This window comes from Rhinolophus sinicus, chromosome 3 (genome assembly GCF_057876585.1).
Source record: "Rhinolophus sinicus isolate RSI-liver-muscle chromosome 3, RSI-T2T, whole genome shotgun sequence".
NCBI classification, from domain to species: domain Eukaryota; kingdom Metazoa; phylum Chordata; class Mammalia; order Chiroptera; family Rhinolophidae; genus Rhinolophus; species Rhinolophus sinicus.
In genome coordinates, this window is record NC_142503.1 from 75,174,558 (window position 1) to 75,462,915 (window position 288,358).

Sequence of the window (288,358 nt, forward strand, 5' to 3'; positions counted from 1 at the left end):
TTACTTATGTCTTCTCTTTCTATTGTCTGTCTGTCTAGGAGTGCATCTATTTCATTTATCCTTTAAAAGAACTAACTTGGGGCTTTCTGAGTAATTCTATGGTATATTTGTTTTCTATTTTATTAATTTCCCCTCCTTTCTTTTAAACTTTTTTACATGTTTTTTTCTAATTTCTTGAGATAGACACTAATATTATTGCATTTCAAAGCCATGAAGTGTTAGAAAAGATGAACAAGGCAAGGGAAGCCAGATCATGTAGCCAAAGAAAAGAGCTCTGCAATTATCCAGAAATCTAGGAAATTTTGACGATAATTTAGAAAACTTAGGACCTAGGCTGTTCTCAGAGAAGTAGAAACTGATAATAGAAATAAACAAGAAGAGTACTAAGCTTTTCAGCACTGTATCATTTTTAAAAACATGTATATTAGTTTCTTTTAAAAAAATTAAGCTGAATGAAAAAGTACACATTATAATTTCATTGATATAGAACTCCAGAAAATGCAATCTTAGTTATAGCATCACAAAGCAGATCAATGGTTGCTTGAGGTGGCATGACAAGGAGAGATAAAAGGGAGAGATTATAAAGGGGCACAAGAATTGGAGGTGACAGACATGTTCACCACCTTGATTGCGGTGATGGTTTGGCAAGCATACACATATACCAAAGCTTAGAAAATACACATTTTAAACTTCAATAAGACTGTTTAGAAAACATACCATTACAGAAATATTAGAAAAAAACGATGTCATTGTGTCATCCTCTTCCTTTTCTGACAAGAAGTTTTACTGTAATTCTTACCATTTTTTCTCTGTAATATGTCTTTTTCTCTGACTACCTCCAAGTTTTTTCTTCATCTTTTGTTTTCAGCAGATTGAATATAATATGCATAGGTGGTATATTAGTATGTATATACACACACACACCGGGGGTGCCAAAAAATGTATACACATGACTTCTATTCATCTTTTGTTATCGGTATATATTGAGTATTTCAATTTTAATAGTGTTTTTCTTTCTTAAAATGTGTATACATTTTTTGGCACCCTCTGTATATACCACACATACAAATATATAATATTTGATATCTATTCTTGCTATTCTAAGTTTCTCGGATCTGTGGTTTGATGTCTGTTACTAATGCTGGAAAATTTATAGCTTTTATTTCTTCAAATTTTTTCCTCTACTCTTATCTCTCTCTTCTTCTGGAATTCCATTTCATTATATGTTAGGCTGTTTAAGATTGTCCCACAGCTCTTGGGTGCTGTGTTCTGTGTTTCAATTTGAATAACTTCTATTGACCTATCTTCAAGTTCACTGGTTCTTTCCCAGGCTCTGATATGCTACTGAAATATTTACTGATGTGATTGTTGAAGACATTCTTCATTTATTTTACTGTGACTTTTTTTTGTTTCTTGAAATTTTATCTGATGCTTTCTCCTAGTTCTTACCTCTCTGCTGAAATTCCCCACTGATCTTATATGTTTTCACCTATTCCATTTGAGTTTTTAACATAGTAGTCATAGCTATTTTTGTGTCTCTGTCAGGTAATTCGAACATCACCATCATATCTGAGTATAGTTCAGTTTATAGCTTTGCTTTTTAGCAATATGTTGTTTATTTCTTGCCACTTCGTTTGCCCCATAATTTTGTGTTGAAAGTTGTGCATCTCACCTTGAACAGTGGAAACTGAGGTAAATAGATTTTATGCCTGTAAGTAGGCATTCCTGCCCTTCTGCTAGGCATTTTGTGTGGGAATATGAGTTAACCTAGTGAGGAGGTTGGTTGGATTTGCAGTTGATTGATGCTATGCTTATCCTCATTGTACAAAGTACTTCATATTTCTTTACCAATGTCTTTTGTTTAGGGTGGGGGCTGCTTTTCCTGCACCTTTTTCTCTTTGTTTGCTTTACCTTCAGCTTGAGGTCTTCCATTTGTACTATACCACAAAGAAGGTCTGTCTCCATGCTCTTGCAATTCTCCTAACAGTATTGTATTGCTACTTGTTACTTGATGCTTGTTAGTTTGTTGGTAGGAGACACAAGGAACATTCTCCGCTGTTCTGATTAAACTTTAGTCTTAGGTAGGCCCTGTGTTGTTGGGTCTTGGGGATGTGGCTTGGGTCTTTGAGCTCTTCCCTTGCCACCATTTTTAGTTCTGTGTTCAAGACATATTTCTGCTTCTCCTTTCAGGCTGGAAGGATTTTCCTTTTTCCCTTCCCCAGCTGCTGTGGGTTTGTACCAGCACTTAAAGGTGATAATGTTTGTTCCATCCCCTCACTTGCAGAATAAGTATTTTGTTCCATATGGGAGATAAGGGAAAAGCTCTTGGCTGATTTTCTAGCTCCCTCACAGAAGTTGCTGCTCTCCTCCTCCAGGTTTGTACTATAAGGCATACTTTTTCAGGACTCTCACCCATTTTTTTTTTGTGCCCAGTAGAGTCTGTGAAGAAAAGCCTGCAAGAAGGTATAAATTCCCCTATATATGTGACTCCCAGAGGTTTCACATTCTCTTGTGAGCCCACATTCAACATCCCGCAATTTGTTAACTCTTCATATCAAATTCTTACTAGTGTGTGGCTGTGTTTGCCACAGATAGGCAAATGCCATCTTTCCTTGTGGATACCTGTCTCTCCTTAGATTTTAGATTATTTTGTCCTGTGACCTCAATTCTCTGAAGATTCAAGAAAATCTTGATCTTGCATTTTGGCTTTTTGTTGTTGTAGTATAAGGGTTGGAGCAATACACTTTTTAGCTCTCTATGTCCTGAGCAGAAACTAGAAAGCTTTCAATTTTTTTCCTCTTATTATTATTTATTTCTAAGAATTCTTTATATATTCTAAATACATGTCCTTTGTCAGATAATAGTATTGAGAACATTTATTTGCCGTTTGTGGCTTGTGTTTATACTCACTTTATTGTCTCTTGCTATACAGAAGTTTTAAAATTTGATAAATTGCAATTAATTTTTTTCTTTTATGTTTAGAGCTCACTGTGTCCTTTCTAAGATTTTTATCTACTGTAAGTTCCTGAAGATATTCTTTAATGTTTTCTTTTAGAAGTGCTATTATAGTTTTAGCTTTTATGCATTGTTTATAGTCCATCTTAAATTAATTTGTGTGTGTGGTACAAGGGAAAAAGTAAGGTTCATTTTCCCCTATACATTTATTCAGTTGTTGTGGTACCACTTATTGAAAAGACTTTCTTTCCAAAGGGATCAAATATATGGTGATGGAAGGAGATCTGACTCTGGGTGGTGAACACACAATGTGATATATAGATGATGTATTACAGAATTGTACACCTGAAACCTATGTAACTTTACTAACAATTGTCATGCCAATAACCTTTCATTAAAACAAAAAAAGAAAAGATTTTCCTTTGTCTATTATCTTGCTTTGATAACTTTTAAAAAATTAATTGAGCGATAACTTTTTAAAAAATTAATTGAGCACCTGTATATAGTTCTGTTACTGAACTCCCTACTATGTTCCTTTGACCTATTCTTTCTGTCCTTGCCCAAACCACACTGTCTTCATTTCTGTAGTTTTATTGTAAGTTTTGAAGTCAGATAGAGTGAGGCTTCCAACTTTGTTCTTTTTCAGGATTACTTTTGTATTCCAGGTATTTTGAATTTCTTTATACATTTTATAATAAACTTTTCAATTTCTACAAACAAAGCCTACTAACTTAATTCTAGTAATGGAAAAGTTATATGCTAATAATATTTAGTCTTCCAATCAATGAATATGGTATATATTTTCGTTTATTTGGATCTTATTTAATTTCTGTTAGCAATATTTGGTATTTTTCCCTGTAGAAAATTTGAGCACCTTTTTTTAATTGGTTCCCAAGTATTTTATGCTTTTTTTCCATTGTAAATGGAATATTTTTATTACATTTTCCAATTTTCCATTTGCCAGGATATAGAAATACAATTGATTATTTTATTTTGACCTTGTACCCTGTGACATTGCCAAGTTCACCTAATAATTTTAGGAGTCCAAGTCAAATCCTAGGATTTTCTATGTAAAAATCAAGTCATTTATAAATGACAACAGTTAACTTCTTCCTTTTCAATATTTGTGGACTTTTAATTTTACCTAAGTGAAATACTTGGCTGCGCTGCTATTACAATTTTTTTTTTAATTAGTTTCAGGTGTACAAATACCTGAATGTAATATTAGACATTTATACCCGTCACAAAGTGATAACCTCCCACCCCCAATCTACTACCCCTTAGACATCGTATATAGCTGTTACAATTCCATTGGCTCTATTCCCTATGCTGTACTAAGCTGAATAATGCTATTACAATTTTTAATTGGCTTTATTGTGATATAATTTGCATATACTAAAATTAGCAATTTAAAAACTATAAAGTTTTGATAGATGCATAAAATCATATAATCATAATCTAAAGTATGATACAAAACTTGCTATCATCCCCCAAATACCCTCAATTCTCTACCCTACCTCTGAGAATCACTGATCAACATTCTGTCATTTAATTTTGCCTTTTCCTGAATATTATATAGGAGGAATTACATGTAGTAGTTTGTATCATATTTTAGTTCCACATATATTATGAACCACAAAATTCAAGTTTATAGTTATTGCTTTAAACCCTGAATTGTCTTTTAAATAAAAGAATAAGAAAGAATAGCCTGTTTTATTTATACATATATCCTATTTCTACTATCTTTATTCCTTTCTGTATATCTGAATTTCCATCTTGTTTATTTACCTTTAGCCAAAAATATTCCTTTAGCATGGGACATTTAATATTCTGGATATACAAGGTTTTTTTGTTTTGTTTTGTTTTGTTTTATTTATTTATTTATTTATTTATTTATTTATTTCTCTCAGCAGTTACATGTTTTTAAATTTAAATAACTTTAGAGACATCATTCCATTGTTTTTTGGCCTACATTATTTTCGATGAGGCGTCATCTGTCATTTGTATAGTTACTTCCCTGTAATATATAATTTACTCTCCACCCACCCTCTTTCTCAGTAGAGGATGCTTTCAAAACTTTTTCTTAATCTATTGTTTTCAAGCATTTCATGGAGCTAGGTGTGGTTTCAGATCTATTTTTTTTTGCTTGGGTTCCTGAAATTCTTGAATCTATATAAGTTGATGTTTAACTAAATTTGGGGAAATTTCAGCCATTATTTTTCAAATAAATTTTCTGCCCCAATATTTTCTCCTTTCCTCTTGGGACTCTAGTTACATGTAAGATATCTTGAGATTATCTTATCTGACAATTCAGTGAAACCTTGTTCATTTTTTTCAATATTTTTTCTTTATGTTTTCTAGGTTGGATAATTTTTATAACTATGTTTTATTAGCTCTCTACTGCTACATAACAAATTATTCCAAAATTTAATGACATCAATCATTTCTCTCTCACATTTTATATGAATTCAGAATTCTGAATCATATGAAATTCTAAATTTTTCAGTGGTTTCAGCTCAGGTCTCTCATGAGGTTGCCGTCAGATCTTGACTGGGTCATTGTTATTTGAAAGCTTGATTGGGGCTGGGGAATCTACTTCCATGGTGGCTCACTCACCTGGCTAGCAAGTTGGTTCCTTTTCACATTACCATCTCCATGGAGACTATTTCAGCATCCTATGTCATGGAAGTTGGCTTCCCTCAGAATTAGGAATCTAAGAGGTCAAGGCAGAATTCTGCAATGCTTTTATGACCTTGGAAGTCACACAACTTCACCTCCGCCATATTCTATTTATGACATATGTCATCCTTAACTCAATGTGGTAGGTGAACTCAGAAGGGCATGAATACCAGGAGGTAAAGTTCAGAAGGGACTGTCTTGGAGGTTGGATACCATATTTTATCTTCAAGTTCATCCACCATTTCTTCTGCAATCTGCACTCTTCTTTAAGCTTATTGAGTGATTTTTTCTTTTTTTTTTCAAATTTCAGAAATTGCTTGTAGTTCTTAAATTTCCAATTGTTTCTTTTTAATAGTTTCCACTTCTTTGGTAGGTTTACCCATCTCTACATGCATGATTATTTTTTCCTAATTATTTGGACATATTTATAATAGTTGTTTTAAATCCTTTATCTATGAATACTAATCTATGAATCATCTTGGGATTGGTTTCTATTGATTGATTTTTTTTTCTTTTTACTGTGGTTCACATTTTCCTACCACTTCACATATCTAGTGTTTTTGTTTGTTTGTTTGTTTGTTTTTTGGTATACGGGATTGTCAAGGATTCCTTGATGAGGTTCTAGAATCTGTTATCTTCTTCCTGAAGAGTTTGTTTTGTTTTGTTTTTTCTTCTAACTCACAGTTAAACTTGGTGGGACTTACATGCCAAACCTTGTCTCCATGTAGTGAGGAACAGTTCAAATTTCTTCTCAGATTTTTCAACCTTCTAGTTATTTCTTGGTGCTTTCTGCTAGGTTCCTTGGAGTCTCCCACACATATACGTAGTTCAGAAGTTATTCTAGGATTTGAGTTCAATTTATATGCAGATTTTGGGATTCTTCAGCTGTGGTCCCTTCTTTCTGGAATTTCCTCAATTTCTAGCCTCTCTGCCAGCCCTGTTTTCTGACACCTCAAATTACTAATATTGTGCTGCCTGCAAAGCCCTCAGAGGAAAAGACAAATAAATGTGTATCTTATTCAGATGAGTTCCTTTCTTTCATAAATTATATAATTTCCAATTGTCTGATGTTGGTGGTTCTTCTGCACATTAAATAACTCTTTTTTATACTTAGTCCAGAGATCATAATTGTAAATGCAGGAGGGTTAGCTATACCAGAATGGAATTCTATTCATGTTTGAGTGAGACAGTAAATAACTCATTAGAGGCTTTGGGTTACTAAACCTGTTCAGTGATGGGTTTCACTGTAAGGTGTGAAAAATCAGAATGTTTTGTTGGGTGAAGGTATCTTAATAGTCATTATCAATAGATCCCCCTCCTTTTGAGTTGTTTGGTTTTCTCAATGACCCTCCAATATCTTGCATGGCCAGGGATATGATAGATCTAAGACTATTTTTTCAGCATTCCAGGAGCCTCATGGACCTGGAGGTCTCATTGTTTGTTACACAGAGTTTCATGAATCCCTCTGTTTTCAGTATGGTCTCAGTTGTACCTGGTGATCTAAGACATACTTCAGTTTTTGTTCAACAGTTCCAAAGATGAAATCAAGTCTTTTTTCCAAGAGTTTGGAAAGAGTGTTTTTTGCTGTGAATGGTAGAAAAAGAAATATAGGGACCCAAAAGCTTCGTATAAAAATGTTAAATCAATGTCTTATTCTCTGTTCCACATTTAGAAGGATCCAGTAATCTAATTCATGAGCATTTCTAGAATTCTGTGGTAAGAACTAGATTTCTTCTTATTGTCTTCTCCCATTGCAAATATGGGTTTCGGGTCTACCCAATTTTCTGTCAGTTACCTTTTGTCCATTTGTTCCTAGATTCTAAGATTTAGTTGATATTATTTCTCCCTTTCTTTTTGTGGATATATACCTTTGTTTCTTTCCTGGTTACTTTAGAAGATATTTCTTAAGGAGTGAAGATAAATTCCATGGACTTATTTCCTATTCCACATGTTTTAAAACAATACTTATTTTTGTCTTGTATTTTTAAATAAAAATAAACTGCATTCATTAAACCAAATACGTTTATTTATTTATTTATTTATTTATTTATTATTTATTTATTTATTTTTATTGGGGAGTATTGGGGAACAGTGTGTTTTTCCAGGATGCCAAGTCGTTGTTCTTTTCAATCTAGTTGTGGAGGGCACCGCTCAGCTCCAAGTCAAGTCATTGTTTTCAATCTAGTTGTAAAGGGCATAGTTCATTGGCCCATGTGGGAATCGAACTGGCAACCTCGTTGTTAAGAGCTTGTGCTCTAACCAACTAAGCCATTCGGCCTCTCCAAAAACCCTCTTTTTAAACTTCAGTTAACAGCACTTTTACAAAAGTCAGTTATGAAAGCATAGGTGTCAAATGACTAAACTAATTCTGAAAGTAAATATCAACTCTACAATCACCCCTGGTATTTCTCTAGCGATTGTTTCTTAAAGTCGCAGGAATAAAAGGAGGCTTACCATATCTTTCAATGTAATATGCTTGCTTTGGACTTACGTTGTGAAATAATTGCTCACAACAGACAAGTTTCTACATGCAGTGCTGCCACTTCAAGACTAGCCTAAAAGAGGCATGAATAAAAATGGCCTAGCAACACTTCATGCCCATCCCACCACTGGTCAGTGCAAGCCAAGCGAAACTTACTAAGTGAGAACTGGAATTTACTTTAGAGTGCTTTATTTGCTTATGAACTTGATTTTCTAATGTGAAGATTAGTGAATTCATTCTCTGAAATGTAAGAAGTCATGTGAGCATTTTTAGTCTTTTACCAAATAATTCAGTATTTAACTGAATTTATATGAATCTACATGTACTTCCTATTTTTAGGCCCTTTGTAAATTGAGCATGTGCTCATCTTCATAAAATGACATGTGAGGAATACTTTCGTATTTATTTTTCATTTCCAATCAACTAAGGATCACATTTCTCTCACTAATTGATTAGATTTTGTTGTTGTTAGTTTATCAATATAGCACAAAAGCTCTTAAGTGTAGGAAATAAATCAATAAATGAGATAAAAATACTGGACTTTGTTTACTGGTGTTATCAGGAACGGGGTCGCACTGAGAAGAGTTTAGTGCATGTTGGAGAAAAGTCAGGGGAAAAAAGGCTAAAAGTAACACCTGTGAAGTAAGATTAAATACGGTGCCTAGAGTTATTTTTGCCAGAAATGAGATGTGATGTAATAGCTATCTTTATAGATAAAAATTTATTGCGGAATATAATGACTAATTGCTGTTCATTTGCACTCAAATCTGAAAATAAAAACTTCAATGTAGAAATAGAAAATAATATGTATTTAACCAATACTTAGAATGATAACCTAAAGGTTGATGGACAGACATTAGAATGCTTGTGATGGGACATATGCTTGGAAAAAGGGCAGAGCTTTAAATGCAGCAACCTTCTCTGACATGAATGATGACAGATCTTGCCTTAAGGCAGAGGGCTGGACCAGTTGGCTTCCACAGGTCCCTTCAAGGTCTGTAATTCCCTGGGTCCCTTCTGTTGCTAGCCTTCTGAGGAGTGAACGAGAGTACCTGCCACAGCAAGTACCTGCCTTTTCCGGAGCTCCAACAGTGCCAAAGGAGGCAGCAGCAAAACAGCATCTCTTCCAGCAGAAGACTTCACTCAAAGGTGAGTCGGGTCAACGTGGACACAGGCGCTTTCCTTTCTTCCAGATTTCACGGGGTCCAGGCACAGGAGCCTTGGGGGATCAACAACCACAGCCACAAATATAAGCTTTGTTGGAGGGACGAACAAGAGATGGCTGGTTAGCTGGCGGTAGATGGGAAGGACTCGCCACCAAGACACGCTCAAGGAGGGATGAGTTAAGCCCACAGCCAGGTCCCTTTCTCACCATCCTGCTGGGCCGCCCGGATCCATGTGCTCTTAGAGCGCGCTGAGCGCCCGCCACTCCGGACGGAGCTAGCGTCCCACAGCGTGCGATCCCTTCCAGGCTCCCGGCTCCCGTGGGAGGGAGCGTGGGATGATGCTGTGGTCCTGTGCCCTCCCCAAGCTCCTGCATCCGGAGCCGCCCTAGCCGGCACCGCAGCAGCCACTGCTAGGGAGGGAGAAAGGAAAAAAGGAAGGGGGGCTGGAAAGGCTCAGCTGAAGGAGGAGGAGAGGTGGGGAGGGAAGGAGCAAAGGGGGAGGGAATCTCTCTCCTTCGCTGTGCCTCCGCCTCATCTCAGTCCGGCTGGAGGCGATACGGATTCTCCTTCCACACCCTCTCCCAGTTCCTCTCCCCCATCTCTGCCCACCCTCCCTCCAGAGCGTGCAGAAAGGGAGCCGCAGCCGGAACGCCGGCTAGGGCGCTGGGGGAGGCGGTGGCGGTGGGCGTGTGCGTGTGTGAAGGGCACCACCTCTCGCTCCGGCGTTTGCAGGCGGCGGCGGGCAGCGGGGCTTCTCGCTCCGGCAGCAGCGGCGACAGCGGCAGCGGCTTCCGGAGTCCCGCCGCGAAGATGCTCAAAGTCACGGTGCCCTCGTGCTCGGCCTCGTCCTGCTCTTCGGTCACCGCCAGTGTGGCCCCGGCGGCCGGGAGCCTCGTCCCGGATTACTGGATCGACGGCTCCAACAGGGATGCTTTGAGCGATTTCTTCGAGGTGGAGTCGGAGCTGGGACGGTAAGGCGGGGGGCGGCGGGCTGGGGCGTGCGGGGGCGCCCTGGACCTGGTGGAGCCCGGAGCCCTGCGCGCGGACTCGGGCTTCTGGGGAAGCCCGCGGCACGCACCGGGGGCTGTGCCTGCGAAAGAGCTCTCGAGGATGAGGGAGCCGGCCTCCCTGCCCTTGGATTCTCCCTGCCTAGTGTCGGGGAGAGAACTAAACACCATTCAAGTGCGAGTCGGGTCTTCCCCGGAGCGCGCCCAGGCTGGTGCAGCTGTAAGCCACGACCGGGCTCTCTCCTACCCTCCCTCCTCCTTGCTGGCTGCCAATTCCCTTGGGTGACAGCCCCCACCGCACCTGGGCCACGCTTTCCCAATTGGTGTCTTAGCTCAGAATTATAGCTTGCCAGAGTGTCTTGTTTGTCTACTTATTTTAGGGGTGGGAGCAGAGGGTGCCCCTCCAAATCATGACAGAATTATTGAATTAGATTCTTTCCCCTTCCCCACAGCAAGCTCTCCAAAGCAAGTGGCACTAGAAACTAAACTCAAATACTAGCTTCCCTGCAGAGTCTGCTCAGGGTGAAGGGGGTGGGGGGTGGGGGGGATGAATCATTTAAGAGTTGATGGCAGAATAATGAACTAGTGCGGCTTTAAAGAAAAAACAGCACATGGGGTCCAGGCAGCGGTAATTAGAAGAGTTTTACTGCTCTTCTTTCATGTGCTGGAGTGATTTATTTAAATTATTAATATGTATGCAAAAAGCCATCTCCCTGGGGTTGCAGAAATGTCCCTCATTCCTCCTTTGAAGATCTAAACAGGTAGGAGTTTTGCCATGTGAATGATGCCATAGGTTCTCATATTTTTATCCATTAAAAAAATATTTTTTCTTTCCCTTCCTTTACCTTCTTTCCTTTCTGTTATCCATAGGTAAGGAGAGTTCTTTTCAACACTCATTTTAGATCCAGGCCCTTTATGATAGGGACTCTGAAGATGTCATTTCAACTGTTGACAAGTTAAACCTTCTGTACTTAATACTTTGTAATTTCATTTTCCATTCTCTTTTTGCTGGAAAGAGTTTAGCTAACAGCCAATTTCTTTTTTAAGCCACCGGAGACCACAATGCAGGATTCGGGACATTTGTACTTAGTATTTAGTGGAAAGGTGTAAGGGTCACCCCCACCCCCAATTTGTCACTGTTATTAATGGTTTGTGGAGGACAGAAGGTCTATAAGAGGCAGAACTTCTGAATGAAAATTTAGTAGTTTGTCGCTATTTAAAATATTCCAAAATATTTGAGCATTAAATAATGTGTACATAAACATCCTGATTCGATCAAGTTTGTCAGCGTTCATCTGAAGGTCTGCTGTTGTATGCATTCACTAGTGTGTTGAAAATGAAATGTCTCTTACCTTAAGGCTTGAAACCTACTATAATTGTATGATGAGCTGTAGTAGAGCAGTATAAACTTCTGATTAAAGAGATGATCTACTTAAAATTGTTTACTTGCTGTTTTAGAAACTGCCACCTAGTAGAGGAAGTGCCTAATGATGCTACAGGGACTGTCCCACCACCAAACCCAATTGCTTTCTGAATAACGTTTACCCCAGATACTTCTAATTGGCTCTGACTTATCAGCACATGTTATCTTTATGAATAAGCTTCACCATCAGGAAACAAGAAATTTACTTAATTTGAGGGATGGGAAAGTGGTTAGACAAAAAATAAACTGCCAGGTGTACACATATATGGGATGGTAGACTTCATAGGGAAAACCAAAGGAATTTGAAGTTAATTTTTTTAAAAAAGCTTGGTATTATATTTTGCAATGCATTTGAACAACAAATTAAATCAGTTATGTGTTACTAAGACTCTCACTCTGCTACCTAGTTGTTTGATTATCTTGAAAAATCACAGAATTAAAATACTTTGTGAAAACTTAAAATTCTTACTTTTGCTGTTTTTCAGTAGTCGTGTATTAAGTAGTTCTCTGTAGTAAGTTCTCAGTATTAAGATGGCAGTTGTTGTTTTTCCATGCCCCTTGAGACTTTGGTTGAGACGTTGAAACAATTGGTTGCAGGTCTTTATTTTCTTTACACTGTCTGAGGCCAAATCTGCCTGAATCCAAGGCTGAATGAAACATTTAACTCATTGGTAACACAGCTGTCATTAAGATGATAAGAGAACAATGCCCTAGGTGTTGTGTGTGCCATTGTGGTTAGTTCCAGGGTGTAGACAATCCCCACTGGATTAAGTAAATTTGTGAATAGTCATTCCTCTATTATTATAATTATATATTATATATAATGTAACTATATATTATAATTATATGTTGTAAGCTACTGACTCATGAATTCAAGAACATTGGACATGTAACCATTAGGGCAACACACCCTGAGGCTGTTTGGGAATTTCAGGGAGCTAAATTCTCAAGGCTATAACCGCTTGAAGTCATTGGATAGTGCTGGCAGCAATGATCTACATACATGTAGCCATTTATACCAGGGCACAGGTGATGGCTTTTTTCTTTGGTCAGGATGGGGGTGGGGATGAGGAGGATTATTTAAGAGTATCAGGCAAACTGATTACATTTTTCCACACTTACATTTGAAAATACTGCTTCATTTAGAGAGTTTGTCAAAAAGTTTACAAAAATGATGATACACCAACAAATTCAGTTCTACGTAAAAATATGAATTGGCCATGTTTCTATTCAGGGCTCCATATCCTAGAGAGTGGTTGGTTCTTTGCCCAGTGATTTGAGAAACTGGCATTTCAATGGCTTTTTCCAAAGGAGAAGGGAGCCTGCCTCTGGTCCAGACTCTGTCCAGTGGTTTGGCACAGGACGGACAGAATTTGGCATGGCCTACTTTGTGGTGGAGACTTAGCCCTGTGCATCCAAACCCATGTCCTGTTTTCAGTTATTTCCCACCTTTTGTTTCTGTCTATTATACAAGACTGAAAGAATGTTTATAACAAAACTAGATGTATTCCCCACACACAAATTCAGTGAAACCAAATGAAAGATAATTAGGACAAAAGAAAAAGGGTGTGTTAAATTATTTTGGAATCAATTTTTTTAAAAAAAATTCCATTCCACTTAACTGCAGTTTCTTTAGGCTATTGACTTTCAATCATCCCACAAACCTGATCCACAATTTTAAAAATGCATTTCTATGGCAACCCCATTGAAGCATAATTATATAAGACCCCTTACTACATGTATGATTCCTTAGGAACCAAACAGATTTAGTAGTGAGACGTGTGTATACAGTGTGTATATTCAAAATGGAAACAAATTTCATAAAGCAATGTTTATTCTTATTACCAGCAATGTACTCTAATTTTCTTATTTTATGCTGTTTGATTTTATTCTGTTTCATTAAAAAATATTGGCTGAATCCATGTGATTTCACATCCTGCTAATGGGTTGTGACTCAGTTTGAAAAGTGCTGTTTTAGGCCGTAAATTGCTGTCTGCCAGATTAAAGGACGAGGCAGAGTCCTTTTGAAAAATGCCCTGCAGACCAATCGGTAACATACAGTTGTCTCCATTTGCAGAGCTCTGTAGAGAGAAGTTTTCCTGGCTTTGTCTCCAAGTCATTATTGGGTTTCCCCTTTCAAACATTTTCAAAAAACTGGTGTCTTCCCAAGAGTTGCTGGGTGCACTGTACTCTGGAATGGCTAAGGGGAGTGAGAGACTGGACCGCGACACCTTCACTGTAGAGGGGAGTAATTCACCTGCCTGAGCAGTGGTGTATTTCACTTGGTAACGCATAATTCTGGCCCCAGGTAATAGCCAGCAAATGCTTCCTGTGAGGAAACATGAAAAGTATGCGTTTTCTAACACAAAGGCTTTAACCAGTGGTCCTTGCTGGTGGAATTAGGTTCTTTCTTTTCCTTTTCCATTTTCCCCTTAGCCAGTACTTCTCATGCCTTTGGTTTCCCCCCACACACACACACTATCCTTTCGGGCCTCACAGGCTATCCAGGGGATACACTGCTGTCTCCAGATCTCCTGCCACTCACACTATACTTACGTATCTTAAGCTCTTTTGCGCACGGTATGTTTTTTTCTCTGGCTAGGAATTAAAAATATAAGTTTGGTATCTCTTTTGTTCTCCGTGCACCCCAGTCTTTCTTGACTCAGGAGCAAGGTGGGATTGCAAGTGGGAGAATAAAAACTGGAGCTGCACGGGCTCTTTTCGGGAACACTGACTGTAAGCTCCCAGAAGGCAGTCCCTGGATTTGGCTGGTTCACTATTGTGTACTCACCGCCTAGCCCGGTGCTCAGTACTCAGCAGCTGCTTAACAAATGATTTGAGAGTGAATGAATGATAATGAAATGGGCCAGGCTCAGTGGGCATGCTCCCTTCCTCTTCTTTGAGATGTGGTGTCTATGGGTCCTGATGCAATGATCTCAGTCCTAGTGACCCCAGGGAAAGGGAAGTCCTGTGACTTGTATGTTCTCTCCCTAAAACTTGTGTGACCGTGACCCTAATTTCACTCAGCGGTTGGTTTCCTTTTTTCACAGTGGGTGTATTGATAACTGCCACCTCTGTAGCTTGCAGGTGTTGAAAATAATGCTGCCTTTCTGTTGGCAGAGTGCTTTGTGTCTCTGAAATGAAAGGGATGCAGTTTCACCTTCACTATCATTTTACCACAAGCGTGTCAGAATTAGGAGTCAAATCAACCTGAACTTGAAGGCATGAAATGCCCCCTAGCTATACCAACCACTAAAGTTAATACATATTAATTGCTAAACTTGGAAATTCACTCATTTTAAAGAGCTTTAAAGTTAAATGAAAGCTATGATATAATTTTAAGAACACACTATTTTCCCATATTTAAATACCGTTGCAAGGGTAAAAATAACTCCTAATTTGAAGACAAAAAAAAAAGACACAGGTGCCATCTGCTTCTAAACTGTGCTGGAGAACTTTACTTGGAAAAAAAAAAAAGAGAGAGAGAAAGAGAAAGAAAGCACTAACCACAAAATAGCTTCAAAGGACTTTCTTGTAAACACTTTACCGTCAGACATATGTGTAGATTATGTGTTTGCACTGATACATTTGAGAATAAAGTGCTGAGTGATAGCCAAGTAAACTGTTTCAACTACTAGTTGTTTTCATTTTATGTTAATGATTTTGGAGGTGGGGTGACTAGCTTAAAAGGTAGTTCTCTTTAGACTCCCTTTTGGGGAAGCTAACATATCTAATAAAAATATTGAATTTTCAAATTTCAAGGTTAGGTTTATTCTGCAAAATATATTTAAGTGAATCAATGAACCATGTAATTCAGGCCAAAGAGTAACTATGTGAAATCAATAGCAGCTAGATTCAAGGTTGTACTCAAATTATATTAATCTCACCTTAATTATTTTCCCCTATTTGATAATGTAGGATGACCTGAAAATTTCATAATTGCAATGGTGTAATTAGGAAGTTAGATTTAAATATTGATAGCATAATATTAGCACATAAAGGATATGGACTCTTTAATACAGTTCATTTAAAAAAATTCTAATTGCTAAATGGAGGGCAACACTTGTGTAGGCATGTAAATAGTGAAAGGTTTAGGTGGGGGACTTTCCTCAGTAATCTTATTAGTGGCGAAGATCAAATAAGTGCAGGAGCTGTGCTGGACAGAGGGTGATTTATAATGATGGACAAAGAATAGTCTATGTAGTCTTTTCTCTTAGAGAAAGGGTTTCTCAGCCCTGGCTCTATAGACATTAGAGGCCAGATAATTCTTCGTTGTGGGGCTCTCCTGCACATTGTAGGATGTTTAGCTGAGTCCCTGTCCTCTACCCACTAGATGACAGTAGCAGCTGTCCTCCTCCTATCCCCAAGTTGTGACAATCAAAAACGTCCCTAGACATTGTCAAATGTCTCCCACCCACTCACCCCCTTTTCCTGCTGAGAAGCAGTCTCCCAAGCTTGAAGCTAGGCTTCTACATGATTTTCTTTGTTATGTAGATGGTTAACAACAGGGAGATTGATGGATTAAAATTATTTGACTTTATTGAATATCTGCTATACCCAAAAATTTCTCCCATGTCTATGTAATGCCATTAAGATTGCTGTCATATGTGCATACCATCTATACTATAATTTGCTTAATATTTTTGTTTGTCACCTCATTTTTGTTCATCTAAATTTACTTATCCAGAATACTTATTTTTACTAAATTGAAAACCAGTATTCATGCCATAAATATAACCAAATGGTAAAAATAAATTGCAATAAAACCAAAGCATTTTTATTAAATTGTAGCTAGAAATATTTGATGGCAGAAGACTCTCTAAGCCCGAGGATTGCCCCCTCTTTGTTAAAAAGGGAGATGATCAAAGATTAGCAGGGTTAAAACCACAGTAGCACAAACTGAGGTTTTCTTTTTGATGTAATCAGAACCACTGAAAAATAATTGACAAGATAATGATCTCGTTTTTTGATTCCTTGTTATTTAATTCCATACCTTTGTGCCACCTAAAGTCATGTTACCGGCCTGACCTTTTGAATAAGTATGAACTAGACAATATATGTTGATAGTGTGTGCGAGTAGTGGGGAGTGGGGGCTAGAGTATGAATGAATGTGATGAATATAATATTGTTTGGCCTCCAAATGTGTAGTTTACTACTAATAAGGCATCAGCAATAATTTTAATAAGAGATAAATCAATAACTAAAACTAATATGAGACAGAGATAAAAGAACCACCCCAGTCTTTATGATGTAGTGCTAATTTCAACTGGGAGGACTGAGGTGTCTTCATGGGAGGGTTGGACCTTGAAATTTGGCAGTATTTTAACAGGAAGAGGTTTGTGGAAGGGCATACCAGGTGCAATGTACATTCTCAGAAAAGGCAAAAACTGACAGAAAAATGCAGGATGCACATTTTATTTTGCAAACGTTACAAAATCTGAACGTTGTCATGGCAGATAAAGTCGGGAAGAAGAGTTGATGTCAGATCAAAGAAAGCATGTAAAAAAAAATGATTGTGTCTATATCAATTGAAAATAAAAGAAAATACCATTATGAGAGTGAAAGGTGACTGTAGAAGCATCTTGGGCTGAAGTTGTGGGACTCAGAACTTGCCATTAACCCATAAACCAGGGGCGTGGCTAAGACAGAACTTACCATGTCTGTTGAAAAAAAAAAACACCCTCCTACAGCCTACGATGATACGATGAGATAAGAAACGGCAAGTGTGGGATTGAGGGGACTGAGATCAGTTACCTAAACCTGGTAAAGAGCCCATAAAGAGACAGACAGCATTTTAGGCTTTGGGGCCCATATGCTGTCTGTGGCAACTCCCAGCTCTGTGATGGTTGAGTGAAAACAACCGTAGACAACACAGAAACAAAATGCACAGGGCTATATTCCAATAAAACTTTATTTATGACAGTGAGATTTGAACTTCATATAATTTTTACATCACAAAGTATGATATTTTTCTTCTTTTTTCTTTTTCTATTTATTGTTTTATTAAAAAAAATTTTTTTAATGTTAAATCTATCCTTAGGTTGCACAGTGTACAAAAACAAGCAGCCCTTAGCCTGTAGTTTGTGGAATTCTCACTCACCTAGATCTGACAAGCTAAAATTCTACTTCTCAGTTACGTGAGAATTTCAGGTTAAACTGATTTCAAGACTTCATTTATTCAAGGAACTGGCTTGAATCTCCCTTACACTTTGAAAATGTCAACCTTATATTAGTTTTTAAGGTGGGCACAACCTTTAAATACCTACTTATCTTTTGTGTATGTCTATTGAAACTGTAGCAGTTACAGTTCTTACCTATGTAGCATGTTAGCTAGCTCCATTCATCATTTATGTGTTTGAAAATGGACAAGCTTTACATGAAGTGTGTTTAAGTGATTACGATCAGTGTTCACATACAAAGACTATTGGAGGGTAATTTATTTTGTATAAAATAAATAAATAGTTTCATGTTGATTATTCTTCTATTATATCTGAAATGACAGTTAGAAAATTAATTACAAAGGAGTATGCTGAAAAATTATTGATAAAAGATTAGTCTCTAACTAGTAAAGTTTAATTAATTTTTCTGTTTTCTAATATAGTACCTGCATGTTGAGTAATCCTCCTCTATGCCATGCGTATCTCTCAGATGGACTAATTACAATCCTTAAATTGAGACTCAGTTTAAATAAGCAATCTCTTGAAAAAATAAATTGCTCTTTTTTTTATTTTGAATAGATTTTAGCAATAAACTAAAGCAGTCACTTATATTTTGTCTAAAGCTGAGATCTCCAAAATTCAATGTCCCCATCCAGGGTGTGTGTAATAATATAGTGGAGTGTTAGAAGAAAGTATTAGAGAACCTTATTTTTTTTCTAAGTTTTGCTTTTAATTTTTGTTTTTGGCTGTTTTAAAAAGCACACTGCATGTTGGTTCAGTAGTACATGTATAGCCCTTATAGGTACATAAGTATACATAATGAGAGGAACATGTGTTCGAAACATCTTGTTGGGTGATTACTGCATCAAAGAATGGTAGTTATAAGTGGACACTTGAATAAGCTTCGTTACTTAAATAACATTCTACGTTATGAAAATGATTTAAAAGCAGATATGTAGATCAAAATGCAAACAAAAAAGAAATCATACTGCGAGGTGTGTCTGTGCACAAAGGGGAAGTGGGTACATATGTGCACTTGTTATGCATTTTAAGATAACCTGATGAAAGGTTTTGATAAGAGCTTACTGCCATTGTAACCAAAAAAGTCACAAAACAGAAAACAAAAAAAGAGAAAAGAATCACAGCTTGCTCATCCAGCAGAGGGTTAAATGAATTTTCTTTTTCTTTTTTGTTGAACTCAAATTCATATTATTTTACAAGAACCTCAATTTTAACATGCCTAACTTACTTAATGGTAAATTTCGACAACTCTGTCTTAGGCAGATGACTGCTTTTATCTGAAATGTCTGGTAGTTAATGCTTGCAGAGTTCTGGGCATTAGGGCTAGGATGTTGAGTTGAGCCCTGTTAACAAATTCATTGTCATCACTTAATAAGTCATGCTTCAGGGTGATATGGTTGAAAAATTAACCAGGTACACAAATATTTCTTAAAAAATAAAAAGGGCTAGACTTGAACAATGCTCTGATTGGAATGGTCTGCTACAAAGGTAATGGATATAACATGTCCTTAAACTGTTTTCTCTACCCGTTTGTAGTAGTATTCTTTGTTAAACGTGCACTTTCTTTGATTTATGTCATGATTATAGATAGAATTTGACTAATATTACAAACCAGAACAAAGAAGAGTAGGGAATAGCAAATCTGTAATTACGTTCATACATTCATTGCTACCTACAATGCAACATTTGAATGATTTCTCCTTACTTTAAGTCCTGTGGACTGTTTAATAGGGACCTTTGCTTGCATTTTACCTTTCATTGCACTTTTTATCTTGGTCTGCCTTACTTGTTGTACTCTCTTGAAGGGACACGTAGTTAGTGACTATTTTAACTTAGTGAGTGACAACCTTCCATTTAGGACTGTAACGGGCATACAAAATTGTTTTTTAGTTGTGACAAATAATCAGTCCAAGTTTGATCTTTGACAGGATGTAAATATACTGCTATCTATTCATTAAATGAATCTTAACTATTTTTTAAAGCTCCCTGTCAGGACAACGTGGAGAAAATAAGAGTATGTTGTTAAATGTGACTAAATTCAAAATATGTAATTCAGTGAATCAGCCTGGCTTAGAATGTTCAGTCATAATAGGTCTCTAAAGATTTCTTGTGTGAGTGGAAACATTTTTAGTAGTTCCTACAGGACTCTGGATCCTTCCTCTTTCTCCCTCAATGTGAACACATAAGCTAATAAAAATGTTCAGCAAGGTAAACTCTTGAGAAGCTCTCCTGAGTGTAACCTGTAACTGGGGGCAAACTAAAAACATAATAAACAAAGCTTGTCATGTGTATGCATGACACATTAGTGAAACGGAAACCTGAGGAAATCATCAGGGTAATCCATAGCAAACCAATACAGTTCTTTCATATCTTGAGATACTAAGGAAATGGAATGTCAGGACTGAGCTGAGGCCCTAGGGAGCAGTTGAGGTTCTGCCCCTGGCCAGGAGGGGGCAGCAGAGCGTTGGCCCCGGCTTGAGCTGGCAGGTAGTGGAGGGGAATGAGCCTCAGGAAGGAAGGCATAGCGCAAAGGGAGAGTTGGGGAAGGCAGCTAGCTAGTCAGGACTGCTTCAAGGCTGGGGCAGCAAGCAGGCCATTCTGGACAGTTGAGTTGGTGGGTGTAAAGGAAGATTGCTGAGTAAGGCCAGGGCTATCACAAGAACTCAATGAGATGGTACAGGATGCTGGCAGGAAATCAGGCAAGATAAAATTGCTACTTGATGGCTGTGTCCCTTTGGGCATAACACTGAATGTCACTCAGTCTTATTTGTAAAATGAAGATTATGGTAGCATATCCTCCCCAAGGTTGCTATGATGATGAAATGAAATCACTTAAGTATATAAAAACCCTTAGCTCCATATCTGGCATGTAAGCTTACTATTCCTCAGACAGGGCACAAGGTGGGAGATAGAAGGTAATGATTCTGAATTGGGTATCTATAGGGGGAATACTAAGTCCAGTTTACGCGGCCCTTTTAGCATCTGACCCCAATTGCCTGCCAGACCCATTCCCTACCACTTCTGATCACCAGCATGGAGTGTTTCCCAGGAGCTTGGTACTGTGGTTTTACTGTCGTTTGTGTATTGCTGATTACTTCGGTGATATAACAAGGTGATCATTACCAGAACCGTTTTTCAGATGAGGAAGCTGAGGCTCAGAAAGGTGAAGCAGCGTGTGAAGCTTGCACAGCTGGGCATGGGAGCAGAGCTGGGATTCAAGCCCCGGTTTGTCAGACTCCAGTGCTTTTCTCTTCCCACGCTACCTGCCTTGGCCTCAAGGAGCCCTCAGGGATCCTCATGTCTCAGTGGTGTCGTGCATGAAACTCTTGGACTGAAATGCCCTTGTCCTTCTAATTCCTCCAGGAGAGTCATCCTGACTCCCAGGCAGAAGGTTTCTCCCACCTCCCTGCTCTCATATTATTTCATATGTTTATTGTCTTAAAGGTAAACGCTTTGTGGTCTTCACCACTAGAGCATCTGCCCCTCGGGCAGAGGAACCCCGCATCTTATCCATCTTTTGTCCCCATTACTGAGCCTACTACTGCATGTCACTCAATAATAAATGTTTGTGGAAGAGTGCTTAAAAAATGTTTTATACATGTTTGTGGAATAGTAAGTAAATGAATAAATGTGAGGTGAACAGCTGCAGGAAAATCAGTAAGACTTAAATCTCTCTTTCTTCAGGGTGTTTTCCCTACATAACCCTTTGCTAAATCAGCACACTGTGAAATTACTTATTCAAAGCCTGGGGCCCTCTGGAATGTAAGCTGTTAGGGGCAAACCTCTGTCCCTTTGTTCACGGCTGTGTCCCCAGCACCTAGACAACACCTGGCATGCAGTGAGCACTCAGTAAATATTTGTTGTGTAAGCGAGTCAGTTGTACCAGCAGGGCTTCTGCAATTGAAAGTCCTTTGGAATCCAAAGGGCTCTTTCATCAGTCCATTCTCTCTTACAGGGCCTCTTTTCTGAATGATGGGAATAGTATGAATTCTGTGATTGAATCACTTAGCTCTAAGTTCCCTTGTAGCTACAAGTATCTTCTGTGTTTTCTTCTAATTGAATTCTCTGGATCATCACCTTAGCTCTTTACTGTGTGTTCAGGAGACAGAGCAACTGTTAGAGTAAGTGGGGCTCTAAGCTTCAAAGGCTTTGTAAATATGTGGTAAGATCCTTGAATAATTTTCATTCTTATTTTGTGCTTTTCAAAAATGCGTCACCTCTTTTTAGAAACATATACTCATATTTGCTCATTTTTACTTCCTCTAGTGGACTATACAAATGCTGGCAATAGCTGTGGATATCTAGGACAGGATTTAGCAAGAAGGGATGTTTCCTAACTTTCCCCAGTCCTTAGTTTTGTTTCTGAAAGGGGTCATTCTTTTTTAGAAAAGCTTGACTTATGACGTGTTTGTGACGGTGTAATCTATTAGCAATGTCCTGTAACATATGCTTGGCCTGACCACAGTGGGGAAGGAGGAGATAAGGAGATGATCATGAAGGAGAGAAGAACAGAAATGGCCCGCTCTGTGTCTATCTTTATTTGGGGATGTTATTTAAAAACCATCTATTGAGATGTCTAATTCTTTAATGAAAAAAAAAAATCCCTCCTTGACTTAACTTCCAAGTAGAGTCATTAACTTTATGTTCATGATTTTGATGTACTGTCAAAATAATTATTCTGGAAAATCTGTATGTCCCCATCTCTATTTTGACAATAGAAGCCAGGGAAGGATGGTTAAAGAGAAGCTGTGTGTAGGAAGAAAAGGGGCAGAGACAGGGCTGAAGGGCAGAAAGAAGGCCACTCTCCACCCAGGTCAACTTCTTGCTTTCTGAGTCCAGTTACATCTCAACCCATAAGCACCTCTCTGTCCCTGCCTGATTTCTCCCTGTTCCCCTTGTCCCACCAGAGACCAGCTCCCTCCCATGTTCCTGTATCTCCCCTGTTGAGGCCTTAATGTTTGTGTTCCTCCCAAATTCTTATGTTGAAGCCCTATCCTCTGTTGTGATGATACTTGGAGATGGGCCATTTGGAAGTGAATTAGGATTAGATGAGGTCATGAAGGAGAGCCTTCAGGATGGGCTCTGTGCCCTTAGAAGAAGAGACAACAAAAAGCTTGTTTTCGCATTCCCTCCCTCTCTCTCTCTCTCTCTCTCTCTCTCTCTCTCTCTCTCTCTCTCTCTCTCTCTCTCTCTCTCTGTGAAACAGCAATAAGGTAGAGGTCTGTCTGCAAGCCAGGAAAAGAGCTCTCACCAGAATGTAGAATGCAACCATGCTGGCCCCTGATCTTGAACTTCCATCTTTCAGAGCTATGAGAAAATAAATTTCTGTTGTTTAAGCCACCCAGCCGCTGATATTTTGTCATGGCAGACCGAACTAACACATCCTTATGCCCTTCTTCCCCACTTTGATATCTGTCTGACGTCAGTCATAGCCTCAGAATCTTCCTGCTATGTCTCAAAGGCTAACCTGAGTTCATCTGTGCCAAGGTGGCAAGCAGAGTATGAAGGAAGAGGTGCGCTTTTCATTTCCCAGATGCCCACCATTGTCCTTTTGCCAGATGCTGAGGAATGTAGTCCAGAGATCTACTTCATGGAGAGCACAGCCCCTACATTTGGTTTATCCAGGATGGCTGGAGCTGACTCTGAGTTGCTCTTCTTTCTTTCTAGTTAATTAATTACCAGGAGGCTCCCTAGCACAGTACCGCCCTGCTGGACCCTAGGCTGGGACACTTCTTCTGTGGTCACACTTCCCTCCCGCTCGTCTGCCTTCTAGGCACTACCTCGGTATCCACGATGCATCCACACCTGTAGGCTTGCCAAGTGCCAGTGCCTGCCAGCTCCCAGCATATTATTTCCTCAGCAGCTGGCACAGGATTCTTTTGTTGCCAACTGGAAGCTCAGCTATTAAAAAATAAAGGTTGGCCCATCTTGAATATCACATGTTTCCATCAGGATTTGGATCTGCATTCTGGCACACCTCACATCATCCCTCGGGCACTTCTCTGAGGAGCAAGAACCCAGTGTTCTTCTGGGTATCTGGCTATATTTTCACCTGCTTATTCCAAATGCAGTTTCTAGCCTTGAAAAACCTGTGATGCTTATGATTAGTTGAGGGCCAGTTTACCAACGTCTTACTTGGTCTTATTGAATTTAGTAACGTGTTCAGTGTTTCATTAGCACTTGGTTGCCTTCTGTAATAGTTGGTGTCAATTTCATAGCTTAGGTGGTAAATTCTCAATAATAAGGGTCATGTTTCTCAAGTTAATGAATAGCTAACATAATACTGACACATGGATGTTTGCTCATGACTTCGCATTAGCATGAAGTGATCCAAGAAAAGAGATCTTAATATTTGTCAATATTTGATTACTGGTCTTCATATTTCACATTCCAAAAAGAATGTGTGGTATCATAACCTTAAGGTTTTCCATATCTTCAGACAAAAGGACAGTTGGAGTAGTTTAAAATAACTGCTATAGGTGTGTCTTTCTGTGTAATTTTTACAGTTTGCTTGACCTCTAAGAAGGGTGTTAAAATTAGAAAATATTAATCATTTTGTAGCATTGAGATCTTATTTGCACTACTTTAACTCTTTGTCAGGAATTTATTATTTTTTTATTCAAGATAATGCATTCTTCACTGGAAAGTAAAATAACCAGACCCAGAATCACTGCAACTTGACTGTGATTCAGAAATAAAGAATAGAGTCCTGGAAATCATTAAAGTGTGTAAAAAAAAATCTATCTATCTATCTATCTATCTATCTATCTATCTATCTATCTATCTATCTATCTATATGCTTAGATAGATAGATAGATAGATAGATAGATAGATAGATAGATATCACCATATATATATGGAAGTATTTTAAAGAAGTTTGTATCCTGTGTACACTGGTCAAGAAAAACATATGACCTAGAATAGATTCTTATATTTAAATGATGTCACTATTAGCCATACCTTAAAAAATGTATTTTTCTAACTTGGTACCTAAATGGTAAAATAAAGATTGGTTTCTGGTTTCATCATAAGTTTCATTAGTACTTGCTATTAATTGTCTTAGTCTCTATTCTGATGAAGGAATTTCTTTTTAGCACTTAAGAAAACAAATTAATAAACTTTGAGGAAGGTGTTAATGAGGTAGGTACGGTTAGGAAGAAAGGGGAAAATCCAGAGACCAGATGACTTAGGATATGCCTTACCTGTGTCATTCAGACAAAGTGTATTAATTCTAGAATGGTTTTCTCTAAAGGAGGAGGCATTGTACATGGTTGGGTATTACAGTCTTTCAAGATGTCTTCTGATTCCAAGATTCTGGAAATGTGTTGGCTGTAGGCTGATGCTAAGAATAAGAACTGGGGCTGCAGTCCACGTAAAATGAACCTATGATTCCAGTAGATATTAATAGAACCTCCAGTGGCAACTATGGTGGTATAAAAATACATTCCAACTCTGGTACCTATTAGCTGTCTATTGTAAATGAACTTTTTAAACTGTAATGAGCTTCACTTTCCTCATCTGTAGAATGAAAATACGAGTGCCTTTCTCACAGGATTATTGTAAAGATGTGAGAAAAATAAATTGTGTCTGTCTTAAGCAAAACAGCTGTGCACACACTGCGTGAGATTTTTTTATTTGAATAATAATAATAACTACAAATTTTTAACTATTAACTCCAGACTTTATTTAGATTTCATCAGCTTTTCCATTAATGTCCTCCTTCTCTTTCAGGATCCAACCCAGGCATCCACACTGCATTTAGTTGTCATGTTTTTTCTGCCTTCTCTGATACGTTATGGTTTCTCAGTCTTCCCTTGTTTTTCCATGACCTTGACCGTCTCAGGGAGTACTGGCCAGGTATTCTGTAGAATGGATTGGTCTGTTGTTTTTCACATGATTAACTGGAGTTATAAGTTTGGGGAAAGAATACCACAGAGGTGAAGTGCCCTTCTTGAGCCATCAGGGGTATGTGATACCACACGATACCACTGGCGATATTAATCTTCATCATTTTGTCACAGTGGTGTCTGCCAAACTTCTCCACTGTACAGTTACTCTTTGTACCATTTCCTGCTCTGTCTAGTTTTTGGAACTGAGTCACCAAGTCTAACCCACTCTTGGGAGGGAGGGTGATTAAGCTCCACCTCCTACATAGATTATTTAGGTTTTTTTTTTGAACAAACTTGAAAAAAATCTTTCATTATATACAGAACTAAAATGAATCCATGCAGCTTTTTAAAAATTACAGCTACTTTACCCTTTTGTCTTCTTCATTAATATTAATATATATTCAAATGTATATTCCTAATATATATATATACCTAATATATATTCAAAAATGATAATGCTTTCAAGATAAGCAAGATCATTTTTATCAGTAATTTCTCTGAAAGGAGGGGGAAGAAGCGTAAGGTATAACCGTACAGAGAAGCAAGGCAAACTACGAGTATGAAGCAAAGAACAATCACTATATTCTCCAAGAAGAAATGTGTGACTTTAAAATAGCAGGCTGCCTAATTAATCCAGACAGTGGGGAAAGCACGATGAGGCAGGAAATAGCAGCTGGGACTAAATGAACAGGGAAGTTTCTCTTCTGACTTCTCACAGAGCATAAAAGTAACAAAAGACAACTCATTCCCAGTGCAAAGTCAATAAAGAACAAGATGGAAAAACTTATCCCTTACTACGTTCCACTAATATTTTACCTATAAAAATGAGAATAAATGTACTTCCACCTCAAATGATTTAAAGATGATCATACTTTAAACCAATCTTTTAACTATAATAGTAATATTCCATTCTAAAAGAATGGTCTGAGAAGGGAGAAAGCAGGTAGCTATTTTAAGCTCCATGTAAGTTAAATATTTTACTCATGTAATAAGCTTCAGTTATCTTTTAAGTACAGAAACATTTCCTCTTGAATCATCCAAACTCTAATGCGAAAACATGAAGCCTCACTCATACAGATGTACAAATAAAGGCAGGGAAAAGATGAAGTGACTTATGATAAATTATGCCATTACAAACTGGGCACAAAGTGTAACCTGCTCCTCTATAAATGTGTTATAGATACACTAATAAATATCAGTGAAGTAATTAAATACTAAATGTGGTCTTATCTGCTACATAAATTAATATGGAAGGGGAGGCACTTGACCAAAAGTACTTAAAATAAAACTTCTTAATCCTTTTTTCTAGAGATTCCTTAAATTCCACTTTCAACTTTTTTCACTAATTTACACAAGACACATTACCATTTAATATGTAACATTAAAGTTACGAAACTGGTCCACCAGTGAGATGAGAAGCACTAGGAAAAAGGCCAGCCTGGTGAGGAGGATAACAGAGGGGACAGGCAAATGGGGTGGGGGTGGGGGGCGGGTCCTTTATGATGTACTTTAGCCACTGATTATGGAACCACCCACCTCCAGACTTTTTCTCCTGAGAGATAACTAAATGTCTTTGCTTGTTTAGACAACAAAAAAAGAAAAGAAAAAGAAAAAAGAAAAACTGGTCACAAACTTTTGTATAGGATTCATCAAAAACTATTTTTTTCTTGGAACAAAAATGGTTAAAAACTTGGGTTTTCTAAAGAGATTTGTATGAATATGGAGCTACTAAGATACCCAAAGCTGGAGTATCTGGAACCATTTCGCTGCCTGTAGTCTTCAGCAAGATCACAAAGTGCTTAAAAATTCTTTGACTCTTTCAACCAGACTGTGGTGTTTGCCTCGAAAGTCTTCGTTAACATCCAGTGTTAAGATAAACACTTTTTGTAGATAATTAAAGCTGGTTTTCAGTGTTCTGGGCAGGAGCCAGCTTTCATGCTTATACTGAAGCTTCTCTAAATATTCAAGAGGAATATTTGTTCTTCATTTCTTCCCCATGAATATATTCTACTCAAGCATTTCTCTGGAGTGGCTCGAAGATAAATGATTCCATCCAGTTCAAGGCTTTGGCCTACCTGGTTATTCATCCAGCCATGCCAGTCTTGATAAATTGTCCACTCTGTTTCATTCATGCAGTCCAATTCATACAAATTAGATGCAAAAATATACCTGTCACTATACACAGATTGTTAAAAAAATAATACAGGTATCTCTGCATCTTCGAGCTTGACATTGAGAAAGGCGAGCTGAGCTCGTATTCGACTGAGGCAGGCATATGATAAAAGACCATCGTTCAGGTTTCTCATGCATCATCTGAAGAACATTCCCACCACTTGTCAGTTCCTGAACTTCATCTTGAATACTTTGAACACTGCACCATCTGGCAACAGTTTCAGGAACCACTTCCCGGTCCTCACAGACTTGTTTAAGGATATTCACAAATATTGACTTCCTTGCAGCAATGTTCCCATCAATGGAAATTTTCTTGATGTGTGTCCCCTCAGAGCTGGTCTCGGGAGATAGGCAGCTCCTCTTGGGTGAGGTGGCCATTCTTCATGTTGTTGTAGCCCTGAGTAGGTCAGGCAGGGAGGACTGGGAAGTAGCCACAGGCTCCCAAGCCACCACTGTCACCTAACATGGTCTGCTATAGTTCGTCTGTAAGGAAGATTTGTGAGATGTTATTTGTTCACTAATAAATTCTTATGTGTATATAAAGTGATGGAACATCTTAAATCATTTTCCAAAATTATTGGAAAAATATCCTGTCACCATAAATACAATGGGGAATGTACTAGACAATGAGAAAGTTTGGTAGAAGAAGCTGTGGCTGGAATCTTGTGCTTAGACAATGGAGCATGTTGGAGATGAGGAGAGGAGAGGTGCAGAGAAATGCACAGATAATGGTTCTCTCCTGTGGCAAGCTGAGCCACCTGGTCATAACAGGCGGCAGTTTGAGTCCTGATGTTGGCAAAGGACACTGATGGTAGTATGCCAACCCTCAATTTGTAAAATCACCAAATATATTGTGATTGTATCTTGTGCCTGTATCTACATGACTAAAGTGTTTGTATATCATTTTTAAGATGCAGACTCAGCTTTTCAGGAATGTAGAGTAGATAGCACCTTATAAATCAACCAGTCCCGTGTTTCTTTGTGCAAGTGACGAAGCCTAAAAACAGAGAGGACACATGTCTTTCCCAGGACTCCAAAGCTCATTAGTAGTAAAAACGAGGACAGAACCTTGGTCTTCTGCACTTCGACTCTGTGGCACGCTTCCTTTCTTCACAAGTGCCATTTGTAGAAACCTAGGTTTAAAATCAATCCTGGCTCTTCCTCCTAAAGCTTTCCTAGGTTATTTCAGAATACAACATTTCTTATCAAAGGAATGGATTTGTCAGCTCAAGTGACGAAAGTCCTGAGGTTATTCAGGTTTTACATGTGGTTTGACTTGGACTGCTTGCTTATTTCTCTGCCTTTCTTTCAACTTTGCCTTCTCGGGGTGTCAGCTTTGTCCTCATGCCGGCTTTCCTCCTGGTCACAACAGGCGGCAGTTTGAGTCCTGATTTTGGCAATTAACCATCATCATTCAGGACTGTAGGGATCCTTACTTCCTTCTATTATTTAATAAAGCAGAACCATCAGGGTGGTCGGGGGATGTCTGCGCACTGGTTGACTTAGACCCACGTTACCACCATACCGAACAAGTCATGGAGACAAAGGGGAAGAGATTACAAGGTTTGGTTTATGCCAGTCAGCGTCTACTTTTAGGGCTTTAACAATTTCCGCTTGTGTGTGGGTGTGGGTGCTGGTAGGGAAGATACTGAGCAGTAACTAACAATATTCATTATATCCCTAAGTTAAGTGGGGTTCCAGCATGCAGCTCCTGGTATCTGATTACTTATGCTGTGAAAGATCAGATTTTACTACTATAGAAGAGGGAAATTTATTGTGTTCCCTAAAGAAAGTTATGTGAAATATTGGTTTTGGGGGGATGTTTTATCAGTCAGAGTTCTACCAGAGAAATAGAGTCAGTAAAATAAAAAAATAAAAGAAAGAAAGAAAGACATTTATTTATTTATATGAGTATCATTCATTCATTCATTCATTCATTCATTCCAAGGAACTGGCTTATGTGATGTGAAGGCTGGCAAGCTTGAAAACTGTGGGGCAGGCAGGCAGACTCGTGGGCAGGAGCTGATGCTGTAGTCCTGAGGTTGAATTTCTTCTTCCTCAAGAAAACCTGTTTTGTTTTTATGGTCTTTCAGCTGATTGGATGAAGCCCCCCCACATTATGGAGGGTAATCTCCTATACTTAATATTATCTAATTATACATGTTAAGGAGAGCTACAAAATACTTTTACAGAAACATCAAGACTAGTGTTTAATTGAATAACTGGGCTACTGTAGCCTAGCCAAGTTGATACATAAAACTACCCATTACAGATGTTAAGTGTAAGGCCAAAGAAGGGTTCTGTGGTTCAATAAAGTTGAGACATGTTATATTAAACTTTGCTCTAAGACTTTCCATTCTTTAATATACTGAAGTACATTGTGGTTTTGAACTATTTCTCAAACTTATTTGATCAAGGACATTTTTTTTTTGTTTCCCTTTGGGATCATGCTTGTGTCTTCACAAAGTGGAAATTCAATAATATTGACTGAGAAATATTCTTAGATAAATGGATGGTTATTAAGTCTTGGGTTAATGATCTTTATATATGCTCAGAGCCATCACTTTCCCTTGGCAGACCTTAACTTTTAATAGCTTTAAAATGTTTGCTGCCCTTTGGAGATTTTATCGTTATAGGGAACCAGCCAGGAAGATGAAGCAGGTTCTATGTCCTATGTATTATAAGCTTCATCTTATTACTTTTACTTTTTAATGTGACAGGCTATAACTTTGTTCCACTTAAGAGATTATTTAAATCCATAGAAAACAAGTGAAAGAAAAGAACAGGACACGTTAAGGTCTGAAAATGAGTCCATTTTTATTTTGTCTTACTACCCTCTTACATATACAGCACGTTGCTTCACTCTCGGTGCTGCTTGGTATATGTTGTACCTGACTCTTAGAAGAGAAAAATACTTTCTTTTAAATCTGTTTAAATCCCTTCTTAATGTGATGACATATTAGATGAGATGAGATTTGCTCTCCTGTGACCTATTGGTAATGTCATGTTGTCTAGAGTCTAGATGTAACTTTTAGTCCTGGCCAAAGACTATGACCAGTAACCAAACATGTTGTGGGCAGATCCATTGACCTGGAAGGGAGTTGAGCATAAAAGATAGGTTTGATTGTCACCTGTGTGTCCTGAGCACGTGAGCTGTATCTTGGATCCCTGCCAAATCCTCTGAGCTGCTTCCTATATAGGGGCCACCCTGAGCTGTCTGCATGGATGTTGTGAACAACTAAAACTATTTTTGGAAAACAAATCAAAATTTAAAGTCTGATTTAATTAGAAAGGTACTAGTTCGTCCTGAGAGATTCTTGTTTTAACTTTTTCAGTGTTAATTGATTTCAAGTTATTTTTTTAAAGTATGTCAGAAATCCACAAAAAAGAAAAAGTTGATATTTTGACTATTTTATGCATTTAATAATAACAATTTGAGCTGCTTTGTATATAAATGACATAATTTTTATGTATAAAAATTTCAATATGTTCATTCCGATACATCCAACTGCCACAGCAAAAGGGTTTAAAATAACTAGTTTGATGGACTTCAAGTGGATTATTTAAAAGCCAGTTTGTGCATGTAGGCATGAAAAAATGAGCACGTTAGTGTCCTGTTTCTTTCCTCACTGTACAAAAGAAAAAGAGGCTTTAAAGCTTCCCTCAGTTAAGGAGTTGGGAAAAAAAGTTAAAAGGAGTTGTAAAACTTAAAAGGTTTCTCCTACCAAGACAGAGATGGTTCTGAAATTGTCTGCTCTGCTTGAGACAATAGCCTGAACACTGAAAATGTAGAAATTTTGGAAATGATAGATAAACAAAAGGCAGACAATATAAATTACTTTTAATCCCATCTCCCAGAAATGATCTCTATTCATATTATGCTCAGTTATTTTTGTATTTGTAAATACATATATGTAATTGTTTTCATCTAATTATTTCTCTCTCCAAACAATGATTTTATTTTAGGGCCTTAACATTAATGTTTTATGAATTTAAGAATATATTTATTGTTGATTGATTTTTAATATGCTTTTTATGATTTATATAAAATATAAAAACATTGAATATGTTCTTTCCTTGAATATACAAAATCACCTACAATAATAGCAGCAGACCTTTAACAGATGTGTACCAAGAACTTGGCATATTATTTTTCTGGTCCTCAACTGTCATAATAACCTGCTAAGTAGGCATTATTAACCCAAGGAAGCAGGATCCTGGGGACAATAACCTGTCCATGTCACACAGGCAGTCAGTGCCATGACCCAGCACTGTCTGGTTATCTGTCTCACTCCAAAGACTCTACTCATAAAACCATCATACTACCTGCCTCTTCTGAAGTAAATTCTGTGTTGAATTTACTAGGTCCCAGACAAAATACCTAAGATATAATGAAATGAAATTATGAGCAAATTGGCCATGCACACAGATTTGATATTCAGGACTTGAATATCAAAGCACTCAGAGTGCTTCCACATTACAGAGGGACGATGTGACTGCACCATCAGGGAGTTGCAGAGAGAAAGGGGAGAGAGTCCTTTGGCCTGGTCCTACCCCATTGAAGGCACAATGCACTTCTTTAGGGAAGGAATATTTTCACCACAGGTTTTTCTTTAAAATCAGGTTTGTTTTCTGACAGTGACCTCAACATAGTATCAGAGGACCCACATTGGTAACTTTGAGGCTAGTTGATGACACCTTATATTTTGTCATCCATAGCAATGCCTATGTGCTCATCATGTACCGACTTTGTATTTCTAGAGCAATGCTTACATACTGAAGGTTCAGTCAGTGGAGAGCATTTCTGTATCTTTAAGAAATGTAATGTGGGGTAGCTCTGTTTTATATTTTCTACTCCTGTTAGCTGCACTTTCATAAAGTGGAAAGGCTTTTATGCTATGAATACCCTGATCATATTTCACTCTTCAATAATCTGTTGTATTAGACACAAAGGCTTTTGACCAAAAGAGTGACATCCAGTTCCTTCTGCACTGACCAATCCCCTTCATTCCAGAGGAATAGGTGTGTGTTTTTTAATTCTCCAGGGTTATTGAGCCTAGCAGAGGCCTTGTCTGCATGGGTGTCCAAGTTGACCTTGGAAATATGCAAGTGCACTGATAGTAGTAAATGCCAAGATTGTATCTGAAAGGAAGCAGCTAACAAGACACACTCAGTGTGTTTGCCATGCCCACTACATCACAAGACTGGAAGGAAGGCAGGGTTGGGGCAATTACAGCCTTCTCTTCATTTAGCCTCTTTTTAAAATTGAAAATAAACAAAAAACAACAACAGCTATGCAAATTAAATTTGAGAGACTTTTATTAAAAATCTGTGATTTTTCTGGTGTCTACGCTTTCCTTTAAATCTCTCACTTTGCTTTTTTATTTTTCTCCTTTCTGCCTACTCGTTCCCTTCCTTTATATGCTTCTAAATATCAAATATAAATAAGTGAGAATGTGATATTTAACTTCAATGGGAGCAAAATTTCAGTGTGTAGTCACTAATGAAGTTTGCTGGTACAGAAGTACACTGAGGGAGCTCCTACCTTTCTGGTTCACGTTGTGTGGTGTTAGTACGGGATTTTGTAGTATTAAGTTTGGGGTTCCCTGACTCGTTCCTTATCAGGTCTTCAGTACTCCTATCTCCTTGCCATTAGTGAACTCAGATTCGATGGGACAGGTCCGAGAATAATCATGACTCCAAAGTCATGCATCTTTGTACATTTTCTTTCTCTTTATGCTTGCATTACTTCTTGAGTCGTGTTAGCATAACAGAAGGCATCTGGGTTACGGCACAGGTATGGATGCCAAGGCCCAGTTATAATTATAGGAGACTGATGCACCATCATGAGCATGGCAACTCTGGGAATTACTCCCCAAGTCAGTAGTCAGACACTTTCCAAGAATGGATCTATTTGGAGATGTATTTTAAACCTTGTCAAAGTCATTTGTCTTGGCTTCTTCAGTCGATTTATGTGGAGACTCTGATTGTTGGCTGCTGAAATACAATCTGTACATTGGGTATAGGGCTCATGATGTAAATAGTATAGCATATAAATAGTATGTAAGCCATGAAAGAGTGAGGGCCTTCTTATATATTTTTGTTTAGTATGGAGAAAAGTGGAAGAACACAAATAAAACGATTTCCTTATTGGGGCCTTCATGATATATTCAAGACCGGTGTTTTCTTATGTATTTTCCTTGGATCTCTATTTAACCAACTTTCAACTGAAAACCACTTTGGGGAAACTGGTGGTTACTATTGGAGTCAGTATAACAAAGTCCTATGAGCCTTACTTGTAGGTCGTAATTAGGACCTCTACATAATACTCAATTTAAAAAATTTATAATGGCATTCCTAACAATTAGTAACTGATGTGGTAATAATAATGTTGCAATAGTAAGTGAATTGTAATGTGATGTTAACCAAAATAACTTAATAGAAAAACTGACGAAATTTTTTGTGACTCGCTACATATTTTTTTTCTTCTGGAGAAATTCTTTTATCTCTTATTCTACTGATCATCAAAATAAAGATGTATAAGGATTTGTCACTCATGCAATGATAACTATTGATGTAGCATTACCAGTCTGACAATTACTTAGCAATACCAAATGATGCCACATGGATTGGTGACAGCTCTGCATGGACAATGCATAGAGATATAGGGCTCAGTCTGTAAAGTATGTTTGTGTTTGTATTAGGTTTCTTATACTTGTGAAGCCTCGTTTCTTGTCGAACGACTTATTTGTTTAAGTCATTTGGCCTCTGCTAATAAAATAACTAGTTTAGAGCAACACAGACACATGCCCACACACATTCGCATTCCCAGGCCCTGATGTGGAGGAGGATACTAATTTCTGCATGGGTGACACTTCTGTGTGCCTCTCCTGCCCCACCGCTCCTGCCTTTCATCTTCTCCAAAAGCACCTTTGGTTCTGGCAGCTGCATATGGAGAAGCCTCGGAGCCATGTGCTGATGCTACACTACACTTTCTTCTAAGCAGACCTCTCAAACCAACAGCAGGTGCTGGCGGCCTGCTTGTCCCTGGAGCCTGGGAAAAGAGCAATTCCGGACAGGGTCGGCCTGTTCTGCCTCAACAGATGGTCAGCATTTGGTTTTCTCAGTCCTCTCACCTGGAGAACTCCAATACCGGTTCTGTTACTTATTTTACATTGAAAAGAAGCAGAAAAGGGGAACACAATGCCGTATCCACCAGCCACCAGCTTCAATGTTTATCAGAGTGAAATACAATATATAAAAAAAGAAAGAGAATGCAAATAAACATGGCACATTTACTAAAATGTTTAACTACAGTTCTGTGATCTTGATTTTATTTATTCCAGTTTGTGGTAAATTAAAAAGGTTTAGCTACTGAGAAGCTATGGAGTAGATTTTATACATGTATTTTTTTTCATTTTTTAAAAATACATGTGCCAGAAATTTCCATTTTAATTTTCTAATTTGATATTCACAAATGCACACTGGTATTTCTTCATATCAGACAATACGTTTGTCATTACGGCTCCATTTAGCTACATAATGACAGGCCAATTCATTATTTAAATAATTTCCAAATAAATTTTAGTTATTTAAATAAAAAATTGCATGTTGTGTTATATATAAATCTTTTCATTTAGAAAGCATTTCAGAAGGCTTATGGTGCTCAGATATAGAACACCGATAAAAATATCGGAGTTTAATATTGAATCTGGCCTATGAAAAATGAAAGCCCAGAGTAAATGATCTTCCTCTAGATTATTGCTGCACATGGAGTTGGCAGTGACTCAAATTTTGTTCCCAGACGTAGTCAAGTTCTCGTTTGGAAGTTGAGGTCAAGGGCCTCAGTTCTGCCTCCCGGGATACAACTGTGTTGCTGCTAAAAATGTTTGCACCAGTCTCTGTTATAATCTGAGTGGGTTTTCTTGGACTCATGCCCAGCTAGTTTATTTTTGTGTGGAGTAGGCTGATTTTCTAATTTTCTGTATATTTCTTTGTAGAGTTTACCAAACTCTTCATCTTTGCTTCAACTTTAGCAAGGTCAGGGTTTGAGTAAATGGAATGGAGCCTTTAAAAAGCCATTATCTAAAGTTCCCTAAGATCTTTATTGCCCACTTTTAGAGTAACAATTTCTGCAGCACCTTAGCTCAGCCTGTCTTGAGAATGGAACCAAGAGCTGAGTTGTGTGTTAGCATCCCCAAAGCCTCAAGCTGTACCTGTACAAGCTCTATTATTTATCTTTGTAGTCTCAGAAGCTTTGCATTTATGGATTCGTTGTATCATCTTATGATCATTTGGAGTCTCTGGTGGTGTTTTAATTAAAAGCTCATTTCCTAGTTCCCACTACACTATTTTACACTGCTTAAAATACCAACCTCCCCCAGTGTATTTTTGGGTATGTGAGTAATGGGTTGGAATCAGCATTACTTTTAGGAAGCTAAAATAATAAGATTTTAAGGCTAATAGTATAAAGATTAAAAACATTTCCCCAAGGTATGTTTCCTCATCTTTAGAACACACACAAACACACCTTCCATATATAGCTGTATATATTTTGATATTGACTAATCACAAAATCTAACAGCATGTCTTACAAAAATGAACGAGTCTTACATCCATACAATGGCTATTACTCAGCAAAAAAAAAATAACACATATTGATTCATGAAACTATTTGGATGGATCTCAAGGGCCTTGTACTAAGTAAAAAAAAGCCAGTCTCAAAAGGTTACATACTGTTTGATTCCATTTGTATAAGTCTTTTTATTTTATTTTATTTTATTTATTTTATTTTTTTAAATACAATGTGAAGACAATGTAAAGTGCAACACAGGGAATACAGTCAACAACATTGCAACAACTATGTATGGTGTCAGATGGGCACCAGACCTATCGGGGTGAGCCATACAAATGTCCAATCACCATGCTGCACACCTGAAACCAATATAATATTGTCTGTCAACTGTTATTAAAAATGAAAAACACTATGTGAAAACTTTCCCTGCAATATACTTAATTCAATATGCTGTATAGCAAATGCTTTTAATGAAATTCCAAAATAATTTTATAGCTAAATTATTTTATAGGTAAAACTTAATATCCTTCCAATATGAAGACATTTTTTTTTAAGTTTTTTTCCAGCTTTATTGAGGTATACTTGACAAATAAAATTGTATATATTTAAGGTATACAACGTGATACTTTTGTTTTTTCTTTTTATCTCTTGACCCCCTTCACCCATTTCTCCCACCCCACCTCTGGCATCCCCAACTCTGGCAACCACCAATCTGTTTTCTGTATCTATGAGCTTGTTTTATATTTGCTTGTTTATTTATTTGTTTGTTGTTTTTATTTTTACATTTTTTTCAATATTATTTCATGTTTATTTCAGGTGTGCAGCATAGCGGTTAGACACCTACACAACTTAAGAAATGATCCCTCCAACCAGTCCAGCAGTCATCTGGCACCACACACAGCCACTACCACATTATTGACTCTATTCCCTGCGCTCCACCCCACATCCCCATGACTATTTGGTAACTACCAGTTTGTACTTAATCCCTTCACCTTTTCATCCTGCCCCCCAACCCCCTTCCATCTATCACTCCAACAAATCTAGTACCAATATGACACCACACATAGTCATTACAATATTACTGACCATATTCACCATGCTATACCCAACATCTCCATCATTACTGTGTGACAACCAGTTTGTACTTCTTAATGCCTTTCCCTTTTCACTCACCCCCAACCCCCCACGTCCCCCCCAATCTGGAAACCGTCATGTTCTCTGAGATTGACCCTCAGGCTGATTGGCTGTGGGGTTTAGCTTACAGGCTGCTGTGCAGGGGCCTTACCCCACAGAGTGGGATTCACCCCAGTGGGCTATCATGCCTCTTGAGAGCGCCTTTTGAGTGTGCCACTTGTGGGGCTAATTGGGCTATGTTCTACTGTGGTCTGAGCCAACCTCCAAGTATGTTGATTCTGGATCCTCTTGCCTGGGGCTCTGGTACAGGTCCAGGTCACCCACTGTCTGTGACTGGCCAGGGACTACATGGTAGGAGCATCAAAGTGATCCGTAGTTCTCTGCTGCCTGTGTTAATCCTGGAGGCACATGGGAGAGGCCACACTTGGAACTGAGGATGGCTGCCACCAGTACTGGGCCTGGAGTAGCTCTGCAAAATGCCAGGACACCCCGACGCCTGCTGCAACCTGCTGGTTCCCTGAAGTTTCAGCCATTGATAAAGCCTCATGTGCTACACGAGTTGGGTGAGGCAAGGTCTCAGCGAGTCACTAGAGTGGGAAGAGTTGTGGTCACAAGGTTAATGTAGATTCTGGTTTGGTGCCAGTGCTGAGCCTGGAGCGACTCAGCAAGTCTCAGAGCACACCCAGGCTTGTCACTGCCCACCTGGGGCCTGCAGGACTCTGATAGTTTTCCAAGAAAAGTGCAATGTGGGCGGAGCTGGCTACTGGTGAGAAAATGCTTCCTGCATTGAGGAAGTTGGGTGGGGTCTCAGTGAGTCAGCAGAGTGGAGCAATGGAGCTCATCAGGCCAATCAGATTCAAATTTGGCTGTAAGCTTAGGGGGCAGGCTCAACGTAGGAAAGATGGTGCCTTTCTGCCTGCAGCATGGGAGCAAGAACCCACATAGGGAAAATTGTGGCTGTCCTCCAGCCCTTGCTCTGAAGCCACACACCTCAGTCTGCCCACCTGTATGCCTCCGATGCCCCCTGAGTCATTGCCCCTTCGCTGGAGTCCAAGGTGAGTGCCTGCGAGTGAATGCATATGCACATGGGCCATTTAAGAGGACGCCTGGGTTTCCCGCAGCATTCCATCCCACCCGAACGTTGGAATCTCTACTGTTTTTCACAGCCAAATGTTGTGGGGGCTCCTCTTTTTGGCACCAGTATTCCAGCCTGGGGAGGTCAGTGTGGGGCTGCAGTCCCTAGCTTTTAGGAGGGAACCTCCATGGCTGAGGATCTCCCTCCTGATTCACATCCACCACACGCAGGTGTGAGGCCTGTTGTGAGTCAATGCACCTCCTACCAGACTCAGTGTGGCTTCGTCTTTATATCCTTAGTTATAAAACTTCTTTTCAGCTAGACTTCAGATGATTCTCCAGGTTGATTTTTCTATAATTTAGTTGCAAATTTAGTGTGTTCATGGAAAGGAGCAGGCACAGTGTTTATCTACCCCGCCATCTTGAATCTCCTCCCCATTTATATAACAGTCTTGAAAGGACAAAGTTACAGAGGTAGAGAACAGATTAATGGTTGCCAGGTTTTGGGATGGAGTTGGAAGGGAGTGGGGTTGGGTAGGACTACAAAGAGGAACATTAGTGAGATCTTTGTAGTTTTGTATCTTGATTGTAGTATTAGATGAATAAACACATATGATAAAATGGCATATATGTGGACAGAGTCCCAGAGAGCAGTTTCCAGGCTCCCGGCCGCACGTAGAAAGGTGCTGGCTTGGGTAGTAGATGGCCATCAGCTGTAACTAGTTGGCCATCAGCTGTTACCGGTCAGCTATTAGCCACTAATATAACTGCCATGGCTAAGCTAGTAAGCACGGATTGCAGTTAGCAACTGGGGTCGGTTGGCAGAGAAGCAGAAAGCAGGTTGTGGATCATGTGGCTCCTGCTTCCTGTGTCTCCAACACGGCCCCTAGCGAGAATATAATGGTATGACTCCCCTATCTGTGGCTCCGTTGGTGTTCCTTTTTGGCCTCACCATATCCTGTGTTCTTGTGCGGGAGCGGGACTAGAGACCCTGCATGACAGCATAAAACCATGAACACAATAAACACACATTGTACCAATGTCAACTTCCTGATTTAGATTTTTTACTGTAATTATGTAAAATGTAACTACTAGGGGAAACTGGGTAAATGAAATGCAGGACCTCTCCAAAATATTTTTGCAACTTTCTGTGGACCTACCTATAATTATATATATATGGTGTTTTTTTTGTTTGTTTTTTTGTTTTTTCCAAATGAGCCAGTAGTTATAAGGAGCCCTAAGGAAAACAAGCCTTTCTTACTGATGTTGGTTTTAAGTGCAATAATTGACTCAGAGGTAGAAAAAACTATATACTATTCACACACAAATATCAGAATATTGTGCCAATCCTATCCTTTGTGTTGTGAAATACTGTTAATTTGGGGGAATTTGTTTACTTTCTGTTTGATGTTGTGGGGACAGCCAGGAATGCAGTTTCCAGGCTTTTGCCCTCACATGGAAAGGTGCTCACTTGAGTAGTAAATGGCCATCAACTGTGATTGGATGGCCATCAGCTGTGGCTAGTTGGCCATCAGCTGTAACCAGTGAGCCATTGGCCACTAATATAACTGCCATGGCAACGCTAGCAGCAAATGGGGGCTAGCAAGAAAATGGTGGCTGAGCTAGCAAGAGCGGCTTGCAGTTAGCATGGTGGGTTGCAGCTAGCAAGTGAGGTTGGTTGGCAAAGAGAAGTGGACGGCAGGTTGCGGATGGTGTCTCCAACTCAGCTGCCAGCAAGAATATAGTGGTATGACTCCCCTATCATGGCACCATGGGTGTTCCTTTTTGGCCTCATCATATCCCACATTCTTATGTGGGGAGTGGGACCAGAGACCCTGCATGACACCCTGCATGAGAGATGCTTTTAAAAAAAAACACCAAAAATCTAAATATTTAGGCCTTCAAGCTGGCTAAGAAAAGTAAGGGTTACAAACTATGGCAAACAGAACCTAGGAAACCCATAAGGACGTAAACCTCGATATGTGGTATGAAATTTATGTAAAACTGTCAGCTCCAAATCTAGGGTAGAAAGAGAAGGGATTTATACTTTAGTGCTTTTCCTAATTTGTCAAGTGGTGAGTCATTTTGGGAATATGCTACTTTATACCTTTTCCAATTTTTCTCTTTCTTCCCCCAGTGAAGCAAAAGGAAACACAATCATAGAACAAGAACCTACAGAGGAAGAAAGTGTATCTTTCTTGCCTCCCTTAGATATACAGCGTATACACTTCTTGGAGAATAATACATTTTATATTAATCTCTCTCTCACTGCCATTTCTTACTTAGCATTTGCCATAGAGTTGAATATTTAACTACTGTTTAGTTGTCCTTAAATAAGTGGGTACTGAATTGTCCTTTGAAAACTGAGTGCCGGCCAGGGAAGAGTTATAGCAATGACACAGAACTAATGGATCCTCTTAGTATAACTTAATTTATGTATAGAAAAGAAAAAAAAAAAGATTTTCACCTAAATACCCTAAAGGACTTTCTTTGTGACCTCATGATTTCTGTGAGAAGAATATTGAAGGGAATAAGGGCAAGTTTTCAATAATCCATTAGAAATGACAGGGATCTGCTGTCTCTGACGGATGGGATGTGGGCAAAGGTGCACTGCCCTGAATTATTCTCTTCATCAGGTCATAACAGGGACCCATATGCATTGCTCCAAGTGATGAGAAGAAGCAGGGATATCTTTAAAATATCACAGCCATATGTGTGGTCTCCTAATCATTCTGGTTTGCATTAAGAAAATGGGATTTACAAAATTTACATGGAATGAAACTAATTGAAAGTATTTCAAAGGGATTTCACATTAACAAAGGAGTTCCTGTGACATTTATTTAAGAGTGAATTCTTTAGGTTGCAAAAGTGGATTTTTTATAGATCATTAACAACCTGATAGGTTCTGGGAGTAGAAAAATATAAAACTGTTGTTAGGAAGCGATGCCAAAATAAAGAAGAATTGAAAATCAATCGAGAGTGACATAAAGGATTCCTCAAACATTTAGACGAATTAAGCAGAAAATAATTTATAAGCCATTTTGCAAGAACATATCCATTATATACAATTGTACACTGGCTATACATTCTCTTAATGTCATCATAAGTAATGGGTAAAAAGATTTTTATTTCTTTAAATATTTTTATTAAAATATAGCTAATATACAATATTATACTAGTTTTAGGTGTACACCATAGTTCTTCAACATTTATATTCCTAAAGAAGAGATCACCATGATAAGTCCAGCAACCATCTGACACCGTACCATGCTGTCACAATGTTATTGACTATATTCCCTATGCTGTACATTATATCTCCATGACTTGTTTTATACCTGGAAATTTGAACCTCTTATTCCCCTTCACCTTCCCCCTCTTTTTAATCTTTAAATTACAGCTGACATTAGATATTATTTTACATTAGTTTTGGGTGTATGGCTTAGTGGTTAGACATTTATATAATTTATGAAGTGACCCCCCCTGAATAGCCTAATACCTACCTGGCACTATACATAGTTATTGTTGTATTATTGACTATATTCCCTATGTGTTACTTTACATCCTCATGATTATTTTGTAACTACCAATTTGTACTTCTTAATCCCTTCACCTTTTTCACCATGCCCACCTCCCCCTCCCATCTATCACCCTGATAAATCTAGAACCCATCTAACACTATACATAGTTATTCCAATATTGTGGACTATATTTCATATGCTATACCCCTCAGCCCCATGACTACTTTGTAAAACCCAATTTGTACTTCTTAATTTCTTCCTCTTTTTCACCTACACCCCCAAACCCCCTATTCATCCGGCAACCATCAACTTGTTCCTTGCATCTATAAGTCTGTTTCTGTTCTGTTTGTTCCTTTATTTTGTTCTTTAGATTCCACATATAAGTGAGAGCATATTTGTCTCTCTCTGTCTGACTGACTTCACTTAGCATCCATGTTGTTGCAAATGGTAAGATTTCATATTTTTTTATGGCTGAGTAATATCCCATTGTATATATGTACCACTTCTTTTTTATCCAATTATCTATTGAGGGGCACTTAGGAAGCTTCCATATCTTGGCTATTGTAAATAGTGCTGCAGTGAACACAGGGGTGCATATATCTTTTTGAATTAGTGTTTTGAAATTCTTTGGATAAATACCCAGGAGTGGAGTTGCTGGGTCTATGTAGCTCTATTTTTAATTTTTTGAGGAACATTCATACTGTTTTCTATAGTGGCTGCACCAATTTGCAATCTCACCAACAGTGCATGAGGATTCCCTTTTCTCCACATCCTTGCCAGCACTTGTTTGTTAATTTATTGATGATAGCCATTCTGACAGTTGTGAGGTAATACCTCATTGTGGTTTTAATTTGCATTTCTCTGATGATTAGTGATGTTGAGCATCTTTTCATATGTCTATTGGCCATCTGTATGGCCTCTTTGGAGAAATACCTATTCAGGTCCTCTGCCCATTTTTTAACTGGATTGTTAGTTTTTTTGGTGTTTAGTTGCATGAGTTCTTTATAAATTCTAGATTTTGACCCCTTAGCGAATACCTTTCTCCATTCAGTAGGTTGTCTTTCTGTTTTGTTTATAATTTCCTTTGCTGTGCAAAACTTTTCAGTTTGATGTAGTCCCATTTGTTTATTTTTTCTCTTGTTTACCTTGCCAAGGTGACATATCAGAAAAAAATATGAATAACAATTCTGACACTGTCACCGCCAGTATGATTTATATACTGTTTTGGACTTAGGAAATGTTAGTGGGAATACTGATGAAAATGTTGTATATACATATTCTAATAGATTTAGAAAGTTACAGACCTCTTTACTGTTTATTTGTCTTTGTAACATGGAAGTGATTATTAGGGATGATTTTTCCTCAGTATTCCCTTCTCCATCCTTGAAGTTGTCGGTGATTTCCAGGACAAGCCTAGTGGGAATTCCACACTCAACAGGCAGGTTGGAATAATTAGGCCCAGTATCTATCACTTGGGGAGGTGCCTGGTGGGGGCTAGACGGAGGCCCATCTACGCCTCATTATTTTCACTCCTCTCTCTTGTAATAAATAGAACTTCCAGATTTGTGAAAACATGAGAGTCATTGGGATCAGCAATCCTCCTTTTATATGTTTTACTTCCAATGAATATAATACTGATTTTTCATTTCCTGCTAAAATGTATTTTCATGGCTAATCTCTTGGAAGCTTCTGAGAGAGGATCTTAATTATTTTTCAAATGAGGATGGAGTTGCATTTGTGATCTAGGGTAGAAAAGAGTGTTAATGGTTCATTTTGGAAGAACACATATAAGTGTTCATCATTTTGGAGGAAAAGCAAAGCTGAAACAGATTTCACTGGGAATAATGAGAGGACTGGAATTTTCACTACGACAGTGAAGCTTGAGTTTCCAGCTCTGGAACGATTCCCACTCAGTTTTTCTAAGACGTTTTTCTTCTTTTCTTTTTCTTTTAGAGTAGCTGCAGGTTCAAAGCAAGACAGAAGATACAGAGACTTCCCATATATGCCCCACTCAATTTTACTGTGTAAACTGTTGCTTTGTACAAAGAAATCTTAACATTTGCAAGAAATTGATGGGACAAAAGGTAGTCTTTTGAACTTTTGTACAGCAGATTTTGGAGGAGCTAAACGCAAATCTAACTCTGAAAATATTAAGAAGGAAGGGAAGAGATTTGATAGTGGAAATCGTATTACAGGCATTTATGATGTGATTTAATAGCTGAGAAGGCTGATGTGTGATGTGTGGCATGTCAAATATAATTTCGGCTCTTATTTTAATGAGACATCATGAACCGGGCATTTCTTTCTTGCTACTTCTAAACCTGAAAGGTTTTAAAAGTGAACAAATGACATGTAGAACAGGAAAAGAAAATAGAATTAAGGAAACAAGAGGATTCGTTTAAAAGGAAAGATCATAGAAGCTAAATACAAGCAACTTCAGGTACATCAGTTTAAGAAAGAATGCAACCTACGAATAATAAAAAGCAGCAAAGAAAAAAATCTAAAAGCAGGGAAGATTTAGTTTATGATGTACTGGTGTATGGCTAGAAGTAATAAAATGAAATTGAGGTATGGGAAATCTAATTAAATGTATTTTAATCTTAAAATTTATACGGAACCAAAAAAAAAAAAAAAAAAAAAAAGTCCAAATAACCACAACGAATAACCACAGCAATCTTGAGAAAGAACAAAGTAAGAGGTATCATGCGACCTAATATCAAACTATACTGCAAGGCCATAGTAATCAAAACAGCATGTTACTGGGGCAGCTGGTTAGCTCAGTTGGTTAAAGCATGGTGCTCTAAACAACAAGGTTGCCAGTTCGATCCTTACATGGGCCACTGTGAGCTGCGCTCTCCACAGCTAGATCAAAAACAACTTGACTTAGAGCTGATGAGCCCTGGAAAAACACACTTAAAAAAACACAAAAAAACCCTGCATGTTACTTGCACATAAACAGACACATAGATCAATGGAGAGCACAGAAATAAACCCGTGCCTATATGGTTATTCAATCTATGACAAAGAAGGCAAGAATATACATTGGGGTAAACACAGTCTATTCAATAAATGGTACTGGGAAAACTGGACAGATACCTGCAAAAAAATGAAACTAGACCATCTTTTTATATCATATACAAAAATAAACCCAAAATGGATTAATGACTTAAATATAAGTTCTGAAACCTTAAGACTCCTAGAAGAAAATATAGGCAGTAAACTCTCTGACATTGCTCTTAGTGATAGTTTTTCTGATATGTTACCTTGGCAAGGAAAAACAAAAGAAAAAATAAGCAAATGGGACTGCATAAAACTAAAAAGTGTATGTACAGCAAAGGAAACCATCAACAAAACAAAAAGATAGCCTACTGAATGGGAGGATATATTCACCAATGACACATCTGATAAAGGGCTAATATCCAAAATTTATAAAGAACACATACAACTCAACACCAAAAAAACCCACAATCCAATTAAGAAATGGGCAGAGGACCTGAATAGACATTTCTTCAAAGAGGACATACAGATGGCCAATAGACATATGAAAAGATGCTCAATGTCACTAATGATCAGAGAAATGCAAATAAAAACTACAATGAGATATAAACTCACTCCTGTCAGAAAGGCCACCATCAATAAATTAACAAACAATAAGTATTGGCAAGAATATGAAGAAAAGGGAACTCCCATGCACTGTTGGTGGGATTGCAAATTGGTACAACCACTATGGAAAACAGTATGGAGGTTCCTCAAAAAATTAAAAATAGAGCTACCTTAGACCCAGCAATTCCACTTCTGGGTATATATTCAAAGAATTCCAAAATGCTAATTCAGGAAGATATAGCACCCCTATGTTCATTGAAGAACTATTTACAATAGCCAAGATATGGAAGCCACCTGAGTGCCCATTAATAGACAACTGGATACAGAAGAAGTGGTACATATATACAATGGAATATTACTCAGCCATGAAAAAAAGAATGAAATCCTACCATTTGCAACAACATGGATGGAGCTAGAAGGTATTGTAGAAAGTGAAATAAGTCAGACTGAGAAAGACAAATACTATATGATCTCATTTATGTGTGGAATCTAAAGAACAAAATAAACAAATGAAACAGAAACAAACTCATAGATACAGAGAACATTTTGATGGTTGCCAAATAAGAGAGGGTTGGGGCAGGGTGAAAAATGTGAAGGGATTAAGCACAAATTGGCAGGCACAAAATAGTCATGGGCATGTAAAGTACAGCATAGAGAATATAGTCAGTAATGTTGCAATAACTGTGTAGTGCCAGGTTGGTACTAGACTAATTGGGGGGATCACTTTGTAAGTTATATAAACGTCTAAGCACTGCTGTACATCTGAAACTAATATAATATTGAATGTCAACCTTAACTGAAAAACAATTTATTTTTTTAAAAGTATTTTAACACTTACCAATAATGCTGACTTAGAAAAATACTTTTTTGTTTCTGAAACTACATTTACAATGAAACTAAATTTGTACACTTGATTCATATTTACCAAGAAAATGGGGGTACCTAATGTCCTCTGCGTGAGCTGATCTGCCTTGAGTAGTGGGGTTTGTAAAGGGTTTGACTTGGGAGAATTGAGAAGGCAGACCTTAAACTTGACAATTTATTGTATCACATTATCTTCTGATTTAAGTAACGTATTTTTCAATAGCTCAATGGTTGTTTTTGTTTTTGTTTTTTTCAAATTAATATTCAATTTCAATCTTTTGCATGTCTTCCTCTCCCCCTTTTCCGGTGCAAAGTGGCGTTTGGTTGTATGGGAGATGGGGCTTCCATGATCTCTTAGTGGGACAAATGAGGGTGGCATAACCAATCCACATCCTCTGGACCTTCGTGGGTCCCTGCTCTGCAGTGGCTGGTTTGGTTTGCTTTCAGTACTGGTGGCCGCTGAAGTCTGTGTGTCCACAACTTGCCATATGGGTGCCATGCAAGCACTTACAGCTGACACCCCTGGTCCCAGCCAGTTGCCTTTGCTCACCAAGTCCCTGCACACTGTATTTATTCTGTCCCACCCCCAGTCCTATTAGTACCTTGTCATCTTCTCCTGGGGGCGTATGGAAACTTCTGGATTCCCTGCATGGGGGCTTAGAGCTCTAACTCACCCCACCCACCCAACCACTTTCTCCTCTTGTGCCTCTCCTGCATGTGGCACAATGCTAGGTGTGGGCACGTGAAATGCTTCCTCAGACAACACGCATGGAAGCGTGCCACCAACCAGACTTCCCAGTGCTTTTGAGCTTCCTATACCTACCTAGATGTTTGCCTCATGCCCTGCCCCTCCCCAGAATGGGAAAGTAAACAACCTGTGCATCTGACCTTTTAATCCTGCCTGCTCTCTCGTGTGTTCCCACCATCTACTAGGTCAGGTCTGGCAGCCTTTCATTCCCTCTGATCTTATAGTGGCTTCCTGTGCCACGTCCTTCTCCAGCCCAGGAAAGAATTGTCCTAACCTCCTTCCGTGATGTTGTAATGTCAAAATATCTGCTGGAAAACATGATTTGCTGGGGACAGAAGGAAAAACACATATAGGCAGTATATTTTAAATGTTAGCCCTGTTACAATAATAAAAAAATATTAGATGTAGGTTCTTTGGTAAAAGGCAGTATAAAGCTCCGTATTTAAGGCTCTCATTATTCCCATCCACTGCCCTCCCTCTTTCCTGCCCGTCTCTTACTTCACTGTTATTCTCCCTTATGCACTGAACGACTAAGCATTTAGATCACTTTTGCTTTCTCCCTCTAGTGGCTGCAATCACTCTGGCCCCTGGATTCCCGTCTCCTTGTCCCCAGTGACTTTCACCTAATTACAGAATGTGTCCACATCCCAAACTATTAACTCCTACATCCCAACCCTGGATGGAACACTTCTTCCATTTCTCTCACATGATAACCATTAAAATCCTTTTTTCTTCTCCAGCCTTTTGCTCCCCTATTCCCTTATTTCCCATCAGCTTCCCCCGTCTCTTTCCTTTCTCGTTCCTTTTAAATTGCATGAGCCATGCTTTCCATTACTCTCTTGAAAGTATCTTCAATTCCCCACCAGTCTACATTTCACCAGCCTGGTAAAACCTCAATTTGGATAAATCTTGTCCAATTTCACTACCTTGCAACCTGGATTTCTGAGTGCCAAGCACGGTGCCTAGCATATAGTAATTACTTAATAATCGTTGAATGAATAAAAGTCTATATATAAATATATAGTAGTGTTTATGATCATGGAATTTGGATGAGACATAAACACCATATATGAAACTGAAGGACCCTGGGCCTGGTAATAAACCTCTCTGCATTTCAATTTCTTCACTATTAAGATAAAGATCATAATAGTGTCTTCCACACGTGAAGATTCAAAGATGAAGATAAATCACGTGGCAAGGGCCTGGGCCACAGTGCATTCAAGGTAATTTAGCCAAGTGTAGTTGTTAAAGCAGAATGGACTTGTCTGCATTTGCACCATGGTTTGAGTCCCTCTACCACGTTGCTTCAATAGTCCAAATGGCTGTGATTAGATTGGATAGTGAAAGGAGATGGGAGCAAGGAGCTAGAACTTAGAGGGTGTGAGATCAGAGCAAGCGGTAGGTGGGAGTATTTCTCAGTGGTTAATAAGATAATTATAGTGTTTCAATGACAGTGTGCAGTGCCTATTTTTTTTGCATATGAATTTTTATTCTTACTATACAAGTGAATGCATAGAAAAGCAGAATCATCCTAATTTTTACAAGATTACATCTTAAATTTTGATTGGTCTTATACTTGGTCCTTGCTTCACTTTTTCCCTCTCTTAATCACCATTCTCCCCTCTCTTGTTTAGCGCCCAAGTTTTCTTACTAGGACACTAGTCTCCTAAATGTGCCACAGAAGTTCATATATGCTCTGAATCTGAGGCTGTGAAAAAGATACAGAACAAAATGGACACCATCGTCCATGTGTCACTGGGGTTTCCTTTCTGTTCATTTAAAGGAACAATATCTCTTTCCCCCCATTTTTCAATAGTCTTTTTAAATATCCTGGGAAGTCTTCTATGAGTATCTCCAAACCCACAAACCCTTAAGAGGGCATGGGGTATGTCTTTTTTGCCTTGTGGTCCTAGCAGAATTATCCTAATTTTTGACATGATTACATCTTACATTTTGTCAAAAATTACAATGATCTTGTCTGGTTCAAAAACCCTAAGAGTGTGTGTGTGTGTGTGTGTGTGTGTGTGTGTGTGTGTTGTAGTTGTTGTTGAATGAACTTAAAAGATGGGTAATTTACCATAAAGGTCAGATATGCAGAGAGGTGTGGTGAAAATTTTTGTTCCAACTTATAATTTCTGGAATTTTTTTTTTTTAAATTCTGCTTTAATTCAGCCAAGTAGTTCACTAGCCAATTTCTTCACTGTGACTTTTAAAAGTATTTTGTGGACCACTGTTGCTTTCCTCCTGCCATTTTCCTTCTTTTCTTCCTTTTTGTTTTATCTATGTTATGTTATAGGAAAGGGAATCAATATAAATGCCAATAATGGGGTTAAGCGTTTTCACATATATTAGGTAATCACTTAATATATTGTGGTTACCACAAAAAAAAAAAAATGTGAGTCCCACAATTATGACCCAAGAGGTAGATTTTTATCTCCCCAGTTTGTAGGTGAGAAAACTAAAGTGCAATGAGGTGAAATAAATTTTCCAAAGACATGTATGTAGCTGTTAACTGGCAGGAACCTAGACTTGAATCTAAATTTGAACATTATATTTTTGGGACCATAATTTTGAGAGGACTACAGCTTACATAAATTCATATAAAACTTGACTTAACATATTCGTGTCATGCAGTAATGCCAATGATTGCAAATTAGAAATCAGGTAATGTCACATATTTGATTTTTTGTAATTAAGATAATTAATTATTGGAAGTGTTGTAAATAAAATTATTGAAGTATTTCAACAAAGTTGCAAAATGTCTGAGTGCCAGGTTGAAGGAATTAAAATAAATGCCTCTAATGGAAAAGGTGACTTTGTTAGAAAGGAGTCATAGGTATTGCTACAGAGTCTATAGAAAACTTAAAGAAGGCATGGTTTTAAAAAGGTTTTTGTGTCATTTATCTGTGTAATCCTTGTCTCTATACACAATGTTTATGAAATACTTGGCAATAAGAAAATTTATTTGGTAGGGCCATCCATACTGAATCATTAGATTATGTACATCACCTTTCCTCACTCTTATATACTCAGGTATGATTTAGGGGAATAGTGAATCATCAACTTATCTGTATCCATCTAAAGGATTGTCTTTCAAGGAAGGTACACAAGTACCTTCTTATAGAGTCTATTTCTTATAGAGTTGTCCAGAAACAGTCAGTCTGTATGAGTAATTATCATACTCATGTACCATTTATAGGGAAATTTACTTGTAAGATTTCAAAGAGTTCACCTGGAGAAGAATGTAGCAATAATACCCATTCTTTAGGGATACAAAGTTTTGCTGGATGGTTAAAAATGATCATTATTTTTTTCATCTAGTTTTTAATTCAACAAATACTACATGTATTCATTCTAATCATAAAGAAATTAAAAATAGATGTACCAAAATCCTCTTGACTGCTTTCCCCATTCCAGAGTTCTTTCCAGAGAAATCAATATTTCCTCTTTGGAATGTATCCTTTTCAGCATTTTTTTTTTAAAGGTGTTTCTATATGTATATGTATGCATATAGGACATTTTAGCTTTGTCGTGTGTGTGTGTGTGTGTGTGTGTGTGTGTGTGTGTGTAATATAAAACATACAGGTATGTAATATTCTGCAACTTTTTTGTTAGTCTGGTAGTCCAGCAGACTATCTGTACCGGGGCATATATACTTATGTCATTAATTTAATAGATGCACAGCATCCAATCTCATTCTCCCTACCTACTTCTTTCTTTTCACACTCAATCTGCCTTGATGTTTCTAGAACATACTGAATACAATTCCATTTATGTCTCCTGCCTGAAAAGCTCCACTAATAGGTATTCAGTTGCCTCATGCCCTTACTTCTTTCATGTCTCCATCCAAATATGCCTCATCAAAAACTCTCCGTTGTTCCTCTCCATCTCCTGCACCCTCTCATTCAGTCTCTCTCTCTCTCTCTCTCTCTCTCTCTCTCTCTCTCTCTCCCCCCCCCCCTCTAGCTCTCTATTTCTATCTCTCTTATCTCTATCTCTATGTCCCCTTAACCTGCTTTATTTTTCTAACACCTACCACTACCTGGCAAACATATAATAGATTTATTTATTCATTGTCTGTCTTCCTCCACTATAATTTAGACCGTACATTCAGAGTTTGTTCACTGATGTATCGCCAGGACCTAGAACAGTGGCTGGTACATAATTGGTGTTCAGTAAATATTTGTGAATGAATGGCTAGTATGGAAGTTTATTTAGTTGATTTAACTGTTCCTTTCCTGATGGTCATTTAGGTTGTTTCCATGGTTAGACTATGACAAACAAAGTCACAATGAACATTCTCTTATATGTCTGTCTGCATGTAAGGATATGTCCAGGGTAGATTCTGATAAGAAAAATTCTTGGGTCAGTATGTTTGCACATTTAAGATTTAAATAGTCAAGGAAAGACAGCCCTCCAAAAAGGTTATACCAATTTATACCCTCCAAATAGGAGTATGTTCCCTTATTACCTTGCCATCACTACTTGTGAAATTACTTTAATGTTTGTCTATCTGTTGGACAAAACTGATTTTTTACTAAGGAAGAAAGTATGATTGAGTAGGCAACTATCAGTTTCTTAAAGTTTATTCATTTCCTCTTAAATGTTATATCAATCCTGTTTGTTTTCTTGATTTATAAGCCAACTTGATAAAAAAAAGAAAACAAAGTCCAGTACACTATTGAATAATAGAAGAGATAAGGGTGTGCTTTTCTTATTTTAGTGTTCACCATGAATATGATGATTACTCTTCTTATAGCTTCCATATTGAGTCAAGAACATTTCTTGACTCAATATGCTATCAGTCTTGTTTTGTTTTAATTAGAAATAGATGTTGGGATTTTATTGTTTGAGGTTCTCCGGTGGGATTTATTCCTTTCTTTTGTCCATATTGTAGTGAATTGCTTTGATGTATTTTTAAATATTGAATCATCATTGCATTCCTGGAATAAATGACCTACTTGGTTATGATGGAATCGATTTGCTACTATTTTTATTTAGAATTTTTACCACATGTATGTAAGTAATATTGGCTTTTGTTTTCATATCATCCTGTCTGGCTTTGATACATGAGTTCTTTTGTCATTATAAAATAGCTTTTTCATTTTCTGTACCATGGAATAGTTGCTATAAGCTGGAAATTATCTCCTCCTTAAAGGGGTATAGAGATTCACTCATTAAACTATTTTAACAGCTAACTTTTTGGAGGTAGATATTTTCCACCTCTTCTATTATTTTTTAACTCTTTAATGTTTTTATTCATTTGTGCCAACTTTGATGTTTTTATAAAGAGATTATTTGCCTAGAGATTCACATTTATTTTGTTAAGCTCCTCAGTGTTCTACCACTTTTAATAAATCTCTTACTATTTTTTGCATTTTATTTTATTAATTTTTTCTCATTCAATATTACTTTATATTAATTTCAGGTGTACAGCATAGTAGACATTTATATAATTTAAAAATTGATCCACCTGACTAGTCCAGTACCCACCAGGCACTATACATAGTTATTACCATGTTATTGATCATATTCCCTATGCTTTACTTTATATCCCATTGACTATTTTGTAACTACCAATTTGTATTTCTTAATCCATTCATCTTTATCACCCTGCCCCCTCCCATCTATCACCCTTATAAATCTAGTGCCCATCTGACACCACACATAGTTATTACAATATTATTGATTATATTCCTACACGCCCATGACCACTGTGTGACAACCAACTTGTACTTCTTAATCCTTTCCTCTTTTTTACCCATCGCACCCCCTCATCTGGCAACCATCAAAATGTTCTCCGTATCTATGAGTTTGTTTCTGTTTCATTTGTTTGTTTATTTTGTTCTTTAGGTTTCACTTATAAGTGAAATCATATGACATTTGTCTTTCCCTGTCTGACTTACTACACTCAGCACAACACCCTCTAGGTCCATTCATATTGTAGATGGCAAGATTTCATTCTTTTTAATGGCTGAGTGATATTCCATTGTATATATGTATCACCTCTTCTTTATCCATCCATTCAGGGGCACACAGGTTGCCTTCGTATATTGGCTATTGTAAATAATGTTGCAATGAATATATGGATGAGCATGTCCCCTCGAAGTAGCATTTTGGATTTCTTCAGATAAATACCCAGAAGTGAGATTACTAGGTCCTTTTTTAGTCTGTTGTAAAGTTTTTGCTTTAAAGTCTGTATCAGTATTGTTATCCCAGCATTTTTTGTTTGTTTACTTGTTTCCATTTTCATGAAATATTTTTTTTCATTCCTTACATTCAGTCTGTATGTGTCTTTCAACCTGAAGTGAGTCTCTTGTAGGCAGCATATGTAAGGATCGTGTTTTCTTATCCAATCAGCCCCCCCATCTTTTGATTGGAACATTTAATCCATTTACATTGAATGTAATTGTTGATAGGTATGTAGTTATTGCCGTTTTATATTCTTATTTTTCTTTTTTTTTTTTCATCTTAAAGACATCCCTCTAAGATTCCTTGTAATACTGGTTTGGTGGTGATGAACTCCTTTAGCTTTTTCTGGTCTTGGAAGTTCTTTATCTGTACTTCGATTCTAAATGATAGCTTTGCTGGGTAGAATCATCTTGGTTGTAGGTCCTTGTTTTTCATCATGTAGTATATTTTGTGCCAATACCTCTGGTGTGTAGTTTCTGTTGAGAAATCTGCTGATAGTCTTATAGACACTCCCTTGTAGGTAACTAACTGCTTTTCTCTTGATGCTTTTAAGATTCTCTCTTTGTCTTTAACCTCTGACATTTTAATTATGACGTGTCTTGGTGGTGGCCTCTTTGGATTAATCTTGTTTGGGACTCTCTGTTTCCTGAGCTTATAGGTCTATTTCCTTCACCAGGTTAGGGAAGTTTTCAGTCATTATTTCTTCAAATAGGTTTTCAATTTGTTGTTCTCTCTCTTCTCCTTTTGGTACCCGTATAATGTGAATGTTGGTACACTTGATGCTGTCCGAGAAGCCCCTTAAACTGTCCTCATTTTTTTTGGATTCCGTTTTCTTTTTGCTCTTCTGATTGGGTGTTTTCTGCTACTTTATCTTCTAACTCACTTATTCGACCCTCTGCTTCATGTAATCTATTATTGATTTCCTGTAATATATTCTTCATTTCCATTATTGTATTCTTTGTTTCTGACTGGTTCTTTTTTATGTTTTATCTCTTCTCTTTTATCTTTCTTATCTTTTTGTTGACGTTCTCCCTGAGATCATTGAGCATCCTAATAACCAATGTTTGGAACTCTGCATCTGGTGGATTGCTTGTCTCCATTTTGTTTAGTTCTTTTTCTGGAGTTTTGTTTTGTTCTATTATTTGGTACAATATTTTTGTATGTTTCTTTGTCTCCCCATTTTGGCTGCCTCCTTGTGTTTATTTCTATGTATTAGGTAGGGCTTCTATGCCTCCCAGTCTTAGTAGAGTGGCCTTATGTAGTAGGTGTCCTGTGGGGCCCAGTGGTGCAGCCTCCGTGGTCACCAGACCTGGGTGCTCCAGGTGTGTATTTTGTGTGGGTTGTGTGTGCCCTCCTGTTGTAGTTGAGCCTTGATTGCTATTTTCATATCAATGGGAGTGATGACCCTTGGGCTGATTGGTTATATGGACTGGTCATGACTATGGTGGAGCAGCTGTAGTTCAAGGACTGATCCTACAGATCAGGTTTTGCTTTAGTGGAGCTCTGGTTTCTGGTGAGTCTACCTTTTAGCTTTGTCATCCTTGGAGGTGGTTGGGTGATACTCTAGCTTGGTCTGAAGCTGGCCACCAGGTGTGCCAGCCCTTGAGCCTCGTGGAAGGGGACCCACTTGCAGGCCAAGTTTAGCTGCAGCCTGTGCCCTGCTGGGGGCCACCTGGTAGGAGCCACAAAGCAATGTGCAGTTGGCTGCCCCCAGCACTGGCCTTAGAAGTGCCTTGAGAAGGCAATCTGTGAACTGAGGCTGGCTTGCACTACTGCCAGGCTTAGGGCTGCTTAGCCAGAGGTAGGGGACATGCTGAATCCAAATGCTCCTAGTTTGTTTTTGTGAACCTTTGAGAGATTTTATGAAAGTCCTTAGCATGAGCTAAGTCAGGCTGTTTGTGTAGAAAAGCGACTGGAAGTGACTTGAGTGTGCCTGAAAGTTGGTGGGGCAGTGTCTCAGGTAATCACTAGGGCAAGGCAGACAAAATGTGATAGCCAGGTTGATGGAGACTCAGATATGGTGTCTGCCTGTGTCTTCACACAGGGAAGGGGAGGGCTCAACAAAGAATCAATGGCTTCTGCCAGCTTCTCCATCTGAGAGAAATCTGCCCTTCCAGCGCTTGCCCTGCAGCAAGACAATTCAGTTCCTCCCTGTATGTCCCTGGCACCTTTTGGGCTGCTGCCCCAGTGCTGGAACTCAGAGTGAGTGAGTCTGTCAGCGAGTAAGTCTGTGCATGGTCCCTTTAAGAAGAGGGCCTGGAACTCCAGCTGCTCACTGGTTCACTCAGCCACAATCTCTGCTAGTTTTCACTATCAGAAATTATGGAGACTTCTCTCCCTGGCACTGGAACATTGGCCTGGGGAGCCTTGTATGGGGCTGGGACCCATTGCTCCTTTAGAGGGGGGACCTCTGCAGCCAAGATATCTCTCCAAATTTTTAATGCAAATGCAAGTGTGGGACCAGCCTGTTCCAAGTCTCTGCCACTCCTACCAGTCTCAAGGTGGCTTCTGTATGTCCTTAGTTGTAGGGCTTTGGTTAAGGTGATTCTCAATGACGGTTCTGTACTTTAGTTATTATTGATATGGTCCTGAGAGGAGGTGAACACAGTGTTTGCTTACTCTACCATCTTGACCAGAAATTGCCTTGTTTTAGCAGTCTGAATTCTGTCATTTAAATAGTTCTTCTTCACTTAGATCACACCTTGTTTTCCACTAGCTTTGTGAAATTTTTTTTTGATGTTTTCAAATATATTTCTGTTATTTATATGGATTTGGAGTGGAATAGGAGGCTTTAATGAGTTATTCTGCTGTCTTGATCCTACCCCTTCCATAATGAGTTAGATAATAGTAATAACTTCTCTATCATAAACATAGCTAAACATTAGTGATATTAAGACTCAAGAATCCTTTCTGAAATATTTAAAAAGTATGATTCCTGGCCATCTTTCTGTTATCATTTACTTGTGATCCTTCCCAATCAGAAGAGTTTGGCCACTTTTAACCTTCAAAGACTAATCAATTTGATCTTAAAATTAAGCATATATAGTTCTATTCCTTTCTCATAAACAGTATGTTGCTTAATTGAAATTAGCTGTTTTAAATGAAAATCTCCACTTGACTGAATTTTCATTTCCCAGGAAATGTGTTCACCTAGCCCAAGTTGTCTCTGATCTATTTAATTTTTATTAAGATTTTAACACATGGATGATAAACTTTGATAAACTAGATTTATAGACACAACACATGAAGTTCCATGAATAATGAGGTATTTGAATCCTAGAGATGTTAGCTGTGGTTTTGGAGGTCACAGTCTTTCAACCACTTAAAATAGATTCTAGTAGAAGCTGGAATAATTCCTTGGCTTGTTCTTGTAGCAACTGGCTGAAAAAATATCCATTGAATTAAACACTGGCATGTGGGTATGCTATGTCATAAAGCATCAGGAGCATAATCCATCACAGAGACTCCCTGCAACTGATTTTCTGGGATTAAAGGTAATGAATGTTTCACTCAGTCAATTGCTTATTACAATTTCAACAAACTAGAAACCATTTTATTTTTATTTCCCTTTTTACCTCCCTCTCAAAGTTTCCCATAATAAGATTTATAGTGACTTTAATTTTGGTAAGGAGTCAAATTTTAGCATCTCCAAAAGGGTGAAAAGTCAGCATTAACTTGAAATCGATATAGTTTTTAGATGTTAAACAAACAAACAAACAACCAAAAACCACACAAATGAATTTCTAAACACTGGTCATGAAGCTCAGTCACATTTTTCTTCCCTAAGTTTATTTACACAACGTTTTGTGTCTCTCAACTCTATCTTCTATGCTGCATAGAAGTGGTGAGGATTTAAAATGTATTATAATGATGTTTGTGTATATATATAAAAGTGTAAACTGAAAATTTTTAAATTCAGTGCTGCCAAAGGTAAGGTTTGACTATTACAGGTAATAATTTTAAGATGTGGTGTTACTCAGAGAAAGAGGAAAAGCTAATATGTGGTGAAACTCGACCATCTTAGAACTTACTATGTTATTCTAAGAATCAAATTACTATGTTATGTTATTTTTCAGTAACTGTAATAATGTGTTTAGGTCATTCCTCTGTATGCCTTATTTCTCCCAACTGAAATGATGTTCATGAGGAGTTTTGCTCTTGCTTCCTTCCTCTATGAATAATTGCAGTGCTTTACACTTTCAGTAAAGAGGATGCTTTGGAGTCAGTTGCACAGTCCCAGACACTAGGCATGCCAACCTTTGTGTGGGAAAGGCTATCAACTGAAACCCATTAATCACTGCATTTTGCAGAGTTATGTAATAATGAGTTTCAATATGAAATCTGGAGTATTGGGCTTATTTGTTTGTTTTTTCACAGCGAAGCTTAAATAGTTCAGAATAATTGGGGAAAGGCCATTCACAATTACTAAAACCTTCAACTTAATGAAAAGTTTAAGAGAAAAGTGCTTTGTAACATTTAAATACATATACAACTCATATATGAAATTATATTATAATATTATAATGTCTATGTAAATGAGTAGTTGAGAAAACTAATATACAAATGTTTATTGCATAAGTGTTGTGCACTTATAATCATTAATTTCTTAGCAAGGGTTATCATGCATCTTATACTGGGTCTCATCCTCCTACCTGGTTTCCTTCAGAAACCACTCAGTTCTTTCTAAAGAAAAAGAGATGGGGGAAAAAAAAGGGATGATTTCAGTGATTACAGGAAATTAAAAAAAATAATATATATATGCATGTATGTATATATACATTTTACCTATATACATCAGATCATTTTTTTATAGGAAAGAACCTTAGAAAATTCTAGAAAAGATTGTAAAGTGTCTTAAGACACTAACTCAATGACAATAAGGTACCTCAGTGCAGCCTCTGGAGACAATGCTCAGAAAATATTCTAGTGAATGGTGCCCCCTGGAGCACAGCCTCAGCATAAATGGCACCCCTTGGAGTTTTGCAACATAGGGGCTTGCTCAGAGAGATGACCTTGTGTCATTTACTTGCTGTGAGTCCAGTTTGCACCCTAAATTTCCTTTGAAGCAAATTTAGTTGTAGGCTTGAAATGATTACATCTATTGACCTCAGAAGTCAGGGTAGAATAATGGATACTACTGGGAAAAAGAAGTGAGGGTAGGCTACGACTCAGAAGGATCTGGGTTCATGGCCTAGTGACTTGGTTCTGTATGACACACCCTGACCGAGCTACTTGGAGGCATGAGCTCTGTCACTATGGCAACCCTGGGGACCACTTCTGCAGATCTTAGCTGTCTCTGCCAATCAGCAACAGTCCTGAGCCATCTAATTCATTTACAATAAAGCCAGATGCTATATACTGAAGGACACACAAACAAAGCACAGATGAGCCACAGGGAGGGAGGTAAAATTTTCTCTGAAGGTAATTTTTTTTCATATGATAGAAATAATTAATGGTTCTAGAATACAACTATTCTACTTTGTGTGCAAGTACAGTTAGTTCCGCAAATCCTGACTTCCATTGCTAATTAATTACTTATCTTTAAGAGCTCCTGAAGAACTTTATTTTTATACTGCAAAAATGGCACTCTATTATTTTATTTTTGTTTGTCGTGCACATGCAAATACATGCATGTGTGTATTTGTGTTCTCTAATAGATTTTGAATGCTCTGAGGATGAGAATTATGTGGTATTATGCTTGTGTCCTTTCTACCTACCACTAGGTCTGGCATTTAGCTTGACACTCCATAAATGCTATTTAAATTGTTGGATGCAATTAGGAATGGTTAAGTTTAAGGAACAATGGAGCCACACCTGACTACATTTAATTGGAGAGTGGTTTGGAGGTGCTCATATAGAAGAAGGGAATGTTACAGAGCAAGTATTCAGAGAAGTATTGAGGTCACACAGCATTAAAAGATAATTGTCAATTTTATGTGTACAGCATATAAACAAAAATATTAGAAGGCAATTTTCATAAAGAACACAAGAATGTCTCTCAAAATGTGTTTTCATATATCTGATTGTGGTTTACTAATGGAATAAGAACATAATCCAGACATCACAGGAAAAGGGGCTCATTTTAAAGCAGAACAAGCTTTTAAATGATTCTTACGATAGTTGATCAGTAATAGTGATAATCTCTTAGTTTTAAAAATCAACTCCAGCAAATCATAGGCTTTATATGAAGAAACATTCTGAAGTCACTGGGCAATCATGATTGCACCTTAAAAGGCAGAAAAAGAATTCAATAGTTCAGATATTTTTATTGTTGCTTTGAGACCTAAAATAAGCCTGCCAGTTACATAACTTAGTTATTAACCAGGTTTTAAGACACCTATGAAAGGTCTTGTCTTTCATACCCATGCTTTTTCCCCTCTATAATATTGTCTTATTATAATTTAAATGTATGCAGATGATCAAGAACTTGGCAAAGAAAATGAGCACTCCAAACTTCTAAATACGATGATTTCTATAGGAAAGCCAACTGTTCTGTTAAAAATCTAGGCTGACTGACCTAGATCTCCAAACTGAAAGGTTTGCTGAGACACGTGCAGTCATGTAAATCTCTGAGATGTGGGTTATTTAAACAGATGGTAACTGTGACACAGTGAGCGCTACATGCAAATTGGCAGAGACCAAAACCAGAAAGGAAGCGAGCTAGAGAGGAAACATTATCTCACTGTGGACCTCTGAGAATTTTAATTAAAACACAGAACAAAATTCAGAGCGCTCGGATAGTCTTCTTCAGAATATTAATGGCGTATCAGTATTGGTTGTTCCGTTGCTATGATACCAATAGTTCGGAGAGCTGAGGAGTTTTGGGAATCTTCTTTAGGCTTCACTAAATTTCTGGATGTGATTTGGGCTCTGCCATTTATGCACTCAAATTAGATTTGGAAGGAGAAAGTAAAGTGTGGTCAGTGCTTCTCCTGTGTCGTTATGTTGGCAAGTTGTAGAGAAGTTGTTTTTTGTGTTTTTCTGTAACAGCATGCTACAACCAAGGCACTAGTTTGGCAGGTGTCAAGAGACAATTAAGGCAGAAGCATCAGTGGCTTTAGATCCATGAATCTGGAATTCCAAAAATTCCTGAGGGTGACATGGGGATAGTTCTGTGGTCTTTTATGGGACTTACTCCTGGTCGGCTAGCCTAAGGCCTGCTACTTTAGTCTTGCCAACGATTTTACAAACTCCTAGTTTCCTGTATTAGCTTTTTTAGCATAAAATAGCTAGAATATTTTTTTTCCTGAAACCCAAACCTAACTGATACAGTACATATGATAAAATATAGCTCTTTCCAGCTGCGTTTTCCTCCCCTCCCAAATCTGTTTTAAGTCTTTCATAAGCCTTCATAAGTCTTTCATAAGTCTTTCGTAAGCTAAATTGTAAAGCACACATCTTTACCTCATTCATCTTTCTCTAGAGGGAAGTAGAGAATAAAATTTCAGGAGAAAAGGGTTAAGCTTATTCATAGTCAAAGAGACCATTTTGGAACATGAGGAGATTATCAAGAGAGATAAGATATAACACTTTGTCTGAAAAGTCAAGTTCATAGGGTTTATAGTCATTTTTTTTATTAAAGTTTATTCCAATGACAATTGTTAGTAAAGTTACATTGGTTTCACGTGTACAATTCAGTAATACATCATCTATATATCACATTCTGTGTTCACCACCCAGAGTCAGTTATCTTTCCATCACCATATATTTTATAGTCATGTTTACAACTTACATGCATTAAGATAGACAATGAATAAATGGTTGCTTCTCACAAAGAGCTGTCATCTAAAATTGATAAGGAATGTCCTGGAATTAGGGCAATAAAGTCCTGTTTTGTTTCATATTTTCATCATTGCATGTTTTTTTCCCCTAAAGAGAGTCCAGGGACAAGCAAATACAGGACTCACTACTAAATGGCTCACTACTAAATGGCTCACTACTAAATGGCTCACTACTAAATGGCTCTGATGGAAAGATGCATAATCAAGTTCACACTTGGTTGTATTTTCTGGCATTTAAAATACAAGTGTGTCCTTAACATCCTTATGTTATTTTACTTTTGAAAATTTGGGGGCTGATGTACAAATTGAAAAATTTGCAACTAGAAAAATAAAGATTGATAATCACTAACCACCACTGGTATATATAGATATAGATATAGGTATATATCTATAGGATATAGATATATATATGCTTTATATATATAATCTATATCTATATCTATATATATGTATGCTTGCTTTTGGTCAATTTTTCTAGGTGCTTGAAAAATTATCAGAAATGTAAGAGTATGCTTCCCATTTTAGAAGTAGAACTTTATGAATGATTAAGTTAAATCACACTTTTCTATGACCTCTAATTCTAACTTTCTTACCTCCACCTGGCCCCAATTAATTTCTGTAATTAGCTTTGTGTGTTTCCTTTCAGTTCAATTTTTATATTTTGACCTGCATGTATGTGTAGTGACAAAAATGTAAGTTATAATTTTATGTGAGTTTTTTAATGAATAGAATCATACTGTATGTTATTTTTGCGCAGTGCTTTTTTCCCTTCAACAATATGCTTTTTTAAAAACTTGAATTATAGTTGACATACAGTATAGTTGACATACAATATAATTGACATTTGATATAGTTTAAATACAATATTTATGTCAATATAGTTGACAACAACATGAACAATGTATTAGTTTTAGATGTATAACATAGTGATTCAGTATTTTAAATGTTGCAAAATGACCACCACAATATGTCTATTTAGCATCTATCACCATACAAAGTTATTGCAATATTATTGACAATATTCCCTATGCTGTACATTGCATCCCTGTGATTCTTGATTTTACAACTGGAAGTTTGTACCTTTTAATCCCCTTCACTTGTCCTTCATCCTTCTACTCTCTGGCAACCACCGTGTTGTTCTCTGTATGTATGAATCTGTTTCTGTTTTGTTTTGTTTTGTTTGTTCACTTATTTTGTTTTTTAGATTCCACATATAAATGAAATCATATGCTGTTTATCTTTTTTGTTTGACTTATTTCACTTAGCAAAATACCCTCTAAGTGCACCCAAGTTGTCACAAGTGGCAAGGTTTCATTCCTTTTTATGGCTGAGTAATAGTCCAGTGTGTGTGTGTGTGTGTGTGTGTGTGTGTGTGTGTGATATCTTCTTATCCATTCATCTATTGATGGTCACTTAGGTTGCTTGCATATCTTAGCTATTGTAAATAATGCTGCAATGGTCATAGGGATGTATATGTTTTTTTAAATTAGTGTTTTTGTTTTTTCTTCCAATAAATACCCAGAATATGCTTTGGAGATCTATCCTTGTATTTTCACGTAGATCTACCATATTTGACTATCAGTATTTTCGTATCAGTAAGATAGAAGAAAACATTGCCAATTAAACTGACAAACATATTGAAAGAGCTCTCTAGGACTTATGTAGATGTAGAGTTTTATCACTTATTACTCTGTGTATATAGAAAGGAAAATACAAAAATTAACTAGTTAAGATATTCCTAAAAACTTTTCACATTCGGAATTAAAATTCTTGAATTACTGCTTGACTCAGTTACTTATGCTTGTGTTTTTCTAAACAATATTGTCCTCTGTGGCCAAAATATTGATGAAAGAGCACTTCTTTAAGTAATACTCTATTATCTCCAATATTTTATTCCAAATTGCTGACCCCATTGTATTGGTTTTGGTGCTGGCACTTTCTTGATCTGTCCTAAAGGTGAATGGAAGGTTTTCAGGTAACAATTAAAAGTCATATTCATTCTTCAAATCTTAAGTGGTTTGTTGAGGGCATTGTTACAGGATTGTAGTTGTCCAGGTGTGCCATCAGGAAAAATTATACATTTTTTACATGCCTAACCAATGGCACAGAAGCATGCCTACTGCCTAAACAACAGAAATTTTATGATGCAATTCATTGTGAGAAGCAACTCTATTTCATATAGTAAAATGTGGAAAAAATATATCTTGGAATTGGTTAAATACAGTAGATCATTCTTTTAATTGCTGTAGAGAATTCTATTTTAAAAATATAACATACTTTAATAACCTGTGCCTATAACTCCTGACTATTTAGGTTGTTTCCTTTTCTTGTTATTCCACTTCACTTGAAAAATTTTTTTATTTCTGTCAATTGTGTCATGATGTTTAAAATAGGTCATTTGTGAGGCTTTCAAAAAATAGGTATAATATTTCAAATATGATTAAACTTTAATATGTAATTAATTAAGTTAATAACCAGGTAACGGTTAAGTGAAGATCATGGTTTCTCTCCTCTCTTTAAACCTGTTATTATCACAATCAGTTATTTGACTGATGTACTTTATATCTCATTGCATGCATGGTACATATGGAATGTTACCAAAGTTAAGAGTCATATCACATACTGTTCTTTTGGCTGAAGCATTCAAAAAACAAAAAACAAACAAAATATCCCTACTCCAAGGAATTGAAACAAAGGAAAATTGTCTTAAAATGATAATGGTACACCAGAAGGAAAAAAGTACTATACTTTTGCAGAATATGCAGAAAGAAATATACTACTAAACAGCTTATATACAATTTGGAAAATGAAAAACACATATCTGAGATATCCGTGTCTCTCACTGTGCATTAGAGTGAATCCTGCTAAATTTATACTTTTAACAGTCTCTGACTTGCTTACACAAGTCACAGGTTGCCAATGTGATTTTCATAAAAATCAGAATGCCCTTGTACTTTACTAACTTAATTGTTCCGTCACAATGTGCCATGTGCTTTTAGCAAAATGATACCTATTAGCTTTTCTAAACATCTATAAACACACTTAATGAGGTTCCCGTGCATACTGAGGTCATCTACTGTGGTGTAAGCATGGCTCCAATGGATGCAATTTCTTAATGCATTCAAAATTCATGCTTTACATGTAGATAATTCCTCATACAGTTCCTATTTTTTTATGACTGTAATTCTAACTTTCTGCTCTTAGAATAAAGTGGTATATTCATCTATTCTTTTTATGGTAGTCCCCTTAATGGTGAGTTTATCTTTCTTGTCAAGACTACTATGGTCAAATGACAAAATTAGTGTTTTCATCAGCAGGTAAATGTCTGCTCTGTCATTGTGTAGGTGCTCCTGTGATGGCAGGGCAGTCTTGGGGGGAATTGCCGTTGGCATTTACATGTGCTCATCCATTTTTCTGATAAAGTAAACCCATAATAAGAGTTTTCAACACTCTGTTGTGGAGTACCCTTCATCAGTCTCGGCCTCCCTATTAGCAGCATTGCTGTGATGCTGCCATCCACTAGCTTGGCATAAAGGGAACATTAGCCAGAATTTTTCACAACCTGTGTGGCTATGTGACCAAAATACAAAGTGTATGTTGTCAAGCTGGGGACAAACTCCTGTAAGAAAAACTAGAGGTATGCGAAATGCCATGAAATCCATATACTAATATTGATGGTGATATCTAACAGTGAGAGGATGCTGGATTCTGTACCTAGTAGTATGTGTCATCTCATTTAATCATAATGATGTAGATGCCTGATCTCTGCACTGTACACCTGAAGCTGAACAATAATGAATGCCAACTATAATTTTATATATATATATATATGTATATATGTATGTATGTATATGGTTACAGGAAGCGGAGTACAGCATTAGGAATAGAGACAGTGGAAATGTAATGGCTGTGTGCGATGTCAGAAGGATAGTGGATGGGGGGCAGGGGGTTCACACAGTGTGAGGGATATAAATGATAAACGTCTAAGTATTGCTTTGTCTTGTGCACCTGAAACTAATAAAATTTAAAAAAAAGAAACACATAAAAAATATTTAAAAAATAAAGCTCTTTTGAAGTAATTCTTAGTATTTTCTCTTCATAAAGATAAAGAAATGGAGCTTCAGAGAGGATAGAACCTTTGTCCACTCTCACATAGCTGTGCCATTTGGCATCTCACCATACCACATAGAGAATTTTTACTTGGCAATATACAGTTGACTAATTTTTGCTTGCGTGTCCATGTTACAGGAATAATAAATATACAATTAAATTAGCATAATAATCATGAGCATTGATGTAGTACTTTTATAAGTTAGATAGCAGATTTTTACATACCTTATTCCATACAACAACCTTATGTGGCCCCCATTACAGGTGATGCTCAGAATGTTCAAGAAGTTTGCCCAATATCGACATCTGTTAAGTTTCTAAGTCAGGACTCAAACTCAGTTCCTCAAGACCTAAACTGTATGCTATTTGTTATATATCCAATAGTGATCTAAAAGTTCATTTTATGAAAATTTTGCTGCTATAAAGACTTCATTGAACCACTAATATCATAAATTTCTTTTTAGTAGTATTGCTAATAGGAATCCAAATATAGAATACTAAAATTTGATCTAATCCCATCTGGAGCTTGTGAATTCATGCACATTTGAAAGAAAAACCAGAAAACCCTTACTAAAACTCATGTTTTGATTCCTTAGTAGGTGAACCTCTTTAAAGTTAAAGTTTCTGTTGGTTTTAGTCAAGTTAATCCATTCCTGATGCTTGTGGTTCCCCTCCTCCTTCTCTCTCCCCTTTCTCTTTCTCTCTTCCCTCGGCAAAAACATTTAGTATGAGTGTTTCTGAGGCTTTTGTGGAAGTCACTGGTAATTAAATTCCATGACCTCTTTGTTAAAAGATTGCTAATTGATGGAGATGCTAGCATCTTTTTTAAAAAGTGACCTCACTGGACCTTCATTAACTTTTAAAATTTTATTTATGTCAGGTTCCCAGAGCTCACCACAGACAGAAGACTTTCCCTCTCTCCTTCCAAAAGTGTAAACAGGCCACTAGGAAATAAAACCTGAATTCTGCTCAAAATAGGAAGGATGAATCAAGTCAGACGAGACAGGGTAGGAACAAAGTCCCAGAAAAAGTTGGTGTGGAATTGAGTGATTGTAGTAGTGAATATAGTTAGAATTTAGAGGAGATCCACAAACAAGATTTGATTAATACTTAAATAGAAAATGTAACTTTCATATTATAGTTGATATGAAATCTTGAATAATGTAGATTTCATTTGTTGTGTTTTGAATTTTAAGGCTGTCAATGTGATGGAAAGCAGTATTAGATATTAAGAAAAGTTACTTTCAAAGATACATAATGTTTACTGTGACAGTTATATTTTTTGTTCTATTTTGTATTTTAATACTTTAAAATGTGATGGAAGAAACAATTAGATGCTTATATAATAGTTTGTCTTTCAGACCTAGCACTTACTGTTCTTACTGTTAAAGATGATGTTATATTCAAAAAGTGGCCACTTCACATAAAAAGCAGATTAAAAATTGCATTTTAACCTTTTTAATGCATAGATACAGAAAAATGGAAAATTGCCAGCACTCCAAGAGCCTCCTGCATGCCTTTTTAAAATCATGTCCTTTTCCTTTCTATGATAATCAATTTCTTTGCTTTCCTTTATAATTTTACCACTAAGTATGCATTCCTAAATATTATAGTTTAGCGTTACTTTTTTGAATTTTAGGTATCGGAAATAATGCAGTGAATACCATTTTGGTCATGTTTTGAATGTGGTTGTATCTATGTATTTTCATTTCTATATAGTATTCTATTATAAAAATAAACCATAGTTTATTTTTCTGTTCTACTGTTCATGGAAAGTTGGGTTGTCCCAGGTTTTGGCTGTTACAAATAGTGATGCTCTGAACATCTTATTTTGTAACCTGGTACACATATGCAAGAGTTTATCTAGGATGGATAGTCAGAATTGGAATTGATATTCATGGAGGTGCATATATTAACTTAGACATTGCTAAGTTTTTCCCAAGGAGATTATATCTACTTACTCCCACCAATATGTATGAGAGTCTTCATTGCTTCACATCTTTACTAAAACACAATATTTTGAGATTTTGCCTCAATTATTTTAAGTTCCATGTTTGTGATTACAAATGACATTGAACACTATTTCATATATTTATTGCCTATTTAGATTCCTCTTTTATGAAGTCTCATTCAGTCCTTTTGCCCAATTTTCTATTATGTTGTCTGTCTTTTTTGTGTATTGATTTGTGAAAATCCTTTCTATTTTTGATTCCAAGCTCTCTTAGTCTTCCTTCCCTTCATAGCAGAGCATGGGATGGATGGTTTATCTACTGTTACTGTGTTAGGAAGTGCAATTCCAAAGAGAAGGTGTGAGTAACAAGGAGAGTAAGGCAGGAAAAGAGGGAGAACCAATGAAAGGGTGCATTACTGAGCAGTCTGCAACTACGTGCAACGGGTTGCTCAATCTTGGAGGATTGTCCCGCAAGAACAATAAGTGCAGAAGGAAAAGGGGAAAATATTTATCTGTCAGCTCTTGTCTTCTATTGGTCGAAGGTGAGTCCACAGTGTGTTAACTACCCTATACTTCTGTTTTGCACATGTGTAGGTACTGAGTGGGGTCTGGTAGTCTAGTGTCAACAGAGAAGCTCATGGTGAGATATGAGTTAAAATATTCAGCTTTCATATGGGGCCTTTGTGTTTTGTGAATACAAAATGTCCTCTTCACTTCTAAACAGTCACAGTTCCCTCTTCAAGGTAGTGACCTGTCACAATCTCTAAAAGACAGTACGGCAAGAGGGTTAGTGAAACAAACAGTAGTCTCTACTGTTGCAGGCAACTTCAAGGCTATAGTTAATATTCAGTGTAAATTTCTCTCTCCATCAATTTTAGATTTTTTTCTTACTCTTGGACAGCAATTCAGCCAATCTTGGTTCTTTGCCTGGAGAGTAGTTCCATATCTTTATCCCTGAGGATCTGAACCTTTAGATGCCTTGCTGTTTTTGGCCTATAGCTGCTGCAGTTCCCTATTCACCGTTATCACAGATGCACCGTGAGATTCCCAGTGAATCATTCCATATTTGTCCTCCTCCTCATCCTCATGGTGTAGCAGAAACTCTAGCTCCTTTACGTGATCATGGTTGATTACCCCTGATAATATAGTAACTCATTTATTTGCCTGTTGAGACTCAAGCACGAGGACCCTAAAGTTTAGTAGGAACCTTACTATGTCTCCAGGTGAAAGCATTATCTCCGAATATTGTACCCTGGCAGAGTGTACGTTTGTGGGAACAGGAAGTATGCATTGCACAAGTGGATCACTGGGAGTATTGGTGAGAAGGGTCAATGCTATCTCTATCCCTGGATTCCCAGACCCATGCATTCCAGGTCTGTACTGTGCCATACATATGCCATCAGTTCAAAACATAAACCTTGTTTTAGAGGATAGACACCCCTCCCCCAAACCCCATCGAATTTTCCCTGAACTGGTAGCTAAGGTGATCCTATAACTGGCCATTTAATTGTACTATTAGGCCCCCTGCTTCTAATCTTAGTAGTAAGACCAGTGATTCCCGTGATCAGGCAAACGTTTTTGCATCTGTGTGCCATAAAATGGTCCCCAGCCGGAAATAAGAGCCTGAGGCAAAATTCTTATGAGCTATCATTTAATTAGGGGATTAAATCCCAGGCATTAAGAGTGAGGGACAAGAGAAATTAATTAGAAAATGGAGAGCCAATATGAAGATGTGTTCTTGTGTTGGCAAACACTAAATGTAACTGATCGCTCAATTCCATGGGACTATCCCCTGTGAAATCTTATAAACAGCTTCTCAGGACAATCCATCAGGCAGGGATGGGGGCTGAGCAAAGGGGAAGACTTTGTCTCTGGCTCTTGAATTGGTCACCAACCAGTTAACTTTCCCATACTTGGGAGTTGCCCATGTGTGGGTGCCAGGTGGGGTCCAATGGTGGTATCAGCAGAGAAACTCCATGGTAGGACTGGGAGACATGCTGTGCAGGCTCCAGGTAAGGTGCCAAAAGTCCCCAACTATTGTCCTTAGGGTCTAAAATCGTGCTTTTCTCAGAGATTTATGTAAAAGTGAATATATAAAATTGGCGGTATCACATATGCACATTTGGATTTTACCATGAAACTTGGGCTTACAGTCCAAATGTCATTTAAATTAAGAAAATGTCACATCGCTCCTTATGTTATCATGGGGAACTCTAAGGAAAGAATCTCAGAATTAATGTTCCTGTGGTTTGTGTGTGTGTGTGTGTGTGTATATATATATATATATATATATATATATATATATATATATGAGATTGAAAATTATAAGTGAAGTAAACTCAGAACTTTTAAAGAATCACTCATCAGTCAAATTATCTAATGTAAATATACATTGCATTTGTTGATTGAATATAGGAGCTCTGTTTATTATGTGGTCAGAAAGGGATGACAGTTTGAAAAATCTTGGTGTTAACAGTATAATCTCCAGTGATTATTTTCTTCTTTATGCTTTTGTGTATTCTTTGAATATTTAGTCAGAAACATATTTGTGATCAGAAAAAAATGCAAGAAATATTTTTTAATGAAATAATGGCAAAAAAGGCTGAGAAATGACTGATTTTTTTTTTCCTTTGTAAAATCATGGTTTCTTTCTTGATATTTGTAGACACACTGTATCACTTTTCTTTAAAGTTAGCCAAAGCAAATGAAAATTTCTACTCAATCGTATGTCTTCGCAGTACTTATCTACTTGGTGCCTTACAGTATCTGGGGTCTCTATGAAGATTTTAATCAATGTATGTTTTTAAACCTATACATATCTTTTGCTTTTTTTCAGTGTCTTTTCTTTATCTACCTTTGAAGTGATACTTTTCAATTGTTTGAAATCTTGTGTTTCTCTTGAAAATATGCTATGTTATAAGGGATAATATTTAAACATTACACAAACCATGTTTTAGAATAACTTGCAGGTTCTTAAGAAAAGAAAATACAGAAACCACAGTGGATATATTTTGTATTCCTAACAGCCACCAAATTCTGTACTTGGCAGGGGTGTAAAGAAACAATCAGAATGGCAGTGAATTTTATTTCCATCACACCAGAAATACATAACCTAGATCGTGCTAACACTGGGTGGGTACCATCAGTCAGTCTTACAAGAACACCCAGGACAGTCTCTCCTCACCTGCATTGTATCACCCTCAAAGGTTATAGTGTGTCTGAAACAGGTTGACTTTCAGTAAACTTCTATATCCGTATCACATTTGCATTTATCTAGGATACTTTCAATTTTATGTTTTCAAACTATACAATATTAGCCATAGATTATTAAAGAAATAAAATACTGCTGTATAAGGTATGCATATATCGTGTATATGAATGAGGATATATGCAGAAAGAGCTTATCTTATATTTTAATGGTACAAATCAGACTGTAACTTCAGAAAAAATAGTATTTTTTCTCTCTTTAGCAGCATAATATGAAAATTGTGTGTCCTTCCTTAGCCTTTTGATAATCATGAATTTGGATCATTAAAATGTATTTGAAGTATCTCTTTTAATTGATTTTTGTGGAATGTAATGCTTATGTGCAGCAATGTGTTTGCCTTTAAAATTAGGCATTAATTACTTATAAGCTTTCTGTATTTGAAAAAATTGCAGATTGGAAGGGCTGAGAAAGCAAGAGTCTGATTTTTGTTAAAGTAACTGATGTTCAGAGGAATATAAGTGATGTCTTTTCATTTGAAAGGCAGTAAATGGGACATCATTGCCACCCACATTACATCTTTCCTGCCACAAACATGGATGGAGAAGTGGTGTGTGTCACCCACTGTTCCAGATCTGGTATAATGAGAGAACTAAGATGCCAACCCTTGATGATTGACAGACACAATACCTTCCTTCATTGTTGAGTGGGCTTCCCTGGGAAAACATTTGTTTTAAGATCTTTAGACTTTTGAACTTAAACTTATATGTAAATTTAAATCCCTGAAGGGAAATACTATGCTTATGGATGATTAGATTGTATTCGATGTCCTTGTGTTGTTCTAATTTTTTAAAGTGATTGGCTTTCTTGAAAATGGCGGAAAGGTTATTTATTGGTTTGTGTTTATCCACTTATTCACTCACTATTCATTCACTCATGTATTCAAACAAATATATGTAGAGCACTCACAGTTGTCTTGATGCCATGAATGAAATAGAAATGGTAGCACCTTACACTCTAGCAGCAAAGTTAAGAATTACATAGATAACTCATGGACTTTTAAAACTATAAATCTCATAATGTTAAACATGTTATTTATAATGGGTAAATTTCAGGGAAAAAAATCACCTCTAATACCATCACATTTAGTTTTGCACAAAATCTAATTATTTTGTACATACATACATACATGCATAATTTTAAATAGTTGCATAAATAGGGCATAGGCATTTTTTGCATTATTTTTTACTTAACATTAATGTGAGATATTAAATTTGAAGGAACAACTTAAAAGGTTCAGGATGTCACAAATATTTTCACTTTTTAATTTTCACCTTAAAGTTACCAGAGTTATGATATATATATATATACACACACACATATATATCAATAATTTTGAACCAGATTTAATATTAATTACATATAATTATATATTATATTTACATTATATTATATTATATTTATATAATATAATGTAATATATATTATTTATATAATTATATACAATATATAATATGATATATGTAATATATATTATATATAATATACAAATTATATATACATAATACTATATATAAAATAGAAGCACCACTATGCTCACTTTACAATCTGGAATTAGCTGTCAATATTCTATTACTATAAAACTAAAAGTGAACCATATGAAATTTTGGTTCAAATTCAAGAAATGTAGACCTATATATATAATAAGTAAGATACAGAGGGTGCCAAAAAAATGTATACACATTTTAAGAAAGGAAAACTGTATTAAAATTATAATACTCAATATATACTGATAACAAAAGATGAATACAAGTCACATTTAACTTCTGCAATTACAAGAGGGGCTCAAAGTGGTTACCATCAGCGTCTGGACACTTCTGGTTACGGCCAACTACTGCTTGAGCAACGTTGACCGAAGGGTCCACTTGTATACATTTTTTGGCACCTCTGGTATTTGTATTTCGGGTTCAAAAGCAAAATGGTGCTATTTTACAGAAGAGCATCATCTGAGTGATAATGGATGTATCCTAAGGTGTGGTGCTTGAGTTTCATGTACACAAACTAGGGGAGTTTTCCTCTTTTTTGTTTTTGTTATTTTTTTAGGCAGGCTGCATTCTTCACGAGAAAAATTTAAAAAGTCAAGCCTATTATTCTTACAACTAATTATGAAATTGCTGCAGATGCTGCTAAGTTATGTTCAGTGCATGAAACCCATTTTTCACTTTAAACACAACGTGATGGAAAGCTGATTCTCGTACAGCTCTGATATCTGTGCAGGGAATTAACTCTTCATGTAAAACACTATGAGGCAAAATCATTTAGAAATTTATGACTTTAAAAGTCTGAGCAGATTTAAATATTAAATTAAAAACATTGTCAGCCTGTGGTTTAGTAGGGCTTAGTTGCAGTTGTTTTGGCTTTCAAATTTAACTCTTCATGGTAATTCTCCCTAATTGGCTTTCTTCCTATGTCCTCCTTTTGAGACTTGAAAATAGAAAAGGGAGCCAGAATATCCGCAGATGAGTGGAACTGTGTGAAAGAGAGATGGTTACAGTAGGGAGGTCAAACAATGAACAATTTTAAAAGTATGACTATTTTCCAGGGCCCTCCATATTCAACAGATTTGTCATTTAGAAGGACCCCCATGCTCACTTGCTAATCTGGAATTGTCAATATTCTATTACTATAAAACCGAAAGTGAAGCATATGGAATTTTGGTTCAAATTCAAGAGCTATAGGCCTACAATGATTGCTAAGAGTTATAACAGTTTATCCTTTTGCCTCCAGCTTGGTGTTGTGATGGCTAAATAAATATTAATACTTTTTCTCCCACCTTCTAAATTCTTCTAGCTGGGCCAATAACCAAATTAACGGAGACAGATTGACAAAAGAAAATCAAAGTTATAATACATGAGCATGGGGAATTCACATAAGCATGAAAATTCCAAAGACAGTGAGGCAGCATTGGGTATGTAAGACATTTTTCCACAAAGGAGGGAGAGGCAGGGTATTACATTTCAGAAGTGAAAATGGGTGATTAACTGGTAGTTGATTTGCATACATGGCAGAAAAATTCTTTTTTTTTTTCCTCATTAGATATCAACTTTATTACGATTAGCTTAGTCCCTCCTGCAACCCTCTTCTCTCTTAAAACTCTCTTTTTCTTATTTCCATAATGAAATGCACTCTTCTCAGTCTCCTTTGATGGTCTCATGCACACTCACCTCTTCCTTTCACTTTTTTTTTTTTTCAGTTTCAGGTGTACAAAACAACACAATAGTTAGACTAGACACTTCAACCCTCACAAAGTGATAACCCCCCTCCTCCAATCTATTGCCCCTCTGACATTGCATATATCTATTACAAAGGAAAACTCTTGCTAGGCAACTGAGAAACAACGAGATGCAGGGTAGCTAGCTAACAGGCCTGGAGTCTTCCTGACTAATGCTTAGGTGAAGTGTCTTGAAGTGATTTAAGCCCAGGCTCCTTTCCTAAAAGCAAGTTTTTCTGTCTGACTCTCTTGGGCAAGAAAGCAGGGGAAGGCCAAAGGTTCTTTCTGAGTCTTTTGTTTCTTAATAGACAGCTTAAAATCACTATCCCAAAAAGCAGCTTCAGGGTGGCAAACTTTTGGTTCCCTTCACCACACATCATACTATAGGTGCTAATTCCTCTGGGTTTGGAGCAGCCATCTCTGTTGACTTTGATACATTGCTGATTAAATTCGGTGCCTCTTATCTCCACTCCTGTTAGCTCCGTTAAGAAATATTGTATTTCATCAACAATTAGATGCACAGGCTTTACATTTTAACACATAAGGAATTCGGATATATTTTACAATAAATCACAACTTACAGTTATAATTGTCAGCTTTTTGTTTTCTTTCTGGTGTATGTTATAATTGGTAGTACCTCTAAATTGATGAAGTACAGTAATTTCCATAGCACCAAAGAAGGTGGGAATATTCCTTAATTTTATTTAAGCTTCTCTATACTGAGAAGTAGTAATGTTGCTTGACAGTATTCTAAGCTTCTCTATACTGAGAAAATGTTACAATTGGAAAACGGTATATATTTCAATGGGCTTTTATTTATTTAAAATTTCTTTTTCATTTTTAAATTATAGTTGACGTTCATTATATACTAGCTTCAGGTGTACAGCACAGTGGTCAGACATTTATTTAACTTACAGATTGATCCCCTGGTAAGTCTAGTATCCACTTGGCACCATATATAGCTATTACAATATTAACTACATTATCTATACTGTACTTTACATCCCTGTGACTATTAGTAATTGCCAATTTGTACTTATTAATCTCTTCTTTTTTTTTCACCCAGCCTTCCAACATCCCTTCCACCTAATAATCATCAGTTTGTTCTCCGTATCTATGAGTTTGTTTCTTTTTTGTTTGTTCATTTGTTTTGTTTTTTAGATTCCACATATCAGTGATATCATACAGTATTAGTCTTTCTCTGACTGACTTATTTCACTTAGCATAATACCTTCTTGGTTCATCCATGTTGCCTCAAATGATAAGATTTCATTCTTTTTATGGCCAAGTAATATTCCATCGGATATATGCATACCTTCTTCTTTATCTAGTCGTCTATTGATGGGCACTTTGGTTGCTTCCATATCTTGGCTATGGTAAATAGTGCTGCAGTGAACACAGGGGTGCATATATCTTTTTGAATCAGTGTTTTGGATTTCTTCAGATCAATACCCGTAAGTGGAATTGCTGGGTCACGAGATAGCTCTATTTTTAATTTCTTGAGGAACCTCCGTTCTGTTTTCCACAGTGGCTGCACCAATTTGCAAGCCCACCAACAGAGTGAGAGGGTTCTCTTTTCTCCACAAACACTTGTTTGTTGATTTATTGATGATAGCCATTCTGGCAGGTGTAAGGTGATACCTCATTGTGGTTTTAATTTGCATTTCTCTGATGATTAGTGATGTTGAGCATCTTTTCGTATATCTTTTGGCCATCTGCATGTCAATAGACTTTTAGTTTTAAACTTCTTATTGGCCATCTAAAAATTGTATGTATAAGTTCTAAATAAATAAAGATTATAAACATGCATTGTTAAAGGGCAGACTAAATAAAACCAAAAATAGTAAAAGGAAATAATTTGCAATAAGACCAGTAGACTTTTCATTGAAATGTAGTAATATAAAATACACTTGACTTAGATTACTTTGAATAATCTCTTTTGCAGAGCTCTAAGAATAGTTAGGGAATTCAGCTGTGATCATACTCTATCCAGTGAGAGAATTACATTGCCTCTCTTTCTCTCTCCATCTGTCTTGTTACACTCACAGGTCCTACTTGCTTGCGTTAGTGCAGTATTACCCATGGAAGCAGAATGGCGTAGGAGGTGAACAGGAGTCCTATAGCACCTACTGCATGAAAGCAGAGTTCACCTGAGGTATCTCAGTTAGTGTAAGCAGGTTATGAAAACACAAATTATTGTTAAGGTAAAGCCAAAACTTGAGTTAAGAAAATGCTGCCGAGAGAGAAATCCAAAAGATAAGGCAAGGATGAAAATGGGACAGTGAAACTCAAAGCATGTAGGTAGACAGATCTTCAGCCAAGTGGAATCAAGGAGAGAAACGGGTTGCAGAATGCAGTCCAGAGCAAAGCAGAGAGCAAGATTATGGTCGAGCCCTCCTTTGACACTGTGTTTTTGCTTTTGAAGCATGATGGCTGAAGGGAGCCTTAACAACTAACTTTTAAAAACACCGTAGTTGGCACTTTGCCTCTACTTTTTCAACTTCCATTTCATCCACATAGAAATAATAGACCAATTGTACGCTAATGTCTGAATCATGAGACTGCTTTGCTCATAAAATTTATGAAACAAGATAGAATTGCTATCATTAATAAAAGTGGAAAATATGAGAGCAAAAGAGCACATTTGGCCTGGCCGCGTTAAGATGCTTACATTTTTCCTTCCTGCTAATCTGACATTTTGCCTTGTCTTAGAGTATGACTCGCCTCTTTTGTAAAAATGAAGTCACTGATGTAAAGTGTAGATAATCCTCGCAATGATAGTCTTTTTGTCCAAGCTTTCTTCTCAAAGAAAAATAACTAAGTAAGTGTCTTATTTTTTCCTTCTTTGTTAAAATATTTAATTTAAGGTCCGCTTCTTGGTTATCGATAATGTAGTGGTAGATGTCACAGATAAATTACCTAAGAAAATAATATAATTTACATTTTCACTGAATAAATTAGGTACTTTATTTCTTTTGAGTATTTTATAGAAACTGCCAAACTTCAACATCACTTTAAGGTGACCCATTTAAACTTTTGCAACCTATTTTAAATTAGCTTGAGAGGGATATTATGAAAAAATAAGTGGTTGTAAATGTTGGAATCAAAAGCCAATGAGGTTATTTTAACATCACTTTTTAACATGTCCTGAGAATTATCCTGATAAAAATTTGAACTGCGTATTTAAATTAAATTTGGTTGAATATACATGCATTAAAATTACCAGTTAATTTTCAGGGGAAAAAAATGCTTGAAAGCCAAAGTGGATTAAAGTATCTCTGACATTGTGTTCATAAACTCCGTGACCATCATTTTAGATAAGAAATTTTATTTACCATTGGGAAAATTTACAATTTGTAATTTAAACTTACCCATAATCAAAATCCACACACTGGAAAAGGATTTGACAGTTTTGTGGCTAATTATTTTTTTTAATCAGCCTTGTTCAGGGGCCATTTGTAAGAGGTGTATGGCTTTCCTCCTTCACCCATTAGGTCATGTTGACTGCAAATAGGATTTGCTTCTATATATCTCAGGCAGGATCTCTTCCTAGCAATAATGGAAAAGATTATTGATGGGGAATGACAAAAAAAGACTTTTTTCAGTATAACTCATCTCATTTTATAGAATGATTTACACACGTTTACATATGTTACCAGGCCCCAATATTTGAGTCCGTCTGCCTGCACGTATTGGCCAAAAGAAATGCATGAAAAGGAGTTTGCAGTATAGAAAGAAAAATAGTTTAATACTGAATTGACTATCCAGAGTGCAGGGAGCTAATGCTCTACAGAACTGACTCCCCAGTGGCATATAGGTTACAGATTATATAGGACAAAAATCACAAGACACAGTGGGTTAGGGGTTCATGGTCATGCTGGGAGCTGATTGGTTGGAGGTGAGATAAAGGTAATAAATCATTTCTTCAGGTCTTGAGACCTGCTCTAGTGTCCCTCTCTGTCTGGTCTCATGACATTAGCCTGCCAGAGGGCCACACTGTAACCACTAGTCAAGTCGGAACTATAGTCTTTTGCTGCCTCGGGCGTTGCTGATTACCTAGGGAAGAGGCTAGGTCTATGAGGGGTAGATAGATAGATGATAGACAGACAGACAGACAGACAGACAGACAGACAGACAAATAGATAGATAGATAGATAGATAGATAGATAGATAGATAGATAGATAGATGATAGGTGATTTCTAGAGCTAGGGTTCAAAGCTAAATTTAAGTCATACAGACCCTTGGTTTCAATTACTCAGCAGTGACAATGAAAATAAATGTGTACATTGAACTAATTTCAAATGATAGGAATTAACCAAGGGTGATTCTGGTGATAACTGCTGCTCTGTTTCCACTTGAGTATTGTGGAAACTCTTACTGGAGTGGCGGAAGGAACTGTGAGTCCTGATTTTATTCTATGTCTGTGATTAGATTGTACAGGAGGAAAAGTCATTATTTTCCTTTGAAGGGGGTATGGGAAAGGACCTAGGTAGAGAGGTGAATTTTTCTTGATAAATGTAGCTTTCATAGGGATACATGGGTCTGGAGAGCATAAAATAAGCCAATGAATTGGATTCTCTCAATTCAGAGAGATTTAGGTCCATTCTGTCCAGTTTCCTTATACCCTCCTCTCCCACTACATTTTGCGGACCCTGTTTTAACTAGACTGTGCAAAGCTAACCTTTACATAAATTTGCTTTCATTTACAAATTTAGATTCATTTTTAGGAACGGACTGAAGTAGAAGCCATTGTAGGTTTTTTTGCATGCTTATTCTTCTATCACTTATTTTTTCTTTCTGCAATTCACTTGCAAAAAGATTAAATGTAGTTGGTTTTCATATGAGAAAGAGTGAAGTCTTTTTGTTCAGTTAAGTATCATTTATTTTGAAGAGATTTTGATATAATTATTCAACTAACATTGGAATTAGGTGAGGATAATTTCTGAAGAGTGAATATTCTTAAATTATAAAGCTTGGAACTTTTAAACTACCGTTGACTTTGGACTGAAGGGAAATTTTAGAGAATTTTTATATTTATGGCCATATTCTCTGTGTCTAAGCTACTAGTTGGTTGTAAATTAAACATTTTTGAAAACTGCCTAAAGTTCTCAGGATTCCAGAGTTACTTTATCAATGTATCAAAACCAGTTATTTTTTAATGCAACTTATTTACTAATAAAATATAGGTATGCCTTAATTATTAAAAGCCTGGGGTTTAAAAATCCAAATATACAGAATTATAAAATGGGAGGTAATAAAAGATTGCAGAAGAGTATTTTGCTTTAAATCATCAGTGTTACCTTTAAAACTAATAATTTCTTTTATTGTACTTACCATTATTTATTTATGGATATTTATCTACAGATCACAAAGTTTGCAGATAAAATTTCAAACTTAACTTTGGGAACCATCCTCTTTGAAGATCAATCCAATATGATGGCAGAGCATCTCTGGAATTGAAATTCAGTGCTATGGGAAAAGCATGATGTGATTTAGAGATGTTCAGTTTGGCTGACTCAGGTTTTAGAAAAAGTCAATTACGGAAAATACTCTGGAAGTCATATATGCAATGGAAAATAATAGTTAGTTATCTGGGATTCAGCCCTCAATATTCTCATTAAATATACCATCTATAATCTCAAACTGAAAACCAGTCAGTTATTTGAGAGGAAAATTAAATATCCAGTCATTTGTAAATAACATTTGTTTAATTATAGACGAAAAATATAACTGAGATGTAGTTAACTTTCCACTTGCTGCATGAGATTTATCTGTATTGTGGCAATATTTGTTTAAATTCATTGACTGATTGACTTCTTTATACAATAAATATGTACTAAGTTCCTACTAGGTCCCAGGGACTATGCTAGAGACGTGCGTGAATAAGACTTGATCCCTGGACATGAGGATCTTAGAGTCTCATGGGTTCAGACAAACAAGCACACACAGAAGAGTGATGCGATGTCACAAGGCTATGACAGCTATTGGTTCAGGGCATCGTGAGGGCACATTCCAGAGCTTTGCAATTTAAGAATATTCTATTGTCAGTAAGGATCCACACCAAATCAATTGCCACCTATTGGTCTTATTAGTTCTCCTGGTTGAAAGGCAGAGAAGGCAGTGTGATCAAAGACATTCATTTATATGGAACTCTTTGGGGTCTCGGACCCACACCCCAGTCCCTCTCTGTGGGCCCTGGCCATTTTTAAAGGGAGTATGTGCCCCTTTCTGCTGCACTTAACCCTCCTAATAAAGATTCACTGAAGCTGAAGCTCCTTAAGCTAAAGCCGAATCAAGGTATGAACTTTGACCTTTGGTCACTCCTGTGTTGGCTCTGGTTCTGAGTTGTTCACTGCCTGCTGAGTTGTGCTTCTTCCTCTGGGGGAAAACTGTGGCCTCTACACTCCTCCTAACGTATAGATTGTTTCTCTGCTCCAACTTGCTCTCCCTGCATTGATTGTCCCTCAATCACCACCCTTTCACCTTCCTCATCTCATTAAAATGTCTCTTCCGTTTAACTTTGCTCACCTTTAAAAAATGAATTTGAAATGAATATGAGCTGTGTATGGGACTCAAGACTTGCAGTTGATTCCATCTCTAGGATCAGCAGTGGTCTCAGTGCCATTTGCAGGTGAGCGCAGACATTGATTCAGGGATGTTTACTGGGCTGGTGCCTTGACTTATAGAAAAATAAACGTGCAATCTTGCAAATGCTTAGGAATAAGCAGACACATCGTTTTTAGAGTAAGGATCTGAGTACCGGGCAAGGTTCAGTTACGTGTGTCCTCCTATCTACAACCTTAAGGGTGTTTACTGGCACCTTCTTGAGTACCCCTCCTGGGTGCATACGTACTACTTAGTCTAACAAGGCATATTCGACGTCCTTGTTTTTTGGTGCAGAGCTGAGTTAACCACGCTTCTTAGTCATGGAGTCCTATATTCCAAGCTGTGCAATGTATCTCTGGTTTTAGTGCTTTACTCCCTCTTCCCCAGCCATCCCACCTCCTACCTCCACTCACAGTAAGCATCCTTTCTAATGGGTTTGGTGTATGTTTTTGGCAATGAGTGTATCATTATGTTTATTGCAGGCTTTTCTGTATAAATATATTTTTAATAGTCATAAATGGCATTGTGCTACCTAATGAATGACATGCCTGGGGGTTGCCAGAAGTTCCGTAAGGCTTGAAGTTGTTACTGGCACTAATAGCAGAAGAGGTAGGCAGGAACCAATTGATAAATGGCTTTATATGCCATGCTAAGGAACCTGGATTTTATCCATCAATAGTAGGGGGGTTTTGAAAGATTTAAAGGAGTGACAAAAAAATCAGCTTTGAGGCTCAAGGTTGCTTTGACAGCAGTGTGGGAGGTGGCTTGGAGGGAGTGGAGGTAAATGCCAAGCTTGGCACTTAGTGTGTAGGAACTTCTTAGCAGTGATAGTTTGTGTTAGTCTTCATGCTTCAGTAATCCCTGTCCTACTGAACACAGTATTGCTTTAAGGTTAAGAATGTATGCTGACACATTCACTTAAAGAAAGTTCCGGTGAATCATAAACAGTGTAGTGTTCTTTTTTTTATATTAGTCAAACTATACTAAATCATTGTAAACGCGTTTCATTTTCTAGCACATAAAACAATTTGTTCACTTGGGAAGCTTTGTCTAGTGTTCTGAGAGGTGGATATGATGAGTCCCCTTTTCTGTGTTCATCTGACAGCAGAAGTGAACATTCTTCTCACAGGCATAGGACAGAGCTCACACGTACCTATCCTAAGAATGCCATTAAAATACAGTTGAATTTAAATCATGAAGTTTATGTGTAGAGAGAATGTTATTAAAGAATCTGACAGTCATCATTCTTTCTATGATCAAAGTATTGCCTGGGCAAATGTGAAAAACTGCAGTCTTCCCTTCCACCCCTTCCCTCAACTCCCTTTTCTGCTGAGAGGAGATGTAGCAGCAGTTAGCTGACATAAGGTTATAATTGTGTCCAAGGCAAAAAGAAAAGAAAATTATTCTAGTTCCTCTTCCTCAGATTTTCTAAAATTGCCCGATGGAGGGGGCTGCCTTCTGCCATGTGGCAGCCACCACCTGTATAGTTCCTGACTTTGGAAAAGACTTGCTGAGAGAGAGAGAGAGACAGTGCTGGTATTAACATACTTTATAGCTTGCCTTGTACCTCTATGATTTCTGTGTGAAGAATACTTTAGCTTTGTATGGAAAAACTCTAAACAGGTGATATGGTAACCCCATTCTTCCTTTGGAAGGAAAAAAAAGGTACAGGAGAGGATAGAAAGACTTTGTAATGGATGAAGGCCTGTTTGCTCTGCATTGTCAGGAACCTCCAGAATGTGTAAGGGAATATCCAGGTTTGGCAGGGGTAGCATCATCCCCTCTGTTGGTGTGGCAGAGCTGTCATTCGAAGGAAAGTTGAAGGATTCCCTGCTTTTCTTAGGAAGTTTCTCAAAGCATGACTATTATAAATATTACATAAAAACAGCTGTGTTTACTGTCATCTTTGGTCTCATTCCAGTACAGAATCAATGTGATGATTTGTCAGCCTTCTCAGTCTTCAGCAGCAGTGAGGTCAGGTTGTGTTGTTGTTTCTGGTTTGTTTAGTTTTTTGTTTCTTCTTTTCTTGTTGTTTTTTGCTTTTTGTGTGTTTTTTTCCTGCCAATTCTTTTGGTATATGTAGAGAGCCAGATTTAAAGTTATACTGGCCTTTAGAAAAGTGAAAACTGAAAATACGAGATGGATTTCTGTAGTAGAAACCTTAGTCCTTTCCTCTTTAAAGCAAAGCAAATTGCTTGGTTTTCTAATCATGAGTTTTGGTACAAAGAACTTGTTCTTTCCAGGAAATACTTCCATTTCATTGCAAAGTGAGGTACCCTGCAACATGAAATAAACGCTTCTTGTGCAGCTGCTGGGTGCCAGGATCTTAGGACCAGAGTGGAGGATTCCTCATAGACACCCCGAGAATGTGGGTTTGAGGGAGTGCCAGAGAAGCCAGATGTAATGCTGTTTATGGATATTGGTTCTAACACTAGAGAGAACTGGGTTCGAGTTCCAGATTTACCTCTTACTATTGTATGACCTTAAGTAGGTAAGTGACCTCTCTGAGCTTCATTCTTTTCATCTGTAAAATGGGCATAAAATAGCTAGCTCCTAGAGTTGTTCTGAGGATTAGATGAGATAATGCGTGTAAAGAGCATATAACACTATGCCTGGTCTAGAGAACCTGCTTAAAGTGTTAGGCTATTGTGTTCAAAGAGACCTGAATTTGTTCATGTTTTTCATGATTCCAGCAGACTCAGTCAGAATAACCAGAGACTTCTTTAACTTCTCCCTATGAGGTATTCTAGAATTTCTAGTAGTAGCCAGACATTTCAGGGCCAAAATGAATGTTACTTCTACCACAGATTAAGTTGAATTCTTCAGGCCATGCCTTCTAGATTTCCTAGAACAGTCCAAGGAACTCTCAGAGATGTCTCTGAAGTTTAAAACACAGTGTGGGAATGAGCTGAGGGCCAACAACCCCTTGGTTCAAGCGATTTGTTGGTGGAGGGTCCCTGAAACTCATATTGGTATCTTCAAGGGGGAAATCTTTGGAGTATTAGCTACAATCTGTTTTTTGGAAACTTCAGTTTGTAATGGGGCTTCTTTATCCATCTTTGGGCAAATATGATTAAAAATAATTTCTTTGCATACTTAAAACTTACCTTTAACTTAAGCTAAGTATGAAGGATTTGAGAACTTTGCTATACCGGATGGATAGCCCTTCTATTCTGGGTATCCTGTCTTCCTAAACAATTTACAGTTCTAAATTGGGTAAGTCTCTTCCTAAGCCAGGGTTTCTCAACTTCAGCACTATTGACATTTTGGGCCAATAACTCTTTTTTTTTTTTTTGGATGACGGGGGTGGGGTTGTCACCCTGTGCATTGTAGAATGTTTAGCAACATCCTGTTCTCTGCTTAGTAGATACAAGTAGCAACTCCCTGGCCCATCCAGTTAAGACAACAAAAATGTCTGCAGAGATTAGTAAATATTACTGGGGGATGGAAGCAAAATCACCCCCAGGTAAGAGTCACTGCATTAAGGACAGCTATTTTGAAGATGTACTTTTAATACAGGTTCAATTATGCAACTTTAATATTGCTGGTATGAGAAAGTTTGCTTTCTCTCCCTTGATCTCCGTCCCATTTGGAGATTTTCAGGAAAGCTCTTCTCTGTTTATTCTGTGGCATTAACCATCACCTCTAGTCATGTGATGTCCAAATCTGACCAACCTGAACTTTGACTGGATTTTTTTTAGTCTTAAACTCCATATGTGAGAACCTGACTCAAAACCTCTCCAAATTCTTTCTCCTCTAGTCGCCATTCTTCCAATAACTCAGGCTCAAATCTAATCACTTCTGACTTCTCTGTCCATCTGTCTTTATCTCCTCCCACTTCTAATATTCACAAAGACAACTTTTAAAATCTCTCTTACAGCTTTCCCTTCTCTCCCACCACCACTGCCCTTCTCCGTGTCACCTCCATGCCTTTATTTCTGTAATGGCTTCACCTAAAGTCTCCTGGGTTTTCGTCCTTTTCCCTCTAATATATCCCTCATCCCTTTTCCTCTTAAAGAACTGATATTTCTCCTATGCTCAGAAGCCTCAATAATTTCCCCCTGACTAAGGGATTTATAGCAGATTCCCAGTCTTGGAATTTAAAGCTCTCCATACTCTGGCCTTATGTTTTTTTGCAGTAGACCACCCTCTCATCCAACCCGTGTAATAACTAGGCTAACAGTTCTCACTGTTCTTTGTGTGTAAATCTTGAATACCAGCTTCTGTCCCATTACTCACTTCTTCCAGAATGCCCTTTGCTCTTATCATTTCCTGGTAAATTCGTCCTATCCTTGAAGGATAGTCAAATGATAACTTCCTCTATGAAGATTTCCCTGATTCCATCAGTTTTCTTTAAGCTACCATTGCCCTTTTTCTGAGTTTCTTCTTTGTACCACTTGGTGTTCTGGTAGCATGCATAATTAGAGACTTAAGAAGGAATTTTTTGAATAAGTAAGTGAGTGAACGAAGATGGAATCTCCTCATTAACACAATTAAAACTTGAAATATTTTTGCCTTCTACTGAAAGATTTATTAGAAACTCCTTGTTTTTCATTAATCTGTCATTATACTTAAGAAATATAAGTAGTCACACAACTTTTCTTAAAAATATTAGTGATGCAAGTCATCCAATCTTCCCTCAGCACTACATGCAGGCTTTGTGACCTTGATCACATTACTTTACTGTTGCCTTACTGCTGCCAAATTGTTTGTTCCCCCACGCTCTTCCCAGCATTTCACAAGGGAGTGCCTCAGCAAACTGAGGCCCGATGGAATTATATCGGTCCCTCCCCTTCAATGGATTCTTTGTAAATGTGTATATGTGAAGGCAAAGTTCAGGCTGGAACACAATGAGAACTTTCGGAAAGACGGCCAACAGGCTACTAACACGAAGATCTTGAGATTAACAATCATTACCTCTTTAGAAGTTTACCAATAAAAACTACATGTTGGCCCGATTTGGGGTTCGGTCCCTGAGACTGTTCCCCTTGGCCCGTGCTTGCACTCTATTACTGGCTACTGTCTTTTCTTAACCCTGCGCCGCCCTTCTCCCTCCCCACAACCCACTGGACGCCACACTTTACCTCTCTGAACCTCAGTTGTCTCATCTCTTGGAAGATGGTTGTTGTTATGAAATGACATATGCAACATGGTCAGTGCAGAGTCTGGAATGTAAGTAGCGCTCAATATATGTTGGTTATTTGTACTTTTTAAACTATCCAGAACACTCTCTTTAAGTGAATTTCTTCTGTTAAGATTTCTACAAAATTCCCAGAATACGGTTATAGCCATATGCCACTTGGATATTTTACTATTGTGGAGTAAGAGACCTAACTTAATCTATGCTCTTTGAAATGATGTGTGGGGTAGTGTGAATTGATTGTCCTTTTAAGTAATTCCTTGAAGTAGTTGTATGGACATATACAGTGATAGAAGTGAAATCTTTCTTGTAGTGAATATTAGAATTCTTAAATGGCTGTCTTTTTCCCCATTAGGACAATTTTTTTTTTTCCCTATAGAAGGCACTCCTCAAAAGTGTAATAGAAATTAATGGAAAAACTAATCCAATAATAAACAAATCAGTGGTGAAATTTGGGGGAATGTATCTATTTAATATATAAGATATGGTTAGTACACAGTGTGGAATTTCTTTTAAATGTAGGATTTGGTTATTTTTAGGCTGTGTAATTTTGAGGGAGAGTTAGTGACACTTTTTGGTGCTCTAGAAACTACTCATAAAGACTCTCCTTGGCCATCTTTTCCCAAATACAGATAAGATTTGATCAATAGTACATTATATACGTATAATGGAAAGTCATGTTTTAATAATGGTTCTGAACACTTTTGCAATCATGAATCTACAGATCTACTTATTAGTACCTAATATATCATAATTTAATTTTATGACAGTGAAGACTATTAGTGAATATTGGTCTACATCAGTGTACTTATAAGAATGTAAATTGCTTTATATTCTTCTGGTGAATATAAAGTATTGCTCATTTGCCCCATAATACACATTTTACAATCCAAAAATTTGCTTTATTAGTGACCAATAAATTTCATAGTGCTTTTAATTCATAAAAGGAACAAACATGTACATGTCCCATCATCTTTTCAGAATATTTTTGTATTTTGAGAACTTTAAAAAGCTAGTAGTTAAAAATCTACAGACTAATGGATTAATTAATTAGTTCTTATCAATACTATAATGATACACTCTAATATAATGTGTTTCATTTCTGTTCTTGAATATGATTGAAAACCATTAAGGTCATCAAATAGGTATATTGATAATATGTTTAAATTACTATTTCCATCTTCATAATGAACAATATAAAAATGAGAAAAGTTGACATTTACTAATATGTGAGAGTTTATTGTGTTTAAAATGAACCAGAAATAACTACGAACAACTGAAAGAGCTTTCTCAATCTTGACATTTTGATGAGGCAATAATATCAATTTGGATGATAAAAATGTCATTTCTGAAATTTTGACATCAAAAAGGTATTTTTGTCAAAGGTAAGAGAATGCAATAGTGAAATAATATAACAAATGGATAACATATATGGCTCTGCATAACCTTTTTCTGTTCAAGACACTTTGTTTTCTTACAAATGTTTTATCTTGTTTATTGCTGGATCAGCTGGGAAATTCTTCCAGACTTTATTTAAAATGAATATGCATTTGGAAGACCTTTCGGCCAGAGTTCTTTAAGAAGAAAACTGTTAGTTCAAAGGTTTATTTCTTCCCTAAAATTAGTAGCCAAAGGGAAAGGTCACTGTTTGCACACGTAATCAGAAACTTTTGATAGCATTAGCTTTTCAATTGACTAGGGAGAGAAATAGTGAGCTACTTTAATTTTATGCGCTGTTTCCCTTGTGCGATTTAATGACTATTGATTTGTTCAGATTAATTTGAAATATTAACATTGCAGGTGGTGAACAGAACAGGGACACTCATATATTAAAGAGTTTGTGACTAGGTTAGTCTTCGATTGTGATTCTGAAATCAGACATAGTAAGGGAAAAAGAAGAAAATTAAAATTAACGTAGCTCCATTTATGTACCCGGCATTGTGCTACGGCCTTTCACACAAAATATCTAATTCTCATAACAACCTTAGTTATTGAGGGTTATAATCTCCATTTTTTTTTACATATAAGGATACTCTACCCCCTATTTTTATCTCTTTTCCTGTAATTATCAAAGTCACTAGTTCTTCCCCCTGCAAGGGGCATAGGAAGAGCTAAATAAATATCAGCTTGGGGAAAAAAAACAATTTTCTGTTTGAAATGTTTAGACAAATTCTACTATATTTTGTTGAAAGAGCCCATGTTCAGTTTTTCCCAGTCTGCAGCCAATGGCAATCTCTTCTACTAAATAATTTGGATTGCCACCTAAATTATTGCCAAGGGCTGCGATGTCCTAGCCACAATCCTTTTTGTCTGTATAAGTTACACATGCTTTACTGCTTTCTTCGGGATGCAGATCAGTGATCTAGAATTAAAGTTAAAGAGGGCACAAGGAGTTTATCATTTTGTTTGACTCATTAGGCAATAATTAGATACCATTTCTAATTAATGCAGGAAGCAGAATAGACCACTGCATTTTAGCCATTAAAGATTGAATTTTAGGCCAACTCAAATTATTTTATGACTCTTAGCAAACATAACCAATAATAAAGAGGAAATTATAATTCTCCAAAGGGATTTCCAATCATTTCTAACCTCATCAACATCCTGGAATGTGGCCTAATACTCGAATCCTTTTTCCCAACATCCCTCGGCCATTCCGACTCCATAGGCATGGGACAAGAGATCTCACCAGTCCCCCAGGGATGATAAAAGATCCACTTGGTTCCTTTTCTGTGGCTAGCCTTTTCAGCTTCAGTTTGGGGTTCACAGTAATCGCTATTGTTCCACTTAACTGTTCTCAACCATTTAGTCCCACCCCACAGACATTCACCCAGGAGACCCAATCTGACATTTAGAAACACGTACTGAGTTGCAACCTCCTTTTCCTTTGAAGGCTAGGACACTGATTTGGCTTTTTAACTCTGAGCCTTTGATAGAAGTTGAGTGATTGATCTTACTCCAGCTCTGAGGGCTAGACCCTTAGCTCTACGTGGATGCTGAGGTAAGAGCATGCAGAGGCACAGAGAAGGCTTTTCTAGTCATAGGTAGTGTCCTGTTCATCTGGACCACTCCATTATTTGTTTAAATTACTTGTTTTTAAAAAAAGTGTTCTTTGATTACATTACGGTTATATTATTGTTACTGGAGTGTGAGTCTTTCTTGGCATGATATCCAGGTTCTTGGAGTCTCCATGAGACACAGAAATAAAGTGGTGAAAAAGTAGTTTATTGGAAGAGATAGTACACATCAAAGAAATAGGAGCAGGCCCCCAAGTGAAGGCAAGGCTCAAGCAGCTCAACAGAAAAAAAAGAGACTGACTTGAGAGGACTTTGGGTTTTTATCTTTTTTTTTTTTCTAGAATGGGCTGTTCTGTTTTTGAGCACTGGACCACTTGATTGACACCTGTGATTAACAAGGGCTATTATTACCTCATCTTTTTAGACTGCGCATGTTCTTTCCCAGAATTCAGTCTGTTATAATGAAGTTCTGGGCATATGTATAATATTATAATGATGGTATAATGAGTCCCAGGTGAAATGAAGGTGTTGTGGCTTTTACTGCTTCACAAGTGGGAGTGACTGGTCTAATCTAGTTGGGTATTTTGTATCCATTTGTTTACAATGGAAAGAGGAAGTTTTGAAGAGGGGAGGTCTTTTGGGTGGTAATGCAGAGACCCCATGCCTATCTCTAACTGCCTGTCTTGTTTTCCCCTTGAGAGACATAATCCCCATAAAATCTCTATGGGAAGTTGAGGGACAGGAGGTCTTTTCTTCTGTATCTGCTTCCTGCTGGACAGGGGCATAGAGCTGTTCCTACCTATTGAGGGATTCACAGAACTCTTGCTCTATCTGATCTCAGATGAGGGGAAGAGATCTTGAAATCAGCCTGGAAAACCGTGTTGGCTTCTTTGGTCATGACTGGAAATTTTGTTAGGGCATCTTCTGCATCCCCAAGGTCCCTAGATGAGGAAAAGTCGATTTTAATAAATCCGTTAGTTCTATACAGCCTGTGGCCATTCAACCAGTCATTTAAGTGGCACCAATTGTCCAGGAGCTGGGCCCAGAATGGGTTGGATAATGATTACTGGCCTGGGAAAATGTTGAAATCTATTTGGTCTCTGGGATGGAAATATCCAAGTTAGGTCCGGAATGGTTTGGGGGATATTGGGAAGTCACAGGTTTTTAAGTAGTCTGAAGCAAGGGTGAGAAACATCCTGTGATTCAGGCTAGAGCAATCTTTAATCTAGGATTCAGAAACTGATTCGAAGAGTAATCAAAGCTAGGGGCTAAAGAGCTAAGAAACTAGGGAAAAGGAGACTTACAATTTTTATAATGAGGGGCTCTCCCGTATCATTATCACAAGAGAAAAGGACTCAGAGCCCGTACTGTCTCGATGCTATACTGGCATTGATAAATCACAGGAACAAGGAATCTATAATTTTAATTAATATTACATTTTCAGGGATAGGAATAGCAATATTCTAATCTGTTTCATAGCTATTTCACTGTTCCCTGCCAGGCTGTGTGAGAACAGACCAGAACTAAAAGTGGAGACATTTTCCCTCCATACTGAAAATTATTTTCGTAATTGTACCCTGACATGTTTTATGGTTTGAGGATCAAGAATATATAGGAATTTATTTTGAAATTTCTAGGTGATTGAAGTTTGTTTCCTTTGCTTTTGACTCAAAAGCAAAATGCAGGAAAATTGCTGACAAGACATTTAAAAAAAACAACAAAGCCTCTTCTCACAGGATAGGAAATCCTGCCAAAAATACACAAGAGCTCAAGGAGACCTCAGGCTTTCCCTCTTCATGAACTCTGACATCAGCATAAAGGAATAAGTCATGCCTGTTAATGAATTTGATAAGATAATCTACTAGGAGAATTTCTATCCAGAAACTAGGGAGATGGGGAGACTTATGAAACTGGGGGCAGGTTGACCCAAGCACTGGATATGCCAGAAAATAAATGTAAAATTTCTGAGTTATATTACATAGTAATTTTAAGCTGAGTTGCATTATATAGTGATTTCAAGGCATCCGTTTGTGCTTAAGTAGATTTACTAGACTCTTGTTTCAAGGGGTATGTTATTGTTAACTTCCCAAAGTCCACAATTGGTATAAAATCATGGTAAAGCCTATTGTTTTAAGAAAGAATTTGGGTTTTCATAGGGATATACACAATACTCATTTATTTCAAGCTTGGTTTATAGGAAGTATTCTATAATATTTTTTAAATAAATGAAAAAAAAACATCATGCACATCAACAAATAAGTTTATAATACACACTTATATATTTTTAAATGTTTTGGAGTCTACCAAGCATTTGAACTTATCTCGTGTGGTCCTTACAATGACCCGGAGAGAGATAAGGCAGGTCTGATGAGGCCATTTTTGTAGATGAGCAATTTAAGGGTCAGATGAGCAATGTAGAGTTTAAGTGATTTGCCTCTGGCTAGGGCTGGCTTCCTGGGCAGGTGACCTGTATAGTCACACCGATTCCTACACTCTGAAGAGCTCTGCACTTGATTTAATGCTTTGTCATTACCATTTTAATTATTAATTATTGAATAAGGCACTCTGTATTGTCTGAATTACATTTTCTTTTCAAATAAATTCAGAATCCTGAAACCATTGGAGTAATACGTAAAAAAGCATTCAAAGTATTGAAAGAATATCTTAGAGTAAAGTGTATGAAGATAGGTTGCTAAGAAAGAAGGGCAGATTTGTATTACATGCAGAGAGAACTGAAGCACTTGATTCAGGTTACGCAAGTTACTCAATCCCTTCAAACCCTAGCTTTTATTATGGCAAGAAGAGAATTATAAATAGTAATGGTTGGTTTATGTAAGTATATTAATTTAGTAATTGCATTAGGAGGAAGTATATTATTTATCTACGACATGAAATGGCTTAGTAAGAAATAGCCCCAAAAAAGGGATCAAGTTTTCCACATTTGGATTTAAAGTTGGCAAAGTGTATGGCTAACTGGATTCACAATTCCTATCATCCACGTGGCTGGGTAGTATCCCTGTGCCAGACCCAGAAGGTGTCAGATAGGAGAACCCCAAATATGGTTCCTGTTTTCTGGGATGAGTAAGTGAGGCTCACTGGATACTGTTTATAAAGCATAAGACTCTTTTAGAGTTGATTACCTTAACATAACCATTAATGACAGTTATTTTATTCCTGTCTGAACTTTATTACCTAAGGGGAAGAGGTTAGAAGACATTAATGTTTTTGTGTTTGTGTGTTTTTATGGGGGGCGGAGGGGACCAGCAAACTGAAAATACCAATCTCTGCAATTAGAAACAATTCAATTCAGACATCACTGTCCAGAAGAGCAGCATCACTTCTAATGATAAGGTTGACTCAAATTGTAATAAAATGTCACTAATGGAACAAATAATTTGGCATTAATGAAAGAAACACATGATACCATTATAGAGAGAGGTGATTGTGACCTGGTAGAAACAAATACAAGTATCTGAAAGTAAATATGATAATAACATAATTAACACTTAAAATCCTAAATGGGTTAGAGACAATATGAATTTATGTGTTTTATCATGACAGATGCTGTTGATAAAGATGGGAAACAGTAACTAGGTAAAAATGGACTCTTGGCTGCATTTTTATTTTTCTTCTTTTATATTATTTTCCCTTCCTTCCTTCCTTCCTTCCTTCCTTCCTTCCTTCCTTCCTTCCTTCCTTCCTTCCTTCCTTCTTTCCTTCTTCTCTCCCTCTTTCCTACCCTTCCCCCTTCCCTTTTTTTCTTCCTCCATTTCTTTGTTTCCTTCCATCCTTTCATGTAGGATTTAAGGCATTATTATGACAAAGATGTAATATAGAGAATTATTCATTTAATACCCTTAAATTCTCCAAGTCGATATTACAGGTCTATTATATGAAAGGCAATGGATAGTCGCAGGTTTTCATCATCAAGTCACATTAGGGAGGCACATGCGTACACTTAACTATAATACAAAGCAATGTATAATAAGTTCTGTAACGGTGGAGATAAAGAGGACATAGTAATTCATTTATCAGTTGAAAAAGTATGGAGGTTTCATAACGTCTCCAGATAGACAGCCAGAAAAGACTGTGTGTCTTAACGAGAAATCCTAAAACATGGAGCAGAGATTTGGGTTTGGTCTCAGTTCTGCCTCTTATGAACTATGTCTTTTTGAGTAAGACACTAACTTCTCAAAATGTAGATTCTTTTTCAGTGGTGAATCATAATACCTACCTTGCTTCTTCGCTGGGCTATTGTGATTATCATATCACATTATTCAATTCAATATGTAAAATATTTCTAGAACTCCAGCTGTATATGCCATGTTCTGTGCCAGGGGAAATAGATCACTAAATCAATAAGATCTAAATACAAGGAGCTCAATCTATGCCAAAAGTTGCAGACTCTCATGCTTACAGAGGCCAGGGCTATATTGTAAGTGGGTGAAAAGACATTAAAAACCAGGGGGACTGATGGGTTTCCTGACACACTATAGAAAACATCTAATCTTAATGGGCAGCCTCTGCCATTGATTTGTCCGGTTGTAGTTATCCAGGAATGCTAATCCCATGTTTCTGGATTTAGTTTTATTATTATTATTATTATTATTAGTTTCAGGTGTACAAAACAATGTAATAGTTAGACATTTATACCCCTCACAAAGTGACAACCCCCTCCCCCAATCTACCACCCCTCTGACATCACAAATAGCTGCCACAATTCCACTGACCCCATTCCCTGTGCTGCACTCCACATCCTGTGAATATATATATATATATATATATATATATATATATATATATATATATAAAATCACAGTCGACACGCATCACTATTCAGCTTCAGGTACACACCGCAGCAGTCAGGCACTTATACCATCCATGAAGTGGTCTCCCCAACAAGATAAGTGTACATCAAATACCCTACAAAATCTTTACAACATTACTGATTATGCTCCCCAAACTGTCCTTTGTATCCCCGTGGCAATTTTGTGGTTACTGATTGTGCCATCTAATCCCCTCACCTTCTCCCTCATCCCCACCCCCCTCTCATCTAGCAACTCTCAGTTTTTCCTCTGTATCTCTGAGACTGTTTCTGATTAGCCTGTTCATTCATTCTATTCTTTAGAGTCCACATATAAGTGAGATCCTATGGTATTTGTCTTTCTCCATCTGACTTATTTCACTTAGCATAATGTTCTCTAGGTCCATCCATATCGTTGCAAATGGTAAGATTTCATTCCTCTTTATGGCTGAGTAATACTCCATTGTATAAATGTACCACAGTTTCTTAATCCATCATCTACTGATGCACATTTTGGTTGTTTCTATGTCTTGGCTATTGTGAATAGCACTGCAATAAACATAGGGGTACATATATTTTTTTGAATTCGTGTTTCGGATTTCTCTGGAGAGATACCTAAGAGTGGAATTGCTGGATCATAAGGTGGTTCCATTTTCAGTTTTTTTGAGATACCTCCGTACTGATTTCCATAGTGACTGCACCAATCTGCACTCCCACCAACAGTGCACGAGGGATTCCTTTACTCCACATCCTTGCCAGCACTTGTTGTTTGTTGATTTATTGATGATGGCCATTCTGACTGGGGTGAGGTGGTATCTCATTGTGATTTTTATTTGCATTTCTCTAATGATTAGTGAGGTTGAGCATTTTTTCATATGTCTGTTTGCCATCTGTTATGTCCTCTTTAGAAAAATGTCCCTTCATGTCCATGCCCATTTTTTAATTGAGTAGTTTGTTTTTTTGGTGTTGAGTTGAATGAGGTTTTTTTTAATAAATTTTGGATATTAACCCCTTATCAGACGTATCATTGACAAATATCTTCTCTCATTCAGTAGGATGACTTTTTTGTTTTATTGATGATTTCCTTTGCTGTGAAAAAGCTTTTTAGTTTGATGTAATCCCATATGTTTATTTTTTCTCTTACTTCCCTTGCCCAAGGGGATATATCAGTAAAAATATTACTAAGGGTAAAGTCTGCAAATTTTCTTCCTATATTTTTTTCTAGGAGTCTTATGGTTTCAGATCTTACATTTAAGTCTTTAATCCATTTTGAATTTATTCTTGTATATGGTGTAAGGAGGTGGGCCAGCTTCATTTTTTGCATGTGTCTGTCCAGGTTTCCCAGCACCATTTATTGAATAGACTTTCTTTACCCCAATGTAAATTCTTGCTTCCCTTGTCATAGATTAAATGAACATATAGGCATGGATTTATTTCTGAGCTATTTATTCTGTTCCATTGATCTATGTGTCTGTTTTTATGCCAGTACCATGCTGTTTTGATTACGATAGCCTTGTAGTATGATTTGATGTCAGGTATCATGATACCTCCCACTTTGTTCTTATTTCTCAAGATTGCCGTGGCAATCTTTTATGGTTCCATATATGTTCTACTTCTGTGAAAAATTTCCTTGGTAGTTTGATAGGAATTGCATTGAATCTGTATATTGCCGTAGGCAGTATGGACATTTCACCTATATTAATTCTTACAATCCATGAGCATGATATGTGTTTCCATTTATTTGTATCTTCTTTAATTTTTCTCTTCAGTGTCTTATAATTTTCTGAGTACAGGTCTTTCACTTCTTTGGTTAAATTTATTCCTAAGTATTTTATAGTTTTTGAAGCAATTGTAAACGAGACTGTTTTCTTAATTTATCCTTCTGATAGTATACTATTGGTATATACAATTGCAACTGATTTCTGAATATTAATTTTCTATCCTGTTCTTTACTAAATTCATTTATCAGTTTAAACAGTATTTTGGTGGAGTCTTTGGGGTGTTCTCTTTATATATAGTATCATGTCATCTGCATATAATGACAATTTTACTTCCTCCTTATCAATTTGGATGCCTTTTATTTCTTTTTCTTGTCTGGTTGCTGTGGGTAGAAATTCCAGAACTATGTTGAATAAAGTGGAGAAAGTGGGCAACCTTGTCTTGTTCCTGATCTTAAAGGAATGGTTATAGCTTTTCCCCATTGAGTACAACGGTAGCTGGGGTTTATCGTATATGGCCTTTATTATGTTGTGATATGATTCCTCTATTCCCACTTTCTTAAGAGTTTTTATCATAAATTACTTCTGGATTTTGTCAAATGCTCTTTCTGCATCTATTGATATGACCATATGATTTTTATTTTTCATTTTGTTACTGTGGTGTATCACATTAATTGATGTGCGGATTTTGAACCAAACTTGCATACCAAGAATGAATCCCACTTGATCATGGTGTATGATCTTTTTAATGTATTGCTGAATTATTTTCACTAATATTTTGTTGAGGAATTTTGCATCTATGTTCATTAGGGATATCAGCCTGTAGTTTTCTTTTTTTTGTAATGTCTTTGTCTGATTTTGGGATCAGGGTGATAGTGACCTTGTAAAAAGTGTTTGGGAGCTTTCCCTCCATCTAGATTTTTTGGAATAGTTTGAGGAGAGTAGGTGATAATTCTTTTTTGAATGTTTTGTAAAATTCACCTGTAAAGCCATCTGGTTGAGGGCTTTTGTTTGTTGGGAGCTTGTTGATTACTATTCAATTTCACTGGTAGTAATCAGTCTATTCAGATTTTCCGTTTCTTCTTGAGTTAGCCTTGGAAGGTTGTATGCCTCTAGAAAATTATCCATTTCTTCCAGATTGTCTAACTTGTTGGCATATAGTTGCTGGTAGTATTTTCTTAATTTTTCTTTTTTTCTTTTTTTCTTTTTTTTATTTCTGAGGTCTGTTGTCACTTCTCCTCTTTCATTTCTGATTTTATTAATTTGGGTCATCACTCTCTCTTTTGATTTTGGTGAATCTGGCTAAAGGTTTATCAATTTTGTTTATCTTCTCAAAAAACCAGCTCTTGGTTTCATTGCTCTTTTTCACCTTTTTGTGTGTGTGTGTGTGTGTATGTGTTTTTTTTGTATTTTTGTTTTTGCTTTTTTTTGGTCTCTATTTCATTTATTTCCACTCTGATCTTTATTATCTCCTTCCTTGTACTCCCTTTGGGCTTATTTTGCTGTTATTTTTCTAGTTCCCTTAGGAGTAAGGATAAACTATTGATTTGAGATTTTTCTTGTTTCTTTAAGTAGGCCTGCATTGCTATGAATTTCCCTCTTAGGATCACTTTCACTGAATGCCATAGATTTTGGCTCATTGTGTTTTCATTTTTGTTTTTCTCAAGGTATCATTTGATATCTTTATCTCATTGTTGACCCATTCATTATTTAGTAACATGTTATTAAGCCTCCATGTATTTCTGTGTCTTTTGGGTTTTTCTTGTAATTTATTTCTAATTTCATAGCACTGTCGTCAGAGAGGACACTTGATATGATTTCAATTTTCTTAAATTTGTTGAGACTAACATGTGGTCTATCTTGGAAAATGTTCCATGTGCGCTCAAGAAGAATGTACATTCTGTAGCTGTTTCCATATTGATTTTCTGTCTGGAGGATGGGTATGGAAGACCCCTACTATGATAGTGTTAACTGTTGATTTCTCTCTTTATGTCAATCAATATCTGTTTTATATATTTAGGTGCTCTTATGTTGGGTGCATAGATGTTTACTAGGCTTATGTCCTCTTGTTGGATCAATCCCTTTACTATTATGTAGTGCTCTTCTTTGTCTTTTAATATATTCTCCATTTTAAAGTCTATTTGTCAGATATAAGTATAGCTACTTCAGATTTTTTCTCATTTCTATTTGCATGAAATATCTTATTCCATCCCTTCACTTTCAGCCTGTGTGTGTCTTTTGGTCTGAGGTGAGTTTCTTGTATACAGCATATGCAAGGGTCTTGTTTTCTTATCCACTCAGCCACCCTGTGTCTTTTGATTGGAGCATTTAATCCATTTACATTTAAAGTGATTATTGATAAGTACATATTCACTTTTTGTTATTTGTATTTCTGGTCTTCATTAGAATGTTTTCATCTTTCTTCTGCTTAAAGAAGCCCTTTTAACATTTCCTGCAATGCTGGTTTTGTGGTAATGAATTCCTTCAGCTTATTCTTTTCTGGGAAGCTCTTTATCTTTCTTCGATTTTAAATGACAGCCTTGCTGGATAAAGCAATCTAGGTTGTAGGCCTTTGTTTTCCATCACTTTGAGTACCTCCTGCCACTCCCTCTGGCCTACAAAGTTTCTATAGAAAAGTCATTTGAGAGTTCTCTTGTAAGTAACTCCTTGTCTGTCTCTTGCTGCTTTTAGAATTCCCTCTTTGTCTTTAACGTTTGCCATTTTAACTGTAATGTGTCTTGGTGTTGCCCTGTTTGGGTTCATCTTATTTGGAAGTCTCTGCACTTCCTGGGCTTGTATGTTGATTTCCTTCACCAGATTAGGGAAGTTTTCAGTCACTATTACTTCAAATATGTTCTCGATCCCTTGCTCCCTCTCTTCACCTTCTGGTATTCCTATGATGCGCACATTGTTATGCTTGATGTTATCCCACAGGTCTCTTAAACTATTTTCATTGGTTTTTATTCTTTGTTGTTGTTGTTGTTGTTGTTGTTCCGCTTGGGTGATCTCTGCTATCTTGTTTTCTAAATTGGTGATGTGATCCTCTGCTTCATCTAACCTACTGATAAGTCCTTCGATTGTGTTCTTTTTTTCAGTTATTGTATTCTTTAGTTCTAACTGGTTGTTTTTTATGATTTCTCTATCCTTCATTATCTTCTCACTAAGTTCCTTAAACAGTCTTATCATCAGTGTTCTAAACTCTGTGTCTGATAGGTTGGTTACCTCAGTTTTCATTTCATTCTAATTCTGGAGATTTATTTTGTTCTTTTATTTGGGACGTTTCTTTATTTCCTCATTCTGGCTGACTCTTTATGTTGTTTTGATGTATTAGGTAGATCCCCTAGATCTCTCAGTCTTTGCAGGATGGACTTATGTAGTATGTGTCCTTTATATTTGAATTGCACAGTCTCTCTATTCTTCTGTGCGTGTGTTCCAGAGGTGTCCCTTGTGTTTTGTGTATTCTCCTGTTAAAGTTGAGCTTTAATTGCTTTTGGCTTGTCAGTAGGTGGGATTGACTCCCAGGCTGACTGACTATGAGAATTGGCTATGCCCATAGCATATGAGCTGCTGTGTATGTGATGGTTGACCACTCAGATGAGGCTTGGCCCATGTGGGCTCTTGTGCCTGTAGAGAATTCCCTTTGGATGTGTCACTTGTAGGTCAAACCCGGCAATGCTTTGCTTTGATCTGGAGTTGGCCTCTGAGTGTGTTGATTCTTGTGCTTCTTGGGCTGGGCCCTGGTGCAGGGAGATTTCAGAATAAAACAAATCAACAAGCACAGCAGCAAGAACAACAACAAAACCCAAATACACTCACAGGTAAAAACAACTGACAACCAACACTCAACACAAACAAAAATATCAAAACTATAAAAAAAAAGGCAAAACAAAAAATAGTAACACCCCCCAGAAAATAATTAATACAGAAAAATGGAAAGAAGGAAGAAAATAAGAGAGGGAGAAACTGGAAAATGTGTATATGTATATATATATACCATGTTTCCCCGAAAATAAGACCTAGCTGGACAATCAGCCCAGCCTCTTCCCTAGATCACAGCTGCAAAACAGCTTTTTCCAGTTCTTGAGAGCTACAGCTCCTCTGTAATCTGACATCACTCCTCTGTTCAAGGACCAGTTTAAGACTCTGGAAGGGTGGGGGTAGGATTACTGTGGGAGAGTGGGGGGAGGGACTTTCTGTCTGACTGAGAGCCCAGCCACAGTTCTTAGCTGAGGTTTCTGCTTTGAACACTGGGCATTGCAGTCCTCTATGCTGATCTCTTGGCAGGACTGTGGGGCACAGGGAAAGAGCCCACAGCCTGGCTGTTGGAATCTCTGGTCTGCGTCCTGCCCCCTCCCCGCATCTCTGCAGCTGTTGATACAGGCTGGTCTCCACACCTCTCCCTTCCATCTTCCCCCACTTGCCCAGTTTGCCCACCTTCAGGTAATCCTCGTATGAGTCGCTTAGCTGTTCTGTGAGATGAACAAAGAATCCTTTGATGAGTTATTGATATTCAATTTGTGGTAACTTCCGTGGTGGAACTCAAGAAGCCCACCTCACTGCCACCATTTCTATCTAGGTTTAGTTTTCTCAAAATGTGAAATGTCTCCATTTGTAATGTTGACATCTAATTACAAAAACTGTCTAAACATTTGGTAGCCACAATGTACTGTGAAGGGTAGAATCAACTTATGAGGTGCCATCATTTCACTGGCATTTGCTCCAGTCTAGACAGGCATGCATGAGAATAAGCCACAAGGCAGAGGAAGGGGCAGAGGTAGACCAAGCTAGCTTCAAAAGACTCTAGGTTGGAATGAAAAGTACATGGTATGTGTGCCATGGGAGAGGTATCTCATAAGAGGTGATGATCACGCCGAATTAAAGAATGACTAAAACCTTCTTAGCCAGAAAATCGAATGAGGTGAGTTAAACAAAAAGGGCTACATGCTCAAAGACTAAGTAATTGGGTACTACTAGATACAAGAAGGAGGTGAGACCAGAAACAAGAAGGGCAAGACAATAAGTGGTCTCACGTGGCATGGGAAGGAAACTGGATCCTTCTCACTGTCATGGGGAGAGTAACTACAGGGGAGACACATGGTCGGATTTCTATTCTAGAAATATCATTCTGTTAGCAGAATGGAGGAGGACTGAAGGGGAGTGAGACTAGGCCTAGAGCCTATTTAAGAGGCTATGGCAATGGGAATGGGAATTATGAAGAGAGTAAAATTGATTTGTAACTGAGAAAGCATTCCATTAATGTGCGCTGCTATTTATATAGGATATTACCAGTTTTCATTGATATTAAAATGCACAATATCTTCCACAATTTAACATCTCTGCAATCGGGAAGCACCCAGCCCATGGGATGTCATTTTCAAATGGTAGCAGCTTTTCTTTTCTCAGTGACCATAACGTAATGATGTCTCTTCAAATTGATGGTGCCTTTGATATAGTGAAATGGAATAATAATCCAGGACTTGTAATCACTCAACTGAATTTTAAAGGAGAGACATGGAATAAATTCTGTGAATTGATAATCCTACCTACGTCTCCAGAAAGAGAGCCTTTAGATAGTTTCCTGCTTTGGTTACCAGCTATTCCCACTTCCTGAATATTCATTAGATCAGGGGAGGCAAATGCATATGCCACAGAAGCTAGGAGGTGGTGGAAATGCATGAACCTGGTAAGAGGACCACTGGCCCTCTGTAAAAGATCGTTGCTGCTCAGCTCATACCAACTGCTGCTGGACACAAATTAAAAATCAGTGTTGCCAGATTCAAGAGAAGCTATAAGTCTGAGTTTTTTGATGAAATTTCTCAATATTTGAATGTTGGCAAGAAACTACATTTTAAATGACCCTGTACAGGCCAAACGAACCCTATCTGTGTGCTCAGTAAGCTACCAGCCTTGCTTCTGCTAAGCCTCTTCTTGAAGGAGTGATCATACTCATTTCTAATCCTTTCAGTTTCATAATATTAAATGCTAAATGTCACTGAATGCCGGTGACAAAACTAAGGCACAGCTGGGAGAGATGAAATCTCCTCCATGTCTGTAGCAGCCATCTGGTACAGTTCTCAGCCTCATGAATCCTTTAGAAGCAGCAGTGAGGGTAGTCTCAAGGCCAGCAATCTAAAATGGGTTAGTTACTTTGTCCTAAAATGTGTCTGTATGATCATCTATTGAACAAGAAAAATTCTTAGGCCCAGTGTTTTGGCATAATACAATTATATCTCATGCCTCAAAATTCCTTTCTTCTCCAGAAACAATAACAAAAGCTGTTGATGTTTAAAAAGCTGCCTGGAATGCCAAAGAAGAATTTCTTAATTCTGCTTTTGTAGACTTATCACATGCTAATCTCTTTCAGTCATAAGCTTTGTCAACATTTGTAATATACTATTAATACACGTGTAAATAATAAACATATTGTTTTTCTCCTTTGCTACACTATCTGTTTCAGACTCAATAAGATGATAGAAATTAAAACTGTAAGGGAGCAGTTCTGCTCTGGCAATGACAGAGTAACAGGTACTGCACTTGCCCTTCTCCCACAAATTACCTGGACGTATTGCATGGGACAATTGTTTTCAGGCACTGAACAATGGGCAGTATAGGGCTGTGATCCCTGAGAGAAGGAGAACACAGGTGCCTATATTCACCTTGGTTCTAACTGGGAACAATATATGGTGAAACGTTCTGAGGCCAAGCAGGAGCAGCTGTGAAGAAGCTGACAGACCTATCAGAGGGAACATAGGCATGTCCTGGTGGAAGACACTGACTCTCTGGCTGAGGGTGAAGAGACTTTACTGAGCATCTCACATCTGTGGTCGAAACTTCAAAACTTCAAAAAGGTCACACCTTGGGAGTAAAGACCACACCGTAGAGAAGGACCATGACAGGACCAACAACAAAACCCAAATAGATCTACTTTAACAACAATTAAAACCAAACTGGACAGGATCAAAAAGATTTGTAACTATTTAACTGCCTGCCACTAAAAATCCCTTTAATAGAAAATAATATAATACAGACTCCCTAGTATGCACCATTTAAAAATGTCTATCACGCAATCAAAAACAAAAAGTACTAGACATTCAAAGAAGAGGGAAATTGGACCTGTAATCAAGGGAAAAAATCAATCAAATAAAATTGGAAATGACCAAGATGTTGGAATGAGCAGATAAGGAGTATAAAACAGAAATGGTGAATACATTCAAGAACATGAAACAAAATGTGGGCCTAATGAGTAAACATATGGGATCTCTCAGCACAGAAATGGGAACAATAAAAAACAGCCTAATGGATATTTTAGAATTGAAAAGTACATAATGTGAAATACAAAATTCTGCAGAAAAAAAAGATCAGTGAACTTGAAGACAAATCAATAGAAATGATCTCATTTGAAGGATATAGATGAAAACAGCTGGTAAAAAGGAACAAAGCCTCAAAATCTTGCAGGAAAATACCAAGAAGGCTACTCTACATGTAATATGTGTCCCAGAGGGAGAGGAGAGAAAGAATTGGGTAGGAAAAAAAAAGTTTAAATAAATAATAGGGAAACATTTTCCAAATTTGGTAAAAAAATATTGTAGATCCAAGAGTTCGTTGAGCAGCAGCATAATAAATGAAAACAAAACATAGGTATGTAGTAGTCAAAAGCCAAAAACCGAAGATGAAGGTAAAGCCACCAAAGAACATACAGTATACCCAGGATACAATGATATGACTGGTGGCTAATACTCCATCAGAAACAAATGGAGGCCAGAAGACTTTTGCCTTTAAAGTAGTGGGAAAAATCTGTCAGCACAGAATTCTATATCTACATGATCTATAGATAATGTATTACCAAAGTGTACACTTGAAACCTATGTATTAATAACTTTTCTAACAAGTGTCACCCCAATAGACTTTAATTTAAAAAAAAATGAGAATAAAATAAGTACATTTTAAAATAAAAGAAACAATCCCAAGTAGGAGGATATGACATAACCCAGATACTAAAATGGGGTGTTTGTCCTTGCCCCCTACAGGATTTAGCAAGAAAAGGTAGAGGATATGGACAGACTCTAAACCCAAGCTTATTAAAACCTCGGGCTTAAGGACTACGTAAGGTCTGGGATTCAATATCATTCCTTGAAATGAATTTTTGAGAGATACTTTAAGAGTGTAATATTTAACTGACTTGGAAAACCTCCAGGTCTAATAACAACTTTTAAATTCTAAAGGTTAGCTATTGTTTAGCTTGTAGATTAAAAATGCCAAATCAGTAATTAAATCATTTCAGCAGTTTTCCTTCTGTTATTTATTGGTATAAGGTTCAGATTTCTTTTCTCTTTGGTGATAAAAGAACATTTTGAAACACGTATTGAAGAGCATTGAGGAGTGGCAAGCTGACAGAGATGGAGAGTGAAAAACTGTCACTGGAATGGGGAAAAATGTATGCTGACATTAAACACTTAGAGACTTTGACTTTTTCAGGTTCTTATTCCTGAGTATGACTCTACTTTCACCTTCAAGAAGAATCAATTTTGAGGTTACAACCAGTCTTCCTTCATAATTCATCTAATTTTTTAGAAAATCAATGAAAAGAGTAGGCTTGTTAAATAATAGCAAGTCAATCACGTAGAAGAAATACAATGATATGTAGAATTGCACACATTATCTTTTCAACATATGATTGACAGTTCTTATAAATCACAGCTTTGCTTTTAAACCTTTTTGTAATGAGTGTTAGGAGACTTGTTCCTACAAGCTCATACACAGATTGAAAAGAAAAAGAATAAAATGTTAAAAATCAAATGCAAAACAAACAGAACAAGAACTAAATGCATTAAGATGTTTAAAAATGATTAATATTTTGATATAGCTATATTCTTTAACCAAGCCCCTTCAACATTAGAAAAAGATAACAAGATTCTTTGGTTCCACTTCAATTCCCCTCCCATTAATAGAAAATGAAACTCTTCAATAACTTCTGAGGCCTAATACCCTTAGCAAAGATAGTTTTACATGGCTATGAATCATGTCTTTGCAGAGACACAGATGGAGCCCAGAAACAGTAGTCAACAGTGGTTCCTGACTTCTATCTCTTAAGAGATTCCGTATCTGAAGTTCTATTGCATTTCTGAAGAGCACGTTGTAGGTTGATGGCAGGGGAATCCTAGCTCTGTTGCTTCAAACCAAACAATCACAAATGTCCCACTAGGCTCTCTACATAGAAAATCAGTCTGATTTATAATCTGACTTGATAGGAGAATGCCCATGATGCTAAGGTATCTTAACGTTGTGCAGTCTCATCCTGATTCCCTAAAACGTTGAATCCAGATGTCTGTCTGATATCCTGCTTCCATTTCAAATCCGATTTGATCTCTACCTGGCCCTTTAAATGCATTTGAATATCTATCTCTCAGCTGGTGGGTAGACAGTTATGTCAATGTACTTGGGTTTCTTTTGGAGGAAAAAATAAAGTTAAACCAATCTCTCTTTCCTTAAAACAAGAAAGGAGGTAAAGGGGGAGAATAAAAGAGTGAGATCATGAAAAAAAAAAAGAAAAAAACCTGTGTTATAAGAGGTGAAAAAATTTTGAGAGTTGTTCCTTAAATGTTGGGCATAAGGAACATGTAAAGATGAATTGTAGGGTAAAAGCACCCCCCCCCTTTTTGTACTAAGTAGCCCTAAATGTGGTAGCAAAGGACTCTATACTTGAAATGTCTCCAGGCAAATAAATATATCTGGAGCTTTTCCCTCATATCCATAAGTTTGGCACACAATGCCAGGTACCAACAGGTGCTTTTTAACATCTTTACAGGGTTTATAATATGTGTGCATATTATACAGAGGGTCCCCCCAAAAAATGTATACACATTTTAAGAAAGGAAAAAACTGTATTAAAATTATACTGATGGTAACCACTTTGAGCACCTTTTGTAATTGCAGAAGAAGTCTTTTGTTGTCAATATATATTGAGTATTACAATTTTAATACAGTTTTTTCCTTTCTTAAAATGTGTATACATTTTTTGGCACCCTCTGTATTATATGCATATAAAATAACATATACATAGTATTACAGTTGATTACACATGATTTGTCAAACACATTACAAGTTTCACTACTTTCTCTGAAATGAAACTTGATGCTCTACACTTTGAGCTTTTTGCCTTTAACTTTTTTTTTTTTAACATATAAACAACCACGTTAGACAAGGCTAGAGCTGAAAAATGGTTTTGCCAAAATTTCTGTTAAAGAAAACCAACGTGAAAGTAGAACTCAGGCTCAGACTCCCAAGGAGTACTGATTTTCTTTTCATCAAATCACAGCAGAAAAAGTTCTAACTGGAATAATTTCTATATTCCTTGGCCTTTTTGTTAAAGAATATGTTATAAGTGAATGGACATGAGTAGTGAAGTTCTTTTTCCCCAGTTGAATAACTCTATGAATATAATATCCTCTCATCGGTAATCAGTTTGGGCCTCAGGAAATTTTACAGTGACTCTCTTTACATAATCTATTTTTGAAATGAGGATACAACACGATAAAGTGTTCTTTCTATATTAAAACTTAATGTGCACAGTAATTTTTATTTTTATATAAACATATTGACAATATGGTTCCTTTCTAAAATTATAGTTACACACTTTATGCTAATCACTTAATTTCAACAACAATGTAGATTATATTTTTGAAAAATTACTAAAATATTATTTTTATATAAATTTATTTTGGCCGTTCTGTTTTTTTAAATTAATCTTTCCATCCTTTAAAAAGTAATTTCTAAAATTGTAACTGTGTGAGGTGATGGATATGTTAACTAACATTGTTATATGGTAATCATTTTGCAATATGTTGTACCTATATCAAATCATTACGTTGTATGCCTTAAACTTACACAATGTCATATGTCAATTATTTCTTAATAAAGCTGGAAGAAATTAAATGGTCTTTTAATACTAATATGTCCATTACCTTACAAAATTAAATTGGACTTTATTAATAGATTTCTCATATACAAAATTAAAAATAAATAAAAACTAAAGAGTTAATTCTAATATACTTGTCTCCTGAAGTTGATCAGTCAAAAGTGCATTTTGTTTAAAAAATTTTAAAGATTTTGCTAAGACAATGATTTATATATTGAAATTATTGATAATGTGATAAGGAAATTAAGGAAGGGATGCTATTTAATATATTTTCCTTTATGTGATTTCTTGAGTAATATTAATTTTTCAATTGATATAAAAATTAAAATTCTATTTTTAGTTTTTTCAATGTTTGCAAATCACTTTCCCTTGTATTTCCTTTTTCTTTTTCTTTTATATTTTCAAAATTTTACCAGTTACCATGAAATAAAAATCGAATGAGTTGAATGTTATAGGCTACATTTTGGTAATCTGGTGGGTTTTTTTCCCATTATTAGTTTTAGGTGTACAAAACAGTATGTGGTTTTTAAATTTACCTTTCAACAATGTGGTTTCCTTGGAAAAGTTTTTTTTTCTGTATTTTTATTAAGTTATAATATGCATACAGTAAATTTCATCTATTTTATTGTACAGTTCTACCTATTTTGACAGATGTTTATAGTTGTGTAAACACCACCACAATCAAGATATAGAACAATCCCATCATGCTAAAAATTCCCCCATACTCATTTGTGGTCAAACCCCCACAGCTCTGAGCTCCCAGCAACCGGTGATGTATTTTCTGTGCCTATAGTTTTGTCCTTGCAAGAATATTATATAAATGGGGTCATGTAGTATATAGCCTTTTGAACCTAGCTTCTTTCACTTAGAATATGATATTAGAGAATCATCGAAGCTATTGTGTGTACCCCAGTCCTTTTTATTTCTGGGTCGTCCTCAACTATATGGTTGTATCACAGATTGTTAATCCATTTCTCAGCTGAGGAATATTGGAGTTGTTTGCAGTTTTTTAAATATATATTTTTTATTTTTCAGTTGACTTACAATATTATATTATTTTCAAATGTAAAGGATAGTGGTTAGACATTTATATAATTTATAGTGATCCCCTGGTAAGTCTAATACCCACCTGGCACCATACATAGTTATTACAATATTACTGACTATATTCCTTATGCTGTATTTACATCCCCGTGACTATTTTGTAACTGCCAGTCTTTACTTCTTAATCCCTTCCCCTTTTTCATCCAGTTTCCCAACCCCCGTCCCATCTGGCAACCATCAGCTTGTTCCCTGTATCTATAAGCCTGTTTCTGTTTTGTTTGTTTATTTTATTTTTTAGATTCCACATATAAGTGAAATCATATGGTATTTGTATTTCTCTGTCTGACTTACTTCACTTAGTCCAATACCCTCTGAGTCCATCCATGTTGTTGCAGATGACAAGATTTCATTCTTTTTTATGGATGAGTAATTTGGCACCCTCTGCCAGGTAAAATTTTTATTCCATCGTATATATGTACCACATTTTTTTCATCCATTCATCTATTGATGGGCACTTGGATTGCTTTCGATTCTTGGCTGTTGTAAATATTGATTCAATGAACATATGACATATGTGTCTTTTCAAATTAGTGTTTTGGGTTTCTTCAGATAAATACCCAGAAGGGGAATTATTGGGTCCCTCTTTGTTTCTTGTTGTAGCCTTTGTTTTCAAGTCCATTTTGTCTGGTTTAAGTATTGCTACCCCAACTTTTTTTGTTGTTCTTTTCGTTTTCATGGAATATCATTTTCCGTCTCTTTACTTTCACTCTGTATGTGTCTTTCAATCTGAAGTGAGTCTTTTGTAGGCAGCATATGTAAAGGTCTTGTTTTCCTATCCATTTAGCCACCCTATGTCTTTTATTCGAGCATTTAATCCATTTACATTGAAAGTAGTTGTTGATAGATATGTAGGTATTGGCATTTTATTATTCTTATTTTTGATCGTTTTTTTCCTTCTTCCTAAAGAAAGCCTTTAACATTTCTTTGCATTTCTGGTTTGGTGGTGATGAACTCCTTTAGGTTTTTCTTGTCTGGGAAGGTCTTTATCTGTCCTTTGATTCTAAATGATAGCTTTGCTGAGTAATCTTGGTTGTAGGTCCTTGCTTGTCATCACTTTGAATATTTTGTGCCAATCCCTTCTGGACTACAAAGTTAAGAAATCAGCTGACAATATTATGTGAGCTCCCTTATAAGTTATCAGTTGGCTTTCTCGTGCTGCTTTTAAGATCCTCTCTTTGTCTTTAACCTTTGGAATTTTAATTATGATGTGTCTTATTATGGGCCTCTTTGGGTTCATCTTCTTTGGGACTCTCTGCACTTCCTGTGCTTGTATATCTATTTCCTTCACTAGGTTAGGGAAATTATCAGGCATTATTTTTTCAAATAGGTTTTCAAATCCTTGCTCACTTCTCCTTCTGTTACCCCTATTATATAAATGCTGGTATACTTGATTTTGTCCCAGAGACCCCCAAAAACTCTCATTTTTTTTGGATCCTTTTTTCTTCTTGCTGTTCTGATTGGTTGTTTTCTGCTACCTTATCTTCCAAATTGCTGATTTGACACTCTGCTTCATCTAATCTACTACATTGATTCCCTCTAACATAGTCTTCATTTCAGTGACTGTATTCTTTATTTTTGCTGATTCTTTATAAAATATTTGCTAATCTCCATTATTCTGTTTTCTATCTTTTTGATGAAGTTCTCACTGAAATTATTGAGCATCCTTATAACCAGTGTTCTGAACTCTGCATCTGGTAGATTGCTTATCTCCATTTTGTTTAGTTCTTTTTCTGGAGTTTTGTTCTGTTTTTTAATTCGGGACATGTTTCTTTGTCTCCTCATTTTGGCTGCCTTTCTGTGTTCATGTCTATGTATTAGGTAGAACTTCTATGTCTCCCGGCCTGGGTAGAGTAGCCTTATGTTGTAGGTGTCCTGTGGGGCCCAGTGATCAGTCTCCCTGGTCACCTGAGCTGGGTGCTCCAGGTGTGTCCCTTGTGTAGGTTGTGTATCTTCTCCTGTTACAGTTGAGCCTTGATTGCTCTTGGATATCAATGGGAAGGATTGACCCTCTGGCTGATTGGTTGTGAGGACTGGCCATGACTACAGTGGAGGAGCTGTTGTTCAGGGGCTGATCATACAGAGCAGGATTTGCTTCAGCGGGGCTCTGGTGCCTGCCAACTCTGCTGTTTGGGTGTGTCATTTCTGGTGGTGGTTGGGTCGTGCTTGGTGTGGTCGGAAGCTGGCCACTGGATGTGTTGGTTCTGGGGCTACTTGAGAGGGGTTCAATAATAGTTGTTCTGTAGTTTAGTTGTAATTTTGATGTAGTTGTGGTAGGAGATGATCACAGCATTTACTTACTTTGACATCTAGACCAGAAGATCTGTTTGTAGTTTCTGAGGATTATTAAAAAGCTCCTATTAAGATTCATGTTCAAGTCTGTGAGTGAACATAGCTTTCATCTCACCTGAGTAAATACTTAGGTGTGAGATGCATGGTTCATATAGTATTCTTAATTTTATAAGAAATTGCCAAGTTGTTTTCCAAAGTGGCTCTGATATTTTGCATTCCCACCAGCATTCTATGAGAATTTTATTTCTCTGCATCTTTGCCAGCCCATGGTATTCTCTCTCTCTCTTTTTTAATGTCAAAGTAAGTATGTAGTTAGTTGTATCTCACTGTGATTTTAATTTGTGTTTCTCTAATGACCAATAATATTCTTGCCTTGTACTTATTTTCCATCCATATGTTTTCTTTGGTGAAGTATATGTTTAAATCTTTTGCCCATTTTGTTTGTTTGTTTGTTTTTTAATTAAATTTATTGGGGTGACAATGGTTGGTAAATTTACATAGGTTTCAAGTGTACAATTCTATAATACATCATCTATATATATCACATTGTATACTCACCGCCCATTTTTTAAACTGTATTGCTTATTTTCTTATTATTGGGCTTTGAGGTTCTTTATATTCTAAACACAAGTCCTTTATTAGATATGTGATTTGTATATATATTCTCCCTGTCTGTGAGTTTCAAAACAAATATTCTTAATTTAAATGAAGTACAATTTATTTATTTGTTCTTTCAGTCACTATGCTTTTGTTTTTGTATGTAAGAAATCATTGCCTAACTTAAAGTCATAAATTTTCTCATGTTTTTTTTAAAAAAGTTTTAGAATTCTAGGTTTTACATTTATGTTTATGATCTGTTTAAGTAATTTTTTTATATGATGTGAGATATAGATAAAGATTTGGGGTTTTTTCCATATGGGTATTTGTTTTTTCCAGCACTGTTTATGGTTGGAAAGACTATCCTTTCTGCTCTGAATTGCCTTTTTACCTTTATCAGAAACCAATTAACCATATATGTGTAAGGTAATTTCTGTATTCTTTTTTCTTTTCTGTTTGTCTCCATGTTTATATCTCCAGTCCCACTCCCTTGGTTGCTGTAGCTTTATAGTAAATCTGGAAATCAAGTACATGAAACCTCTAACTTTGCAGAGAATGTATATTTTGCTGTTTTGGTGTAGAGTTTTCTCAAAATGTCAGTTAGGTTAATTTAGTTGATAGTGCTGTTCATGTCTTCTACATCCTAAGTAAAAAAAATTGCCTACATTTTTATTCTATCAATTGCTAACAGGGTATATTGAGGTCTCCAACTGTATTTGTGCATTTGTCTATTTTTCCCTTCAGTTCTATCAGTTTTTGCTTCATGTATTTTGAAGTGTTGTTGTCAGGTGCATTCACATTTACATTTGTTATGTCATTTTAGGGGATTGACCCCCTTCATAATTAAAGAATATCTCTCTTTATCCTTGTTCTAAAGTCTAGTTGACCTGATATTAGTATAGCTTTTCCTGCTTTCTTTTGATTAGTGTTAGCATAGTAGTATCTCTTTCCTATCATTTTGTTTTCAACTTATTTATGACTTTATATTTAATATGGGTTTCTGTACACAGCATGTAGTTTGGTCTTGGTTTTTCAATCCAATCTAATGATCTTTATTTTTAACTGATGTGTTTAAAAGGTTTACATTTAATGTAATGATGACTATGATTGGAGTAAAATCCACCATATTGTTAGCTGTTTTATTTTTTCAATCTCTTATTATGTTTTTCCCTCCATTGCATTTCATTTTTGAATATTCTATTTTAACTCCATGGTTGCCTTATTAATTTTTCTTTTAAAATTATTTTATTCATTGCCCTAGGTTAGAGAATATACATCCTAAATTAATCAGTCTACCTTTAAATAATATCATACTACTTAATATATAGTAATATAAGGGCTTAACAGTATTTTCCCTATTTCTCCCCACCATTCTCTGTGCTATTGTTGTCATATATTTTACTTTTACATACGCTATAAACAGAATGCATTGTTGATATTTTTGCTTTAGATAGTTGTCTTTTATAGCAATTAAAAATAAGGAAAGATGAATTATGTATTTGTTTCCATTTATTCCATTTCTAGGCTACTTATTTCTTTATGTGTATGTTATCACACCAAAGTTTTAAAAAATGTGTTCAAAAAAATTGTTTTTAATCTATTAGCATTACAACACGAGTTCCTGACTCCTCCTGGCTCTGTTAAAAATGTGTTGTGCTTAGGCAGGTGGGAATATGTTTGATTTGTACAACTTTTTTGTGCTTATTTAAAATTTCAGAACCGTAGGACTGAATATATCCTAGGAGTTTCTTTGTCCTAATCTTCAAATTTTGACAGGTTTACTTCATCCAATCTTATTTTCAAATTTATCTGCAGTTCTGAAGTTGAGACTTAAGCCTGCCTGGTCTGTGAGTCTCTTTTCGTCCATTTTGTTCTCTTGCCCTCATGTGTGGAGAGGAAGCATCAGGACCACACTGTCCTGCATTTTACTATTCTCCTTTTAGTAATCTTACCCAGATATGAAGTTGGTTACTGAGGGCCTTCTTAGTATTCCCCTTTACAGGTGAAAAACATTCTGTACTTCAAGTTTTTTTATAGAGGAATAGATCTATTTTTTCTCTATCTGTCTTTAACCATATTTATAGTATTTCCCCCTGAATGTTTCACATACTTCTTTTTTGTGAGGGCATGTGTAAATCAGTGGTAGCAGTATTCACCAAGATGAAGGAGGCAGAATCTCCATGGGGCTAACATTGGCTCTGGGAGAATACCAGGGCACTAAACGATGTGGTGTAAATGCTCAAGGATCCCCAGCTCCCTTGCCAAGTAGTGGAAACTGTCCTGACCCTTATAGCCAAGTGCTAAACTTAAACCCTCTCCCTGAAGCCACGTGCCTTATTTTACTCCAGGTATGTTTTTAGGAAAGCTCAGGGATTCAGAAGTTGGGTGGATATGCTCCACAAGCTAGGTTCACCTGAGGGTCTGGCTTATTCCAAAACCACTGACTGCAACAGCCCTACGTATGTTGTTACTTATATAGGGATGGGACTAAGGAAAAGTGCAGACTGGAAAACCTAGAATTTTCCTGAGAAAACTATATTTCGTTGCAAGAGAAAAAATACTCTCAACAGTTGGACTGGTCCTATAGTAGAACTTATAAACACTTGTCAATTATGAGGGTAACTGTAAAAGATACTTATTTTCAAGCTATCCCTTTAAATTCATGTCCAGAGCATAACATTTTCTTTTTGTCTTTTTCCCCCTCAAGGGGTGCTACATCCATTGTGTACAGATGCAAACAGAAGGGGACCCAGAAGCCTTATGCTCTCAAAGTGTTAAAGAAAACAGTAAGTTTATTTCATTATATAATAGCATTCCCAAGGAATCTGTGATACAGAGAAGCCAGGGGCCCTGATTCAAAAGACAAAGGGGTCAGAGAGTTCCTATGTGCTGCTATATCATCTGAATCTCAAATTATGAGAATGCCACCAAATGGGTTGTTGTCTGATGAAACTGTGACTCTGAAAGTGACTGGATATCTGATTGAATGTGGGTGTGGAGAGAAGTATGGAAAGGAAAAAGTATTTATAGCTGGCAATTGAACCTTGTTTTGTATATCAGTCATGTTTTTGGATATACATATATGCCTAGATTTTCAAATGTTGGGTTTGCTTCAGTAAAGTATAACTAGACAAATGCTAATGTTTCTGGAACTAACCTGCTCATCTAAGAAGTTTGTATTTGAACAATAAAGAAACATTTTGTTTGGGGGTTGCTTCTTTTTGGTCTATACTTGTTGGAGAGCTGATGAGGCAAAAGTGACTTAGGCTTATGTCCAAAGAGAAAGAAATGTAGCAGGTGAAAGTTCAAAATACAAATGCTAGCAGGATATGATAGCCCTGTGCCCCAGAGAGTATTTGTCATAATGCCTTACATGCCCTACATTCTGTCCTTAGGTAGCTTCTCCTTATAAAATCACAGAAAGATAACATATTTTTTTTACAGCACATTCTTCCATTCTCATATACGTGAAGAAATATGTGAGATATATATCCTTATGGAAACCCAGTTGTAAAGTATACTGAGAAGTATCAGAAATTTTGAAGTCAAATAATACTTCCTATAGGCCAAGGGATTTTTTTCCCTAAAGATAGCTTAATACCATCAGCTGTTATGTATTGTCTGGCACAAGGAAATTTTAGAATAATGAAGAAGACAATAATGGCACAGTGTTTTCAGTCGGGTAGAAGTAGAATGATATTTTGAAATAAAGTGTTAGAATTTAAAGCCATGGCAATCTAACAAAGACAGTTTAATTAATAATTTAAATGGCCATTGCTACTAATGAACTCTATGTTCTGGGTTTCCTGTTTGGTGTAGGCAATGATTTAAGTTTTCCCAGAATGTAGAGCAATCTTTTGATTGGTAAGATTTGGAATTTTCTCTTAAAGCAATTTCCTATAGTCATAAAATGTAAGGATTATTAAAAATTTTATGAAATAGAATTTCCTGTTAAATATGTACTTTTTATGAAAAAAAATTGACATGCTTTAACTGGAATCACACACAAAATGTTTTTGGACTTGGTTGCATCTTGTCTTACTGGTTAAGAAATGACCAGTAAAATTTGTGAATGGTTACTTTTTGTCATATTTGAGGAAAGTTTAAAATGGACTAGATATATGAAACTATAGAAACATAAACATGCAGAAGTCACTTGTAAGCACTCAAAGTCCCAAAGGACAAGGGCTGTCGTAGTAAGTAGTGGTTTATGTCAAAAATCTTTGGATGACTTGGAATTAGAGAGAGTGAAGACATTTGGTGGGTTATTATTCATATTCACGGGAACGTAAAGCTCTAGTTTGCCCTCACGGTCTACTCTTCTCCACCTCTATTGTGGAAACATCTTCCTCAGAAGACTGGCAGGAAGAGAATGTGGATGGGAACCAAGTGTCAGGTGGAGCTGCAGAGCAGTGCTGTAAGGCAGATGTTGTCAAACACAGCTCCTGCTGTGCCAAATGGAATGAGAGAAAATCCCCTGGAGAAACCTCAGCTTTGAACATGAATTAGATAGATCCCCAGCATTGTCTCCTAGAGTAAACCATGCATAGAGATGTGTAAATGAAAGAAATAGCACGCAAAACCTCAAAAAGCACTTCCCTCCAGTGTTTAATTCTATATAGGTCATGGAGACAGAGACTTCCTTATCTAAATGAAGTGAATGAAACCAAAAAATCTATATATAGAGGGAAAGTGATGCAAGGAAAACAAAGTATTTTCCCAGAGAATTCAGCCAAGGATCTGCTCTTGAGGGGAAAAGGGGCTTTCAGAAAACGTGAGTTATTTATATAATCTATTAGATTGTGACACATGAAATTGCCTCGTATTATACCACTTTTTCCCCTGCAAAAATGGAAATTTTATGTGTTCAACTAACAACTTTGGGCCACTATACTATTTTACTCGATAATTCTTTAAGTCCTCATTTTATGACTAGACCTAAACCTAAGTGGTCTGAAAGATAGTCTGTGTCTACCTACCTATCTGTCATCTATCTGTGACAGTTTCCTAGGGCTGCCGTAATAAACGACCACAAACTATAAACGACCACAAACTGGCTTAAAACAATAAAAATGTATTCTCTTACTGTTCTGAAGCCTAGAAGTCTGAAATCAAGGTGTCAGTACAGTTGATTCCCCCTAAGGGCTCTGAGGGAGCATTTGTTCCATGCCTCCCTCCTTGCTTCTGATGACAGCCAGCAATTGCTTGGCATTCCTTGTTGTAGATGCATCACTCTAATCTCTGCCTCCCTCATCACACGGTCATCTTCTCCCTGCGTATCTTCATATCATCTTCCCTCTGTGAATGTCTTTGTTTGGATTACCCTCTTCTTATTAGGACACCAGTCCTATTGGATTGAGGCCCACTTTTTGGAGGGAGATGATTCCATCCATAATACTATCTATTACAGAGGACCTCTAAGGTGAATTTCAAAGTATTCTATTCAATATTTTATCTGAAGATAAGTAAAATTTTTATCACATTCAAGAAAGTTTCTTGAAATGAAAGTTAATAAGCATAAGAGACCTTATCCAGTTTATAGGTGATTCTATTAATACTGTGTTTCCCCGAAAATCAGACCTAGCCGGACTATCAGCTCTAATGCATCATTTGGAACAAAAAATTAATATAAGACCCAGTCTTATTTTCTATAATATAAGACACTGTCTTATATTGTATACTATACTATACTATACTATACTATACTATACTATACTATACTATACTATACTATATTACTGGGTCTTATATTAATTTTTATTCCAAAAGACACATAAGAGCTGATGGTTCGGCTAGGTCTTGTTTTCAGGGAAACATGGTACATAAACATTTTTAAGTCCAAGAAAAGTTTCCTATCTCTTTCACAGTTAATTATTCGATCACAGTAATCCCCTTTCCAGGATCTATTTAAATGCTTTTCAGCACAGTTTAACCAAATTTTATTTTGTGGCAGTATTAAGTACCTTTCTCATAGCTTAATATTTTAGGGAAGATTTAGTTTACATTGGTAATAAGAAATGTATTCCTCCGTAAAACACCATGACCATCATTGAGAATCCATTAGGCACTCATATATCTGGGTGATAGACAAATACTTTACTTTGTCATAGGAAGACAAACTAAAGCACCAGCTGTTACGGAGAAATTCATACCCCAATGGTGGTCAGGTACAGGACAGGGGTAATATTGATAATAAACATAAATTGTCATGTTCAGATAATTGGGTATTTTAGCTAATAAAATATCCCTGTGGGAAATTAATATGCAATTATAATACAAATATTTATAATACATATCAACCAAGGTCAAAATATCTGCAACTTACTTTCCAATGGTTACACAACAACAAAAAGTGTGTGTGTGTGTGTGTGTGTGTGTGTATGGGGGGAGAGAGAGAAAGGAAGTATGGCGAAAGTCAACAATTATTGAATTTAGGACAGTATACTAGTGTTAACATTTCAGTATATATGAAAATTCTCATAATGAAAAGTTTGAGAAAGATGTTCTTCAACATTGAAATATGGTTCAATATAACTTAACATTTCTTTTGGCTATTCAGAAAGCATTTCATGATCTTTCAGTTTCTAGATGTTATGATAAACATTGGTGATTCTCTATCATAGATGTATTTTAGTGCCAGAAAATAGAAAATGATAGTTGAACCAACTTTTTACAAGACTGAAAAAACCTGGATGTTTCCGGAAACTATCCATTTGTCTTATTGTGTCATTAATGAAGATAAGGCTTTGAGTCTAATAAAAGTAAACAAGGGAGGAAAATGAACTGAAGGGCTTTTTCCGTTGTTATTCTTGTACTGAACAAGTCATCAAATCACTAGGATAGTACCCATACACTACTCTTGGGAAAAGGTGGCCTACTTTGTAATTTTTATTTTGAAATAGTTAGATTTCCAGGTGGTACCATTTTACCCCTAAATACCTTGTTACTTTGCACATAAGAACTAATTGGCTTGCAGTCATCAGTGGAACTTTTACTCTGAACTTTGAAGCTATTTTTCCCTCCATGCGTAAGCCCTTTGTCCTCTCCATTTGATGTGATATTTAGAAGAAATTGAATTAGAGTAGAGAGATTTACCAAGTTACTTCCTCAGGTTAATGACTTGGGGGCATTAAAGGATCTGACAGACACAGCTAGTAGGACAACCAGTGTTTTACAAGATGGAACCTTTTTTCCTGGTGTTACATGCTGAACTTAAAACTGCACAAAAGGAAAGAAAATATATTTAAGCAAGTGTCAAAATTTGAACAGATTAAGCAGATGGAACTTCATCCTGGACTGAATTTCGCTGAGTTAAATGGAATCACAACTTTTGAAGACTGACATGGTGATAATGGAGGCACTATTTCAGGAATGATTTCAGGAACATGCTTTATCTTCCTTAGGAGTACACACCTCAGGGTGTGTCTAAATAATCATACTCCAGCCCTCTGAATATGGTTTATTTTCAAGAAAAATGAATTAAGATTTAAGAAAATTATGCTTACCAATCATTTACAGTGTCCCTGGAATTTTGGAGACAAATATTTAAATTCTAAAATGCAGATAAGATTTCTAGCTGTTTCGCTCAACGCTTGGAAAAGATTGCATTTTTCAGCTGCAAAATTCCTGCCCTTTCATAAAATGCTTAGTATTGAGTCTAAGAATTAATCTCAGTGTGTAAATTCAAAATTTATGAGTCTGAGAGCCAATCTCAGTGTGTAAATTTGGAACGTATAGGTATTCTGACTCTCTTTATGAATGACTATCAGTTCTGGGGTGAGATCATGGGTCTGGAGCCAGTCGTATTGAGTTCAGGATCACTTCTGCCACTTAACTACCCGTGTGACTTGACAACATATCATGTAAAGCTCTCAATCTCAGTTTCTTCATCTGTAAAATGGGTTAAAGAACGTCTAGCTCATGGTATTCTAGTGAAGATTCAAATGAGGTAATTTATGCAAGATATTTCTCAGCACCTGTGCAAACATAGAAAACTAACCATGGGCCATTCGTTTTCCAGTTGCTGTCATGTACAGAAGAGAGATGGCTGGGTCAATTTGGGTTAAAGATGTGCACTTACTAAACACTGTACAGCCACGTTTAACCACTCATGGTCATGCTCTAGACGTGCAGGCAAGGTCACCTTTGATCAATGATGGAGAGGAAAATAATAAAGCACTACTTCAGATAGACTTTTTGAGTCCGATTACAGTTTCAGAACACATTAAGGAAAGTAGTTTGCAGATAATAAGCCATGTCAAGTGAAGCGAAACTTCTCCAAGCATTCTGTCAGTTGGAACCTATTGATTTTCATAGGGACTATTAAACCAGGTTTCCTGGAATCGGAACAGAGATATTTCTATTCAGTTTGTGACAAGTCTATGTCTACAAGAGAAGAAAGGTAGAGGGGTGGAATGTTAAAATCTTGGCCTGATTGGTATGCTTTACCATTCAAAGAGCCACTTGAAAATCTGCACATTTTGTAGAGAATTAGTTGTTACAATTTGATTTATTTTCTTCTTTGATAGAAATGCTAGTGGAATCTCTCACAATTCAGCTTGCTTATCCATCCTCTCATTATATTGATCTCTCATAGGTATTTCATTACATTTTTTAAATAAACACCATAATTCAGAGGTGGACTGAAGCAAGGGATGAGGGTAGAAAGAGAAAGAGAGAGAGAGAAGGAATGAGAATACAGGCATATGCCTGTGTTCCGTTGCTCAAAACAAAAAACGCTTTCCAGTTATACCATCTCCTCAAGTTATCACATTTAACCCTCTAGTACTTTTGTAAGCAGTGGGTCTATGGATCTAAAGTGATCTTCACCCATGATATGGAGTTTATGGAGCACAAAAAGAAGATGTATAAGTAGCCAAAAATAGAGGAAATTTTAGAGAGAGAGCTTATGATACTGTACCCCAGTAGAAGAAAAAGACTAGAAATTTCTCAGAGAGCTGAGTGGGTAAGGCCTTGTAACCAAAGGAGAGGTGCTGGGCAGCAGGAAAGTTGAGAGGAGCCCAAGGTGAGGAGATCACGGCTGGTAACTGGTGCCCAATGGACCACAACAAGGAGAGCTGACAGAGCCAGAGGAACACAGCCTCAAAGCAAACTTAGGACTCATATCTTAGAAAGGGAAAAGCTATAATCTTAGTGTTAACAGGGAAAATATTATAATAAAGTTGTATCTGTATATTTCTTTATGGTACAAAGTTGAATGGTGGTCAAAGCTGCATCCATCCATTCAAACTACAAAGAAGAGAGGAGAGAAAAAGGCTGAAAAAAGATTAAGTCATAGAACTCCAAAACCATTAATTTGCTAAAAGAGAGGAAATGAATGACTATGTGCAGAGGATATTAAGAAGAGATCCAAATAATTTTCAGTATTGAATTAGCTTTCAGCTGTCTTTTTTTTTTTAAGTAAACACTAAAAAAAATCACCATATGACACTTCAGTAGTTTTAACAATAAAGAGCATAATGTTAATAAGAATGGAGCCATATTTAATTATTACACTATGTGTTAGCCCCTGCCACATGTTAATGCAAAGTGCCCATGGCAGTGTGTTTCTTACAAGAATTTTAGAGAAGTGGCATGCCCAAAGTACACAATAGCATGGAGGATTTGAACCCAGGGCTTTTGAGTCCCATATCTGGGTCCTTTCTGAGAGAGAAAAAGACAAACGGAAGTCAGGAATGATTATGGCCCCGATTTGGGACTGAAACTAGATGTTGCTCATCACTAAGCTGATAAAAGATGAAAAAGCCTTATTGACACAGACACAGAGAAGTTCTAAGTCATACTGTGAAACAAGGGTATATAATATTCCCTGTGTGCGGAGAATACAAGCAACATATTATTTTTCTGATACTAATAAAACCTAAATTTAATGAGTCTCAGCACACAATGTTCACTAACAAATGAAAGAAGAATAGCTGGGGAGTGTGTGAAAGACAAACTACCTGCATTGCTTGGTGTGAATTTCTGTGTTCTTTGTCTTAATGGGAGATGGGATGCAGTGATGACCCCAGGTATGACTGAGTATATCGAGTTCCAATTTCCTTTCTGCTGTAAGTGCCAATATCACAGGATAAAAAAAGCTGCTCATGCTTATCTCTACCCCAGAAGTCTGAAAGATATGTCAAGTGGATGGTTATCTACAATGCCTCACAAACACACACACACACACACACACACACACACACACACATTATACCAAGCTCTCACTGGGAGGATTTTTCGTTGAGATTTGGAGATCAGAATAGCCTAGAACCGTCCTTCACATTTGGGTGCTGTGTTAGTTTCCAGATGGGCCATACATAATAAAGCACTATAAGCTGGGAATGATTCCTCTTATTAATAAATCAAAGCAGATCCAAGGTTACCATCTTCATCTTTTAAGTTCTGGTGTGTTTTTATGTATAGGAACATGGGTGTCAAAATTTACCCACCACACTTACATCTGCAAATTCATTTAAAATATTCTGTTTTCTATGACAATTAAAATTTCTCTTAAGACATGTACTACTGGATATCTGGGGTAAAAATGTTTAAAATTGTTAGTCAAAGATATTTTAGTTTTCTCCAGTTTGAGTCTCTAATAGTTTAAAATAGTCCTGGAAAGTATCAAAGAGGAAGCAACGCTGGGACATTAGCATGGAGCATGCGCGTATCTACACAATTACTCATATGTGGAACTTTTTGTTCTTTTTTTTAATTAAAATTTATTGGGGTGACACTGGTTAGTAAAATTACATAGGTTTCAAGTGTACAATTCTGTAATACATCATTTATATATCACATTGTGTGTTTACTACCCAGAATCAGTTCTCTGTTCATCACCATGTATTTGACCCCATTTACCCTCTTCTTCCACATTCCCCACCCCCATACCCTCTGGTAACCACTAAACTATTGTCTGTGTCTATGAGTTTTTGTTTCATTTGTTTGCCTTGTTCCTTTGTTGCTTTCAGTTGTATATCCCACATATCAGTGATGTCATATGTTCTCAACTTTTTCTGTCTGACTTATTTCTCTTAGATAATAATCTCAAGATCCATCCATGTTGTTGCAAATGGCACTATTTTATCTTTTCTGATGGCATAGCAGTATTCCATTGTGTATATGTACCACATCTTCTTTATCCATTCATCTATCAAAAAAACATTATGATTGTTTCCATGTTTTGGCCACCGTAAATAAAGCTGCAGTGAACATCAGCAAACATACATGTTTACAGATAAATGTTTTCATATTTTTGGGTATATACCCAGGAGAGGGATTGCTGGGTCATATGGTAATTCTATTCTTAATTGTTTGAGGTACCTCCACACTGCCTTCAGTAGTGCCTGAACCTGTCTGCATTCCCACCAATATCAAACTAAAAACCTTCGCACAGCAAAAGAAACCATCGACAAAATAAACATGCAACCAACCGAATGGGAAAAGATTTTTGCAAACAACACCTCCAATAAGGGGCTAACATCCATCATACATAATGAACTCATAAATCTCAACAACAGAAAAACAAACAATCCAATCCAATTAAAAAATGGGCAGAGGATATGGAACTTTTAAACTCTGAGCTGTTCAATCCAGCAGAGACTAAAGGCAATGCTGATGGGAGTGCACTGAGAATGTACAATTTACTGTAAAGAAAAAGATGTTGGGAAGGACTGAGCTGACACATTAGTTGCTGATTCTAGAAGCATCTGGTATCTTCAGGAAAGTGAAACTCTGGGGTTCATTCATGTTAAGGTACTTCCTCAGCAAGGGAGTCAAATCCACATTGATTAAGAATACTGCCATGGAGCAAAATCAGTGATGGAATTTTTTTTAAACCTTAAATCATTAAGATCTCTCTTGCCAATTCCAGCCAAAAACATGATTATATTATTTTTGGGGGGTTATTTGAAAGCCTTTTTTTTTTTTTTTCCTATAGCCCTTTTCTTTTCTTTTTTCAAAGAACTTTTTAGCATCCTAGTTGACGGTCTTACTTATCTTAGAAGAAAACAGCCAAGGAGCTAAAGCTTCTAAGAGTGTCCAGGTTTTCTCCTATGCAAAGCTACCCTCCATAAGAGACTCAACCCCAAGGTGTAATTGATGAAGCTTAAAATGTTAATATTTCCGGGAGTATTTTTTGGTTTTGTTAATTGACAGTTTTACATGGCCATAAGTTTATAACTTATAAATAATCACTTAATTTTATGATGAAAGTGATATCTCAGGATCTCTGAGAGTGTACATTTTTCTGCACCTCACCTCAGATGGTTAGGGAATTGTGCAACTGAGTAATTGTTGTCCAACTGAAATCAATATAAAATGAAAACTAAATTCTGTCATGCTTTCTTGGTAATTTAAAAAGCATTTTAAAAAGTATTGACTTGACGGTGTAAAAATTACAACAGGCACTAAAAAGAAATGATGCAGTTTGCCACATTTCTATTAGAACCTGATGGTCTACAGGGCATGGCTGATACCTAGGTCTGCAGTAACTCAAGTGTAACCTTGGTGGTCCATAGTAATTAATAACAGAAGAAATGGTCTTAAAACCTCCCTGGAACTTAACCAAAGCAGTATAGCTCTTATCCCAGCCTTCAAAAAAGGTGAAGGAAGGATTTACATTTAAATGCCAAAAGGCATCAATTCCCTTTTTGATAACCACCAGGCAAGAGGACTGTATTGGATACGGCTTAAGATTTTGATGAAGTTGTCTTTCACTTTCAGAAAAAAGAGAAATAAAATGATATTTCATGTTCATTAGATATTTTTTTTTCTTACTAGGGTTGGAATGCTTTCGTAAATCCCAGTGTTTCTAAGTTTAATTTGTTTCAATTGCAATAAATTTAATGGGAAGACATAGAAAACAGCAAACAGAAGACTAGAAAATGTTTGCCTTACTTTTACAAATTGTTTCAGGAAAGGCACTGATATTACTGGCATCTACCACAGACTGGGAGATTTCACAGATATTTTCATTTAATCTTTATAACAATCATACGGTGGAGTAGTGATTATTATCCCCATTTTTTGCATGAAGAAATTGAAATAATCCTCAGACAGATAAGTGACTTGATAAAGAACTCCAAATGGTAGAGCCAGGATCCAAATTTCAATTAAAAAAAAAGTACAATCCAGATTGTTCATTACCGAGTCATTTATATTAGCAACAAATTGTAAAAATCCTAAGTGTCTAACCATAAGCCTAGCCACTGATGACACGAGGCCATTAGGAAGCTGTTTTACTTTCTGCTTCTGAATATTAAGTATCTTTATAATTTTAGGGTATTTTTAGTGAACATTGTAAGGAACAAAATTCTATTTCCATATTTGAAATTTGTAAAGAAATATGCACAGTTTAAAAAGCTGAAAGGAAATAAACCAAAATGCTAATTATAGTTGTGTTATAATGGTAAATATGTTCCTTATGGTTATTTTTTATATTTCACATTGTTAAAAAATGTGGTTATGGTACTTTTATAAAAAGTTATAATATGTGTTTATCTTCTTCCTGCATTGGCGACATGGACCTGAAAAGAGAATTGAGGAGGCTTACATTATACTCATTTCTTACCACAGCGTATCAACTTCTGTTTTGCAAGGATCTGATCCCATTATTGTTGAAGTCACCTCATGGGGAAATAGGGACCCAGCAAGGCTTTTCTCTCGAACTGTCCACAGGGACAAAGCAAAGAATTCACAGTTGCCTCCTTAGAATTCTCAGCTTACCATGGGTCTCACAGCTCCTTCTTTGGGAATGCATAGTACACTCCAATTTTCACTGTTATTATTTTCTAAATTTCATCATTTCATTCTCATTTAATCTCTTCCGTGGTTGTGTTTGATATAAAACATAGATCAGACAAATTAAATGTAAGGTATGCTGATTGAAGGAGAACAGGACTCGTTTCTGGCTGCTGTGAAAGCTCTATAGCCTCTAATGGGGAGGGAGCAGGCATGGGCAGGGCCTGCTGCAGTGGATCTAGACAGTCAGTAACTCACCTGAGCTGTTATTAGTTACACTTCTTGGAACAGTCCTCATTTGCCTTGGGGTATTGCAATTTTAAATAAGTAGTATCTACTTTAAATAAGTAGAGCCTTTGTGGCTCACAGTTTGGAAATCACAAGCTATGATCTGGGCAGGTTCTAAAAGATCTGGGTACTTAGCTCTGGTGCCCATAACTTGACAAAAATGTCATATAGACCTGAATGGCAGGAGGAAAACTGACTAACCAAGTCTAATCTCATCTAACCAAAGATGTTAAACCAGAGTGTGTTTTTTTTTTCTTTGAGCCATTTTGTATTCAAACACTAGCTCTGTCCCTCATTCATTCAACAAACTGCTACATACCAGGTGTTGGTAAATAATGCTGAGGATACTGCTGTGTAGATAATGGACAAAACTGTTGTCCATAAAGTTTGTTTATGTTCCAGTGGAAGAATCAATTAATGAACTAGTAATTAAATGATACCATAGACGTTTCCAAATGGTTCATGCTGTGTGTATGTGATTATGTGTGTATAGCTACGTTTGGTGGAGCTATACACACATAATTAGTGAGCTCTCTGAGTGAAGTGAGGTTTAGTGGAAGAGAGGAGCTTGGAGCCTGCTCTGGGAGCCGAATGGCCTGTAGATAGAAAAAAATGGCATCAGATCAAAAGGGTGAAGCCAAGCCATCCTGAGTTTTATGGCTCGTGGTCAGGAGTTTGTATTTATTCTAAGCACAATGGGATAACAACAATGGCATTTAAGTTGGAGAGTGACATGATCTGATTTTTATTTTAAAGATATCACTCTGGCTGCTGTATGCAGAGGGCATGCTTATAAAGGGTAAGAATCAAAGCAGGGAGACCAGTTAGGAAGTATTACAGTACTTCTGCAGCCTTTGAAGTGGAAGAAAAGTCAGATCAGAATGCTGACATGGAATAATCAATTTTGTTTGAAGAAGGGAGTGACCAAAAATATCCTATCAAATGCTGCTGACAGGATAAGATGCAATCAGAAAAGTAGGTAGCAGTTGGGTTCCAAGTGGCTCTTCCAGAGAGCTCACTAATTTCTTGTATAAGAGCCCTTTTGGAGGAGTGTTTGGACGAAGCCAGCCTGGATTGCCCTGACAAATACATGGGAGGGGAGTGGAGAAAGAATGCGGAGATAACTCTGGAAAGGTTTTCTGTGAAGGGCAGCAGACGTCTGCTTTGGACGCAGGAAGGTGGGGCGGAGGGACTGAGGGGTGAGATCTTTATAAATTTAACAGGTATTAAATCAGGGTTACCCCCATATATTCTTAATACCAGGGAGAGATACAGAGAGGAAAGACAGGAGAACGAAGTATGTAAAGATACAAAGTCCTTTCTACTTGCTATAGTCCTTTCCCTCTGTTAAACCAATCCTGTTTTGTATCAACTTTGTTCAGTGTGTTGTCTCTCCCAGGAATATTTTAAGTCTATTTCATTCACTGTAAAATAAAAGACTGTTCCCTGTGAAAGAATTTCTGTCATCGCGATCAGGAAGGCTTATAGTTTAGAATCTAAGAATAAAGAAGCACAGGTAATCCCCCTTGGAGGATCTGCCCTGTTCTGAATCTACCTAACTTACAGAGATTTCAGGTTCTGAAATGAAAGTGTCTTTCTTTCCAGGTTGAGCTTCTCAGAGCCATTCTTATCTTTCATAAGCTGTTCCAAACTTTGAGCTCCTCCTCCACTGGAAAGCTCTGCTTTTCTCCTTTTTTTGCCCTCCCAATGTCTTATCATCTGCAGGGAGTAGGAGGTGATTTTAACAGAACTATCAAAAAATACTGTTTCACAATTTTCAAAACCAAGCTTATTTGATTGAAATGCTTATTAGAGTTTGTCTTCCCATACTGAACAGAATAAAATTGCTGTTACACTAGTCAGTGTTGCATGTAAAATACTGGTCTCCCAGCAGTTGACATCTCCTGCCTGTCCCACCCCATCATGTCCAATGCTCATCACTGCCTCCTCCTCTGAAACTTTTCTGTGTACTTGCCCCTTCCATTGGGTCCAAACCCACACTGAAGGATCTGGGAGAAGGACATTCAAGACAATCAAGTACAAAGTGGAAAGACCCAGAAGTGAAAATGATCTTGGCTTCTTCAAAAATCATCTAGATGATCAGTAAGATGGAGCAAAAGGGGACAAATAGTTGAAGTATGATGGATGTTCTTAGCGTCTTTCTGAACCCGCTTCCCTCTAGTCTTCCCCACTTCAGTAAACAGCAATTTTAATCTTCTATTTCACAGGCCGAAGAACTAGTAGTCAACCTACACACTTCTCTTTCTCTTGCATCCCATAGCCAGCCATCTTCAAATACCATTGGCTCTTCCTTAAAAATATCCGTTCACTTCTCCCTCTTTTATCACTACCACCTGGGCCCACACCTCTTACCCAGATAACTGCCATAGCCCCTGACTGAGTCTCCCCTGCTTTACTCTCCCCATCATCCTCATCCCTACAAGATTCAGAGTACCCTTTTCAAACTTAGCTAAGTTCATGTCATTCCTCTCTCAAAACCTTCCAATTGTGTCTGAACTCTCTTATACTAAAATACCAACTCCTTACCACGCTCAACAAGGCTCTTCATGACCCAACTTCTGGTCCTGTAACAAGTCTCTGTCTACTTTCCTCCTCTGTCACTTTGTTCTGGCTGAACTGGTCTCCTTGCTGTCACTCGATCATTCCAAGCCCCACTCATCGCCGAGGGCCTTTGTAGTTGCTTTTTCTGTCTGGAACACTCCTTCCTCAGATCCAAGTGGCTGTGTTACATGTTTCTTTATCAGTGCGATGTTTCCCGACTCTCCCTCTCAAATAGCACCCTCATCACCTTATCTCCCTTCCTTTGAGTATTTTTTTTTTCTTTAGTACTTATCAACTCTGGATCCTTATTTATTTGTTCATTTTCTGTCTTTGCTAGAACATAAGCTTTTTAGGGCATAAATTTCATAGGAAGTTTATTTATTTTGTTCACTGTCATATCCTCATGCCCAGAATAGCATCTTTATATAACAGATGCTAAAAAATATTTGTGGAATAAATGGATGAAGTTAATTGGACACAGATTGTATATAGATTGATACATTGGGTAATGAGAAGATTGTGTTCTCTCTGATTATTTATACCTTCTCAGTGAATTAGAAGCAAGGAGAGTAAAGAGAGAAAGTAGTATTAGAGATTTGAAGGAGAAAGTGTAAAACTTTCTATTATAGAGTGAGGGAGAAAGTGTAAAACTTTCTATTATAGAGTGAAATTTGCACTCATAAATTAAATATGGGACGAGTTAATATGATTGTGTGTTTTCTTCCAACCACTTCAGTTCAGGCACAGCTATGGAGTAAGAGAAGAGAGGACTTAACCAAATTAAGGGTTTTGCCTGGCAAATATAACAGAGGAAGATAAGAGCAAGGAAGCTGGAGGAATGTACAGAGCATTGCTTAGTATAATGGACCATTGACCATGGAATTTAAGCTATGTGAGAGCTAAACAGATAAACAGGTAGAAAGCAGAGAATGTGATATTAGAAATCAATACTTTTGAAGGGGTACCACTGATAGCAATGATAAGGCCTGGGATGTGACTAATGGGGGCAGGGTGGGAGGGGGATGGGTTACTAAGGAAGACTGGAGGAAGAGATTGTTGGAATTGAGGAAATGGTAAAGAAACACGAGGCAAGGATATTGAGGAATTGTCCACATGAAAGTTCAAGTTGTTAAGAGTGATGATAGGATCTGTGGTTGAGATAAAGTTGCTAAAATATTTGGCATAGGAAGAGTGAAAAGGAGATAGGAAGATGACTACAAGGAGAGGCTGCAGGTTGTGTTGGCTGATGGCAGACCTTTCAAAGCAGCCGGAATTTTGGTAGGAGAAGGGAGGAGAAATGATTTGGATGTAGCAATGAAGAGCTAGAAGGACACCTCCATCTAGGCCCTCTGGATGTTTTCTACTGAGACAAAAACAAGTCACCACTTGAGAAGACTATGAAAAAAGATAGATAGACTTAAGATGCCTAGGTTCCTGTTAGATCAAGAAGATAAAGGGAATGATTAGACTTAGCTAAAATTCTGTAGTTATTGGCGATACCAGCCTCATGTAGGAAAACCTCAATGTTTTTTATGTATCCCACATTTGATTTCTGCATGTTCAAATAGCAGTTCAAATCCTTGTAGGTTAAAACTGTCATTCTTGAATTTAACAAAGCTCCAGTTGTCAAGTCTTTTCACCAAGCATGTTAGTGACAGCATGTACTTGTTGATACAACAGAAAATAGGATGCTAAACTAAGCAGAAGCTACGCAGAAGGAAATGCTTATGAAAATTTAAAGACATTTGTCTATTTATTTATCTATGAATAGTTTGTAGTTTGCCTTTTTCCACACAGTATTTGAGGAGCACCCTTCTATACTTCGCATCATGCTCTCTGGTCACTGTTAAAACTAAAAGTGAGCCTAAGAAGCAGAGAAAGAATAGAGAGACAAAACAAGACTTCTGGTTCCCAAAGCCTGCAAAGAAAATAAGATGAGGCTGTGCATTTTATGTGGAAATACTGCTGTACTTGACTGAATCATAGAAATAGAGCAGTAGTCTCTATTCACATAGGTCACTTGAAATTGCTAAGAGTATTTGAAGTTCCAGAGTCTGGATCTAGGCCACATCTAAGATAGTCAAGTGGCTCAAGTCTGATGGAAATCTGCTGTAATATCCCCTCTCCTTTTTTCCAGTTCATTCACCACCTCTGACTCCTCTATCATTTCCACAGTGCAAAACCTAGTATTCCTTTTCTTTCCTTAAGTCCTTATTACTTTCTCCTTCACATATTTTTCAGTCGTTCTTCCTTTCTTTTCCTCAGTGTTCTCAGCCCCAGCATAGGAGTATATGTATTTTTTAAATTGGGGGAAATATAGTTATTTTTTACAGAAAATATTATTTATGATAAAATGTGTTGGGTTTATTGTTGTTATGTTTTAAATTAATAAATACTTTTTTAAAATTCTGTTTTAATCTCAGATACAGTAAATGTGTAGAGCTGTTTGGAATTCTCAATAATTTGAAGAGTATTAAGGGCTTCTAAACTCCAAAAGTTTGAGAAACGCTACTCCAGAAAATTTAACAGCACGTATACTCTTCTTACAGGCATGAGAAACAAACAAGACCATGGGGACTATTACCATGAGGTTAGATATGTACATGTGGAAAGAGAGTGTCTCTTTTCCCTTTGAAATATAAGACTGAAGACTATAGAATTGGGGCTTCTGGTGGCCACGTTTCCTGCCATTTAGAAAGGAGAGGGGGTGAGGCTGAGGGAGAGGGACACACTCTGGTTTGAATCAGAACCCCTGGATTTAGCCTTGTCTTAAGATCGATTCACTCTGACTTCCCAGTTATATTTGCTAATAAATTACCTTTCGGCTTTTGCGAGTGGGAGCTGGGTGTTACTCGTGACTGAAAAAGTTTTGATCAATATGTCGCTTGGCTCGTGCTGTGATTTAGTGTCTGGGACAGGCTGATGAGGCAGCTTCCAAAGATTTTGAGTCCTAAAGCATTTGTGTGTATCAAGATGTGTGTCTTCCTTTATTCTTTCACTGTTCAAGGCCCAGAGCCTATCAATTCGATATGCAGTCACTGGGTTACTTCTTAACCAACTTGTTTTTCTTTGTTCACAGTGAATTCTCTCTCTTGTGTAACTGCTTCATAACAGTTTTTCAGGTATTAAAATGCTCTGATCATATCTTCATCCCTTCTTCTTAGCCAAAATTTATAACTGGTGCTACATTTTTATAATGGATACTTAATATTTTCAGAAGTATGCTGAGTTGCACAGACTAGCATTCATTCAACATAAGTAGAATACATTTTTATTTTGCAGTATTGTGAATTGATTTTCATAGTTTAATTTTCTTCGACAGAAGTATGTTAAAACACCCTGAGCCTTCTAATTGACCATATGAATGACCAAAATTTTATTATAGTTTAAGAGCCCTTAGCATGGCCCTATGGCTCTTTATTGTTTTATTATGTACAGTGCTGAGACAGAAAGCTCTTAAAAAATATCTTAGAATGGAAACACTTTAACAATTTCCTGTAAACACTTTTTTCTTATATAAACTAAAGACATTTCTTACTGGTGACTGCTATCTTTAAGTGAGGTACCCTAGGCTCCGGCAAAATTATATCTGCCAGAAAAAAATATAAAATACACTTATATGTTGCAACCAGGCAAAAGAACATATAAAGTTTGTAAAATTCCCTTGACTATTCCTTCTTTATTTGCAAAGAAGACCTCCTTGTTGGTTAATGTTTTCATTAGAGAATAAAACTTAAATGAATAAATGTTGTTTGTCATCATCTTGAAAGTTGTGTTTGGTTATCACCACTGAAATATGATTGGATTTTTCTTCAGGCCCACCCTTTGTTCCTTAGGGGATGTAACTGAAACTGCAGAATTAATTCTCTATTTGAAGCCAGCTCTTGGTTATGCTCACAGAGGTTGGCTGTGAATTGCACATAAACCTCTGCATATTTATTTCTAAAATCATGTGAGTTCTGCCAATCAGAGGGTCCTGGACAGAACAGATGGCAGAGACCACAGTAAGAGTGGAGGTATTATCTATACATTGCTTTGATGGATTTTGTTGGGGGAGGAAGACACTAAAACCTTTCTATCTAGTATAAGACTGAAACTCCAGTTCACTGTGATTAAAGGAGTATTCATTGGCTCAGAGAGGGGAAGAACTCCTAATTTTGGAATATCCTAAAGTAAATGGCTACTGTTTCAAACATAGAGATCAAATGGCAAACCAACTAGGATTTTTTTAAATGTCAAGCAACAGAAACTAAATCTGGATAATTTAAGTAGAAAAAGAAAGGCCGGGGGAGGGGGTGAGGGGAGGGGGAGGGGGGATTATTGGAGCAACGATAATTGATTATTGGAGCAACATTTCTAGGGCGGACTCTGATTGGGATGACCTGGATCTTGTGGATATCTGTATAGCTAGGGAACTAAGTACTCTGAATGATTAGGCTGGGCTATGTTCCCACTACTGTGTGAGAAAGGCAGGTGAAGTGATTGACAGCTCCAATGGGTTTGGGACAGAGCTCCATAAAACAAAGGAAGAGACTACAAATTTGTACTTTCTAATCCCTTCAGCTTCTCTCCCATTCCCCAAACTCCTTGCCATCTAGCAACCATCAGTTTGTTCTCTGTACTTACGAGTCTGTTTTGTTTGCTCGTTTATTCTGTTCTTTAGATTCCACATATAAGTCAGATAATGTTGTATTTGTCTTTCTCAGTCTAACTTATTTCACTTAGTATAATATTCTCTAGGTCTATCCATATTGTTACAAATGGTAAGATTTCATTCTTTTTTTAGCAGAGTATTACGCTATTGTATAAATGTATTACAATTTCTTATCCAATCATCTATTGATAAGCATTTTGGTTATTTGAATATCTTAGCTATTGTGAATAGTGCTGCAGTAAACATAGGGGTGCATATATTTTTTTGAATTAGTGTTTTGGATTTCTTTGGATATATATCCAGGAATAAAATTCCTGGGTCACAGGTAGTTCTCAAATTGGTAGTCACAAGATAGTCATGGGAGTCTGAAATACAGTATGGGGAATATAATCAATAATGTTGTAAAGATTATGTAGGGTGCCAGGTGGCTACTGGACTTATTGGGGGGATCACTTCATAGATTGTATAGATGCCTGACCACTGCACTGTACACTTGAAACTGAAGTAGAATAATATTGAATATATATATATATATATATATATATATATATATATATAATCACAGGATGTAAAGTACAGCATAGGGAATATAGTGAATGGTATTGTAACAGCTATATACGATGTCAGAGGGGTAGTAGACTTGCGGGAATTATCACTTTGTGATGGGTGTAAATGTCTAATCATTATGCTGTTGTGTACACCTGAAACTAATATTGAAAAAAATAAAATTAAAGAAGAAAAAAAAGAAAGGAAGAAAAAGGAAGAGGAATATGTTGAGATGAACTTGTGCCTTAGTGGTGATAGCAATGACTTTAGATAGGAAAAGGGCCATACTAGGGGTCTGACAAGTTGTGACCCATATTTGTAACTAGTTCTACTTTGTGTATAAAGCAGAGAGGAAAGACATGCAACTGAAAAAAAGGGGAGGAATGAAGGAGACACAAGCAAAAAGCTTAGGAATGAACCTCTGCTAATTACCTGATTCACCCAGTTGGTTATTGGTGTTTCTGATTCTCTGCTATAATTAAGACATTTCTAAGTTGGGAGTTTCTTTCAGTTTCTCTCTTTCATTTTGCCTTTTAGGTGGACAAAAAAATTGTAAGAACTGAGATAGGAGTTCTTCTTCGCCTCTCACATCCAAACATTGTAAGTGATTTTTTACATACTCTTTCAAATAATCTCCAAAGTTATTTTTGGTTTTTACTATCCATGCTGATATGAAAAGGGATTCTTCTATCACCAATAAGCAGCCAGTGACCAACCAGGCTTTTGTCCTCATCTGATCAAATTTTTCAATTATTTTCCTCCATAAATCTTAAATACAATACCCCTTAAAAGAGTTTCAAAGTGAACAGATCAGCAATATATACCATCTTTATTTTGATGCATAAAAGGATAGCTAAATTTTGGATAGTTCTGTTTCACTCTAATAAAACTGGCTTTTTTCCTTCTGTGTGCCTGTCTTATGAATATGCCATTGCTGAAAACGCCTGTGAAGAAAATGCATTGCTTTCCAAAGTCATTTCCATCTCCTTCGAGAGAGTATCTGCTCTCTCGAAGCAGAAACAATGTGAAGATTCAAATAAATGATGTAGTTGATTGGGGAAAATAAAATTGTCCTCAGAACCTCTGCTCTAGGCTATGTCCAGACAAAAGCACTGAGGAGAAGTTCTGGGGAAAAGCTTTCTTGAACCAGTGAAGTGAAAAGAACAAAATCATTTTCCAGGCCATAACTTCTTTTTATGAATTGAGCCAACTACTTAAAGAAAATATTTTACTCATTTCTCTGAGAAACATATGATGTCCGGAAGGATGACCTACTCAAGGCAAAATGCTCAAAACTTAATATATGGGTTGACAATGCATTTAGCTGCAAATAACAGAAAACAATGTAGTGGTCTAAACAAATACATTCCTTAGGTTATAAGAAATCAGAAGGCAGGCAGGTGCCAGCTTTGGTTCAGCTCCTCAGTGATGTCATCCAGGACCTGGACGCCTTCCATTCATTGGTTCTACTGTCCACAGTGCATTGGTATTCACCCTCATGCTTTTCTCTCGTGGTCCTAAAATGGCTGCTCCACAGTCTTCAGAAGGCTTCAGGTCAATATTCAAGACAGAAAGAAGTAGAAAGCCTTCACCAGCAGTCTGGTGGAAAGAGTAAAAGTTTTTCCAGAATTTCCAGCTGCAGCAGAATTCCCTTCAAATTTTATTGATCAGAGCTGGTCTCAAGATCATTCTTAGCATTACAGAGACTCAGAAATTGAGGAACAGGGTTATCATAAGTGGTTCAGACCAATTATGATCCATAATTTGAGGCTAGCCACCCTGCTTCCCTAAACAAAATTAGAATTCTGTTTGCAGTAGGGTAGAGGGAGAAGGGTTTTGGGTAAGCAATTTTAAAAAATGCCACGTACAATCACCACTGTTATGTTATCCATCTTTTTTCTTTCAAAGAGAAGGCAATGTAGAGTTTTCCTCAAATGCATTATCAGTCTTAGTCACTAGATCTCAGATATATTGAGGAAAATATTCAAAATTGTATAGATTATCTGCATGTGATGAAAACCCTATATGGTCAATTAAATCACTACCACCACTATTTTCTGAGGATGCTTTCATCCACCAGCAACTTTTTAGCTGTTGAGGAATATCCTTTCCATAAAGACAGACTTTAACTTGGTCCTGTTCTCTCTCTCACCCTTAATTCCAAGTTCCTCCCAAGAGAAAGAGGTATTTGCATCTCCAGTAATCAAGATGCAATCAAATGGTTTGGGAAGTTATATTTGCTTTATTTTGTTTTCAAATTCTGGAGCAGTTCAGAAATTGGGATATTTTAATAAAAATTAGGAAATGTTTCTAAGGAGGGTATCTTTCAAATGTCAAAAGAAAAAATATAAAACTCAAAAGAATCCTTGAAGAAATGAAGCAACTGATGACAACAACCAGAGAATGACAAATGGCTACCTGAACAAGAATGAGGAAACTTTATTAACAATGATCAAACATATTACTATTACAGAGTTTTGTTTTAGCCATAGTTTTAGCTATTTCCTAGAAAGATGACAATAAAGAATCTACTTTTCTTTTTTATATATTTCTCCAGATAAAACTTAAAGAGATATTTGAAACACCTACAGAAATCAGTCTGGTCTTAGAACTCGTCACAGGAGGAGAGCTGTTTGACAGGTGAGTTGGTCCTGGAAATCTAACCATGGAAAAGTTTTGCCTCCAGTCACCAAAAATGAATCAAAGGAAAATTTATTCTGAAGTTTTTCATAAAGACACATCATACCAGTTGATAAATTCTACTCAAATAAATCTTAAGAGGATTGTAGAATAGAAGGAGAATGATATTTGATAAGATGTGAGTAGATGAAAATTTGGGATGCTTAGTGAGTAAAAAGAGAAACACTATATCTATTTACTTTTCCAAACATTTATTTTCCCAATTAAAATAAAACAGAATTTCTGAGGTCATACTAAATCTAAATAGTAAGATTTGTGAGAATATTTTTTGAGAGAATATTTGATGAAAATTATAGAAAGTTAAACATGTATTAAAATAGTATTCTATTATGATCCAAAAGCTCATAAAAATCAATACTCTTCAAGTGATTATTTTTTAGGCCTATTTTCTCTATTAGGCTGTGTAAAGAGTTCCAAGTTACAGGGTGAAACATCATCTGTTATATCCAATTATAGCCAATTTTACTTGTCTGTTCATATTTCATCACTCGAGGCAGAGGTTTGAGGATGGCAGGGAGTGTGCCTGGAAATCTGGTAGAGCATAATTGGGAAACTATTTGTATATGAGACACAAGCTTTAAGTTTCCGTAGCTTTTCCACCTTCTTTGTCTTCTCAGAAGAATCCCATTTACCCTGAAGGGCTCTTGGGAGCCTGTTGCTGTGCTCCTTCGAGTTATCCAAAAAAAAAAAAGAATGGAATTGGAAGAAGTCAAAGAGACTAAGTAGATGTATATTAGAAATGGTAAGAAGCCATGCACTGATATAAAATTCTTGTTGGTTAAAGAATCGGTTAAGGAAGAAGTGGACTGCAGGCGGAAGACAGAAGAGACAATAAGGGAACTGTTGACGTACCCTGACTGCCTAGAGCACAGTAAATTCTCAATAAATATTTGCCCAATGAATGAGTAATTATACTCTGAGAAGAAAGATACTTAAAGGGGATAGGTTTAGAATGTGTCCAGAGAAGAGCAATTCTCCCCTGACTTCCCACCCCAACTCTACTCAGCAAAATTTGCTTGCTGCCTCTTCAAGAGCTTCCAAAAGTGTTCATATTGGTTTTCAAAGGTTGTTTATAATGTTCCCCAGTGCAGATTTGGATCTTCAGGTAGGAAAGAGCAAATGGCCCAGCTTAATTGGAGCTACATACATGTTTTCAACAGACATATAATTTCATTCATATATATGTTGAAGAATAAGTTATATGAATTATCAGACTTTTAAAACATTGTAACATTTTACCTATATTCATTCTTTGCAAAGAAATGAATCAGCTGAGGAAAGTGAGCCTCAGTAGCCTGAAAACACATACTTCTTGTGTCAGTTGGCTGATACAGTCAGACTCAGGATTCTGAATCCTGCCTTAAGGGACAAATAACTAACCTAGAGCGATTTGCTTAACTTCTCTAAACCTCAGAACAAATCTGAAGTGGTTCTGTGATGCTAAGGAAGCTGAGATACCCTTATCTACTCTGTCTCTGATCTGAGAAAAGTCTGATTGTTTTGACTATATAAGGATACTCTTGTTCTAAAACTATCATGTTCCCATGTGCTTAGTCAAGACTCTTCTGGACTAGCTTATTTGAATGTTACCAACATTTTATTTTTTTAATTAAAATTTATTGGGGTGACAATGGTTTGTAAAATTACATAGGTTTCAAGTGTACAATTCTGTAATATATCATATATATATATCACATTATGTGTTCACCACCCAGAGTCAGTTCTCCTTCCATCACCATATATTTGATCCCTTTTATCCTCATCTACTACCCATCTCCCTGCTTACCCTCTGGTAACCACTAAACTATTGTCTGTGTCTATGAGCTTTTGTTTCTTTGTTTATTTATCTTGTTCCTTTGTTGCTTTCAGTTTTATATTCCACATATCAGTGAAGTCATATTGTTCTCAACTTTTTATGTCTGACTTATTTTGCTTAGCATAATAATCTCAAGTTCTATCCATGTTGTCACAAATGGCACTATTTCATCTTTTTTATGGCAGAGTAGTATTCCATTGTGTATATATACCACATCTTCTTTATCTAATCATCTATCAAAGGACACTTTGGTTGTTTCCATGTCTTGGCCACCATAAATAAAGCTGTAATGAACATCAGAGCACATATGTATTTACAGATAAATGTTTTCAGATTTTTTGGTATATACCCAGGAGAGGGATTGCTGGGTCAAATTCTTATTCTGAATTTTTTGAGGAACCTCCACTCTGCCTTCCATAGTGGCTGCACCAATCTGCATTTTCACCAACAGTGTATGAGGGTCTCCCTTTTTCTCCACAGCCTCTCCAATGCTTCTTACTATTTGTCTTGTTGATGATAGCCATTCTAACCAGTGTGAGGTGATATTGTGGTCTTTATTTGCATTTCTCTGATGATTAGTGATGTTGAGCATCTTTTCATATGTCTATTGGCCATCTGTATGTCAACATTTGTTGATAGTGGCTCCTTTTTCAACACCTCTTTAACTGACTCTTTCATGAATATATTCCTTCTTTAGGTACATTTGGAGTCAATTTATAGTTAGATCTTGCTAGTTTTGTAGCCATGAGGTGCCTCAAAGGAGAACTTACATATTTCTCTGCTAATTATGGTCTGTTAACAGAGAAATCTCATATTTTTTTAATTGTAAATAATTGCAGAACAGGAATGTCACACTGAGGCTATTATCTACCAATAGCCCTTTCTATTTACCTACATACCTTTATTTGTTTGAATCAAGAGGCTCTTTCCTTCCCTTTTTTCCAGCGCTTCTTCCATGAAAGAATTCTGGTTTCTCATCTTGTAGTCTAGTTGATTTTGAGGGAATAGAGTTAATTCAGCTCTAGGTAAAAATGAAAAACTAAATGCTCTTGATAAATTTCATTTACAAAGAAAATAGATGAAATATTCAGATTTACCGGAAGACAGCTAAAGAATGGCAGAGAGCCAGGAAAGCACTCAACCATTCTATAAACTCTTAGCAGCCTTAGACAATAGATTCCCCCCCAAAAATGTTGTCATCTACATATCTGTTGCCATGTATGAGATGAACATTGCTTCTCTATTAAGTTACTTAATTTTATAGTTATTTTTAAAATTGTATCAAGCTGAAAATATATCCTACATTATTATCCATGTATTGCTTTCTTTCTGGAGAGTTAAAACTCTTAATATACTTTCTGTTTCTTATACTTTGGTCAAAAACCAAATTTATTTAATTGTGATGATAAAAATTCATTCATGGTCTAATGATGACCATAATAGTATCTAATGAATGAACTAATGGAGCAATTGATGAAAAGATAATCATGTTAGTACATTGTAGTCAAAATGGTTGTATTTTATTAACAAAAGATCTATGGTGCTTCCAAAAAAACTAAATACAGTAAAAATCCAAGTAGAACCTGCCATTTCATGTAGAATATAAATAGTAAATTGCATGGGACAGTTGATTAAAAGTTTTGGAATAAAATCAATGATTTTTTTGTGTCCAAGAAAATCCCCCTCCAAAAAACTTTTACAAAATTATGATATATGAAAAAGAAAGCCCCAGAAGTTTTCTGTTCCATCCTACTCAATCTAGTCACAACTCTTAGAAATTTATTGAAAATTTTAAGGGGACAAGGCATGAGATTGTTTGCTTTAAAAGTAAAGTTTTGAGTTTCGTTATGTTTTAGAAAATGGTCGTATTTTAAGGCCACTAATTTAGTATTATCCTTATGACCTTCTAATTAAAGTTTTCAAACAAAATTTTGTCCCTGATTTTTGTGTAACTCCAGTATCAAAATATCTTGTAGATTTTTAAATTGTCTTTTTTTTTTAATTGTCTTATTTTTTCTATTTTCTTCCTGTATTTTTGCTTGCCTGATTATATTAAGATGTCAAACATTATATATAAAAGGTCTTAGAATTTGTGGCTTTAAATGTTGTTACCCTCCGACAGGGCAGATTTTATTGTTGTTGTTATTCTGTCAGGCAGTTAAATAAGATAGGAAGAAATCGTTTTAATCCAAACAGGTATTGAGTTGATTCAAAGCTGGGCTTCCTGAAGGCAGATCTATTTCTTGTCAACACTTACAGGGTTTTGCTCTTTAAGGGTCCCAATTTAAACCAAGGGATTTTGCTAGGGCCCCCCTTCCTTGACAGACCCTAAATGCCAGCTTCTGTTCCCTCTACCCTGTGAGAAGGCCAGAATCCTTGTTCAGCTTCTCAGCCTGTCAGCTGCTGATTTAAAAATCAGCAAATGCTTTTTATTGGAAAGCAGAGGCATCAGATGTTAGGTTTGCTTTTCTGAGTTTTTCTTGTCTTTTGGATCTTGGCTCCCAAAGCCTTCACTTCCTTGGTAACTCTCTGAAATATTCATAAATATTTTTAAAAATTATTTTATTTAGTTTGTTCTTTCCTGGAGGCTTGTCTCCTCCCACTATTGCTGAGAGCAAAAATTTAATGTCGATGTAAGAATGCCCAAACCTGTAGAAAAATTTTGTAAGAGTTTATTATAGTTTATTTGGGCCAAATAGGGGACACACCTGGAAGCAAAATCTCAACAGAGTGAGAAAAATGCTTCCCAGAATGACAGTCTACAGTGCATTTGGAATTAAAGAGGGAATGTAAAGATTACATGAATGTGGCAGCCATTCTGGTCCAAATCTTCCTCCTCATGTGGCCTCACTATCTTTCTTATTAAATCCAGTTCGTCTCTGAAATTATTTCCAAGAATATAAACTATTGTTTATTTTATTTATGGAGAATTCATGATATATTGGTTGGTCTTAAGCAACGCTACACTTTATGTATTTAACTCACTTGATCACCCTTCAAATTTTTTAGGTATTATTATCCCTGTTTTTTCAAAATAGTCTGAAGAAATTGATAAGTCATGAAGTTTGGCTTGAAACTCATGTCTGTCTGACTAGAAACTTTTTTTTTTTTCATTTTGCAAAACTGAAAATATTCTTGTTAAAAACTACAACAAGTCGTCAATATGCAAGGGAAGTAGTGGTTATGTTTGGGACTATGCATTTAGCCTATTAATTACCTGACAAAGTCCTAGTGTAACAGTCCTAATAGTCAACTATACTTCAACATTTCCAGATCTTTTAATCTTGGTAGAAATAAATGGAATTTTCTGGACATTGTCATTATCAAAAGATTCCAGAAATGGAATTTAGGAGTTTTTGTTTTGTTTTGTTTGTTTTTATTCTTTTTTTCTTTTTTTAACTTTTATTTATTTAAGTGTGTTTTTCCAGAATCCAACAGCTCCAAGTCAAGTAGTTGTTTCACTCTAGTTGTGGGGTGCAGCTCACAGTGGCCCATGTGGTGATCGAACCAACAACCTTGTTGTTCAAAGCACTGCACTCTAACCAATTGAACTAACTGGTAGCCCCAGGAGTTTTCTTGCCCCAGTCTCCACAGAGTTGTGTCATGGTTGATATTCTGGTTAACCGAACTCAGAACACATCAGAATTTATAAAGACTGTTGTGTCAAAAATTAGTCATTAATGTAATTTTCTAAAGATCTCTAAAATCTGATCGTCTACAAAGAAAAATTAATCACTATAATGAGGGCCATTTTCGGGTGCCTCTTGGGGTCCTGGTAGTGGCAGGGCATTTTACTAAGTATGATCTCATTTAATCTTCACAACAACACATATACAAGGTAGGCCTTCACATGTATACATTTTACAGGACAGATAAGTATGGATCAGAGAGGTCCAATAACTACCACTAAGTCACTCAGCTTATATTGGATCTAACAACAACAACAACAACAATTAAATGAGATTGGACTCCAGTATGTCAGATTCCAAAGCATATGCTCTTTAGATCATGTTGTGCTGCTGCTAGTAAGCAAATGCTAATACTTATAATGTAACATTTTGTCCTGCTTGAGAACTATTGGCTTAACTTGAACATTAATTTTTTGTTATTCAACCATGGATATTTTGAATACATCTTGTCTTTATGCAGTTTTATCTATAGTCTGTATGTGAAGAAAACATAGACTAATATTTGGATTAGGTTTACAATCTACTTTTTCTTGTTTATTAATTTAAGTTGACACACTGTGATCAAATTAATTTGAGGATCAGAAGGAGCCCACAAGATGGAGAAACAGAAGAGATTTGTGTGAGAGGGACTTACATGTAGAACAAAATCCCAGACAAGACACAGAAGAAATAAGATCTACAGTCAGACAAAAGGATTTGTTCACATAGAAAAGTTTATCTTTCTCAGAAGCCGAGTCAAGATGCAGAAAGATCAAAGGATCTAGAGTAGTCAGTCATAACAATTCTGAAAGAAAAAAAAAAAAGAGTACTTATATTAGGGCTGGGATATAATTTTGCTCTACTTACAAACTAAAAGTTATCTTATTACATTTTTATGGATGTTGGAAAAATATATGCGATTCCCGAGTTAGAGACACAGGCCTTAATATAATAATGATACTGCACAGCGAGTGTCATGGGCATCAGCAAGTTGGTATAATTTCCCCTTTGCCCTTCAAGTTCCATGGGGGCAGCTCAGTAGGCTTGGATGGGTGCCTACACATGGAGTGGAGTATGTCCCAGGAGAGCAAAGAGCTTAAATGTCCTTTAACTGAAAAATGAACAAACAAAAGGTACAATGAAATATCATGAACCAATGAAAAGGAATGTTCCTTTGATATACACTACAACATGGATGAGCCTCGAAAACATGATGCTATGTGAAAAACAACAACAGACAGGAAGGACTACATATTGTATCACTCCATGTATATGGAATTTTCAGAAGAGGCAAATCTATAGGGACAGAAAGCAAATCAGTAGTTGCCCAGAGCCTGGGAATGGGAGTGTGTTGGAGTCGGGGAGAGTGTAAGAGGTTTAAGTAGTTCACACTTGATAGGCTCCATTTTTTCCAGTATTGTTGTGGAAGAGAAATTTATCTCCTAACAAAGGCTGGATGAGAATGCAATAGGGCATTTGAGGAAAGACGCGAAGTTTGAAAGTGGGGCTGTGAGAACAGACAAAGGCAAGAATAAAGGACTTTTCAGGAGCTTTAAGGGTTTGCTGAGTCCAGAAATTATGTGTTTTTGGAGAGTCTGGCTTGTGGTATTTTACACGGGTTGGCTAAACCTCTGCATATCTTTTGTGCAGTGTTTGATAGCATCTCTTTTCCCTTGGTTTTATCCTACTTTTCGGTTTTCTCCTTGATCTCTTTCCTGAGTTCCTCTTCCTCTTTCTATGCCATAAATGTCCACCTTTCCTAAGTTTCTTCTCACATTCTCTGTAGCTAAATTGAACACTGTCCTATGACTTGAGCCACATTGGTGACTGCCATCTCAGCAGGGGTGAAAACAGTATTTTCAACAATCTGCTAGACATTTTTCACCTGTAAGTATGATAGGCACCTTTAAATCAATATATCCTCAAATGAACTCAGCATCTTTTCAATTCTCTATCTTGCTTTCCCTCCCTACCTCTGTGAACTGATTTACCAACTAAGCTAGTCAGCATTGATTTCTCCCGCTTCCTCTCACTTTTCCCTGCCCTTAATTCTTTCTCTGAGCAGCTCTCAAATCCATTTCCTCACTCTTTCCCATTGCTTCTGCCCTTTTAAGCCTTCACACTCTCCTTCCCATTTCGGTAGACTCCTAACTGGAATTAGTTTCACTCTCTTCAGTCCTTCTATATTTAAAGCACAGATTTGATCAGGTCAGTTCCGAAGGCTACTCTCTGCTTTTGGTTCAAGTCAATTCTTTTAAACATGGCAAACAAAACCCCTTGCAGTCTGGCCTCACCGTACAATTTTAGCTTTCTCACCCATATTATTCCCTTGTCTCTTCCAATGGTAACCAGAATACATTGACTCCACCCTCCAGGAACTCATGGTCTAGAAGAGGGAAAGTAATATTATTTTTGAATACTACCATCACCTCCCCGCCAAAAGTATATTAGGGCTCATAGAGACAACTGCAACATCACAAGATACAAAAATAAATGACAAGAAGGGACTAAAAAGAAAATGTACATAAGAATAAGTACACAAACGACATATCATAGGACACTTTGCATATGTTAGAGGTTGGCCACAAATTGGGCTGTAAGTATTCATTCATGTGGGGGTGACAAATGCTATAGTTGGGGCATAAACACAGTATGTAGGGCATAAAATATGGGTGTCTTCTAAGTCATAAATAGAGCTATAGAATTTTATGTGAAAAATCAGAAATTAGCAGGTGAAGGCTAGCAGGAAGGGAAAATGATGCCCAGGGCTCTGTGGCAGGCGTTAGGTGTGAGAGTCTTAGTCTGCATTTCAGAAGCTTTTCTAGACAGGAATCAAGCAGTTGCTAGATGTCTGTTAAATGAGTGATTAAATAAACACTGTGCTCTTGGGCAATTTATATAACACCTTTGGGTCAGTCTTTTCATTTATAGTATGAGAGAATTGGACTAGGAATCCCTAATGTACATTCCCAGGTATACAGTTTGATCTGGCCTCTCCTTCCTCCTGCTCTGTCAGCTCCCACACCGATACCCAATTCCCTCACTCTTTCCTTAGCTTTCCAGTTTAACAGGTGGTAGTAGTATTTTTGAAACTGTTTTTTTTTTTTTTTTTTTTTAAGTATGTGAATTTAACACTTGTTGGGAGAGATTTTAGAAAAAGCACCAATACAGACCAAGATGCCATCAATGAAACGAGAGAAAAAGCAGCAAATGAAGCTTATAAAGGAGTGGTGGATTTACACAGGATACAGCTGAATTCATTTTGATGTAATTTTGTATGTAACAGCATAATGATGTACTGGCAGCCCTTATGACTTTGTTCTTGAAACTCATGTTATTTGGGACTTTTACCCAATGTCATTTCGATGCTTTAGTACATATTTTCATCAGACCAATGTCTTTCTCGCATAAACCTACAGTCATCTAATAACAATCTCCATTTGGGAAAATGCTGCCATTGCTGGTGAGAGCAATAGGACTCCTGAAGTACATGCCAGGAAGTCTGAGGCCTCGGGCTATGATCAGATTACAGCTGCATTGCCTGTGCTAACTGCTGGGCTGGAGATGTGCTCAATTCAATTTGCAGCAATTAACATAACAGAAGCAAATGCACAGAAGTCATATTTTAAAGCAGGTCCATGGGAAGAAATCGGCACTGCCTGTGTTTTCTCATCCTACAATTTAAATATGATGGAACAGTCCCAACCGTAGGGAAGAAGAACATGTGAGCCATCACAGCAAATAGTGGAAGGACAAGGCCTGGTCTGGATTAGGAAAGACTACTGGGGCCAGAGAAGCACAGCGTGAGAGCCTAGGGAGCCCTTTGTGCTTCCTTCCCAGATCTCCAGATGTCCGCTAGACCCGTGAGCAACCGAGGGAACTGTAGGAGCTGGGATCCCAGGGCAGCCTTTGGAGTCAGTGTTGTGATCAAAATCATAGGAGAGGTTCTGTTTTTAGCACTGCATCTTCTATCATGTGTCATAGCAACAAATGACATGGCCCTGGGCCTTTGAAAATGATCTTAAGATGCTGATAGCATCTTATCATTTTACAAAGCATGAAAAGGAAATTAGTTTACTAAATCTGGAGAGAAATATACCAGTGAATGTTTAAATATAAAAAACAAAAATATCAACCAAAATTACCCTCCTATTTTTACAGCTCTGAAACTGCTACAATTATTGAATATTACACTGCTTCTAAAAATTGAAATCATAGCATATTCTGTATAAAGCTATCAATTCTTGATGGTAAAGGCTTGGTTCAATTTCATTGGAAACTTTTTAGAAATTCCAGCTAAATTTTAGTTATAAATTTTTGTTTCTTCATGAAATAAATACTACTCTATTTTGATGAATTTGAATCACTTTGATTTTGTTCATAATATGTTTCTAAAAAGATTCATGTTATTACAGTAATATTTAGAAACTATGTGTCGTGCGGGGGACCCTGCTTGCTGCGCCATTTGTCGTGCGAGGCGGCCTGCGGGGCCTCTAGTCCCGCTCCCCACATAAGAACACAGGATGTGGCAAGGCCAAAAAGGAACACCCATGGAGCCATAGGTAGGGGAGTCATACCACTATAGTCTCACTGGAGACTCTATAATCTCACTGGAGGCTGGAGTCACATGACCTGCAACCTGCTGTCCGCTTCTCTGCCTGCCAACCAACTGACCCACTGACTCGACTCCCGACTCTCAACTCCCCAACCAGCAGAGCAGCAGCAGTTTCATCAGTGGCTAATTGGCCAACTGGTTACAGCTGATGGCCATCTACTACCCAAGCCAGCACCTTTCATGTGAGGCTGAGAGTCTGGAAACTGTTCTCTGGGTCTCTGTCCCCACACTACGTAACTGAGTTTATTCCTGAGGCCAGCAATAACCTTTCTACCTATTGCATTTTGCTTTGGGAAGCATCTATCTGGCTGTTCTCCCACTGGATCCATGGCCAATGTACTTGTGATGAGCACCATTTCTCAGGCCACTGCTTTGTTCACCATGATAAGGAACAGAGGCAAACGAGTTGTCTAAATGTCCAGTCTGAATTTTTTCTGGCATCCATTCACTTGGCAATTAGTATTGATTACATAAATATTCATTGACTGCCTACTATGAACAAGGTAGGCAGCTCCATGGGTGATCAAAGCAATAATCGAGTGAGAAGGCTAAGAATTTTGCCACCATATGTAGCAGAAGGCATTGGCTCAACACATCCACTGTAGCCCTGCTACCTAAATGGAGAGAAAAAGATTGCAGAACTTCATTTTCCTTAGCTTGGTCACCACTAGCTTCACTTGCAAGCTTAGCTCTAAGTTATAAACCTGCATTTATAACTTGAGAAGTTCACAGCTATTGATCTTTCTAGTTAGCCATGGATGGCCTGGGTGGTAGCTCAACCTCAATATTTAAAATTGAATGTCTGAGTTCCAGAAACCTAACTCTGTGACACTCTGATGAACAAATCAACTGGGAACAAAATACTTTCTAGCAGAAGGAGCCTGGAAGAGAAGCAGTTGAGTAATGATGATAGACCCAAGATATGGTGTGCAGCGTTCACACTGAGATGAGGTAGAAAAGGCACTTACATTTTGTTCTCCTGCCCCATGTGTCTACTCTAGAGACATTTCTGACAACAGAATTAATAAACTCCTTGGCCATACAAACCTTGATATAATACGTATTACATCTATGATGATGATGTTTTTGTTAATAATTTCTCTACTATTTGTGGTCTCATCAGGAGCAAGACCCAAATCTTGTTCTTCACTTATCCACCAAGCACTGGCTCACATTAGAAATACTGATTGAATACCACTACTTATCCTCACACTTTGATCCTCACTGTAGTCTTGGTTCTTTTTCTTAGAATAGTCTCTGTCCTCTCCAATCCCATGCTTCTTCCTCACACCTATCTCACTCCTGGCTCCCACCCTCCCCTCAGTGAGAAAACGTCTCTACACACTTCAGGTCTGAGCTGAGATATAGCTACTACCTGCAGAATCCTCTTCCCACCTGCATGGCCTCCAGAATAGATTACCTGCTCTTTCTAGGAGCTCTCAGGCCATTGTCTAATATGTGTGTCACAGCATGTAGCACACTGTGTTGGTTGTTGTTTGTCTACGTATACCAAGAGAAACCCACAAGAGCAGAGACCATGTGTGGTTCATTGCTGAGTGCTCAGCACGCAATAGTCAATCCATAATATTTATGGAATAAATAAATGAATGGATATATCTGTTAAAATGCACCCTCCCCATTAATTAGATGAAGTATTTTGCTAATTGAACATATATTGTAGAAAATTAGTGAAATTTCCATTCTATTCTTCTTAAAGCTACTACTCTTCCTTTCATCCTACCTGAAAACAGCTCCCAAGAAAATTAACTCTTCTATCCAGCCAGTCCCTAGACATTCACACAAGGATATGTTCTGAATACAGGTACTTAACCTTAAATTAAACCCAAATGAAAATTCATAAACACCATATTTAAGCCAAAGCTTGAAACTCATAATAAAACAAAACGTAGAGAGGAAATTCTAGTGGGTGAAACGCTGCATCTCCAATGGGTGGGGATGCCCATGAAAGCTCATGTGTATTTAGCAGACAAGGAGGGTTTCCCATCAGCGAGGCTGTGCACTGTACAATCCAAGGAGTACTTTTTGCATAGACTAAGCCTCATGGCATGGTACCTGCTGGAGGGTGCACCATAAAGCAGCCGTGATAAAGCTCTAGCCTTGGTGAGGGAATGTAGGAAAACCCACAGTATTTTTTTGTAGACCACGAGGTAATTGATTTTATTCTCTTCCAGGGAGAATGATGGGAGGGAAGAAAGTTAACTATTGGCCATTTTTTTCCATCATCTTTGTTATAACTCTTTTTTGAGCTGCTGAGGCTACAGGTGCAGTGCACAGAGGAGACACTAATTATATTTGTGTTAGTTGGTGGATTTACCACAAAAGTCTACATTTAAAGCAAAATGCAGAGGAAGGTGTAATGGTATCCAAAATTCTTAACCCAGTAGTCCTTCTTTCCCCCTTCTCTCAGACTTAATTTAAAAGCGTTCAGAAAGTATTATACAAGAGATGATTTCAATTAAATTTTTAATAAGTAGACTATACAGAGGGTGCCAAAAAAAGTATACACATTTTCAGAAGGGAAAAAATTGTTTTAAACTTGTAATACTCAATATATACCAATAACAAAAGATGAATACAGGTCATGTGTATATATACTTTTTGGCATCACCAGTGTGTAACTCAATCATGAATTGGAAAATGTGTATTCTTGTAAAGAAATATCATATGAAAATTGTTTTTCAAGAACTAATTAACAATAATCCCTGGAATATTGCAATCTATTTTCACATTTTGTTTGACCCTGGTACATAACAGGTATTCAAGAAATAAAAAAGGGGGAAAAGATATTCCATCTTTCATCCTTTGAAAAAATGATGTTTGTGTTTCTTGACAATGTTCTAAATAATTGAATGGAGAAAATAAAATAATTGACATTTTTGCATCAGTATAGTTTCCCTGAATCTTGATAATTGTGATCATTGAGGTATCTTCTTATAATACAGTCTTTTATTTTTGTCATATCTGTTCTCTTTTGCTTTCCTCATCCTCCATCCTATATTTTGAGCACGTTTTATAGATTTTAAATTCAACTTTAACACTGGCTGCTTTGAGAACTTAGAATTCCTTGCTGAAACATTTTTTTTAAAGGATACTTTCTGGAAAATATGCTATTTGAGGAATTAACCATTTAAGAAAAATTTCAAAGCAAAATTACAAAAATTGTTGAAGTTTTGTCTCTTTCATGTTTTGAATTGGCCTTTTTCAGACATGTCTTTACCACAAAATTTTGTCTGCTGAAAACATCTTATGCAAGTTGGTAATCTACAGTGCTATCTAAAATGTGTGTTCTTTTGAAATTCTGGTAAGACACAAACAGCAAAAAAGTCATTTTTCAATCTTCCCAAACATTCCCATAGGAATAGATAGAGAAACAAGGACAGAAAAACCAAAAAACTCACAGACAATACCTATATCAAAACCAGGTGACACGGTCTCCCTATGAAGCCTAAAATACAAGTGAATAAGTACAAACTATTGACAATTCCAAGAGCCATGTGGTATTAACATCTATGTAAGAGGATGCAAAGGGAAGCGAGAGGACATGCGATGGACCTAAGAACAGGAGAACACTCAAATCTCCAAATCATTGGGAAGCAGCATGTGCCAATGAAAGAGGAACAGGTGAGATTGTGGGGGCTTTTTGCCACCCAAATTTCTGAGAAGTGCAAAGGCTGCACTCACAGTAAGGTTTGAAGCGACTAATGAAGGCCCTATGAACTCCTGAAATTAATATCTGAAGCCCCGTAGGGAAAGAGTCCTGTATTTGGGAGAAACTGCTAAGAAGAGACTCCAATAATCAGAGTGGAGATGCTAGAGGCAAGGGAATGAAATTCCAGAGAGAGGAGAGATCTCAGAAGTAAGAGGTCATTTTTTTTTTAATGTTTCATGTTAATAAACAGAAAATCGAGAACCATGAAACTAGAGAAGATATCCTGACCCATCACTCTGCCAAAAGGGTGAAGGGGAATAAGAAGAACAAACCTACAGTTATAAAAAAAAAAAGTAAAATAAGTTATGAGGCTGTAATGTATGAGTACAGCACAGGGACAATAGTCAATATCATTGTAAACATTTTGTATGGTGACAGATGGTTACTAGACACAGCGCAGATCACACTGTGAGGAATATAAATGTGAAATCACTATGTTGTATGTCTGCAACTAATATAATATTGTATCTCAACTATATTTTAATTTGAAAAAAAGAAAACCAATTTGGCTTAAAAATAAACAGCAACAGAGGTGTTTTGGATAATTTCAATACAAAATGATTATAAGGGCACAGAAAGTAAGGAACAGAATAAGGTTCCTTTAGACAATGAAAGCATGTCAGGAGGATACCTACAAAGTAGATAAAACTATAACTTAATATTACAAAATAAACTATAATTAAGAAAATCATAGAAGAAAGAACAATATCAATCAAAAGTTGAAAAACTCATAAGTGTATAATCGTACAACCCAAAGAAGAAAACCAAAGCAATAGAAGAAAACAAATACAATGCATTCTAATTCAGGAATATATTCCTGAAATTAAAAAGAAAAGACTTCAACTTAAAAGAAAAATTACTTGCCCACATCCATGAAAAAAGAGCAAGTCATTTATTTGGAAAAAAAGAACAGATGGAGGAGGCGGGGAGAGGGAGAGAAAGGCAGAAAGACCTTATTTGGACCTTATTTGAATACTGATTCAAACAAGCAAATAACAAATTTTAACATGCCAACACAACTGGAAATTTGAAACACTGCAAATTTGATGATATTAAAGAATTATAATTTATCAGTGTGATAATGGCATTGTTATGATTTTTAAAAGACCCTTTATCTTTTAGAGATATCTCCTTAAATATTTATGAATAAAATTATATGATATCTGATATTTGCTTGAAAATAACAAAGGAGGGGGAAGTAATTAACTAGATAGATAAAACAATATTGGTCATAAATGAATAACTTTTGAAGCTGTGTAACAATTACAAGCAATGGTGTATGGATATTGTCTACTTGGTATATGTTTAAAATGATTTATGATACAAAGTTTAAAAAGAAAGAATTTTTGTCCTCAGAATGGATAGTTTAAAAGCCCAGACAAACTGAATGGTTTGCATTTTCCAAAATAAACCCAAAGATTTCTAGAGTGCTAATTTATGGAAATCCTTTTCCTGGTGTCACGGTAGCCTATTGCAATGACTTGGATGCATCTTCTTTAACATTAATTCAATTAACTTCTTTTAATGCCCACTCAGCTGAATGCATGTGTCTAAGAAGAATTTAATGTTAATTTGCTATTCTTGTTTCAGAATCGTGGAAAAGGGGTATTACAGTGAACGAGATGCTGCAGATGCTGTTAAACAAATCCTGGAGGCAGTTGCTGTAAGTATGAAGTGACAGCAATAGTCACCTCTTTCTTCCTTTTACTAAATCATCATTTAAGAAGTGCGTATCAGTGACAAGCCAAAGAATTTATAGTAAAACGGTATGAAATACTTACTAGAGAATATTTATATTTTCTATTGTTGTAGTCCCTCTGTGTAATGCCATAAGTGTGTTAAAATAATTTCCATTCTATTATTATAAAATCAAGTCAGACTTTGGTGTCTGTAGCTGGTCTTTTCTCTTTTTTTTTCCACCCATGACTTTGTTTCTTTATTATTTTTGTTGTTTGGTAGGAAAGTGGAGGAAGGTTGAATGTGATAAATATAGACCTTGGAGCACAGAGACTATTGATTTTTCTTTCAAGACAAGAAATGAGTGAATTAGAAGGAAAAATTATGACAATTTCATTTTTTTAAAGGAAAAAATATAAGCTAATATTTTAGAGTGGAATGAAGTTTTGCAAGTTAATGATGGAAACATGTACGCACATTTACAAAAAATATATAATTTTGAGAAGATTGTTTGGATTGAATTAATAAGAAAATATTGGCCTAGATAAAATAGACTCAACTGGTGAAAACCTTTCCATATATTTAATGGTATTGAATCCGTGCTTAGACACTTGGTGATTCATTTATTGAATATAAAGCCAGAAGAAATTATTCTCTGAAAAAGAGGGTGGGGCCCACGAGGCCCCAGTTAAAGATCAGTTAAAGAGACAAACCTATATAAAACATACCCAGAATTAAAATCTATTATATTTTTCAGAGTCAGTTATCTAACTAAAATCATTATTCAATATCTTGAGAAATCAGCCACACTAACACAAGCACATATCCTATGAATTTTACCCACAACCAAAACGGAAAGAAAGGGAGGAAAGACCCTGATATCTAACTAGTTTATGTGCTAATTAACGGTGAAAAGGAAAAAAGAGGCTTCACAATCTTTGCATAGGGCTGCTAGAAATAGCAGATCTATGATGTAACCAAATCCATTATTGAGCTATCAACACCAAGTTCAATTGGCTTTATAACCCAGTCTTTCCAAATTATTCCTTCCTATAAAAGTGTTTTGGTCTTTCTGCTATGGTAGGGGATAAAAGCTGGAGAGGATGCCACAGAATTTTACTCTAAACACACAATGCAGCTGCTAACTATATGAATCTTGAATATTAAATTCATCTTCTCATAATACCCAAAAGACTAGCTCTATTTCACTGTTTCTTGAACACAGAATATTTACCATCCCTGGTTCCCTAAGATTGCCAATTTGGGAATGATTTTTTTTAACCTCTTCCATTACCTTCTCTCCTCACGTCCACCTTCCCCACTTTGGTTGAATCTTTCTTCAAATATCCATAAACCTAATCCTGCTCCCTATCGTGCTGTGACTATTTTTGGCCTGCTTTTTAAAACAAAACCAAACAAAACACATTTCTACTTGTTTTCAATTCCTATCTTTAAGTAAAGAGTTCTATAATCCTCTTTTGCAATCATTGTTTTCATTGTGTCACTTCTGAATTCAATTATGGCAGTTTTATGCTTTTATTAAATACCCATTTTAAAAACTTCATTCCTTATTACTATATATTATAGATTATTCAAGGAAATTTGCTGGCATGGTCTGTTGTCACTTTACCAAAATCAGGCAGCAGCTGGTAGAGCAGTTAACAGTAGTTTGGGGGGCGGCCAGATGGCTCAGTTGGTTAGAGTGTGAGCTCTTAACAACAGGCAGCAGCTGGTATAGGTGGGATGGTGGGCTGTGCCCCCACAACTAAAGATTGAAAATGGCAACTGGACTTGGAGCTGAGTTGCACCCTCCACAACTAGACTGAAGGGCCCTGGAGAAACACACTGTTCCCCAATAGTCCCCAATAAAATCTTTTTAAAAAAATGGATTTAAAAAAAAAAAAGAGTAATTTGGGAGTCAAACAGAGCTGGATATGCCACATGCTAGTCTGGGCCCATCATTAAACACCTCTGAGCCTCAGTTTCCTCATGTAAGATGGACATTCAACCTACCAGGGCTGTGGGAAAGACTAATTAGATAAAGTACAGAAATCATAGCAGTGTTCAAAGGAGAGGAAAAACAGGATAAGCAATTTCAGACTCAGTATATTCATCTAAAGACATATTAGATGTAAATCTACAGAGGGTGTCCCAAAAAGCATACACATTTTAAGAAAGGAAAAAACTATTAAAATTGTATGCTCAATATATATTAGGTTGGTGTGAAAGTAATTGCAGTTTAAAAGGTTAAAAATAAATGCAAGAACTGCAATCACTTTTACACAAATAAGAAAAGATGAATACACGTCACGTGTGACTTCTGCAATTACGAGAGGTGCTCAGAGTGGTTACCATCAGCGTCCAGACACTTCTGACTATGGCGAACTACTGCTTGAGCATAGATAACACCTCTTAAAATGTGTATGCAGTTTTGGGGCACCCTCTGTATATACTCAGCTACTCCCCAGCTAAGTACTAATATCAAAAACAACTTCAGGTGCTCAATAAATATTTACTGAATAAATAAATGAAAATATATCAAGATTCAGAAATAGACACTATTATATATTTTGTCTCTCTAGATGATGGAACATTTACTAAAACATCCTTATTATCATTTTTCTACTCATTTCATATGAAACACAGCTATAACTTGCTTCCACTCATGAAATTCTTTTCTGTCCCCTTACTGACATTTAATTCTTTTCCTGTCATTCAAAACTCACCTTCTTCAATATGTTCTTTCTGATTGCCTCCATCCATTTAAGTCACCTCTTGATTCGTTTGGTTTATCCCAGTAAGCACGTTTCAATTTAGTGATACCTCAGAGAGCTGACAGGGAGAACTCTGCTCTCATTCACTGAATGAGAAACGGATGCTTTCAACTTCAGAATTTTCTACCTGTTGGACTTACACCAATTGAGGAATAACTAAGATGCTCTGGATAAGGGAGGCCTACCCAGAACAGAGAGACTAGAGTTCCAAGAACTCCATCCCAGGTCTGCAAAGATGGATTGAGTAGCCCACTGTTACTCCTACATTTACAACAAACAAAAATTGTTATTTTACCTGCTCACAAAGCTCCACAAAGCTTCATTTTAAGAAGTGGGTTACCACATTCAAGTCAAACATTCTTTGAAAGAAGTCTTATTTAAAAAAATCAAATTTTCTCTGATTGCTGCCACTAAGAATTAACTTAGAGAAAAAAATTAAAGTCATTTCGCTAAGTGGCTCCCAGGTAGAAAGCCAGCAACTTAAAACTTGTGAGAAGTGGCTGACATTTATGAAATAGTTTATTGTCAACGACAGCTATAGATAGCTATAAAAAATGTAGGACAGTTGGGAACTCAAAGTGATCAGTAATACATGTCACATTTTCCTGGATCACGTGCTTATAAGACTGTATCTAGGCTGGTGTTTGAAAGCACAGAAGCAGAAAACTTAAAGATTGAAAAGTTCTTGGGAAATATGTTGCAGGTATAATTATACCCCTTAGGTAATAAATCTTCCCTTCCTCCCACTTCATCCCAATTCTTGCCCCCAAATTTCACAGTATTTGTCTGACTGTAATCTTGCTCCTTCTGCTTTTGAGCTTTAAATAGCATTTTTGAAAGCTTTTAAAGTGAGTTCGAAAGATGTTTCTTCCTTTGGGTTCGAATTCATTCAGTTAGTCTTTGAGGAAAGGTCCTTGACCTTCGTGAGTGTTCTATCTTCTTGAAATGATTTCCAGGTAATCCTAAATTACAAGGTCTAGATCAATCTACACATTCTGGAAGGGTCATCGGGTCTCATCGGTCATAAAGCACTTTGCCAAACCTTAAAGCCTTCCTTTTCCGTTTACTTGTAGATACCCAGGGAATATTCCATCGCCTCTGACATTTCTTACTGTTACCACCACCTTCAGTTCTCTGCTTGTCACCACTGATATGCTACTTTTCCTGTTTCCAAAAAATCACCATCCTCCTCTTTTTCCCACCCCCGATGCTACTGTCCCTCTTTTTCTACAGACAGTTTTCTTGGTATGTCTTCATTTCAAAGCCAAGACTTCAGAGCTTGGAGAAACCTGTACACATAGACTATAGTGAATTTAATAAAATACAAGGAACTGGTTGAAAAGCTAGTAATTATGTCTGTTATCCCTGCACATAGCTTTTTTGTTAGAATTGTTTTAATGATTGTAATGATGGGGGTAAAGAGTTGCAAACAAAAGCATCTAACCTTTTAAAGTTATGGGAACCAATATGGTATCTGAACAGCAAAGAAAAACAGTAAGTGGACATGGTTATAGGGATGCTGAAAAAGGTGAAATATTGCAGGTTCCTTTCGGTAAAATTTTAAAAACTTGTAACCTCTCCTAAAAAAGAACAGATTTAGCCTCTTAGAGAATCAATTGGTAATGAATTGATGACTAGATATTGAAGAGCTGGAAAAGCAAAATAAGAACATTAAACTAAGATATTGTAGAGGTAGCAACTTTGGGAAGCCGCCTGTCCTTGGACTGGGGAAACAAAATTAAGAGTTTGAAATGATTGGTTCAATGAGCCCTGGAAAAACCTGCAAACTGGAATCAACCTCTGCTACTAGAATGACCTATTATTGCAATGTGAAAAAGTGTTTCTAGGGTGCACGGAAAGAACAAACAGAAACACAGACTCAAAGAGCAAATAGGACAGACCACGTCTCTTCCTCCTCTTCCAGTCTCCCACTCTGTCCCTAATGCTCACTAATGGCAGAGCCAAATAGGGAGTCGGCAGAAAATGCAGCTTGTAATTCAAGTCCCAGCTTCACAAAGTAGACAATAGAAGGGAGGGTTTCAAGTTGAGAAACAACAGCTTAATAAATGGTACAGGAAGTTATTTGAAGGCAAAAATAAATTCTCCAAGTTTCTCTTATTAGAGTCTTCGAAAATGTTCATAGTCTTTATTAATGTGCAGGCAATGGTTCTATAGATCAATGGAAACAAAACAAGGGCAGTAGCATTAAAATAAATTGCTATCTATATTTAGAACCAAGTACTGCACTTGATAACATTTATAGATTTAATGGACAATATATTCATTATTCAGCCTTACATTATTCAGCTTTACAAACATTAATTGACATGTTTATTCCATCTTCCACCTGAACTCTTTTCCTTGTTAGCAGAACCAATCTTACTTTATAAAGATGGAAAATACCAGAACTTCTTCTCCTAGCCTCCCTTGCAGCTAGGCAAGGGCTTATGACCTGATCCTCACCAGTGAGTTCTGTGAGCACTTTGCTTGTGAGTTCTGGGGAAAGTTTCCCCTGAATGACAGGAGACCAAGGGAGCAAAAGCCATTTCTCTTTTTCACTGGCATAGTTAAGTTTGCATATGATGTTAGGAACTGCTTTTGCTGTCTTGTAATTTGAAGAGAAACATAACTGTGTTGAAGAAGGCAGAGAAAAAAGGAGACACAGTTGGAATTCTCCTCCTGCTTGGTATCTCATAGGGGATAATAAGTTTCTCAATATTTCCACCGCTTTAAATTGTAAATCCTATTACTTGAAGTAATAGGATACTATACTTCTTGAATAAACTTTTGAGTATATGCTGATTCTGTGGTCAGAGCAAGTTGTATAATTTTCTGTCCTTCTAAATATAACACACAAGGCATATTCTTAGATGAAAAAAGAAATTTGGTCCTAAAATTTCTAAAAATTGAATTTCACTGCATATCAAATGTACACCCACACACTGATAAATCAGGATTAAGTATGATTTGAAGATATTGAAGATACAATGAGGTTTAAGGTTATTAACAGTAAGCTTGCTTCTGACACTCATTCTGTTTTATGAGTATCATTCTTGCTTGGACACACTTATTATCAACACAAAGATTCTGGTGGTTAAATTAAGGAATAAGAGGCTAGAACAGAAGATGTGTTTTTTTGTTTGTTTTGAATTTGTCAGTTCCTATGGTATTTGCATTTCTTTCTGGGAGATTTTTGTTTTTCATTATTCACACTTGAACACTAATTTCTAGAGGATGGATTTTAATGCATGGCTCAAAGCATTGTAACACTATAATGATAATTTACCAATAAAGAGTAAAAGTAGTTATATATTTTATTACTAAGAATTGAGAGATCACAGTTTCCAGAGAATAAATAACAAACAGTTCTATTAAGCTTCTCTAATATTCTGATTTATAACCACAGAATGAAGTAAACTAGTGGCTCAGTCAGAACATAGATACTTTACCAGAAAAAAAAAAAAAAAATTGGAACAAAAAGAAAATCTACATTCTGAAAATTACAGCTCAGTATTAGGAAACTGGAGTTCTAAAAATAATTCCTGGGAGGGGGGTTATCTTTCTCAGTAAATGTTTCTCTAAATCATCATTGATACTGATAATAATGATATTAAAAGTTTATCAAATTCTAAGTGGCCTTCCCTTTTTTGATTCCCAAGAGAATCACAGTAAATTGTGGACTATATATCTAGGAATTTTCCAATTACTATACACAAAATGTCATGTCAGTGATTACATTCTAAATGACTTTTGTTGTTTCAGGTTTTTGTAAATGTTGGGTGATGCCAACAATTCAGTTCAACCAATTACTGATTCTCTCGTCTGTGCCAGAGTCTTGGATACATGATCAAGGAGCTCACCAATTTATAAGGCAGATGGACACATAAGCATATGTGTACAAATTGATGCATTTTGCAGATTAAAAGGCATTAGAAAAAGTGAAAGTTAGTTGATATATCTAGACAGAAACTGAGTCAGAAAAATCTTGCCAGAGGAAGTTATATCTGGGTAGATTTTAAAGGAAAAAATGTTGTTTAATTGGCAGCCAGCATGAAAGACGGGGAATTCCAAGAATACTCTTTTTATCCCACAAATTTTTAGGGAACACAATAGACTAAAGATACAAAGGCATGAAGAGCTGGTCTTTGGATATTGCTAGAAAGTAAAGTGCACACAGTGAGAACTAGGACTTGAGAGAGAGGCAAGGGAGCCTGTCCTTGGGGCTTGCATGGCTAGTGAAACGATCATGTGATTCTGCAGATGAGGAGACCCCCCAGGGACTTTGGCTGCAGAACCATTATCCTGATGGCAGCATAAAGTCCAAAATCAGTGAGGCCCACTAAGACGGTATGAAAATGTCCAGTCAAGAGATGAAAAGCATCTGAAAAGATATGGTTTGTGACTCCATGAATGAAACACCCTAACCAACTAAACCCAGAATTCCCCTTGGGAATTCACTGTCAGTATTTATGAATGTTACATACGTGAAGACTTGGAGATTATGAAAAATAATGTAGAACAGAGAACATGCAGAGGACTTAGAGAATGGATAAGAACATCTCAGCAAACTTTCTCACCTCTATTAGCGTGTAACACTACATTGTCTTCTCCTAACTCTGTGCCCACTTGCTTGCTGAGGTTTTATTCCATTCTCTTCCATCCAGTCTCACAGTTCCTCTAATGACCTATTTTCTTCTATTATAATGACATATTTTTCTTCTATTCCTGTTTACTTCTCCTACATTTTTTTTTTCTTTTTATGCTCTTATTCCTCTCCTCTGGCTGAGAACTAATGACGAATAAAACAACAGCAAAAATGACATTGTAAGAGACCCACCAAAGCCTCCAGGATGACTGTGTTTACTATGTACAGTGTACATTTTAGGTCCTCAGGAGAGCTATAGAAATAAAAATGGGGCACAATCCCTGCCTACAAGGGTTTAACAAGGAAAAAGAGATTCAAAAATAGCATCTAAGTTATCTTTCTTGGAAAGAAACACCTTGAGATTGTCTTTGCTTTACCAACAACCCATGGAAGTGTTATGAACATGAGGTTACTGAGTAGATGTGACCTAATTCTAGTTCAATATCCTTGGATTATGGTCTTTAGAAGTTCATTCACAGCTATTCTGTCAGGTTTCAGCTGATTAGGAAATGCGATTCACAGAATCGTTGACTTGGAAAACTTCAAGTTAGGGTAGGAAATATTGTCTAATTAATGGTAGCAGCATGAAGGAAAGTGCTCATGGTGTCCTTTTGAGATCAGGAAAGGCATGTATTGTTTCTGTTTCTATGGATGACCTACAAAGATTAAAGTGAGTAAAGAGAAAGAAAAAAGATGGGGATTAAGCTCAAAGATGGGGGTTTTAAGTAATATAACAACTTTAATTATGTTAAAAAATTGTTATTCCAAGCAGATGTGCATAGACCATGAGAGGAAGGATATTATCATATTATCACAATACCTTTTTTATTTTAAACACACCTTACTCTAATTAGCAATTTGGCCTATTTTCTGTTCCTCTGACACCATATTGCTCATATATATATGTATTCTGTTCCTCTGACACTGCATGCTCTGAAAAGCTAAAATTCAGAAAAAAACGAGCAAAGAATTCTACCACCCATGATGTGCTCTTTAGGAGGACAATTTCTTCTTTACATTGATGTGGTTTATGTGCCACAGCCTCTATCTATGGGTCACAAGGGAAGGACTCCCAGCTGGAAAGATTCCTTTGACAGTGATTCTCTTTTAATGAAGAATGATTGTGTGGGAATTATTAAAGTATTATGGCTTGAAGGTGAACAGTGATCCTTTCTTTGTACGTGTGCTTCTCTCCAAGGATGGTAAAATGACTAAGGTTAGACTCTAGTTAACTATTTCTATGTTTTTCTATCATTGATTATTTATGGGAGCATGGCAGTGGGACCAGGAAATTTATTTCTTTGCTCTCTTGTAATAGTTGTCTGCCTAAAAGCTGAAGTATTCCCTGTATTGAGGGAATGAAGTTCTATTTTGTATTATTTGGAGCAACATGAACCTATTACTTATGATGTCTTTGACTCATAAAAAATGAATTTTTTTTTTTAATTTTGGGAATGGCTAATTCACAAAGTGTTGAAAAAATGAACAATTCTTGCAATAGTCAGGTAGTTTTTATTATTATTATTATTATTATTATTATTATTATTATTATTTCTGGGTCAGGAAAGCTTTCAGACAATATTCTAATACTTCTAATACTAGTATGTGAACTTCACTCCTTGAATATGGAATTTTGATTTTATTATTAAATAATTCAGGAACAAATTCTGCAAAAAAGTTTTACAAAATATTTTGTCTGCCTAATAAATGAGGAACATATATTTTAATGAAGATGTCAAATTAACAAAGAGTCACAGACCTTGGTCATAGCCTATGTACATTGTACCAATCATGGAAACAGAAGGTTAACTTTTGTTTTTTTAGTCACAGTCTTCAGTCTCACCTCAGGTGTGTAGCTCCTGCATAAGGAATGCTCACTAAAGTCCAGTTTACTCACTTTGACTAAGATGCAGAGTTCCTCAGCTGGGACAGTGGGAATACTAGTGTAATTTGGGCAGGGCAATTCTTTGTAGGTATTTAGCATCCCTGACTGTCTTAACCTGTTCAGGTTGCTATAACAGAATGTGATAGACTGGTTGGCTTAAGCAATAAACATTTATTTATCACACTTCCGGAATCTGGATGTCCCAGATCAGGGTGCCAGCATGGTCAGATTCTTGGTGAGGGCTCTGTTCCTAATTTACATACTACCACCATCTTGGTGTGTCCTGACAATTGCTGGTCTCCACCTTATAAAAGTACTAATCCCATCATGGGGACTCCACCCTCATGACCTCATCTATATCTAATTGCCTCCAAAGTCTTCACCTCCAAATACCATCGCAATGGGGATTAGGTCTACAATATGTGAATTTGGGGTGGGGACACAAACATGCAGTCCATAACACTAGTCCCAATACACTAAATACCAGTCGGAGGCCTAGATATTATAACTACAAAGAAGAAAAACACTTTAACACAATTTACAATGTATCTAAGTGGAACTTTTCCCTTAATCTGTCTGTTCCTTCTCTCTTACTTGAACCTCTCTTCCTTCTTCCTACCAATCTCTACCTTGTGAATTCCAGAGAATCATTGCCATCCAAAGTAATGTAACCACAATTGCAGTGTATGAAGTGCCAGACATCCTAACAATTCTTGTTAACTTGTTTGCCTACTTCAAGGAAAATTTCGTAAATCACTAGAGGTTTCAAGATGTTTTCTTGAGCTAAGACAAGACTATGCTTCCTCCTCCCGGTGTCCTAGCATCCCACTTTATGATTCTACCTTTTGTGAATGTAATTTAAGGTCCCTCTGTGCAATATCCTCTTTATTTTTAGCTCATTAAAGAAGTATGGTATAGTTATAATGCATTTTATAATTAATATTAATCTTCCATGGTTTCTGACCTCAATGTTTCCTCTTGATTATTTTGTGTAAAGATTACAGAGCCTGATCTGCTCATTGTTTAAGGAAATACTTTTATACATATCATTAATCCATAAAATTTTGCTGGAATATCAAGCCTCTGGCTACTGTATTATAAGCAGCTGGTGGATTAAATAGAGAACTACTTATCTGTGCTCTGGACACGTAAAAAGAGTCAAAACTCAGATTTTTATTAATAGAACATCCCAATTGTTTTAAAAGATGTGTCTAAAAGTTGCACAATTATATTGGGAAATACAAGACAGTGAGTAATTTACATGTATAACTTGGAATGTAGAAAAGGGTGGATCACATTTAACTGTCCGTTGTTTTCTTTATGCGGTAGTATATGTTGAACCAAAAGTGTAACTTTCAGCTCTAAATTTGATACAGCACACCTGCAAGTTGGAAATTATTGCATTGGCATCTCTGTAGTCCTCAGTTTTCTCCACATTTAGTCTATGATATTAAAAAGACTTTTAGACCTGTGGAATTTATAAGATAAAAGCAACACTATATCTCAGCATTTCTCCACTTAACCCTCCAATATCTCCCCATCACACTCACCCGTTATGTGAGGTCCTCCAAGTCCCACCTGAAAAGACCATTTGCTGACCTTGTGATCCTCTCTCTGTCCATGGGCTGTTATTCATAGCGCTCCTCCACTTCATTCATGGACCTCCAATGACCTTCTTTTTCTCCAACATGAGAAATTCTAGTCCCTGGAGTTTTGAACTTTTGTTTGAAAGTAGAATATAAAGTACCAGAGGTCTTGGACCTCATTGTACTATGTCTAGCATCCAGACTGTTTCCTGATACACATTGGACATTTCAAAAATATTTGTTGGATGACTCAACTGACCAACTATTGTTCATTGCATCATCCATCTCTTCATTAATGCATTCTCATTCATTTACCACCTAACCAAAAAAAAAAGATAAATATTTTATTGAGCATATATTTAGTCCCTACCACTATGGAGTCACTAAGAAACACATGGCATTTGTGTGCCAGGAGTTTATATTTGTGTTCTTTAGTCCACCATTTGCTAACTGCAAAATACCCAGCATATTAGTTTTGTATTCCTGCCTAACCAATTTACCATAAATTTAGCAGCTTAAAACAACTCATTATCTCACAGATCTGTAGGTCTCAAGTCCAGTGGGTTCTAACAGGGCTCTCTGCTTAGAATCTCGCAAGGTAGAAACCAAGGTGGTGGTCAGCTGGGCTCTTTACTGGAGTCTCTAGGAAAGAATGCACTTCCAAGTTTGTTCAGGTTGTTGGCCAAAGTCACTTCCATGTGGTTGTATGACTGAGGTCCCTGTGTCTTCACTGCTTGTCAGCCAGGGGATGCTCTCAGCTCCTGAAGACTGCCTGCATTCTTTGGCACATACCTCCCTCTGTGTCAAACCCAGCTATAGTGCTTCAAATTCCTGACTTTGTCTGATGTCAGCAGAGAAACTCTCGGTTTTTCAATTTGATTAAGCCTACCTGAATAATCTCCCTTTGTTATTTAAGTTAGTATAGTCATAGGAATGCTACCTCATCATATTAATAGATTCCACCCACACTCAAAGGGGGAGGGCATTTAATATAAGGGCAAATTTCATAGAGGGGTCATTTTTAGACCCCTGTCTATTATACCCAGACCAACTACTCTTAATAATCAGGGTGTGATACAACAGTTTTCTAAAAAATGATAATAATTTTATCTAATCAACCCAAAACATGGTTTCATGGGAAAATAAATTGGAGACCAAAGGTTGACCCAGACACAAGGATGAACTTGAATGTCATTAGTTTTCAGGACTGTCAGAGACTCTGACAAATGTTTAGTTTGTTTGTTTTTAAAGATGTAGAAGTTATTCTGTGTTCTCGTGCTCTTCCTTCTTTTGTACTGTTTTTTTCTCTTTTTTCAAAATGTATGTTAGGAAATCAATTCTAAATCAATCAACTTTAGAGCATTAAGCACAACAAGTATTTTCAAAGGTTTTCAAAACTATTTGCCATATCTTAGAAAACAAACTCAAACACAGATCAGTGATCAAAAAGAAGAAATGATGGCTGTGACTGAGGTTGTGTGTGTCCTCTTGGCACATAAAAATATAAATATGCAATATACTTACGCACGTTTGTTTTTTTCATATTGCTCTTTGACTTATTTTTTTTTTCTTTTAACAATATGGCTTGGTAATCTTTCCGTTTATGTATTATTTTTCTATTGTTGCATAACACAAATTACCACAAACATAAAAGCTTAAAACAACACCCATTTATTAGCTCACAGTTCTGTAGGTCAGAAGTTTGGCATGGCATGACTAGTCTCATAATTTCGAAGCCAAGGTATCAGCAGGGCTGCATTTCTTTCTGGAGGCTCTGGGGAAGAATCCGCTTCCAAGCTCATTCAGTTTGTTGGAAGAATTCAGTTCCTCACAGCTGCCTCCTCACTTGGCCTCCTCCATCTTCAAGCCTGCAATGGCACATCAAATCCATCTCATGTCTGAATCTCTTTGACTGACTCTGCCTTCTACTTTTAAAGCCTCATACAATGACACTGGGCCCACCTGGATAATCCAGGACAATCTCTATATTTTAAGGCCACAGTGATTAGTAACCCTAACTACATGTGCAAAGTCACTCTTGCCATGTTATATAGCATTTCCACAGTCTCAGGGATTGTCCAAACCGTGGAACTGAAGTTGTTAAGACTCCCAATGTAGGCATGACAGCATCGCCAGGCATCTATACAAGTCTTCCTTACTGTCCTTTGGGATTCTGGATCTTTTAAGTTTCAATCTGTACAAAAACCCATTCATTTAATCAGTCTTGTAGGATATTGATGATTTTCTTCACTCTCTCTTAAAATAAAGGCATATGAAACATTCGGTCTATTTTGGTTTCTATGACTCCCTGGCCCACTTTCTTAGAGAACTTCTGAACCCTAATCTAAGGTTCTACTCACTTCTTTATTCACCTGCAATAAATTCTGAATCTAACTGCTTATGTTTGTTTTTATTTTTATCTTTTCCTATTCCTGAGAGATATAAGAGTAGAATTTCAACAACTCTGCTTTCTTCCCTGCACTCCCCGGCATTCTCGACCACTGGTATGTAGCACTAACTACACTGAGTTATGGTTAGTTGTACTTGGGCCTGTCTCCTGAAGTAGACAGTTATCTCTAGACTAAAAATAATGACTTATCATCTATATCTATCATCCTTTTCCTCTGCCCTCTACATACCATACACACACACACACACACACACACACACACACACACTCCACATACCTTTCTGTATTCATAGTACATAACAGGCAAAATATATATTCATTGACTTAAATCCAATTATTTACAAATCTTGTTTAGGATCACAGCATTTTACGTTCTAGAAATATTTTGGAGCTGGCTTTATATTCGTTGTTTGTAAAAGACAATAGGACTTCAAATGCATTGAATAATTCAAGAAACTGTTAAATCACATTACTTTAAAAAAACACATTACTTTAAAAAATGATAGTGCTATTCCAACTTTGCAGGAGAGCACTTTTCAAGGAGCATAATGATTTTAAAATCTAAATAAATATACATGGAATATTTCTCTATGTTTGGGAAAACATGTCTAATTGTGTAGAACTTGACATGATGATACATGCAGGCAAAAATCCACATTGAAAAACATAATTTCTGACATATGCACTTTGCATTATAAGCTTGGTTTCTACTTCTCAAAATTTAACCTTGAATCACTTATACTTCTATGACTAATATGTTGAATGTACCATAGGTTCTGACCATCTGTGTGATTTATCCTTTGAAATGTTTCCTTGAGTGTTGGAACTGATCCAAATCCACAGCATCTAACTTCTAAATTGTCTTCTTAACTTTTGCCGGTGAAATTGCTGTTATAGAAAGTTAGCCATACTCTCGGTTTATTGGCTCTGGATCCTGCAGAATTCCAGAAATGCCATCTGATTGTTAGGTTCATATCACTGAGAAGGAGCCTCGTTACACACTGATTCACAACATTTATACCTTCTGTTTATGCACATAATGGGCCATTTAGTAAAGAGACTAAATGCTTATGCTCTATTCTGCTAGAAACCCAAAAGAAGACAGTCTTCAAAGGAATATATAATGGGACTAAATGTGACTAAAACTTAATAATAACTCAATGATAATGATAAAGCCAGCCATCACTCTCATGTGTTATTAAGTGCTTACTATGAACCAACCTTTAGCTAAAAGCCTTATGTACATCATTTCACTTAACCTTCATACCTGTAGGACTGTGGGTCTCATTATATTCATTTCACAAATGAAGAAACTGAGACTCAGAAAAGTTAGATAACTTTTTCAATATCACACAGCTGGTTCATGGCAGAATCAGGATTAGAATGCAAAATAAAACATGACTGCAGAGTTTATGCTCTAAATCCCTCTGCTGTCTGCCTTCCTTTACTTGCTATAGACTGTGTTGGGTCCAAAGCCAGACACAGACAAGCAGACAGAGGCCTAATCACCAACCGCAGGAATTCAAGGGCTAACACTGAAATGAGACGAGTGAGACACATCCGTTTTAAAGATCACACAGCAGGAAAAATGTCACACCTATTTTTAAACACAGGTGCATTGCAGCAGGTGTGCCTGTTTATGTTTCCCTCTGCTTTTTTCCTCTTGGATTCAGTTCTTGAAAACTACTTAATTTGACATCATGAGAGAGAATCACTTTACATGCTATAATTTTAAAATCTGTCTAGAATAAATTAAGACTGAGCAAATGCATATTCTATTCTGTTTAGGGCAAGAGTAGGTGGGAATAATGATCGCTCCACAGGTGTAACTTCCAGGTACAGTCCGTTCTGTCACTTTGTCAATATCCAGAATGATGGTAGCATCAAAAGTTTAATATCCCTGGTGTGAGACGATAGTAAGAAATTGTGTAGACTTCTTTAAGTCTTTGTGGCCAAATTCTACTTCCATTCAATTATTGCATTTCTTCACAGATAGTTGCCCTTTTATGCCAGTTTTGTGGGGTGAAAAATATAGTGCAGCATTTAAGAGCTGATTATCCAGACTGGTCTTACCTTGCATGCTTGGTTCTGGAATCTGCTGATGACCAGGCTGACTTTTAAAACAAAACTACCTACTGGCTTATCCTGCTGGTTTGTAGAACATATCCTTTTTTTTTTCTTCAAAGTCCAGCAACAGACAAAGAGACTAAGAACGCTCAGCTTTCTTCATTCATTTATCCAACTTTATTTTTATTTAAGGTTTTATTGGGGAAGGGGAACAGGACTTTATTGGGGAACAGTGTGTACTTCCAGGACTTTTTTCCAAGTCAGGTTGTTGTCCTTTCAGTCTTAGTTGTGGAGGGTGCAGCTCAGCTCCAGGTCCAGTTGCCATTGCTAGTTGCAGGGGGCGCAGCCCACCATCCCTTATAGGAGTCGTACCGGCAACCTTGTGGTTGAGAGGACATGCTCCAACCAACTAAGCCATCTGGGAGCTCAGTGGGAGCTCAGCAGCAGCTCAGCTCAAGGTGCCGTGTTCAATCTTAATTTCAGGGACAGAGCCCACCATCCCTTGTGGGACTCGAGTTGAACTGGCAACCTTGTGGTTGAGAGCCCACTGGCCCATGTGGGAATCGAACAGGCAGCCTTCGGAGTTAGGAGCATGGAGCTCTAACCGCCTGAGCCACTGGGTTGGCCATATCCAACTTTTTTTAATTATCAAGAATGATGAGAAAGATAGGCTAAAAGGAATTAACATGGTTTGCTCTATGAAAGACAATGTTAAGAGAAGTATAATACAAGCCACAGACTGGAGAAAATATTTACAAAAGATACAGCTGGCAAAGGACTGTTATCCAAAATATGCAAAGACTCTTAAAACTCAACAATAAGACACCATACAACCTGACTTTAAAAATGGGCCAAATACCTTAACAGGTACCTCCCCAAAGAAGATGTGCAGATAACAAATAAGCATATGAAAAGATACTCAACATCTTTTTGCAAATTACAAGAATGAGATACCACTGCATACCTATTAGAATGACCAAAATCCAGAGCAATGACAACACCAAATACTGGTAAAGATGAGGAGCCATAAGAACTCCCATTCATCGCTGGTGGGAGTGCACAATGGTACAGCCACTTTGGAAGACAGTTTAGCAATTTCTTACAAAATTAAACCTACTCTTAACCATACGATCCAGTAGTCACACTCCTTAATATTTACTCAAAGAAGCTGAAAACTTACATCCACACAGAATCCGGCCCACGTATGTTGATAGCAGTTTTATTTATGATTGTCAAAACAGGGGAGCAACCAAGATAACCTTCAGTAGGTGAATGAATAAATAAATTGTGGCACTTCCAGACAATGGAATATTAATAAGCACTGAAAAGAAATGAGCTGTCAAGCCATGAACAGACATGGAGGAAATTTAAATGAATATTGCTAAATGAAAGAAACCAATCTGAAAAGGTTACATACTGTATCATTCTAGCTATCTCTGACATTCTGGAAATGGCAAAACTAGGGATACAGTAAAAAGATCCGTGGTTACCAGGGCTTGGGATGGAGCACAGAGGATTTTTAGGGCAGTGAAAATACTCTGTATGATACCATAATGATGGATACATGTCATTAAACATCTGCTCAAGCTCATGGAATGTACAACCAAGAGTGAACTATAAACTATGGACTTTGGGGGATTATGATGTGTCAAAGTAGGTTCATCAATTGTAACAAATGCACCACTATGGTGAGGGATGTTTACAGCAGAGGAAGCTATGCATGTGTAGGCGTAGGGAGTATATAGGAACTCTTGGTATTTCCCCCTCAACTTTGCTGTGAACCTAAACCTACTTTAAAAGACAAATTCTCTTTAAAAAATACTTTGAGTTTTCTTTTAAAAGATATATCTGAACTTTTCTGGCTTTATATGTTACATATTATTACTCTCATCAGATGATGCAATAGTGAAAAGAACTGACTCTGAGATCTCACATAAGCCACGTTATAACAAAACAATTCTGCAACATGTTTATGGTCAAATGAAAATTAAAATTCAATTGTGTAAATATTCATAGGACAAGACCGTGTGTTAAAGTGAACTTTTATATACCCCAAATTGAGAAAGCAGACTTCGCAGGTGGGCAATAACAACAGTTATCTTTCACATACTCATTATCCAGAAATTTCACTTTGAAAATGATGTTAAATTACTACACCTGGTAAAGAATACAAGATTCAGCAAATCTGATATCCAGTTATTGATTTGTAGCACAGATTGAAGCCAAATATCCAGCCAACCACCACAATGTCCTGGTTCCCAGATTGAGATTGTCTCATTTTAGGGCCACAAGAGGGCATTAGTTAAAGGCTACAATGCAATTTTCAACATGTCAATATGTTTATGAAAATCACATATATAGCTTTGATAATGAAAATCCCAACCCTATTTGATTTGGCTTACATTGTCACGTTACGGTGGTGATCCTGGTATTTTGCTATTGAGAAAGTCCTGGCTGGCAGCCAGAGAGAGTATAGACATTCTGTGGGCTACTGGACTATGTGTTTCTGATTAATAAGGAGACGAGCTAGTTAATGATTACTTATTAAATGTTGTATTATAAATACACTTTCTAAATATGGCCTATACCGCATGAACACCAACAAAAGTGATCCTTGGAAGTAAAAACTGTAGTAACTATTAAATGATCCATTCATGTTATGCGAAGTCAAGCCAGGCAAAACTATTCCTTCTGCATCCCAGAAAGCAGGGTACTAGTAGCCCAAAGGAATTGGGCAAAAGCTCTGTACTTTTCCTTTAGTGGGAGAAAAAGCAGAATCAGTGGGTGACTCCAAATTCTCTCACTGGTGCTTTCTCTTATATTTCCTTTTTCTGAAGTGTGGTGTCTCCGATATCAGTTTTTCTCCTATATGGAAGAAGCCTGGCATTCTAGAGTTTCTGTCCAGAAATGATTTTTTGGCCTGATTACAGGATTGTCTTTCACTTTTAATATCAAACCTAGGAAAGTAAATTGCTGAGCAACTAAGGATTAAAACCTGAGATTGCTCAAATGTTGTGAAGAGCTTTGCGGATAGGATATGCTTTCTCTGATTTCCATAAACCTCTGCACTATTCCTCAGCCTAGTAGTTAAGATCACACACTCCAGGCCAGACTATGTGGATTCAAATTGCATCACTGCTACTAACTGTATGAACTTGAGCACATTATTTAATTTAGCTGTTCTTTATATGTAAAATGGAGGGAATAGAAATATATGTATATGTGTGTATATATATATATACACACACACACATATACATATACATATATATATACATATATATTTAATATAATACATATAGGATATAATAGGATTAATATATTTGGTAAATCCCTTAGAACAGTGCCTGTCATATAGAAAGTGCTATTTAAAAATTATTAAATAAAATTATTTAAATGTGAGTTTTGCGCGCTTCACTCTTAATGTTATCTGTTTGTCCTTTAGAGGCATTTGAGTTTGGGATTCCTATTCTTAATCTCTTGAAGTCTGATTCTAGGGTCCTTAGAGTAATCCTTCAGAGAGGGCTTAAAAAGTCTTTACCTGTAAAGCATTTATCTAAATTTATTATAATCCACAACCTTGCTTAATAGGGAAAATTGATCCTCTAATACAGGAACTTGGTGTTTGTTTTTTAAAGTATATATATATGAGTTGAGGCCACTTGAGGCTTAGAAGTAACATATCAAAGCCTTCAGGGTTTTGATAAAATTGTATTTTATTTTCTTTAAAAGAAATGTCAGATCATGATAGATCATTTGATCGTTTTTAAGTATCAAGATATTTTATGATTATCATAGAGAATCTCTGAACAACTAACATATACAGGCAAAGTTGATTTATTTTATAATTTTCTGAAGCATTCCTCTGAAGTATTTAAATTACTAAATGAACTATTGCTGCTGGTATCTGAAAATTAGTAACCTTCAGTGTAATTACTCATATAAATTATTTAAGTAGATTGCTTTAGTGATATATTTGTATAATAATTATACCTTTCATATATTTAGAATTTTTTTAATTTGATAGGTTTTCATTTTACTTTGATAAATCTTGAAACATTTATTCCATAAATTGTGTAAACATTGTATAAATAGTAGAATATAATAAATGGGTACTTAATCTTTACTTGGGAGGAAATATGGCCTACAATGGTTAGATTTAAAAATTATCAAGAGGATTATCTCCAAGTCTCTCTTTAACTTAGTTAATATGATTTTTATCTTTTACGTCTTTACAACTTTGGATCCATTTCATACCTTGCACTACTCTCAAGCACTCCAATGGGTCCACAAAAAGGGAAAAAAATATTTCTAACCAAAGAGCAAGCTGAAATTATTTTTTTCTTTACTATAGGAAACCTCAGAAACTTATAAATGAATACAGTACAAATTTTTATCAATATTGAATTAAGGGCAGGGTTTCTCCAGTTGTTCTTTCTTTCTTTCCTTAATAGCTTTAGCTGCATTTACTGGTACACCAGTAATAGTGATAGGTTCAAAATGGTCTCAAATACTGAAGATAATTCCAATTTTAGGTATCAAGTAAAATATTATCTAGAAAACATTGAAAATGTCTGGAGTAATGCTGGCAATATCTGCCTCTGATCAAGATGAAATAAAAGGGAACTAACTTACACTTTTCCCTGAAACAAACAAAAACCAGACAGAAATATGGAACATGGTTGTTAGACATTAGACATCAGGCGGCCCAGGACGGTGATCCCTGACAAAGGGAGCACAAGCAATAAGAACCCTACAATTGCCTGAAGATAGTTTCAAGGCTGCCATATAGGGAGGGAGAAGCCAAGAGGAGCCCAGCAGTCTCCCTGAGATGAGGAGAGAGAATAGAGAGTCGGAGAGGTCACGGTGGCCGGAGATCACAGAACAGCCTACCAGAGAGGAGAGAGCTGCACTGAGAGAGGTCTCTGGAAAGCTGCAGATGCCTCCTCGCCCCAACTCTTCAGATGACCAGCACATGCATGTGAGTGGACTATCCAAGGTCAGGGAAAGAAGCATGGGTTAGAGGGAACAATGCTTGCAGCTCACATAAGGATGCGAAGAGTTCGTGTTTCCCATAGAGCAGAAAAATTTAACGAAGTTTAAAAGCAAGCCTCAAAGGATCAAATTATTGTCCAAGTAGTGTGACTTAACTGCATTCAGAATAAAGCTACAGAAGATCACAAATACACTTGTATTTGCTTAGCACCCAACAAGATAAAATTCACATCTATCACCCAGTCAGAAAGTATGGGAAATGCATATAAAAAGCACATCCAGAGTGAGACTTGATGAAAACAGAAGAAAAACAAATCAATAGAAACAGACTTAAAGATGACACAAATTAAATAAATAGTATACAGAGACATTAAATCAGTTTTTATAAGTGTATTTCATATATTCAAGAAGGAGAAGAAAGATTGAGGATGTTGAATAGATTCGTGGCACAAATACAAAAACAAAAAGACTGAAATCAAACATCTAGAGATGAAAATAGCAGTATCTGAGATGAAAACTACACTAGATGGAATTGACAGCAGTTAGACATTTCAGAAATAAAAGAAAGTGAACTTGAAGACATAATATTAAAAATTATCCAAGGCGGAACACAGAGAAAAAAGAAAACAATGTGAACAGATAATCACAATATCATTGTATATGGATATATGATATATATTTTTACTTATATTATATATATATATGTATGTATAATTGGAGTCACTGAAGAATGATGGCAGATGGCATTATATTTGAAGCAATAATGTGGACAATTTTCCAAATTTGATGAAATTTATAAAGCCACAGATTCAAGAATCTTAACAAATCTCAAGCACAAGGGATATGAAGAAAATTATACCAAGGCACATCATATTCGATTTTCTTAACTAAACATAAATAAAATAACATAAAAGCAGCCAGAGAAAAAAAGACACATTATATCAGAACGAAGATAAGGATGACATTAAATTTTTCATCAGAAATAACTCAAGTAAGAGACAGTGGGATAACATCATCAAAGTATTGTAAGAAAAACAATGGAACAATCTGATATTCTAAACTCAGTGAAAATAGCTTTCAAAAATAAAGGCAAAATAAAGACTTCCTTAGTCATACACTACCTAATAGAATTCATTACTAGCAGACCTGCAGTATTAGAGTAAATTTGGTTGCACACTGCAGAATGGAACTGAACAATTTATGTTGCATTTTGCTTCCCAGTCTGCTGTCCAAGGGCCACTATTTATACTGCCTTAAACAAAGAGCAGGATGAGTTGAGTTCACTAGGTTTTTTTGAGCACAGAGCCACACACGGTTATGAACTGGAATGCACATAGGACATCTATTCTAATATTGAAGCTATTAGGAGCTGGTTCCTGTCCTAGCTCAGGTAGTTCCACCATTTTATTTATTTGGTTATCTTGGCTCCATAAGTCTGGAGTCTTAGCTGGGAAGACTCAAAGGTTTGGGGGCTTGATGGCTGGAGGCAGAGGTCATTTAGACGCATCCTCATTCACATGTCTGGCAATTGATGATGTGGGTCACATGGGACCTCAGCAGGGGCTGTCAATGGAACAACTATACTTGGCTTTTCCATGTTGCCCAATTTCCTTACAGTGTCATAGCCTTAGGATAGTCTAACTTTATATGGCATGTCAGGAAATCTAAAAATGGGTGCCTAGCAAACAAGGTACAAGCTGCATTGACTTACACTCTAACCTCAGAAGTCACCCACTATCACTTACACTGCATTCTATTGCTTACAGCAAGTCACAGACCAGATTCAAGGGGAACAGAATTAGGTTCCACCTCTAGATGGGGAGTGGCAAGATTCTGGAAGAGCATTTGGAATGAGTAATATAGTTGCAAGAATCTTTAGAAAACACAATTTGGCACATGAAAGATTATTATGATCCAGGAACCAAGTAAGAATGTGTGTGGCATGATTGAGGAACAGTAAGTAAGGCTATGCGGCTAGTACATGGTAGCATTGTCCCAGGATGATGAATAGCCAGAAATTGGGGACAAATTTTGAAGGACTTTTAATTTTCATACTGAAAATTTTTCTTTTTTTTTTAAATTAAAAAATTATTTAAAAATTTTTTTTAAAAAAATTTAATTTGTAGTCAATGAGTTACTCTTAAAGGTGAATTGTTTTTGTTTTTAAACTAGAGGATTGACATGAGTTATCCTTCATTTTAGATAGATGACATAGGTCTAGGGGTGTTTAGGAGACAAATGGCAGCAGTACCAGTTGAGGATATGAAGGACTGTACTAAGCAGTGACAATGTGAATGAAAAGAGCTGAGCTGAGATGTATTTTGGTGGTAGAATCCTAGTGAGAGAAAAGGAGGCATCAAAAATGGCTCTGAAATAAATGAGAGTGCCTAAGAGGCCCCAGAACTTGGCTGCTTTGCCTAATGTGGATTCCTCCAGCCCTGGGATGACTTACAGATCAAAGCTCACCACAGATCTCACAGCCAGTCAATCCCAACCATGCCTGTTGATCTGTTCGTGGGAGCTAGTCAGCTACTGCTCTTCTCATATATTCTATTGACAATTCTGAAGGCATCGTAGTGTAGATATCGAGAGCAAAGACCAAGGTCATGGTAGGCCTCCAAAGCAGATAGGACATAAAAGCAGAGTTTTCACTATGAAGGTCTTACTTCAATTGATGTATATTGGTTCCTGAGGAGTAGAGAAGAGCAAATTCATGCAGTTTAATCGTTCTTCCCAACAGGAAAACTGTAGTCAGAACACTGTTTTCTTTTCGTTTAATGACTGGTTTTCCTTAGTCCTATTAGATTTTTAAAGAGATTCAAACTTCTTCCTACCAACTTCTGAGATGTTATCAATTAACCACACATAACCCGTTGAACACAGCAAAGCTGTAATTAAACTAAATGACTATGCAAGTAGCTTTCATTACACAATGACACAGTTTTTGTCAGGACCATAGAAAGAGTTTAATTACATGTCTAGACACCCCCTGAATTCAGAGCTGCAGTATTATCTTTGCTTACAAGAGAGTTTGAGCTTTTGGTGATTGCATTTTTTTTTTTTTTTTTGAAAGACCAAATGGTAAGATATATTTGGGTGTTTTTTTTCTATTTTTTTAAATTCCACATTCTATTTTAACACATATTTGATTTAAGAACTATTTATATATCTGTGGATAAAAATATTTTCCAAGGAAAATGTACAGATTTTCACTGTTTATCATATCTGATATACATTTCACTTCATCCAAAAACTTTCTCTACACCCCAAATATCTACTCTTAACTTATTAATATATAAAGCATGTACTATGGTCTAAAGCACAGCCATCTCTCATAATAATTCTTCCACCTTCCTCATCCTTATAAGAAGCTCATCTCTTTGCCTGAGGATAGGCTGCTTTCTACGTTCGTCCTCAGTCTTGCCCAATGAGCTTCTCCAGACAGAACGGAGTTCAGCTTCTTTGTAGACTCTATAGCTTCTGCTGGACCAGAAGGTCAAGATTCAGGAGCTTCCTTTGTTTCTTTTATGACCAATCTGCATTCTTCCTTCTCATTATAAAACTGTGTTTGCTCCTTCTTTCTCTGAAACTGTGGATCATTTTGGGGTCTTTTTCCAAGCTATGCCTCATCTCCAAATACCACCTCCATTGAATTGGTCAAATGGTTTCATAGCCTCCATTCCTAAAAATCTCATCTTTCTTTGAATCTGACCACATATGTTGGACACAAGAGAATGAAATTATCACACACTTATCCTCTCTAAACATTCTCAATAGCCCTTTGGGAAGTTGTCTCACAAACATGCCCTTGCTCTAATCTAATATAAAATGTACAAATACATTTTATATACTATTCATTTGTTGATAACATGTGCATTACTGTAGCTTTCTTTATATTTTTGTCAGCCTGAGGCTTGTCTGTTTAAATTGGGATACATTGCTTTTTTCTTTTTTTTTGCATAAGGTTTAATTTAAAAATGATAACCATTCACTCACTAATAATTACCATTGAGAGCAATGACAATGTTTCACTGAAATCTTAGTTGAGTGAATGTTTTTGGTTTTGAGTTGAATCTAAGGAAAACAGTACAGGTAAATGATATTTTCCACCAGTGCCACATAGACCAATCTTGGAAGTATGTATGTATAGAGTTTTCTGACAAACATAGACGGGAAAATGAATTTCAACCTGTTGAAAGTATCCATGTTCCCCCACTCTAACTTCGTACACCAGGAGACTTGTACCAAAACCAGAAACAAGAACTGGAGTCTGGCTGTCCTTCATGATCTCTCTTTCTATCAAGTACTCTAACCTGACACTCCAGATTTCCCTACAGAGCAGCCTCCATAATTATCCTGTTAGTGTCCTGCTCCCTTTCCCCATGACACTGCTACTCCAGCAAGCATTTTTGAGCAAAGCTTTGCTTTATCCAGACACTACTAAGCCACACCCAAAACCTAAAGCACTGGTGCACACATGGGACGCTTACTGCAGGGGCAGCAGGCCCAGTTGTCTGCAAGTTCATCACTGCAGTCCACAGGGCGTCTTCATTCGCAAACAGTGGCCTTTTGGCTTGCCCATTCTTCACTGATGTATCATTAGACATGGCCGAATCACTGCTCAGTTCCATTTTATTACACTGAAAAGTACAATTTGTGAATGTTTCAGACATGAAAGAAACTAAAGTGAAAACTAACAGATGAATTTTCAACTGTCATTCACTGAACTCCCCTGAGGCATGGGCTGTATTGCATATCCAGATTAACTTCAAAAGGTGTGAAAAAACTAAGTCAGCCCTAACTATCAACTTAATGCTACTACAGAAGTACAAAAAAGGAATTATGTAATTATCTAACATGTTATTTCAAAGATGAAACCATTTTGCCTTATTTTAAAGTTAAAATGCATCTATTGGGTTTTGATGCTGTAAACTCATTCATCTAACTGATACTCGGTGAGCATCTTTGAAGTGACTAAGTATTATTAAACAATAAGTATAATATGTTTCTCAAACACAGATGCTGAGCCTTATTACAGCTAAATGTATCAAAACAATGTTACTTTGGAACTATATAGCTACAATGTAAGCACAAAAATTTTACTTCTATTACAAATTAATAATAGCAAAGAATAAAAGATGCAGATCAGCACCAATAGGAATTTCAGTCTTTCAATAAGAAACTTGAGTTATTTATTAATCATTCAAAAGTATATATTGAGTGTGTACTTAATGCCAGACACTACAGAAAACTAGGAATCTGAAGACACAGATAAAAATGTCCTGTCTTCTTGGAGTTTTTAGTCTAGTGAGGGAGATATCCTGAACATAAAGCTTGCGAAGAAACAGACATGCTGTAAAGAAAAATAAGAGGAATCAATAAGAGCATATAAGAATGGGCACATATGTTAGTCTGGAAGGACAGGTGCAGCCTCCCTGAGGAACTGATTAATTATAGTTTCGTCCTGTGGATGGGGAAGGCTGGCCAGAAGGAAAAGGGTGAAAAAGCATTCCAGGAAGAGAGGGCAGCTGGAAAAGAATGCTGAGCTGGGGAAAAGATTAGGGCCTTTGAGGAACTGAAAGAAAGTCTGTACGGGTAGAACTGAACCAGAGAGGGGGAAGTGGCAGGATATGAGGCTGGAGAGGGAGGCAGGAGCCAGATGACCAAGGCCTGGAAAGCCAGAATACAGTCATGGGAAACCACTGAAGAGTTTCCCAAGAAAAAGAAATGGCCTGATTCTCTGTGCTGTTCTGTGGAAAATAGATTGGAGGGGGGCACACAGGAAATCAAAGAGTGTAGTTAATGAACTACTGTGGTGATCTAGCTACTATCATGGCGATGACAGGGAGAGAGGCCGGGCGTTTCAAGAGACATTTTGGAATTAGAATCGGATGAATTGAATGGAGGCAGTGAGGGAGAGGAGAGAATCAGTTTCTGACTGGAATGGCTGAGTTGACTGAGATACCACCTTTTGAGGTGAGAAAAACTAGAAGAACTGGGCTGGGAGAAGGTCAAGCATTCAGCTTTGGACATGATGAACTTATGGGACCTATGAGACAGCCAGTTGGAAATGAGACATAGGCAGGTAGATAAATAGTCTGGGAGCTTAAGAAACAGGTTTGAAACAGGTTTGTTCTTTTTAGGATACTATCATGGAATGGTCTTTACAATCTTCAACTGCTAGCAATGTAATTAGCAAGTTTGTTTAGTTAATATGAGACCAGACATAGTTACCAACTAAATATTTTTATTCTTATTCAGGGCACAACATTTGTAGCAGATGGATGGTGTTCAAGATATGCAAATATGAAATGCCTGTCACTTATAAAAAATTTATTTAAAAAAATGCATCGCCTAAGTAATGTGTAATTTTTATAGTTAAATTCTATATAAGAAAAAGTTAAAATTAATTATAATCCCACCACACCATTTTTTACACACATGTATTTTTAGTGGGGCTATAAAAAGTAATTGAAGGGAAGGGAGTAGACAAACAGTCAAGAAGGGTTTACAGGAAAAGAGAAGGTTAAGAGCGCAACCTCAGTAGAGATCTAGAAGTAGAGTTTCTTTTTCGGTCCCAGGTGTTCCAGGAGCTACAGGCTTCGGTGCAGACAGGGCCAAGTCCAAGAACCACACCACGCACAATCAGTCCAGAAAATGGCATAGAAACGGCATCAAGAAACCCAGATCACAAAGACACGAATCTCTTAAGGGGTGGACCCCAAGTTCCTGAGTATCATGCGCTTTGATAAGAAGCACAACAAGAAGGGCCTGAAGAAATGCCAGGCAACATCGCCAAGGCCATGAGTGCAGGGGCTGAGGCCATCAAGGCCCTCCTAAAGCCCAAGGAGGTCAAGCCCAAGACCCCAAAGGGCAGCAGTCACAAATGCCATCCCCTTTCCCACATCGCCCACCCCAAGCTTGGGGAACATTCTCATTGCCAAGGATATCAGGCTCTGCTGGCCAAAGGCCAAGGTTCAAACCATGGCCCCAGCCTCGGTCGCAGCGCAGTGGCAGCTCCACCTCCAGCTCAGGCTCTGGTTCCCAAAGTCTCAAAGGCCCCCATGAAGGCTCCAGAGTAGAGGTCTGTCTGCCAGTGTGAGGAGGGAAGCGCTGGTGTGACCCCTGGGCTGCTGTCTGCACGAGGCTGGTCTCCTCCTGTGCTATTTGTACCAATAAACCTGAGGCAGGATCTGTTTAAAAAAAAAAAAAAAAATAGAAAAAGAAAGGAAACAAGAGTCAGAAAAAAAAATGTGTTCAGTCATGTACTTAACTGTTTATTGAGCATGTACTGATTGCTAAGGGCTGTTTTAAATTCCAAAACAAGATTCACAGACTGCAGAATGTTTTATGTGACCTGTACAGGATTTAACATTTTTCAACTTTATTACCAATATTTAAAATTTGGAATATTTTAAATTCAAAAAAATCTGAATTTCTATCTTGCCTTGAAAAATCAGAAGAGCTAGGAACATAGGGCCTGCATTTCTGCCTGACAACAACTGGCTGAACCTGAGTGGCCTTCACCTCTTAAAGGGCCGTGCACTCTCCAGGGACGGACGCAGTCCCTAGGACTTCCAGTGTCTCCCTTTTATTTTACACTCTGCCAACTTCCTACATTCTTTTAGGGTAACCTCATGCCCCTGGAGAGTTTGTGAGCCCTACTCAAGAGATACAAAATCAAATGCACTCTTGCTGCTGCCACTTATGCTCAGAGCAAGGGAAAGATGCTGAACTTTTTAAGCAGGGAGTGACTTTCACTTGACTAGATCTGCACTTTAAAAATGCAAGTGTGGAGTAAGGGCTGGAGAAGAGCTGATAGTTAAGCTAGTCATCAGAGTAATTAAGAGCAAAAACACCTATGTAGCCCGGCTGAAGGCAAGGGCAGTAGGTAGGGATGGAGGCTGGATACCTCAGACATTGAAGAGGGAGAACTCCACACAGTCATGGGTTGGATGTATTCTCTATAATAGTCAATCACATTTAAACGTCTGTTCAAACAATAATTATGAAGTCTTTGCAATGGCTGTGAATTTCTAAGAGGACACATACAATTATGCTTTTCAGATAATAAATCAGACAAATTTCAGTACATAGCACCTTGACTTTATTATAACCATAATTAGCCAAATTTGAGCTGATATGGTTAATATGTATGAAGAGAATTAGTATTCTCCGAGGGATATTTTATTTTTGGCAATTGGTTCTATATAATTTCAATTTCATTTCACTTTTAAGTAATTATATATAAGGTATCCTAGAGTGATGCATAGTTTAAAACCTGTTTTCCTTTAGGGTGTTTATTTTTAAATCATTATATGTGTATGTTGTTGAATCACATAACTTAAAGATTATTATAATTCTGAAAATAGTAAATATAAATGTTGGAACCATGAATATAATTACATGAATGCTACTTCATTATATTCCCTGTTTAGTACCTACATGAAAATGGGATTGTCCACCGTGATCTCAAACCAGAGAATCTTCTCTATGCAACTCCAGCTCCTGACGCACCACTGAAAATTGGTGAGGACATTTCCTGATATCTTATGACCCCTTGTCCCAGAGCAGAAGAAATTTATTCTATGGAATTTTTAAATATGACTCCATCCAATTTCATCTCCGTTCAATGTCCTTGAATATTTGGTACATATGAAGGAGTAATGCATCGTTTTGGAAGTCCATGCTCTTTCCTGGAATATTAATCTGGAATTAGTGCCTAAAGTTGACGCTCTGTTGCTGGACGTCATAAGGGAATCACAGGTCTTGGAAATGACAGGGACTTCAGCAGGTGACCTTATATTTTGTACATAAGTTTATATAGAAGAAAATCACAGATAATGTTACACTTCTTTTTTGGTTATTAATTTTTATTCCACACATTAGATGGAGCTTATTTTTAGATAATCAAGAACTTTGACACAAAGTGTTTAGCACCTATCAGTGAATTTAGACTCTGAGTCACTTGTGTATATAAACAGAGATAAATTAAGATCGTATTTCCCAGAGCGTACTCCACAGAAAGCTGGTTCCTCAGCTGAATAGACAAGGGTGAATAATTCCTTTTGGAGGGAGATGGGAGTGATTTTTGGGGTGCTAAGGTTGGTCAAATAAATTAGACAATGCCAACTTAAAGTTAACCAAGATTTTTATTTCTGCAGGACTTCCCAGAACCTTAAAAATGCTAGTGCATAGACTGGCAGCTACTAGAGTGTACTGCAAGTCTTTTCCCAAACTTTATTTGACTCTGGAAACCTTGATTTTTTTTTTTCCCCCATTAAGCATTTTAAAGAACTACAAAGGTGAACTGTAGGAATTCTGATCTATCCAAAGAGATCTTTAAACCAGCATCGTAGAAGAAAGTATATTAAATATTACTTTGCATGTGCCTTCCAAAGCAAATCTTCATTTGCAAAAAAAAAAAAAAAAAATAGCAAAATTTGTTTGAGATGGATTCTGCTTTGTAGAATCTGTATTAAATCCTTTGATGGGCATTGCTCTCTTGGTGCTGTCCTTTACAATCTTAATCTGATGAGTTCAGTGCATTTATAAGTGTTAACACCTTTGAAAACTAAGTTATACATGTCGTGGAAGAGCTCAGATAACATAATGTGCTTTATGAATGCAAAAACCTACAGAAAAAATTACTGAAGTCCCGCAGGGCAGCCGGCTTGTTCTCATTATCACTCCTGAAAGGCGGTGGGCAGCAGGGAGGCTCCCATTTCTTTTGACACCACTTTCAAAGATTTTTATCCCTAAAGAAATGTCTTTAAATGGATGGCTAGACACTGTGTCAGGCAGGAGAGCCTTTCTTTCCCAAGGACTTCCTGCTGCTTTCCCTGATAAGGAGCAGCACCTCCGGGAAATGTGGGTTTGTCTTTGAAGTTCAAAATGGCATGGATTCTGCACCTGCCTCTCTTGAAGACGGCCTTGAAAGGTTTCCTGATGTTTCCTGAGTGAGACAGCTGTAACCCAGCAAATAGACCCTAATGGCAGCAACTTTTGATAATGTTTTAGCTAGGTAATATTCTGAGGAATAAATAAAAACGATTTTTAATTTTAGAAAAAGTCATATACCTCACAGGAGAGTAAATTCGTATCCTCCAAGTATGCTCACGAATGACATTATTCATTTGAAATAGAAGAAACCTTTTGATGTTTGTGTTGTTCATTTCCTTGACATTTATGAAAGTCTCATTTTTTTATTTAGATGTATTCCAATGGATTAAAAGTTCTGAATTATATCACTAATTCTATATTGTACTTTGGAGTTACTGCTTCATAAATCTCAGATTTAATATTAGACAAAATATATCTATTGCAACTGTTAATTACTTCAAAAAGAAATAGCTTATTTGCTAAAAGCTGGGAATTATAAAGAAAAGTATAAAGTGTACTTGGGAGTCATATTTTTCTCTGGTTTAAGGCAAGACTTAAATTATTATTATTTTTTTTTCTAGTTTCCTCTCCCTGGCAACTGGTCCCTATCTATGTTCACACCACCATCAAATACAAAAACAAGCAAATAAATAAAGAAGTTAGTTTTATTTTGAATAACACGAGTATTCTGTCATTTTATAAAAGCTGAGAAAGACTTGCTTCATTAATTTTTTTTTCTTTTGTTGTTAGCTGATTTTGGACTCTCTAAAATTGTGGAACATCAAGTGCTCATGAAGACAGTGTGTGGAACCCCAGGGTATTGCGGTATGCGCTTTAGTACTGATATTTTACTTTTATTGTTATTTGAAATCTACCTTTATTTAATAATCTGTTTTTTTAAAAAAAACTCCTAATATCTCTATTTAAAACACTTACAATTGAAAGCGAGTCTCCACAAGGAAGGCATATATAAATGATACTCAGCCCACCTCTTGTTCTGTCTGCATGAGAGGTTCAATGATGTTGGTTTTAAGACACCCCTGTTAGAGCAGTAGAGGGTGAGGGGGACCCAGTGAGGAAGAACTGGGTGCTGTGCACTTGCCCTTGGGGCAGTAGCTACCCAGGGTAGAGGGCAGGGAAACAGCTTTGTTTGTGGTTGGAATTAAAGCCATGAGCCCTTTGTCACTTTCCTTATTTGCTTTTTGTTTGGGATGGTTTGTGAGGGTAGCATGTGTCATTCAGGTGGCATATGGGACACAGTGAGAATGGGGTAGTCCCTAGTTCTCATTGATGGCACGGGCCTAGCCTCACTAAGACAAGGGCTTCAGGTGGAGTTTCCCCACCAGATTTCCCCAGCCTCTGGAGAGGGACTGAGCAGCAATCCTCACATGTTCTTGCCCAGTCTCCCAGGCTGGGCTGAAGGCACCCCGTGTACAGTCCACAATTGAGAGGCAACAAGAGCTTTTGCTCCATGCCAGTATGACACTTGCCCTTTTTTCTTGATGGCTGAATTAGTCTGGCAACAACTTAAAAGCCAATAAACCTTGCAAAAATTTTCAAGAATTCCTAAAGTATTTGTGGCAATGAATATGTCACAAATCATTTAAAATCCTAATCTGCACTACAAAGAAAAAAGACAAAATGTGAAGTTATCAATCTCAAGATTAGCCATTGTTTTCTCTTAGAATCAATATGTCTTTACACCAGTCTTCCGTCACTCATTCCTGTCTTCAGCAAAATCTCCTACTGTATACTCAAGCCAGTGCTTGGCACCTGGGACACAATTTTCTACCCACCTCCGCCCGCCACCCGAGGGACTCACAGTTTATAGGGGAACAGACGTGTAAACCAAAAGAGTATAACACCTTAAGAAATACCATGTTATGTGTAGAGAAAAGCTATTATGGAAACATAAGAGAAAGGTGGTATTTGGAGTTATCAGTCTTAGTCTTCCATGGCATTTATATTTGTTAGTCAGCCCTGTCTCAGAAGCAGACACTCAAGAACTACGTCACTAATTTTAACAACTTTTGAATTCATGGAAATCAGACTGGAAAAAGTTCACTATGAAGCCAATGAATGATTAAATTAACAGAATTTTAGTGCTTGAAGAAACTTTAAACGTCATTTACTAACATTCTCATTTTACTAAGAGTATGGCTTCCCCAAGATTCCACACCTGGTTGTTAGTGGATCAGCAGTGAGAATCTAGGTTCCCCTGTATCTAACAACAGAGTTATAGAATTCCATCTCTAAAAAAGCACTAGAGATAAATTAATATAGTTTCCCTTCATAGAAATATTTATCAGTTATTGCTTTTAGCTTAAAATGATTTCTATTTTAATTTTTTAAACCTCATAAGTATTACTTAGCTATTGTAAGAAGTAAAAATTGAGCTCTCTGTAATCAATGTTAGTAACCGCATGCATTCTTCCTCACCTGTCTTCATGTTTCCATCTTCACAAACATTTTGTAATTTTCCTTTTAACTAGTTTCCCTGGTAAATCTAAAATATGATTTCCTTGCAGCTCAATTGTTCATGAATCCAAGAATTACACAGAATTAAGTGTAATTCTTTCTTTCTATTAGTTCTTTACATTATGCCAAATATTCTTGTTCTGGATCTTAAGCTTCTTGAGAAGAATCGTTTATCAATTAGGAGTAAATTCAGAAAACTCAAAACAACTGTGGCTTAAACAAGATTTGAAGTTCATTTCTCTCATGTTAAAAGTCGAGAAATAGGCAACCTTGGTGGATTCTGCAGCTGTGGCTCGGCAGATGCGATGGATTGCAATGCCAGAGAGCTAGGCTTTTCCTGTCTTGCTCTACCATTTCTTAGTATGCTTCCTCGTGGTCCAAAATGGCTGCTTGAAATCATTCATTACATCTGAATTCTACACAACAGGAAGGAAAAAATGCTAAAAAGAGTCTACCTTTTCACTATTAAATGGACTTGCTGAAGCCCCACATGTCACTTTCACTTACATCTTATTGGCCAGTACTTAGTTACAGCCCCCACATTGCCACAGAAACTAGCCATGTGTCCTTTGACTGGACATGTTGCTGCCCCAAATGAATCCAGTGTCACTGTTACTAAGAATGAGTATTGCATTAGACAACTCACTATCTCTACCACAGGCTTATGAGGAAGATTCACATTCATTCCTAGGGAAAAAAAAATGTGACAACCATTGCATTATACCATGTTTCCTATAGGCATCCTCTTGTTTTGTTTTTATGTATTTTATTTTCCTTAGCACTGTTAGCTGACAACTTTTCCATGACACTTCCCTTCTAATGGTGCCATATGCACTTTCCCGTTCTCTAATTCATATGACCTTATTTGTCTTCTTTATGTATTTCTTTAATGTCTCCAGATCTCCAAGACTATGGAGGGGAAATGGAACCCTGAATTGAATACCATGTGCCAGATAGGGTTGCCTATGTGTGATCATTAATTTCTGACCAATTGGTAACAACATTGAAAGAGAACTGAGAAAAGAATGATATAAGAAATTAAGGATTTCCTACAACAAGAAGGCTGATGGGCAATTTAGTAATAGTTGTCTAATACCAAATGTATTAAGTGTGTCGAGGAGGTAGGTAGGTTGGAGCAATTCTCTGAAAACTGAACAGCCCTGAAATGGGACGATCAGGTAGAGATTACACTCGTGAGCTCTCAGAGTCCCTTCTGTGACTAAGAGATAGGAGAGTCATTTCAAGGGCTTTAATAATAGTGATAAGAGCAGTTCTTTCTCACAGCATTGCAGAATGGTCATTCTATGAATGAATGATTCACTGATTGATAACATGAACATTGAATGTTTAATAGACTCCATGTTAGGCACTGAGGTTACAAGAGTGACACTGTATGATCTTGCCCTTCAAGGATCTTATGGGCTATAAAAGAAGAAAGACTTGTACACAATAAATCAAAGCTTGTTGTGGTAAGTTCTATGTTTATCTGAGCCAAGGATACAGAGGGGAGGGAGCAATTAATCCTGCTTAGAGAGGTCTTCACAGAGTAGGGGCATTTGAGCTGGACATTGAAGGATGAATAGGAGTTCGACAAGTGAAGAGGTGGCCATAAGACATTTTTTTTGTCAGCAGGCACAGGAAGGGAAAAATCATAGAGGAGTGGTAGCATCTGGCAAGTATAGGCACTATTTGTTACTTCATCACTTTGCATGATTGGAGCGTAGAGTCCTTGATACAGAGGATACAGATGGACTTGGAAAGGAAGAATGGACCATATTTTAAAAGAATTTGTACATCAGGCTAAAGAATTCAGACTTGTTTTTGTAGATAATAATGATGTAGCAAAGGTTCTTAATCAGAGCAATCACATTTTAAAATCGAATCTGTATTTTATAAATATATTGATAATGACAGATGGATTTGAGGGAGAAAAGAGATCAAAAGAAGACAAATTAGAAAGCTATTGTAAATGCTCTTTCCTGTTCTTCTCATGTCAGAGATCTGCACACAGGTTTTCGTCATTCTATAAATAGCTTCTCAGCAGATAATATATTTCATCTGCTCCGATAGCCAATCATTTATTTCTTAAATATAAAATGATTGTGACAATACTATTTCAGACTCCTGTCCTTGCCATAAACAAGCCTGTCGTATAGATAGATAATGCCATCTTAAAATGGAGGCTTATTTTCCCTTTACTATTTTTTTTCCCCGGCAGATATCCATATCACCCTCGAGGCTGTGTAATGTGGAAAGAGGGAATTGAGTGACTGAACATGATCGAAATAATCCTTCCACTCTCTTCTAGGTAGAGGCTCACCAGGAAGGTGCCATTTGCTATATTATAAGAAAAAAGGGAGAAAGAAGCAAGGAAGCCAGGGCAAGGTAAAGGGACAGGATTGAAGGGAAAATAAAAGTGCTTTGTGGACTCTGAAATACTAAACATATGTATGGAATCACTTATCTAGGCTTATCAGGCTTAGAAGTCAAAATCAAGTAAGTTCAATATATTTAATTACAAGAGCATAGTCCAAATTACATATAATTAAACATACTTATTTATACATCCTCTTGACCCAAAGGAAGTCCACTAAAATATTACCTCGAAGGAGGGGGCAGGAGGATACACCTGTGTATAGTAACACAGAAAACACTGGAAAAGTGGAGTTAGGGAAAAACAGAAGTCACGGCAATGCCAGAGCACAGGAAGTAGATGATCTAGAGCAGAGGAACGATGTAGAGTTTGACTTTTAAAACATGTACTATAGAAATAATAACTATTTCTATTTGTCTTCTAAACAATTAGACCATTTATGAACCAGGCTGAAGCCCCCTGTAAGGTTCACTCTCGGTTCTAGTCCTTTCTCCCCTCACCACATCTAAGTACTGTCATCGGTTTGGCGTGTGCCTTCTGAGGGTACGTAGGTGGGGAGGAAACTGTCCAGGGAGAAAGTGAGTTGGAAATGAGACCCAAATACAAGACAGATGAGAATCACTGGCATGTTAGGAAGTATGTCTTTATACAGAGACTTACATTTAACGTGAAGTGTCTGAGGCCCATGTAATGGATGGAGTTGTGAGGTTGTTTCCTTGCTTGTAAGGGCGATTATATCCTTGGTCAGTTATCCATATGTGCACTCAGTCTAGTTTCTAACTTTAATGGAAGGCTTTTTAAATTACATCTTTTGAGGAAGTGGATGTTTATGTTATATCATCTGTTACTTGTCAGGAAATAAAAGAAGGAAAAGCCAGGCATTCAGTCTCATTCATAGGCCCTTTGCCCCAGGCTATTAAAAACAGAGGGTTCTCCTATAGTGTATCACCAAAGAAAAATCACAGATGCTGCATGTGTAAGCATGTTTATTGTTTCCTGGGAAATGTGCCCAACTGAAACTAAATTCCATACCAGAAAATGAAAATGTGTGACTCAGATAAATGAAATCAATGATAGTTCTCTGATACAGTCCATGAAATGTTTAACATTGGAGAAATTCGCAACATTGTGTTGTTGGGGAAAAAAATAGATTTGAAAACTAAAAAAAAAACTCCATTGAGTCATGGCTCCTGATAAATGTGCTACAATGTAACTATGCAAGGTTACTACCAAAATGTCTTAACTGGTTTAGATATTTAAGACTTGAAATCTGTGGGTGTTCAAACCTACCCATGCTTATCACAGAAAAGTACAGTTAACTCTCAAACAACTCAAGGGTTAGGAAGCATCAGACCCCTGACCCTGTATTGTCGAAAATCTGTATATAACTTTTCACTCCCCCAAAATTTAACTATTAGTAGCATATTGTAATGGAAAGCCTTACTGATCAATTAAATAGTCAATTAACATATACAGGGTGCCAAAAAATGTATATACATTTTAAGAATGGATAAAACTATATTAAAATTGCAATATTCAATGTATACCCATAACAAAAGATGAATACAAGTCATGTGTATACATTTTTTGGCACCCCTGCTATATTTTGTATACATATTATGTACTGAATTCTTATAATAAAGTAAGCTAGAGAAAAGAAAAGGTTATTAATGAAAGCATAAGGAAGAAAAACTACATTTACAGTATTATACGTATTTATTGAAAAAAATCCATGTATAACTGGACCTGCACAGTTCACTCCCATGTTGTTCAAGGGCCAACTACACAAGCTGTTAGAGTAGAAAAGAAACTAATACGGTAATGGGTTAGATGAAAGAATATTTCTAATACCATTATCTAATTCATTCATAAGCTTAACTAATTAAACTATGTATATTCACATTTCATATTTCTACTTGTCTGTTTATTCAAATTCTGTTTTCAGGGTCTAGAGCTGTTAAGAATTTATTACCTTCTGGCATTTGCCAGAGTCTCATTTTTACAGTGATAATCCTACATTGTTGCCACGTTGCTATGTTTTAAAGAAATAACTTATTACATCACTATACCAAAATGAAAGATAATTTTTCAACAGCCTACAGTCAGACAAAAGAGATTTCTGCCAGATGAACACACACTAATATGAAAAATGTAGGAAAATTTAAATGAAATCAAAGAATAAATCTAAAATGCAAATACAAGCTTTCAGAATAGTTTCCTAAAAGACGTGGTTTTGTTCATTTCTAGAGGACTAAATCAGTGAAGTGAAATAGTACGAGTATTAAAGTACACTTGTAATGACATCAAGTAAGCAATGATCTCACCTGAGAATTAAATACTCACGATGATGACTTTCTTTTTACCATAAACTTTCTTTTTTTTTTTTCTTTTTAAAAACTAGAAGAATTAAATACATGATAAAATGCCAACTGCACTTCCTGTAACTTTCTGCTTGACGGGCTTGTTTGTGTGCACTAGGGCTCCTATGGAGCTTGTTGACAATAGGAAAGGAACAGGGCAGGTGAGAGGAAGAAAGCAGAGAATGCTAAGCAGGTGGGTAAAGGGTGCCCAGACCCATGTCCAATTCCTGGCCACAACCCGTCCTTCCCCCTGAGTTGCTGTGTCCCTACGTCACCGTGACTACCCAGAGGCATGCTTGTAGTGCCTGATCCAAAGGAACAAGGGCCAAGTCAAGGAAAAAGTGATGCTGCAGACAGATACAGGAGTGGTGAGGAATGGTCATAGCTCATTTGTTCATTACCTTGCAGAGGACGCGGACCCTGCAGGTTGTGTGTAGGCTTATTTTAAGCTTTCCTGGAAGTTTTAAATCTAGAGGAAAATGAGTCTCTTGGGGTCTTTGCATTGGTCTGGTACTGACCTAAACAACATATATGCTGTGGAACTTTAATTATGTAGATATCCAGTCCTTTTTTTCAATTTAATAAGTATTTATTGAATCCTATTATGCACCAGTCAGGGTTCGAGGTGCTAGAGATATAGTAGTAAAAAAAAACAAAAAAAACAAGATGGTACATTGTAGTAGAAGAAGATAAATAATAAACAAAATGAATGTGTAAATTATATAAAAAGAGATGACAGTTTCTGTGGAAGAATACAGAGTTGGGGAAGAGAACAGGACGTGCTGGAACCCTGGGTTGCAATATAAACAGGGTGATCAGGGTAAGGCTTCATGCATGAAGGGAACATAAGAGCAAAGCCTTGAAAGAGGTAAGGAGGAGAGCAAGCCACATGGATATAGGGAAAGAACATTCTGGGTAGAGGGGACAGAGCACAGCAACTCTGAGGCAGGAACGCTCCCGGGTGTCTGTAATGTCCACGAGGAGGCTGGTTGATTGGAATGCAATGACAAGGAAGTAAACAGTAGGTAGGAGAGGGGATCAGGGTATTTCAACTGGAGGAATCGAGTTCACATTTACTGAGATGGGGAAGACTTTTGGAGCAACAGGTTTGGGGCTTGTTGGTTTTGAGATGCCTGTTAGACATGCAAGTAGAGGTGACATGTGGGCAGAAGGGTTTATATGTTTGAAGTTGAGGAGCAAGGACATAGCTATTGATGTAAGTGGTATTATCAGCATATAGATGCTATTTAGTCATGAGACTATCCAGGTAGAACGAAAATAACCTAGCTTGATCCCTGGGCCACGTCACCATTACAAGCCAAAGAGAAGAGAAGGAACCACATTTATCATCCATAGATGTCAAATGGGGAAAAGTCCATAGGACAGAATTGGGAATTATGATTGGATGCTGTAAGTCACAGATTTAGGGCTCAATATACAAAACAATATTCTAATATCTAACGGATTCAGGGTTATCAACAAGGGGAGGAGAGGAAGAATCCTGCTAATTTTTGTACCACCCAGTAGATATATGGTATTTAAATATATGACAAAGACTGTCTATGAATTCTACATATGCAAACTAAGTTGAGGATTATGGCAACCACTTAGTTAAATCAAAGTTAACCAAATGTATTCTGGCCTGAGATGGCTGATAAAATTGAGTCTAAAGATATTGTCACCAACATCATCCTCTCACTTCTTCTCTTCTCTTTGCTGTGGAGACAGTCTCTTAAGGTCCTGGGAATTCTTAACTTCTGGGTGTCCATACTATAAATCATTTTCTATGCCTACTTCTTTGGAACTGTAAGCAACTACTTCAAGAACAGAAGCAACCGTGCCAGAGAATTCACAGTGCTGGGAGGCTCAGCTCTATTATTACACATGTGAGGGTGGAAAGATGGGAGAAAAAGAGGTCAATAGGAAGAGGTGATTGATGGCAAGTGGGTAGAAGACTTGCTTAAAATACAGAATTTGGGCCCTACACAATGTTCCATTTTAAAATGTTGTTACAGAAAGGATATGCATAAAAATTTTTTAAATGTTTTGAAAGATTTATTCTTGATAATTATTAGTAAGATATATAGCACCTTTAGAGAAAAACACATTTGCCATACTTACCACATGAGACAGTGTTTGAATTCTAAGTCCATTACTTTATATTTGCATCTCCATATACAAAAGAGATCCTTAGAAAATGTTGCTATTAGGATGATTTAAGTTTATTTATTTATATAGTTTATTTATTTATACTCCACCTCATCCCACAAAAAATGGAAAGGTAGCTTTTCAACAGTTGGTATGGCTTTGCTGTCCTGGGCCAGGATCCATCACAACTTTAAAGTGACCAGGAGACTCATTCTGATTCCGATGTGGAACAAATAATGATTACTCCAAGATGGGAGGACTCGATGAAATCATAGAAAAGTGAATTTTATAGAAACGAAACTTCCAAGGGTAATAAAAATAAGTTGTGTTTATCTTTTCCTCTTCTGAAAAGCACTAGGTCTTCTCAGATATTTGATTTTTCTCTTCAGGGTATTATCAAAAAGAAGAAAGGTGAAGAAAATAAACAGGCTATCTTTCTTCACCTATTCATAAGATTTGTAGAAAGAAAAATATCACACAATTTGTGTGGCAAGGAAGAATTTTTAACACATGAAAAAAGAATATATATATTAAGTGAGAGTGGATTGACTGATATGTATAGTTTAAAAGAACAAGAGAGCCCAGGAAAATGGAAAGGATGAGTTGGAGCATAAAGCCTATCACTTGTGTTTCAAAACATCCTTCAAACTTTTTTCTTGTTCTACGCTAAAAAGTCATAGGTAACCAAAGTGACAGAGGCCTCAAATGCCTCCCCAGTCCTGCGTAACCTTTCACAGTGTGGTATGCATAGAATTGATAGAATTCTGGTAGTCATTGTACTAAACCCCCAAGGCTGCTCCTAGCCAGAATCAGCCCCTCTGGAAGCATCTGGAAGTATCCCAGTCTGATCCACACCTTTGTTATAACACTTAGCAGAGAGGTATGTTGCCTCTCTTCTCTGTTGTCAAAGTAAATTGCACTTGACAAAGTTAGAAATGCTGTGCCCCGTTCTTGCCAAATGTATGTGACACCTTAACAAAGGACCACACATGGTATGGATGCTGAGAAAAGCACCAATTTGGAGTCTGCTCAGCTGTGAGCACTGCTGCCACCTGTAAGAGGCTGCCCTGAGTGCTTTCTTCTCCTCCGGGCTCCTAGGCCAAGTTAGGAACAGGGAAGGAGCAGAGAATTTCCAAACTCTGATCTGCTTCTGGCAGATAGATCCCTATTCCTCCTCCTTCCACACTGTTCATTCCCCAGAGGCAAAGTTTAGAGAGAGTTCTAGATGCTGTGCGAAAGATGGTGTGGATTTTTGTGGCCTCAAGAAAACTCTGAATTCAAGATAAGCCTCTACAGTGAAAAAAGCCCCAGAGTGTTTCTTTTTTTAATCTCTGCTGTAGGAATGGGAGTAAAGTCAGGTTCAGGCTTTTAAGATGAAAAATGGTTTTGCCCCCATATGTTTTAAATCGCTAGAATGAAAGCATAGGAGAGAATTTAAAAACAAACAACAACCTTGACCTATAGAATCTGCAGCATGGCCTTGATCTACCTGCCAGGTGCCCATTACCCCTGGACCTCGCTGCACACAAGGCTCTGCTCCAGTTCCTGAGTGCCCCTTGCTCCTTCCTGCCACAAAGCCTCATCGCATGTGCTTTCTTCACCTGGAACCCTCTCCTCTCTCTTTCCTCAACCACCTCCCTCTCCCCGTTTGCTTAGTTAACTTCTCTACATCCCTTATATCTCAGGTTAAGCTGTGCTTTCTCCAGTCACCTTCCCTGATCATTCTGACCAGGTCAACCCTCTATTGGAGATGCTCTCCCTACAAGCACTTCCAGTTTCCACTTTGCATTTCTTCATGTGGCTTTCTTGATCAACATCTACCTTCCCCACCAAACTATAAGCTCCATGATGGTGGAGACTTGCTCTCTTGAACTCTTCATGATTCTTCCCCCAGCACCACCTCACACGGTGCCTAATCACATACAGCAGGTGATTAGTAAATAGTTTATGACTTACGAGTGAATGAATGAACCTGTTGCCTTCATTCACCTTAGTCTCCCTTAAATTTGTCTTTCTCAAAGCAGTTAACAGTAGTATGAAGAAGTCTTCTGATAAAGAATGCCACTCTGTTGTTTTAATTCAATAGGTAGGAAAGGATTGTAAAGCTCATCTAGGGCATTGACAAAATGAAGGTACAATCAATGACCAAAATCATCCATCTATTTTTCTCCAAGGACTGTAGGAAAGGATGGAAAACCGGACGCTGATGGTCCCTGCCAGCGTGTCATAAGCTATACCTCATGCTTTTTATTTTAGGACCATTTCCAAATTGGTTACAGTGATTTTATTCAATAAATCAGAATTCACTCCTATCTCTAGAGGGAGATTGACTCCAATCTCTAGATGTTTTAATGATGCCATGATCTTATTTAAAAAATCACTACTCGGAGGTCTACTTGGTAAGTTGGTGAATAAATATTATAATTAAAGTTTAAATGTTTTATTAATTTTTATGTTCAGTTAAAATTGCTTTTAAAAAAGATATGTGTGGTATCTTGGTAATTCTGAGACCATTTACCAAAATTATTCTGTATTAGAGATTGGAGTATGACTTGTCCTGGGAGCTCTGGAGCATTTAGTGTTTAGTTAATAAGCAATAACATAAATGATAAGGTAATTTTAGGAAGTGGCAGGAAACTTGGATCCACTAAGAAGATAGCCAGGGAAATTAACAAATGATTATTGACTGCTTCAGAAAAGATGATTCTAAATTATTTTAAATTCATTCTAAAAAATTACATTACCCCTCAAATTGATTTTCTCCCCACTACATTTTTTGTTTTTTTGGACAGTGAGGTGAGAAGAGATACGAAGAACAGTCAGAAGTACTTACAGCGTTAAAAGGTGGATTGGTTGATATCTCTTCTTGAATTAAATTGGAAGTAGTCAACTATTGCTCAGTCTTAAGAAAATCACAAATTTGTAAAATCATCTGCAAGGACATTTAATACTTAGGAGACTTGAAGCCCTGGTGTGCCGGAGTCTGAAATTTATTCTCAAAACATTTTTGGCTCTTGGAAAAGGTTCAGCTAGATTGTAAGACTATGTTGTGCTGGTTCTGAAGTTACAGTCGCATTAACTAGTAATTGAAAATCTTTAAAAGTTAGTGTGAATGGTACCTAATTGTGTCTAGGTGTGTAGTTTGTTTCACCCAAATTTTATATTACGATTAGTAAATATTATAAATTCTTTTTTAAAAGAATTCTTTTTAAGAGAAAGGTATTATGGAGAACAAAAGCATTCTATATTCCTTTTGTCTCAGGTAACCTCATGGTAGAAAGTGTGGCTTTTCACGCCACAAGTGTACTTATGTTGCAGCATAATGTCTGACAAGGAAATAAATTGCCTTTGAGAGTCAGGTTGCATCCCGTGCTGTGACGGGAGATCATATATTGCCATGTCAAGTAAGGAGCCCAGGTGCCCTATAAAGGGGATTCAAAACCAGTTTTGTTCCGTGGAATTCCCTGTTGGGGTGAGGGAGGCCTTGGGCTTGGGAGCTATGAGGAATGGCCAGAGAAAGCTCGTAACCTTTGCGACAGCGTGCTGACCTCTGGACAGCACAGGATGCCCCCCACACAGTTGATTTACTAGAGCCAACAGACGGGTGCCCACAGGGTGGCACAGATGGTAGGTGCCCTAGCAGGAGGAATGGGAATGCAGCAAATTCTCTGGGGAGAGTACTTGTCCTCTCCTCTTGCTTGAACTGTCAGTAACTCCCCTTTACCAATATCAAGACGCTAGCAGGTTAAAACTTAAAGTAAACTAGGAAATTAGCCAGTCCAATTCACTTAGATTTTAGAGGAAAAAACCAAACCCCCAGAAAATGTAAAAGACTATCCCCAACATATTTCTGCATTTCTGCTGAAATGGCAGTGTGTGACTTCACTGATATGAAGACCTATGTAGGGAAGGGCTGATGGTATTAAATATGCATGTTTAATAGGCATGCATTTAGCTTGCAGATGGGAGCAGCTCTCAGAGACAAAGACAGACAGGAGCAGCCCTCGTGAAAGCGGAGCCTAAGCTGAGTTTCCTCTGTACTATGACGAGCAAAGCATTTTCAAGTGGGAGCTCAGTGTTGTGGCTGTTGGGGCCACAAGGAAATGTCTGTGTGGCTCTGGGAAACGAAAGCTAACCCGACAGGGTGAATGGTGGCACTGAGCATGTATTTCTCTTCATTATGTTAATTAAGTCTTGAAAATTTTCTAGGAATAATTTGCCTATAGATGAGAAAAACTTCTTGGACCCAGATACAGTTACTTAAAGGGTCCATGTTGCTGAGTTGCTGCCTAGGGTGCTAAATGCACATTCTCATTTCACCGTACAGGCTCTTCATCGCCTATAGTTTATGTAACACGACGTCTATAGGGAAGAGAATATCCTGATTGGGAAAACATGGGGAGAGGGGGTTAGTGCGGGAAGATGTCAGTGGAAAATCCACTGTGTTCCTTCCTCTAAGTTAAATATACAGTCCCATGAGGACAGCTTCCTCCTGGAGCTTACTTTGGCCATCCACACTGAATATGACATTTCCAGCCTGCGTGAACAGGGGATCCAGTTCACTTGCTCTCTTGCCCCCAGCAGGAAGGAGTGTGGTGCCGCCATCCCCAAGGCTTCCCTCAAGATGTCCTCAGCTTTCATCAGGCAGCTCCTTCCTCAAGGACCCCACTGATACCTACAGCACTTTTGTTCAACATAGAAAAAGGCCACTCTAGGCTACAGGCCTGAGCCCTGTTTCTGCATAGACAGCAGAGCTCTCACATCTCCTTTTCTTCCTTTGTTAGTTAGGCTAACATATAACACCTCCAATCCTCAGGACAAATGATTGGACTCACTCAACTGTCCAATTTCACAGCTCCAAGGTGGTGAAAACATGAAAGAACTCACAATTCTATACTCCAGGGCCGGTTTTGTGGTTGAGATCCCTTTCTCTTTCACAGTGGTGAGCAGAGCTATGGGAGCAGCCCCGTCATACACAGAGAAGTCCCCTTCTCAGTTCGGAGTCCCATCGTGACTGTGGACAGCTGCCCTCTGGGGACCTGCATGTAGTTCCCAATACCGGAGCATGTGCAGGAGCCCTCCTAGTTTCTGTTCCAACCTTCTGTCACTAGTGACTTCCCAAGTCTTCTCACCATCTCACCTGGTCCCTGCCCTGTACACTGTCAGACGCACGCACTCATGGACGCCCTGTTCTCCCAGCAGCTCTAGGTATCAAGGTAGCATAACTGTGCGTTTTTCCCCTTACTATGTTAAACTTTCATCCCTTTCTTTTCTATGTACGAAGCTTCTTTGACATTTCGGGATCTTTTGAAGTAAGGGATCTTTTGCAGCACAGGCATAGCTCTAAGTATCTGATTTCAGCAGCAGCATGATGTTCCAATGTAGAATATTAAAGTTAATAACTCTATTTTTATGTACTCCGAACGCAGATGATGCTCTCCCGCTAAAATGGACGTAAGAATTTACAGCCTCATACTTTGGTGTGGGGAGAGAAGATTGGTTATAAAACTGTTCTGAAGTTTATGGTGATGAATTCATTTCTTCCCCATTGCTTGTTATTAAAATGTAAATGTTGACTTTCAACTCCAGTTTAACACAATTTTAACTCTTTCTGCAGCACCTGAGATTCTTAGAGGTTGCGCCTATGGACCCGAGGTGGACATGTGGTCTGTGGGAATAATCACCTACATCTTGTAAGTGAAGAACAGCAATCTTTCTGCCAACTGTTTGCCTTTGCTGTAATATTTTCTGGGCACTTTTAGTCCTCATGAAAAGCACAAAAATCTTTTTGTGATTTTCTGTGACATACTACACAGAGTTAGTGATGGAATTTTCTAAAAATGAGCATTTTTTTTTTTTTTTTTGTAATTTCCATGGTGCCAGAACTTCTGTCCAGGGCTTTTCTGAATCTCAGTCTGCTACGCAATGCATAGCAGATTTGGGGAACAATTCATTATTTGGATAATAATGAATGTGAAACTTGTATTCATCTATTAAATATGCTCTTATTTTACTTATTTGCACCTCATCGAAATAAGTAGTGTATTCCTCCTTTTTAAAGAGTAAAGGCTATTTAATCTCTTAAGCAATCCTAAATGGGTACATTTCTTACCAGAAATGTTTTAAATGCATTTTTGCTATCAGTTTTGTTTCCTACCTCTGTTGGGATCTTAAGGACCTTGAGTTTAATACCCTAAATTCAGAGAAACATTGTTCTCTGGTAGAAAAAATAATGGGCTAAATCCTTCACTCTCTGGTGTCCCCAGTTCCATTCCTGAGCTCCTGTCTATTAATAAACAAGGGTTTTTAGGAAATTTGCCAAAGAGCTGACGAAATTGCAGACAAATACGAGCTAAATAAGCAAGAATGATGGAAGAGTTTCTGGGGAGGAAGATGGCTGTCCAACAGCTACAAAAGCAAGGTTATCAATGAGTTCGAGAATTTAATTCAAAACAAGTAGATTTGATTACCATTTAGAGAATACTGCAAGGTTAAATGTTGCAACCTGTAATATTCAAATCTGTAAAGAGACGTTAGAGGGTGCGAAAGAAAGCGTATTGTTTGGCTCAGGCTTCCATAAGAAAATGCTATAGACTGTGTGGCTTAAACAACAGACATTTATTTCTCACAGTTCTGGAGACTCGAAGTCCAAGATCAAGTTGCCAGTTTGTTAAGTTTATGGTGAGAGCCCTCTTCATGGTTTGTGGATAGCTGCCTTCTCCCTGTGTCCTCAACGTGGCAGAGAGTGGAAGCAAGCTCTTTGGTGTCTCTTGTTAACAGGGCACTAATTCCATCATGAGGCCCCACCCTCATGAACTCCTCTAACCTTAATTCTCTCCCAAAGGCCTCATCTCCAAGTGTCATCACATTAGGTGGTTAGGGCTTTAACATAAGAATTTGGGGAGGACACAATTCAGTCCATAGAAGAAAGAAGGTTTGTGTTTTAAATTTACTAGTGATCTTAGAAACTGAAGTGTTTAGGTAATATGGTTAGGCATGGGATAACTGGGGTAGGACCCACAAACAAGTTAGTAAACTCTGAGTATAGACATTGATGAGTAGCCAAAACAAAAAGGTTGAACAAGCAACCCGTGAAATAGCCATCTGCCATTATGTGATGTCAGCAGATATTTTCAGTGTTCAAATCCCTGTGTTTTCAGAATGTATTAAAGTTTCAGAAGAATTTGGAGAGGTAGGGAACAATATTTTTTCTTATGAAAGTGCAAACTGCTCAGTAATTTGTGTTTGCCATACTACGTGTTTAATTCATTCAAATGAATCCGTAAAGCCATGTCACAGAATTCCTTCAGCTTATATTTCAGATCACTTTTATACTGGGGAAAGAATGTTGTCTCCTGAATTATGTAGGTGATATATCATACTTAGTGATGCTAACTGAAAAACTGAACTATACAAGTAATGATTCAGATCTGTCCTTAACAAGTAAATATGCCACCCAATTACAATTTCATATTGAAATGTGATGTGAAGGGTTTTAGCACGAAGGATTTACAAGAACTCAGAGAAATGGAGATAGGAAATTAAGCTACATTCACTCTGAAAAACTGAAAAATGGGAATGAGGAAAACTCCATGATATGGTCCCTGACATGGGAAAATGAAGAGAGAAAAAAATGGTGATCATTTAAAAAACATCTTATGATAGCCCTGAAAATAATTTTTAAAGTCTGTCAAGGTCCTTTCCCCTAGTTTACTTGAGGTCATTAATTAGTAGATGCTGGTTGAATGTAAGCAGTAATAGTAGCCCCAAAATGAAAATAAGAGTGCTACCTACAACTGATATCCTTCAGTTCAATTCTAACTTCTATCAGCTTGGGGACTTTTTATTTAATCTGTAGTTCATTAAAAATTGATGGATTCTACCAGGCAAGCTTCACTGGAATATTTTCTCCAGTGGAATGTGCCCTTGGACCTATGTTTCCCCTTTATTATTACTAAAAGTTCCACCAGGCCATTTTGTGTTACAACCTTGCTATTCCTAATGATGGCAGTAGACTGGAAATGAAGGCCATTTTGGTGTTTCTCACGGGAATTCTGGTCTCTCTCTACCTTTGACACCTAAACCCTTTGGTCCCACAGACAAAAGCGACTACTACAATGCTCAGGTCAGAATCAGAATCAGATAACATAAGAGATTCAAACTCTCTCCTTCGGCTTTCAACAATGCACTTCTGCCCAATGGCTTGGAGCTACCTTGTATTATACATTCACACTTCAGACCTGTATAATCCTAATACCCTCCTAAACTCTCCTTGTCAGCATTCAAATACTTCCATTTCTGAAGGCTTTTGCATGGTGTGTGTGTGTGTGTGTGTGTGTGTGTGTGTACGTACACACGCTCTGCTCTGTCACATTTATTCCATTTGGAACATTTCAGGCTGACATGATATAAACTTTTTACCTCTGTCACCAACGCACAAATTTGCTGACATGATTGAGATGAAAGAAAGGCATTTGAATACTGTACCTTTTGAACTGTCATTCTTCTCTCTGAATTTTCAGGAGAAACCTAAGAGTTCCCTAAACTAAACCTGGAAAGTTGGCTAATTTCTCCATGACTAACCAATAACAGACTATATTTTTCTAGCGTTGTGGAAGGCACAGGAGGGCCAGGTAAGGCTGAGCGGCCTCCTGTCAAGGAGCAGACACGGCTCCATTCTGTCTTTACGCTGGAGCAGGGAGACGGTGGGTGCACTGGCCCGGACCTCAGCAGGCCTGAGACTTGCCCTTCCCTGGCTGGCTCCAGAGTATTTGAAAGAGACAAAGACTCTCCCACGTGGGCATTCCCTGAGCAAAAGGATGTGAGAAATTGCTTCTTCCTGGAAACCTACTACATCAGGATGCAGTTGAATGTTTCATGCTCTGCACCAACCTGGCCAGCTTGAAAGATGAATTTGGGAAAATGTTTTTTAACTTACTCATTTCCCCCCCCAAATGTTACACATTCCCTGGTGAGCATTTTTTTTTATAGTTCCCTTTTGGTTCCTAGTGATTTCAGAACTTCCACCCTCCTAGAGCAGCAACTCACTTTTCCTCTCTCTCCTTAGGATGCCAGAAATGGTGCTCTGTTTCTTTCCTCCCACTTTTCCCATTTATTTTTATGCTGACCCTGTGGTGTAAACTGAAGGTGAACATAGTGAAGTGTCTGTAAGATGCACGAGAGTGAGGGTCACATACAAAGTTAAGGAAATTGTAGGCTGCTTACCTCTGTTGTCTGAATCTATCTGTTCACTGTATGAAGTTTTAAAAGGCTGTTCCCTGACAGTAGTTTTAGCTCCTATCTTTGCTCTGAAATCCATACTGGAGTGGAATTAAAATCTAATTCTTGACTCATTTCTATGGAGGAATTCTGTGAATAAGGCTGAATAAAAATGACAGAAAAATTATTTCTTTCCGCCTTTTAATCTCTTTATTCTCAAAATTCTAATTCTCCCACTTTGTAATAAATTGGAGTTGTAATCAATCTCTATCTTCTCAATTCCCAGTGGAAAAAAAATCATGGAAAATCGTTAACATAGTGCCAATAATAATGTTAACTATTTATCATAGTTGTTTTGCGTCGTAATTATTAATATCATTATAACACTTTTTAGCACTCCTAAATTGGTTTTGTATCTATTCCTATTCCCTGAGGACATGATTGTGTGTTTACACCCCCAAAAGTGAATTGTAACAAGGCAATTGCATACTTGTGCTGAATAGACTTGCATTCATAACAGGAAGAAAGGACAGTCTTGAATTTCTGGGAGAAAAAAAAAAGATGAAATATACTGAGGTTTTTAAAGACATTTTGTTCCCTATCTTCTGTCCCTCTAGACTTTGTGGATTTGAACCATTCTATGATGAAAGAGGTGATCAGTTCATGTTCAGGAGAATTCTGAATTGTGAATATTACTTTATCTCCCCCTGGTGGGATGAAGTATCTCTAAATGCCAAGGACTTGGTAAGTGCGAGCACAGTGAAATGAAACAAAATGAAGTAAAATCCCTCACATTCATTGTTAGCTAATGAATGGGCAGTGTCATTTTTAAAATTTGCCACTCTTAATATCTTATTTCTTTATAATCGTAAAGTATTTTAAATAAAACAATGCACACTAATATATTTTCCTTATAGATAATGAAAAATACCGGGGGTGCCAAAAAATGTATACACATGGCTTGTATTCATCTTTTGTTATTGGTGTATATTGAATATTACAATTTTAATACAATTTTTTCCTTCTTAAAATGTGTATGCATTTTTTTGGCACCCTCTGTAGATATGTTTGACTCATCACTAGCTGAATTGTCACAAATTACGAATTATTGCAGTATTAATTAATGAGATTTTATCATCTAGTCAATGTAAAAAGTCTTGCATATGAAGACTGCTGTGCTGGGTGAATCCAAACATAATTTACACATAATTCTGTTTTAACATGGCTTGTTATTACCTAGATTTGGTTATATTTCAAATAAAACATTTTTCTTGAAATCTTTAAAGTTATTAAAATATCCTGATAGTAACACATGACTCATCATGCATCACTGGCATTATAAACAAATTATACTGTGCCAACAATGCATTTTGTTTGGTGTTTTTTTTGTTTGTTTTACTTGGCTTCTTACTGAAGCTAATATTGAAGTTTGTTTATATTCAGGAAACACATATCCTCTGAGGAGATGGGCCACCTGTTCTAAAATAAAGAGGATACTAGCATGGGATTGAAACATTTACCATCAATCCTCTAGAGAAAAACCATGCAGAAATAACTAAATGCTGACTTTTGAATCACAGAGGTTAGATCTCCAAGGGATCTTAGGAGTCTAGAGTCTTCCCCTCATTTTGAAGATGAGTGTGCTACAGCCCAGAGAAGTGAAATGACTGTCCGGGGTCACACCACTTCCCAGCAGAAAGTCATTGTCATGCACTAATGATCCATGTTTCCAGACCCTTTTCCAAAGCTCTTTTTCCTCCAAACATTTCCATCTTACCATCCATGTTCTTGGATGAGACACACCTCCTATAGGCCATGCCTTTTCCAGTGTGACTGGGAAGACAGGGAGTAGTATGTGTGATGGGTGTGGCTGTGTCATCCCAACTCCACCCTCAAGTCAGGCCCCACACTCCTAAACTTCTTTCCACCTCCACCACCACTGTCCAATCCCAGCCCCCATCCTCTCCCACTGGACCAGTGTCATAACCTCCTGTCTGGACTTCCTGCCTCTTCCCATGTCCTTCTCAAGTACACTCTTGACATGGGATCCAGAGGAATGTCTTAAAAATAAATCATATCATGTCACTGCTTTAAGGCTCTTAGGACAAAATCCAAGATCTATACAACGCTGCCTGGTCTGGAGCCTGTCACCCTCTCCCGTGCTACTCATTTCCCATCACTCTCCTTTCATCTTTCTTCACTCCAGTGCACCAGACCTCCAGCCCTCATCAGTGTAGCTCTGGGTATAAGCCATTTCTCTTTCTTCTGCTTTGTAATGTTCTTTTTTGCATTCTTCCTCCTTCCACCAAAACACACACACACACACACACACACCCCTCTTTGCAGAGGTAACTCTTATCTTCAAGCCCTAGCTGCCGTGTGACAGCCTCTGGGAGGCTTGGTCTGCCCCCATTCGCCAGCTCCTCCTTCAACAATTGATTCGTTCCTTCTGCCTCGTTTTTCCTGGACTTCCTCTTTTAGGATACTTGTCACTTATATTTACTTGTGCAAAAGTCCTCCTTAATTAGATTGTAAACTCTGAGAGAGGACATAGCATGTGTGCCCAGATCTTAGTGCCATATGGGTGTATAGGTCAAAAAATGTGTATTGAATAAGACAATGTATGAGAAAAGAGATTTTTAAAGTCTGACACACCTGAATTCAAGTGCCCCCTTTCTCATAATCTAGACGTGTCACCTTGGGCTTGTAATCTAACCTCTCTATGCTTTAGTTTTCTTATCTGGGATGATATTGGTATCTATCTCTAGATTGTTGGGAGATTTAAGGGATATACTACATGTATATATACAATATAATAAACTGAGCTACTAACTCAATTTAGCCTACCTCCTTTATTTAGCCCTCCTTCCATTTCTTTTCATCCCTAATGAAAATTAAATGGATAAGAAGGTTATCAGTGATATTTGTTCATTTAGCTAAATCCCACTGCTTAATAAATTTATAAAACTGCAGAGCTAAAGGAATCCTTGAGCCCATAAGTTCTACTTCTTAGCAGAATTTGCATGTGTTCTGCTATCAGCACAGGTGACAGTGCCAATGAGTGGGCGAGTGGGCGAGTTGGGTTGTAAGGGGGGCTGTAGGCTATCTGTAAGGCTTTGGGCTTGAATCCTGTCAAGGTCACTGGATCTCTCTGACCTTCAGCAAGTTTCTTAACAATTCAGTGCCTCAGTATCTTCAAATGTAAAGATTAACACTGGCATATGTGAATTCTCAGTACCTATTGGCTTTCAATAAACGTTTTCATGAGGACGAGGATGGTAATGAGGAAGAAGAAAGGGATCATTGGAAAACGAGAGGGAAATATTTACTTGTCAAGGATGCTGTTAAGGATTAAGTATCATTTACAGAAATTTATTAGTTCACGTGTTCAACAGATAATACCGTGTTTCCCTGAAAATAAGACCTAGCGGGACAATCAGCTCTAATGCGTCTTTTAGAGCAAAAATTAATATAAGACCTGGTATTATATTATATTATATTATATTATATTATATTATATTATATTATATTATATTATATTATATTATATTAAAGACCTGGTTTTATAGTAAAATAAGACTGGGTTTTATATAATAATTTTTGCTCCAAAAGATGTAGTAGAGCTGATTGTTCCACTAGGTCTTATTTTCGGGGAAACACGGTAGCTATGACTACTATCAGATTTTTATTTACTGTGCATTTCTTTCTTAATCATCTGTACTTCTCTCCACCTCCTCTCAATTTTAAACCTAAGCAGCCTCATGCTTCTGCTCTCTACAAATTCAGTGCCTCTACCCCAAACACATATTCCTTTGCATATTTTGGAGAAAAGAAGGAAATGGTGAACCAGATATTTATTCTTCATTTGACTTTCTGCCTGACTTTGTTAGCCTGTGTCCAGTTCTTCTTAGTTTATTAGAGTTAGAAAAGACTCGGGCCTTAAATAATCCGAAGTCCCTCATTTTACACGTGAGCACGCCACTGTCTTCTCAGACTCCCTCAGCTACAGCTACCTGAAGCCATTCCTACCCACAGTCACCTCTGAGGACTTAAAAAAAGTGGGTTTTTGAAATATAGTCAGTGGTAACTTTACTAACCATTGTCACCCCAATAAAATTTAATTTAAAAAAAAACACGAAAGATTTGTGGGAATCAAGTACACAGAGATAAGATAACCTAGAGAACATTTACTCATTATAATATCTTACCTCATATTTTATTTGTTATTAAACATATGGTAATATTAAAACACTTTTAAAAGACAGAATATATATTCAGTGGTACTTCCAGGGAAATAGAATAAGACCTTGAAGTTTACAAGCTGAGGGGCAAGCCCAGGCCCACCATAAAAACCCCCCTAAGAAGTCTATGGCTCTTTATCATTTCAGGTCAGAAAATTAATTGTTTTGGATCCTAAGAAACGGCTGACTACCTTCCAAGCTCTCCAGCACCCATGGGTCACAGGCAAAGCAGCCAATTTTGTGCACATGGATACTGCTCAAAAGAAGCTCCAAGAATTCAATGCCCGGCGCAAGCTTAAGGTAAGATGACAGATTTTGTTTTCTTTTGTTTTTAAAAAAGATTTCTCTCTTATCTTGAACTATCAAAGATAGATCCACCATTCTTCATCTAATACTATTATGATCGCCTATGGTACCAGGCAAAATTCTGCTTTGTAATCCCAACAATATTGGTATAAAGCCACTCACAATCTTATGTTATCCTCTCATAAGAGTCTATTGTTAATAAAAGGAAATATGTTGTATGTTGAGATTTACTCACCAAACAAATACTTTATCATTGCTTCTCATTTTCTTGAGGCTGACCTGCTTGAACAGCACTGTTCAGGAAACTCATATTTATTCAGAAAGTTGTCTTCTTTCTGAATATGTGAGAATTGGGAAACAGTTTGTTTAAAACTATATTTTGTAATAATTAACATACTTGGTAGAATTAAAATATTCAAATGATACGGAAAATTGTCCACCCAAATGTATCTCTTTTATAGAATATAGTATATGGAATAGAGATTAGGTGTTTTTCTCTTACATACCATGTTTCCCTGAAAATAAGACCTAGCCAGACAATCAGCTCTAATGTGTCTTTTGGAGCAAAAATTAATATAAGACCCGGTCTTATTTTACTATAAGACCGGGTCTTATATAATATAATATAATAATATAATATATAATATAATATAATATAATATAATAATATAGCATAATATAATAATATAGCATAATATAATAATATAATATATATAATACCGGTCTTATATTAATTTTTGCTCCAAAAGATGCATTAGAGCCAATTGTCCGGCTAGGTCTTATTTTCAGGGAAACAGGGTAACAGTGCTTAGGGCGAGCTATGTATACAGGGATCTCAGAGAACAGCTGGAGTTCCAAAACAGTATCCTACTCAGCCTTACAGGCTGATACAGACTGAATAAACCTGAAGGGTTCCATGGTTAAATTAATTTGGAATACCCTGGATTAAATAACGCGGACTTAACCCAGGCTTTCTCAAATAATCTGACCAGGGACCTCTTTTATCTCCATAAAACCCATTAACATCCATGGAAATAGTGTTCCATGAAACAAATACTTTGGGAAACACAGTCTAAAGTTTTTGAAAACTGGTAATCTGTGGACAAACTCATTTACTCAGGCTTTCAATTATCCAGGTAATTAAATACACAGACTAGTTTGAGATTAAATATATTTTTCTGTTTATTTTCCAAACAAGTTTTCGTACAACCATCTTGGAATAATATACTTTGAAAGGATGAACACGAACATATAAAGCAAACTGTCTACATGCAAAGGTGAGGTTGAGCTCTGACTTGGGGTTTTAAGTGGAGGTGACACCTGACACTTTTCTCTTTCCAACCAGGCAGCAGTAAAGGCCGTGGTGGCCTCCTCCCGGTTGGGAAGTGCCAGCAGTAGCCATGGCAGCATTCAGGAGAGCCAGAAGGCCAGCCAAGAGCCACCTCCAATCCAAGATGGCAATGAAGATGTTAAATCTATTCCAGAAGGCAAGAAAGTTCAAGGAGATGGGGCCCAAATGGCAGTTGAGAGGGCAGAGGCTGAGCTGATGAAGGTACAGGCCGTACAGGAAGTTAAAGCTGCTGCTGAGGCCAGCAAGATGGTGTCCGAGGCACTAGCTGACAGGATAAAGGTGGCTGACCCAGAAATCGAGGAGGGCTCAGCAGAGGAGAAGCTGAAGACTTTGGAGGAAGCAGCAGGCCCCAAAGAAGGGCAAGGAAATCCTGCTCTGGGGTTTGGAGCTCAGCAGAATGATGTGATCCTGCCGGAGTACTAAACTGGCTAACTTCCATCCTGGAAGCCAAATCCTGGCACTTTATGCGTTTTATCCTTTAGCAAGGAAGGTGTGGAAGCATGATATGCGCTATAGTGATTCTGTTTTTGAGGTACCAAGAAAAAAAACACAAAAAAACAAAAAAACATATGTATCAGTTGGTAATCCTAACTTCCATGCATGTTACTGCTTTATGAAAAAATAGTGTCTTCTATGGTATGTAATGGATACCTAATACCAATGAGTTTAATTTGAAATTGCAAGTAAACACAACCTAACATTTAAAAAACATGCATTTTCAGGGACCAATAGCACACACTTGAAGTAAATAGTAACAAATTGTTTTTGCTTTGAAAACCTAGCCATCCTATATACCCTTTGGATTTCTTCACAAGGCAGTCCATCATTCCTCTGGACTATTGCTCAGCTAGTACTAGGTAATCTAAACTGTGTTCCTATGACGTTCACATTTTATTTTTCATCAATGTGCTCAAATTGTTTACAAGGAGATGGTCATAGGTTGTAGCTATATGGTATGTGGGGCGAAAAATCCATAACAGTAAGAAATTGAAGCATGCTTTAAGGGCCACAAAACCATACACCCCAAAGCTTGTGTGGAGAATGCTTTTTTATTTTGCCCTTATTTATACACACTATTTACTAATAACCAAAAACGTTTTGTCATTAAATTCTGCCACTTTACAATCCTGGAGAAAGTGTTTTACAGACTCATGCTGAGGAATGCATTCTTTCCTTCACCTGCTCCCTGATACAATGTTCTGATGGACAACACTTAGTAAGGTATAAAGAAATTTAGTGAAGAAAAGGAAATAAGACTGGGACTTAGAATAACAAAATTGATTCCTTGTCATTTTTTTAGATAAAATTGGATTTAGTCATAGTTTCTACAACTTTAAATAACTTTTTTTTTTTTTTTTTGTATAAACTATACTTACCAAGTTTCAAATACTTAGAAAAATCCCACCCCACAGGCCGGTGCCAAAATGTCTGAATAGAGTAGGAATAGCATTCCATTATAAGAGCATTATTGATTTTACTAGAGTAAGAGCACATTTTTGTTTATAAAAGTCTTTTTTCCTTCAACGGATGGTAATTTAGATATACTGTTTATAAACTAAAGATATTTCTGAAAAGCTAGTATATCTTTTTCTATCTTTTTCTCATATTTGGCATGGAAGTGCCCACATTTTACAATGTAATTTTGAAAGTTTCCGTGTGAAGAAATTTAGAACAGTGCAATTTATTATTTACCTTAAAAAACAAAAAGAAACAAAGAAAAAACTCTGATTTCAAATCAAATCAGACTCTTGAGAAGCTGTAACATTAGATCTAATACTTCACTATGATTTCTTTCAAAATATATTTCTTGTGATTTTCATGTGAACGCTTTTCCCTTATAGAAATCACATTTAAATTCCAAGTACCTCAGTTTTATTTCTAGTTTGAATTGAAATGAACATTTTATGAAATTAATTATGCATCACATTTTTAGCACATTACATTAATTTCAAAAAAGGATTATTTTCCAAAAAAAAATGAAAGACTATAAAAATGACTATTGCATAAAAATGCTCATCAAACAATGAGATCTTAACTTCTTTAGGCTTTTCTTCAAAACTGTTAAATCGTAAAATAAAAAGAAATGTCTGGTTTTGGGGGCTATTGGACCTTCGTAGACATTCAGCATTCCAAATGCAAAGCTTCCTTTACTGCTATTCTCCTGAGAAAAACAAGGTAGGACTTCTCATCTTTCCTTGTTTAGGGGCCTGACAGTCACTGACATGGAGGAAATAGCCCTGAGGGGCACATCATTTGGGCTCAGAGAAAGATTATTTTTTGTTTATTTATTTTTGTTAATTAGTAAAGAGTACTTATCCTCTTTTTTCCTGTTCCTTTCTTCTTTATTTTTTCTCAAAATTCCCATTTTTAGCTATTATGAAGGGCTCTTAACCTTTAAAAATGCCTTTGTTACTAAGTATTAAAATTTCCATTTAAAAAAGATCCCGGTGTACTTTTCCCAATGAGACTTAGAGGGAAAGGGATCTTATTAGAGTGTGGCAATTTATTGAAAGAGCAACATATACCATCCCTACCAGTCTACTCCCATATCGTTCCAAGGGCAGTCGTTACCTCATTCCAGTACTCCAGGCAGACTGCAGTGGATGATGGGAACAGCATTGGAAATGTCAGGGCCGATGTGTTTCAGAATTCGACCCATTTAAATGACTACACATGCCTATTCCCTGGTGAGTATTCCAGGGTGTGAGGATAATTTCCTCTATTTTTAAACTCGTAAATTACAGTGTATAAAAATCAATGGGAATTTTCAATTTTGACTTGTATGTTAAAGATTAAGTCCTGATAATGCCTAAATAGTGATGAACTCAGTAATTTCAGTGGAAAATAAGTCAAACTTTCACAAAAATTGGTCATTTCAGCCAAGAGAGTCGATCTAAGATTTTATAGAAATATAATCTAAGTTAGAATAATTGGGTTAGCATTTTGAAAGAACTGTAAACATTTATACTGCTTGTTAAAATGGGATATATTATCTCTCACAAAGATTATTCAGCTAAATAATGGCAGATAGAGCTTTGACAAACTTCTTCATAATGTTACCCCTAATTGACAATATAGTCAAATTATGTATGAAGCAAAAGAATTAAGGGAATTTCAGCAAAGAACAATAAATTATGTTTTATATTTTAGATATGATAGTTATTATATTACATTATTAATTTTTGTTTTCAGAGAAGTTCAGAGGCATAGCATAACTATTTTACCATGAAGAAGGATAATCTTGATATCCCCCATTTAAAAAGTCTAATTGGAATCCCGGTGATTTTTCTCAAACAGTTAAGAGCTCATATGTCCCATGAATATATAACTAAGGTAGAAGTTCCAGTAATACGGTTGTAGAAGCTAACACAAGTGCCGTCAAATATAAATGTGATGCAAGTCACATACATAATTTTAAATTTTCTCTTAGCCACATTTTAAAAAGTAAAAATCAAAACACAAAAATAGGTGAAATTAACTGTATATTTTAATCAAATGTATCCAAATAATAATTTCGTCATTAATCAGTATGAAAAATTATCCAGCATGTAATCAATATGAAAAATTAATGAGATATTTAAAATTTTATTTTTATACTAAGTTTTCAAAATCAGGAGTCTATGTTACATCTTTAATCAATCAAGTGCTCAATAGCCACAGGTATGGGTAAAGCACTGTTCTGGAGCATTTTTTTAAGAAAAATGACGCATGAATTTCTATGCTTAGATTAGAGCTGCCTCAGTTTCCCACACAGGAGTTGGTAGGAGTCCAAAAAGAAAATGTTTCAGAAACATCATACACTGAAATAAATAAAAACTCTATTGGCTGCTTCTGCTGATTCATGTGCTTCAGAGGAGTGTGTTCCCAACATGACTTTTAGAGAACAGCACTTTCCTGGGCGTTGCTAAACTGTCTGTTGGCCACAGCACCTCTCCCGTTTGGGCCCTGGAATCTAGACTGCAGGTTAGGGTTTCCTGAGCACTGCCATGAAGCCAATAGTATTCTTGTGTACTCAAATTTACTGTGGGTGAACTATGTGCCCCCATTCAGGAAAGACTGCACATCGACTCTTAATAAGGTGTTGTAGGCCTGGGCTAGGCTGCATACCATCCTTGTGTGGCAAGCACTATTTCTTTCTAGAAACCTAAATGATAGCAAATTTGCATGATGAAGATTATCCGATAAGGACGATGACCCCCCCGGCCCCAGTGTGAATATGACTGTCGGCTGGCATGTTTTAGATTTCCTTAGGAAAGTTTAATGAACACTGCCATTACACATAGATTCAAAAGACTTTTGGAATTTTCTTACATACTGCTATTTTAGAATAATCTTCAAGGTTCTATAGCCATTTTTAGTGGCAGACTTAAAAAGCAAGAACAGTTTGCCTTTTATTGTGACCTCAATAACATAGCATTTTAAACATATTTTGTAATTTAGAATGTCTAGCAATCCCTAGTTCCAGTTTCACATGCAAGATAACTGTTGGTGGGTTGCCTACACCCTGAAGATTTAAAGAGAGCCATTTGTTTCATAAGCCAGTTTTTATTTCACAGGAGCATCTGGTTACATTTCACATTGGAAAAAAAGGAAATGCCAGAAAGGCAAAGAATAAAATTAGTAAACCATTTATTCTGTTTTACAGGATTGTTCTTGCAAAGAACAAAAAAAAGCAAATGCAAAAAAATAGTTAACAAAGTGAATCAGCATTAGGTTTTTCTTGATGAAGGTTGACTCCACATATAATTGACATAAATATACTGTTAACAGTCAATTACATAATTACAATGTCATTATGTAATTTAGTTGTCATTGCAGAGTACTTGGTAGACTACTTTAGGTGGTGCAAAGTTTCCAGACATATACCTACATAATAGGATTTGTAACATCGTTGTAATTATTGCCTATTAGGTCATATTTTAATTTACTTAATGTTTATCACTGATATATTTCTGATCAGGATCATTGCTAACATTTGCACACTTACTGGTTAAATACTGCTTAATGGTTAGACTCTATGTGTGTCTTTGGTATTTTCTTAAACATTTATGCACATGTAATTTCAATACTGGTATTATAATATTCATAACCACATTACAGGCAGAAATGTACCCAATAATTATCTGTAACTTTTTTTTTTTTTTTGCGAAGTCCTTTTCTTCCCCTGGCACAACTCAGGGTGAGTTTCTGGTTCCTTCAGAAATAGGGAAAAAACAAACAAACAAACAAAAAAAACTCCTAACTAAAAGACAGAGAAATATCAGCTATCAGCTACCCACCCCTGGTAACCAAGTTCAGCATTTGCTCTTTCTATATTCTGATCTATTAAAAAAGTTTTTGTCATGATTACTCCTTTCAGATACATCTGAGATCAGATAATATAATTTCAGCTCACGAAGCCCAACCATTTATATACTTACCTTGGAGAGCAATACCAACTTGACTAATTTATGCTTCTTGCTTGTTTAAAATTTCTTAAAATTCCAATTTCCATAAATGCCATAAATGTTTCTGATGTACTTGAGAGGATTTGATTGCGTGATTTTAACTTCCGCTGGCCCAGAGGTCCACCTATGGCAAGATGGAAGTTTTGCCATGACAGTGACCATCTGACTCCTTCACAAGGATCAAGAATCAGACATTGCTCTAGAAGACTCCAGGCATCTGACTTTGCTGAACTTAAATGAGCCAAACGGAAGACAACCTCCTCCTATGCTCTGATTCAAAGTGATACTGGGGGCGGACGGGTGGCTCAGTTGGTTAGAGCGCGACCTTGTGGTTGAGAGCCTGCACTCCAACCATCTGAGCCATCCAGGAAGCTCAGCAAAGCAGCAGCTCAGCTCAAGGTGCCATGTGCAAACTTAGTTACAGGGGGCACACACAGTCCACAGTGGGCACAACCCACCATCCCCTGCGGGAGTCGAACCAGCAATCTTGTGGTTGAGAGCCCGCGCTCCAACCAACTGAGCCATCCGGGAGCTCAGCAGCAGCTCAGTTCAAGGTGGCAGTTCAAAATTAGTTGCAGGGGGTGCAACCCACCATCTCCTGCAGGAGTTGAACCGGCAACCTCATGGTTGAGAGCCCACGATCCAACCGAGCCATCTGGCCACCCGGGAGCTCAGCAGCAGCTCATTAACTCATTCTAGTTGCAGAGGGCGCAGCTCGCTGGTCCATGTGGGAATTGAACCGGCAGTTGCCGGGAGCTTGTGCTCTAACCAACTGAGCCACCCGTCCACCTCCCAGAAGTTAGTTTGAAACCCTAAACAGTAATGCTAAGACAGGAAAACCACACTGTTCTTAACAGTTGTTTTCAGCACATTTTGAAGACATTTTGATGTGGACATTTCGACCTGGAAAACCCATGGATATGGACTATTTATATCCATGTATTCTTTGCTGTGATTCATTGTTAAAAATAACAGATATTTCATCTCAGATGAAATAATCTTTATTGTTCATTTAAAGAATTTTTTATTGTTCCATTAAAGGATTCTTTCAAGCTACTCAAATACAGTAGGATTCACATTAGAATTTTTGTAAGGTGTTGTTTTCCCTAAGCACTCTCACTCTATCAGTTAAAGATGATCAAAATTTACTGTTTGTCCTTTCCTTGATATATGTATAGTAGTCAATCTGGTTTGTAAAGGATACAAGTAAGTATGACTATAAATTGAAAACTTGTCATCTCATAACTGCCTCCTTTTAACCTGACCTACTTTATAGCCTATCATGCAGCTAATAGGCAGTAGCATAGAGTACAGATAGCATAGTCATGCGTTAGGATTTTGTTTACATTTTTATTGTCAAGGTTATTACTTATGTCAGAAGTTATGTCAGGTGTTTCTATTCATGCACCCTGCCTCAGTAAGAATTCAATGGTCCTCCTGAAACCAAAACAATTACCTAATGTGTCTATTTATCAAGTAGTAATGTCCAAACAATATAATAGTATTATTGCATTCCATTGTCCAAAGATATTGTTTTCCTTGAAATTTTTTAATTTCCTGTAAGTTTACTGAGTGGGAATAGTAGACAAGGGTTTAAGTAATTTCTTATAGCCAACGAACTAAGGGTGTCAGGGAAAAGGGATTGTTGTTAAAGAAGTTAGAGGCTAATGCATATACTTTTTATTATTGGAATGCCAATCATTCTTTGTGATATACATATAAGACATGCATTTTTTTAAACGTAATTTACACATAAAAAATCATCCAAGGAAATACATTTAAATCCCCAAAGAACAGTTTTCAGGAGTTAAGCAAACTATGGTTCACAGACCAAATCCACCAGAGCCTGTTTTTATAAATAAAGTTTTATCAGAACATGACCATGCTCATTTATTTATATATTGTCTGTGTCATACTAGGAGGGCAGAGTTGAGTATTTCAACAGAGACAATATGGCCCAGCAAAGCCTAAAATGTTTATCTGGCTCTTTACAGGAAAAAAAACAAAAATTGATGGAAAAAAAAACCCTTGGTTTTTCATGGCACCCCATCCATGCCTTTTGGTGACATCTAGGAATACAGATTCCCATACTCCAGATTTCTTTTCCTTTGCTTAATGTTATTTCCACTTGCTTCTTAGGATCTTAGGACAGCTTTGTTTTTGTTGCAGATGGTCTCACAACAATAATTGTGCTGGAAATACAAATTAACAGTAAAATTCCCTTACAGAACTAAAAAATTTAAAATTGCATCATTCCTGAAAAAAGAAATTTGGAAAGTGAATTGACTTGGTTAAGAGAAAGGAATTAAAAAGATTTCTAGCACTTTGAGCATGTTCTAGAAATTTGATCCTTATACTTAAAATCATGTAAATGTTACCTTCCACTTATATTTACTCACTTTTAAGTCAGTCCAGAGCTGCTACTTGGTAAGCTAAGAAATAAGAGTCCTTTGGTTCTGAATCCTTCAGAATATTCTCAATTTACATCAGCTGGATTTTCATTTAATGATTTTTAGGAAATAACGTGCTTTATTCTATGACAATGACTTGCTCATCAGTAGCTCTGAGAGCAGGCAAACAGCCAATTCTTTGATATAAGCAAGCTACTTTTCAATTTCCCATGTTTTTCAGGGTGTTCACTAATTTCTCTGAAAAGAGAGGGCCTCGAGTAAATTCTTTCCTTTACTCTTCTTACATACTTTGGACTCCATGAAAGACCCTTTTCATAGTCTATTTCTGTTATAGAGAAGTCGTTCATTCCACAGTATGTGCCGTAAGGGAAGCAGGTGATCCAGAGATTGGGAAATGTAGGCATGCGTGACCTTTGCATTTGACTTGGAACATCTGTAGCCAAAAGGTTACAAATGAGATAGTGAGTAGAAAACCTAGTATCAGCTTATTATTAGGAATACCTAAAATTACACCATGACTCTAATTAAATAATATACTTTTCTTTAAACTGTTGCAGCAATTAATATGATGCAGCCCCTGGGATTCACTATAGAGCTCAGGAAACGAGATGAATTGTCTGCCACCTCCTCATGGTTGACATGTGTAGGATACTTACTTGGAATGGGAGAGGGAAAAGATAAAATGTAGATTAGGATTCCACATTCCTACCTGCCCATTTTTGTTGATTCCTCCGAGTTAATGCACTTAAATTAACATTTCTACATTTCTCTCAACATCTGGGTTACCTGCTTCCCTTAGAAATGAATAGAGCAAAGTCAATAGCTCATTTTCCTCTCAGAACCATAAATAGTAGTGTTGCAGGGATATTAGGCCTACATCGCAAGCACACTTTAAGGAAATAATTTGCTAATTTTGAAGCTTCCAGAAATAGCCCATCCCAGGAACCAATTTTCTCAATAAATTTCCACTGAGAGATAATTATGTACAATGAAGGAGTCGGAGATGAATTAAACTCCTCTAGGAGAAACAAAACAAGTGTACATATGTAGCCTGTGCGATATCTAGGAAGGCAGTAAGCTCTCTAAGGATGGCAAGAAAGAAAAGCTCCCTTCTGCCGGGAATGATCAAGGAAAGCTTCATGGGAACACAGTATGGATTTGAAGGATGGGGGAAAATCTTTGCAGGGTAGGGAGGAGGAAGGGGGCACATTTGGCTGAAAAACCTAGAGAAATGCAAGGGGAAGTGGTGAAGGAGCAATCCTGCTTATGAAAGGCTGACACTCATGGAGGTGCTGTTAGGTCAGCACTCGTCTCAGATCTTGCGCAAAGCTGAATTAGGCCCCCTTGCCCTTTTCTTATTCTGGGTAGACACGTGTGCAGCATTTTCTCAAGCATGTAGCCCTCTGTGATCAACATACTTGACTAATTTGGGGTATCTCTAAGCAGAATAAAAATCACCTAACGCTTCAAAGACCTATTTGCAAGTCACCAGCTGAAGCAAAGCCTCCGTCACTTAAATTAGCAAAGACTGCACTGGCTCAGTCTCCACTGACAAAGCAGAGTAAACAATAGTGATTTTCTGAGGCAGTTTTGCACAACTTTGGTTTCTGAGTAACTCCCTGTGATTAGAAATCACCTATTTGCTAAAGCTTTGCCAATGGAGGCCCATGGCAAGGTTACTTCTGTCACAGTTATTTTAACCCTTTACATGATCTGACCTGAAAAGGCAATCCCCGCAGGAGTTGAGATAGAATTATACCTGAAAGTTTAGACTTCAAAAGATAACCTGTACAAAAAAGCTGTCTCACACAATGAAAATTCAAATGTTCAGAACTACTTTCCCCAAACATCAAGCTGGTTCTGTCAAGTCCTTTCTTCGTCCTTCCCTTTTGCCCCTTTACACATGCTTATCACTCATTGCAAGTAATATTTTACTTCTATCTTCAAGAAACTTGCTTCTTTTTTAAACATTTACCAATTAGGATCAGCTTACAGCATATATACTTTTAGACTTTGTTTCAGATAATGTCTGTGGTTAGTGAATGGCCGCATTATTCCTCAGGGCAAATGAAATGAAAGACAGGACAAAGGTTGACTACCATCCGAGTGATGAAAGAGAAGCTAAGACAGAGATACTGAGGGTACAGAAGACACACGTTAGCAGACATTGAGAAAGGAATACTTCCTATTAGGGTTTTTTCAGGCTTATGTCATATTACCTGGCATATCTCTTCTAGTTTTCCCTAGGGGAGAAATTTGTATTCCTGGGTTGTCCAAAGTTTTCTGGACCAAAGGGACATAAGTAGCTCAGCAACAGCTTGGAGGATTAGATGGCTGGGATACCAGTATACACCTCCAGTAGTTTAGACTGCAAGTCATTAGCCAAAAATAAGTGCATGGAGGACTTGGAGGACAAAGAAAAAGTATAAAAATGTATCAGTTTACAAAGCCAATACTATTGCCTATCTTCCCAACTTCTGGTTGCAAGTACTGAGAAAGGAGCTGTGAACATTTCATTTTTAAAGCCTGTCAAAATGGTGCTATTGACTCCTACTATGAAGATATACTACAATTCTTTTCAGGTAAACATGTAAGTCTGACCTGGCCATAAATGTAAATACAGAAAATGTTTGTAGAGAATTCATCAAAACCATGCCCATTTGCTACTGATTGAGCTACCATGTTGTTCAATGGCAGTGAGGGGACAGGGAGTCCCCACTTCCTGCAACAGTCACTGACTCTCTCAGCTGCCCAGAGCCTGGGGCAGGCATCAGAGCCACACTGAACTCTGTCTTCTTCTTGGATTCTGGTTGGATAACTCAATTAAATCACTGAACATGTTCATTATTTGGTGTTTCCCAGGAATATAAAGGAAGAAGCATATGTGATATGAGGCAAATACTGGTAAACTAACTGTTACAATTGACCTTAGTAAGAACGTTACTTTGTTCATTCAGATGTGTTAGATGTGTCAGAACATGCTCAAACAAGTATATAACCTTGCTACTGGGAAATCTGTAAAACAGTTTGCATGTACAATATGACAATAAATCATCCAAGATCCCACCAAAACTTTGCATTCTGTGATTTGAAATGTTACTTCAAGAGTGACATAATGGATATTTTCCTTACATCTGAAATATGGAGTTGAGTCATTACAAAGAGAACTGACACCCGCAGAGGTGATGACTGCCCTAAGGTCACTGTTAGTGGCTGAGAATCCATCTGGGTTGCCCATATCCTGGCCCGGTGCACTCACCACTGGTAAGTCAATTCACTGGGTATAAGGTAAACACCACAATTCATATAAAAACTGATTTTTCATTATAAAAATTTGAAAATACAGAAAAGTCAAACATTACCATAATGCTTTCTAAAGACAAGCATTGCCTTTTCCTAGCCATTAATTTTTCTTCCAGACTTGTAATCATATTGTAACTCTTTTTGTATCAATCTAGTGCTAAAGCACAAGTACTTTTTGCATGATCTTCACAAACATGTATGATAGCTGCATAATAATCCAGCCTCAATTGTTTTTCTTTTCTCAGTAACATTACATAAAGCCTTTTCTGTGTTTGGATTTTCCATCCATTTTCTGACATCTCCTGGCTATTGGCACCTTTATCCATTGTGGACCCTTTGCTCCAGAGGAACAGAAACATGGTGTAATATAAACACAGGTTATACATGTTAGATGCCATGTGACACCAACCATTAATCTACAGAGGAAGCTCTGTCACCTCATTATCTTAATTAGGGCTATATAATGTCTGCCATGTAGAAGAGGCCCAATAAAAGTTTCATGAGGAAGTGAATGACTACTTTGCTATTTTCACTTTTATTATAAGAGTCTATCATTTTCCAATGACAGCTGAAGGAAACTTACACACACTTCCTAGAGCTGATCCACCAAGAGATGCTATAATTGGCTATCCAGAGTCATTACCAAACCTTTCTCCAAGAGGATGGAAATTCTTATGCTTGCCTTTCCAGCCACCACTATAGCTACGGATAGTCATGTCACAGTTGGGAAGAAAAGCTATTGGAGGCTTCTGGGAAAGCTTTCATTTTCCTGAGAAAGAAACACAAGTGGTGCCCCGTCTTCCCCTGCCTCTTGAATTGAATGCACATGTAATTTCCAAAGCTAATCAGTCACCATATCAGTATGAGGGAAAGATGATGAGAACTGTACAAACACTGGCCCCAGCATCCTCGAGCTGATAAACATTAATAATTACATATATCTAAATTTTTTACTAAATGAGTAAAATAATTCTCTATTTGCTTAAACCATTTAATAGTCATATTTTCTATTGCATACTGCCCACAGTATCCGTAACTGCTTTCTTGTAACATAGATCAAGGGTTTCTTTGTAATCACTTCCAGCTTTTTTTCAACTGCAAATGAAGTTATCACCATAATTCCTAATGAAATTAACATAATTATTTAAATGTGTACAATAAAATCTGTCCATACATTACCATAGTAAGAGCAGAATACATTCATTATCATCCTGCCTATATAATAGTAATCAAGAGTCAATAGTATTGTGGCTAATATTATATGAGACGGTGGGAGATTAGCATGTGTTTTTAATCTTTATTTCCCAATTTATATGTCCATTGTGTAGGAGTTCAGAAAGTTAAATTACATATGTTAAGTTCAGATACATAGAACCATTTGTCAGTGTTTAAGGTTAAAGCAACTTACACAGACAGCAATGATCAATTATAAGAGTATCTAGAAATTTTATTGATATATTTTATAACAATTTAAAAATAAATTAACACATGCTCTTAGTTTAATAAAGGTTCTAGTTTTACATACTAGCTCATAAAAGAAATAAACTTCTTAAAAAATAAAGTCTATATATAGTATAGCTTTTATTGAATTGCAAGAGATGAATTTTATTTAACTATGCATGTAAAATCTCTGGAAACAAAATAATAAAGAAATCCCAATTCCAATTTCCTTTGCTCTGGGATTAACCTAATGTTTCTTCTATGCTCAGATCCCACCATCTTCTATTTCTAGAAGTGGAATAAGAAAGGCATGGGAGACACACCAGACAAGTTACACATTGTACATTATAAACAGGTTCTTATAAAAACCTGGTCAAGTCTCTTTGCTTTTCTGAGTTTTGTTCATTTATCCATAGGTTTGGGATAGCTACAGTATCCACAAAATTACAAGAAACTGGATTTTAACGAGATTCTAAGGATGATAGTGTGCTCTTGAGTAAACAGGTAAAGTTTTTATCTATATCAAAGGGAATTACGCATACTTAAAAGCTTTTTTTTTTTTACTGGGAGATAATTTCCAACATAGAAATCTAGTTTCAAATATATCCAACTGCAATGAACAGTGAAATGAGAGAACTTTAATATTTATAATCTCTCTTTAATACTCTAGAAGTTTATATTATATGTAACTGCAGAATACTAAATTCCCATAATTATTTTTTCTGAGTATCTGTCAAACTTAAAGAGTTAATCAAGAATTATCAATACAAACTAAAATTTCACACAAAATATCATTGACAAATTACTTTTTCTTGTATGAAACTAATTTTCTTAAAAAAATAGGTACCATGTACTAAAAACAGTACTGGGCCAAGTATTTCCTGCATACACATTTCTAATGCAAACTAGTTACAAGCTAGACAAAATAACCAACCCATAACAATAAGGCAGATTATATTCTTTCATTAACTGTCCTATGCAGTTATCTTTAAAGGAAAGTATTTTCTTGGCTATAATTTTTATTTTATTGAAAACTACTCACTGATTTATTTCTATTGTTCAGACGTCCCCATTTAGCAAGCACTGAAAACTCCAGAGACCAGAAAAGATTTTGTATTTAAGAGAGTAAATCCTCTACTTCATATTCTAGGAAGACAAATTAACACATATACTATAGAACTGTGCTATTCAATACAGGCCACTGGCCTCACGTGGATAATGAGCACTTAAAATGTGGCTAGTCTAAATTAGTAAAACACATACCAGATTTCCAAGAATTAGTACAAAAGAAGATTAGCTATCTTAATGAATTTTTTTGTATTGATTACATGTTGAAATGATAATATTTTAGATCTATTCAGTTAAATCAACTGTATTATTAAAATTGACTGCAGCTATTTCCTTTTTAATGTGGCTGCATAAAATTTAAAATGACACATATGGCTTACATTATTTTTCTATTCCACAGCACTGCTATAGAAACAGCAGATTCAGTTATATGTTAATATTCATCCCAGTCCACACTGTTAAATTTTTCTCTCATATGGTACTTGAGATCATATTTTAATAGATTAACCAAGGTTCCTGAGCTTAGATTCAAATACACCTCCTACTCTTACAAACAAAACCAAACGAAATCTACTCTAATCTTTTTCATCACCTTCTTTATACTGGCAATTGTGCTAAACTTTGGTTAGGTCTGAGTCTGCAAAAAGGCAACAGAGACCTTTCTGGGAGATGGAAATGTTCTAAAACTGGATTGTGGTGATGTTTACACAACTATAAATGTATCAAATATAATTTTTCAATCCACCATATGACTCAATATTGCAATGAAAATTTTTCCATGAGTATCCTGTTACCTGCAGAGGGTCCACATTTAACAGAGGATTATGTAATCACTACCTGGAAGTGTAGGTTGAAAAGGACAAAGGGAACATTACAGTAACTGGGAGTGGGAGTTTATCTGCCTTTAAGGGCACCCAGATCAGGCGATAATAGCCCTCAAGTACAATCTTGTCACAAGTCCCTTTATTCAATCTTGGCCCCTGATAATGAATATCTGCTGGTACTTCCACATCCTACATAGTGTACTGGAGTACAAGAAACTTCCTACTCTACACTAATAAAATCAAATAAAAAAATACAAGAAATCAAAATTAACATTTAACAATTTCCACGGGAAACTGAAAGCTCAATTGCTGAGTTTCCTTTTCCTATTGCAAGAAGAAAAAATGTGGCAGAGAAATCCAGCAACTCAAAAGTTACAGTCAATTTACAAAAGAATATTGGCGATTAACAAATTTCAAGTTAAGAATATATAATCATTTATGAGTTGCTCTGTCAGATCTTGAAACAAATTATTTTCAATCTAAAAACAGATTATTCACCATGAATACTGTGGTGCAGCCATTTTTTTGTTTTTTTTGAACATCAGCAAAAAAATGAAAAATAAAACCAAAAATCAGCTCTACTTTTTCTACTTTATCAAAATGGATCTGAAGAGCTGTGACTTATACTTTCTTTACACTCAGGAAAACATAGTAAATAAAACACAGATTAAACCTTCATGCACTTGAACCACTATATGCTTTTGTGCTTTTTGTGGCCTCTCTACCACGTTATTTCCAGAGCTCACTTTACCACGTATTAACCAAAAAAAAAAAGAGAAGAAAGAAACAATGGAAACAGTAGTAACACAGAAAGAACTCACATTGGACAATGAAATAGATTTCAGGATGTGTGCATGTACACAAACATAACTACACATAAATACATACAAAAATGTGCACGGATATGTTGCATTATCTCAAGCTTTCCTTTCAGAAAGGAAGGATAGTTCAAAAGGCAAAGAGTCATTTGGAATGTTAAAAGCATTTAGGAATGTTCATTTAAGGCAGCCATAGAATCATAGAATCAAAGATCCTATTATAGTCCATTCTACTTATAAAATAACTCATCTAGGCATTTGGAAAAATCTATGAATGCATTTGTTATAGTTGCATACTGACAATACATCACAATTGTTAATGTTTATGAATCAATTAGTAGTATTTTATGAGTTGAATGATACTTTTACAACTGAAATATGTACAGAACGTTCACTGAATTAGGCTTTCTAGGAGATGATTCTGTTTTTGAACACAGGACAATACCAGCCACTTCACACAACCCAATGTGGTATCCCCAGCACATATTTCACAGTTTTTTGTACTGTCTTATTCAGGCATAAATGTTTTAAGACTCTCAAAATAAACACACGTAAAGATATAACTACTATATTTTTAAAGATACCTACAAATGAATGCTGTCTATGTATTAAAACTGAAAAACATTTGAATTGTACCTAGAGTTACTATGATATCTATTCTTTTCTTATTTCTGATCTTTTTAATACTTAAAAGTAGTGCAAGTCAATTGACAATGAAGTTCATCTTTATAAAATATAGAAAAGAGCTTTTTTCTTTAGTCCAAGATATTGGCAAACTCATAGAGCACACCAAATGTAAAGGACTAATATTTAATGTCCAAAAAAATTAAACTTTTACAAAATGTTCATAAAGCTCTAAAATAAATGATTTTAATCTAACAGCATGAAGCTTGTGCTTTAATTTCCAAGCAGCCAAAAAGTTCATACTGAGGCACTATTCAATTTCTTAAGAGTTTGCATCAATGAACTGTTATCTACAGTTTATCTTGGTAGATTTCTGTCATACTCTCCATTCCTAGACACACGGCCATACCAAACAATGTGTACATAACTGTTTAAGAAAACTGAAATGCCCTCTCTTAGATAGCTGTTTACTTTAGGAATAAAATAAACCAAAAACATCTCCAATTTTTCTACAGACTGTGCAGAGAGAGGAAATGGTGATTTTTACAGACCATGCAGCTGAGAGAAAAGAGTTATTTAGGACCTTAGCACTACAAGTTTAAATGTCATTTATGCCTTTCGTAAGGCTTTTCGTAAGTCACCATAGAAGTTGATTAAAGTGCTTGCCATGGCTGTATCTACTGCAGACTGAGGAAGCATCCCACGCAGATCCGTCTGAATATAGCCTGTTAAAAGGCTCTGCTTTGCATTGTCTTTAAGTGGAACACAAAACCAACCACAGGGATGGTTATAGCCACGAACAAATTCTGGTTTCTTTTCACCCCAGTCAAGACTTACCCCTGCAAGGCAATTTAAAAATAACACTATTAATAGCAATGACTGACATTAGTCTAAATCTCTCATTAAAAATATTATCAGATTTCTTGTTTAGATATTTTTCTTCTTATCCCTGTAGTTGAAAATTAAGCCCCAAGAGGGACCACGGAAGAATGAAAAAAATAATTTCTAAGCAGAATTTTGACAGGGGGCTAGTGGATAGAGAATGGGGAAAATTCTAATCCCTTCAGAATAGATGACGTCATGTCACCTTGGTAACTCCTTTGAAACTGCAAGTCTTGGATGTAGCATCCAGACCTCAAGGTGCCAATAAACAATGGTGCCATCACTGCTCCCTACAGGCACTACCATATCCAACTTTGGTACTGGCTGGTTAACAAAAAAGAAGTAGACGCTTAACTACAACTGTCAACTCAAATATATACATCAAAAATATTCATTTACCTATAGATATCTTAGAAATCAAGAGCCTTTTAATAGCAGTATTTTTAATTTTGAAAAGAAAAATACTAAATAACCCAAGGAAGGAAAAACCATTTTTGCACATACCACATCTATTTTTTCTGTTTATGACTAAGAAGCTGTTTTCTGTTTCCTTTTTATGAATAGAAGGAAATCCATTTACTGGATGGATCCCTCTCTTTCTTAGCAGCAGTCATGTGATCCATATTTGTTAGCTGTGACCTTGAGGGTACCATGTAACTAGGAATAAAAACTTATCAGAAATATTTCAGAACCCTTCTTGATATTGTTATTTTAATTCCTAGGGTTCAGCATTTGCAAACAAAGTTTAGTGATTATAAAATAAATTGAAGGTTGAAAATATATCTTGCATAGAAAGAAACATCCATCCTAGAAAACTCAAATATTTAAAATAAACTGAAAGAAAGTGTAAGGTCTTGAGATCATTACCACAGGATAAAAGCCCGTCTTCATAGGCCACAGTGTAGGACAAATCAACAAACTCTCTTGGGGAAATGATATTCCAAAGCTGACCAGCAGTAGTGTAACGCAAAACACAGCAATTCTGAAAGAGAAAGAGTAACAGGTGTTACTACTATAGGGATACATAGAAAGACTCATATATCATTAGTTAATCTTTAGTAAAAAACTAATACTCATTTAAAAAGTATTAATAACAATTCCTATAGTGATGCTGACAGGTTTAGATGGCTGTTCTAAATCTCACTGCTACTGTATCACATGAAGAAGATATACGATCAAAATATAGAGTTAAGTTAGACAGTATCCAAATCTATAATTCAATACAGTCGTTTTGTATCCTGTCTGATATTCAACATGGAAGTAGGTGGTACAGACTGCAGATATTTTAAGATAAAATCCATAAATACCTTGACTAAAACACCAAATGGTTCAAGAAATTCTGACATGGCAAGAACTGAATTAATAAAAATGGCAAAAGAGAGTGAGCCAGATTTGGCGACATAATACTCTAATGCCCAAGGTGGCATTTTTATCTTCGGTCTTTGATTTTGGCTAAATATTAATGGAAAATTACCAAGAAACCTGAATATGATGGTGTTTTCAGATTTTAAATTTCAGAACCTCAAATAGTTTTACAATTAAAGATGCTGATGATTTTCTTAAGCAGCAAGAACACAGCTATTGTGGAAAACAAACTCAGTTCTGATTCATAAGTTAATATGAGGAAACTCAAGCTTTTTGAAAGGCAGCAAAGCTTCCCCTGTGAGGTCTCTGCCGTGACTTTACTCTCAAAGCAAAGAACACAAGTGTGTACACATGGTCACACCCACATGTGCTCGTGTGCTCTCTCTCTTTCTCTCACTCTCTCTCTCACAAACACACACACAATCTGAAATAACGTTTCTAAACAAATACCTCTTCAAATTGCTCCAAAATATCCATTGACGTCATTAGACTGTCCCAATCCACGCGACAGGGACCTGGGAGAATGTGGTCCATCACACTATTGAAAACATCGTCTATAACACCTTGGGCTTTGAAACTGGAGAAAAAAATATTCAAGTCAAATACTATTAGAATGAAAAATTTCAGAGCTAACTTGAAGAAGAGTAAGAATTCATTGAGCCCTGCAAGGGATGATGGGCTGCGCCCCCTGCAACTAAGATTGAACACGGCACCTTGAACTGAGCTGCCGCTGAGCTCCCGGATGGCTCAGTTGGTTGGAGTGCATCCTCTCAACCACAAGGTTGCCGGTTCGACTCCCGCAAGGGATGGTGGGCTGCACCCCCTGCAACTAGCAACGGCAACTGGACCTGGAGCTGAGCTGTGCCCTCCACAACTAAGATTGAAAGGACAACAACTTGACTTGGAAAAAAGTCCTGGAAGTACACACTGTTCCCCAATAAAACCAAGAAGTTAACTACAGCACTGTATTTTATGGGGAAGAAATGACAATGACCTAAATATTTATCTGCAGGCAAATTTGCAAACAGATAAACACACTGGGGTATATTCACATGGAAGTGAAAGAATAGATTTATGTGGCTAAATCCTGAAACCATAATACCGAATGGAAAAAATTAAAAGCAATTTACCAAAGGAAACACACACACACAAAGTATGAAACAAGAATAATACACACAACTTCAGGATAGCAGTTACCTCTGGGGAGGAAAGAAAAGAGAAGAAATGAGAGACAGACTGGCTTTAGCTTTATGAGCAACATTTTGGGGAGTCTTTTTTACTTGTTTTTTAAAGCAACTGAAGCCTTTTTACCATTTTATAAGTATCTCAAGTTCAAACCTGTGTTATCTCCCCCATCCTAACTCTGCTCTTCCATCCTGTATTCTCTAACTTGGGGTAGAGGTAATACACATTAATCCAGTCACCCAAATTAGAAATCTGGGATTTTGACTCTTCTTTTTCTCTTAACCACATTCCAACAGTCACAATTAAGAAGTCACCAACATCTTATCACAATCATTTCCTAAATGTAAAGTGCTCATGAGAATACCTGATTCTCAGTATGTTAATTATCATCATCATCACCACCACCACCACCGACGACACCGACACCACCACCACCACCGCCACCACCGCCACCACCGCCACCACCGCCACCACCGACACCACCGTCACCACCGTCACCACCGACACCACCGACACCACAGCCGCCGCCGCCATCATGTGCATTTGCCCTTTTCAACTCCCAAGCTTTGTCTTCCCGAGCTGTGTCCGACACAACGCTGAATCAATCTCTAGCTTTTTTGATCACATATCTCTTTAAGAATCTGAAAAAGGCCACAAATGCCTTCCCAGGAATAACACACTGACAAAATTTTTTATACAAGCTTAGTGGAACTTTGGGAAGCTAGCCATGGACTCCCAGGGTAAAAACCTCTCTCTGAACTTCCCATGCTCACTTCACAATGTTATTTCACAATGTTATTAGAGTAAATTTGAAATCCTCTGAGGACCTGGGAGGTGGGGATGAACATTGAACAGAGGGTAAGTGTGATACTGAACTCCTTATTTTAGCATTCAAAAATCTTTCAGACACATGCTCTCCCCACCCCCATACTTTATGCTCCAGCTATACAAATACAACTTCTACTTGCCTAAACACACTCATCTGTGTTGACGCAGCACATGCAATTCCCTGTGCCTGGAGTATGAGTCAGTCTCCCATTCCCTAAGAAATACCGATTCTTCCTTTAAGGCTCAGCTCAAGTATCAGCTCCTGTATGAAGTCCTTCAGTATCACCGATGTGTAATGCTTTGCTCCCTTAGCACTCTTTACACATTTCATTCCCCACTGGATATTATTGACCTAAAGAATTAAACTCTACAGTTGCTTACAATGCTTAATCCAACTCCAGTTTCCCTGCCCTCATCATAAATATTGTATAACTCATCTTTCTGGAAACACTGTCTGTTATTACACTTCAGAACATTCTGTATATAGGAAGTGGGGGCCAGACCCTAGTTGATTTTAAAAAGATCCGAGTTGCAAGGATGTGAACATTCCACTGCAATTATACAAGGCAACTGTCCCCCACTGGCTTTGAAAAGAAATATTTTTTTCTGGTTAAAGACATAATTCATGTTCAACTATATGCAAACACCAAAAAATGGAAATAAAAATCAACCATAAAATCGCCATCTAGAGGTATATATTTGGTGTTAAATAAAAACATTTCAATATTTAAAAATATATAAAGTCAACTCACAATCGGTACTACTACTACATGCACTTGAATATTCTGCTTTATTCACTTTAGATTATATCTTGAGCATTTTCTCATGTTTTCAAATGCTTGAAAATGTTTTATAAAAACTGTAAAATATCACATATATGTTCCATAATTTAATCGTCCTCCAACTATTGACTATTCAAGTTGTTTTCATTTTTAACACTATAAGCAATGCTGTGATGGATGAGACAAATACTTAGCTATTATCTTTCTGATGATTTCCTCAAGGTGAAGTCCTAGCATAAAGTATGCTACAGCACTGAATAATTGTAGAAGAATATTAGAAGAATCTTACACACCAAGCTAAGAAATTAAGATCTTATCAGCCATTTGATATCATTATTTATAATCAGCTCACCATCAACTCAGTCCATCTATGGACATTCTAAAGGCTCTAAATTCAAAAGGTGATTTGCTTCTCAGAAAGTTTAAATCTTAAAAGCAAAGGCCAAATTTTACTAGTAATGATCATTTAATGATCATAAATGTGTGTGTGTGTGTGCGCGCACGCGCGCAAAACACTTAGCATTGGCTTAGGAGCTACATAAACTACTAGAATTTACTTACAGATATCCATTAAATTCTTCTGAAGGTTTTCTCCAAATTGTTACATCTTTCTGGAAAAATAAAAACAGTATATGGGGATAATTACATAGTGAAACCCTGAATATAAAACTGACAATTTCATAAATCTAGAGTATTAGTCTTTGCCTTAAAATAAAACTTAAGTAAATAGTCAGATATGCATAAAAGTCATTTATACCATCAAATGATCCCTATTTGAATTTCTTCTGTATCCTAAAGTTCTTCACATTTACTTAAATCATAGACCTCCAAAAGAGATTTTTCAGTAGGTTAATGAGTCCTAAACACTATGAAGAGTCAGTGATGGTCCTATCTCACTGGCTATTGTCATTTGCCTTATTCCAATCTTATCTTCTGACAAATTTAGACTAAAACATTAGGAACGCTAAATATTTCATCCTAAACTTGCTCATATCTTTTAAAATATTAAACAATTCACATCTATTATGACAGTGCTACCTTGAATTAGTCCCTACATTTTTTTTTCTGATCTTTGCCCAAGAAAGTCTGAACATCAGAATAGCTACAGCACTTAACCGGAAGTGTCCTGGAAGTATCACTCAGCCATGTGATAGTCTGGGCATGTCATATTGGTAAAAAAGAATACTAACTGGCCACCGTCACAGGCTTGTTGAAATATCTGAAACTATTCCAAACTATCAATTACTGTACTTCCTTAAATTGACAATGATTCATTTTATTTCTTGATTTTAGAGACTATGCTTTAGGCTGTTATTACCATGAGAATATTCTCACGTCCAATATTTAAAGAACTAATGAAAGCAGTGCAGGATTACTGTTTTTCCGTTTATGATATGCTAAACTACCGACCGAATTAGCAAAATTATCTATTCTGCACATCCATCTGAAGTATGATCTATATATATATATATTTTTTAATTATTTCTTTTCAGTTACAGTTGACATTCAGTATTATTTTATGTTAGTTTCAGGCGTACAGCACAGTACCTAGACATTTATACACTTTATGCACACATTCCCCCTGATCAGTCTCGTACCCATCTGGCACTACACACAGTTGTTGCAACATTATTGATTATGTTCTCTGCACTGTACTTTGCATCCCCGTGACAATTCTGTAACTACCAATTTGTATTTATTAATCCCTTCACTTTTCTCACCCAGTCCCCCCACCCCTCTGGCAACCATCAGTCTGCTCTCTGTATCCATGAGTCCGTTTCTGTTTTGTTTGTTTGCCTATTTTGTTCTTTAGATTCCACATATAAGTGAGATCATATATTTGTCTTTCTCAGTCTGACTTATTTCACTTAGCATAATACCCCCTAAGTCCATCCGTGCTGTTGCAAATGGTTAAGATTTCATTATTTTCTATGGTTAATATTCCATTGTATATATGTATTACTACTTCTTTATCCATTCGTCTATTGATGGGCACTTGGCTTATTTCCATATCTTGACTATTGTAAATAGCGCTACAATGAACATAGGGGTGCATATATCTTTTAGAATTAGTGTCTACAGATAAATACCCAGAAGTGGGCTTGCTGGGTCATATGGTAGTTCTATTTTTAATTTTTTGAGGAACCCCCAAACTGTTTTCCATTGTGGCTGCATCAATTTGCAATCCCACCGACAGTGTACAAGGGTTCCATTTTCTCCTCATCCTCACCAACCCTTTTTTGTTTATTGATTTTATTAATAGCCATTCTGACAGGAGTGAGGTGCTCTCTCATTGTAGTTTTAATTTGCATTTCCCTGATGATTAGTGACACTGAGCATCTTTCCATGTCTATTGAGTATGGCCGTATCTTTCCATACCATTTTGAAAGTCATCAACCAATTCATTAGATAGACGATACACCCCAAATATAAGTAATTAAACTAATTTACCATTTTCTTTGCAACTCGCCACTTATCATCTTCAATGCTATGGTACTGGATGAGAGTGTTTTGAACTTTAGTTGCAAAAGCAGTAGCATCAGGCAGGACTTCCATTTTTTCTTCCCTGTTACAGAGACCAAGACTAATATTAGCAAACAGCACAGTTGATGCAGTAGTTCAAATGTGGCTTCATAACAGAATCACCTGGGGACTATAAAAGATGCCTGTATCTGGACCCGACCCCAGATCAATCAGAATCTCTGAGAGGAGGAATTGGACATAGGTGTTTTTCTAAACGCTCCCAAGGTGAGGAACACATAGTTAGGGATGAGAATCACACATTTTGAGTTGTTAAAATCACCCATATAGAAATAAAATGTAATCCTATTTTTCCTAATAGATCTAATAAAAAGGAATAAATTATAAAACTCCAGATCAAATGAAGAAAAAAAATGCTGTTTCCAAAATGCAAAAATAATACAAAAAGCATAAGCTCTTTAAAAAGTCCTTCGATTTCAGCCTCTGAAAATTTTTATTTTACCATCCAGCAGAATTAGGACTCATTCTAGCAAACACATGACAACCACAACTGGGAAGGTCATCTTACATCCTTTAGGATAGAGTTACAAAACTCAGAACAATTTCAAAATTTTGAAGAACTCTTACTGTTTTCAATGTTGTATTTCATTTGATGAAGTGTTAGGATTCAGTTAGGTAACTGAGTAAGGAGGGAGGTCATATGAAGTCTTTTAGAACCACCAGTATAGCATAAATAAATGGTTTATAATGTTAAGGCAATAATTTTAACTATATAAAGAAGAAAAGTACTATATCATTAATAATCCTAAAGATAAGGTACCGCTCAACATTATTTTTAAAGGGAAATGATTATAACCTTGAAAGATAATAAACTTAAATGAGGGATTCTGTAATGTGATGGATTTAAAACACTGCTGCAAATTGTTTGACACACTTTCCATCAAGAGGTTGAGTCTGTATGACTTTCCAGGCTAGGTTCGGAAAGTCCGCGTACCTTCTGCAGGTTTCTTTTAGAGTACTTGTTCTGGGAGCCTTTGATCAACTGCAGGCATGCAAAAACTCTGGTTAGCCTGAGGCTGACATGTGGAAAGACCCAGGAGGGGAGATGGGGAGAGAGGACGATACCACAGCAAAGTCCCAGATCCAGAAACTTATTTAGAGCTTCATGCCTAATGGGCATCTCTTGCTCCCCTCAACTTGCCTGTCTTCCCATCTTAACAATTTACTATCAAAATAGTAATTTAGCCAGTTGCTCCAAGTCAAAAGCCTTGAAATCACCCTTAATAGGAATCCAGAGATTCCTACTGATACCACCTTATCCTATCTGCCTACAACGCTCTTGTCCTACTGGTTTTTTCTGTTCCTCAAATAGGCCAAGCTCCATACTTACGTTGGGCCTTTGTACTTGGCATTTCTCTGCCTGGATTACTAGACCCCAAACCTGAGCGTGACCAATAAAAACCAGTCATGACAATTTCAGTTTAAACCTTTTGTCCTTAATACAGACTTCCATAAGTCACAACTATTTTCTTCACAGTGCTTATCACCGTCTGAAATTAACTTGTTCCTTTATTGGTGTACTGTATTACGTTCTTTGACCATCACGTCCCCCGCGAACAGAGCAGGCGCCCCTGTCTGCCTTACTCACCACTACATCCCCACCAACTAGGACACAACAGGGACACAACTAGAACCCTGCCTGGGACACAACAGGCTCATCATCGCTGTGGAAGTACGCTTGCTTCAAAACAAGAATTATTTGGTCTTAACTATGTCTCCTGTTGGTGCCATCGCCAGTAAAAGCCTAAAGGAGAAAAGGCTTTGGGGGAAAAGCTGCCCATTTACAGACCCATCAAGTTACAACTAAAAAGTAGGTGAAGATCTAAATGAAATAACAAGGCTCAAGCCTCTATGGGAATAAGGCTGCAATTCTCAACTACAGACACATACATCAGAATCTCCTTTGTCGTTGCTGTTGACAAAAATTCTCTCCTTAGGCTCCTCTGAGTCCTTTATTCGACAAAGTCTAGCTCTGGGGCTTGCTCTTTGTCCCCTTAGTCCAGTCTTAGCAAGAATCCTGCTGACTCGGTTTAGTGAAAATTTCCCCACCCTCAAAACTTGCTCACCTTATCCTCAATCTTAACACCCTGACCTGCCTTCAGCAAGAATCCTTTCCAGTCGATTTAGCCAGAATCCCCCTTACCCTTAATGTTTCCTCTTAGCAATTTTTCCATCCACTGATACCTACCCTGCTCCTTGGCTATAAATCTCCATTTGTCCTTGTTGAATTCAGAAGGGAGCCGAGTTCTATACTGAGATTTCCTTTTTCCATCGCAATAGTTCTTGCATAAGATTTGCTTTTACCACTTTAACTGCTGTCTGCCTCAGGTTTTCTTTAATACTGTTTTTAGATGTTAGATTTCAGGACCCACTGCCAGACAGTCTGATTTAGTGGGTCTGTTCTGCGGTAGGCCCCCAAAATCTAGGTCCTTTACAAAGCCTCACTGGCCATTCTGTTATTCAGCCAAGGTTAAGAGCCATTAATCTAAAAACTAAAGGTGACAGAAATAAATGTTGTAGTTAATATTTAATTAGCGCAAAGCAGAGCATACAAGCCAGTAAAAATGACAAACACTACAATGATACAGAACTGGCTCCCTAAGGTTCTATCTCTGGGACCTGTGAATTAAACTAACAAAAGCTAGATTAACAGGAGAAAATGTATGGATGAAATTCAGGGAATCAGTAACGCAGTTAAATTGAGCTAGTTTGCACTTTAACTCACCACACAGCTCACTATCTAGCCACCTGTAATCAGACTTGGTTTGTTTGCAGTTTGATCCATCCTGATATTCAGCTGTTTTCTCCTTGTTTCTCCCCTCACTGTTAACTGAAGAACTCTGTTTCCTCCCTTTCTCAAGGCAACCCATACCTCGTTAGTTAACAACATCCTAACCTGGAAAAAAGCAATTTCTTAATCCTTAGGCGCCCGGACACTGGAAACCAATTTACAACTCCCTTGCGGTATTTACTGGTGACAAATTAAAGTCCCAGGCCGCTATGGCCGAGTCCAGAGTCCAGAGTCCGGAGATAACGTCATCTTCAAACAGACCAGACCCCAGGAAGTGATGTCAGCCCTCAAAACTGCCTAAGTAACTCCCCCTTTCCAACATAAGAAAAAGCTAACTTGAAGTTAGGTGCAGCTGTCCACTCTCAGGCTCTGGACTCTAACCCGGTGACCCGGCCCCAACCCCACCTTCCTACCCCACCTCCACCCTCCCACCCACTCCTGGTATTTCTCTCCTTACCACCCACAGCAGCCGTCATCTTTGGACACTGCCAGGGTGTCATGCAGAGTCTCAGCTCCCGCTCCCCACATAAGAATGCAGAATATGGTGAGGCCAAAAAGGAACACCCACGGTGCCATAGGTAGGGGAGTCATACCACTATATTCTCACTGGCGGCTGAGTTAGAGACACAGGAAGCAGGAGCCACACGATTTGCAACCTGCCGTCTGCTTCTCTGTCAACCAACCAACCCCACTTGCTAGCTGCAACCCACCGTGCTAACTGAATCTGCGCTTGCTAGCTCAGCCACCATCCGCTGCTAGCGTAGCCACGGCAGTTATATTAGTGGCCAATGGCTCACTGGTTACAGCTGACGGCCAACTAGCCACAGCTGATGGCCATCCGATCACAGTTGACCGCCATTTACTACCTGAGCCAGCACCTTTCCACGTGAGGCTGAGAGCCTGGAAACTGCACTCCGGGCTCTGTCCCCACACATGGGCATTCTCTCTCTGCCCTAACTTTAATAAAAACTTTCTTCATTCTCCCACTTTATAGAGTCTGTGAATACTTTCACCTTTTGCGAACAACCAGGGGTTAATTCCACGCCATGACAGGAAAGACATACAAATTTCAGTTGATGTCAACATTGTAATTTTTATCTGCACAGAAGCCTTCACAGAAAGTACGTGGAGACCCAAGGAAGCAGTTAGACCCTGGGACCATTGCACCATTTTAGCAAAGGATGATAAATTGTGGAGAAGTGACAAGACAAAGGAAAAGGGGTTTGGGCTTCCAGGGATGATAATTATTGGAAGGTAAACGCAAGAAAGGAAACTAACAGGAGAGAGGGTTATTTTAGTAAAGTTTGTGCAGACGATCTTGGTGCCAACTTTCTGTCTCTAGTGATAAGAATTGTTCTCCTAGGATAGCAGAGGCGGCAAGACCTGCACAAAAGGAAATTTGTGGCCTACTTTTAGGCAGGTAGTAAGAGTGAAAAGAGCTCTTTATAAATTTGCTGTTTCTTAATTGCCTTCAGTACAAAATAATCTTTATTCCAAAGAGCACATCCTTTCAAAAACATGGGAAAGTATATAGAGAAAATTCAATAATTTGACATTTAGGATCTACGTAAGTGACACAAAATGTATGATAAGTATAGCTCCTATCCATAGACTAAAAGTGGATCCGTTCGTTCAAAAATTCTGCCAGTCAGGAATATATCCCTTATCCATTTGAGAGACTGCCAACTTGATAGCCAGTACAATGACCTTATTCAAAAGTATGTTACAAACAAGCACAAGTTCTTAGAGATTACTTGCAAAATAAATTTCATTTATCTATTACTGGAATCATTATAATTAAATAACACTCTTTAAACCCAAAGGTCACCTGCCAGGTTTCTGTGGTTAGAAGACAAGAGAATTTTTTCAAAACTATTTGATAGAGATCAAAAATGAAATGGAAAGCTATTTTTATCATAGAAAACATCTCTGTGCAAATCGAGTACACAAAATGTAAGCAATAAAAAAATGCTCATAAAGATGAGAATCTGAATCTTTAAGGTGTTTACCTTAGTAAATCGTTCACTCCTACATCAGTATAAAATCCAAGCTCCTTAATATGGCTTATGGCCCCTTTTATGAGTTGGTTGAACTTCACTGCCTAATTTCTACTCTTCTTTCCTGGATTCCCCTAAAGAGTAGGTTAGCAACTCTGTAATACAATTATTCACTTATCTTCTCACATTTAACTGTAAATCTTTTGGGGCAAGAAACGAGATGACTTGTTCAATGTTAAACTCCTATGTCTAGCATACGGTAGAAACTTATTAAAGAAAAAAGGAAAAAAAAAATGGGTGGACCGTGAGCTACTAGTGTCATTTATGGAAGACCTCAAGACATCTAAGGCAGTCCCATTTATACGAATCATTATTGAGCCTCTGAATGACTAAAAAACTTCCATTACCATAATAAATCACAATAATTTCTCAGAGGTTTTATTTACCAAGCATCTCTTATATACCAGGTCCTAGAACTATAGAAATGGATGTAATCCAGTGTTTCCTCTCAAAGTTGACTTATTTCACCCTTTAAAAAAACCTTTAACTGCAACAATAACAAAAACGAAAACATTAAAAACTCCTATTAATGAGCCACTGTAAGGGTGATGGAGTAGGAGGTAGGAAGGAAAGGAAAAGAACAAAGTAAGTGTAAACTTGGAACGTTCTTTTAGCCAAAGCCAGGCAGTTATTTCTTGCGTGGATGTTTTTTCATCAAGATGAAGTCCAAAAGGGAATAATTGTTACTGTCTAAACTACCTATGTGTGGGCAGGCATGACAGAGGATCTCTGGAAATACAGGGGGTGCCAAAAAAATGTATACACATTTTAAGAAAGGAAAAGAACTGTATTAAAATTACACTGATGGTCACCACTTTGAGCACCTCTTGGAATTGCAGAAGTCAAATATGACTTGTATTCATCTTTTGTTCTTGGTATATAGTGAGTATTACAATTTTAATAGTGTTTTCCCTTCTTAAAATGTGTATACTTTTTTTTTTTTTTTTAGCACCCTCTGTATATTCCAGAACCAAGAAGGGGCAGTATTGGGGTTATCAAGGTCTTGGCCCTCTTTTAATATAATGGGGCACTCATGTTAATCGAAAAGAAAGCATACAACATGCTCTACTGCAATCTCCATCTGTGTGGAGAGTGTCAGGAAAATGTTTTAAATACCATTCTGAACACCATCTTACTAATTCTTTTATTCCCTTTCTTGACTTATATCAGGAAACTCTCCAACTCCATCACTTACATTTCAGAGAGAACAGGTACCACTCAACCTTAGCAGAATCTAGCAGCTCCATGTAAAAGGTTATATGCTCTTGACAGTTCTATTACTCAGTGCTGAGTAATGTCCACCTTCAGTTTTTCCTTCCTTTAACCTTTTTGTTCATGATTTCTGTACATATTTTTGAAATGATCACCAGTATAGATAGTGGCTGACATCATAGAGTGAGCAGCCTTGTTAAAATTTTTCTTGAAGCCATCTATGAGCACCAGTCTTTGACCAATACAACTCCAATTATTGTCAAATATATGTCACAGTGAAACAGTCATAGGTTTTATTTTAAATATGGAACATAATAAACATCTTAACCCCTAATAAAAAGTGAATGCTATAAAAATATGTTTGTACTCATGTAGTATGATTAAGTCTCAATTCACTTGTTAAAGAAGCTCATATCAGAATTAACCTTCCATTAATTGATATGGGTTTCATTCAGGTGAATAGCTTCAATTTAACATGCCATAGATTTTTCCCCAAGATGTTATGCAAACCAAGGCCTTATAAATTAAATTATATTTTCACCTAACATAAAAATTTCAGCACAGGCTTGATTTTCAAACAATCCTGAATTGGTAACTTAGCTTTTTCAACTTAGTCAAGTACAACGGTTTCTCATTTTTGAGAATGGCTCTGGCAGGAACGCAACAGGGAAGCCTGCTTCTGCAATGTGACCAATGTTCCGGTTTTAGTGCTCACTTTGGCTTATTTTAGTACAAACTTTACAACAATGTTGAGACTTTTTACAACATTTGAGGCAATATTAAATTCTAATGTCAGCTTTAAGTTTGAGTCGTTAATGTTCAAGCTCCTAATACGTTAATCCTTTATTTAAAATAATAATAATAGCTAACATCTTTTATCATTTGCTAGTATGTGATCAATCTTTCTGGCCACTTTAAATTGTATGATTTCACTTAACCCTCACAAAGAACCTCAAGAGCCGATTCTATTATTATCCCTATTTTACAGAACGGGAAAGTAGCAACTGGGAAATTAATTAGGTCACTTGTCCAAGATCTAACAGCTAATAAGTGACAGAGCCAGATTTCCAAACCAAGGCTTCTGCCTTCAAAGGCCAAAGGTCTATTTTGTAAAATGCTGAAAGCTGATCACAGGCTGGAAGAGACTTTACATTAAATGTAGACAGACACCAAGACACCTAAATTTACGTTAAATTTGTCATATCTTGCCCTGGCTTCTGAACCCAAAATAGCTCAGGTAATATTTCTTAATGGTAAATTAGGGATAATAGTAACACTGATTTACTAAGGAATTACGTGCGTTAACACACTTAGCACCGAACTTGGAAGCACTGGAAAACGCCGTCTTATCATCAACATCATTTCAGTCAAAAGCGTGGCGTGACGATGGATCCTATGCTGTCTGTGCATCTACTAGGAAACCAGGAAGCACTGTGTCCTTCACAGAACGTGACCTCAATGCAACTTCACCACGGCCCTAAAAGCAAGGTTATTATGGTCCCTTCCCCGTTTAACAGATGAAGAAACTGAGGTCTAATCCGCGTCTAAGTCCTTAAACTCGTGAGCGGTGTAGAGGAGCGAGGTGCAAGCCCTGGGATCCTTCCGTCTCGCCCCTTCTCTTCCCTGGACCTGTTTTCTTTCTCACCTGTGAGGTCCACACCCGCCCGGACGCCGGGGCCAGCCATCCTCTCACTCTACAGCGGCCTCTCACACCCCACTCGCAGCAGCAGCTCCGGGAAAACGCACCGGGCTTGGCGCCCCCGACACCCCTGTCACCCTCCCGCCAAGCCCTCACTTCCGCCGCGACTCCGTGCCTCTACCCGCGATTACCTGAGGGAAAACGAGGAGTAGGTGTGGAGCCCCGACAGGTCAGGCCGGGACAGGACTCACTCGCCTCCACAACACCTACCGGTTAAAGCTCTCTCAGCTTCCCCGCCCGTCGAGGTCGCGGGCGGCAGCAGCCAATGGGCGTCAAGCCAATGCCGGTCCCAGCCAATTGGAAGGCACTAAGCTCTTCCGGGAAGGAGGGTCGAAACCCCCGACAGCCAAGCTCCCGGCTCGAACCCGGTGCTGGGAGGGCTGGAAGCAGAAGTTGGCCCGAGCAACGTATGTTTGCTTGGATTGGCTGGCGCGGCAGCATGCGGAGTGCTGATTGGTCGCCGGAATATGGAATGATTCCGCGTGGTGGCGGGAGCCGTGCCAGGGTTTTCCTGCCGGTGTGGGATTTCCTGTGGGTTTGCCTCCGGCGGGCTGTCCCAAGGCTAATTTCAGCCGGGCGAAATACAAGCACAAGGCGGGAGTGAGTGATGACAGTGAGGGGTACGGCTGGTCTAAATTCTTCTCAGCTGTGAACATCTAGTACCTCATAACTGCACTACCCTCCCACGGCCAAAAGTCAAATAAAAGAAAAGGCGACAGTGCCAAGGATGACACGCAGAGGATAATACTCTATTCCGCCTCCCTCCTCCCCGGTTTAGAGAGCGCTATAGGAGCAAGTCATTGCTACAGTGTAAATTGATCTTTCGCCAAACGATTGTCCTCGGATAATGGGGTTGGGAGGACAAACTTGAAAGTAGAGAAGAGGAGAGGGTGTGGCAGGTGGCTTTAGCAGCCAAAGTGTTCTGATTTTCATCTGTTTGAAGGTGAGTAGCATTGCACTCAGTGGCTGTGAAGTCGCCCATCTGATAGAATGTTTGGCAATCGGAAAGGTGTTTGCAAATTGCATTTACTAGGATATGTAGTTTGAAAAAACAAGAGTAGGAGGGAATGCAATGCTACACAATTAGTCGTTATTGATAGACTTGCAATGAGCATAAATAATACTTCATAAGTTTTAAAATTAGCATCACTAAAAGAATCACCACACACCACTTGCTAGTTATTATTGGCAGATTAAAAAAAAATTACCTCGTTCTTTATATATAAAACGAATAATAATTTGGTGGTTGTTTTTCTATTATCATTTCTCAAGTAAAACACACCTACCTTGGGGGGCTGTTAAGTGGATTCAGTGAAATATAAAGTATGTAAAACTTTATACAAAGCACTTTTCCACAACTATTTCAAATTATTGCCCGTATATGTGCAAGCAAGGACCACAATAATTGACCAATAATAACTAGCAAGTTAAATGGGGTTCCAGGCATAGATCTTAAGGCAGATTACTTAGTTTCTGAGTAACTGGACTGGAATTTGGTCCAAGTTTGCTGGACTATAAAACGAGCTCTTCACCCCCACAAAACTCAATGAAAGGCCTAATCCCTGCCCAGGTTTACACAATTTAAGGGTGGAGAGGAACAGGTTGTCATACCCATTTCAGAAAAGGAGAAAATCAGTATCTCTTATTATTAGGATTCAGATGTGGGTACATTGCTCAGCAGCTCTGCATAGTCTCTCACAGAACCCACTAGAACATGCTTAAGACAAAGTTAACAGCTTTTCTTATTTTCTAAGGGGTTGCTGCATAAGGTTATTACATCACGCTTACGTCCAGTAGGGTGGTTTTTGTTTCTTTGCCTTTTGTTCTTCATCTGTTGCCATGATGTGGGGTTTTTTTGGATTTTTTTTTTTTTTTTGGTTTTTTTTATTTTTTTGGTTACAAGTTGGATTAATTAAAAACTACTGTATGTCTATCAAAGTGGAATGCTACTAAAAGCAAAACAGCAGGTTCAGAAAAAAATATATAACTGGAGCTTTAATGAGGGCTTACTATAGACCAGGAACAGTGCTGAGCATTTTATACATATTGACTCATTTAATCCTGATAACAGCTCCATAAGGTATGCACTGCTATTATTATACTCACAAGAGAACTATAGTATGTAGGGCAACAGACAGATCACCCTCCAAATAGTTTGAAAATGGGGAAGTAAGCTTTTCATCTAGAGTTCAAGTATAAAAAATATATATAATGTTTTTGACCAGTAATATAGAAAGTCACCCTAAAGAGACAAAACAGCTTCCGGGACAAGCCCCGGCTATAATCAGACTGAATATATTAACATATCTAAAGAAAGAATTTCCAGAAAAGACACAGAAAAAGGAAATAAAAACAAATACTGTATTTATAATGTATTGCCAGGAGGCAATAAATCTAGAAATAAAAACACATATGCACAAATATCCCCAACTACTTGAAAATTAAAAAAAGATCTGTCCCTCAAACTCTTTGATCAAAAAGAAAATCAAATATTATATACTGAAGAATATTAATAAAAATATTTAAAATATTAATGAATATGAACATTAATAAACATAAACTAAAAATAAAATCTCTATCAAAGCCAGGGAATATGACAAATTCAATAGAGAATTTGACTCAGGAAAATTCATAGCCTTAATTCAACTCAACAAATATGTATGAAATATCTGCTGTAGGAAACCTGTTGAAGCTGGGGCAGTGTATAAAGTGACCCACAGCTAATTCCAGAGCTGGATTTAATCCTGAACCTTTTATTTATATAGCCCAATAAATTTTTTAAAGCCTGTTTAAATTGATTTCTCTCTCATTTTGGATGAAAGAATTTTTAGAGAACAGAAGACTCCTTTTCTCTTGCAACACTTTCTTTCTTTGTTTTATCCAGCAATGTCAGGTGAAAACAGGGAGGATGTGGGGTATTGGGAAGGGATATCCTAGAAGCAGCTCTCCAGGAAGGAATACCTAAAAATTTTCAGCTTTGGCTATGGGGAGACAAGGGTAGTTCCTGCATTCCAGGCAGCTTCTGCATCTGGCTGGAGCAACTTTTTGGGTGAGGCCATTTATACATATGTCAGGAGAATACATATATGAGAATTACATATTTCTTTTGTCGTTACAAATATCTCAAACATCGAAAGCTGTATTTAAATGAATAGCCTTATGGCCAAACTGTATTTTCTACTGTTGAGTTCCATGAAATTCTCCTATATCCTTTCAACAGCCTTTTGGATGGATTTCTGTTCCTACCGTGTTTCCCCGAAAATAAGACCTACCGTGAAAATAAGCAAGCCGCAGTTAAGATTTCAACCAGACAGACACATTTAGTACGTTATGCTCCAGAAGAAGATGACATAACTGTATTTGAATAAATATAATTTGTTGTACATGAAAAAATAAGACATCCCCTGAAAATAAGCCCTAATGGAGCAAACATTAATATAAGACCCTTTCTTATTTTCGGGGAAACACAGTAGTAATCGATCCCTGATTCTCACAAAAGTACAAAGCTTGGCCCATCCCCTCAAGGAGATTTTTTTACATGCTTAAACGAATTAATATCAACTATGGTATTAACTATATGCTCTTGTCAAGGAAAGAGGCAGAAGAGTTTGCACAACTTACTAAACATAATTGAGCCTTAGTTTCCTCACCTGTAATATGTGATTAATATCTTCTTTGTTTGAGACAGTGGCTGCAGAGGCTGCCACAGTTTGGGGCACTGCTTGGGCACACAAACATTGGTAGTGGGGGCTAGGGAGGAATATTTGGGAGAGAACAGGAGTGAGGGTATGGAGCAGAGGGTCCCCAGATCTCCTGTACATCTGCATCATGGGAGGTATTTTAAAAACAAAGATTTCAACCTGCATCATGAAATCAGAATCTGTGGGTGTGCAGGTCTAGGAATGTGACTTCTAGGAAGCTTCCCTGGATTGTGTCACCTAGCTAATCTAAAACTAGCCTGACTAGTGTGTAGGAGCTAGCAGAAAAGAGGACGAAGCCAGGTTTGTGTGAGAAGCGAACAGGCCAGAGAATAGGCAACTGTTAAGAATCCATGGGACAGTACTGACTGGCCCATGGTATTTATTTCTGTCGTTTGCTTTTGCTTTTTGTGCTTTACTCTTCTGTGCTGTCTGCTCTACTGTTGAAAACTTATGCTCAGTTGTTTAAAAAAGAAAGTATACTTTTAAGAAGATTTAGGGCAATTGAATAGTAAAACATGCTGTACCAATGTATAGAAAATATTCATGTTAGGAGACCATAATTAAAACAAACAAAAACAAACAAGCAAACAAAACTCAACTTTTACTTGTAGTTCATATATCAAAATATTCAGGTGAAAATGAAGGCCAATTAACAATATTGTAATTATCTCAAATAATATAAATAGCTGGCACCAAATTCTCCATTGTAGATAGCACTTGTGGAATGTCTGATACAGTCCAGCCATTGTTCTAAGTAGATATTATCACGATTTCCATCTTGCATATTAGGAAACCAAAGCATAGAAAGATTAGGTAATTATCCTAAGGCCACATGCTAATGAATGGCAGAGGTCAGTGGGAACCTTGTGCTCTTAGTCACTATGCTCTGCTCACTACAAAAGCTAATGCTCTGTCAAGACAGGACAGCAGTAGAATTTGTCCCCTGATGTGGAAGGCCATGCTAGCTCACAGGTGCTCATGGTATATAAAGGACATCAGGAGGCTGTAGGTGAATCCAGCCCTCAGTTGAGGCTGATGGGAGAACATATAGATTGCTTCAGGTGTGGCTGAGCACACTTGGTAGCCACTTTCTGTCTCTGTTTTAAGATGGCTGTTGAAATGAACAAAATTTCATGTTGTGTTTAGGTTCACAGATGTTCAGAAAAACATTGACACGTGACCATAAATCGAAACCAAGCAGAAGGAAGTGCTGTTTCAAACACCAGCAATTAGGTTGAGTGTAGTGTATGAAAGAAACAAAGGACTCTACACACCCAGGGAGAAGAGAATGGGCCAACTGACGTCCACATCTTCAGTAATCAGCAAGGTATCTCTGATAAAGTATTTTTTTCTTATAAATTTATTTCATTCAGTTATCTAAAACAAGGGTCAGCAAATGACAGCTCACCTTCCAAATTAGGTCCCCCACCTTTTTTGTAAGTTAAGTTTCGTTGGAACATAAGCACACTCATTAATCTGTGGACTGTCTATGACTGCTTTCACACTACAATGTCATGATTGAGAAACTGAAACAGATACTGTGTGGCCCACAAAGCTGACCTCAGCTCTACAATGTATTTCATAAATCTAGGTTTAAGATTTAAATTTTTAAAGAGATAAAATCAGGCTAGATCTACATCTGTGAGCTCTTATTTCCTTGGGTTATGGGCCTCAGAAGACATGGGGTGGTAACACCACTTGAGAAAGAACAAAGTGTAAGAGAATTCAATTAGACCAGGACCTTTAGTGTAAAAGGTCAGTTATACCTCCAGAGAATGAACTTGGTCAACCAGAAAGTTACAGCTATAATTTCTCCAGCTCACAGCACACTGTACTGCACTGGAGTAAGCAAAATTTAAAGTAATTGTGACATAGTTTGTCTTTTACAAACCTGATCTCATCTTTCTGAGTTCACATGTTCTCTCTTAAAAAAGGAAATAGTATTATACGTTTCCATAAGTTTGTCAATTATTAAGGGCCTACTACTCTGTCAGAAATAATCCAAAAATATTTACATTCACAATCTAACACTCGTTCTTTATCTCCTTTCCCCTTTTCTCTCACAGAAATAGAGCCCTTAATTAAGTCCTCAGAACAAGGGTGCTCTCTCTCTCTCTCTCTCTCTCTCTCTCTCTCTCTCTCTCTCGTGCTCTCGCTCTCGCTCTCTCTCTCTTACACCTCAGCTAGGCCTGTTCTCTTCCCTGAGAACGTATTACTAATGCTGGGAGCCTATGCCTCTCTCTCCCACCTCAGCTGGGCCTGTTCTCTTCCCTGAGAATGTATCACTAATAATCCCTGCTTGCATACTAAAAAATAAATAAATAAAAATAGAGCCCTTACCTTTTAGCTGGGCACATCGTAATTCAAAATAACAAACATTTCCCACACACTGATAGCTAAAGCTCCAAATTGACTTGGATCCTGCCAATCACATGTAAGAGATTTGCAAAGTAGAAGTCATGCTTTTACTGCTTCTGCAATTCTACCACAGGTCTTTTTTCCTAATCTCCCAGTCCAGTTCAAGTTGGCTTTATGATCTTGGTGGTTTCCCAATAGCTATAGGAACATCAGTGCTGGTGGCGCCATTCTGTTGTACTATTGTTCTTACAGGATCCCTTGACTATTTCTTCAGTCCTACCACTGATTTTCTAAGTCAGGGGTGTCCAAACTGTGGCCCACAGGCCAACTGCAGCCCGCGATCCATTTTTAATTGGCCCACAACAAATTCCAAAAATATATTTAGTTTACTTAAATAAATCAGGTGAGGCAATACGTACTTCACCTCGAGTGAGTGGCCCGGCTGTTTGTGTACTTTACCTCATATGGCCCTTGGTGAAAAATGTTGAAAAAAGTTTGAATACCCCTGCTTTAACTCATAACAAAACCTGTACTAAATCCCTTTCTGATTAAACTTGCTGAAATGGATTCTGTTCTCTGTACGTGAACTTAGAATTTAGAAGTGGGGTGCTGCCCTAAAGGATAATAATGGATGTTTCCTTGACTTAGCAGTTCAATTAGCAGATGATGAGGAGAACAGGTATAGCAGCATGGAACACTGGAGACCCTTAGATTCAGTGGCACAGTATTTGATAAATGGTTGGCTAAAATACCTAGGAAGGAAGATTACATGCTGAGCAAGTCTGTGGCTGTAGGTAAAATCATTGGAAAAATTCATAATGGTGTACATTGGTTGCTTCTGCCACTTTCCACCAAGTTTTACAAGAGAAAGATGAACTGCATCTAGATCTAGCCAGTCTGCAAACAGAAATGCAAGGAAAAGACAGAGAATCTAAAACAGTAGCAGAGAACCTCAGCCTGTGGCGGAGAACCTAAAATATCTGTGAGCCTAATAATTTGGTGCTGAAAAAGTCAGTTGCGTCTGTACCTCCACACTGAAGCAATACTAAGAGTTTGGTCTGAAGGAGCATGGTGGCCTCACCTATTTACAAGCACCTGTCCAAAGCATTCTGGACTAGACAATGAGAAGCAAGCCAGCTGCAGAGATCAGATTAAGGGTGTTGCCCTACCATTCTAGACCATTATTTAAGGGCATTATAGAGCTGCTGTAACAGAGTACCACAAGTTGGGTGGCTTAAACAACGGAAATTTATTGTCTTACAGTTGTAGAGGCTAGAAGTTCAAGATCAAGGTGTCAGCACGGGTGGTTTCTTCTGAAACCAATGAGGGAGCATCCGGTGCTTTATTGGCAATCTTTGCTTTCCTTGGCTTGTAGATGCATTGACGTGATCTCTGTCTTCATCTGCACATGGCGTTGTCTGTGTGTATGTGTCTATGTCCTAATTTCCCCTTCTTATAAGGACTCTAGTCATATTGAATTAGGGCCCACCTTAATGACCTCATTTTATCTTAATTACCTCTGTAAAGATCCTGTCTACAAAAACGGTCAAATTCTGAGGTGCTAGAGGTTAAGAATCAAACTCTTTTTGTCTCTTTTGGTGGGGGGATAAAATTCAACCCATAAACATCACCATTAGGTTGAAAAGAGGCTGTGTAGAGCATAGCATCTAATAATTAAAACCAGATCTTCACACTTAAATACACATGATGTCTAGATGAGTTCTTTGGGTACAATTCTCACAGTGTAACTGTTCAGAAGAAAGACTGGAAGCCCATTACATTTATGAGAAAATTCTTTACCAGAGAAACCATAAACCTGGATAGCCAAAGCCTGACTGTCTGAGCACAATGCAAACCTAAGTACCCAAATGTACACCAGCAAAAAGCAGGATTTGAAAGTTTTGCAGCTCCAAGAAGGGCAGACTCTCCACGTTCAGAGAAGTCACGGAGTCTAATGGACAAGGAAGGATCTCTAAGAAAGCAAAGCCAGTAGTCATGGAAATGAAAGAGGAACCAGAGGCTGTAGGATGGGCCAACCCAAAAAATTACAGTAGTCTAGTGCCAGGGTAGAGGTCCCTGAAATTCCTGCCCAGCACACTATTATTTATGAAGGGAACTTTTTATTATAGTGATCCTGTTCCTACTACACCATTGAATAGAATGTATTTGTATTGGGCAGAGGTGGGATGGGGGATAATTTACCTGTCACTTTCTGGGTCACCTGAACACAGGTAGCCACATCTGGACCTGATGTAGAGGACTTTATGTCACTCAGCTATTCTGGTCTTTGAGCCGGATTTGGTCTCTGGATGGGACTTTGAGATCATACCTCTTAGGTAGGGTATGAATTGTTCTAGGAAAGAGGCATTTACAGATGTCAGGGATGAGAATTGATGGTCTATGGCTGACTGCTAAATGTCCTCCAATAGCTGTTCTCATCCTTTCTTTTAATCTATGGCAAAAGAACCTCATTTTTTTTTTTTTAATCTGGACACTAGACCACTCCAAACAAAGACTGTATTTCTGAGCTTCCCATGCAGCTACAGTTCTGGTTATGAATTAATTTCTGCTAATCAGATATTCTCTTGAAATACTCAGAAGAGACAGGTAGAGACAGTGTGCAGGTCTCTGGTTTGCCTGTAGCAGCTCCTTAATCAGGGAGGTTTTCCTGATTGTGGTACAGGCAAAGTAATTTTAGAACTGGTAACCACTGCAGCTTCCTAAATAGGCAGGTAGCTTCCTGAACATAAAAGAGACACTAGGTTCCCTCAGTGGCCCAGTTTTGTGGTGTGACTCAAATTGGTTTTCGAGAGCTCAAGCTATAATCTATTTTACCAGTCTTCTCTGCAGCTCTACAGGGCATTTAAGACTATCTAGCAAACACCGTTTCTATTTAAACTAGCAGAGAGAGTCTCCTTACTGAAATTAAATGTGTTCAGTACAGGTTGGAATTATTTGTCTCACTTTATGGATGAAGAAACTAAGGCTTAGAGACAGTAGTAAGCTATTAAACCAGCTCTTTTTGGGGAAAACGGTGCCCTTATTTATAGCATTTGCCACCGTCTGTGGTAAATATTCCTGCCATGGCTGAATTCAAGTCTCCAGAGGTTTAAGAACTTGTAGGCAAAACTCCTGAAAATTCAACAATTGGCTTCACAAGCTGGCTCCTGTTCCAACATACCACTGCTTAGGGAATTTAAGTAACTTTCCCAAGGTACCAAGTCAGTAAGTATTTAACAAAAAGATGGGAAATAGAATGATATTTAATCTGCCCAAAAAACCATTGTACTTTGTCAGGAGAGTTTTTGGCTGCCAACATCACACTAAAGAGAAATTTACAATACATGGTGTAAATGCTTTCAGTGTCTTCACTTCAGAGATTTAGTTAATGAGTGTTGAAACAATAGTGGAGAAGTTGATAGTATTTTAAAAGCTTTAGGTAGAATTTGGATGAGTAGTCATGACCAATATTGTACAGACATAAAAGTGTTTAAATAATTTAAGACCATCAAAGTTTCATATGGGACTTAAGGAGTGAAGGAAATAATTCATAAATTGATCAATTTAAAGTTGGTGCTTCTTGGGTCCTGTGTGAGTTTGTGGTTGAGGTAGTTCTACAACTGATCTGCTAGAAAATTCCTGGAGACCATAAAGTGAATGAAGACTGGGCTTTCTTCAAGCATGTTTAGGTTAGGGTAGTATTGTTTTTTCACATTAAGGAGCAATAAAGAAATTGATAGTGTACTTTCCATTTTTCTGGGTGGCGAGTAAGGAAGTTTGGTGCTTAGTCTAATGCAGGGGTGTCCAAACTGTGGCCCGCGGGCCAACTGCGGTCTGCAATCCATTGTTAATTGGCCCGCAGCAAATTCCAAAAATATATTTAGTTTACTTAAATAAACCAGGTGAGGCAATACGTACTTCACCTCGAGCTAGTGGCCCGGCTGTTTGTGTATTTTACCGCATATGGCCCTTGGTGAAAAACATTGAAAAAAGTTTGGACACCCCTGGTCTAATGAGTTGGACCTGGCCATTTGATTGAGCCGCCTAAGAACAATGAAGCCAGGCCTCTATTCTTTATTTTCCTGTGAAGGTGATGACAAAGGCTTTTAGGTAAATGCTCAAAAGAGACCTTAAAATGAGATGACAGATTTTATTTTTAGAATTTTGAGCAATGAGCTAAATAATCTGCTAAAATCAGAGGTAAGTTGTGCAAATGCAGACACTAATGAACATTTTATAGATCTTAGCATTCAAAAATTATAAGGTGAGAGTGGTGGGAAAGAAAAGTGCAAAGGAAAGGAGACGGGTAAAGAAAGCTGGGACTGGAAGGGTTAGACACAGATCAGTCTTATCCAGTCAGTGAACTGAATGTACTCAACAAGCCCCTGCTGTGCCCCAGGCTCTCACAGGCACCACAGGAGCCAGGGCTGTATCCCCTCAGGGATTCACTGACAGGGAGATGTGGTGTGTTCTGCTTTAGGTCAAGTGAGAAAAATAGGTTTTGCTTCTAAATGTTGCAAGATAACAAATAAAAGTGTAATAGGATCAGGAATAGTGCTCAAATTTGCTATTTCTTTATATGGTGAGGATATAATTCAAAAGGGCAAACCATTTTGACACTGAGAGAATTCCTTATAAAGTAATGTGGAGTTACATGAATCCTGTTCTCCCTTAGATACGATTGCTTTAGAAAACATTTCCCCTGGTTTCCTTCCACCATCTATGGGGAGATACTTGTTGAGAAATTAGAAAACATTACTGCTTGACAAGTGAGAACAAGTGCTAAGACAATAGATATTTTAAAGATAAATGTGAGGACACAGTTTTATCTAAAAATGCCACTACATTAAAGATAGAGATTGGTTTTAATTGCCACAAATACAGTCACTAAATGTGATAGATTCTTTTGTTTTCATTTCTTCCACCCACCCTGACATCTCCATTTCTCTGTCTCTACCACAGCCTCATATTTGTAGTATTATATTAGAATCCTAATGGTATGGAACAGATTTCCTGCTTTCAGTCCTTCTCAGTCCAAATCGATCTTCTACCCTAGTTCCTGACAAGTTTTCCTAAATCACTGCTTTTATGAGGCCAATTCTCTTCTACAAACTAATGATCCACAATGTGATATATTAAAGCATTATGGAAATTTGTCACAAATTAGAAAGAGCCAAGATGCCGAAAGGTCCAACAATAGAGGATTGTTAAATATAATTTGTGTATCAATAAAGTACTATACAGTCATTAAAAACATGTGATAGAAAAAAAATATTGATCTGAAGGAAATATTTGCACATTTTGAATATAAAGAAAAGCATGAAACAAGCCACTTAGCAGTATGTACAGATTCTATAAAAGAAAGTAAATACTCTGACTCAAAATTTTTGCTTCTGAGAATTTACCTAAGAAAACATTAAAGAATGGGTGCAAAGATTCCAAGTTCATCTTCATTCAAGAATTGTTTTTAGGGGTTGGCCCGGTGGCTCAGGCGGTTAGAGCTCCATGCTTCTGACCCCGAAGGCTGCCGGTTCAATTCCCACATGGGCCAGTGGGCTCTCAACCACAAGGTTGCCAGTTCAACTCCTCGAGTCCCGCAAGGGATGGTGGGCAGCGCCCCTGCAACTAAGATTGAACATGGCACCTTGAGCTGAGCTGTCTCCTGAATGGCTTAATTGGTTGGAGCTTATCCTCTTAACCACAAGGTTGCCCATTCCATTCCTTGACTCCCACAAGTGATGGTGGGCAGCGCCCCCTGCATTTAAATTGAACACAGCACCTTGAGCTGAGCTGCCACTGAGCTTCCAGATGGCTCAGTTGGCTGGAGCACACCTCTCAACCACAAGGTTGCCAGTTCGATTCCTTGACTCCCTCAAGGGATGGTGGGCTGCGCCCCCTGCAACTAGCGACAGCAACTGGACCTGGAGCTGAGCTGCGCCCTCCACAACTAAGACTGAAAGGACAACAACTTGAAGCTGAACGGCACCCTCCACAACAAAGATTGAAAGGACAACAACTTGATTTGGAAAAAAAAAAATCCTGGAAGTACACACTGTTCCCCAATAAAGTCCTGTTCCCCTTCCCCAATAAAAAAATCTTTAAAAAAAACAAAAAGAATTGTTTTTAATAGTACAAAAATTAAAAACAACCCACAACTCCAAAAATACAGGATTGAATTTATTTGTGATCAAGATAGAGTAACAAAAGACATACAAAATAGATTCTCTAAGTATAATGCAATTAAATTAGAAATCAATAACAGGAAGTTATCTGGACAAACTCCAAATATTTGGAAATTAAATTACATACTTTAAAATAAAGTATGAGTCAAAAAAATCAAAAGGGAAACTAGGAAAAATTTTAACTGAATACAAATTAAAAGATAGCATACGAAAATTTATGGAATACAGTTAAAGCGTTAATTACAGGGAGTATTTTGCTCTGAACACCTGTCTTAAAAAGAAGAAAGATCTCAAGTCAATGACATTAGCTTCTACCTTGAGATACAAGAAAAATTTCAAATTCCTTAAAAGATACAAACTACCAGGCTTATTCAAAAAGAATTAGATAACCTGAAGAGCCCTATATTTATTAAAGACATTAAATTTGGAGTTTTGAACCTTCCCACAAAGAAAATTTTATTCTCAGATTCCTTTACTGGTACATCCTACCAAACATTTAAGAAGAGATAATATGATTTCAACAAACTCTTCCAGAAAATTAAAGACTTCCCAAACTAGATTCCCAACTCATTCTATGAGGCCAGCATTACCAGAAAAAAAAGAAAAGTACAGAATGCTATCCTTATGAACATAGAAACAACCATCTTTATCAAATTTTAACAAATCAAATATAACACTATATTGAAAGTACATTACATCATAACCAAGTAGGGTTTATCTAAGGAATGCAAAGTTAGTTTAACATTCAAAAACCAATCAATGTAACTCATCATGTTAACAGACTAAAAAAGGAAAACAATATGGTCATCTCAATAAAGGAAAAGCATTTGACAAATACCCAACATCTGATGCTGATAAAAACATTTAGCAAACTAGGAATAGAAGAAATAGTCTCAACCTGATAAACAGCAACTATGAAAGCTACACTGCTAGCATCATACTTAATGAAGAATATCAAAATTATTTTCCCTAAGATGAAGAAACAGGCAAGGATGTGTACTCTCACCACTTCTAGTCCACATTGTACCAGAGGTTTTGGCCAGTCCAACCACACAAGAAAAATAAAAGACAACTAGATTAGAAATGAGGAAGTAAAATAGTCATTATACATGATCATCTGTATCAAAAGTCCTATGGAATCAATATAGCTATAGAGTCACTAGAGCTAATAAGTTTAGTAAGAATGAAAAATGCAAGATCAAGATACTAGCAACAAATAATTGGAAATTAAAATCAAAATAACAATACCATTTACGATGGCATAAAAATATGAACTGTGTAGAGATAAATATGAGAGAAAAGGTGCAAGGCCTCTACACTGAAAATTGCAAAACATACTGAGAAAACATAAAGGACTCCTAAATAAATAGAGATAAATACAATGTCTGTGGATGAACATTGGTAAAATATCAATTCTCTCCAATTTGATCTATAGATATAACACAACCCCAATTAAAATCTCAGTTGGCTCATTTGTAGATGTGGGCAGCTAATTTGAAAAGTCATGTGGAAGTGCAGAGGACATAAAATAGCCAAAACAACTTTGAAAAAGAAGAACCAAGTTGGCGAATTTATGCTACCTGATTTAAAGTCTCAGCATAAACTTACATTGCTAAGATTGTGATATTAGAATCAAGACAGACAAATAGATCAATAGATCAGAATAGAGAGTCTAGCAATAGCTCCACAAATTGATTTTCAACAAAGATGCAAAAATAATTAAGAAATATCAGATTGGGGGTGGCCGGTTAGCTCAATTGATTAGAGCGCGGTGCTCTTTACAAGGTTACTCGTTTGATTGCCCACATGGGCCACTGTGAGCTGCGCCCTCCACAACTAGATGGAAACAACTACTTGACTTGGAGCTGATGGGTCCTGGAAAAACACACTTAAAATAAATAAAAGTTTAAAAAATATATGAGATTAATTGAATAAATTATTTTGCATAGGATGCAGCCATTAAATTTTGCTGTAAAAGAATGTGTCAGCACAGCAAGATGTTCATGATATATTAAGAGAAAATTGCAGTGTCCAAAACAGTTTGTAAATATTCTATTTTTGAATGGGATCTGTGGTTTTTTCCAGAGGGATACACACACACATATACATACATACATACACACACAACAAAAGTGATTATTAAGAGTAGGAGCTTGGAATTGCTTACAATTTTAGTTTTGCTTTTAATGTTTATGCTTCTAATTTATTTATATAGACATGTACCATGCTGACAGATAAGAAAACATTAAAGTACTGTGTAATTATTACATAAAGTTCATTAATATTATTTTTTGGGGAAAAAATTGTGTGTGTGTAGTACAAAGACTGGAAGGTGTATTCCAAATACTACAAATAGAGGTGGAGCTACAAATAGTCTTTTAGCTTTGTCTTTCTTGGTTTCTAAGTTTTCCATATTGGGCATATCTTGCATTTGAGAAATTACAAAAGCAATAAATATTAACTTTTAAACTCGCAATAATTCTCTGTAACTACCTGGCTAAAGATCTCACTTCTTAAGCTGATGTTAAGATCCCCTATGAACAATATGGCCCAAACTCACCTTTCTGACCCTCCTCTCTTCCCCTGCCAGTCCTCCTTTCTCCGTTGACTCACCTTGTTCTATTCACTGCACCCACACCCCCTTACTTCCTCCACCATCGCTGCCTTTGATCCTACTGTCCCTTCTTACTTGGGACATGCTTCTTCCTCTGTGCCTTTCCACTTCACACCAGTGTTTCATGTCAAGTTTCGGCTGTCTTTGAAGTTTCTCTGAAATATACTTTTATCAAATTCCATCCCTGAACTCCTATGGCACGTTTGTCTTTCCCATACATTTGAAGTTTAACCACATTGTAGTTAAAGGATTTGCAAGCTTTAGATTAGTGGGGAGCCTTTTTGAATCCACTGTCCTAAATGTGCCTCATGTACACATGAATCCTATGCTAACAGATTTAAGGTTTTGGATAGACTGTTGGGTTTTAAATATTGACTTTACCAGTTAATCGGTGGTTCATATTGCGGCAAATTATTTCACTTCTCTTTATCTCAGTTTTCTCTTTTAAAATTTGCGAATTTTAGTAAGAGAATTTACCTCATAAAGTTATTACGGAATTAAAGGCGTAGTCCTGAAAAGTGTTAGAATATTGTCTGGCACATAGTAAGTACTCAATAGATGTTAGCTTTTCTGTTATAATGATTGTTAGTATTATCTTTACAACCTCAAAACCAAGTCTCAGACTAAGTGTCCATTTGGAAAGCCCAGAAATCTCAGGGCTTATTTATTCTGAAATAAACGCTACATTTGACTTTATCATATTTAGTCTCCTTAGTTAATCTAAGATTTCTCATATATTCTCTGACTCTAAGAGTATTTAGACAGACAATAAAGTTAGAATTCAGAGCTAATATTTGAGAGAAAATTAAACTTCCAATTGCAAAGCCCAATTTAGGCCACTAGGTGGCCATAAAACACTAGCTATGGTTTTTTAAATCAACTACGAGAAACTTTCACAATTTAAAAATAACTTCCATATTTCACATTTACTTGCATAATGTCTAATTACTCTCTTCTTAAATGGGAGTCACAAGAGAAAGGGAACCGTGGGTCAGAAGTCTTCCTTCTAGAGCCCAGCGGCCTTGGTCAGAGAAGATAGCATTTTAGGGACCTCCTTAGCTTGGCTGCACACCCAGGCAAGAGGCCAGCAACGGTTCTGTTTTCTAAGACGCTGCTTGCCTAACCTATGCACTCTGGATGTGGGCAATCTTTCCTTTTCCACCCCACTGCTACCTAACAATAGGAGAGGGCTTCTGTAACTCCAGCCTCCCTCTGGCTAACTGTTCTGTGGGCGACAGCAGTGCTGTGGTCTGACATGAGAGGACACGGGCAGCCAGCAGCAAGATACAGGCAGAAGAGAAGTGTTTAATGCTGGGGAGGTTACCAGAGACTCATCTGAGCAGGCTGAGCAAGTTCAAGGGAAAGCTTAAGAACCTAGGGGTCAGTGCTCTAATTTGCAAATAGAAAATATTCTTAGTCTCTGTATCTTCAAGTCCTAAATATTCAGATTTAAGATATAGGGTTGTCTCCTGTATTTCAAGTTCTTGAATACGTCATCCCCAAGATGACTACCATGAGTCCTATGTTTACTCGACCAGCTTCATGCATGTGAGCTTTGTCATTACAGTTCTCTGGGACTTCTGTAAAATGGCAGATCTATACTAGAAGACCTTTCAGGGTTTTTGATCAAGAAGATAAAAAAGACTTGAATGGACACTGGAGAGTTCTAGTCACAGATCTGAAGAGGAAAGTACTGAAGAGAATTCTGCACTTTGGGGCCCAATGCAGGAGTTCCCCAGAACTGAGTCCCCATTAGCTGGATGGGTGGGGCTTTGCGATTATCGAGGTGAGGCTTCTACATCATCTTGGGACTCGAGAACTGCTTTACAGAGGAGAATGGACTTGGTCTGATAAATTTTGTTGAGCTATTAATTTAGGTTTTTTTCTGCTTAAATTTTCCATTTTCCTTATGTTCTATTCAAACAGTCATCTCTACCTCCTTATCCCAGGGTAGGACTGTGGCAGGTTGGTTTGTATTCAAACCTACTCATCAAGGAGATAATATGGAGGGAGCAGAGGGAAATAGTAATAGGAAGGGATTGAGGGTGTAGATCTTGGATTAGATTCCTCCAGGCTGGGAAAGAGAGAGAAGACAATGGGTGGGATTCTCAGAAGTTCAATTAACTGCATCCTGGCATTGCTGATGGAGTAGAGGTGGAAAATTCTCAGACACAGGTGCATGCAAGGTGGAATGTAGGCAGAGAGGATTGTAGCCTCACCTGTATAGCAAATATGGGTACCTATCCCCAAATACATAATAGAATATGCTTCTAGGTCTTTGCCAATGCTGTGTTGTCTGCCTGGAAAGGTCCTTCTTTTCTATTTGTTGACTTTCTATTGTGGGAGCAAAATTGCTGCAAAGTTAAACAGGCAAGGAAGACTTTATTCAGGGCTATTGCAATATGGGAGAGAAACCAAAACCGTCTGCAGAAACAAAGAGCAGGAGGGTTTTTAAGGGTGAGATGAGCTAGTGAAAAAGTACTGGAGAACATTAGGGGGAGGTTAATCAACGGGTGTGTCCAGCACATTGAGTTATTTCTGAGTTTGTAAATGATTTTCTCTGTGAGTAGACCACCTGTGTTTCCTAATGGGCACTATAGAAGTAGGCTTCTACCCTCCTACAGAGACTGGGAGATAGGGGCACTACCTTCCTTGATGATTGCATTGCAAAGGGATGGTTCCTAGGTCCTTGCGAAAGACAGTCTTGGGTTGTAAAACTGGAAAGAGGCTTTTAAGAAGATTTACATCTCAAAAGGACAGAGAAAGAATTTACAATGACCAGTTTTCTAAGGTAAATGCTCTAAGAAAAAGGAGCTAGGGGCTTTAGAGACAGAAGCAAGACTTTCAAAAATTCAGTCAAGCTGAGGGGAAACTTACGGCCATCTTGGTCACTATTTATTTTTAAATTCCACTTTTTGTCACTGAAAATATGACGCATTTCTTTATTTTTTCCCCATTCCCATTCTTTTTACTCCAACATTCATAGAAATTCTGATTCTTGTTCATACTAAAGTACTGATCTTTATGTTTCAGACATTTGAGGCAGGGACAATACACACACACGTCATTTTATTGCACTTCATAGATGTTGTGGTTTTGACAAATTAAAGGTTTGTGGCAACGCTGGATTGAGCAAGTCTATCGGCACCATTTTTCCAACAACATTTGCTTACTCTGTGTCTCTATGCCACATTTTGGTAATTCTCATAATATTTCAAGCTTTTCTGTTATTATATTTATTACGGGGATCTGTGATCAGTCAGTAGCCGTCAACATTGCAGCAGGACATGCACCAGTAAAAAGACTACAACTCACTGGAGGCTCAGGTGATGGTTAGCATTTTTTAGCAATAAAGTATTTTTGAATTAAGGTATGTACATTTTTATACATAATACTATTTCACACTTAATAGGCTACATATTACAGTCATCTATATAGTCTACCACTATATTACAATATAATGTAAACATAACTTTTATATGCACTGGGACACGAAAAAATTCGTGTGACGTGCTTTTTTTGCCATGTTAGCTTTGTTGTCATGGTCTGGAACTGAACCCTTAATATCTCTGAGGTACGCCTGGTATCTCATTCTATGGGTTAGTACAATGATGATTGCATGGTTTGGAAAGCAGAATGAATATTTGTTAAAAAGAACTAAATCTCACAACTCACACAGGCTATTCTGACTATTTTCATTGATTTGACCTTCCTATCAAACTGGCTGTCAGTCAACGCACTTATTTTTGCCCCATCCATTCATTACATATTTGTTTTATTTGTTTGTTTTGTTTTGTTTTTGTTAATTTGAATAGTTTCATTGTGTTCTCAGGTTAGCTAAGTAGAATTCCCTTTTTTTTTTTTTTTACCTAACTAGAATTCTAATGTGACACACTACCACTCAGTTTTAACCCTGTTCAAAGACTGGATAATTTTTATCCAAATTCTAAACTTGGTCAGTAAGTTTTCCACTTTATTTATTAGTAATACTCATGAATGGTAAAACCAACGAAGAAACTTCATGAGTGCTTTGATAGTTATTTCTTGGAAAAAGAATTTGAGTAATAAAACGGTCCCAATTTCCATCAGCTAAAAAACTGCCCCTCGAATAGTTCTATCAGTGAGTCTTTGTAAGCTGAGACTTTGTCTTTACACAATGAAGGGAAGCATTGAAGACATGGTTTGCATTGATTTTAAATTCCCTCTTCAAATGATTCTCCGGAGAGAGGAAGCATCATTCTCTTGCTTTGAATCATCCAGAACTAGTGTCTGTTTTGATTAAATCCACCAGACAATTTCTAGTCAGCTCTTAGCCGTAATCCTATTTAGTCATCCAGATGACTGAAAATACTATGCCAACGTTCTTTTTCTTATTGTGTTGTTGACCAAATACAGCCTAACTATTACCTTGGATTTCAATTGGCTCACACATGCAAAAAATATGGAGTATTACATGGTTGTTGTTTTTATATCAGCCAATGGTTTTATTCTACTCCTGAAGCTTAATTTAAGCAATTGTGGACCAACAGTTCCTGTTGCTCAAAAGAGTAGCATTTTGTACACAGCACCAGTAGTTTCCTATATGGATCCCACTCACATGAAAGAGTTAAGTGCTTGCTTCGGCAGCACATATATACATGAAAGAGTTAATGTGTTTCTAAAAATTCTTATTTGCCAATTCCCAGAAAGTCAGTTATGTCCAGACCACCAGATGACAATGAAATAATGTCATACACAAGTCTAATGATAAAGTTCATCCAATTTATTTGGCTCTAGCTAACACATAAGAATTATTTCTAAATACAGAGGATGGGGTCTTTTGAAATAAACCACATATCTTAAAATATAGGCTACTGTTTTGCAAATATCTCTCCATTCTTCCACTGCCTCACTTCTCTCAATTACAGTGTATTTTTAATATAATTATCTGATTTGTTTACATGGAGATCGATGTGATATATATGCGAGGTTGAAAATCAGTTGCATTTGAAATATGTATGAGACAATGGCCTCTCATGATGTCTAAGATGATATATGAGCACTTTTTTTAAGTATGAGACTGATGTTGTGTTTGCGAGAGGCTTGTTTATATTGATTTTAAAAATACCTCCTCCTAAAAATCTTTGGTATGGGGAAAAGAAAGAAGGGTACATATTTAGATGTTAAAAACCCCTCTGTTCTTATGCAGCTGACATATTAATTTGTGTGGCATTGAGCTCTGATGCCAGTAAAGCATTGCCACTAATTCATTTTACTAAGCCTGGTTCATGCTGTCTCATATCTTTGGATGTCCTTCATGTTTAAGATTTTTGTTTATACATGTAGAAGTTTGGAATGATGTCACTAATAAATTGCATCTCTAGTTCTCTCATGAAAAAGTTTGTCTCTGCAAGGCCATTGATTCAATTGATTGAATGGGCTTTGCTTTAAATTCAATTCAGTTAAGATAGCTCAGACTGCCACTATTAACCATTTCTCAACTCATGTATCTGCTGTAAAGGAAAAAAGAATCTTACAAAGATAATCTAACAAAATTGAATGCATATCAATCATAAAATAATTGTCTGAAAATAAAAAATCTTCTATGAAAACAAAGTCCTTACCTTACTCTCAAAATCCTTACCTTAACCAGCTAGGCTGATTAGGAGATGTCAGTTTTCTTTGTCTGATTCTAGATAGATATATGAGCAAATTTTTCCTCTTTCAAGCTGTGCTGGCTTGGAAAGTTATTTCAGGTCACTTGACTCATGTTCATCAATGCCCACCTCTTAAGGTTGATCTGAGAATTATGAATAAATAAGACATTAAATAAAATATTTAAGAAAAAATGATTGGTGCATATTAAATTCTCAGTAAATACTAGCTAGTATTAATTTTGTTACAAATTAGGAGAGGAAAGGACATGCAAAGATCAGTGAAATATTACCCAATACCTACTGAAGAATTATGGGAATCAGGAAATCAAAAAGGATTTATGGTTTCCTTAGTTTTCAAGTTGGTTCTAATAGCATTTTCTTTTTCTTCTCCAGACATTTCCCTTGTCTTTCCTCTTCTTGGAGAAACTCACAAAGGCGTTCCAACTTCCAAACCATACTCTTCTTTTCTTATTAACCACAGATCCCTAAGCCCTGGTCTTCTTTCTTCTCCTCTTGGTAACTGCCACTACCCGTATTGCTCCTGGATGTCTTGTTCCTTCCAATATGCTAGAGAGGGGTTATGGACTCCTCACCTCGTTCCTTCATTTTTGGAAATGAAGTATGAGACACCTGCAATGGCATATAACCCTAAAGGAGCAGAGCATATGTTGGAAAATAAAAGTAGTTTAGTATGGCTTGCTAGGACAAGGGAAGAAGCTAGAGGAGGGAGAAGGGGTTAGATCATGGAAGGTCTGTAAGGTTCTGCTGAGAGGCTGGATTTTAATCTGAGGTCAAGAGGGAGCCAATGATGTACAATTTAAGCCGGGAGGGACCTAATCATAATTTCATTTTATGACGAGGATTCAGGCTATAGCCTTGAGAATGAGTAGGAAGGCCAGGTTATTTAAGAGAAATAGTAAGAGCCTCTACAGAAGCTGCGTAATGGGGAGAGAGAAAAGAGACCAATGTAAGAAGATACTAAGGAGGCAGATTCACCAGGACATGGTAGCTCATAGGAGGTAGGAAATGAGGGTCAAGGGGCATCAAGGACTCTCGGGTTTCTGGCTTGGAAGACTAAGTGAAGGATGGACATAACATAAGTGGGCCAGTTGTGGAGAAAGAGAATAAGTTTAATTTGATGTGTTTGTGCAATATTCAAGATGTGAAGTTATCTAGTGGGCAGCTGGAGATATAGGTCTGGAACTCAATTAAGAGTTATAAGCTACAGATAGAAATTTGGGAATAATTAGTATACAAAGATACCCATGGATCATGTGGAAAGGGAACAGAAGGAAAGAGAAAAGAAGACTCCGGGAAGCACCAACATTAAAGGGAAAGGCAAAGTAAGAGGGAGAGCTGGAAACAAGGAGGAAGTATTCTCAAGCCATGGGATGAGATGATTTGAGGAAAGAAGGAGTAGTTGTCCACGTTGAAAGGAATAGTTCTCATTTTGTTGAGAAACCTATGCAGCTATGGAAGATTACCAAAGTTCACCTGTTTGATGTTTTACTCAATTCAATACACATTTATTAGACTATTTGTCTGTTCCTTACAGCACATTGGACAAGAATATAATCTAGATCAAAGTCAATACATTAAAAAAAAAAAAAAGACTAGCAAGATTCATGTAAGAGAAAATAGACATGTTGGACTGAATTCTTCAATTTTTATTTGAATATTTATGTTTCTTTAGATAGAGGCCTTACCTCTGCTATGTCAAAAATATGACCAAAGGATAGAAAGATTAATTAAATAATTAGACTGCAATATCAAATTAAAAAAAAATAAAAACCAGTTATTTTGGGTCATGATATATTTCTATTTGGGATTATACCACAGTTTGATTTATCACGTCATAATATAGTAGCAGATTTTGTGAACCTTTAAATGTTTCCTAATTATGTTTATTAAAAAGTTAAATGTCATTGTTCTAATTTTTAAAGGGTCTTTGAAAAAATTCTATAAACCAATCTGTTTCTGCAGGGCCTATTTCTCTAGTACTTATATCTGTCACATTTACATTGAAGAGTGTTCAAGTAGAAATCAAAGAACTCCATTATTAACTCAATTACCTCTTTGAAGAAGTTGCTGAGAACACTTATCAATTATTAGTGTAGTGGAAAAGGGATGTAGAGTCAGGAATTGGGAAACTGGATTTTCAGTCTCATTTCAATCACTTACTATTTGGGTAACTTTGGGCAAGTCACTTAACTGCTCTGAACCAGTGTTCTTATCTACAAAATGATAATAACAGTAGGATTGCTGCGAGGCTATAATAAAGTATAAAAAGCACTATATCAAATAAATATATGAAATTTAAAAACTATAAATTCCTGTATACATATTTATCATATTATTATTTCCTTGAGAGAAAAGTTAATGTGAGATAAAAACTCAAATATGAACTCTTATTTGAGGCTTAGATATGTATGTTTGCATCAGTTTCAATGCATGGAATCTTCACCAAGCTGTAGAAGGAATCACCAAATAACCAATCCCTTTCGATACTAAATGGAATTGAAATAGTCAATTATGGCGTTTTGCTGATCTTAATGACCAGATGTCACTCCTTGTCACTGGACATTCATTATAGATAAAAGAAATTAATTGATACCCAAATAAATCAATTACATAAATGAGGTCTTGGAATTTTAAAAATCATTTCATATATAGCAATATATGAAAATATGTGCTATCAATATAAATATAGGTGCTAGTTTGGGTATATATATATATATTTATATCTATACCCAGGTATAGGTGTAGATAGGATATATTCATATAGCATAATTATATCAATTTTCATCAATCTTTTAACCAAATCTTTGATTTAAGAAAAACAGAAATGAAAGAAAGAAAGATGTGGATGAGAGAATAACACTTTGAATAATTTTGAATATGGGGCAACATATTTACCACAGAATTATTGAACGTTAAAATAGAAAGGAATCTTAGATGTTGTGTATTTATGCCCTCCACTAGATTCCTGATTAGTGATTTTCTGGCCTCTGCTGACATACAGAATAGGAAAATAAATATTCTACAAGATAACACATTCTTTTTTAAAAAATTTTTCTCTTCTATTTTGAACACAATTAATTTGAGAAAAGTCTTCATCATATTGAGCTGAAATATCACCTTAATACTTTTTTAAATTTTTGTAGACATAGAGAACATTTTATAAGGCAACAGTATCATTCATTTGTTCATTGAACATTTATTGCCAGTTGCCAGCTGGCATTCATACAAGTAGATCCCACTCACAAGCCAAGTGCAGCCAAGTTTGAGATATGCACAACTCAATTGTAGTTGTTCTCTTTCAATGCCAGACCCCCAACTTCGTAGGAAAACCTCTTTCCCTACAACAGATTTAATTGTCTCTCCTGCAGTACTTCCCTGAGTTGATTTTGCAGTTGAGTAATTATCACATTTTTCTGTTACTTCCCTAAACCAAATAGTGAGGTACTATAGGCATACCCAAAGAGGAGAAGGCAAGCAAAACAATTCCTGTCCGTTGTCTTAGAGATTTTCTCCAGCTCTGTAAGTACACAATGAAGAGTAAAATGGACAAACCTGTGATAACCTGCCCCCCAAAACACAATTCTCTGAAGATTTAGCACAGTTTGTTTTTAGGCAAAGTTCCCAGAAGAGTACCTGACTGATCAGAAGTTCGCCCAACCAGTGAGGAAAAATTGTGCACTTTTGAGGGTCTGGGAATGCAAATCACTAAAGAGTAGTGGGAAGAGAAGGCCGGCATTGACTTCTGGCAGACAGACACCAGTTCTGCACAAACCAGCTGTGGCACTCTTTCTGCCTCAATCTCATCTGTAAAAGGGACCTTTAAAGTTTCTTATAGCTTTAAAGATCTATAATTTCAACTCTTTTTGGAATAAAATAAATTTGGAAAAAATAAAATGTATTTTTAACATTTCAAGGTATGACAAAGCTTATAGACTTTTGAGATTGTTAGTGTCTTAGAAGAACAGATTTCATGACACACATTCAAACTAGATATTTTTGGAGGAGGTCATTGAGAGGATGTGACTGCTTGTTGACCCTCAAGCTGGACCCAGGGAATCTGAAGCTCTTCCCCCACCAGCCCTGCCCTTGGAGCATACGCTCTGCCCACCATTCCCACAGCCGGAGCCATTTTCAAGGATGCAGCCTTGAGAGAGCAATGTGTTGTCGAGACTGTCTGGGTGGTATGTTTGTATGTGGCTGAACCCAGTTAAGGCCTCGGTATAAACTTTCAGATTCTGGCAGGCAGGTGCTCGCCAGTTCTAGTCCTCTGGCAGTTGCTCAAGACAAACCTTGTAAGTTCTTTGCTTGGTAAATCCGCCACCTACCAATCTAGAATAGTCTACCCCTTTCTTCGGTCTCTCCTTGCACTCTGTGTATGGGGACCAGTTTACAAACCAACAAATATATATTTTTCTTATTAAGATTTCAAATTTTTCAATGTATATGATCCACTGTTACAATATACAAGTTGGTAATATATTTACAAATTTATTTCTCAGTTGATTTAGTTAGAATTGTGATTGTTTTATTTATTGGTATATCTATGCTGTTTTATTACCCTGGGGTTTTCAGTGACTTTGAAACTATAAGGAAAGCTAGAGAAAATACGGGAAAATGTGATAAACATTTGTGAATATACGTGTAGTTGAATTAAAGCTTTCCATCATATCTTTTATAATCATTTATCATCTTAAAAAAAAGATAGAAAAATGTATTAAACATTCTGTTTGATCTTGAATGGAACATTTAACAATCATAAAATAGTATTTCTGTGGGTAAAAAAATAGATTTCCCTTAAGAATCTCCATATTTAAATGAATACATTTTCATATACCCAATAAATAACTTATTGATATGAAAGACTGAATTGCTTCTGTCATCTTCATTTTGGGAAATGATCATACAATTCTCTGAGGTTTTCAGGTCTTACTCTTTTGTTACAATTTGTTACTTTTCCCCTAACAAAAAAAGTTGGAAGCTTTCACCAGCCAAGCAAGGACCAGCTTTCTAAACTCCTTTTCCTTCTGACACAGGGGTGGGATCTGAAATCCTGCAGAGTTATGCCTGTTTGCTCACTGCTCAGGAGAACACATGGTCACAGACTGATTAAAACAAGACCTTCTGCAGAATGAGGCTGATTTCTCAAAGTGCGATGATGCAGTTCTCCTTTGCCCAACCATACCCTCTCTGGCCTGGATTCACGAGAACAAAATTATTCCATAACCCTGCACAGCACAACTTTCATTTGAAGAGACTTGGGTACTTATGGGAATAGCACTGAAGCAGGTGAGTGTAACTTTGCCTTCTTATCGCAGGCTTGCCAATGACCTTGGGAAAGTTTCATCTCATCTTAGTTTCCACGTGGTTGAGCTGAATACTTAATGAAGCTCCTCATGGCTCTTTCATTCTATGACTGCTCCGTTTATTCACCTTTTGGTGATTTGCCCTAAAGAATATTTTAAAATTTAACTTAATTTCCAAAAATGACCAAACAGTAAACCTGACCTTTTTTCATTTGAAGTAAAATTCTATGAGATTTAACACATGTATAGAATCTTGTAACTATTACAATCAGTAAACTATACTGTCCCATCACCCAAAAAAATCCTTTGAGCTATTCCTTTATAATCACACTGCGTTCCTCTGACAACCACAGTTTTGATTCTATCCTATAATTTTGTCTTTTCCAGAATGTTAAATAAGTGGAATCACACAATATATAACCCTTTGAGACTGGCTTCTCTCACTCAGTATAATGCTTTTAAATTTATCCAAGTTGTTTAGTATATCAGTAGTTTGTTCCTTTTTACTACTTATTACTACTATTCCATTGTGTGGATATACCACAGTTTGTTTATGCCTTTGCTTGTTTAAGGACATTGGGTAATTTCCAGTTATTAACTATTATAAACAAATCTATGAACACATGTTTACAGGCTTTTGTGTGAACATAAGTTTTAATACCCAGGAGTGGGGTTGCTGGGTCAGTGGTAAAAGTATGTTTAACTTTAAACAAAACTACAAAACACTCTGTTTTCCAGAGTGGCTGTACCATTTTGCATTTCTATCAGCAATATGAGCGTTCCAGTTCCTCGTCACAACTTGGTATTGTCATTATTTTTAATTTTAGCTCTTTTGACAGGTTTGTAGTGATAAATGATTGTGATTTTGTATTTGCATTTATCTGATGGCTAATGATGTTGAGCATCTTTTTGTGTGTTTATTTGCCATCCTTATATCCTCTTTGGTAAAGTTCTGTTCAAGTCCTTTGCCCAGTTTTTAATTGGGTTGTTTTCTTATTGTTGAGTTTTGACAGGTTTTTTTTGTATATTCTGAGTACATGGCCTTTGTCAGATGTGTAATTTGCAAATACTATTTTTTCCAAGTCTCTAGCTTGCCTCTTCACTCTCTTGGCAATTTCTTAAACAGAGCAAATGTTTTTAATTTGATGAGATCCAAATTATCTTCATTTTTCTTTTAGAGCATACATCCTGTTTCAGTGGCATTTATAAGAACTCTTTGCCTAACCCTAGGTTACAAAAATTTTCCCTAAGAAAATAATTTTAAAGAAAGAAAATACTATATACATAAGGGCATTCCTCATAGAACTATTGATGAATGGTGAAAAATTGGAAATAATATCATGTTGCCACCGTAGAGCAATGCGTACATAAATTATGACCCTGTCATCCTATGGCCATTAAAAGTATTTATAAAGACAGTAACCATCACAGGGAAACAATTATGACAAGTTAAAGAAGATACAAATGATATGTATGCCTACAATTACAAACAAAACAAAACAAAAAACAAGCCAAACACTGCTTAGAGAAAGAGATAAAAAAGGGACTATGCTTTACAAAATTAACAAAGATAGACTACAGTGATTTTGAGTAACTTTTACACATCTTTCTACTTTTCCATATTTCCCTAATTTTCTTTAAGTAGGCTTGTGATATAAACCAAAAAACAAACAAAATTTTATTTTTTTTAAAAATCCACTCTTGACATTTTATCTCTGGTGTGAGACCAAGCACTGTTCTATATTGAATCTGCCTGCTCTGTCCTGGAGGGTTGGCTGGTTGGCCAGGGTGATAGAGGTTAGAAGGGAAATAACTACCTTCCCTGGCTCAGGTAGAGTCACCCCAGAGTTGAGGCAGGGGAATGTGGGGAGAATGTGACAGCAGGACTACCTTTGATAACACATGGGGACAGTATTCATAGCCTGACATCAGCAAACTCTATTGTTATCTCTCTCTCATGCCCATTGCCTCAATTTGCTATAAGCCAAGAGCTCTGAAAACAGTCTAGATTTTTGTATGGATTCTAGTCATTCAGTCACTATCAGAGGACACTCTGTGTGTCACAAACTGTGTCCTATAACACTAAGAGGCCTAATGCACAGCTTTTGTCCTGTAGGCAGATGATTTCATCCGCCATCCAACATAGGCAAGCCACTTGTTACGACTGCAGCTAAACACACTCTTCTCTTATGAGACGTGCTGCTGTTTTCAAACTTATCTTTCATTTAATATCTCCCCAAATAGCCACACGATTCACCTTTCTTGGTCTTCTGCCCTGAGCTGTAAAATTGTGTTGTGCTTTATTTCTTAAACATAGTTGGCCCATGTCACACCAGGGCACTGATGGCTCCAGAGGAGACAGGTAATCATCACAGTGTTCTTCAAAGGACGGCTGAAATCCTCCTCGTGGGTGAGGAGGAGAACCGACAGCTTTATGGACCTATTGATCCCCATTTCCCTCTTTCTACTGGGCAATCTAAGCAAACGGAAAAGCTTCCATCTACCACGCCTGACAAAGTTAATTCACTCTGAGGTCATTTTCAAATCCTTGGGATTCACTTGAATATTTCATGTAGGAAATGCAGGCGTCACCTGAAGTGTCTGGGAGAGGAAACAAAGCACGAAGACATCGAATGACGTTCAGAACCAACAGTTAAACTAGGCTGTCACAAAGAATTACAAAGTGACAGACCTCCTACCAGAAGGAGCAGTCTTGGGCACGGCCTATGGCTTTCTATACCATGGTCCCTTTGACCTCTGAGCAGGTTGAGCTAATGAAAAAGGGAGGGGCTCATTAGCTTTCTTTTTCATTCATGCTTGTTTTGCAAACATTACATGCCTTGCAGATTACATGATAATTATATTTAAGGGCTGCCAAGGCTCTTCAGGAATAATTATCATATGATTCGCAGGTTTTAGAGATCGTGGTAACACTTTAAGGCTAGGAGGCCGTCTTTAATCATTCACAGCAATTACCTTCTCCAAAGTGCACTCTCACAATCTTAGATTGTTCCTTCAGCCCAATGAGAAGCCAAAGATGCTAAATGAGACATGTTCCAAGGAGGTGGGGAGATTTAGGAGCTGTGAAGCTCTGCGTAGTGGTCTTGACTGGAGGGCCGGCACAAAAGTACTTACTCCTTCCTTACTCTTCATTGAAACCTTGAAATGTGATTAAAGTAGCATTGCAAGCCAGTCATTTTCACTACTTAACTAGAATTGCTCATGAGATGGTTTCTAACCAGGACCACTTATGTGGTAAAGCCTTTGAGAATTTGCCCTGTCAGCAGGTTAAGCTTTAGCTGAGCAGTTCTCTCCTGGGTGAAACCCTCTCCCCTTCTTTGACATTGAAGATACCATTCCTTCCTGCTTATCATCCTACTTCTATTTAATTTCTCCACTGATTTTTTTTTTTACACTGTGCTGAATTCTATGTTTGACACATAGTTGGCGCTAGGTAATTTTTATTCTATAAATAAATTGGTAGTAATCAAATACTGCCGAGGAATTGTACTGAATGTATACGCATTAGAGGTTAATAAATGTGTGTGTAGTGTTAGAGAATCATGTCTGGTTATGTGCCACTCACTCATTTATTCATCACCAAAACCTATTGAACACCTGTTATGTGACAGACAACAGGCTGGCGACTGGCATCACACCCAGGAACAAAATAGGTAGAAACAGACAGAATTTCTGCCTTCAGGGAGTCGGCCTAGTGGGAGATGATAAATAAAAAGGCAATCGAAATAGAGCCCAATACGAGGTGTAATGGGAAGCAAAAACGATTGAGGGAGCATGAGAGACACATCAACTCCATGCTTGAGCCCTCCACCGACTTTGGGCCTGAGACCTGAAGGAGAACTAAGACTTGGGGAGGGTTAAGAGGAAGCGTGGTACAGGTGAAAAACTGGCCTGGAAGAGAACCTGGAGATAAAAGTGAGTTGAGATTTTGAAGGAACAAATGGAGAAGGCAAGGGAAGAGCAAGTAAGAGACTGATTAATTCTGGGTCTTGTGCATTTGGGAGGGTTCAGAATGTCCAAGACAGGTGCAAGCAGTATGTGCTCAAGACACTCAGTGTGCCTGACAGGAAACTGTAGGGTTACCAGTTACAGAAGGCTCTAACACAGGGGTGTCCAAACTGCGGCCCACGGGCCAACTGCGGCCCACAATCTATTGTTAATTGGCCTGCAGCAAATTCCAAAAATATATTTAGTTTACTTAAATAAACCAGGTGAGACAATACGTACTTCACCTCCAGTGAGTGGCCCGGCTCTTTGTGTATTTTACCGCATATGGCCCTTGGTAAAAAACGTTGAAAAAAGTTTGGATACCCCTGCTCTAATAGAATTGAGAAATACAGCAGTTTAACCACAGTGAGAAGAGAGAGACGAGATCATTTGTGGACAAGACCTGATGGTAAGGCTTTGTAGGAAACATTGGGAATCTTCACAATTGTTTCTGTATAAGGCATCAGGATGGGTATAGTAGTCCCCCCGTAGCCATGGTTTTGCTTCCCATGGTTTCAGTTACCCACGGTCAACCATGTTCCAAAAATATTAAATAGAAAATTCTAGAAATAAACAATTTATAACTTTGAAATTGCACGATGTTCTGAATAGCGTGATGAAATCTCTAGTATATTCATGCTGTATATGCTACCCACCCATTAGTCACATAGTAGCTTTGTATCATCTCACATCGTGACAAGAAGGGTGAGTACAGTGCAATAAGATATTTTGAGAGAGAGACTACATGTACAACTTTTATTACAGCATATTGTTATAATTAATCTATTTTATTATTAGTTATTGTTAATCTCTTACTGTGCCTAATGTATAAATTAAACTTTATCATAGGTATATATAGGAAAAAACATAGTATATACAGCGTTCGGTACTAACCAGAGTTTCAGGCATCCACTGTGGAGGTCTTGGAATGTATCCCCCCAATGAGAGAGGACTACCGTATGTAGCCCCTTCACTTGCAAGGTAATACATGAGACTCCCACAAGAGGGCGCTCTTGCAGAAGGAAGTCCCGGTTCATCCATTCACATCCTTCTTGCCTGACACCAGCAACCTCAGAGAAAAGGAGAGCCCTCAGAGGGGCCCCAGAAGGAAAATGTCCCCTGATGATGACAGTAAGGGCACTGGCCCCCTTAAATTCCCATAGAGCTTAATCAGTGGTGTTTCTGCAATTCCAAAACAAAAAAACTCCCATTATAACCCTAGTGCTCTATTTTCTAAGTCATATCATTCTTTGGGAGCCTCACTCTTTTTATAACAGCTCTGATTCAGTTTGTACTTATCATGTAAGCAATGAGCTGCCTATTTTTAGAACCTAGAAGGACTCAAGGTGAACTTTTTGGCTTCTTTCATTTTTACACTACACACATCGCCATCAGATCTGCTACGAGACCAAGAGATTGTGTCTTATCATGTCTTATTTTAGGTGAAACACTTCAGTCATTTGTCCCTAGGAATATGCCCATCACCTTAAAGTAATTTGGTTTGTCAGTGATATTATCTTGGAATTGCAGCCCATTTCCTTAGGAAGTGCTCATAGCAGTTTCAGGATGCGGAATTTAGTCTGATGAGCAGACAACAATGCGGGTGTTTGAAAACCAGGCTATGTTTTGGGATAACTGCTTAAATAAAAAAGAATAAATGGACGGTAGTTTTCCTTGGCTAAGGACCTCTATTAAAAAGGCACTCCCCTACTCCCCACAGATGTTGACATAGTGCTATATGGTAGATAATGTGTATTATCTGACATGGTCCCTCACTTGCCCAGGTGTCTTCCAAGGCTTTTGGAGGGTCCTAGCAATTTTGTATTATAATTCTGTATTTTTTTTTTCTTAAATGGGACTCCCCAAATTATATAAACTTCAGGCTGTCCCCACAAAATGTTGATTCCACAGATGTTATTTATATGAAGCCATATCTAGGTCCACCCTTTCATTAGCAGAACACCTGTGAATTCTTACTAGATTGAACCCATCTAGGACAATAGCAATTGTTTCAAACTGTGCGTATTTCCACCAGCTTTTCTTCCCTAGTTTATCTTTAAGGGACTATTGTACCAAAGAGAAGGAAGGAAGTGACTAAGAAAAGGAAGTTATGCCTAAGTCATTTTAAAAGTGTATTTTTCAAATGACAAAACATTTTTCCTAAGTAGGGGTTTCGTGTGAGACTAAGGACAGTGTGGATTGAAACGCAAATCTTTGAGGGAATGAATTCCTTCTTTGCTCCTACTCTTCAGCATGCATATTGCTCTGAGTTTTCACAAATTTTCTCAGCGTCCTCTCTGCATTCCCAAACTCAATTCATGCTTCGTCTGCCTCTCTGTTTCCTTTTTCCTCAGCCCCCAGAGATGTCTGTGCCTACTTTCTACATTGCTGACTTCAATTCCATCTTTGGCATGTGAGAGTCTCTGCTGGCTGCAGATGTATTACCTCTGTTTTCCTGGAGTCATTCCCATTACCACCTGTCTTAATCAGCTCGCTCCCACATTATTTTATTCTGTGTCATTCCCTTTGGCCAACATCGGCTAGAAAGGCTAATGGAGACAGTGAACTTAGCATGCTTTTTGTCTATCCCCGCCATGAGAAATCATTTGCAATAGTGTTTAGTGTTTGCAATGGAAAAGCAGGAAAGAATCGTGTTCCATGTGGTCTTGAGCCCACAGTGGCAGAGACTGACTTACTATGAAACTTCCAGCTTCAGGCAAAGAGGGGAGATAGTTCAGGGCATACCTGAAACACAGGAATGCATACATGTACATGCACATGAAAAAATACATTAGGTTTGCCCAGTAATTGATATGCACCTGGGTACAAGCCCCAGTTTCACCCTCTTTCTACATGTTGGATATGTGAGGGAGCCCTTTTTTTTTTCTTTGACACTCAGTTAAGCTAAAAGCAAAAACAGCCATCTGTACTGCCTTTGATACAGTAGATTGCTAAAAGCTGTTCCCTGTCAGACCTCTTCTTTCAGCCTTGGCAAAGAGACATACACATATGACACTTCTGTCATCCACATATGAAGCACACAGATTTCAACAGAGTCGTAGGTCTTCTATAAAACCATCAGGCTAAATACTGAAATCTTCCCAGTAGCTGGCTTTCCTTCTATTGTCACAACAGAATGGAAATACTAATTTCTCTTTCAGGTTTTGTGTTTTGTGTCCGTGTGTTTTGTTTCAATTGCGGAGGACACCAGCAAATCTCTCTGATCCTCAATTGTGCTTCATAGTTTTCATTAACACTTGCATTTAAGCAGCTCATTCTAATTCTTTCCATTGTTCCTGTTCGCATGAACTATCTGCTGGCAGTTGCCATGCCAACCCCAAATCCTGGGGTCCTGCTGCTAGATCAGAAGCTGTCATTAGCATATTCTTAATAGCACCTGATTGCCCTCCCAAGACCTTCTAGTAACTGAACTCCATTAGCTCAGAGTGTCACGAGATTTGACTGCATATTTACAGACGGTATCAGGGAGAGAAAATGCTGAGCAGCACAGCTGGTCTCCAGGCTTAGTGTCCACACATGCCAGGTTGGTTCCTTGGGCCCCATTCATAGGGAAGATCCTGACAATTGTACGGTTCATGTAGGCATCAATGGTTGTTTCTAGAGCTGACTTACCCATAATGTGGAATGCCAGTATGGGCATCAGACGTGTGGAATACTTCTCTCACTTTCAATTGAAAACTCAGCTACTCTCCACAGTTTGGGGACATGAGCAGAGGTGATGCTACCATCTTGCTCTTTCTAAATCATGCCAAACTGCGTGGAGCAGGCAGTAGTGGTCAGAAGTCAGTTTCTTCCTCAAAAAAGGGGTAGAGAGAGAATAGTGAATTAGAAGTGTTTCAATAATTAAGAGAGTTCAGAAGACTGATTATTTCAAAGAATGTAGTTAAGAACTTTTGAAATTAAGTTGCTTTGAAGTTCTGAATACTCTCAGCAACCAGTGAGCTAAGTAGGAGAATCTGGACACCGAAAGTGAAGACAAGAGAAAATTTAAAAGTTGCTACTACAACTTGTAGAGAGCAAAAAAGAGTTAGATTAAACTGTAGTCAAAAGCAATTTGTTGAAGAGGGACCTTGCAAACTCAGATGCTTATGGAGGCAAGACAAGGCAAATGAATGACGTGAAATGATTGGAAGATGATGGAAAGCAGTGAGCACTCAGTGTCCGTCCTGTAGAAACGTGAGTGACGTAAGGAATAGAGCAATCCAGAGTGCCGGCCCTGCCTAAAGTGAGGGCTCTCTCCTATAGGTGATCAAGAGAAGCCAGTGCTATCAAACATTTGGATAGCTGAAGAAAAGTAGAGAGGTACATATTTTTGGTGAAATCTCTCAATTTTAAAATACTGAGTACATAATAATTTGACTTGAAGACATTGGGCAATCCAACCCTCTAGAGGGCAAAAGGCAAACGAACAAAAAGAAGCACTTCTTGTGTTGAATATCATCCAGGAACTGCCAGTTTGCAGCCCATATTAAACGGAAGCCATTTTTAATCCTAACACTAAGTTACTATTAAAATAATAAATCCAAATTACGAACGAAGGAACTATATTTTGATAAAAAGCAATACTAGATGCGGTTATGGGTTCATCTGTATCCCTGAGTAAATTTTCATGAGCCTGTGTATTTGGTGAAGAATCAAGCAATGCCAGAAGGATGGGAAGGACAAGGAACAATATAAGTGTTCACAAGATACAATAAAACAAAGCAAAACCAAGCATGATTGGCTGGTATACTCATAGAAGGCTTCAAGGAAGAGGTAGAACTTAGTCTGTCCTTTGAAGGGTAGTCAGATTTGGAAAAACAGTGATGACAGGAAATTTTTTTCTGGGCAGTAGGCACAATGGACCTGAAGTCCAAAGGCAGGAAATTATAAGCCTATTCTCCATTGAGCAGACTGGAACATCACACAGGCAATGCTAGGCAAATAAACATTAATTCAAAAGAAAACAAAGAAAAACATTACTTCTTATGCACAGTCCTTAACTTCCCCTATGAGGGCTGAGAGGCGTGAAAAATTGAATTTATCTTGGGAATGCAGACTCAGGTATTTGAATAAGGCTGCCTAAAAAGCTGACAGTCTGAAAGGCATTGCATTCATGCTCAGAGTATGTACTTAAGTTATGTTCATGGGAATACACTTTTTCCCAATTCTCTTTAGAAAACTTGCATTTCTCCAATTTTTTTTGGTATTACTTCCATATGCTGCCACTGTGTTAATAGACCACCAGCTTAGTTTTGAATTCCATTTATAAGCCTCAGATCTCAAGCAGGGATTTTTTTTTTCAAGGATTTAAGTTTACTTGCCCATTGAGGTCAATTGTAGGTGCCTTCTTTGAAACTGGCCACCTGCGGTCCTCAAAGGACTTGGTTTCAACATTAATTTGACTAGTCAATAGATTACACATTATGCTACTCTCATTGATGGAGAATTTGGGTCTTAGAAGTATTAAAACTCTAGCTTTCTAATATGACTTGATTACACATCTGTTTCTGCAGAGCTGCTTCCTACAGCCTTCTCAGGCAAAGTCAAGTGGAGAGTGGGACTGTGGAGTTAGTTGATCTCCAATCAGGGCTGCCCTGGAGAAGAGTCTGCAAGTGTGGGAGGGGGTCCTGGAAGGGTTCCAGCAGGGGCTTGCGTGGAACTCTCGGGAGGAAGAAAGTTAATTAAAAGTCTAGTTAAGTCAACCCCAAAGAATAATAAATCAAAAAGTTCATCAGACTGGAGGAGCTGAGTGGAACAGGAGCCAAAGGATCAAAGTGAGGGTCAGAAACAGGATGATTAGAGACAAAGCCAACTCAGGAACTTGCCCTGGGAATGCTGAGACAATGCTGTGGCAATGTCTTATGCACAGGTCAGTGAGCCCAGCTGGACGGGGCCCTTGTGCTGACAGTATCAGAGCCTGGATAGATCCTCCTAATTTGATGAGAAAGGAACAGTACTGAGAGATAATTTTGCAAGTGCTTGCTTTGGAACATTATTTTCCTAGTCTGTCAAATGAGAGATTTGTGCTGATGCTGGCTGATGTGTGTGTGAATGATAATGTTCTCTGACGCCATCTGGATACAGCACCTACAGCACCAGATCAGGCCTCTCCTACACCCGCCCAGTCCTCCCTCAACCTTTGCAAACCTACCTCTGGTGAATGTGCTGACCATCAGCACTGATCTGCCCCTGGTAACATCTGAGGAGAGCTAACAGCTGGGGCAGAGCTCCAGAACTCCCGTTCTTCCTTGGCACTGAAAGGTACCTCAGTTAGCATCTTCTGCAGGAAGGAAACGCCCGTGGAGAGTTCCTTTCTATAGGCCCCAAGATCAGATCTTGGAATCTGGGAAAATGCTTGCGATGGGAATGTGCCGCCCTCTAAAATCAAGTATACCCGATCAGGCTGAAAGAAAGCGAGTAAAGTTCATGCCAAGTTTGCCTGTGGTCATATAAACGAGCCTTAGCTGTTTCCTGAAGATAGGAGCTGGAACTCTCCTGGGGAAGGCTGACTGAGCTCACACATTTCACCCTTGGCCTACTTTGTTTATCTCAAGACCACTGAAGCATTCAGTCTAGACCATACAGTATTTCTAGTATCGCCTGTGATTTCTTTCCCAAGCGTCTGGTTTTTCTCAGGCCCCACGTGACTCACCCTACATGGCCTTGTGCTGGGATCCAAGGACTCCTGCAGAATGTCCTACCCGTGCTTGGGTCACTAAAGACATCTGTTGAAATCGAGGGCCAGTCCTCTAAGATGCCCTGTTAAACAGTGCAAACTTAGATTTTCTTTCCGGACAGTGACTGAGGGGTATTTGAATATGACTTTATACTGGATTCAGAGCTCCGGGAAGGGAACAGCCAGGGAACACCTCCCCTGGGAACTCTGACTATAGGCCTGGCATCCTGGGAACTTCTTGTGGTGAAAGCACTGAAACTCTTTGAAAGACCTCAGTTACCATACAAGTTGGTTTTCACACCATTCATGTTATCGTATCATGGTGTTCATTATCCTTTTTTTCTTCACTTTTGTAATGTTTAAAAATCCACCAATCAGTAGGCTGGGTATATTACAGGTATTGAGTACCTGAGCTAAGCTAATTGCTTTAGTGAAGGCTTCTGATCTTATCACCAAGAAAGTTATCACCAAGATGAGATGACAAAAATAATTCATATAAAGGAACATTGAGTAACCGCAAGGCAGCGTGTCATGAAGGCCTATATTGTGAGTGGCAGACAAGTTCTGTGAAAATGAAACCGTAAAGGGAGAGCAACGGGTGTTTTGGAGTAGAAATTTTATGGTAGGTTTTGGATGCTGGGTAGAAATTGAATGGTGGATAGATCTTGAAGAATTTTTATGCAAGATAAATTATCTGAATTTATTTAGACAGGTAGAAATAGTAAACTAAGTAAAGTATAGGACAATAATCCAGATTAGGTTTATTTATCGTGTTGTCTCACAATCATGTGTTACCTTTTTATATGGCGTGAGATAAGGAAATTGATTTCTATTTGATACAAAGTCAGATAATCTGTAATTGCCTATTTGCTTCTGCCCTTTGGGTCTAAGGGTGACACTCACGGTTCTCGTAAACTTCAGCCAAAACACCACCTACTCCTTCAATAGCACACTATTTTCTTTTAGCCAACAATGTTATGTTATTGCACAATTTTATGTTACAGGATATTTGTGATTAGACCCATTTCCGTTCCTGGCTTTGCCCAGTCCTTGATATACCACTTTCATGTAACATTTTCTCCTCCTACCTTATGAATCACCAAATCAGGTAAGAACCAATTCATAACATTCATATATTCATATATTGAATTCATATCTATCTTGAACATTCATATATTGAATTCATATCTATCTTGGGTTTCAGAAAGTCTTGGTGTCCCTTTATTAATTGTTCTATTTCAAACTAAGGGACAATAAGTAGACAATAGTTGACAGCCAAAGGAGGTAGACCAGCAGCCTCAGGAGATACTGAGGCCAGAAACAGGCTGGTCCTGTTGACTCCCTCAATGCCACCTCACTGCTGAGGACAGGTACCAAGAAAGACAGCCATGATGGGAACCATGTGAACATTCAGAAGCAGAGAATGCTTCGTGGGGGTTGTGATGTACTTAATCTTAGCTGTGGAGGACAACGCAGTTGGTCACAAAGAAATTGATAGCCTGCAGAGAATATGCCTACACCTTTGCACTTGGACAGATTCTGAGTTGTACCTGGTGGTTCCCAGTTATGATTAAGCCTTAATCTCACACTATTTGAGTGTTGATCTACTAGAGGATTAACACCCAGGCATGGCTATGGGGAAAGAAAGAGGAATTATGTAAATAAGGAACTATAGCTTCAACATGCCCAGTGGTCCTGTCTCTAAACACAGAGGAGAGTTTATGGGAGGCTGTTTGCAGCTCCACTGTGGAGAGCACTGAATGTGTGCGGTGCAGCAGGAGGTGGAGTATGTACAAGAGCCAAATATCCTGGCCAAAAAGTGATCAGTTTTGTCTCTCACAAGCAAGACAAGTCCCATTGTGTTAATTTGTCCCTTAGCTACATGAGAACATACTCCTGAAAGCAACAGCACCTGAATTATTGGGACATTTCTGGTACCTTTATTTTCAGAGGAGGAAGAATGGTGCTGTGACAAATGAAGACAAAGTTCATTGGGTAAAAATTTTAAATTCCGAACTTGATTCTAGGAGTGAGATAAAAATATCCTTTCAGTGCATATCCCGTTCTACAGCATTAAATGTTATGTAAGGTCCAAAACCTGTGTACCGCTAACGTGAGACATGTGGACCCCTAAAGTGATCCTCCTTTAGAGATATGACCTAGAGATTGGAAGGTCTTAGGGGGATGCTACAGGGTAGAGTTCTGACTGGACAGTGATGCTGCCTTCATTCATTTGACTGGCAGGGACACTATGGAATAAGTAATGAAGAGCATAAGAAGCAAAATGTATTTGATTAACCATATCAATAAATTTGGTTGACAATTTGGTCCTGCTAATAGTAGACAGTGTGTTAGGTATAAGAGATATGGGGATGAATGATCCTTCCTCTCAAGAGCTTACAGATAAATGAAGGGGAAAAACAAAAATTCAGAAAAGTAGTTTTGATAAATATATACATGGGATGAAATGGAAACACTTAAGAGGGAGCTATCCCAGGATGTGTATGGATAGTGGGTAGGGGTCGTTGGATTACATCATAGGAGACATCCTACAGGTAATGAGCCCTACCTTAAAGGATCATTAAGAATTAGCCAAGGAATTTTAAGGTATAGATTAAGCTGCTCTCCAGTACCTCAAACAAGCTACAAATTAGTTTTTTTCTTATGTATAAAATTCCAACATAGGGGTGGCCGGTTAGCTCAGTTGGTTAGAGCATGGTGCCCTTAATAATGAGGTTGCCAATTCGATTCCCCCCATGGGCCACTGTGAGCTGCATCCTCCACAACTAGATTGAAACAACTACTTGACTTGGAGCTGATGGGTCCTGGAAAAATACACTTAAAAAAAATGAAATTCCAACATAGGAAGGTAACAGAGGGACATAGGAAGCTCTACCCCATTAGAGCATTTAGGGTCCCAAGTTCTTATACCAAGGACAATGAAGGGCCTGGGATTTTTATCCCGATTGTAAGCTACCAATTTAGCATGCCACAGTTTCATAGATGGAAACAGACATGAGACTCCTGGGTCAGAGACAAAGGACTGTCTTACTCATGGCAATAGCAGCAGCCAGAGTATCAGCATTTGCTTCTGTTGCCTGAGTCCCAAATCTCACAAAGCACACTAAGAGGGGCAACAGATACCTATACGAGCAGTGGGTTACTTTATAAGAGATAAACCCATACTTAGGAAACCAGATCTTTCATAATCGGCAATAAGTCAGCCTGACTTTTGTCCCAGAGGAAGACATCATCATTATTATCCTGGATAGTTAACAAACTTGTCTTTGCTCTGGAGGGACACTATCTTCTTCTAAGGTTGTTTTCTACACAAACATCCTTGAAAAGAAAAAAGAAAAACATCCAGAACAAAGGTAATCCATGCCTCTGCTCACCAAATGGGCAGAAAAGTTAAACCCATAGAGAATTATCTCTCAATACCTTCTACCTCTGTACTCTAGGGCAGAGAATGGCAAACTCTGATCCTCAGGCAAAATCTGGCCCACTTCATGTTTTTGTAAAAAAGGTTTTGTTGGCACACAGCTACACGTATGTATTTATCTGTTGTCTATTGCTGCTTTAGTGCTATGTGGCAGAGTTGAGTAGTTTCAACAGAGACCATATTTTTTACAGAAAAAATTCGCCAACCTCTGCTCTAGGGGATGGTCTTCCTCCACTTGGTTGAAGTTGGCGGGCATGTACCACATCCACAATCCAGCGTACAGGAAGAGGGAAAAGAGGAAGAAGAACCAAACAATTGTTTAAAGGATGTGACCCAGAAGTTGACTTCTGTTCACTTCTCGCGGACCAGTGCTTAGTTACATGTTTTGTCTGGATTCCCCACACTTCTCCTACTTTCATTGATTCAGTAGAAGTTCTCACAGCACTCAACAGAGAGTTGTATCTTGGCCAAGATTTATTGCAAGTAAAAGGATATAAAGAAAAATCAGCAAAGGGAAAACGCACAGGTGGCAAAGTCCAGAGGAAACTACCTGTAAGCTTCTAAGCGCACTTTTTCAGTTGAGTCACACAGGATGTGCTTAATTTTTCCAGCAACAAATTGTGAGTGCATGTATGAAATGCTGTTTGCCAAGGAAGCTCATTAGAGAGAGCGTCAGTACCCAGAGTTTTTACTGGAGCTGGTCATGTAGTCCCTTTTTACCTGAGAACATACCAAAATTCCAGACTCCCAGAAAGAAAGCAGGTGTTCACCATAAACTTTATATTTTTATATAGTTTAGGCATAGTGATCTACTCTTATCAGGGACTGGTTGGAACCCTGCTGAAATCTGAGATCCTAGGTGCCAGCCAAGGGTCAACCTTGCAAACAGGCTTTTCTAAGGATCTCAGTCTCATGCCTGCTATGTTCACTCTGTACTGCATACATACCTCCACTTGGCAGCAATGGAAGCTGGGGATATACTCCAGCTAAGTGACTTGATGCCCAGCTAAAACTTGGGAGGTTTGGCTATTAAAAGAAAGATGAAGAATAAACACTGTGAATAATTAGTAGTCTCTGTCACACGAGGGAAGAAGAGGGAACAGAGGAGGGGTCCTCAGTCCTAGAATTATTGACATTTTGGACTGGATCTTCTTCGTTGTGAGAGGCTGTCATGTACGTTTCAGTAGCTCCCCTCAGCCCTGACAATCAAAAGTGTCTCCAGACATTGTCAAATGTGCCCTGGGAGTCCTCAATATCCTGGATGAGATCCAAGCCCGTGTGTGAAGGCTAAAGAGACTGGGCCTTGTTGAGGAAACTACAGGTAGTTTGTTACAGTTTGACTGTAAATTAGAAATGAAGAGCGGCAAGAAATAAGGCTGAAGACACAGGCCGGGCCATTTTATAAAGCAGTTTGTGGGCCATAATATGGGGTTTGGATTTTTAAAACATCATTTAAAGAATGAGGAGCTACTTAAAGATATTTAAACCAAGGATCACCTTTGCATTTTCAGAAAACCAGTTTGACCTACACATGGAGAATTAATTGAAAGGCAAATAGTCTGGAGTCAGAGAGACGAATTAGAAAGCTATTTCACTTATTCAGGTAAGAAAATTTGAGGCATAAAATAAAGACAGTTGAGAATAAAAAGGGAAGTGGAGAATAAAAAGGAAAAAAATGGATAAATATCATAGAAATGGGAAAAAAGAGAACTTGGTGATTGGTTGAAGATGGGAATGTGATGCAGAGTTTTGCTTTGGGCGTCTGAGTAAACAGGTTACCATTCACTGTGATGACAAAGTCACGAGAGGGAGAATAATAGAAGGGGCAGACTGATGAGATCAGTGTTTGACTTGCTGAGTTGGAAGTCACCATGGGGCTTCCAACAGGAAGCTGATGACGTGTGATGCACGATATGATGGACACTTGGTGTGATGTGGGCAGGGGAAGATGAAACCTGAACCTACAGCCAACTATTGCCAATATTTCCTTCTTCTGAATTTAAACATTCTACTGAATTTTTTAAAAACTGATGGCTTACTTTCAAATGTATATAAAACAACTGTTCCACCAAGCTTGATAGATTGAGAGCGTGGTTCCCTCATTCCCAAATATTCAGATGAGTTTTAAAATATAACAAATTACCAGCTACCCAAACATTGTCATTTCTTTCTATACTGGGTATCATTTCTTGGGCACAATATATTTTGGCTTTAGTAACTGGTTTCTACTTTGCAAACCTAGAATCCACTGGTATGTATTCAGTGCCCTCAAGTAGAAATAATCCTTGCAGGGACTGAAGTACAAAAACTTAGGTAGATATAGAAACTACTGTTCTGTGGTTAAAATGACTTTACCAGGTAACATTTCACACTGGTGACTACAGTTTCCTCGTCTTTAGTAGAAAGCATACCGTGTCAGGCAGAGTAGCTAAATTTGCATTTTCTCAGCAAGACATGCGTCATGTGGTGGAAGACTTAGTTGGAGATTAGTTACTTTAATTAGCAATCAAGATACAAAATGCTAAACATAAGAGTATGGATGCTGAGCCCTTGCATACCTCAATCCACAATAATAAGGGAAAGTTCTCGTATACATTCCTTGCAGAGTTTGATATGAGAGTAAACAATAGGATGAAATTCAGGTTCTAGTCTTTAATGGCTCGAACATAGATGTGGCTCTTGACAGGAAGAGATATGTTCAGTGTTGTTTCTCCATTTGCTTAGCAAGATTTGACATGTGGTGAGCCAGAATAGAAATCTGAAGAGTTGAATCAAGTTATGTTGAAGGAATTCTAGGTGAAGAAAAAGTGATGAAAAAGGCAGCATATACAATATTATGCTGCAGGTAGAAACTTAAAAAAAAAAAAAAAGTTGCAGGATTGCCTGTTCTGATAAGCTGATTCGTAAACTCAGTGGTCTTAGAAAATAATTTTTATAATATAGAGGCTGCGTAGCCAGGGTATCACAGCTCTAAACAAACAATGTCCATTGTGCATCTATTTGTGTTTGTTTACATAGTGATAAGTGGTTACCAGTGGCCCTGGAAGCTTGAGTTGGGAGAAATGGAATAAGGTGATGGAGTGTGGGGTGCTTGCGTGCACCAGGTCACAAACTGCACATCTCCCAGATCCTTGTGACTCACAGTCACAGTGGCTTGCAATGCTGGCCAAGGCTAGAGAGTGCCCTGTAGATCAGTTAACAGGAACAATGGGCAGGTTCTATGAAAATAGGGGACATTGACATCTGTAGATTTCTTCTTTGATGAAAGAAAATAGTCATTCTTTAACATGTCTGCTGAGTAATAATACAGACATGGCACTATTCCAGGCACTAGAGCTGTGTCCCTAATATTGCTGCATCGTAAGCATGAGCCAATTGGATGTCTTCTACCACCCATAAGAGCCAGGATTTAATTTATTATTGTAAGGTCTTCTTTCCCCAACAATTACCCTTGCTAATTCCTGAGTTTCTTTGTTGCTTTTCAATTATTTACTATGTCTTTTCTTCCTTTGTGACCATGTCGGCGATTTTACTCTTGAAACTAAAAGAGGTGAGGGCAATGAGTTTTGAGGGTCCTTAGGACTAACCACCTCCTACTTAATACCCTAGAGATGTATTCTGGCTGGCACTTCCCAAAGCCAGTGTGCTGAACCTCATGCCTATTAAAATCTGTATCCTATTTTCAAATTAGTCAACTGAGTGGCATTTAAAAAAACCTTATAAAGTCACTAAGCTACTAGTGACTGATGCTCATGGGGAAGGTTACTCCTTTCCATATATATTTTCCTTCACTTATACCTTCTATAAATATTTATTAAACATTATGTTAGGCATTGGGAATAGGTGGATTTCGTCAGTCAGGGTCCTGAAAGGAAATGAATGGCACACTTGAGTGATTTAAAGAGAGTATCACAAAGTGACTACAAATTATCAGTTGGATGGAATTAAATCACAAGGGAAAGTGCAATTTCCTGGGATGATTAACAGCAGTGGTGGGGAAGTCATTACCACCATTACATAAGAAGAGCTAAGAGGAGGGAAACTGAGTCAGGGAAAGCTGTGTGGAGAGAGCTGATAGGAAGCAGTGACCTTCAGTTAAAGGGAGCCTTTAGCCCTTGATGACCTCGCAGGAAGGGCATTGGGAAGAAATAAACATCTCAAACTCACTCCTCTCACAACCGTCTCCTGGTGCCTTCTAGCACTCAAACCCCACAGGAGAAGGCTGTTATTATCAATACAGGTCAGCTTCTTAAAACGCAGCAGTGGGAGAATGCCGGAGAATGGACTGAAAGGGAGTAAAGGAAGATAATCTAACAGATGTAGATAAGACAGGCTCCTCCCCAGGAGCCTCCAGCAAATGCTTCCCACACTCAGCAGAACTACATGGCAGGCTTGTTAAAACACAGATTCTTGGGCCCTGCCCCCCAGCAATTCTGATTCAGGAGATCCAGAGTGAGGTGGGAAAATTAACATTTCTGACACATTCCTGGTATTGTCTGTACTGCTGTTCTACAGATCACATGTTCCGTAGCACTGGTCTGACAGTTTGAGACAGGGCAATACCAAACCCTAAGAAATGGATGTCTAATAGAGGAGTATCAACACTGTTTCAGTAATTAAAAGATAGTTTTGCCTCTTTGTTAGCACACTGCTGCAAGCCTGCTTTCAAGGCAAGCTGATCTTGACTGAAAATCATCAAAGAAGAGAGTTCTGAATTTTCAAGTAAGAATGTAAGGATGGCTATGGCTTTAACTTTTCTCCTTCTAACTAAATCTTCCTCTCTAAAGAAGCTATTGCCTCATTCAGAGTAAGCTGGAGACATTTTATTTCCAGTGTATGCACAGGCTAGCCTGTGTAGAGACACCATTTTTACTGTTGAAGTACATATTTTTATTAAAAATGTTTTCATTAAAAGAGAGAATTGAAGTCAGATGATTTCATTGTAAACATTTTTCTGTCATAATTTTTTTTATAGGTGAAATTTCCTATGTAAAAATAAAAAAAAAGCAATCAAAAAAAGAAAGCATGGAAAGTCCTCTCCAATATATTCTTGGATAAGAGCCGAATTTCTTCTGATTTGCTATTCCTTCTTTAGCATTATTCCATGAGAATAATGTGCAGTAATGAGGTAAGTGGCTCAGAGGTCCAGTTATCAGGGAAGAGAAACTGGCCTTTGACTGGGGAGGAGGAGAGAATCAAAGTGTTTGAACTGATAATACCTGTTCAGATCAATGGGTTGTACACTCATAAACTGATGTCTCACTTCAAATAGTCTCCTTATTTCCCTTTAGTGACTCCTATTTCCTACCTTTATCAGTCAAGCTTTTTGTTAGAGTAGATCAAACTAATTGTCCCACTTGTTTACCTTCCATTCATTCTTTGTCTATTGACTTTGTTGACTTCTTCTGACTCCTCTCTTCCAAAACGACATCGACAAAAGTCAACTGTAATTACTTGACCATTCAGCATCTTTTGATGCTCTGCTCCTTTCTCTCATTTCATTGGTTTCTGTGGGGCCCCCTACCACCCTGATGATGCCTTCTTATAACCCTGATTAATCTGTTGTGTCGTGTTGCTCAGTCTCTACTCAGAGACTTTTTCAAAGATGTCCAGAGCCAACAACTAAAAGCAACTTAGCCTTATATCCCTAAAAGAATATTAAAGGGAATCTAATTCATCCACACTTATCAATGACTCCTATAACATGCACAAGTTTCCCTAAACCTCAAAGCTGGACTGGAGCCTCTCACACCAAGATCTCCAAAACTCTCTTCTGGAGCCCCAGATATGAGACTCTTTTTCTTCATTCTTCCATACTCTTCTTCCATCCATCTCTGTACGGTATAGATTTACTTGTCTCTTGCTTTCCTTACTATTTTGGAAAGAAGAAGTAGGAAATGAGGGGCCAAATACAGGTTTTCTTCTTAAAGCATGTTTGAGGGGTGGAGGGAAAGTGATGTAGAGGAATGATGACTCACATAGGCCCCTCTTGCTCAGGGAAGCACTGAAATGTTGGCATCCCAGCCCTCCCCTCCCCAGGTTTCTATGCCTACTGGTTTTTATCTTACCTATGCCTATGATTGTAACTCTATGAATGGGAATTGTGGACAATTAGGATTTTTTGCCCAACAAGTAGTAGACTTTGCCACTTGGAAATCCACAGACCCCCTCTGTACTCAGGGTCCTACACATGACACTCACCTTCTCCATACATGCTTTTCCTTCAATGTTCCCATTGCAGTTGCTACTCATCGCTCAGTCCAGTGAGCAATGGGCCTCATCCTTGATCTACCTTCCACTCTCATACGTCTCCAAGTTCTTGGGTTATTCAGTTCCCAAAGCCACTCATATCCACTGCTCCTTCCTGACCCCTATACTTCTGCCCTAAGATATACCCTTAATATATCTCCCCTGACCTGTTTCAATGGCATCCTAAATGTTCCCCTACCTACAAACAAGTTCTTCTCAAATCAAACTACTTTACTTCTGACCAAGTGACCTATCTAAAATGCAAATCTTACCCTGTTATTCCACACTTCATCATTTAAAATGTGTCATGTCTCTCCCCGTTACCTGTAAGATCTGGGTCCTTTAAGAACTGAGCCCTGCCTACCTCTGTCTTTATGCTGCAGCTCTTCTGAAAAGTGTGCAGATCCCTCACAAACCTCCCTCTAGGGCTTGGATTGTACTTCCTCTCTCTCTCTAAACTTCCCTTTGCTGGCCATTGGTTAATGCTGACTCATCACTTTACCCTACTAGATGGAGCTAAATAACCCACCTTAGTGTTCCTGTTCCCATAGCATGGGATTTATCACATTGTATTCTCATGTCTGTTTATTGCCTGTCTCTGAATTTCTCATAAGTGTTTTGAAGACTGTCAGAACTGAAATTTAAGTTTAACAGGAGGAAAAAAACACTGGACTGGGAATCATGAGAACTTGGGGTCAAGTCTAAATCAGCTATTAATCTGCTGTGAAATCATAGACAAGTCACTCCCCTTCTCTGGTCCATCTTTCATAGGAGAGGCTTGGAACATACAATCATGAAATCTGCCCTGCTTCGGTTCCACTCTATACCTTCCCACATACCTAGAGAGGGTAGGTGTTCACTGATGTTCACACCACACCCTTCCTCTCATTCCCGTGCTTTCTTTCATCCGGGCTTTATCTAAAATAGTTGTTTCCAATCCTGATTTTTCTGCGGCACTTTAAAAGACACAGATAGATGGCTGGTCCTGTTGCAAGGGATTCTGATTTTAATGGTCTGAGGTAATAGTCCAGCATCAGTATTTTTTCAAAGCACTTCAGATAATTCTCCTGTGCAGTGAAGATTAGCAGCAATTAATATCAAACTGGTTTTCCAAAGTCCGGGCCTTAGACCAACAGCATCAGCAACATTTGGGAAATAGTTAGAAATGCGAATTCTCAGGCTATAACCCAGACTTACTGAATTCATCTCTAGAGGTGATTCTGATGCAAACTCAATCACTGCTTCAACTCAAATTCTTCCCTCTCAAACCCACCAAATAGGAATTAGAGGTCACTACTGCAGTTTCAGAGCATAATACCCCTGGTGTTTCTCTCTAAAGATCTTTCCCCCGACAACTTAAATCAGCTTCAAAGGAGTTGTTTATGCCACGCTTACGTCTTCCAAGGAGGGAGCTTCCTTTGCTGGATCAGTTAACATTTTAAAAAAAATATTAGGTAGGGGCATAGAATGGAATGATGGCATTTATGTCGGTGAGCAGTGGGGCATATCTCTGGCTGGGATACGGACTGAGGATGGACCTCAGGCACAGATGTTGCCCACACAGGCAGGGCGCTGGGAAGCAGGCCAGCTGGAATTGCTATGGTATTGCCTCTTCTTCCTCTCATATATTTCTGATTCCAAACCCTTTCTCACAAATCCTAGAATGAAATATATAGTCTGAGTTGAGTCAGCCATCATCAAGAGAATTGACTAGTTCTCCTAATTCCTCTTCTGGGAAATAGAACACTGGTTTTAGAGCCACACAATTTGACTGAATCTGCATTAGCATTAATATTTCAGTTTCATAAAAAGTTTGTTTACACCATCCTCTTATCCTCTGAAGATGAGGAAGACAGTAGCGGCCTGAATCTATTTCCTCACTCTCAACTGTCTCTGCCCACACGAAAGGAAGTCACTCTCCATGGGAGCTAGACACCAATTCCAATCTGACTTTTTCCTTTTTATTCGTCCAAGCAGTCTCTCTTCCTTAAATGATGGAGCCCTGGAAATATATTTATTCCATCATGTATTAATTCTTGACCAAAATGTTTCTGTTTGAAAGTGGCATGTTTGTTTTATACTTATCACATTGTTAGTTATACAGTTGTTTTCTTTGTTTAATTGTTTGTCTAGCTCCCTCACTGACTGTAAGCTTCGTTCAGATAAGACCATGTGAGTTTGTTAACCACCATATAGCCAGTATCCAGCAGCTGGCAGGCACTCATTCAACATTGAATGAGTGAAATACTGAAGGGCTGCTTCAAGTGTAATACACGAGAAGAAAAGAGTGCTTTTTGGGCAGCCATTTAAGGCTTGTAACCTATTCTGGGGCAAGTGTAAGGACAAATACAAATGAAAAGTAAAAGGCTTAATTCTCCCTGTTGAAAATAAGGAAAGAGGTTTTCCTCTTTTCCTTCTCAGATCATTTACCTCAGAAAACTTATTATAAGTTCTTTCTCCTCTCTTTGAAGTGTATATAAATTCTTTTGAAAACTAGATAGATCTTTTGTCATCTTTATGATCATAAATGTCTTTCTCAAGGACCTTGGAGCTTGAGATTTCATGTCTCTCTGAAACATGAATATCAAGGGCGATAGGCCTTATTTCTCAGTTTCTGCGGGAGCGTAGGAGTGTAACGTAGGTGAACACTTTGCTCCGAGTTGCAAAACTGCCTCCTGTCATATGGTCTGAGAAATTTGTTGTCTTCTGGGGAGACATCAAACACAGATGATGAGACCAATTGCCAGGTAGTCAGGGCAAACCACACGTGACAAACGATACTGCCCAGTCCTCTTACTTGTGGACTAGTTATAATATTATTTATCTTGAAAATATGTATGTAACAAGCTGTATCTTGGCTTCAAAATGGTGAGATCCCTTACTGTATTCACAGTCTCTTAGGGGATTGCCTGTGACACACATCACATTCTAGTTTAATGCTTATTCAACAATAAAACTTTTTTTTTTTAATCTTTACTCCCTTGTTGGGAGGTTTTCTGAGCTGGGAGAAAATTTTGTTTCCAGTTAAATTTTCCCAATATGGGCAAGGGACACTCAATGAAGAATTTATTGAGCAGGAGTTATCTCTGTGAAGAAGAGGAAGTGTTTCAATCACGTGAAAAGGACCGGAGATATCAGAAAGGACTAGTTGCTAGAGAGATGCAGGGAAGAGCCAGGTACTGAAGAGCCTCTTAAGTGATGTCAAGGGATTTGGACTTTATCCTGAGGGAAACTGAATAAGAAGGTAGTGTCATAATAGGATTTGCCTTCAGGAACCACAACTCTTGAAGTAATGTGCATAAAATATTGGAGAAATGTATTAATGGATATAAGGAGATGAAGTTAGGTGAGAGATTCCATTATCAAGATGGGCAATCATAAAAACAGTAATAATAATCCCGGTAACCACCACTAGCACTTTCTTGAGCTAATTACATATGTGGTAGGTACTCTTCTAACCGCTTTACATATAGTGTCATTAATTTTTACAACAACTCTGTGAGATTTGCTGTATTATCCTTTCTACGTACAGATGAGAAAACTAAAGCATACATGGATTAAGTGACCTGCTCAAGGATACTATGAGGTAGTGCTGGAGTTTAAACCCTGGCTCCAGAGACAGTTCTCTTAACCTCTACTCTTAACTGCCTCCTGATGTCCTAGCTTGGACAAGGGTGCTGGCAGAATGGATAAGGCACGGTGGATTGATTCAATAAATAGAAGGTAGACTAGATAGGACCTGAGGATTGAATGGATGTAGGGAACGGGCAGGAAGCTGGTGTTAAGGATGTCAACCAGTTTTTATTGGTACAGTTGGGCCATTCACTGAAACATAAGTGCCAAGAACACCGCAGTTTTGGAAGGGAAAGTTAAAGAATTTGAAGGACACGCTGCCATAGGAGCCAGAGTGGAGGTATCTAATGAAGCAGCTTTGATATAGCTCTGGAGCTCAGAAGGGAAGATAGTCCTGAGCACAAGGATGGTAACTGAGGTCATGAGGGCAGACCAGGACATTCAAGGAGAGTGAGCTCAGTAAAGAGGAGAGGCCTGGAGAAAAGCCTGGGGAGACATCAAGAAGAGGAGAAGAGCCGCCCTTATAGGAGATTAAGAAGACATGTCCAAAGAAATATAAGAGGAAATGTTAGAGAGCGTGGTATTTACAAAGCCTAGAGAAAAGAATGGCCCCAAAGGAGGAAGGGTCAGTAGTGTTAAGAGCTGCCATAAAATCTCCCCTGGTTTATAGAGAAGTGAGGCAGTAACCCTTCCTGCCAACTAGCAACCAGTGTGAACATAAATCTAACTCAGTTGATAATGGAAGGTGAACATGGCAATACTTCGCTTTGATTTTTTGCTTTAAATGTTTAGACTGCTGTCACCTCCCCCCCCCACTCCCCTCCACACACCCCCACTCCCCCACCCTCTCAATGGTACACCATATTGCTTTTCTTCTTGAAGCTAAGTATGCAAAATAAGGCATGGCAAATCCTCCTGCTGCCTCACGAGGAAAATGCAAAAAATGAAGACTGATGCAGTAAGCAAGCTGAGTGTCTCTGTAAGAGCAAAACCAGCCATTTTCATCCTCTCTCCTTAAAGCTTTAGAGAGCCCAAGGATGCCATCTACTCTGCAGCCTTCCCTTGTTTGTGACCCACATCTTCCTATTGATATCATTTCATTATTTGACCTTTTCCTTTGGAAGCAGGTTTAGGGTGAGTTAATGATGTTTGCAGAATTTTTTTTATTTTTATTTTTTATTTTTTGTAGACCTGCCAATGGGATTTGTGCCTAGTTTGAGTAGGCTCATATGTAGCCTGTTATTTATGCGTATAGATTCTGGGGAATGGCTAAATGTTTTCATTCTGTGCATCTGGGCAACTTAATTTCATTTTGTACCCTGACATTTAAAGATAGTGTTAGGGTTTTCTTTTCTTTTCCTCTCTAGTCATTCTCTCCCAAACTCTCCCCTCTCGTCTCCTACCCTTCCCACTATTGGATTGTTCATCTGTATTGGCTTGGAAACAGAACTGCAAAGTGATTTTCCACTTGGTTTCTACTGGAATGGAATTTTTAGAAGTTTTTCTACCTTCTGGCTGCATGTGGGTGATAAGGAGAACTCTCCATGAAGACTCAGATGGTATTTCAGTACTCACCTACCAGGAATGGTGGAGGTCTGAAATTGAGGTGCCTAAGCCAGTATATGAGATAAGGTCAGATCTAAGAGAAGTGAGGAACTAAGGAACTAATGATGGGTCTTAAGGACTTGGAAATACTCCTTTTACCACTTCTTAGTCTTTCTGTATTGAGTTCTCATAGAAAGGAACTAACAGTGGTTGGAATTCTGTGCGGGGCTCTGCCAGTCCTGTTTTAGCTCTTGACGTGGGTAGTGATAGCTTGAGGTAAGATGTGAGATAATGAACAGGATAGCTCTGGGTACAGAGCCAGATAGACATTTTTTTCCCCCTTAATTTGAGAACTTTGAGAGCCATTTAGTTCCATTTAATTTGGTTCCATTTAGTTCTAAATATCAACTCCCAGGTTTGCTATTGATTTGCTGAACACTTAGCAGATTTTGTAAACACTCTGGGCTTTGCCTGCTCCACTTTGATGTCCAAGCAGCAGCCCCTCTCTCGAGGGCAGTGGGATGCTTCAGGTTTGGGGGGAAATGAAAGCAGCTCTGTGTGCACATCAGCTCTTACATTTTCTTCCTACTGCAGATTAAAGCCGGAGCAGGAAAGTTCTGCAAGGAATACCTCTTGCAGGAGCACAGGGGGTCACTGCTTCTAACCGAGTAACTAAAGAGCACTCCCTTTCAGATAAAGAAGCATGAAGGCATCTGAGATGACCAAAACTCCCTTGAGGAGCTGGGAGTCTCAAGTTGGCATACGGTACAAAAGAATAAAGCTGGCTGGAGACTAACGGGACCTGAGCCAGGGTAGAGGTGTTCTGTACGAGGCTACCTGGCTGCAGGACACTCACCTTCACTTGATAGGAAGAGGGACGG

General features: G+C 37.5%; 3 protein-coding genes and 2 pseudogenes across 9 annotated transcripts; 2 read left to right on the forward strand and 3 right to left on the reverse strand.

The window, feature by feature from the left end:
• Window positions 1-8,809: 8,809 nt before the first annotated feature.
• LOC148758508 (uncharacterized) lies at window positions 8,810-10,250 on the reverse strand. Its single transcript, XM_088796666.1, has 2 exons — window positions 9,994-10,250; window positions 8,810-9,692 (listed from the first exon to the last, which is right to left on the reverse strand). Exon 2 carries the CDS (start codon window positions 9,654-9,656, stop codon window positions 9,345-9,347), a length of 312 nt encoding a protein of 103 aa, XP_088652792.1. The 5' UTR covers window positions 9,657-9,692; window positions 9,994-10,250; the 3' UTR covers window positions 8,810-9,344.
• CAMK4 (calcium/calmodulin dependent protein kinase IV) lies at window positions 8,959-212,216 on the forward strand. Of its 3 annotated transcripts, XM_074328611.2 has the most exons (12): window positions 8,959-9,265; window positions 10,015-10,253; window positions 112,877-112,955; window positions 132,500-132,562; window positions 134,520-134,602; window positions 150,082-150,154; window positions 178,969-179,059; window positions 181,163-181,237; window positions 195,390-195,465; window positions 199,609-199,735; window positions 203,380-203,532; window positions 204,884-212,216. In XM_074328611.2, the coding sequence occupies exons 2-12, from the start codon at window positions 10,093-10,095 to the stop codon at window positions 205,310-205,312; spliced, it is 1,410 nt and encodes a 469-aa protein (XP_074184712.1). In that variant the 5' UTR covers window positions 8,959-9,265; window positions 10,015-10,092; the 3' UTR covers window positions 205,313-212,216. The 3 variants fall into 3 exon arrangements, with proteins under 3 accessions (XP_074184712.1, XP_074184711.2, XP_088652791.1); XM_074328610.2 differs by lacking the exon at window positions 112,877-112,955 and having other exon boundaries at window positions 9,027-9,265; XM_088796665.1 differs by lacking the exon at window positions 8,959-9,265 and having other exon boundaries at window positions 9,452-10,253.
• On the reverse strand, window positions 27,300-28,764 carry LOC109445412 (deoxycytidine kinase pseudogene; annotated as a pseudogene).
• On the forward strand, window positions 170,367-177,704 carry LOC141570461 (large ribosomal subunit protein eL29 pseudogene; annotated as a pseudogene).
• Window positions 212,217-217,472: 5,256 nt separating the features above from the next.
• On the reverse strand, window positions 217,473-236,554 carry STARD4 (StAR related lipid transfer domain containing 4). Of its 5 annotated transcripts, none has more exons than XM_074328614.2 (6): window positions 236,377-236,554; window positions 228,318-228,432; window positions 226,428-226,477; window positions 223,522-223,648; window positions 222,574-222,688; window positions 217,473-221,663 (listed from the first exon to the last, which is right to left on the reverse strand). In XM_074328614.2, the coding sequence occupies exons 2-6, from the start codon at window positions 228,420-228,422 to the stop codon at window positions 221,434-221,436; spliced, it is 627 nt and encodes a 208-aa protein (XP_074184715.1). In that variant the 5' UTR covers window positions 228,423-228,432; window positions 236,377-236,554; the 3' UTR covers window positions 217,473-221,433. The 5 variants fall into 5 exon arrangements, with proteins under 5 accessions (XP_074184715.1, XP_074184714.1, XP_074184716.1 ...); XM_074328613.2 differs by having other exon boundaries at window positions 236,298-236,554; XM_074328615.2 differs by lacking the exon at window positions 236,377-236,554 and adding an exon at window positions 236,113-236,248.
• Between the last annotated feature and the right edge of the window lie 51,804 nt (window positions 236,555-288,358).

Coding starts and splice junctions, on each gene's coding strand:
- LOC148758508 (XM_088796666.1), bottom strand. CDS start 9,656: ATGCAGGAGCTTGGGGAGGGCACAGGACCACAGCATCATCCCACGCTC.
- STARD4 (XM_074328612.2), bottom strand. CDS start 230,621: ATGGAGATTTATAGCCAAGGAGCAGG. Junction 223,649..226,427: donor GAAGAATTTAATGGATATCT/GTAAGTAAATTC, acceptor TTTTTTCTCCAG/TTTCAAAGCCCAAGGTGTTA. Junction 222,689..223,521: donor TTTTGGAGCAATTTGAAGAG/GTATTTGTTTAG, acceptor TTTCTCTTTCAG/AATTGCTGTGTTTTGCGTTA.
- CAMK4 (XM_074328610.2), top strand. CDS start 9,043: ATGAATGATGACAGATCTTGCCTTAAGGCAGAGGGCTGGACCAGTTGG. Junction 181,238..195,389: donor TGGAACCCCAGGGTATTGCG/GTATGCGCTTTA, acceptor CTCTTTCTGCAG/CACCTGAGATTCTTAGAGGT. Junction 195,466..199,608: donor GGAATAATCACCTACATCTT/GTAAGTGAAGAA, acceptor CTGTCCCTCTAG/ACTTTGTGGATTTGAACCAT.